The sequence below is a fragment of the Silurus aristotelis genome, assembly GCF_946808225.1.
Source record: "Silurus aristotelis genome assembly, chromosome: 4".
NCBI lineage: Eukaryota > Metazoa > Chordata > Actinopteri > Siluriformes > Siluridae > Silurus > Silurus aristotelis.
Genome location: NC_139577.1, coordinates 8,718,857 through 8,994,030, shown reverse-complemented (window position 1 = coordinate 8,994,030; position 275,174 = coordinate 8,718,857). Strand labels below are relative to the sequence as shown.

Here is a 275,174-nt window from a genome sequence, read left to right as displayed (position 1 = left end):
TTCAAGTCTGCCAAGAAGGCTGGTCGTCCACGGAAGACAAATACAAGAGAGGACAGGATACTGCGGAGGATCTCAATGGGCAATCGTTTCCACACTGCAGCTGGAATTGCTCACTAGTTCAGCGCTGAACAGGGTAAGGATCTGTCTTACAATGTCTCGATGTTTAAGAGCATTTGGACTGAAAGCCCACTCTGCAGTGACCAAACCTCTCATTAGCAGAAAGAATCAAAAAGCTAGACTAAGCATGTTGTGTGGACAGAGGAGAACTGGTCCAAAGTTCACTTCAGTGATGAAAGCAAGTTTAATTTATTTGGGACCGATGGGAAACATTATGTTCTGTGACAAACTGGAGACAGACTGAACCCAAAGTGTGTAAAGAAGTCAGTGAAAAGTGGAGGAGGAAGTGTTATGGTTTAGGGCATGTTTTCTGCAGCAGGAGTTGGGCCTCTTATACAGCTACATGGCAGAGTGAATGCAAATGTTTATCAGAACCTTCTTCAACAACATATGGTTCCTTCCCTGCGTTCATCACCCAATCAGCCCGCAGTGTTCATGCAGGACAACGCTCCATGTCACACAGCAAAACAGGTAAAGCAGTTCCTTGAAACTGAAAACATTGAAATAATAACATGGCCTGTCCAGAGTCCTGATCTCAGCCCAATAGAGAACCTCTGGAAAATCCTTGGCGACAAAGTTATGGCCAAGAAACCCACTACAGTCACCGAACTGTGGAGGAGACTGGAAGAAGAGTGGACCAAAATCACACCAGAGCAGTGTGAGAGACTAGTGCTGTCCTGTGGCCGCAAATGTGCTGAAGTCATTCAGAGCAGAGGCCTGTACACTTGCTCTACTAATTGCTGACTGTTGTAACCTTTAGAAAATTTTGTTTTAATCTTTTTCCATGCTACAGTCATTGTTGTTCTCTAATTTTGATCAGTGTGTTTTCTGCAAAATAATGTTTTTTGGAAATGCCTTAGGTATTTTGTGGAAAAGGTGTTCTGGTAATATGGCATAGACAGGACAAAAACTCCTTCAACTGTTGAGCAGTGAAGATGACATTATTTCAGAATTGTTCAGCTGTTTATAAATTGTTCTCTAATTTTGATCTCCAGTGTAGATATACAACTCCAATATCTTGTTATCAGTTAATTGAACATTTAACCCCTTTTAAAAAGCCTACTAGACATATTTTTTTACCACTTTAAAAAAGTAATCTGAATATCTTAAATTTAAAGCAGTATACTTTATATTTATACAGTATATGTATACTGTATATACAGTATATTTATACAGTATATATATATATATATATATATATATATATATATATATATATATATATACTGTATAAAGTATATATATATATATATATATATATATATATATATATATATATACTGTATAAAGTATACTTTTTGCATTATTGCTTTGTAAAACTATTCCCTACATTAGGTAACATCAAGAATGGTCATTATTACTTTCATGCTGCAATGTATGCTGGGTGCCAGAATAGTACAAGACTACCAGCATGCATTGCAGCACAAAGAAATTATCCACTATTTTCTTCAATTTGGTTTTATTTTGATGTTTTTTTTATTTTTTATTTATGACTTTTTAATACACTGCTTTATGGTCATCAGACCTGACCTACTTGTTTTTGGGGGTTTTTTTTTGTTGTTTTTTTAACTCATTTTTTAAAAGTCATGGTTCAAGAGCAACACTAAAGCAATCACTCATCTTAGGTGTTTAGGTGTATGTCCATTTGTAGTTACCATAATGGTATGGTAACTACAAATGGACATACACCTAAACACCTAAAATCTCAATTAGATCTTTTAATAAGTAAAGCTGGTAATGCTGTTTTGGGGGTTGTTTAATCATCCTCTGCTAAATTCTTGAGAAATTTAATGTGTTTTATTTTTAGTTGATTTTTGGCTTTGGCTTTAAGTTGTGTTTCTCTGCTCTTGTTTCTCTTCTCTTGAGTGTCCCTGCTTGTTCACAGGTGTCCATCAAAGTTCAAACCTCATTTAATTAGTCAGTTCATTATCTCACTAACTTCATCGCTGCTTCCGTATTACTTTAACACTCTGTTGTGTGGCCACACATAAGTGCTCTTTTAACACTGAGGATTAAACTATGGGATTAAAGGGTTTAAATGTGTGAAATGAAAATAACTATTAAATGTATTTTTAACAGTAATATACTGTAAGTTTAATTTACAGAAGCAAACTAAAAATAAATAAATAAATACAGCAAAATACTGTAAACCCGAACAATTTCAAATTCTTGTTGTGTTTTGTGGGTTACCATTATGTAGGAGAGTAGAGCTTGTGTTTAAGTCAAAGATGGACAAAGAAACATTGTTATGCTATATATCGCTTTATATAAAGGCAGTAACTGTGTAAAGTTTGGTAAATTGTGCACAATGACACACATTTAATGTGTTAATGCTAAAAGCATTAACAAATGCTTTTGGACTCAGACTCATATAATGTATTTCAATGAAAATTCAGGGGCACTTTTGAAATATTTTGGAGCACCCTCTTGCACTGCCCAGAATGAGGAGCCATCCACTTCCTGGGAAAAGTTTTTCAAAGATGAAACAAAAAAATCGTAGCTTAGGTCCATGTCATGGCGTAGTTCGTCCATGCACTATTCAAGCTAAAACCGTTCAATCTACGGTACATAACATCATCAAAAGATTCCAAGAATCTGGAGAAATCTCAGTAAAAAATGGAGCAATTTTGGATGCTCATGATCTTTGGACCTTCATGCGCTACTGCATTAAAATTTAATGGAAATCACTACAAGAAATCAGAACACATCCAGAAATCATTTTTATGATGCAGAGGAGAATCCACATGTGAACATAATCCAGAAATGCAACTTTCTGCTCTGGGCCAGAGCTCATTTAAAAAACATTCATCTATTCTGTGTTCAGATGAATTGAAATTTGAAATTAAACTAAAGTAAAGAGGCATAATTTGTCTTGTTATCAGCACTCAGTTCAAAAGCCTGTATCTCTACTGATTTGGGGTGCATTAGTGTCTATGTACTGGACAGCTTGCACATTCAGAAAACTCCCTTAAATGCTGAAGGGAATATACAGGTTTTAGAGGAAGAAATGTCTTTCAGGGAAGGCCCTGCATATTTCAGCAAGACAATACTGGCCTGCCTGCAGTCTAGATCTTTCAGCAATTTAAAATTTTTGGCTTGTCATAAAACGATAAACAAGACAAAGAAGTTGAGCAGCTGCAATCAGACACAAATGGAAAAACATCCCTCTTCCAAAACTCCAGCAACTGGTCTCCACAACATACACAGGCTGTTGTTAAAGGGAGACGGGATGCTACATTGGGAAATATAGCCCTGTCCTAACATTTGAGACATGTTGCTGCCATAAAATGTAAAATTACCTATATTTTCCTATAAAATGGTACATTTTCTAAGTTTAAACATTAGATATGTTTCTATACAGTGATGACCAGTGTTGTGCTAGTTACTAAAAAATAGTAACTAGTTACAGTTATTCGTTACTTCATTCAAAAAGTCACTTAGTTACTTTGTTGATTACTTACACCAAAAAGTAATGCGTTACTGTTAAAAGTAACTTTTTAGTTACTTTTTTAAAGAACGTTTTATTTAGAATCAAAAACTAAAGTGGCTTCTGCTGTTGTGTTGAGCTCTTGAAAATGTTCCTTTCACAGCTTAAGTATGAAAACTATCAACAATGTAGAACAGAACACCGGGTTAGCTTCTAGCTTCTAGCATGGGGTTCCTGGAGGAGCTTCAACAGATTGGAGTTGCTGTTTATCGCAGTAGATACGAGCTTCGAACCAGAAAAACACAGCTTACATTTGACTTAAAAGTTTTTGTCTTTATACTCAACTAAAGTGAAATAATGAGCATATATCCACTTTGAGAAACTCGTCTTGCTCTCACCTCGACTCGCCATTACTGCCGCACAGACCCGAATAAACGGAGACACGCCCACAGCGCGTCTTCTTCGTGTTTACAGAGGGTAATCCTCCAATCCTACAAAGCGTCTCTGCTGTAAACAGGTTAGACTGTAGTCTACACTTCAGCCGGAATTCATTCATTTAAAAACGGGTAACGCACCATATGGTAACGGTAACGAAGTTACTTTATTTTTCTTAAAGTAACGCGTTACAGTATTAGTTACTGTCAAAAGTAGCGCATTACTGCCCAACAATGGTGATGACGTTAATGAGATAATGAAGTAACTAATGAGGATTGAACATTAGTGATGAACACCTGTGAACAAGCAATATCATTGAAGGAAAGAGAAACAAGAGCAGAAAAACACATCTTACAACCAAAGCTAAAGATGAAATCAACTGAAAATAAAACACATTAAATCTCTCAAGATCTCAGCATTAGACAATTAAGCAACCCCCAAAACAGCAGTACCAGCTTCACTTATTACTAACTGGACTAAAAAGATCTAATTAATATTTTAGGTGTACTTTCATTTGTAGTTACCATAATGGAAATCTGTGATTGCTTTGATGTTGCTCTTGAACAGTGACCTTTTTAAAATAATTTTTTTGAAAAAAAAAAAAAAAAAAATGAAATTAACTATAATCAACATGATACAGTTTAGTGAAAATAACTCAAACATAAAAGTAAAACCATATAAAAAAAATAGTAAGAACATTCAGCTGCATTATTTATCCATGGTCTAATGCATGCTGGGATTTTTGTACTATTCTGGCTCCCAGCATGCATTGTGGAATGAAAGTTTGTTAATAGTCACCATTCTTGTGTTTTATGTTATGATTCTTGATGTCTGTGTGTGTCTAAGTTGGTGCTCTAGCTCTAAAGATGTGCATAAAAATTTATTTTTTAATTAAATAATTTATCAAGTTATCTAGAAAGTCATATTACCTACATAAACAATATAAAATTATTTAGAAATCAACACTAAATTTAAAAATAAGTTCATTAGTTGATTATATTACAATCAATTAATTAAAACCACTAAATTAAAATTAAAGTCAAGGGTCATGAGCCCAACTAAAGCAACCACTGATCTCCAAAATGGTGAGGTAAAAAAAAAAATGTTCAATCAAATATAGTCTCAAAGAATGTTTTGTGTGTGTGTGTGTGTGTGTGTGTGTGTGTGTGTGTGTGTGTGTGTGTGTGTGTGTATATATATATATATATATATATATATATATATATATATATATAAAAAACAAAAATAAAGTCAAACTGTAGTTAGTAAAGCTGGTAATGCTGGGTTTTTTTTCCGCTGTTTTCTTTCCCTCAGTGATTCTGCTTATTACCAGCAGCGATCATCAGTGTCTGAATTCACTTATTTGTTTTCATTCACTCTGTCAAGTGGACTATACTAGTAAACTAATGTAGTGAATAGTTTTTACAAAGCAATGATACAAAAAGAATACATTTTACCTCTACTTGTATGTTAAAACTACGAAATTTTTGTACAGTTTATTTGAGGACTGATCAATGTTGGGGCAAACAACAGAAACAATAGTTTACACGTAGACTGCTTAATGCATGCATTTGTCACCACTATGCATGACACTGCACAAATTAAACATGGTGATATGGAAATCCACCACAGTTTCTGGCCTGTGGACCACATCACACTCAAATGGCTGAACCAACACCAATGAGTGATCCATGTGTTGGCATCTTTGGTGGATTCACATGATCAGGGCATATTCCAAACAGAGGTTAAAGGCCTGTTACAGCTGATGATTTATGAAGAGTCAGAACCACCCATTTGATGGCTATACATTTATATATCAGGATATCATTCCAATTCTATAAACAATCTTTTCATTTTGGATCCCCAATTGCTGCAGAGTTATCTCTTTGTGGATGCACCTGCCCATGTCCCACTCAGGTACCCTTCTTCCACCTGTTCAAAAACTTATTTGGTGTTGCTGTCCCACCTGCCAGCTGTCATTGATTACTCTAAATAATTATCTACATTTTAAATATGCAGCAGTGTAAACAACATGTGGAAGTTGGATTCTATCTAACAGTCAATGAGACGGGGAAAAAAAAGAAGAGTCCCAAATTGGTATAACCCAAACAGATTGGTAAAGGCAATTTTATGAAATATTGGAGTCAAGGATATTTACCAGTATTAGAATTTAGAGGGCTCTTGCAAGTTGGCAAGTAATTTACAGCTTAATTAGTATACCAAACCAAGCACTGTATTTTCAAGTAAAAACATTTAATTGACAATTCCTGAAACATTTTTCTTTGTTCATTTTCCTGAATTCCATGTGTGGAATTTTGCTTTCAGGTCAAGAACATAATAAATTTAACTTTTACTATTAGAAGGTCGCTCTTCACAATTTTTCATAATACACCCGGGATGCCACAAGGCCTGTGTGCAATTAGTTAAAAAGGGAAAACTCCATTGAGGCTCATGGGCCTCTAAAATTGCCACAATCCCAAATATTCTCATTATCTTGAACATACATATGAATCATCTTTTTTTTAAGTCTAGTTAAACGTCTGATTATACTGCTCGACCTTGCCAATCATTTGTGAATCATAAATTCATAATTCATATACAGTAGCTTGTGAAATGTTAGTTAGGATCTCTCCCAACTTTGAGAAGGATGTATAAGACTATTAGGCTATTTATTGTTTTGTTTTTTTTACCTGTGTGGCCCAGCATCAGGTTATGCTGTTCTGGTACTTTGACTTGTTTAAATGTATGAATTCCCCTTAAATAGAATGAGAGTTAAATGGCCCGCCCTGGTTAGTAACATTTGTGTAGAGCTACATAGGCCTTGCATGGGTTTTATCTGTTTGAATATATTAATCTCTACCTTACATAATTGAATTTCACTTGATTGTCCCTTAGTTTTAGATAGATAGATAGATAGATAGATAGATAGATAGATAGATAGATAGATAGATAGATAGATAGATAGATAGATAGATAGATAGATAGAGAGAGAGAGAGAGAGAGAGAGAGAGAGAGAGAGACAGCCCCCCCCCCTCAATTTGAGCACTGCCCTACACCCTCATTCACTATTTCCTACATTAGTTCATAGTCCACTTGACAGAGTGAATGAAACATTTGTGAACAAGAAACAAAACTACAGGTGACATACACCCACAGCCTTAGACAAATCCAGCTGAATTAAAAGAGAGAAATATAAACTCCAAAAACAGCATTACCAGCTTTACATATTTGACTTTATATCTGTCATAGTGTATATCTACAAAACATTCTTTGACACTATATTTGACCTCACCATTTTGGAGATCAGTGGTTGCTTTAGTTGGGCTTTTGACCCTTGGCCCTTTAACATAATTTTTTTCTGGTTGTGCCAACTGTGTTTGTAAAGCTCATTTGTTATAATAAGAAAGGTCAAGAGAGATTGTAATTAAGTGGCTTGGGGTAATTATTGATGATGCTATTGTTATCTAAGGACTTTACCTATCAGTCACAGTCATTGTTTAAGCTTTGATTGTATGTGTAATTTCTAATTAAGTTCATATTGTTTATGCTAGCAATATGGCTATCAAAGAAAACTTATAGGATTCTAACATTTATGAAGGATTTTAAAAGCATTTTGTACACAAAATCTTAAGGGCTACCAGTGGTGGACAAAGTATACAAGCCATGTACTTGAGAAAAAGTAGAGATACACTTGGAAAAATATTACTTGTGTAAAAGTAAATATCTGCACATCACTGATCTTAAAGATCGGTACCAGCACACTCCTCCTCCATTCCTCAGGCATCTCTCAGGCATCTTCTCAAAAAATAAATAAATAAATAAATATACATATACATATACATATACATATATACATATATATATATATATATATATATATATATATATATATATATATATATATATATATATATATATATATAAACACACACACACACACACACACACACACACCAAGGATGTACTCTCCTGTCCCGCGACTCTTATTTAAAGCTGTGGAAAATCCTCTATGACTTAAAACTTTAATCGCTACACTACTAATGAAATTATATAATTGATAGTAATTATAAAATTTGCATCCACTTATAAATAAAAAGCAACTACTGATTTCCCAAAATGTAGTTGATTAAAAAGTATGATATTTGTAGTACTTAAAGTTAAAATGACCCCGAACGGAAATATGTACTTAAGTAAAGAACATTAACGATTTACATTCACTTCATTACTGTCCACCACTGAGAGCTACAAAACTAGCGCACACACTACAGCACCAGTGACTTTTAACAAACAAACGTTCATGTCGCAATGCATGCTGGGTAACATAGTAGTACAAAACTTCTAGCATGCATTGCGACATGGAAAAATTATGCAGCTAAATGTTATATTTTCTTTAACTGCTTCTATTTTGTTGTTTGGTTTTGTTGTGACTTTTCAGTAGACATTTCTATGATGTTCAGAGTTTATCTGGTTTTTGTTTTCCATTTTTGATTGTCACTGATTGTTGATGTCTGTGTGTGTTAAAGTTCTGCCATAGTTTAAAGCTTTTATTTGTGCATGGTGTATGCAGGGCTATTTAAAGTTAATTGTTGAAATATCAGTGGTGTAATTTAAGTATTTTAGTAATATATCACACGTTTAATAAAAAAGTCAACATTAAGTGAGATCAGTAAGCTATATTAACTCAGAATGGATTTGACATCACCAGCAAATAGCCAACTACCGTCTTTTCCAGACAATAAGACGATACTTTTTTCCCGCACTTGGAACCCCGCGGCTTAAACAACGAAGCGGCTTATTTATGGATTTTTCCTGGGTTTTTCCCGGTTTCACAATCTTCAAACCAAAAAACTGAGCCCTGTAACATTAGACCAATTAAACTGCCGAACAGGTTAAAGTGAACCTATGAAACTCTTTATATTTAATCGGATGCGCTCCCACTGAATCGGGCCGCACCACATCATAAATATGGATGAGGTTCCTCTGAAATCTGACCTGCCGCTCATTTGGACTGTCAACAGGAAATGCGAATCATTCGTCACGCTAAAAACAACGGAAAAAAACGCACTTCACCTGAGCTGCACGGCATCGGGAGAAAAGCTTCAGAAAAGATGGTGATTTTTAAACGCATGACTATGCCAAAAGAAAAACTCTCGAGAGAAATTTTTGTGAAAGGAAGGAGGAAGACAGGGAACAATTACTTTCTTGTCTATCAGGCACTGTCTTTCATTGAAGCCTGTGTAAAGTTCATTAGTTTCAGTGTAGACACTGTTAAGAGACAGGCTTATAGACAGGTGCGGCTTATTTATGTTCAAAATAAAATTCTTTGTCAAATTTAGTGGGTGCGGCTTATATTTGGGTGCGCTTAATAATCCAGAAATTACGTGACATCTGACCAGAGTTTCTTTCTTTTTTGCTATTAAATCAGTGTTTAATAAACACAACTAATTTCAAAATGTCAGCGTTCACAAATCTAACTACAGCAAACACTGATCAGCAAGAAATAGTGACACTGTTTAGTAATGAGTGAAGCTGATAATCCGTTTTGGGGTTTGTTTCATCATTCTCTGCTGAGATCATGAGAGATTTATTTTGTTTTTAGTTGATTTCATCTATAGCTTTGGCTGTAAGTTGTATTTCTCTGCTCTTGTTTCTTTTTCCTTCAGCGATTCTGCTTGTTCACAGGTGTTCATCACTAACGCTCAATCCTCATTAGTCACTTCATTATCTCATTTACTTCATCACTGCTTCAGTGTTACTTCAACACTGTAGTGCTCTTTCAAAACTGTGGATTTTGCTGTGGGTTACTGGGGATACTGTACAAATTACGGATGAAAACTATAAAAACATTATCTTACTGGCAACCCTGCTGCAAGTAGTTTACCCTAAAATCAAGAAAAAAGCAGCAGAATATTGCTTGTGTTTAAGTCAAGGGTGAACAGAGAAATATTGATAGCATCCTGCATGTTGCTTTATTTAAGGGAAGAAACTGTGTAGTTACTAATGGAGGGAGAATCTCTTTGCTCATTCCAATTGCACATGAATGTGTACTGCTATTATCTGCAGGAAATTTGATTTAAATGTATGCTTTTAAAGAGTTTGAATAATTGAGTAAGCTTTCTTTGTGTACTTAAGTAAAATATTTTATCTGTACCAATATGTTCACATTATTTAAATATTATAAATACTAGTTTAGAAACAAATGGCATTTTGCCGATTTAAGTGCAGTTAGTTACTGCAAATAAAAAGAGTTGACAAGTTTTAATTTAGTGGTATTTTTACAGTAAAATGCTGTACATGAGATAACGGTAAAGAACTATAAAATTAACAGTAAATTCTGGCAACTGCTGCTGACTGTTTTAACGTTAATTTACAGGACATTTTTTAACAGTGTAAATCTTTATCACTAGTGGTACAAACAACAAAGTAGAAAAATATACCAATGTTCAGAGGTACATTGCTGAGTTATCAGGATGATCTCAATGATGCCTTGGATGCCTTTCCAAAAAAAGCTCTTTAAAATTCCCAGAGACAATTGAACTATTATAAGTCTCCTCAAGAAGTATAGATGCTGATGCGCCTTCCTAACCAGAACTGTGTGCTGGTGACCCGCTCTACCTCAGTTCCATTGATGTAGACAGGAGAGTGTCCCCTGCTGTTAGATTTCTGTGAGCTCTTTCATCTTCATGGCACTGAGAGCGAGGTTAGTAATCAGTTTAGTGGTTAAACACTGAACTGATGTCAAACAGCATTCTGATATATACTGAACAAAATTATAAACGCAAGACTTTTGTTTTTGCCCCCATTTTTTATGAGCTGAACTCAAAGATCTAAGACTTTCTTTGGTTATGCAAACCAATTGTTGCAGCAGCTGTCTAGGTCGTCTCAGACAATCTTGGTGGTGAAAATGCTGGATGTGGAGGTCCTGGGCTGGTGTGGATTGTACTGCCAAATTCTCTGAAATGCCTTTGGAGATGGCTTATGGTAGAGAAATGAACATTTAATTCACAGGCAACAGCTCTGGTGAACATTCCTGCAGTCAGCATGCCAATTCCACACTTTCTTAAAACTTGTGACATCTGTGGCATTGTGTTGTGTGATAAAACTGCACATTTTAGAGTGGACTTTTATTGTTGCCAGCCTAAAGCACACCTGTGCAATAATCAAGCTGTCTAATCAGCATCTTGATATGCCACACCTGTGAGTTTTATGGATTATCTCGGAAAGGGAGAAGTGTTTACTAACAGAGATTTAGACAGATTTGTGAACAATATTTGAGAGAAATACGCCTTTTGTGTAGATAGAAAAAGTCTTAGATCTTTGAGTTAAGCTCATGAAAAATGGGGGCAAAAACAAGTATTGCGATAATAATTGTATTCAGTACATGTTGTTCTTATCCAGGTGGGTGAGGGCTGAATAAACAACAATGGAACCTGCATCCTCTGTTGACCTGTTCGGGCGATAGGGAATCTGGTGAGTCCAGTGTAGGTGGTATGTTGACCAGCCAGATTAGCCAGATTTAAAAGCATTTAAAACATTAGAATCCATTCGTGGCTTCTGATTAGGAAAAATGTGTTTGGCAGTAGTGACAATGTCAATGCACGTGTTGATATGGTCCACCAGTGTGGTCTGTGAGGCAAACATGTTCCAGTCAGTATCCTAACGCTGTTGCTGTAGAGAAGAAATGTCGCTCTCGGGCCTTATCTCCCAGCTGATTTCACACGTTTAAAGAGTGGTGTGTGATCAGTTAGCATTACCAAAAAGTATCAAACTGACCCAACTGCAGGAGGGGAATAGGTGTATATGCCTCAGCAATGTTTGCATATAATTAATCCATTGTGTTGTCCCCTCTGATAGAACAGGAGACATTCTGAAGAAATTTTGGAAATACAGTTTTTAAGTAAAAATGCTTGAAGTCTACAGCAACAATAAAAGCTCCTTCACTGTGGGAAGACTTTTGTTTGCTGATTGCTGTTCTTCCATATCTAGCTTAGCATTAGCATCCGGAGGAATGTGCGCTGCAGTTACAGCAAAGGCAGAGAATTCTCTCTGTAAATGTAAGGGCCTGCACTTAATCATCATATACGCAAAGTGAGCAGAGCAATGACTTTAAGTAGCAGTAGAGTCTGTGCTACTGATTTGTAAACATTCAATTCAATTCAATCCATTTTTATTTCTATAGGACTTTTAACAAGGAACATTGTCTCAAAGCACAGATAATATGGTAAAAAATAATCAATAAGATTACACTTTATAAGTGTAAGTTTGCCCCTAATGAGCAAGATAATGGTGACTGTGACAAGGAAACAATCCCTGGTATGGCACAAGGAAGAAACCTTGAGAGGAACCAGACTCCAGAGGGAATCCATCCCCATCTGGGTGGCACTAAATATCCATTTATAACAAATAAGCAATGTTGAGGTGTGCAGGGATAGTGATCAGTTGCAAACTGTAGTCCTGAGTCAGTGTAGCAGACTGTTGACATTAACTACAGTCCAAATCCAAATCTTTAAAGCTCCTGTTCTTACAACATAATTTCATGGATCCCCAGGCCGTTAAGAAGAAACCATCCCCAGCTGCACAGAGTGGCCTTCAATCAAAGAAAACATCATCCAGGGGCAGGCCTGGACGAAGCCAGCAGATCCGAGGAGAGGAGAAAGGCAGGAATAAGAGATAAGATAAGGGATAATGGGATAAGAGACGGCCCACCACACCACCGTCAACAAATCTGAGTGAATGTGTGAGAGTGAGGGAACGACAACATACAAATATACCAATTCACCGAACACACTATACTAATGATCCCTCCAGATCTGCTCCTTTACCTAAGAAAAATCTACCAGTGAAAGGCTTGAATAAAAAAATATGTTTTCAGCCTCGACTTGAACACAGACTGTGTCTGAGTCCCAAACACTGATTGAAAGGCTGCAAGGTCTGCCCCCTTGCTGGAGTCTTCATTATTTGAAGTACCAACAAATAGCTTGCACTTTTTGATCTAAGTAGGCATGGTATCATTAAGTGATTTATACGTCAGTAGTAGTATTTTATAATCAATGCGATATTTAATTGGGAGCCATTGTAGACTTATTAAAACAGGGTTGATGTGGTCATATTTTCTAGATCTTGTAAGGACTGTTGCTGTTGCATTCTGAACTAATTGAAGCTTATTTATGCACTTTAACACCCAGACAGTAAAGTATTATAGTAGTCTAATCTAGATGTAACAAAAACATGAACTAGTTAAAAAAGAAGGCTATCCTGGTAATGTTATTCACATAAGGCTCAAAGGAAAGACTAGAGACAATAATCACAGCAAGGTCTTTGAATGCTGTACACACTGAGAAACACCATCCAGAGATTCTACGTAATCGAAAAGTTTACTTATAGCCACATGTAGTTTAAGTAAAAGTACTTTCATCTTATTCCAGTTGAGCAGAAGGAAGTTATCAAGTATCTACTCTCTAATGTCCTTTACACTCTCCTCAACAATTTTAAGGTGATCCCTCTCATCTGGCTTTGGTGAAATATACAACTGTTTATCATCAGCATAGCAATGAAAGCGAATACTATGTTTATGTTTAATTTCACCATGTCCTGCACCACCCTCACATACTTCTGTGACACACCTGACTTCCTCATACAGTACCACAATTCCTCTCTCGGCACCCTGTCGTACGCTTAATCTAAATCCACAAACACACAATGCACTTCCTTCTGACCTTCTCTATACTTCTCCATCAACATTCTCCAAGCAAATAATGTGTTTGTGGTGCTCTTCCTCGGGATAAAACCGTACAGTTGTTCACAGATGGTCACCTCTTCTCTCAGCCTGGCTTCCACTACTCTTTCTGATAACTTCATGGTGTGACTGATCAACTTAAATCCCCTGTAGTTACTACAGGATCTCCCTTGTACTTAAAGATCGGGACCAGCACACTCCTCCTCCATTCCTCAGGCATCCTCTTACCTTCCAAAATCTTGTTAAACAATCTTGTTAAAAACTCCACTGCCATCTCTCCTAAATCTACATGCTTCTATCGGTCTTAAATCTGGTCCAATTGACTTTCCACTCTTCATCCAGCACTAAGAGTGCACTGGCTTGTGCCACCCTAATGGCTGGGTTAGTCCACTTAAATCCAAGATGGCGGCACGGCAGTAGCTCGCAGCGGCCTCTCTGGATCCAAAAATTGTGCTTTCACCATATTTAGCCCCACCTTTTACAATACATGGACACCAGAGTCAGCTGTGTTCATGTGTATGACCACCAGACATTGTTACGGTACAGGCATTGTTAAAGAAATAAGAGATTGGATGACCCAAAACTTTCTACTATTAAATTTTAATAAGACAGAGATTTTGCCCATCGGCCCAAAAACCAGTATACAGCATCTCAACCTGCATTTAGACGGATGTTCTGTAACCACTAGTTTAGCGGTAAAAGACCTGGGAGTTATTTTAGACAGCAACTTGTCTTTTAAAAATCATATCAACCAAGTCACAAAAACCTTCTTTCACCTTAGAAATATTTCTAAGCTAAGAAACATGTTATCTATATCTGATGCAGAGAAGCTCGTCCATGCGTTCATGACCTCCAGAATAGACTATTGTAATGCATTACTAGGTGGATGTCCTGCATCATTAATAAACAAGCTTCAGTTAGTTCAGAATTCGGCAGCAAGAGTTCTTACAAGGTCAAGAAAATATGATCATATAACCCCAATCTTAACATCCCTACACTGACCTCCTGTTAAGCTTCGAATAGACTACAAACTACTACTTCTTACTTATAAAGCATAAGATAAGAACATATGATCACATGCACATTATCAACTTGTGCTGTTAATATCATGAACAGCAGCTACGCTAATTTCTCTCCACTGCTTCTCTTTCTCTCCCCATCCCGAGGCATCCTGAGGTTTGGCCAGCTCTAGTCATGGCCCACCTCATGAAGTTAATAGACCTTTGAAGAAGTAGATGCCGAACTCGCAAACATCCCCTACCATCTAGGGACGTACCAGTGCCAATTAGATCCCACTACATGTGGAGTTTTGACATTGGACCTCCTGGAGTGTTTAAAGGCTCTGGCATGGAGAAGCTGGTGCTGGATCTGTGATGATCACAAATGTTGAGCTCAGTAGCTCCTAGTTTTATACCCATTAAGACTATACAAGACTGTAGAAAGAACATTACTTATAATCTTATACTCCAGTGCTCATGTTAGTTCTCACTCTCCAGTGTTCTGTATTGTTGAAAATTTATGATCAAACTCTTGATGTCACCCAAATGAGGATGGGTTCCCCTTTTGAGTCTGGTTCCTCTCAAGGTTTCTACCTCATAACATCTAAGGGATTTTTTCCTTGCCACAGTCGCCCCGGCTTGCTCATCAGGGATAAATGCACACCATTCACCTTGACTGTTGCAAGAAATTGCAAGGACTGTTGAAACTTTGCAACCTCGGCTTGCTGCGACCTCCGCCACAAAGACCAGGCCCCCAGCTCTGTGCGGTAAGACTTGCGGTGGTGGTGTGTATGTTTATATCAACAATGAATGGTGCAAGAACTCGCTTGAACTCGCTTGAATGGTGCTTGTTTCACGCTATTGCTCATCGCTAGTGGAGTTTGTGACTGTTAGATGCAGACTTTTTTATTTACCACGGGAATTCACCACTGTTTTCATTGTAGGAGTGTATATTCCTCCCAGCATTAATGCTAAGGTGGCACTGTGTGAACTCTATGGCGCTATTAGCGACCTGCAGAATGCTCACCCCGACGGATTGTTTATTATCGCTGGAGATTTCAACCATGTGAATCTCAGGACTGTGCTCCCTAAACTCCATCAGCATGTGGACTTTGCAATGAGAGGAGCAAACACGCTGGATCTTGTTTACACAAACATCCCTGGCGCGTATTGTGTGGAGCCCCGCCCCCATCTCAGCTACTTAGACCACAGCTCTGTTATGTTAATTCCAGCATACAAACCGCTCGTCAGACGCTCTAAACCGGTTCTGAAACAGGTGAAAACCTGTCCAGAAGGAGCTACTTCTGCTCTTCAGGCAGCTTCTTCAGGACTGTTTTGAGTGCACTGACTGGGACATGTTTAGAGAGGCTGCAACCAACAGCGATTCCATCAACTTGGAGGAGTACACATCGACAGTGACCAGCTACATCAGCAAGTGCTTTGATGATGTGACCATCTCCACAACCATCACTACACACTCCAACCAGAAGCGGTGGATGACTGCAAATGTGCGTGTGCTGTTTAAACAAAGAGACTCTGCCTTCAGAACAGGGGACAAGACGGCCTTAAAAACAGCAAGGGCCAAACTGTCCCGTGCAATCAGAGAGGCATAAACGCAAAGAAAATCCACGACCACTTCTAGGACAGCGAAGACATCCGGCGCATGTGGCAGGGCATCCAGGGGATCACTAACTACAAGACAACATCACCTGCTTGTGACCGTGATGCCTCTCTCCCAGATGCGCTGAACGACTTCTACGCCCAGTTTGAGGTACAGAACAACGTGAAGGCGAGGAAGACCACCCCCACAGAGGTCTGCTGGACCTAACAACATTCCTGGCAGAGTGCTCAGGGAATGTGCAGAACAGCAAGCAGATGTCTTCACTGACATATTCAACATCTCCCTGAGCAGCAACGTTGTTCCCACGTACCTCAAGACAACGACCATTGTTCCCGTGCCAAAGAAATCTACTGTCTCCTGCCTCAATGACTATTGTCCCATCACGCTCACACCCATCGTGATGAAGTGCTTCGAAAGGCTCGTCATGAGGCACATCAAAACCCAGCTTCCACCCTCCCTGGACCCCTGGCAGTTTGCGTATCGTCCAAACCGTTCCACGGACGATGCCATCTCCACAACCCTCCATCTGGCCCTCACCCACCTGGACAACAAGGACTCATATGTACGAATGCTGTTCATTGACTTCAGCTCAGCATTTAACACAATCATTCCTCATTCCTACCTGATCGAGAAGTTGAGCCTACTGGGCCTGAACACCTCCTTCTGCAACTGGATCCTGGACTTCCTGACTGGGAGACCTCAGTCAGTCCGGATCGGGAACAGCATCTCCAGCACCACCACACTGAGCACTGAGGCCTCTCAGGGTTGTTTGCTCAGCAGTGGGCTGAGCACACAGCCCTGAGGCCTCTCAGGGCTGTGTGCTCAGCCCACTGCTGTTTACTCTGCTAACTCACAACTGTGTAGCAATGCACAGCTCGAACCACATCGTCAAGTTTGCCGATGACACGACCGTGGTGGGTCTAATCAGCAAGAACGACGAGTCAGCATACAAAGAGGAGGTGCAACGGTTAACTGCCTGGTGTGGAGCAAACAACCTGACTCTGAACGTTGACAAAACCAAAGAGATGGTTGTAGACTTCAGGAGAGCACAGAGCGACCAATCTCCACTGATTATTGATGGATGCTCAGTGGAGATCGTCAAGAGCACCAAATTCCTTGGTGTTCATCTGGCGGAAAACCTCACCTGGTCAATCAACACCAGCTCCATCACCAAAAAAGCCCAGCAGCGTCTCTACTTTCTGAGAAGGCTGAGGAAAACTCATCTACCTCCCCCGATCCTGACCATGTTCTACAGAGGAACCATTGAGAGCATCTTGAGCAGCTGCATCACTGCTGGTTTGGGAACTGCACCGTCTCGGATCGCAAGACCCTACAGAGGATATTGAGGACAGCTGAGAAGATCATCTGAGTCTTTCTCCCCTCTATTATGCACATTTACACCACATGCTGCACCCGCAAAGCAAACAGCATTGTGGACGACCACACACACCCGTCACACACACTTTTCACTCTCCTGCCATCAGGTAAACGGTCCCGAAGCATTCAGGCCGCCACATCAAGACTGTGCATCAGTTTTTTCCCGTAAGCCATCAGGCTCCTCAATACACAGAACTGAAAGGAAACTCACACAACACACACACACACACACACACACACACACACACACACACACACACACACACACTCATTCAGTGTGTGTTACTGAACTGTATAACCTGGACGTAACACTTAACACACACTCATTACTCATCTCAGCCCATTCCACCATCATTTATTTATTATTATACTACACTGTTAGTATAATTATACTACACTGTAAGTATAATAGTACTACACTGTTTACATGCTGTCTTTTGGACCTTTGACTATATTATACCGTTTACATGCTGTTTTTTTGCACCTTTGACTGTTTCTTATTATACTATACTGTTATTATACTATACTGTTTACATGCTGTCTAAATCAACGGCAAAATCAAATACATGATCCAGACAAGTGTTTCTGAATTACTTTCCATGATTCTTGAATACACTATGTTTGAAAATACATTTTGAGATCATTTATTTCTTGTGCTAAACTTACCTTCCAGGTGTACTCTTGTTCTCCCCTGTTTCTAAATTTAATTTTGTTCTCTGTACTCCCAATTCACCAGCAAACAAACCTGTTTCACATTTTCTCATCAGACGGCAGCATATATAAGCTCTATTTTTCGAGTCATTTACAGCCAGATTGTTCTGTTCATCATTTTTCCCATTAGTTTTTTTCTAGTTCTATCCCATACAACAATTCTACCCACTTAGATTAAAATAAGCAACTTGTCTTTAGCTCTTAAATCTGTGTCCTTTTACCACTGTAGATGTGACAGATGACTATTACATAGCAGAACCAGATTCCTTGCTCCCAGCATCTCTCAGACAGCATGACCAGCTGCTGTCGGACCTTGCTAATAACCAGCATAACCTGTCTGAACAAATTATTCAAATTGACCAGCATCTAAATGACATTCCTCTCTCTCCAACCCTCAGCCAGTGGCGACTGATCTATTTCACTGAACAAATTTAAGGCTAAGTTTTCCTACCCTAATGGGACTGCATGGCTTCAACAGTTTAAAACAGTCAGCCAGCCCTGTGTGCCCCCTTTCCCTTGTTTACTGCCAAATTGAAGCATTTTGTGTGTTTTATTATCCTGTTCCAGGGAAGGAAGCTGCTAAACAGTTGCTCATCCTTCATTAAGAGCCCTGCAGTGTGGCTAAGTAATTTAATTTCTAATCTTACTTGCAGAGGTTTGCAGTTTGTTTAACAACTATATAAATATGCAATCACCTTCAACATACAAACCTTAGTCAGGCTGAACCATTGCAGACCTCCTGGAAGTATTTCTTAATGGCATTTATGGCAAGTTGCTGGACATCAAGTTGGCCCTACAGGATTGGAGGCACTGGCTCAAGGAAGATAAACAACCATTCATAGTGTGGACTTACTACAGAAAATTGGCCAATTTCCAGATGGCCATGTGGCTGAATTTTCATCAGGGATAATAGGCTTCATTCCTTTGTTGATTTAACCTTACTATCATAGAACACCCTGGGATTAAATTATACCAAACCTGATGTCCTCAGATGGCAATTTGCCTTAGATGAACCCCCTTGAGTCCTTACACTATGCTCCCTCTTTTCTGAGAGCCATCACTTGGGAAGTTGGGGCAGTGCTTAAATTGCTTAAAGCATTCAAGGTGACCCAGGTAATTGACCCACTTGCTGTTTGTCTTTCCATAACTCTGTGCTTTTACAGGTGCTCCAGTGAGGTAATTTATTCTCATTCACCTGTAATCCTGGTACCAGTCATAATCTTGTGTGGCTGAGTGCGATAGTTCTGGTGGCGCAAAATGAATGCCAACACGTGCCTTTGTCTCTCACTGCTCTGTGTGCTATCATTAACCCCTTGCATGCCTGTTTCATCCCCTGTCTATCCCTATTCAATCTGGTTTCACTTGGCACTCGTCTTTGTTACTGGCCTACCACTCTCCCAAGGTAACACCACCATCTTTACTATTCTAGACCAGTTTACTAAGGCAGTGCATTTTGTGTTTTTAATATCACTTGGTTTAGAATAAACAACTGTTTAGCAGGAGTGTTAAGTCATGCTCGGACAACCTGCTCACACCAGGGGCTAATAGAATGGCCTCACAAGCCATGGATATGGCAGAGGCCAAAGAGGCCAAAGTCTTATTCCAACAACCTGAATATGATATGTTGAATATGATATGTTATCAGAGATTATTCCCTTTGTCCCCAGCGCGGACAGCTCACAAATTGCATGCCAACTCACAGGGCTACAGCACACATTTGTTTATCTAGTGTTCATGTAGCTCTGTGTGTTTTTGTTTTTATTTATATTATGTCCCACCCTGTCCTGTCACTGGTTGTTTCTATTACATACGTTTGTCTACAGCTGTTTTGAATTTAACCTTTTATTAGTTTGTGTATATATACACTTATGTTAATTTGAATTTTATGAAGTGTTACATGCAGTTCTCTGTGTAAACCAAGCCTTTGTTTCATGTTTCACCAAGTGTTTTGCCCTACTGGTTATCTTTGCTGATCACCTGACCAATTGCCACTTTATTGCCCTTGCAACACTTATCATGACATTTTGTTGATGATGTGAAGATATCTTAATTTAATTCTCTTAATTCTTTTTCTAAGAATGCTTTTTTAATTTTATTTTTTTTTAACTGAAAAAGCAACCCCACATTTGTTTCTGAAAATAACTTGAAATGGGCAAAATGAATCGGTGAAAGTAACAAATGAAAATGGCATAAACAAAATAATAGGATCCTAATCCTAATATTGTGTTGCACAAGCTTTAGAAGCAATCAATGCAAACCGGTTATTTTTGTGGCTCTCAATGAGCCACACGTTATATATCTAACTACAGCTAGAAATATTACCCTTTGCAGATCCTTTACTGTCTTGAGTGTTGCTCATTCTGGAATACAAAAAAACCTCTGAAGGTGTCAGATTATATGAATCCTGTACATTTCCAAGTTGGGCTCCATTTAACAGCTGTGTTTGTCCAGCACATCCAACAGATGTTGTAGAAGATCCGAGAAATCTGGGGAAGTTTTGCTATGTGGAAGGCTGAATAATTTAGCAAAAAGAGGCCACTGACACGAAGGATAATGTTGCCAAAAAAGTGGTGTATTGGTCTGCAATGTTTATGTAGGTGGTCAAAGTAACCTCCACATGCCTTTACTGTCCTTCACTCTTTCCACTCATATCCATTAACCTTGGTTGCCTATTATTCTTTTCCAAATTTATTAGTTGTCCCTTCTTGGACCACTTTTGTAGCTACTAACTACTGTGGCTCGTTCTTGTCAATTTCTTCTTTACAACATCCGAAGGATTCGACCATTTCTGTCCACACAGGCTGCCCAGGTGCTTGTTCAGTCTCTTGTCATTTCAACTACTCGACTACTGCAACTCTCTGCTAAATGCTATTCGTCCACTGCAAATGATCCAAAACGAGCTGCACGGCTTGTGTTCAATCAGCCCAAGTTCTCCCACACCACTGCTGCGCTCCCTTCACTGGCTTCCAGTAGCTGCACGTATCAAATTCAAAACACTGATGCTTGCCTACAAGGCCAAAAATGGACCAGCACCATCTTACCTCAGTGACCTCATCACATTTCGCACTGCACCACACTGTCTGAGATCCTCCAGCACTGCTCGACTGGTACCTCCTTCTCTCAGAATGAGAGGTAAGTACACTTCAAGGCTCTTCTCTGTTCTGGCACCAAGGTGGTGGAATGAACTTCCCCTAGATGTCCGTACAGCGGAGTCCCTGACTATCTTCATGCGACGACTGAAGACCTACCTCTTCCTGAAACACTTAAATTAGCACTTCCAAGTTTGCAGAATTCAAGAGTTATATTTATATTAAGTTTGTAATCTTGTGTACCAGTGCAGATTTACCAGTGCAGTTGATGGTGGTGTGGTGGGCCGTCTCTTATCCCAGAGATCCCTCATGTCTGTGTTGCCTTCTGGTTCTCCCTTTTAGTTATGCTGCTATAGCGAGTCTTGCCGGAGTCCAAACTGCACAGTGACTTTAACTCTCATGCAACAATAGGTACACTTAATAATCCATATCCTTCTCTTCCTGTCACCCTCTTCTCTCTCTCTCTCTCTCTCTCTCTCTCTCTCTCTCTCTCTCTCTCTCTCTCGGTCGAGTTAAACATGCTCCTGAGGCTCCAGTGACCACTGTTCCTGCCCCTCTCCCCCCCGTGGATCTTCCCACTTCATCCAGGCCTGCCTGGATTGGATGTCAACAGTCTCCTACACTGATGTCAACAGTCTCCTACACTGACTCAGAAATACACTTCGCTTTTGATCATCATCACTGCACCCCGCAACATTGTATACCCGCCACAAATGGACATTCGGTGTAACCCAGATGAGGATGGGTTCCCTCTTGAGTCTGGTTCCTCTCAAGGTTTCTTCCTTATGCCATCTCGGGGAGTTTTTCCTTGCCACAGTCGCCAGTCGCCACCGGCTTGCTCATCAGGGACAAACTTACTCATAAAGAACATATTCATTTTTAATCACCGCATTATCTGTGTAAAGCTGCTTTGAGACAATGTTCATTGTTAAAAGCGCTATACAAATAAAAATGAATTGAATTGAATTGAATTGAATTTATTCATTACTAGAGACTCAAAGCACTTTTGTACATCGCTCTGGATAAGGGCATCTGCTAAACGCCGCAAATGTAAATGTAAATGTAAATGTACTAACCACTGCATACCTATAACCCCCAACAAGACCTAACTAATTTAATGTGCCTTAAATTCAAATTCTTTTATAACCACTGAAAGATCCACTGAATAAATGTTAATTACTCCTTGACTGTAAGAGCTATAGAAAAACGCATATGTTATGTAAGGGCACATCTGACCAAACTTTGTAAACAACTGAAGCCCACTCTCTTACTCATTATTTTTCACCAAATTGTTTATTTTATATTTTTTACTTTTAATATATATATATATCTTCTTCTTCTTCTTTCGGCTGCTCCCATTAGGGGTCGCCACAGCGGATCATCCGTCTCCATACCACCCTGTCCTCTATATCTGCCTCTTTTACACCAACTACCTGCATGTCTTCCCTCACCACATCCATGAACCTCCTCCTTGGCCTTCCTCTTTTCCTCCTACCTGGTGGCTCCATCTTCAGCATTTTTCTACCAATATAATTCATGTCCCTTCTCTGCACATGTCCAAACCATCTCAATCTCGCCTCCCTCACCTTGTCACCAAAACATCCTACATGTGCTGTCCCTCTAATAAACTCATTTCTAATCTTGTCCATCCTCGTCACTCCCAACGAAAACCTTAACATCTTCAGCTCTGCTACCTCCAGCTCCACCTCCTGTCTTTTACTCAATGCCACTGTCTCTAATCCATACAACATCGCAGGTCTCACCACAGTCCTATAAACTTTCCCTTTCATTCTTGCAGATACTCTTCTATCACAAATCACTCCTGTCACTCTTCTCCACCCACTCCACCCTGCCTGCACTCTTTTCTTTACTTCCCTAACACACTCTCCATTACTTTGCACTGTTGACCCCAGGTACCTGAACTCCTCCACCTTCTCCACCTCTTCTCCCTGCAACCGCATCACTCCTGTGAACACACATGTACTCTGTGTTACTCCTACTGACTTTCATTCCCCTTCTCTCCAGCGCATATCTCCACCTCTCCAGGCTCTTCTCAACCTGCTCCACAACCACCACAAATCACAATATCATCTGCAAACATCATAGTCCAGGGAGACTCCTGTCTGACCTCGTCCGTCAACCTGTCCATCACCACTGCAAACAGGAAAGGGCTCAGGGCCGATCCTTGATGCAGTCCAACCTTCACCCTGAACCAGTCTGTCGTACCTACTGCACACTTTACTGCCGTCACACTGTCCTCATACATGTCCTGCACCACCCTCACATACTTCTCTGACACACCTGACTTACTCATACAATACCACAACTCCTCTCTCGGCACCCTATCATACGCTTTCTCTAAATCCACAAATACACAATGCAGCTCCTTCTGTCCTTCTCTATACTTCTCCATCAACATCCTCAAAGCAAATAAGGCATCTGTGGTGCTCTTCCTCGGCATGAAACCATACTGTTGCTCACAGATGGTCACCTCTTCTCTCAGCCTGGCTTCCACTACTCTTTCCCATAACTTCATGGTGTGACTGATCAACTTAATTCCCCTGTAGTTACTGCAGGTCTGCACATCTCCCTTATGCTTAAAGATCGGAACCAGCACACTCCTTCTCCATTCCTCAGGCATCCTCTCCCCTTCCAGAATCCTGTTAAACAATCTGGTTAAAAACTCCACTGCCATCTCTCCTAAACATCTCCACGCTTCTACCGGTATGTCATCTGGTCCAACCGACTTTCCATTCTTCATCCTCTTAATCGCTGCTCTCACTTCCTCCTTACTAATCCTATCTACATCCTGCTTCACCAACTCCACCTCCTCCAACCTTCTCTCTCTCTGATTTTCCTCATTCATCAGCTGCTCAAAATACTCCCTCCATCTTCTCAACACACTCTCCTCACTAGTCAACACATTTCCCTCTCCATCCTTTATTGCTCTAACTTGCAGTACATCCTTCCCAGCTCGGTCCCTCTGCTTGGCCAATCGGTATAAATCCTTTTCTCCTTCCTTAGTGTCCAACCTCTTATACAGTTCCTCATATGCCTTTTCCTTGGCTTTCGCCACATCCCTTTTAACCTGCTGCCGCAGCTCCTTGTACTCCTGCCTACTTTTCTCATCACTCTGTCGATCCCACTTCTGTTTTGCCAATCTCTTTCCCCTAATGCTCTCCTGCACTTCCTCATTCCACCACCACGTCTCCTTGTCTTGCTTTCTATTTCCAGATGTCACACCAAGTACTTTTCTAGCTGCCTCCCTCATCACTCCTGCAGTAGTTGCCCAATCATCCGGCACCTCTTCACCACCACCAAGCCCCTGTCTGACCTCTTCCCTGAACCTCACACTACACTCTTCCTCCTTCAGTTTCCACCATCTTATTCTTCTTTCAAACCTTACTTTCCTCCTCTTCTTCTTCGCCTCCAAAACCATCCTACAGACCACCATCCGATGCTGTCTAGCTACACTGTCCCCCGCCAACACCTTACAGTCTCCAATCTCCTTCAGGTTGCATCTCCTACACAGAAGATAATCCACCTGTGTGCACCTTCCTCCACTCTTATACGTCACCCTATGATCCTCCTTCTTCTTAAAATACGTGTTCACCACTGCCATTTCCATTCTTTTAGCAAAATCTACCACCATCTGCCCTTCCACATTCCTCTCCTTAAAACCATACCTACCCATCACCTCCTCATCACCTCTGTTCCCTTCACCTACATGCCCATTAAAGTCTGCCCCAATCACCAATCGTTCTTTTCTAGGTACACCATCTACCACTTCATCTAATTCACTCCAGAATCTTTCTTTCTCCTCCATCTCACAGCCAAATTGTGGAGCATAGGCACTGATGACATTTATCATCATCCCTTCAACTTCCACCTTCACAATCATCACCCTATCAGAAACTCTCTTCACCTCCACTACACTCTTACTGTACTCTTCCTTCAGAATCACCCCTACACCATTTCTCTTCCCATCCACACCATGATAAAACAGTTTAAACCCACCTCCAATGTTCCTGGCCTTACTCCCTTTCCACTTGGTCTCCTGAACACACAACACATCTACCTTTCTCCTCTCCATCATATCAGCTATCTCTCTCCCTTTACCCGTCATAGTTCCAACATTTAAAGTACCAACCCGAATCTCTACTCTCCTACACTGCTCCTTTTCCTGCCGTCTCTGTAGACGCCTTCCTCCTCTCCTTCTCCTCCTTCGGCCAACAGTAGCCCAATTTCCACCGGTACCCTGTCGGCTAACGATACCTGTGGCGGTCGTTGTTAACCCGGGCCTCGACCGATCCGGTATGAAATTCTCATTTGTGATCCGCATATTTGATTTGGCACATGTTTTACGCTGGATGCCCTTCCTAACGCAACCCTCCCCATTTACCCGGGCTTGGGACCGGCACTAAGAGTACACTGGCTTGTGCCCCCCTAATGGCTGGGTTTAATATATATATATATATATATATATATATATATATATATATATATATATATATATATATATATATATATATATTTATTTTATTTTTTTTTCTCTAGGTGACAATGATTCATAAAATGCATAACACTTCACAACTGCTAAATGACAAATTAAATTCTGGTTTGTCTTGGTTTCCATAAAGTTGCAAAGTTTTACTCATATAATCAGTATAATTAAAATCTTTTAAACAGGAGATTTTTAAAAAGTTTCACACGCTGAAGTTACAAATTTTGCACAGCCATCATGTTAGCTGGTGTTGAGGCAGCATTTTGTACATTTTGAGGATTGCAAATAAACTCGATAAAGAAAAAGGTGATGTACAGGTGAATTCACTATTGTATGTTATGGCAAACATGCTGAACCCATATTCAGCACATTTTCATTTTCCGCGGAAGAGGAAAATGATAGTGATGTTTGAAAAGCTGCAGTTAGAGCCCAATTTGATGCTGGAGAAAGTGAAACAGATTGCTCGCCAGTCAGAACTGATTAAAATATAAAGCATGGACGTTCGAGGTGCATGTAATGTCTAAACACTAAAAACACGAGAAACACAGGAGGCAAATATAGAAATCTAAATAAATAGACACTAAATAAAGAGATGAAAGTAGCTAACTGATCTGGTCAAGAATGTGTGCACTAACACGGGGTCTGTCCTGCTCGAGGGAAACGTTGCTGCAGGTGTAACAAAACAGGCCTTTTGGGAATGCTTGCAAAACAAAGACTGAAGAAAGAAATGACCAGTGACAGTCAACATGAAACTCAGGGAACATGGTTTCTGAGGACAGTTTCTGATGATGCTAATGAGGATGAGTGGCATGTGAAGCTACCAATGAATGGGACTACTGTTAAGTTTAAGATCAATACTGATGCAAATACAGTCATGTCTGACCAAACATTTCTAAAACTTCCTTGTCACCCTCATCTTACTAAAAACCCACTAAAAACACTAGCAGACATCAGTAGTCCGGGTAGCAAACCGGACTCTATCGGTAAATTCTTAGCCTAAATGTCAGTATCTGGACTTATGTTGTAAAAGGCCTATACACCACCAACATCCTTAGTCATAAAACTGTGAAATAAAACTGGTGAGCAGAGCTGATTATATTAGCACTGAGTACAGTGTTTTCTGAGATTTTTGCCTGCGAGATTGTCAGCCAATCAAATTTAAGATCAGATAGGACGCCAAACCACACAGCCTCTCTATGTGTCGTCGAGTGTGTTGACATTAACTGTTGACATTAACTACGGTTCAAATCCATCCTCAAAACACCTGTGATTTCATGGATCCCCATGCTATTGATGAGAAACCATTCCCAGCTGCACAGAATGGTATTCAATTTAAGAGAACACTATCCAGAGGATAGAATTCTCTGTTTAAAGAAACTTGTAGGCAAGGGATTGATTCTGATGAGGGAATAAATTAAATTGTCATTCTTTTGAATAGGAGTAAAAGTTTGTAATTGATTGTCTTATAATTATAGTTCTATATACAGGGTTATTTATAAAATAGTTTAAATGTTTTCAACATCATTGAAAAAGTTAATGAAATCATTGCTACCTATTGATGGTTTGCATGTTAGTGCAGTGGTTTTATTTCCTGCTAATTTTGCAGATGAACACTGAATAAAATCTATGTTCTTAAGGAGTCATCCTAATTACCAAAATGAATATCAAGGACACAGACAATTAATGCTTTGTCTAAAGAAGTAGCTAGATTTGTGATGAAATCTGCAAATCCTTCAAGAAAATAAGAGTAGGGCCCTGGGGGTCTATAAATAATAATTAATGGAATTGACTGATTGGCTTGCTTTCAGATGCTAAACATTTTATGTTGGTGTAAAGAACTCAAATGTATTACATTTGTGTTTAGTTTTTTTAGTTTTTAAATAGCTGCAACACCACCTCCTCTGCAATTTAGACAGGGCCGGTGTATGCATCTATACCCAGGAGGACTTGCTTCATTTAATTCTAGAAAATCGTTCGGTTTCATCCACGAGAACAGTACATTAAACTCCTGGTTGGTAATAATTTCATTTATAGTCAACACTTTTGACATAAGAGATCTAATATTCAACAAGACAAGACCAGACAATAAGCTTTTATTGTCATCTGTACCATATATAACTGACGCAGTACACAGTGAAATGAGACAACGTTCCTCCAGATCCCTGGTGCTACATTAAATAACATAAAGCTACAACACACAACATAAAGCTACATAACAGAACACAAAGTTAAGGACTAAAGTAAGTGTCACTTGCCACATAAAGTGCATCGTGTGCAACCTAGTGCAAACAGACAAAAAGAGACAATGTATAAAGACAACACAAGACAGTGTGAGACAGATACACACAACACAAAATAGTGCCAACCAGTAAACCTACTGTATACTCTGAATATACAGTAAAAGGGGACTGTAAAGGACAATATACAAGAGAGTATATGTTAACATAAACACAATGAAGTGCAAAAACAGCAGTAACAGCAGTCGAAAGTAAAATATGTACGTATAATATGATTAAATATAAATAATAAATGGTGGTAGAATAAATTGAGATGAGTAATGAGTGTGTGTTGAGTTCAGGTTGTACAGTTCAGTAACACAGTTGAGTGAGTGAGTGTGTGTGTGTGTGTGTGTGTGTGTGTGTGTGTGTGTGTGTTTCAGTTTCAGTTCAGTTCTGTGTGTGAAGGAGCCTGATAGTTTGAGGGAAAAACTGTTGGATGTGAGGCCTGAATGCTTTGGAACGTCTTTCCTAATGGCAGGAGAGTGAAAAAGTGTGTGTGAGGGGTCTCCACAATGCTGTCGGCTTTGCGGATGCAGCGTGTGGTGTAAATGTCAATGATTGAGGGGAGAGAGACTCCAATGATCTTCTTAGCTGTCCTCACTATCCTCTGTAGGGTCTTGTGATCCGAGAACATGGTTAAGATGGGGGAGAGCTGTGTCACTCAACTCAGCTTTTTTCAGCCTTCTCAGGAAGTCGAGACCAGGTGAAGTTCTCCTCCAGATGTACACCAAGAAATTTGGTGCTTTTTGGTTTTGTCAACGGTCAGAGACAGGTTGTTGGCTCCATACCTGGCTGTTAACTGTTTCACCTCTCTGTATGCTGACTCGTCGTTGTTGCTGATGAGACCCACCACGGTCATGTCATCAGAGAACTTGATGATGTGATTCGAGCTGTGCATTGATACACAGTCGTGAGTCAGCTAAATGAACAGTAGTTGGCTGAGCACACATCCCTGAGGGGCCCCAGTGCTCAGTTTGGTGGTGCTGGAGATGCTGTTCCCGATCCGGACTCACTGAGGTCTTTCAGTCAGCAGGTCCAGGATCCAGTTGCAGAGAGAGGTGCCCAGTAGGCTCAGCTTCTCATTCAGGTGCTAAGGGATGATTGTGTTGAATGCTGAACTGAAATCTATAAACAGCATTTGTCCGTAAGTGTCCTTATTGTCCAGGTGGGTGAGGGCCAGATGAAGGGGCGTGGCAATGGCATTGTCTGTGGAATGGTTTGGGCGATATGCAAACTGCAGGGGGACCAGTGAGGGTGGAAGCTGGGTCTTGAAGTGCCTCATGATGAGCCTCTCGAAGCACTCATTATGATGGGAGTGACTGCAACAGGACGATATTAATTGAGGCAGGAGACTGTAGACTTTGGCACCGGGGGCGATGGTCATTGTCTTGAGGCACGTAGAAACAACATTGCTGCTCAGGGAGATGTTGAAGATTTTGGTGAAGACATCCGCTAGCTGTTCCGCACATTCCCTGAGCACTCCGCCAGAACCATTGTCTGGTCCAGCAGACGTCTGTGGGTTCACTCTGCATAGAGTTTTCCTCACTTTAGCTTTGGATAGTCACCTGGTCACTGGGAGGAGGGGTGGTCTTCCTTGCCTTCACGTTGTTCTGCACCTCAAACCGGGCGTAGAATTAGTTCAGTGCATCTGGGAGGGAGGCTTCACGGTCACAAGTGGGTTCTTGCACTATTCCGTGTTGATACAAACACACATCCTACCATTTACATTTACATTTGTGGCATTTAGCAGACGCCCTTATCCAGAGCGACGTACAAAAGTGCTTTGAGTCTCTAGCAATGAATAAATCTACACTGGTATGCCAGATTACAAACTTAATATAAATATAATATATTAAATAAATATAAATCTCTTGAATTCTACAAGGCAAATTTGGAAAGTGCTAATTTTAGTGTTTCAGGAAGAGGTAGGTCTTCAATCTTCGCTTGAAGATAGTCAGGGACTTCGCTGTACGGACATCTAGGGGAAGTTCATTCCACCACCTCGGTGCCAGAACAGAGAAGAGCCTTGACATATACTTACCTCTCATTCTGAGAGAAGGTGGTACCAGTCGAGCAGTGCTGGAGGATCTCAGACAGCGTGGTGCAGTGCGAGATGTGATGAGGTCACTGAGGTAAGATGGCGCTGGTCCATTTTTGGCCTTGTAGGCAAGCATCAGTATTTTGAATCTGATACGTGCAGCTACTGGAAGCCAGTGAAGGAAGCGCAGCAGTGGGGTGGTGTGGGAGAACTTGGGCTGGTTGAACACAAGCCTGCGTTTTGGATCATTTGCAGTGGACGAATAACGTTCAGGGGAAGATCTGCCTGCAGAGAGTTGCAGTAGTCGAGTCTTGAAATGACAAGAGACTGAACAAGCACTTCTGTTGACAGAAATGGTCGAATCCTTCAGATGTTGTAGAGAAGAAATCGACAAGAACGAGCCACATTAGCAACATGTGGGAATAAGGACAGTTCATTGCCCATAGTTACCCCAAGGTTACGAGCAGTGGCTGAAGGGGAGAGCAGAGAGTCATGAAGAGTTTTTTGGAGATCTTGACCTGGAGATGAATCACCTGGGATGACCAGCAGTTCTGTTTTGCTGGGGTTGAGCTTTAGTTGGTGAGCACTCATCCATGAAGATATGTTTGTTAAGCATGCCGAGATCTTAGCGGAAGCTGTGGTATCTGATGGAGGGAAAGAAAAGATTAGTTGAGTGTCATCTGCATAGCAGTGATAAGAAAACCCATGTGAGGATATGATTTCACCAATGGAGTCGGTATAGAGGGAGAAAAGGAGGGGACCAAGTACTGAGCCTTGTGAGACACCAGTGGTGAGTCTGCACGGGGCAGATAGGGATCCCCTTCATGTTACCTGGTATGAGCGACCTTCCAGGTAGGAAGCAAACCATTCCCATGCTGTTTTATGGATACCGAGGCTCTTAAGGTTTGACAAAAGTGTCTTGTGGTTGACCGTGTCAAGTTGACCGCTGCTGAAAGGTTGAGGAGGATGAGGACAGATGACAGCTTGGCTGAACGAGCAGCATGCAGTTTCTCAGAAACAGCCAAAGGGCCCTCTGTGGAATGTGCCGCTTTGAACCCAGAATGGTTATGATCATGGAGGTTGTTCTGTGAGAGATAGACAGACAGTTGAATAAAAACAGTGCGTTCCAGAGATTTAGAAAAAAAGAAAAGAAGTGATACCGGTCTGTAGTTGTTGATGTCTGATGGATCCAGAGCAGGTTTCTTAATAATAGGGATGACCCTTGCTTGCTTGAAGGTAGTTGGTACATAGCCAGATGTTAATTACCCGTTGATGATTGACTTGCGGTCCTACCACGGCAAGTCTTACCGCACAGAATTGCATTTCTGTTGCCACGGAACGCGGTTAGCCCGTCTAGCTGGATGGTGGTGTCTGGAACTCTGTCGCTGAGCCACGTCTTCGTGAAAACAAAGACGCAGCATTCTTTGCTGGAGTCAGATGTAATCCAATTTATTGTTCAGGGAGCAGTTCTATCTTTAAACAAGAGGTGCTGGCTGTGCATTCAGTCTTATTTAATTTAATGTTAATCAAGTTACTTTCTGAGAATTCCTACATTTTGGTTTTGCTCGGGAGACAGATACATTCTCAATTTGGTGGACCCTGAGTGACAACTCTGTGCAGCTAGCTGACAATCGATTTAGCCTGTTTGTCTGCTCCCTGGACTTGGCTCTGGATAGTCACGGGTCAACTGCTGTTCTGAGAATATGACCTATACTACAAGAAATGAGAGCAGCACCTTCCCAAGTGGGATGGATAGCGTCCGGCCCTAACAGGCCAGCCCACATTGTTTTTGGAACACCAATCGGACATCCAGCAGTTCAGCGACCATAACCTGCTGTATGCTACATTGGGATGGGGCCAGAGCATATTACTGCATCGGACATAGCCTTTGCCACCTCTATAATGTTACTCTAAGTAACCTCTGACTGTCAAAGGCATGTATCATTAGCTCCTGTATGAAAAACTATTTTAAAGAACCTATGCTTTCCTAAAAACCTAAGATGACCTGTTATGTCTGGTGCCAACAACAATAATTAATATAATCATTATATTTGTTGGTTATACTTTTTGTGTCTAGCCGTTTAGATTTTTAATTCAATTCAATTTTATTTGGATAGCATTTTTAATAATGGACATTACTGCCAAAGCAGCTTTACAGAAAGACATAGATTACAAATATACATTTCAGTGTCACATGAATCCCTAAAGAGCAAACCAGTGGCAACTGTGGAAAGGAAAAAGTTCCTGAGATGGTATAATGAATAAACCTTGTAAGGAACCAAACAAAAAATAAAAACAGAAGGAAACCATCCTCATCTGGGGGACACCAAATGTCCATTCATTACAGTTCCATCATTGTTAAGGTCTGTTCACACAAAACTGTTCTTGACCATTGCAGCCCTAAGCTATTGTAGTAGGTTTTACTAGTTTATACTGGATTAGTTTATATTTTAGATATGTTCTAAAGTAATTTAAGTTTTGTGCTTTCTTTCTAGTACTACAGGTTGAAAGTAGGGGATTACAAGTTGTGACTATGAGCTAAACTCAGTAGGTAAGAATACCATGCTATGTTTATGAGTAGCCACTTTAATTTCTTGTTTGTTTTACTGGTTGAAGGTTGGGAACATGCAGTTACACGATCACATTGGACGCTGGATGAGCCACAGGGGCAATTCTACAGCACACTTTTTGACATTTCGAAATAACTCCTATACCGTATATATAGACATCAACTGTTATAAGCAGTATCAGATTCTATTTACAATGTATTGTTTGTTGTTAATTGCAATTCGTTTATATAATTATTTTAGATCTAAGTCTTTTATTTTGAAAAAGTCTCACCGGTTCCCTTAACCGGAAGTAAAACGCTTACAATATGTTGTTGTTTTGTTCCGACATAACGTTACCTGAGTAAACTAGAAGATGTCGGAGGAGGAAGATGATTATATGTCCGATGCCTTTCTAAATCCAGTGTAAGTTACTTTCATGTGCAGGTTTCATGATCTCTACGAATATAATATATCGTATGTCTCTCATTCCGTGTTATACCACCATAACGTCCATACGGTATTATATAATTGTATAATGTATTATACAGTGTCATGCCGTGCAAAATATTTCAGATTTCTCTGTAATATTATTATTAAAACAGTATGATTCCCATAATGCTTTGCACAACGGTGGTTAAATGATAATTATGGATTTATGGATGCTAACGCGAGAGGTAAATATTAATATGATAAAAAATATATATTTATTATTTGTTATATACAGTATCTCACGAAAGTGTGTACACATCTAATATTTCAGCAACCATTTTATTATATCTGTTTAAGGGACAAAACTATAGAAATGAAAGTTGAATATATTTTAGAGAAGTCAGTGTGCAGCTGGTATATAAGTACAGATTTACTGTTCTCTAACAATAACTCAACATACAACATTATTGTCTAAATAACTGACAACAAAAGTGAGTACAGCCTAAGTGAACTCGTCAAAACTGTGTCCAAAGTGTCAATATTCTGTCTGAGCACCATTGTTATCCAGGACTGCTTTATTCCTCCTGGGCATGGAATTGACCAGAGCTGCACAGGTTCTTGCAGCTCTGGTCAAATCCATGCCCAGGAGGAATAAACCTACATCAATCACCTACATCTTCAGCTTCCTCAGAAAAGCACTTGTCATCTTGGTGGTGTGTTTGGGGTAGTAATTATGTTGGAAAACTGCCCTTCGGCCCAGTTACTGAAAGGAGGGCATCATGTTCTGCTTCACAAGTAGGAATCCATGTTTTCCTCAATGAACTGCAGCTTCCCAGCACCAGCAGCACTCATGCAGTCCCAGACCACGATGCTCCCACCACCAACACAGTTTTCTTGGTACTCCTAAGCAGGGCATTCCCACACATGCTGGAGACCATCTGAGCCAAACAAGTTTATCTTAGTCTCATCAGACCACAGGACATGGTTCCAGTAATTCATGCTCTTGGACAAGTTGTCTTCAGACTGTTTATGGGCTTTCTTGTGAGCCATCTTCAAAAGAGGCTTCCTTCTGGGATGACAGCGCAACCTTCCACTTCTGCAACCTCTAAAGCAATGCTGTCAGCACCCATGTGTCTGTTTTTTGAAGGCAGCTTCTGCACCTGACACACAGCACAACGACTCAACTTCTTTGATGGACCCTTGTGAGGTCTGTTCCGAGTGGAACCTCTGTATGACCCACTGTACTGTAACTCAGTTTCAGGTTGTTACCGATCTTCTTCTAGCCTCTACCATCTTTGTGGAGAGCAACAATTATAATTCTCAAATCCTCAAAGAGTCTTTACTATGAGGTGCCATGTTGAACATCCAGTGGTCAGTATGAGAGAATTGCACTCAAAACACCAACAATTAAATGCTCTATTATGAGATACACAAATTTCTATTGTCCTGTCAAGCAGACAAAAACATGAACATGATGAATAGGACATGTGGCTTTGCCAGGTTACATGATGTACAGCTATTATCACTTAGAATGTTCTCACTTTTGTTGGCAGTTATTTAGACAATTAAGGCTGTATGCTGAGTTATTTTCAGAGGACAGTAAATCTGTACTGCTATATAAGCTGCACATTGTCTAATCTAAAAATCTCCAAGTTTCATTTCTATAGTATTGTCCCTGAGAAGACAATAAAATGGTTGCTGAAATGTGAGGGGTGTACTCACTTTTGTGGGATACTGTGTATATATATATATATATACCCAGAATATTTTAGAAAGGATTGTGTATATCTTGAAGAAAAAAAAAGCAAGTTTGATGTTATAAACCATGTTATTTTCATTTATTTTTAAATTTCTTTTCTTTTTATTTCATTTTCAATTATTAGTTATTACCACTTGAATTTACTAGTACATTTTCAGAGTCTTATTTGTTTCTAAAATATTAGAATATATTGATAATGGATTATCAAAAGATTAGATAAGTATTTCAATTTTTTTAATTAAACAGTTTATTAATTGATTACATTAAACAGTATGATTCAAATGAATAATGTAAACATGGCATTGTGAATGAAACGGAAGACCTGATCTCGTGTATTAGCAAACATCATTCATTTAGATTATGATATAAATCCCCCCAGACTCTAGTTTAATAACCAGCAATTCTTTTTCTTTTTGCTATGATATTACCCAAACCACAGGAACACGAGTAAAATGATAAAAATAAACGGTTTTGGTAGTGTTAAAGGTCATTTTCTTAGTGTTTCCTTTTTTGGATTTGTAAAATGTGTTATGTTTGTGACTGATGTTTTAGATTGGACGTTCGGCCTGGTGTGCCAATGGCGAAACGTTTAAAGGAGACATTAAAGCGAGAGACTTTGCAGAAAGAGAAGAATATTCTTAACCAGCAGAAAAGCTACAAGGAGCAAGAGCGAAGCAGACGAGATTTGGCCCTACAGAGCTCTCTAAGCAGCGAGAATAAAGGCTTTACTTTGCTGCAGAAAATGGGCTACACTGCAGGACAGGGTCTTGGGAAAGAAGGTCAGTATTGATCCAACAACTACAATAATAATTATAATAAGCGATTGAAGCTGAAGTCTTTGTTCAGCTCTGAAGTTGTTCTACAGATCAGGACACAGCAGTGCTCACGAAATCTCTTCATTTGTTGTTGAATCTCTTCTGCGTTAAATGTTATATTTACGTTAGTGTTATGGGAGATGTGTTGCTGTGCCACTGTACTGATTAATGTAAACAGCCTACTTTTATTTTGCAGAATTTATTGTTCAGGCACTGAGAAACCATTCTATTCAATGCTAACTGTATATGCTGCTCTATTATAATATTATACTCTATGGTGTGATATGTGCTTAAAGAGGAGTTAAATTGTAGGTCAGTAAGCACATTGGCCAGCACTGATTATGAATCATGCTGCATGGGAAATCTGACTGAGATATATCATTCATCATATCATTATCATAAAAAAAAAAAAAAAAGAAGAAGAGGAAATCACATACACTTTGCTGCTCAGAACATCAGAATATAATTAAGTTCAGTGTTGTTAACTAAGCACATAATTATAGACATTGTTGCAAAGCAGCTTTCCAGAAATAAGGATTTCTAACCCCAATTTCAAAAAGTTTTCAGAATTTCATAATGCAATGATTTGCATTTTACAAACCAATTTTTTATTTATAATAGAATATAGAAAACATATTAATTGTAAAAATGAATATAAAAAAGGAATTTTAAGTAAAAAAATAAGGTAATATAGAATTTTCAATAATTGCTGCAACACGTCTCAAAAAAGGCCATATTTACCACTGTGTAGAATCCCCTACTTTTTAGCAACAATCTATAAATATGGGAAACCAGTTGCTGGAGTTTTGTGATGGAATTGCTGTCCCATTTGTGTTCTAGATGCTGTCATTGGGGCTTCTTTGTCATATTTTTAATTTCATGATGTTGCATATGTTTTCAATTAGTGAAAGTTCTGGGCTGCTGGCAGGTCAGTTCAGCACCCGAACTGTAATGAATGGACATTCTGTGCCGACATGAGGATGGGTTCTCTCTTGAGTCTCGCTCATCTCCAGCTGTTTCCTTTTAATAACACTTGACTTTTTCAGACTTTTGTTGCCCCATCAAAAATTTTTTAAAACATGTTGCTGCCCTTAAATTCAAAATTACCTTATTCTTTACCTTAAAATGGTACATTTCCTCAGTTTAAACATTTGAAATGTTTTCTATGTTCTATTGTGAATAAAATGCGGGTTTATGAATTTTACAAATGTTTGCGTTCTGGTTTTATTTAATTGAGTTTGTAGATTTAGATTTAGATCTCTAAAAAGCAAGTCAGAGGTGACAAGAAAAACTCACAGTAATGACATGAGGAATAAACCTCAAGAGGAGACTCATAATTAAACCTATTTCAGATAGCTAGGATAGCTAGGCTAAGGATCCCACTCTTACTGCTCTCACTGCACCAGGAAGGGCCAAATTAAAATAAAGTCTATCCGGGCTATTGATTGTGTTGATGGGGTCTTGGGTATGAACAACTGGGTCATACTAAAGACTCAACGATTTTATTATAGTCTTTTATAAATATCAGGTCCAAGAGAAATTATACGTCGAATAATAAATGAGACTGTTTTCAGTAGAGGAATCTTTAGGTAATCCAAATTATTTTAATAGTTTATCAGTGGTAGTCAATAGATTTTGTAGAAGAAAATATTTCCCTAATTTGTCACAGCTGTAACTGTATATTCTTGATATCACACTGACACATTGACATGAGCTGTGAATGGAACATGACATTCTAACATGACAAATTAGGGAAATATTTTCTTCTACAAAATCTATTGACTACCATTGATAAACTATTAAAATAATACTGCCATAGTCTTTAACTAAATTATTGTTAGATTTTTATCATGCCCAAACAAAACTTAATTCTTGGAGAGGTTTTCCATGAGATCTACGATGCCCGTTGGTGCCTTTTCTGATCAGGGAAGAATCACACAGCACACAGCATGACACAAATGTTCTTCATTAATTTATTGCAGATAACAGACACGTTTATATACACGCTGGAAAAAACCTTAACATAAAACTATTCTTGATTGGTTAAGAAGACATAGTAACCAGAGATGTGTAGCCCAGACATAGACGTTCTGTATACATTACATACTTACTTTGTAAAGACCCTATAGACACTGAACTGATAACATAGGAATGTGTCTAGAGAACCAGTGTGAGGACCATCTTAACACCAACTGTTATGTAGTGACAAGCTGATTCCAATTTTGGGAAATCTGGGCCTAAATAATAAAAAATGTTTGGCCAACGAACCTGAGCACAAAGCCAGGAAGCAGGAAGCGAGTCTCAATCTCAATTAGGAACATGATGATACAACATATTACTTGCCACCTTCTGGTCAGTAGTGTTACAATATCATGCTGTAAAATCCTCCTGTAAAATGTATAAAAATTACAGCACCGCTTTCCTGTGATTGCTTATGCAACTGTTGTAGAGCATCTGTGTGCTTGGATTTTGTAAATGCTGCTTGCATCTATAATTATTGTTATTAAAATTTCTCATTGTAAAACACTGTGCAATATTATTATTATCTGTCTTCATTTACATTTTATGGAAGGAATTTCCTAAATATTTGGAAGGCTGTACAGACTAAACTGTACCTGCCACACACATGAAACTTGGCCAATATGTAGTACATACTCCATTTTCTCAGATGAAGGAGAAGTGATTAGCCCAAATGTGGCATTGCAGCATAACAGCATAAAAGCATACAAATCATTTTACTCTTATTTGAGTATCATGGGCCCAGAAACAAATAGTTTTTTGTTCAACCAATTTTAATCTCTTGCTTTTGCCCACTTACCTTTTGTTAATTTTGTGTAATTTGCAAGACCTCTTTTGGGGATCTGCTCTGAGAGTTTTGTGTCATATCTTCATAAATTTGGTTTTAAATGGCTCAGGAGAGTTTTCTTCTCTATAGTGGTCAAAACATATTGAGATTTATGAGTAGTTGCCACCACCTACCAGTGGGTTCTAAAGGGTCTAATTCACTCATGGAGTTTGATTCTTTGCACTTATAAACAAGTATATCTTAAAACTTTTTCATTCAGTCACTTATGTCTTGATTAATATGCAAAACCATCTTTTGTAAACTATTCCTAGGATTATTTAGCAGAGTATCAGAGGAGCATTGAGTATTCTTTTAAACACAGAGACTCCCTCGCATCACTATGATTCTCCTTTAATCTCTCTTTAAGCTTTCTTTTTGGATTTACATCCTGCCACCCGGTCAGCAATTTCCATTTATGTGAAGTAAAAATAAGATCAACCTTTCAGTTGTGACATGCCAATGAATGCTAGCTAGCTCAACTAGATAACATGGCTACTTCGATTCGAGAGTTCCTTGGTTAATAAAGTCATTACACACATTGGTAGACAGTCCTTTAGTGACGGGTGATATTAAGGTAGGATTTATTGCAACACTGTATTGTTTTTACCTTGGTATACCTAATAAACTGGCTGCTGTGTGAATACCAAAATTATATAAATAGCAATACCCTAACAACCATAACATAGATGAGCTTTCTACATATAAGAGAAATGGAAAATCTATTAATTTTTACTAAATTTGAGACTGTAATAATTTTTACTTATTTTGGAGGTTAGTCATTTTTAATAAATAAATGTGGGGGGTTTGTATGAGTGATTAACGAATGGAACTGATTATTATGTTTTGAGAAGGAATTGATCCAGTTTAAAGTGTAGCAGTTATATTGCTGGTGTGCACTTTGTATTGAACAGTGCCATTTCCCTACACTGTCTTATCTTTCTGTACTAATTCTTGTCTTTTAGGTACTGGACGAGTTGAACCAATTCCCCTTAATGTAAAAACCGGTTGGTACATTTTTATGTGTAGTTCATATATAATATGAATATTGTTAATCGGTTCCACATAAATAAGCTGTGCTCTAATAAACTAATATGTATCTATTAGGTAGAGGGGGCATCGGGTTGGAAGAATTAAAGAAAAGGAAGGCAGAGGAGAACTTGGAAAAATACAGAAGGAAAATTCTGGTGAAGCAACGAATGGAGAAGTCGTCTCTTGAGGATTTCAGGTTTGCAGATTCTGAACATTATATTATTGCCAAAGTTTATTAAATATTATAACTTAAAGATTACAGCAAGATCTTTAACCATAGGTCTGTCATAATTCAATCTTTTTTCCATTAATATATTAATAATCAAATTACAATACCTGGTAATAATAAATGGTTAACCTGATGCCCGATAATAAAATAAAAGGTGGTTTTGGAAGGTCAAATGCTCTAGAATTGATAAAGGGGCGTCCTGAATAGCGTAAGGTTAATAGGGATGTGATGTGAAGGTTAATCGGGATGTGATGTGAAGGTTAATAGGGATGTGATGTGAAGGTTAATAGGGATGTGATGTGAAGGTTAATCGGGATGTGATGTGAAGGTTAATAGGGATGTGATGTGAAGGTTAATCGGGATGTGATGTGAAGGTTAATCGGGATGTGATGTGAAGGTTAATCGGGATGTTATGTGAAGGTTAATAGGGATGTGATGTGAAGGTTAATCGGGATGTGATGTGAAGGTTAATAGGGATGTGATGTGAAGGTTAATAGGGATGTGATGTGAAGGTTAATCGGGATGTGATGTGAAGGTTAATAGGGATGTGATGTGAAGGTTAATAGGGATGTGATGTGAAGGTTAATCGGGATGTGATGTGAAGGTTAATCGGGATGTGATGTGAAGGTTAATCGGGATGTGATGTGAAGGTTAATCGGGATGTGATGTGAAGGTTAATCGGGATGTGATGTGAAGGTTAATCGGGATGTGATGTGAAGGTTAATCGGGATGTGATGTGAAGGTTAATCGGGATGTGATGTGAAGGTTAATCGGGATGTGATGTGAAGGTTAATCGGGATGTGATGTGAAGGTTAATCGGGATGTGATGTGAAGGTTAATCGGGATGTGATGTGAAGGTTAATCGGGATGTGATGTGAAGGTTAATCGGGATGTGATGTGAAGGTTAATCGGGATGTGATGTGAAGGTTAATCGGGATGTGATGTGAAGGTTAATCGGGATGTGATGTGAAGGTTAATCGGGATGTGATGTGAAGGTTAATCGGGATGTGATGTGAAGGTTAATCGGGATGTGATGTGAAGGTTAATCGGGATGTGATGTGATGCTTTTTCAGTTTTCTAATGTAGAGCTGGGCAAGCACACTGCACCTTTATATTGGCCAGTGGGCCACGCTGGCATAATGTAATCTTTATTCATTTTAATATACTATTCTAATTACAGAGAGCGTAAAAGAACTGAAAGAGAAAAGCTTGAAATTGAAGGAGACCTGAGGAAGAGTCAGTTTGCCTGTGAACAGCTGGACAGACAAAAGGTCTGATTAGCAAAAGAAAAAACGACATATTTTGTTTTCTCTGCTCTTGCACACCCCTGTTTGTGTCTCTTAGTATATTTAAATGTGTTGTGATGTTTTGTGTTCCTGGTTAGAAAATAAGTGTCCCGAAGGACAGTTGGTATTGGCCTGAAGTAGATGATGATAATCAAGAGGATGAGCATGATGAAACCAACACTGAAGAAAGTAAAGATGAAGAATTGACGGTAAAAATTATATAATAAATATGGTTGTGAAAAGTATTATATGTCAAAATGATTTTTAATAACATGTCCTTGCACTTTCAGTCAATACTGAAGCTACAGCTTATCACATCATACATGAGGAGTGTACATTTCTACTGCATATGGTGTGGGACAGCATATAGAGGTAGTGCACTCAGTTTCTGGTCCTGTTTTGTGTTTTAAAAACAAATCTTATGAAATAACTGTCTTTTCTCTCATTACAGATGAGGAGGATATAAACACCAACTGTCCAGGTTTTACAGCATCACACCACAATGAGTAGAGGAAGAGATCTGCCATCATATTCTTTCCCCTTTTTACTATTGTTTTGCATGCAGGTCTTTAAATACCTTTAGGACAGTTATATATATTTTGTTTAGATCATTTTGTTATTAAAGATATTTTGATTGCTCTGCTGAAGTTGTTTTTGGCTTGTATTTTTCTTTGTAAAAATCTGTAATGTTTTAATGGAAGTATGTATATGTATAATTTTATCAAATTTAATTGTGTACTTAATCAGTTTTTTCTTTTTCCCCACTGTTTGTGGCTAGTGCACTAGCAGCCTAGATTTTCATATCACTCAAGGATTAAAAAAAAAACAAGCGAACACAAAACACCCTAGTGTTTAATTAGAATGTTAACATGTGACATTATTCTAAATGTTATTGAGAATGTTGAATTACAAGAAGTAGGTCAAATGCCAAAACTACCGTACACAGGCAGGCAGGCAGGCAGGCACTAGCTAATATGATGAATCATAATTCATCTGGTTCACAGACTAAAACTCTGTTGGTAGATTATAGTTAAAAAGGGATGTTTTTTCTTTTCTTTTTTTTTTTATCTTTTTAAAGTGCTAATTTAAGAACCGCTGGAAGAGATTTGTCTTTCTGCTTCATTTGATGGCTGGAGATTTAGCTGTTTGAGACATCAAGAGGAAGTTTGTTCCAACACGAGGTGCCAAAACAGTTTTTAAATATTTATATTCATGTTTAAATATTAGTACCTAAATGGCTGGTCTGATTATTTCATAAACTACTGACACACAACATTCTCTACAGTTTAGACATAATGGAGTAGAAAAAAAACAAAAAACACTGAGTGAGCCACAGTTGTGTGTGTGTGTAAATGCCTTGTTGTTAATTAGAAACTCAATCACTCAACCATGTTAAACAGAAAGTCCAAAGAAGTCCAGTGTCTAATGTTTTTATAACTAAGGTACATAAAGTTTTTTAATGTGAACGTTTTGTGTATGTGCTTTGATTTGAATAGTGCCATTAACATTTACACTTTAAAAACATAACCTTTGACACATGACCTCTTTTCTACCTGATTACTTCCTCTCCCTAATTAACTGCACAGACTGGGCAGAGGACATTGCTCAGGTAACTGTATGTCATTTTACTAAATGACTTGCGCATTGTAAAGGTTTATAAATATTTTTCTTAAATATGGCAATAGAGGAAGGTATTTTACTTTACTGAAGGTCAATGTCAATGTCAAGCTGTATAAGACGGTTGTATACAATTCTCCAAAACTCAGGAAGTGGCCTGATGGTAAAAAAAAATAAAATTAAAAGAAACAAGCTGCGTTTGTCTGAGCAAACAATGCCCCCAAGTGGCCAGTCTATGCAAAAAAAAAAAAAAAAGAAAGAAAGAAAGAAAGAAAAAAAGAAAGAAAGAAACAGTTCATGAATGTGTTTACAAAAGTTTGTGTTTAGCTATTTCCTGGACACACACAATAATTAAGTTACAGCTCTTTGAGTAAAATATGCTCCACCTCAGTTACAAGTGGTTGACAGGTTTGCCCTTTTGGACTTATTTACAAATGTCAACATATTTTGAAAAGCTGTTGAGATTCACAGTTCACAATTATTCAGATTTATTCAATTATTCAGATCATTCAAAAATCTAGGTGCAGCTCAGAAAGTAAAAAAAACGCAACAACAACAAATTGTTTTTTTTATAATTGCAGAAATCAGTGGATAAGATCTAACTAAAATATAAACTGAGTGTAGGGTTCCCTGGTTAGTGGTTAGGATGTGTCGCGCTCACCGCCGCGGCCCGGGTTCGATTCTCTAAAAAGAATGCATAATTAAATTAAAAAAAAAGCAGGACTATAGAGACTATTTTTGCATGCAATGAATTGTGAAATAAAAATAAAATAATCATGGAATAAGTACCGTATACAGAGCGGTCTGTATGCTGGAATCAGTATAACATAGATGTGGTCCGAGTAGCCGAGGTGGGGGGCGGGGCTTTGCCCGGTACAACATTATTTCCTTCTTTCCACATTCCCCTCTGCAAGTCCATATTCTGGTAAAATTTAGGGAACACAATCCTGAGATTTTTAAGGTCGAAATCTCAGTCTACAATAATCAGTGTCTATTATGCGCCTCTTTAGAATTACCAGGTGGATTGTACACCAGCAAATAACCTTGGTGTGATTATTCACTCTATTCTTTCATTTGAAGCTAATGTAGATATAGTAGGATAGCGGTTTTTTTTTTTATAACATTATTCTACTAGAACCCGAAGATTTGACAACAAGTTGTGTCAGATTTATCATTAAAAACACCATAAAACATTCAGAATTGACAAAATTTTTTTTTGACTTGATTAGAAATTCTGTTGTTCACTAATTGCAGATCACACTTTTTTTTTTTTACTGCTTTCGGTTATTGCATATAAGCTGCAGTTAAACCAGTGAATGTGAAATCTCTTGGTAGTAAAAAGTACTTCAGGTTACTCCTGGTTATTATAAATAAAACCCATCAGCTCTCCATCACATGATGGTCACATGTCACTAATAACTCATACCTTTTATGAACCAGTTTCCATCTTTTGACCTTTTCTAATTTTTTCTTGTTCTCAGCCTTTTTAGTTTTTTTTATGCCAGGTGTTAAAAGAAATAATGTGGATTCTTAAGTTGGCCTTAACTGCATTCCATTTGGTGGTCCTGGTGTTTACTGGAAAGAATTCATTGTCCTGCCAGTATTGGGATATTATGTCTTAAATGAATTGGCAAAAATAGTTGTCATAATGGAGAGTACTATTACATTTTCAGTAAGAAGATTTTTGGGTTGAAAATACTGTTAAACCTAAATACACAGGTTAATAGTCAAAAAGAGCTATTGGACTGATTTCACAGGCTCTTACACAGTAAACTTAACTGGAAGGCAAGAACAGGTAGACTAATCTGGAATAAGGATTATAAGAAGAATGGACCAAAAAGCTCCTAGGAGATTGTGGCAAGGCTTCCGACACATCACTGACTAGAGTTCAACCCACGTAAGCTGCAGGACCTGATGGCATACCAGGGAGACATGTGTATAGGGCATGTGCTGCATACAGGGCATGTGCTGCATATAGGGCATGTGCTGACCAACTGATGCATATCCTTATAGACATCTATAACACTTCAAAACCACCACCATCATTCCACTTCCCAAGAAATCAACACTGAATGACAGAGGTGGGAAGTAATGAAGTACAAAAACTTTGTTACTGTCCTCAAGTAGATTTTTCTGCTGTCAGTATTTTACTTTCACTCATTACATTTTGACACAAATATCTATATATTTTATATATCTATATTTTCTACTTCTTATTTTTTTTAAACAAGGCTCACTACTTTAGTTTTAATCTATTTGGTGAAATATCAACATTCTTTCTTTTGCTTTCCTGGTTCTCACGCACCACAGACATAAGCTAGTTTATGAAGCTAACAACAGTATGGGGTTAACGTGGATAAGACAGAGGGAGTCAGCATTGTAAACATTCCTGATCATCATCATCTTTTCTCTGCTTGTGTTCTATATGGTGGATGTGGATGGAAATTCAAAGGACATTTTGGAGACAAGGTGAAGGAGTCTAAATTCAGATGGTTTGGACATGTGCAGAGGATGGACATGGGGTAGATCGGTAGAAGATGGAGGATAGAGGATGGAGCCGCAGGGAAGAAGGAAAAGAGGAAGGCCAAGGAGGAGGTTTATGGATGTTGCGAGGGAAGACATGCGGGTAGTTGGTTTGAAAGATTCAGATGTAAAGGACAAACTTAAATTACTCTGTCTTTTTTTAATCATACAAATAAAAGCAATACATCATTCAAATATGTAAAGGGTCTATTTTATTTGTATAAACTTATAATAACAACAAAATGCTGTGCTTTTGTAAAATAAAGCAAACAGACGTGGCGCAGATGTGGCGCTCTCTGCCGTCTCTGTCTCTGTCATCTCTCTCTTCACAGACACACAAATGCAACCTAAATCTCAGTGAATATTTGTCTCACACATAATAAATATACGAATAGAAAGCCTAAACCAATTCACGTTAAATACAAATATTATCTGATTATGTAATCCGTATGAAAGTTATAAGAGGTATAGTTTCTACTCATAATAACCTCATTAACCGTCCGTGTGGAAACATAGCAAAAGTTTAATTTGGTGTCCTGATAATTTACGTAATTTAAAACACCATAATTACTTTGGAACGTTTACAAGAACATTTTGTCTTAATGCTCTATGTTATGTTTGGTTTCACGAATAATAAACATACATTTGCTTAAAGCATCAATATTTGTCCATGCCCATGTTGATGTATTAACAAATTTAAAAGTATTAATTTAAGGTACATTTAGAACAGATAAAAATGTGTGAATAAGTTGCGATTAATCATGAGTTAACTCATGACAATTATGTAATTTATCGCGATAAAAAATTTTAATCGATTGACAGTGCTAATATTAATGATGTGATGTCCAGTTACCAGCTTGTAAAACTTCTTTACTTGAGTAAAAAAGTATAGTCAGTACTTTTACCTAAGTATTTTAAAATGTAAGCATCTGTACTTCTAATTAAAGGATGTGTGTATTTTTGCCACCTCTAAAGCACTATAGCACTCAATTTTATCATGATGAAGTGCTTTGAAAGGACGGTCAAAAAACATATACCATCCAGAATCCTGGCAACATTTGACCCCATCCAGTTTGCCAGTTACCACCATGACTGCTCCACTGATTACGTTATATTGACAATAATTCATTTTACATCTGGAGAACAAGTACAGCTAAGTTGCAGATGGTCTTTATTGACAGTAGCTCTGTCTAAAATACAGTCTTCCCACAACAACTGGTAAAGAAGCTCGGCTCATTAGGTATAAACACACCACTATGCACCTGGATTCTAGTTTTCCTCACAGAAAGACACCAGACAGTTTGTGTGGGTTTTAACACCTCTGACAATATCATGCTGAGCATCTGTGTCCCCCAGGGCTGTGTTCTGAGTCCACTATTGTTCTCCCTGATGACTCATGACTGCTGTGCCAAGTTCAATATTAACCATATCATCAAGTTTGCAGACTATTCAACAGTTGGAGGCCTCATCAATAATGATGATGATGGGTCAGCCTACAGAGATGAGGTGAACCAACTCATAGTCTGGTGTGACAACAACACCCTGGCAATGAATGTCAACAAGACGATGGAGATTATTGTTGACTTCAGGAGGAAGCACACACTTCATACCCCTCTAACAATCTATGGAACCATTGTTAAGTCAGTGTGAAGCATCAAGTTCCTGGGTGTACACATCACAGAGGACTTAACTTGGTCTACTAACACCAACAACTCTCTTGTCAAAAAGGCACAACAGCGATTGCATTTCCGGAGACGGCTAAGAAGAGCCCCCCCATTTCCATCCTTTTAGCAAAATCTACCACCATCTGCCCTAAACATTCCTCTCCTTAAAGCCATACCTACCCATCACCTTCTCATCACCTCTGTTCCCTTCACCTACATGACTATTAAAGTCTGCCCCAATCACCAATCTTTCTTTCATAGGTCCACCTTCTACTACTTCATCTAACTCACTCCAGAATTTTTCCTTCTCCTCCAACTCACAACCCACTTTATCATCACCCCTTCAACTTCCAGCTTCATGTTCATCACTCTATCAGAAACTCTCTTCACCTCCACTACACTCTACTGTACTCTTTCTTCAGAATCACCCCTACACCATTTCTCTTTCCATCCACACCATGAAAGAACAATTTATAAACACCTGCAATGTTCCTGGCCTTACTTCCTTTCCACTTGGTCTCCTGAACACACAACATATCTACCTTTCTCCTCTCCATCATATCAGCTAACATCTCTCCCTTTACCAGTCATAGTGCCAACATTTAAAGCACTAACCCAAACTGCCACTTTCCTCCACTTCTCCTTTCCCTGCTGTCTCTGTAGATGTCTTTCCCCTCTCCTTCTCAGTTCAATAAAATTTTTTTGTATAGTGCTTTAAACAATGAACATTGTCTCAAAGCAGCTTTGCACTGATAATGCGGTGATGAAGAATTAATAAGGTTGTTCTTTATAAGTGTGTTTGTCTCTAATGAGCATGCCGGTGGCAACTGTGGCAAGGAAAATCTCCCTGAGATAGCATAAGGAAGAAACCTTGAGAGGAACCAGACTCAAGAGCGAACCCATCCTCATCTGGGTTGCACCAAATGTCTATTTATTACAGCTAAACGATGTTAAGGTGTGCAGTGATAGTGATCAGTGTAGCAAACTGTTGACATTAACTACAGTCCAAATCCAAATCCAAATCCTCAAAGCTGCTGTCTTACTCTATAATTTCATGGATCCCCAAGGCGTTGATGACAAACCATTCAAAGAGTGGCCTCCAAAGAGAGCACGAGCCAGAGGCAGGCCAGGAGAGTGATCCGCTTTCTCCTCTTTAGGCCAACAATAGCCTAATTTCAATCCTAATGGCTGGGTTAGTCAGTAAATGGAAAATTTAAATATCAAATAGTCATATGATTAATAAAAAATTAAATTAAAATAAATTAAAACTAAAAAAGGTTTCTAAGAATGAATGACTGAATTAAAAAATACTAGATTTCTTTTTGCTTCAAATAGTAAAAGTTCACATCAGTTTGATCATAAATTATTGTCCATAACAAATCATAATTAAATCTTACCTGTTACATTACATTTAAACAATATATATAAACATAAACAGCAGGAAATACCCAACCCTACATAAGGCCGTTGCAAATAAAAATAAAAAGAGAAAGTCTTCATTATGACATCATTTGACAAACTAAGAAGCATTCAACACAAAGAGCAAATACAATACTTAGTTACAAAACTTTAATAGATTTCAGCTTTTGCAGAAGAAAAAAATTAGCAATGTCTATTGGAACCGAGGCAAAATGACATCACAAAAAGCAAAGCCAGATGGCTTGATGAGACCTATAATGAGAGCCTGTAGGCTAATAATATCTGTGGCATATTGTGTATATTCTGTAAAGCTGCTTTGAGAGAATATCCATCGTGAAAAGCACCATAGAAAAAACAATTGAATTGAATAATTGATGGGGAACTACAGTGGGTGAAATAATTATTTGATTCCCTGCTGATTTTGTGAGTTTACCCACTTACCAAGAAATTAACAGTCTAGAATTTACACCACCTCTCCACCCCCATGGGCAAGACCAAAGAGCTGTCAAAGGACAACAGGGACAAGACTGCAGACCTGCACAAGGCTGGAATGGGCTACAAGACCATCAGATTGTTGCCTTGCCTGCATGTTTTGGGTCATTGTCATGCTGGAAGACCCATCCAAGACCCATCATTCAGGTGTTCATTGGCAAACTTGAGACGGGCCTGTTCATGTGCATTCTTGAGCAGAGAGACCTTGGTGTGTTACCCATCCAGAGGCATCCTGAGGTTGTGCCAACTCCATTTGGATCCCACTTCATGTAGAGTTTAGGCATTGGACCTCTTTGAATTTTTAAAGGCTCTGGCATGGAGAAGCTGGTGTTGAATCTATGATGATTTCAAATGTTGAGCTGTTTTATGTGTTGCTCAGTAGCTTCTGGTTCCACAACGTCAACTGACTGTATAAGACATTAGAAAGGACATTACTCATAATCACAATCGGGTACTATGGTATTTCTCACTCACTAAGATTTATAATCACACTCTTGATGTCACCCAAATGAAAATCACCCAGATCAACATAGAAAACAACAAAATCTTGGCTATCGTTTATCTGTTAGATCGTTTCAGTTGATGTTTTATGTTCTCAAAAGTTTCTTTGTTCATGTCCATTTTCATCATTTATACAAAAAGCCAAACTCAAATAAAACGAAACATTTGTTAATTTTTTGTTTCTTTTGTATTCATATTCAAAAGGGAAGCAAGTAAAACAAGAAAAGCAGAGTAGTGAATTAAGTCAGAATTAAGTCTCTAGAATACAAAACAGTTAAATGTCTTTCTATGAAGACTTCTTTGCTTTTTGCTTTGACAATAGCTGACAGATCATCTGTGGACAAAACTCTAATGCACAAACAAATCTAATGGTGTCTTCAGTAGTGTTAAGATGGTAACCTGACTCTTACCTGATTTTATTCTTCATGCATTATGTATTATATTTCTTATTGCTAAAGGGGTTCCGTCACCATACAAGTGAGTTCTTAGGAAAGTTGTTTTTAGAGCATTTTTCTTCAGAGATGAAGAAGATTCTCTTCTTTTTATTATCTGAACAGGTGGTCAGCATTTGTACACATGTTCAAATAATTTAACACAGTACAATAATTGCCCCCCCCCCAAAAAAAAAAAAAAAAAAAAAAAAAACCCAAACCAAACCAAAAAAAAAAAACCCAAAAAACAAACAAACAAAAAAAACCATCGGAAACAAAGGCATTCTCCATATGATAATAAATACTGTATAAGCAAACATGTACAATGCCTTTAGCAGCTTATGCCATAATTGGTTAGTCAGCAGAGGACTGAGCAAAACGCCCTGGGGCCCCCTAGTGCTCAGTGAAGTAGTGTTCCCAATCCTGAAATCTACAATCCTGTTTGAGAGGGAGGTGTTCAATACCAACAGGCTCAGCTCCCCAATATGGTCATGATGAATGATGGTGTTAAATGCATTTGTATCTTTTGTCTAGGTGGATCAGGGCCAGCTGTTCTCCAGCTGCACCTCCTCCATCCACCACTCAAAAACAATTTAGAAGGCAAGGACAATACTTTAAAATTCTTACTGAGCTGGCCAATTATATAAAATGTTTAAATCTATACAGAGCAAAGCAAAGTTATTTTAATAGTTGAGGGTTCATTTAGGACATGTCTTGGAATACACAACAGTTTGTGTGTTTGTTTGTCTTTCGTTTCTATATTAGATGTGTGTAGTAGAACAGAAAAAGTATTTAGTCTGTAAAGATGTGTCTTATCCACAGTGCTTACAAATTACTGTCTTAAACTGCCAACCTCGGTGCTCATAAATACTGTTTTCACGATATTGAAAACAGTATTGTTAGGATATTATTCACACAGATCTAATTTGTCCAATATTCCTTTCAGAGTTAATAAGACATTAAAATCACAATATCAGCAGACAAACAGCTGATTAACTGTTGAAATAGGAAGTTTGCTAATTTCCCTCTATATACATTCTGGTAGAATGTGCAAGCAGCTCACTCTATTAAATAATTTAAATACATTAAACGAAAATAAATCCTTGTAGAATCACGAGCAGATCCTTTTTTTTAATTCACACTTTGGTCTTTACATTATTTTGCTTAGATATATTCTTAGTCCCAGAACTTTTGTGGCTTATCTCAGTATAAATCCAGTTTCACTCTGGCCTTGTGCCTGCTATATTTCTGTTACTTTGTATTCTTGAAATAATGTATTGTGATAACTTTACTCGTGCCCTTTGGAATTTGATGGTAATGTAACTTGTTTTTTCTTCACACTGATGCTTCTATCAATAATAACTATTTTGCCTATTGATTCCATGTCTGTTTTTTAGTTTAAGCAGTTTCCTTCATTTTCAAGTTGTTTAACAGATCTTTATTTGTATAGCAATGAAAAATTAAATCATGAAATCGATCTTTTGATCTTAAACAGTCGTCATTGTATCGCAATTGGGCTTTCATCCCAGTACTTTTACAGTGGACTTAATGTGCAGTGTTTGTGGATTGGATCTTATAAACAAAAAAAATATTAATATGAATTTTAGATCATTGTTGAAATGTAATATAAATAACATTTGATGTCTGATTCATCTGATTCTGTAGCACTGATGATAAGAGATTAATGAATCAGTAAAGAAACAAGCCTATTAAGGGAGTACATTTTCTGGGCTGCCACTTATAGCGTATATTTGCATTTACTCTGCAGCTCATCTGGGTTTATCATGGCCCATGCATTTTTGGAACCCAGCAGGCCCACATGGGTCCCATGAAGCCATGCCTCCTGGCCAGGACTCTGAAAGATGAAGTCAGTTTTATAAAAGGTAAGAAAGTCTTACAAATATCTGATTTGAGATCCCAAAGTCTTACACTTCACCAGACAAAAGCCACCACACAGTATTAAAGATTCCTAAATACATGTATTCATATATATATATATATAATATATATATATATATATATATATATATATATATATATATATATATATAAACAAACAAGCAAACAACTCAGACATTATACCCAACTATAATTGTCCCCTTAATTCTAACAAAGTGTACAGGAATGGCAAAGAAATGTAGCATAATGGTAGCATAATAAGGGGAACAAAAACTGTAGTGGTTCTTAAGAGGAATGGACATCCAATGTTCCCTTTCTGAGAAAATAAAAATGTGCTGATATTAATATGAAATGGCTCCAAAAACAACCAAAAGTCAAGGGAAATCCTCAAACATTTTTCACTTGTTATATCACCAGACTGCTTATTTCCTCAACTTTCTCAAATCAAATATTCACTGCTACACCTAACTAATGTCATGTCAAGACTGCTTGCTACAGAAAACCACACAAACCTTTCAGGACAGGATGTATTGATATTGAAAATAATTTGGTATTCTTTTCTGTGCCTGAAGGTTTCTCTCTATTTCTCCATCATATGAACCCAATATCTGCATTTCATTCTTCTGCTGCACTACAGTAAAATAATTCATTCTGTATGTTAACTGTAAATTGACCCAGTAACGAGGACACAGACACAGTGCCAAGCTGCTGGTGCGGCTGAGGGGAATCATGAGCATTAGGAAATCTAAATTCATTCTAGCGTCAAAGGTAAAAGGTTCCTAGATATTGTATATAGAGCCATGATTGTAAGGAGTGTCAAATTACAAAATGAAACAACACCAAATACAGAAAATTTAACATGGACTGAAAAAAAAACCCCATTACAAATAAAACTGCAACAAACAAAAACAAAAAATTAAATATGTATACATGACAAAACAATATCAGAATCATACTGAGGAGCAGGAGGAAAGAACCAGTGGTTCAAGGCCTTCTTTATTTTCCACAAGCACATATTTTCCTTTTTTCAATAAATACAGTACATAACACTCTTCTTCCAGTGCATTACTTTTAGCACACGTGCCCTCTTCAGAAAGGGATTCTCATGCCTTGAGGGATAGGTCTTGAAGTCTGGTGCATGCAGGCCTCTTCTTATTCTAAGGCAGTAGGTTTTCCAGAGGTTTTAGAAGGTTGTAGACCTATAAAGGAGTGTAGTTTTTCAGCCTGCAGCATAGGAGCTCAAGAATGAGTAGAACATGGGCAGCTTCATGCGCTGCTGATCCCGTCGACACCAAGCAATCACTGTGCCCTCACTGTTCGTAGTGTACAGGTTGTGTCCATCGCACGAGAAAGTAAGACTGAAAACAGTTAAAGTTCAATGAATATTGCTGCTAATAACACGTATTTCTTTATAGTAACAGTTTACCCTTTTACCCACAATAATAATTTTACCCTACCATAATAATACCCCATGCTACACATGCTTCAGTGTAAAACCAAATATACCCACAGAAACTTTACGATAGCAGTAATATACTGTAATGCAAAATATCATGCAGGTGACATGTTATTGTACTTGTACGTAAGGTGTGTAATGGAAAATTGCCACTTATTTAAGCTACAGAATTAAACCATGGATTAAAATCTGATCGATGAACACCAGCAGTATGTTGCACTATGGTTTATTGGTACAGCATACCTTACTATAGGCTTGTTGGACTTGGGAAAGGTTATTTCTCTCACTGGCTTCAAGTCCCATGTGCTCCACAGCCTTAGCGTGTATGCATGGGCAGAAAAAGGGTAGGAGTTCATGAAAACAAAGGAAATTAAATACAGCAGAGACAAAGGACAAAGATGCTGATAGGAAAAATTATACTAAATACTGATGAGATAGCATTTTAGAAGATGAGCTTAATCATACATACAATAGAGGAACCAAAGGTTCCTAGAATTTGAATATGGAGCACACACTCAACATACATTTAGGTATGCAGATAGATGCGCTTGTATTTGTTTATTTAGACTCTTCAATCCCCTTTAATAGAAAATGTTAAGTAGAATTTGTGGCAATTCGTTTTTTGTGTTGCTGCTGAAGACTGTGCCTGAACCCACATCATGGCGTGTATCCACTTTTTTCTTAATAATTTTTTTTTACATTAATCAACTCGTGGTGTACCCGCAACTGGATCTTACACCATGACAACAAGCCTGCACACTGTGTAGTCAAACAACTTGTTCACTAGAACTAGAAACAATGTGGTTAGCACTCCACTATCACATCCATTGTGATCACCAGATTTATAATCCCTTTGTGGTACTTTTTTATGTTTCCAGGGGGCACTATTGTGTTCTTTTTATGTCAAAACAAGATTATTAGTGTTTGATCTGTTGTACTTTTTGTTTTTTGAGATGCATCAAGATGTGCTGGTCAAAATGTTTGATCTAGCATTGTCACTATTTCAGCAGCAGTTTATTTGAGCAAAAAATACCAAAATGCGCCACAGATTCTTTGCTCTATAACATCTGCCATGGTAATAAAGTTGACAAATTCACATGGACGTCTTTTAAAAAAAAACACAATTATTACAAACAATGTATGACTTTCACTAGAGAGACAGACTCACCACACCATGCAGGCCAAACCTGCAACCATGTCTAGTGCACATATCACACTCAAATTCTGCCCCCTCGCGCAGAATTGAACAAAAATGCCAAGTAGTGGCAGGTTAGCAGTGCTTGAGCCTCCACTGCCCCTACCCTAAACTGTTCTTTTTCACTGAATAAAGAGGCAGGAATAATCAGATCAATTATACACATTTCGCATTAAAACGTGTTTTAGGTATAATCTCTTACCTCACCACTCCATTATGTAGGCCTCCTGCAATCACATTAACTGAAACCCCCTCTGGCTGATTGGAGAACGCAACAGAGCAGATGATCTCTCGGCAGTGAACATGACCAATCAGATCACCATTTACTGTCCACAGCCGCAAGTCACTTCCTCCTCCAACTACACATAAAAAAAAAGCACAACAGTTTTACAGACTAATTTAAAAAGCTAAATGATTTTACTTATTTACTGTGGAGTAACTTTTATATCCTGTATCAGGAACAGAGAGCAGAATTTCTGTTAACCTGGACTCAGTATTAAATCAGGGAACTGGAGCTATGAGGTGGCAATGCTGTGCTTCTGCGCCACTATCACTGCTGCCCCACAAATAGCAAAAATCACTTTTTGCACAGTTTTAAATCAATGTTTTATCATTAAAGGATGCTTAAACAGCAGAAGCAGAAGGAGCCAAAAGTTGTGATTTAGTGCATTTTTCAGAGTACAGAAACCAATTATAAGTTAAACTAAAAATATGAAGAAACACCCTTTTAGAATTAGAATGCCATTGACATTCGCATTATTTTTTCCTAAAAAACAAACAAACAAAAAAACCCAAAGCACAAAACACACCACAAATTATCAGAACAGAAAATATATATTTTTTTATTCTACAAATCTCTGTAACTGCAGTGGGGAAAAACACACTTCTTTTAACAGATGTTCCCTCCAAAATGTTTCACAGATTTTGTCTTAAATTTTTCATGATAAAGCTAACCAGTCTAAAAAAAAAACCCTAAAAAACCTGAGCTGCAGGAAAAAATATATAACCAACACTGCCAGAGGAGTACTGACAACTAACAAGGTTTTGTACCAGATCTTTTTGAAAGCAGGCCTTTTAACTTAAAATAGTAGGACAAATACAGGTGTTGGTAATAACAATAACATTTACATGGTAATTTACATGTTAATAAAACTAATTATGGTTTCACTTAGTTTAAATTTTTAAGCACCAGATTTCTGATATTGCTCATGTGTGAAAGGAGGACAATAACAATTGAGCTTTTTGTGATGAGTAGATATAAACAGGTGTATAGATTATTTTTTTTTTTTTAAAACAGCTAGGCTGTGGCTTACACCACACATTCTAAAACACACTATCAGAGTCTTAGATGGGATAACAAGAATAAAACACTATCTACGTACATCTTCAGGAATAGTAGAAAGACCCAACAGAAAAACTAAAGATCTTGAAGTAAATGGTCTCTGAAAGACTTGCACTGGCTTAGTGATATAAAGAACAATGAGAGGAACAAAGGGAGGGATTCATTAAAGAAATGTGGTTGTATCTATACAAGGTAAATAACAGTAATTAGGGTGATCACAATAACTCACCTGAGTCACAGACAGTAGCAATGTCTCCTGTGGTCTCGCTTGCTGACACGGCATTCACAGGGCTTTTGTGACCACTGAGACTCTGCACATAGCACAGGCTAACAAGACAAAATGGCCATTACTCAACACTACTAACTGTTGGGTTAAAAACAAACACATATGAAAAAAAAAAAGAAAGTACACCCTTAATTTCTGAGTTTTTAGTTTCATTACTAAGGGAAAATTGTGAGGTCATTGCCAACTTTAGAAATCATCTCAGGTGATGACAAAAAACACAATAGATTTGAATATGTAGTCATAAACCAACATTCAACACCAGGAAGTGGAAAAAAAAGAACAGCCTACAAGTCAAAATAAGTAATAATAACTTAATAAATGTTTCTGTGGGAATTTGTGAGTCCCTTGGAGAAAATTTGGCCCCTATTTTTTCATACAATTTTGCTTCAGTTCATTGATGTTTGCGCTTAATTGATTATGCACAAGAGTCTCTTAAAAGTCTAACACAGAATCTCAATGGGATTGAGGTTTAGGCTGTGACTTGGACACTGTAGTCATAAAGATGCAGACATTTCTGGTCAGCTTAAGATGCTGGACACATTTGTCTCTAGAATATTTTGATATAAAGTGTTATCTCAATGACTTCATGTGTTTTAGATCCCGTGGCTGGAAAACAAGCCCTGATCATCACCTCTTTTTTTTTTTTTTTTTTTTGCCACACATGCTTTTATGAAGATCACATTTTTTTGAAAACACCAGAAAACACTTCCAAGAAATACATACATATTCAGCTTTTTTCTGAGTGTGCTATCATGAACATTTAATGTGCTTACAGCAGTCTGTATACAACATGATGGAACTCGTTTGGTCTTGGTCTGTAAACACTCTAAAAGTATGCTAAACTGTAAAGAAAGATGAATTTCAACTGTTTTGAGATGGATTTTTTAACCCTTACTTATTGATGTACACTAATAATTGCTTCTCTGAGGTCAATTGTATGAAGTCTCTGAGGTCCTAGACACATGTATGAGTGCTCTGGAACACCGCGCTTCATTTATACAGGGTTATTCAAAAAGAATGAACTGATTTTATTACGCATTATTTTATTAAGGAAAAGAAATACAAAACTCCAGCCAAGCCACAACTATTATACTCACAATTAACTTTTATAACTCTTTTTTCAAATGGTCACTGACTTATTCCATGACGATGCTTGAGAACTGAAGCAATGCGTCATGGTATCGGTATATTCTTTTTGAATAACCCTTTTCCCACAACTAATTTCTGAATGTTGGAAAACACACAATACATATTATAATGTTTTAAATAAAAATATGTATACAGTCTGTATTAATTTGAAGAAAGCAGAATTATACAAAGAAAAATGTGCACTAACTTACTAAATTATATGTTAGTTATTGGCAAGCGCGCACTCACACACACACACACACACACACACACACACACACACACACACACACCGATTAAGATCCCAGATGATGCAGGATCCGTCTCGGCTGACACTGATCAGGATGCTGTATGGTTTGCAGACAAAAAGACCTGTGACCTCATCTGTGTGTCCATACAATTGAACCTGGGACTCAACTTCCATTTCAGATGCCTAGAAAAAGGAAAAAAATAAAAGAAGTAAACCTAAAATCTGCAGAGGAGATCCTCTACAAAGCCCTCTAGAACATGTTTAATTAAAAGCCTTATGAATACAAAATAAAATTAGACTTGAACAACATACCAGACTGGAAGGCCAACACTAACACTGTGTACAATAAAGAAAGGACTAAACTCTAGTTTGTGAGAAAGCTCAAATGTATGCATAAATATACTGGAAATCTTATATCAGAGTGTGATCATGAGCAATATTTACTATGCTTTATTCACTATTTCATCGGACATCATACTATATCATCATACTATGTCATCGGACAAAACCTGGAGATGTTTGAGTCAGCGAGGAATAGGAGGTCATGAAACCGCTCTCCATCAAGGACAATACATCCCAGCCATTTCAAAACATTCCATCTCATGATTATCTTTCTGAATCACTGGTTTTATTTAAACGTGCTATTTAACTAACTGGAGTTGAACTAACTAACTTTAAATAAGAGACAACAGTTCTTTCTGACTATTTGTAGTAATGTAGAGAGATTTAAATCACTTTTACTTGTATACGTGTTTACTTTTAACAATGGACATTGTCCCAAGGCAGCTTTACATAAATAAATCAGGGAAAAAAAATTAAAAATTTATAAATTAGTCCCTAATAGTTTATTGCTAATGAGCAAGGGAGAGGTGAAAGTGGAAAGAAAAAAATCCCTGAGATGGCATGAGGAAGAAACGTCAGAAGGAAATTAATCGTCATCTTTTTTTACATTATAAAACTATAATGAATGGACACCCAGCGAATGTCCATTCATTATAGTTTTATAATTGTTGAAGATGAGGTTAGAATAAGTAAAGTTCATGTGAAAGGTGAGAGGGCAATGAAACCCATTTGACCTGTCGGACTCCACTCTGGGCTACAGGAAATGTGTTTCTAGGCAACAGAAAAATGGCAAATGAGACTACTCCAAACATGGTGCATGGTGACCTACCACAAATCGGTTGCTGTAGGCCGTAATGACTCCACATTTACTGCCTGTAAACAGCTGACAACCATCAGACACCCAGGCACAACTCGTCACCTGAGGGTGAGGGAGTATGTTTTAGGGGTAGTTAAAACTGCATTTAAAAGAGACTGCTATAAAGTAAGAGATACAGCAGAAAAATAAACATGTTAACAGTCACAATAATAATATAATCACTATCTGTGTCATCCGATTCAAATAAAAAAAATATACGGGATGGATTAAATATACATCGGTACATTGTAGCCGGTAAGTACATAAACAACAGTTTTTGCTTTGAACATAGCCCTAGATGCTGACATGGCAATAAAACTTACACTGCTATTACAACAAATGAAATAATGTAGAGTTTATGCTACTCTGCAGTTTTTTTTAGTAAAATCATTGTGGTGTTACAAAAGCTTGTTTCTTTTTTGCACAACAATTTTTATTAATGTCAGACCTGATGGAGTGGAGAGCACTGGATGTAATTGATGGGCGGCTCACTTTGCTTGCTCTTGAGCCTCAGTATGTTGTCACTGTAGCCCCAGCTGAGAATGGCAGACCACTGGATATCTGTACTGTGCATACTTCTCACACCTAATAAACAGTGAGACGTCAGCTGAGAGTGTTATTACAGAATCAGTAAGTTGCCTTGCTTGAATTAAGGCAAACCCACTGATTGTTGCAATTTTTTTGTTCTAATGCTTTTCAGGTTCTAGTTGATTTTTTAGTTTTTCCTTTTAGACTCTTCAGAAGTGGAAATGCAAGCTTAACTTGGTGACTGGTGACTGACTTGTCCAGTCTAAAACATTTCACTTGAATCCCTAATAAACTCATTTGTTTTGTAGCGGTGTGTTCGGCTGCATGATGAATTAATTTACTATTTAATTATATTGGATGCATTAGTCTGTAAATTGACAGATAAAATATTTTAGACTTATTTTTTTCTATAGAGTTCTGAATTCATTCTATTGCTATAATCATAAGCTACATCATCAATAAAGATCAGTCAGACCATTCTAAAAGCTGCAATGCAAGCCCAAAACATTTCCAGTGTGCATGACAGATCAACTTTTGTTTAGAAGTATAAGCATATTCCTTCTTTTTCCGAAATTTGGCCTCTTTGTCTATTTGATAGAGGTTAATCTTGGTTCCAGAAACTTTTGTGGCTTTATTTCTCGTACCAACTCTTATTATGACGACGGGTTTGCGTCTGATGGAATGAGCTGTACATTTTAGTTCTCCTTATAAGAGGAAATCCTCTTCTAACAGTGGATTTTGATTCTTTCACCCCTAATCTGGATGGGTTGTTTGCTATGGTGCCCCCCCTCAAAGCTCTCAATGTTTCTGTCATCATCAGGTACTGTTGTACTTGGCTGACCTGTTCAATGTCTGACTCTTAGTACACTAGTGGTTTCTTTCTTTTCCTGGGCATTCCACATTCCACAATGATTCTAAAATTGCTCAGATACTTAGATGCTCAGATATTTGTCTTTTCTCCTCAAGACAGCTCTCTGGTTTATCCACTTTAACACAAAATGCAGTATTTACAGGTGAAACCCCAAGAGTACTGTAATAAGAGTAGACCCTCAGAGCTATTAATTAGTTAAACAGTCAATCAAGCAGAGTACACAGGGGAATCATGAAAAATCTCTCTGTCATACAGTTTTTCTCAAAAATCTCCTGAAAAAGGTTCCATGTTTAACACATCAGAATCTGAAATGATGATCTTTAGTCTCTTTTTCACCATTTGAACCTAAAATGTACATCAATATCTGTAGGTTGCTCTACTCTTACTGAATGTAATTGGTGCTAGATGTTGCAAAGACCTGAGGGTGTATCCATTTAGAGTTTTCAATATGCACAGTGTTTTGTGTGTGTCTTTAACTTGTGTAAATGCACATGTCCCTCACCCTGCTCCTTGCTGTAGATCATCATAAGACAGAACTTGCAGGAGAGACCACAAATGGCTCGAGTGGGCAGTGCCAGCAGAGAGCCAAAACACTCCCCATGTGGCTGGCTGAAACACACCACTGGGTCAGGAGCACTGGGTGAGCCCACATACTCACCCCATTTTAGGCCTTTAATCCATGGAAGAGGACTCTGAAAAACATCAGAAAAGGATGAACTGCCTCAAGCCTACTAACCTCATCTTTCTGTTCTCGACACAGTAACCACAGTGACTTATAGTTCAACATGCTTGGATAAAGTTAAGAACTAAAATATTTACCTGAGAAACTAATGAAATATACACATACAACAAGAAACATTCAGCATCATTCCCACCTAAGGAAAATCTAGCCAAATACATGGGGATAGCCAAATACAAGCTTCTTATTTGCTTTACATGGTCAAATAACTGGGGCAATCTAAACATAAAAAGTCCTATTTAAAACCCAGCAATCAACAGCATGGGCTTTTATTTGTCTAAAGGTGTAGTGCTTTTACTGTATCACTGCTCTTTCAGGGCGTGCAAGTAAAACATGGCTGAAAGAATTCCACAGAGAAAACAAACCATAAGGTCATAATTTGATGCTTGTAGAGACACTGTATATGAACATGGACTATGGTTTACAGACAGATTTCCTCACATCTACCTTTTCACTGAAATATGGCTATTAAGTAAAGACAAAAGAAAAATCTAAATCTAAAAGAAAATTCATCTATAAAACAAATTTGATTGACACTTTTAAAATACATAATGGTTATTAGATCCTACTTTTTTATTCCGTGCCATCCTTTCTAAAATACTGTACATTTACTTTTATTATTTAACCTTTTATGCATATGTGTTGCAAGTATGTGAAATACAGATAAATGCTCACCGGGTGGACAATATCTTTGCTTTGATCACGGCTCTCCCGGAATGCCAGCTGTACCAGCAGGCCCATGGCAGCAGGCAACTCTCCCTCCATTATGAGTTTGGGTCCAGCACGGCTGATATGTTGGGTGTGGAACAGCTGTCTGGGTGTCTGGCCATAGGTCTTGATCATGGTCTCCAAGGCTCGCCGCTGTACAGGATCCTCCACTGCTGAGACGTCCATGCCGAAATATGTCTGCAGTACAAAATAAATAAAATAAATACAATGTTTAAAAAGACAAACATGATAGCTGCACTGTGGAATGTAAACTTCAGCTTTATCTCTTTCTTAAAAAGATAGGTCAAAATTTTTACATGATAATAACAATAATATTAATAATAATATGGCTGAAAGCAGCACCACTTAACAACAGAAAAAAACAAACAGCTATTATAATTATCCAATCAGCACTTATAAAAAAAATATATAAATCCTGAAAGCAAAACTGTTGTGGATATTAATCTACTATGTAAATATTATTGATTATTGAGATTATTGAGAAAGCAAAGCCTTCTCTGCTGGCCTGAACACTATCAGAAACACTGACCTACATTCACAACCTAAATTCTAATATATTGTTCCATGAAACTGTATTAATTTATTCCTACAGTGTATGTGGATGTTAGATTTTTTTGTCCAATCAGATTTGTGCTGCCATGTCAATCTAATCTGCCCAGGGCCTGCAAAGCCTGTACTGCTGGCCTTTTTACCATAGAGAATATTATCAATGAGTCTGTTTCTATAACCAATCAGATGTCAAATTTGCCTTACAGGGCTGGCTAACTGGCCCAGAATAGCGTCAGCATTTTTTCGTCCTCTGATTAGTTGGTCAGAGGGAAACTGTTATAGCCAAGTTCGACTGGCAAAACATGTTGGTAGCGTGCTGCACACATTAATAGTTAGACTTTTTTATGCCTACGGAGAAGGAGAAATTGATTTGGTCTCAGACATACTTAAAAATAAATTTTCAAGAAAAGCTAGACATCGTGAGGAGGTCAGCCAACCCCCGAAGCTAGCTAGCTTGTCTCAGCCCGGGAAAGGGCTTGTTCACCACTTCCAGACCAGTGAATACGAGCGGTACCACTGGCTTACAGCCTCGGAGGAGCGGTTCAAATTATGAGTCTGAAATTTACATTTTTAATGTTTTTGTCATGTTATTAGACAAATATTAATTCTAAACTGCTCCAGATGATGTAGGAGCACAGTTGCAGTTGTAGTGTAGAGATAGAGAGCCGGGTAAGTCCCCAATGAAGGCCCAGGTACCAAATGCACGGCCCGCCACTGGTATGTATGTATGAATAAAAAAAAAGACACTTTAAAACGTTGTGTCAGTGATTCGCCTCTAGGGGCCTCTTTTGTACTATATAATGACAGCAGACCTTCTCAACTGCTCATGCAAAAGTCGCAACCCGGAAGAACTACTGGTATGGATTTTTAGTTCCAGCAATCAACTATCTGGGCCGAAAGTATTTGGCAAAATCATTAAGATATGCTTTACATGGATTATAGTGGAAGATCTTGGAAGATCACAGCTGTTTAATATATTTGGTTTCACTGCTTTGTTTATGCATTTAAAGTATTAGCCTCTTTGAAAGCACTGGTAGATGCTACTTAAATGCTACACATTATTCAGTATTCAGTAATGCAGAATGCTAATTATGAATAATGCTGGTTAGAAAGAGCATGGGGTATGAATATGGTGCCGCTGCACAGCAGGTTAGGCTGTGTAAGTGTGTATTAGTGGACAAAATGACTTGCTATGGCAGCAGAATATATGTTGTATGACAAATTAAATGGGATCATTCGAATGCCTTCCTGAACTTAAAAATGTGGATAAATGGGCACATCCCATTATCATGCTCCAAAATGTAATGATGGTCAGGCGTCCACATCTTTTTTGTGAATGTAGATGTACACAAGAACTTTTCAGTCAGGGAAAAACTAACCGCAGGGTGAAACACATTGATGGCATGGATAGCAGCCTTGCCCTTCTGCTTCAGTCCAAATACCAGGTCTATCCACTGGCAGAGCATCTGAGACACCTGCTCAGACTCAAGTGCCTGTCTGTGGATCAGCACGAACAGCCGCGGGTCATTCCTGGCCCATGGAGGGAGATTTACATGATTCACTCTCTCACCATTCTGCCGAACTCCAAAGTCAAAACCTGGCATGGGGAAAAAACTTTTGATTAACACGGTACATACAATAATAATATCATTATATAATTTCACATGTTTCAGGAGAACAGATTAAAACCTTCATTTGAGTTCCAGACTTTTTTGCTACTAAATAAGTTTTTTCCTCTATAAGAGTTTAAGCAGTAAACCAGGTAAACCGATTATGCAGAGAATAATTAATGAGCTAGAAAGTTTAAACACCAGGATATACAAGGGATACAACAGGAAGCAAACATTGTAGAGAATGTGGAAACGATAAAGAATAATACCTTCTCTGTTAACCAAGAATTCTGGTAGATAAAAAAACTCTGGGATCAGCTCCTTAACATCTGTCATGGACTCATAAGAGGACAGTCTCCATGTTGTTTTCATGGAGTGAAAGGTCCGATCAGGAATATCAAAACTCTGGTCTGTGAGCATTAGAGAGTAAAAATAAGAATCATCCTTTAAATTACTATAAATAATCCATTAAGGACAAAATAGAATGGAATGAGAATTTGGTTGAAGCAGATTTGTATGGCTATTATGCATTAAACTTTCAAACGAAACCAAAGCATAAGTCTCTTTAAAGGTGCTGGTAGGTGCTACTCAGGTGTTACTCAATATTCAGTAATGCAGAGTTCTACTTATGAATAATGCCTGTTAGGAAGCGCATGGGGTTTGAACTTGCTGCCCCTGCACAGCAGGTCAGGCTGTGCAAGTGTGTATTATTAGTGTGAGTATTAGTGTGTACAATTACCTTGATATGCCAGGAACATTTTGGTAAAGGGAGGCATCCGGACTAGGAAGTGCAGAACAGTACCACTGTTGGAGTAGTGGGAACCATAGTGATATGGCTGTACAGGGGGCATGGGGTCATCTTCACGTGCACCCTTCCTATATTCCTCCTCCAAATACTACAAAAGCAAGTCATACTGTATAACTATTTACTTAATATGAAGACCATAAGCACTATTTCCAGACATTTGAATTTTTAAATGAAATCCAGAAAGCGCTAAAGCAGTACCCTGTAGTTGTCCACATATCTTTCCTCTTTCTCTTTTGACTGCACAGCAATAGGTTTGCTCAGGTTCCTGAAAACATATAAAGTACAAAATATCAAGTATAAAAATTTTATCCTATTAAAAATACATAAAATAATTCTCCTTCATAAAGAATGAATTAATCACATCTGCAAAAACTCGTCTTCACAAACCTGGTGTCAAGCTCTTCTCAGGGGAGTGTAATAATATATTTTAAAAACCATGCTGACGTATAAACAATATGGACACTACACATGAACCAGATCTTATTAGGAGGAGCCAAATTTACTTTAAGAGCTCTAACTCATGAATGCCTCTGTGCATCCAGATAAAAACGTAACTAATCTGTAATCAGAATTGTGATGAAACCCTAATAACTTAAAATACAATACATTCAAACAGGCATTTGACAGAGCTAACATTAAGTTACTACTGAATCAAATCAAATCTTATTTGTCACATACACATACATACAGAGTACGACATGCAGTGAAATGCTTTAATTACTATCAATAGTGCTGATTATAAATGAATCTTTTACAGATCAGTAGTTTATTTTACTTTGTTTATTAGAAACAATAATCAAACCAATAGAATAGTTAGCCAAAGCATTAATTGTCCGTGATTTTAATATTTTACTCAAAACGTAAAAATACTGCAGCAAGTCTTATTGATAAGCTCCTATAGTTATCAACATCGATTGGAAGACCGTTACTCTGCAGAGCTCGACTGGGCTACTGAACATCTAGAATCAATGCTCTGCTACACATTAGATAATGCAGTTCCCTGCAAAATTATTAGAGAAAATTAAACAAGACAGACCACTCGTAAATTACCACTTGAATGGCGTCAAACCAAATGGTCAGTATTGTATTTCAAATAGCATGGAAGGAGGGCCTCCTGAGTTATAAAAAAGCTCTTAGTGCTGTTAGATCAGCAAATATCCCTACCCTCATAAAAAAAACAACAAGCATAATCCTAGATTTATATTCAGTAAAGTAGCTCAATTAGCTAGGAATAGGAGCACCACATGAACATGAACACCATCAATAGGCAGCAAGGATTGAAAATATTAGGCAAAAATTTAAGATTACTAATTTAAATCCAAGCAATTAAATAACCCTGTAGATAACAATATAAATATAGTGGTATGAACAAGTGTTTCAGATTTCTTTTCATGTTTGTCACACTTTAATGTTTCAGATCAAACTAATTTAAATATTAGTAAAAGATAACACGAGTAAACCCGAGTAAACTGTATATCACATCAGCAATTACAACCAAACTCATCGTGCGTATTGTGTGTATCCTTTAGCTACATTTTTTTTAGATAATTCCAGAAGGACTTGCACCTTTTCTAAGAATAATAAATTCTTGCCTTAGCAATGGTTATGTACCTAAATCGTTCAAACTGGCAGGTATCACCTAATTTGAAAAAAATGGACTTGTCCCCTGTCAGCTTTCCAACTATAGACCAATATCAAACCTCCCCAGTTCTTCTCACACCTTCTTAGGAAGAACATTTCTGAAATGTATCAGTCAGGATTTAGGCCTTATCATTGCACAGAGACAAAAGTGGTTGAAGTGGTAAATGACCTGCTATTGAACTCTGATTAAGGTTTTGTCTTCTTAATTATGTTGCTTCATCTTAATTATGAGCTTTTGACACCATTGATTATAATCTCCTTGCTAAACTAGAGAATGTTGTTGGAATAAAGGGAACAGCTCTCTCCTGGCTCAGGTCTTATTTGACTGATCGTTAACAGTTTGTTGATGTATATGGTGAGTTTTCAACACTCCCTGAGGTAAAGTTTGGTGCTCTACAAAAATCTGCTATTTTTTCTTTATATATGCTGCCTCTGGGTGAAATTATTCATAAGCCTGGCATTAGCTACCATTACTATTCTGATGATAGACAGTTGTGTTTCAGCAAAGCCAGATGAGAGGCATTAACAAGTTGAAGAGCTTAACAATGTTGAAGAGAATATGACCACATCACCCCTGTTTTATTCACTCTACATCAGCTGGCAATCAAATCTTGCATCGATTATAAAATAAATATTTGAGCGAACTTTTGTTTGATTATGATCAACCATACTTTAAATAAAAATAGTTTCACTTCATATTTATTTATACAACCAAAAATACAATATGAACTGAAATCTTTTTGTGAATGTTCATAAATAATTTGAATATATTGAATTATAAATTAAACAATTAAATGTAATGTTTAAATTTTTTTTAAAGGGCAAAACGATATCAATGTAATGTTTTACCTATAAATGGTTGGGTCCTGCAGGTCCAGCATCTCACTGGTGTAGTCACTCAGGATGAAGGGGAAGACAGGGTACTGCATTAAGTCATTAAAAGAGCGGCCTGCGTGCTTATTGAGATGGGTGAGATACTCGAAATTGGTGATCTGGTTTGAGCCCCACAGGTGTGTGAGGGCATTTATATTATCATATTCAAGCAGGTTGGGCAGCTCAGAAGTAAGGATGTTGTTGTAGACGTCATCACGAGCCTAAGACGAGAGAAAAAAATAATAATTTGAGTTATAAAGCACTTCAGAGTACATAAAATAAATATACATTTAAAGAGAATTAATAATAAAAAGATATAAAAAATATGGTGCATTCATCACACATAGGAAACATTCCTGATGCCATTAGAATAAAGATAAGATATATATTAATTGACTTTTATGTTGCAGGGTGTAAGAATTATGCATTTGAAATTAAAATAAACAAACTAATTATATACAAAAGATTAATTTGTATAATGTGAACGAGCTGACTATTTTGGAAACCTAGCTGCTTTACCTTTGTATTGTCAAACGCCAGAAGCAGAGTTCGACCATTAGTAAGAAAGATCTCCACAGCATTGTCTCTGAGCTGCCACCAGCGTTTGTGCACCTCCTTAATCTCCTCATATGTCCAGCAGAAGGATGCAGGCTCTGTCTCTCCCTGAGGAATCTGCTGATAAAAAAAAAGCTTTTTTAGCTGGAGCCACTCATGAGTAGATACACGTGCACACAAAATATCCACAGGAATCTGCTGAGCTAACCTGTCTATTGCTGGTGTCAGATGCATTGTCCTCCACAAAATACATCCCTGATTTCCCTACAGACACAAAAGATAATATTGCAATGGAACATAGTTATGTGCAACGGGTATTTTTCTTTGGTAACATGTGAGTGATTTATGATAAAAGGGTATCTGCAAGATTGAAAGGGAAAGTTTATAGGACTGTGGTGAGAACTGCGGTGTTGTACGGTTTAGATACAGTGGCACTGACTAAAAGACAGGAGATGGATTAGAAATTAGTTCATTAGAGGGACAGCGCATGTAGGACGTTTTGGAGACAAGGTGAGGGAGGTGAGATTGAGATGGATTGGACATGTGCAGAGGAGGGACATGGGGTATATCGGGAGGAGAATGCTAAGAATGGAGCAAACAGGGAAAAGGAAAAGCGGGGAGACATGCAGGTAGTTGGTGTGAAAGAGGCAGATGTAAAGGACAGGGGGTATGGAGACAGATGATCCACTGTGGCAACCCCTAATGTGAGAAGCCGAAAGAAGAAGAAGATTTATCTTTGGTAACGTAATGAGCTTACCCAGCAACAATTCTCCTGCGGTTTCTCTTGAAGGTGCTACATTCATACACTTCCGTGTGAACCTAAAAGGATGGACCAAACAGCATGTTCGAATACTTTCATTTCTAGGCCTTAAAGACAGCAAATGTTTAGTTTATAGTAAAACTAAGCAATACTTGACACAATTGTAACTTTTACCTGATGGGCTCACTAGTGGCTTTATCCTTCACAGTGGAAGAATATGATGAGTGGGTCTTCTCTTCAAAGAGGAAAGCAAGCGGGGCCTTGACAGGGTCTGTTCAGGAAACAAGATGCAACATTTATGGAAACCAGAACCAGCTAGAATAAAATTCTTATCCTTAACTAAAAACATCTGCAGCATTTTTCTTACCAATTTACTAACTGATCTGCACCCCTACTATAAATCTACCAGCTGCACACTATACCCTTATGAAAAGCTTTAGCCATAGATATAACAAGATGTTAGAAATGTCAATGCCCTGCCCTGGAACTTACTGGGATATGGACAGTTACAGTACTTAATTTACTTAAAGTACCGAATTTAAAGTTAACCTTTAAAATGTACAGTTTTTCCATAAATAGTTAAACAGGTCCCACATTTTTTATATGAAGTCTTTTTTACATGAAGTCTTGCTATTTCAATTATTAAATTTTTAAAAGTTTTTTTTTTAATTGCCAAAAGATTTGACACCAGAAAGGAAAGTCTATGAAAAGGTAAATGTTGAGATGTCACAGTATATGTATATATACAAAGTTCTGTATTAGTTGAACACAGTTGCTCTTTCTGAATGACTGTACTGTGTACCCTCAGGTTTGCAGCGATCCTTGAGAAGGTATTTATTAGGGATGGTGAGATAGCATCTTTGCAAGCGTCTGCGCTCCCTGTTGGGGCCCTCGGTAGGATCAAGTTGCCATGATGTTGGGTAAGATGACCGGTCATACCACACCGCTCTAAAAGACAGACAGACGTGGACATAGACACACATTTTACATCAGTAGTAATCTGACAGAATTCTTGGGTATGTGAATTTCAAAAAATGATGTGAGTCACAGACACAACTAAATCAAATAATAGATTCCACAAAGCACTTAATTATAAAATTAAATACAATTCATTATTTAATTAAGGTTTATTAAATGGAAAAGTCCAAAGTAAAAACAGTAGAGATAAGGACATACTGACCGATCATGAGTGAGTTGCTGCACCAGCTCTTGCCAATAACGGCTGGCACTCAGGTCAATCTTGTAAAGGCTTCGTATGTGTTGAATGACCTTCTTCCTTTCTATGCCTTGTCTAAGAGACATGTTCTGGGTGATGTCTGCTGCAATCTTCGAGATGTCCTTTGACTTTCCATCCAATCTCTGCATGAGACTGCAGAGGAAATCACATGTTAACTTCTACTGTATACTATAAAGAAGGATACAAAGAGTAAGTTTAAAAGTTTAAAAGAATATAACTCACATCTTTTGGGCAGTGGCCAGTTTTTTCTCCCATGCACCTTTGCTTGTTCTTGCCTCTGACTCATATTTGAGTTGCTCCTATAATTAAAAAAAATTAATAAAAAAAAAAAAAAAAAAAAAAATCAGTTTTAAAATGACAAAGAAAGATATTATTATAGATATATTAGTTTGCTCTTTCAATTTGAGGAGTGATCCAGCTGCAGTTCAAGGTAAGCCCCCACTTAACAAGTCTAAATACAGGTAAGTGTATAAGTACTGAGACATCTTTAAAATTAATTAAGCTACAGGTCTACCTCCCACACCCAGACATTGCTCATACATTATACAGTATATTAAAAACACACTGTTAACTAGAGTTGTATGCTGATACAAATGCCCCGTTCCAGCATGACAATGTCCCTGTGCACAAAGTATGGGCCATAAAAACATGGTATGCCAGTGTATTTATAGAAATTAGATACATTGTAAGTAACCCCACTGAACACCTTTGGGATGATGCATGTGTTTTTTTTTATAGTTATGTTTTTTGTCACTATAGTTCTTCTTGTCCTGTTTATTTGGTTAACATGCTATGTATCTTAAAGACTGGGAGATTTGTGATCTTTTTTTATTTTATCTGTGTGCTGGGCTGGGTTAGATTCCTTAAGAACTGACTTTTGTGTACAGAAGTCAGTTAAGGACTGACACTTGGGATAACAAATGGGTACATGGAGTATAAATAAACACAAATATGAAGTTAAAAAAAACTTTTTCTTCTCTAAATTTCTACATCCATACATTTTTATTAGATTACATGACAGTAAGTATTAGCACTTGTCTGACATCAGTGCATGAGGTCACTTGTTTGCTGGCAACTAAATGGCCTAAAAAAATCCCCCAACATCTAGTCGAAAGCTTTTCCAGAAAATTAAAGCCAGGTATAGTAGCAATTACTACATATTAATTGATTGGCATGTTGAATAGCACATATGATCAAAAGCCTCTTGACTTGACTTGATATGGCTGCAATGTTTGGTTGTCCACATACTTCTGGCTATACAGTACATATTCTAGGTGCATTGCTTTATCCTTTGCAGTTTGAGTTATGTTTAACATGCTGAATATAATCAACATACTACAGCATAAACATAATGCCATAATAACAGCTGGTAGAGCGGCCACCTCTCTGATGGCTTTGAGTAGGTCTGGTTTGGGTGGAGCCGTTGGGGGGATGCAGCGATGGCCACACAGCTTCAGTGATGTCATGAAGGTGTTAGCCGCTGCCTGTTCTTCCTTAGTGAGGCTCTCTTTGTGGTCATGAAGCATCTCGTACAGGTAGAGAGCCAGCTTCTGTCCATGCTGTTAAACAACACAAATTCAAGTTATACATAGACCGTACATATAAATATAATAAAGTTATAAAATAACTCAGCAATAAATAAGTTGGAATGAACATAACAGTAAGTTATTCAACAACTTGAGTTATCTCTGTTATGGCTGTCCTGAACTTGTGTCTTGTGAACTTGTGTCCTGAACACAGAAAATTGACTTATGACAGCTTTCATGGTTGTTTCAAAAAGGAAGACACATTTGACCTCTAGCCTGCTGCTCAACACATGCAGTGTACATGAAGCCATTAAAACATGGGGTATTATCCTGAAACTGATAACTGCATACCATCTACAAGCCAAAACTGTCTGAAGACTCTTGACACTCATATGTTTGAATAGGTTGCTGTTGGGTGGACTTCTGTATCACCGACTTATCTGTGAGAAAGGCCCAAAAAAGAGTGTACAGAGACACCAATAACTATCTCGGCTTGTAGTGGGAAAAAAGTTTTTCCAGGGTGGAAAAAGCGCCGTCCAAAGTATTACAACTTCGGTGAAAATCCGTCACCTCTAAAGATGCCTAGGCAACTATTGTCTAGGGCTGAAGAAGGTTTTGTTGCTAAATGGAGCAAGGTGGAAGTAAAGTGCAACTGGCAACTCTTGTAGATACAGTACCAGCAACAGTGGAATATTTTGCTGGGGACTATTAAATATATTCACCAAGACTTAACATGTGCAGAGACTTATGTCCTGGACAATGATCTTTCTCTTTTTTTGTATTTCATGTGTTATAGGTGGATTCTGTTGGGTAATGAATTTCTATCTGAATACAGTTGGGTGTTGGTATATAATACTTTGGCATCTGGTGTTTTTTTTATAATTATGATAAAAATGATAACAATAATAATACAATGAAATGTAGTGTGTGCTGTGAAAAGTCACCTCAAGTCCAGGACTGAGGCTTTCTCTGAGGATGTCAGGATGATTTTGTTCATGAACAAACTCTAGTGCTTTTTTTCTGTCCTCAAGAGGAAGTACAGGACTGAGTGTGTGCACCAGCAGCCGGCCGATTTGAATCCGGAACGTATCCCTGCAGGACCAGAGGATGCGACACCATTGCTGTCGTGGTGCTCCGCTGTGTCCTTGACTACCCTGAGAAACAAACAAAACAGATTTCAGAACCAATGCGTTTGTGCCACACATCAGATCTCACCAGACGAAAAGCCTTTAGCATGCACACTGGGTTACAGATAACACTGAACTATATATCCGAATTGCAGATGATCAGAATGAGCTGTTTTTTTTTTGTTTTGGCTGACAGGAGTGAAACCCAATGTGGGCTTCGGCTTTTGAAGCCCATCCAAATCAAGGTTCAATGTATAGGGCATGATGTGACATTACCAGAATCTTTTGACCTGTACAGTATCTGCATTATTTTATTCATTGTGCTGACATCATACGACTGGCTGATTAAATAAGTGTCGGGTGAATGAATAGTATAATGTATTAAAGAAATGTATGTATCAGTGAGGTATATGCCACTAACCAATCCAATTTTTATTCCCTCCATCATGAGCTTGAGGAGATCTTTCTGGAAACATCTCATGTCAGCGAGTGGGAATGGACCAGGATGTGTGAAGCTATTCTCCTCCGATATTTGTTCAGGATGTGAGGGCGTGCCCACTGTGTGATCAGGAGACTCTGGAAAGTTTAGTAGGTCAAGGAAATCCTTAGTGTTGTCTGTAGAGTAAAGAATGCACACACACAAAAAAAGTATTAATTAGTGAAATATTCAGTAACATAAATGGCTGAATATATATTCCACATATAAACTTGATCAGCAGTTATGTTGCTATTTGTACAACAATCTAAGTATTAATAGAATAATTCAATTCAATTCATTTTTATTTGAAGAGCACTTTTAACAATGAACATTGTCTTAAAGCAGCTTTACACAGATAATGTGGTGAATTACTACAGCTCACAATGTATTAAAATGTTACAATATTATTAAACATTCATCTTATTCAGCATTTCCAAATCTACTCAAAACTATTATATTAGGGATGCAACAAATAATCAAAAATCGATAACAATCGATAATGAAATTCGTTGCCAACGAATGCCACTATGGATTAGTTGGGCTGCTCAAGTTACGGCTTAGCGTGATGGCAAGATAACACGGCTGCTTGCAGAATAGCAGAGAGTACAGGGCCAACCAACAGCAGGAACAGTATATAAAGAGAACTGTTCTGAATGGTATCTCATGTCCACATTATTTCCACAAAAATAAAAAAGAGAGTACAAAAATTCTGATATCAAATAAAGGGGAAGAATAAGTCGTGTCTATTTGGCGATTTACCGTAGTATATTATTCTGTTGACAGCCAGCACTACAAGTCTTTGCAACCTCTGAATAAACTCAGTCTCGCTGGCTCTGATGGGGTTTTCCTGGCTCATCCTTCGTTGCATCATTTGTGTAAGCTCATCATTGGCCACCGAGCGCATCCGCATCAGAAGTGAGTCTGATTGAACTAAGGAGAGTTTCTTGTGGCCTGGGCCAAACACACACAATACATATGTTTAATCGGATCAATTCTGGCAGTCAACAAGAAAAAACTTTATTCTTTTTTTTAATTAGACAATCAACAAAATATCTGAAAAAATACAAACATTTGTTTATTTATGCTGCGTTCAAGGCAAAGTTGCATCTTGTGATTCACAACCAGTAAAGCTACTTAACATTTTAACTTTACAAAAGTCTTGGCATCAATTCAACACAGCCGTGCATACTGTGACCAGTGTACACCTTCTCTACTTTTAGATTAGTTTATTGCAGCATTTGCTTCTAATTTATTTGGCTTTAATTTTAGTTAAAGTACAAACACATTACTTTGTTAAATCTATAACCATATTCAATTCAATTCATTTTTATTTTTATGGCGCTTTTAACAATGAATATTGCCTCAAAGCAGCTTTACACCGGTAATGTGGTGATTAAAAGTGAATATGTTCCATATAAGTAAGTTTGTCCTTGTGCATATGCATCTACTGATAGTGTGTTGCTAACCCTACTTGCTGGTGTCTGCTAAATGTCTTGTTGTTAAACTACTCGCTGTGGCCTGCTGTTGTTACGATACTGCAACTTCAGTTCAACATGTTGCCTTAATGTTCAAACTGCACTATACTTGAACAGTAGTAGCTATCACTCATCCCTGTAGCTGCTTTCAAAGGGGCAACAATGCTTTTTCCCCTTTGAATGTTCAACATGCCAAGAAATGACTTTATTACAATTTGCAAACTACTGTAACACCTACAAGGCACCATGAACGCAGCATTATTACATATTCCAGTCTTTCTCCAAACCAGAGCATGTAGGAGGTTAATTTGTTTCTCTGGATTTCAGTAAAACATGCAGTAGATTAAAAGTAAATTGTTCACACCTAGGCACCAGTAAACTTTTCAGGTACTGGGCAAAGTACAAGCAACCATGCAGTTAAATTAGTGAGGTCAGGCATTCCCCCCTTTCCAATGAAAAGCTGCTGTTAGCTTTTTAATGACAAGTCCATGTTTCCACTGGTTGAACCATTAGATAATAAGAAGTTGGACATTTTGGAATTGGAATTCTAGAAGATGGCTTTATCTTACTTGCTAAAATAAAAATCCAAAAGCTTTGGGAAACTTAACATAGCCTTCGTATCTATTTAAATTATTTACTTTCTTGTATGACTATTTAAAAGCTTTTGAAAATTGCAGTGGAGATTCCTGCAAGCACTATTTTGTTTACTTCAACCTTTAGTAAAATAGTTTTCATTGATTTCATGTTCTAATTATTTCAAATTATTTCGGCAGTAAATATTGTGAAATTGGCTTAATATTCACATTTAAAGCACCAAGCACTATTCCAATCTTGTTTTACTGGCAGACAATTGGATTTGATTTACTTGAGTTGTTTAACGAATAAACAGTCTTGCCCAATCTCTTACCTTTTAGCATCTGTATTCACACCAGCAGTGCTGTAACTTAACTGATATTACAGACTAACTCTATATTCACTTTGGAATGGGATTCTTTTGCCTCATGTAGCCAAACCCAAGTGGACTTACTGCTATTATATCCCTGATATTCTTAATTTAGAAACAGACCGTATATTATACGAAAATGTGCGAGAAGGACCATAAACACACCACCATCACTCATCACTCTGGTAGTCAGCAAACGGCACCACATCTGGGTGATTTGTTGTGTCACGTTGCTGCTGGAGTGAGTGCATGGTATGAAACAATTTAAACTTTTGCAGTGGAAAAGCATGGAACCAGCACTGGAACAACTACAGTACAGCCATCAGTGAAAAGGGGCCTTCAGTTCACAGCATAAAGAGCTAGTAATATGAGAAGATGGTGTTGTCTAGAAGAAAATAAATGGGCCAAAAATGCTACCTGTTTCAGAGGGGAAAAAATAGGAGGTGAATTCAGTTGGGGAAGGGAGAGGGCTATCCAGGGACAGGAAGCTGAATGCAGAGGGTATCTGGCCATGGGAGCAGTAGTGCTGCCGGGGGATATGGGGGATTATGGAGTCTTTCAGGCCCACTGAACCTTGGGGGCAGGTAAGGTTAAAAACATAATTTAATTTTTCTTATGTCATCATATTGATATATTTGATACCCACCATTATCCTTAAGGACACCAATCAGTCCACATTTTCATCCTATTTAGCTCTAGAGAGCAGAGTTATTTAGATATGTAAGATGGGATTTCAGTTTAAACCTCCCTAATGGATTCAGTCTAATTGCATGCAGAGGGATAACACTTGATCAAGACAAATCAAGCTACGTTCAAACATAAAATTAAATTCTTTTCAGATTTTTAGATTGAAAACCTTTTACAGAGTTTATAGAGGACTAAAATATATGTTATTACCTGCAATGCTTTTGCGCTTCTGATGGACAGAGTGGTGCAGGGAGGCAGAGGCATGGACAGAGGTGCTTAACTTCCGAGGGTCCTGATTTGCCGTTGTCTTAATGAAGTCAATGGCTGAGAGGAGGACACGGAACTGCAAGGCTCTAGCCATTTCTATTTGACAGACGAGTAGTAGTTTTAATGGAAAGTTTGCAAATAGCTATATAAACCCTTCAGCACTTCATGACAAGCATTTACCCTGAGTGCAATACACTTTGCTGCCCTGCATAAAACCCAGCAATGTAATGAGGTCCTCAATGATGCGAAAGTACTGGGAACCAGAGGAGCTGCAGGCGTGGATGGTCACTGCCACCAGGAGCTGCTGTATGTCACATACAAGAAGTCTGTAGTCATTTTGAGGGATCCTGCAAAATGAAATCAAACGTGACACTTAAAAGCAGAATTTTCATTACAAAAACAAAACAAAACAAAAACCTTGAACCAGACTGCAAAAGCCATGCCGATGTTCTTTTATATCACCAACTAACCAAACCCCCATGAGTCTTAGATTGAAGGGAGTGACATTTAAAGTATAATTAGATATTTATGTTAGATTTTTATCTGGGAATTATTCTTCAATCATAGCTCCATGTAAATAAATGTATATTGGAATAAATTGCACTTCTCATATAAATACAATGCATGTTTTAACACATTTCTGATTACTTTAGTTACTTATTCATATTCCATTGTAACTGCATTTCTCTAATATAATCCCACAATCCAAACTCTACAAAAGAAAAGATAAACAAAAGAATGATCATTACACATTCTCTAGGCCATTGAGAGTGGACAGCGTGTTGATGAGTACATAAAGAAGGCCATGGTCCAGCAGGATATCAGCCAGTTTCGGGCAAGCATTCAGCAGCTGCAGTAGCACACACAAGGCACCGTGGACCAGCGAGTTTTCATACAGGGAGTTTTCCAAAAGCCCCAGTATGGGCACCACAGATCGCTTTCTGAATGGAGAAACACTTTCCATGTCCTCTAGGTCAAGGCTAGGTCAAAAGAAAGGAAAAAAAAAAAAAAACCAAAACAAAGCATTTATAGAAACAGCTTTTCTTTGTTTTAATTAAAGAGATATCAGTAAAAATAAACTTTTTTAATGATCAAGAATATAAAGATATGAATAAAGTGAATTTAATGTAAAGTACTCACTCCTCTTCTAAGCTCACAGTTCGTCCAAACAACATCCCTAGAAAACACTCCAACACGCCCTGAGTCCCCTGGTGCAGATACAGCTGGTTGGCAAGCAGAGAAAAGCCATGGTTCCTTATGAACTTCTCTTTCTGTTCCTTTTGGGCTCGGGTGAAATACGCATCCAGTAGCTGTGTGTGTATTGGGAAGAAAACAAAATAATTTTTGTTCGAGAACTAATCTTCTAGACCCTGCTGTAGCCTGTTGGCTCACCTAGTCACAATCTACTGTGTTAAACATCCTGGGCCTTTAGTTGTAGGGTGCACGTTAATCTAATTCTATGTGAAAAAAAAACAAGTTGCAAGGTGTTTAGCATGACCACACTGAGCACATCCTGGGCTTATCGTTATGATTAGTGTGCGCTGATTTAAGCCCATTAAGCAGATACCACAAAAGGTGCCCTGATTTAGAAGAGCATGTTTCTAATACTGCATCAGAAGCCAATAACAGAAGTAAACCAAGATAACCCTAGATAGACCCATGTTTGGTGTCAGCAAGACGTTTGTGATAAGAAGTGCAAAACAAATAAATATGTGTAGAGTGATACGATAGAGGGTATAAAAGAAATTAAGGCTTTAGTACTTTGATGACCCCTTGCTGAATTAGAGGGGATGGGTGGTTAACCAAGACGACAAGGGCGTCAGGCTGGATCAGTTTGTCCATCACTTCCTCCAACATGAGATCTGGCAGCAGAAGCAGGACACCTCTGAGAAGATCATAAAGCCCACAGCAGATAAGAACCACACAATCTTCTGTACCAGACCTGGAAAAATGTATCAACAAAAAAATACACAGAACAGTGTCAGAAAGGAACCATGGAAAAAATTAAGGAAAGAAGAATATAAGTGATTTGGAACAGTTAACAATTACAAAAATTACTTAATAAATGATTATGGCTAACAGTAAAAAAAATAAAAATAAAAATAAAAAATAAAATTTTTTTTTAAAAATAATTTCTACCTGTCGCTGGCCTTGCTGTGTGCTCGGTCATAGCCAGGAGAGTAAGTGTAGCTCTCCACGTCATCATTTGGAGCTGTGCGATCAGCTATGCTGGGCCAGCGGGCAACAGCCATAGAACTGTTCTGTGCTGGAAAGGCTAGGCCCAGGCTGGCTAGGTCACTGTGGCTCCTTTGAAAAGACTGGATGCCTTTTAGGCTGTCAGGCCTTCGCAGAGCCTCTTCACCAATTGATTCAGTACTGATGCTGCCCTCTAGCTCAGTTTGAGCTTCTGGTTCTTCACCTGTGCTAATGAAGGATGTGTGTGGTACCTCATCACCTACATCCTGAGGATCACTGATTATCTTGGCTGATTCAGAGGTGTTCAGAATCTTCTCTTCTCCATCTTTCTGCATCTTGGTGCTGTCAAGGCCTTGCTGTGCAGTCAGGGAGGTAGCTTCATCTAGTTCACATGGCCTGGGGGATGCATTGCTATGTTGTGCCATACTGGATGTTCGGGCCAAAGAAGAGTAAGGGGAAGGAGTAAAGATGTTTGGGGTGGAAATTGAAATGTCACCTTCAGGAACTGGGGGAAAAAAAAGAAGGTGCCCTGTTGTGTGAGAGTTTATATATGTTTATGACTATGACATACAGTGAGGAAAATAAGTATTTGAACACGCTGCTCTTTTGCAAGTTCTCCCACTTAGAAATCATGGAGGGGTTTGAAATTGTCATCGTAGGTGCATGTCCACTGTGAGAGACATAATCTAAAAAAAAAATCCAGAAATCACAATGTATGATTTTTTAACTATTTATTTGTATGATACAGCTGCAAAAAAGTATTTGAACACCTGAGAAAGTTAATATTTGGTACAGGAGCCTTTGTTTTCAATTACAGAGGTCAAACGTTTCCTGTAGTTTTTCACCAGGTTTGCACACAGGGATTTTGGCCCACTCCTCCACACAGATCTTCTCTAGATCAGTCAGGTTTCTGGCCTGTTGCTGAGAAACACGGAGTTTGAGCTCCCTCCAAAGATTCTCTATTGGGTTTAGGTCTGGAGACTGGCTAGGCCACGCCAGAACCTTTATATGCTTCTTACAAAACCACTCCTTGGTTATCCTGGCTGTGTGCTTCGGGTCATTGTCATGTTGGAAGACCCAGCCTCGACCCATCTTCAATGCTCTAACTGAGGGAAGGAAGTTGTTCCCCAAAATCTCGCAATACATGGCCCCGGTCATCCTCTCCTTAATACAGTGCAGTCGCCCTGTCCCATGTGCAGAAAAATACCCCCAAAGCATGATGCTACCACCCCCATGCTTCACAGTAGGGATGGTGTTCTTGGGATGGTACTCATCATTCTTCTTCCTCCAAACACGTTTAGTGGAATTATGACCCAAAAGTTCTATCTTGGTCTCATCTGACCACATGACTTTCTCCCATGACTCCTCTGGATCATCCAAATGGTCATTGGCAAACTTAAGAAGTGCCTGGACATGTGCTGGTTTAAGCAGGGGAACCTTCCGTGCCATGCATGATTTCAAATCATGATGTCTTAGTGTATTACCAACAGTAACCTTGGAAACGGTGGTCCCAGCTCTTTTCAGGTCATTGACCAGCTCCTCCCGTGTAGTTCTGGGCTGATTTCTCACCTTCCTTAGGATCATTGAGACCCCACGAGGTGAGATCTTGCATGGAGCCCCAGTCCGAGGGAGATTGACAGTCATGTTTAGCTTCTTCCATTTTCTAATGATTGCTCCAACAGTGGACCTTTTTTCACCAAGCTGCTTGGCAATTTCCTCGTAGCCCTTTCCAGCCTTGTGGAGGTGTACAATTTTGTCTCTAGTGTCTTTGGACAGCTCTTTGGTCTTGGCCATGTTAGTAGTTGGATTCTTACTGATTGTATTGGGTAAAAGGCAGACTAACAGGTCTTTTGAGGGTCAGAATTCTGGCTGATAGACAGGTGTTCAAATACTTATTTGCAGCTGTATCATACAAATAAATAGTTTAAAAATCATATATTGTGATTTCTGGATTTTTTTTTTTTGTTTATGTCTCTCACAGTGGACATGCACCTACGATGACAATTTCAGACTCCTCCATGATTTCTAAGTGGGAGAACTTGCAAAATAGCAGGGTGTTCAAATACTTATTTTCCTCACTGTATACTGTAGCTTGTAAACCAACTTTATATGGTATAGCTTCACCACCAGTGAAGCTATACTACCACAACTACTGATGTGCAAAAATTACAAAACAAAAATAACATTTTTGGTAGGAATACAAATATATAACATTAAAACCTCCAGTATAATATTGTGTAGGTCCCCCTAGTGTGGCCATAACAGTTCTGACCAGTCAAGGCATGGACTCCACAAGACCTTTGTATGACGTAAGCAGCAGATCATTAAATTCCTATAAGTTGTAAGGTGGGGCCTGCATAAATTGCACTTGTTTTTTCCAGTACCTCCCACAGATGCATGATTAGACTGAGACGTGGGAAGAGCATATCATTTTTATCATGTACCAAAAGCATTTCTAATAAGATTCATCAGACCACAGTACCCATGTCCAGTTGTACTAACCAGTGTGTACTGAGAACACCCCACAAAACCTGGTATTTCAAAGGTGCTCTGACCAAGCTGTCCAGCCATTACAATTTACACCTTGTCAAAAATCACACCGATCCTTATGCCTTTTCTTCCTGCTTTCAACAAATCAACTTCAAGAACTGGCTGATTACTTGCTGCCTAATATAAATATATATCCCACCCCATTAACAGGTGCTATTGTAACAAGGTACATGTTATTCATATCACTTTTTGGTGGGTTTTTTATGTTATGGCATGATGCATGTGTATGCATAGACCTCTGAGTAAGACACATGAATGTGATGTCAGCTGTACTTCCTTGTTGCAGAAACTAATGGAAGCCTAGCGTGATTTTAAGTGCAAACAAGAATGTGACATTTTGTAAAATGTTTAGTGTCAAACTATTGTTTATAAACAAATTCAGTTATAGCGCATGGTAATGAGATTGGCTTGGAACACTAGCTAAGACTGACTCAGAATGTTTATAGACAATTAAGACTGATAATTGGTCAGAGGAACTTTCTTCTTTTTTTTTTTTGTGTCATGTTCGTTTTTTTTTTTTTTTTTTTTTTTTTTTTTTAAGTGTTTCAATCTGAAAACTTTACATCCTGAACATATCCACAAGCAACAAAAGTGTGAAGGTTCAAGAAGCTTGTCAGGGTTCCTACACGTTTTTTATTTCAAAATTTCAGACTTTTCAATAAATATGGTTTTTAAGACCGTATTTAACATCTGAAAAAATGATTTTCAGTTCCAACATGCATTACATTTTCTCATGTATGTCAGAATTAAAATTCCTGATGTATGCTATTACAGTATATTACCAAATGATTGCCAGAAGCTTGTAGCTACTGTAGCTCATACAAATTAAAATCAAACCACATTCGATGCACAGCATTTCATTAAAACTGCAATTCTTTAACAGTGCAAAGTTAATCATTTATAAATGCTATTTTTTTTTACTTTAAACCTTTAATCCTACAGCAACAAAATTGTTCATGTGCAATTCATTAAGAAATTACAAAACTGAACTAAAGTCCATTAACAAAAAACACCTTTTTTTGCATGTTCACACTAATACGTTTTTGTTTGAAAACATATTTCTCTATCCATTTTCGCCTTCCATCCACGACGTTTTCAGTCAACGAAAATGTGTTTTTTTTTTTGTTTTTTTTTTAATGCTCTCCAAAGTGGATGAATCTGAAAATGCCGTTTTCACGTCACAGTGTGGTCTGTGTGTAAAAAACTAAGGCTTTCAAAAACTATGACATACGTTTAGTCATTGCTGTGATGTTTTAAAGAGCCAGAAATGAAATAAGTGGCAGGCAGAAATTTACGTTTTTCCTCATGCGCAGTACAGGGACATGAGCCTTTCCAGACGTTTCAGTGTGGATGAGCAAGATTTGGCAAAAGATTTAAACAAATGTGTGGATGCAGAGTGGTTTTAGTCTAAAACACTGTTTTCAAATTGATCCAGATTAATGCCTTTGTTTTATAAAGAAATATTTTTACAATTTCTTAATTTTTTGTCAGTAAACTGAATAGGGCAATTCGCCCCCATACCAATCCAAACCTGAAAATCACTCAAATCAAATTCCATACTTTTTTTAACTTTTCCAAAATGCTTAGGAACCTGTGCTTGTATGATTTTAATTTATGACTCTAGCACGAACACCCAGAGTTTCTGTGAGATACTGCAAGCCAGACTACCAGGATCATCTCGCTCCTGACAGTGTCCCAAGCCATAATGTACTTTTAGTTACATAATTTAAAAACTTTAACATATTAAGGCTTTTAATCCAATAGAAATCCATAATAACAGGTGGATAATATTTACGCTAAGTTAGTCTGATTCCTGAAAGATTTTTTGTCAGATTTTAACCAAACAACAGTTTGCAGCTACTCAGATCTTTTTGTTCTGGTTGTATGTGCATCTCTTTGTGTTCATAAATATAAAAAGGAAGTAGAAACTGATTATGGAGTGTATTACCTTCAGTTTGTTTCTCCATGAATGGAGCTGGGGAGAGTGAGAGCACAGAACTGCAGGTGGACTTCCCTTCACTGCTGGACTGCCGCAGACACATGATGGACTGGACCTTCTCCTGGTACAGCTTACCATCTAAAACAGAAAGTTACACATCAAAAATACCATCAAAGATAGCAATTATACAATTACAGGGACTTAACATCACATATTTCTATTTAAAGATTTGGATTTCCATCATTGTCATGGGTTCTCATTGGTGGAATGAACTTCTCCGTCCATACTATACAATCAACACAATAAACATAATGTCTACATAATAATTAATCTGGGAACGACTTCATACATACTTTTGCATAAATTGAGGGGTCATGACGCTTTTCAGAACCTAATTTTTAGCCTTTAAACTGCAATTTTTAATTTTAGACTCACACAATCTGCTCTAGCACTTTTTTAAACCAGAATTTATCAGCAATAGTATCATGTATTCTTTCAGACTGACGAGGTGCTCTGTTACTCTGCCTCCAAAAGTTTGTCTGTTGTTTTAGTCATAGTTAAATTTTTCTTTTTTTTTTCTGTTTTAATTAATACAACCACCTTTTTACTGCAGTTCCTCACCAAAATGTAAAAAGAAGTAAAAGCTGGATGGTGTGTGGCACACGTAGGTGTTCGTAGGTGGATGCACAGCCAGCAGGAAGTTGTAGAGCAAACGCAGCAGGTCCAGGTCAGGGGGAGACCCAAGTACTTCCTGAATGATTTTAATAAAGGACAAGCACACCCCCTGTGGTAGAGAGGCAAGGTGCTCATCCTGATTCTCCTGTTTAAATCAAATAAAAAAGTTGAACAAAAGATGTCAGAAAAGGTAACATTTTTAAAAAAAGTAAATAGAGTGCGTATTTGGGGGAGGGCGAGTTCTTACCTGGAGTACCTGACAGGTTCGCAGAAAGCGGTGCACAACTTGGGCTTTGAGCAGCTGCTGAATATTGAAGACCTGCAGAGGATGGTGCTCTCTGATAAGAATCTCTAGTGCAGCCAAAAGAGTCTCCCACACTCCACTCTGACCAACACAAAACACATACGTAATTTTATGTACAACTGTAACAGTATGAATAAATATGATTATCTGTGAATGTTTTTAAACATGTTACCTGAGCTTTGGCCCATATTTTCCAGTCCAGTAATATTTCAGAAAGCAGCCTCAGGTCTTGCACCACAATAGTGGACTCTGTATCGACATTCCACTGACCATCCTCCTTCAGGATCAGGATAGAGCCACTGCAGCATCCATCCAACAGCGTCTTCACACAAATAAACATTTAGAAAGTAAATATAGAAAACATCATCGCATATAACACACACACACGCACACACACACTTTAAAGTGGAAAAACCTTGTACACAATGCATCTGCAATACCCAAATGAAAGTTTAAGGCATGAACACCTTAAGAATATGATATCCCACAATGCATTTGGTCTTCATGAGGACTTGATGAATCATGGAGTACCCGTGGCAACACTCCATCTCATGCATGCGATGCTGATTGTGTTTAACCAGTGACAAAAAAACCTGCAGTGCCAATGCCTGAGTCTTCTCACAGTCACTCAGCTCCACTGCCTGAGTAAAACAAACACAAACAAAAGAACAGGCAGGAAAAAAACCCAACAATTACTGTTACAGTTCTTATGATCTCAAACGTCCTTGAAAAAACTACTAAACCATCACAATCCATTACTAACTCGAAACATCCTTTAACCCATTCATTAAGTTAATATTAAACTTTTCTAATGAAATCTAATGATTAATTTGTATTTCTGGTGTGTTGATTATTAATTTTATTATTTTGCTTTTTATTTGAATAATGTATTTCGATGTTTTTTATGTATGAAAGGCGCTATATAAATAGGTACATAAATGATTATAATTATTTTCCAATAAACCACTTTAAAGTAAAACTATTTCAGCAGGGACACTGTAACGAAAAACTAAAAGTTTCTGATGGATTTGCAAAAGTTTGGAAAATGCTGCTTTTCTTTGTATTGATGAGTGTTTGTCAATGCAAAGCATATTTTTGACACAGCTGATTTCCATGAAGTGACACCCAGAAAACTCCTTATATGTTCAACTACACACTGACATTTATTTGGGTGCTCAAAATTAACAATGATGGTAAAAACTAAAAGATGGAAGAGAACCTCCATTTTTAGAATATATATAAGTTTCCACCAGAAAGTCACACTAGCAAAACATCTAAATGATCAAAGTTCTTTTGTCCAGGTTGGATAATGTTTGCCAAATCTGGTGCTGATTTTACATGATTTGTAGACAATAAACTGTATTAATGGTCAAATTTGAATTTAGCACAAATTTATTAAACGGAATAAGTTCTTGACTCAGGGAGAGTGGTGGCTCCAGCGGTTAAGGCGCTGGGTTGCCGATCGGAAGGTCGGGGGTTCGAGCCCCGGTATCGCCAAGCTGCCATTCTTGGGCCCTTGAGCAAGGCCCTTAACCCTCTATGCTCCAGGGGTCCCTTACGAGGGAAATATCAAGGTCCGTGACGTTGGGCCGCCTTCCAGTGGGCTCACCACCTGCAGGAGGGACCGTAAGGGACGGTGCTGTGAGGATTGGGCAGCAGTCGAAGGCGGGGGCCTGCTTAGACTGCTGCCCCCGCGACCCGAATTACGGATAAGCGGGAGAAAATGAATGAATGAATGAAGTTCTTGACCACAAGGTAGTACATAAAGGCCATTGCTGAGATACACACTCATTTTGCCACACATTAAAAGAAAAACTCTTTACATCTAAAAGAAACATGTTTATAATGTGTTAAACATAATGTGTGGCAAAATTATATGATAAGCTAATGTGAGCCAAATTCTGTGAAGATTGGGCAAAATTGGAGAGACAGATATGGCAGTTGACAGTAAGGTTATTTAAAAGCCAAATGACTCTTAATAACAGTGGTGAACAGAAAAGCAATACCTCACCAAATCAAACCTTGAGGAAGTGCAGAATACAAATGTATATTGTTGTATCGGAAGTTAATTGTAAGTAATTGGCATGTAGATTAGCTAATTAATTTTTTTACGTAATTACCCGAGCAAAAAGAAAGATGAATGCACCAATGCCTCCGATTTTATGCAGACAGCTGTGGAGTCCAAGGGGCTGCAAAGCCTGCAAATGGCAAAGTGATGAAGGTTCCATCACAGAGCTCTGCACTTCTTTAGCACTGAAGGGCCTCTGGAATGTTACAGGAGCTTTGGCCTGAACTTTCAGGCGGATCACTGGCTCATAGATGGTGTAGATGGAAGGACTGCTGGGAGAGTAGACAACAGCTAGGCTCTCCTGTGTGATGAATTTATGCATTTACATACAAAAAAAAAGGGGGGAAAAACTCATTAAAGTAAACGGACATTTGTATACATGCATATACATAGCTTCAGGAAATATATTCCTAAGAGACACTATATCTTGGTTTACTGGTGAAATAACACTATTCGACCAAACTTATGTGGCACCTCAAAATCGCATTTGTGCGTGCATTTAAAACCTCCGATTTCTGATTTAGCCACTGTTTTGAAGTTTTAATAGCCTCCACACTTCTGCGAATGCTTTTCACTAGGTTTTGGAACATCACTGTACAGATTTGATTACATCAGTACAGATACTGATTCTGATCAGCTGTAGTCAAGTCTGGAACACAGTCACCATTTCAGCTCATCTGAACATGTTTAGTGTGGCTGAGGCCAGAACCCTGAATAAGCCACTTAAGGACTTCGATTCCCCACTGTGGTCAATTAAGGTTTTTCAGATCGGTTTAGACCTCTTTTTTTTTCTTTTCAATAGCAAACAAAAAAATTCTAGACAATTATTAGCTTCCACCTATTTTAGGAATTCTGACATACGGGAGTCCACAAATCTCTAGCAATATAGGCAGTATCCCTGACCTCACTACTAGCCATGAGCTGTGGGTGGTTAAAAAGGGGTCATGAGCACAAGCAACAGAAATCTGGTTTCTTCTCTGGGTCATTGGGTTTACAGTCCATGGAGCTTGAACAGCTTCAAAGTTGAGTCACTGCTCCTTCAAATCAAGAGGAGTCATTTGATTTTGTTTGAGCACCATATAAGGGTACTTCTTAGTCAGCTCCCATTAGAGGAGACCTGCTGCAAAGATTAGTTCTTACAAGTAGCTAGGAAATGCCTGTGCCAGAACCTGAATTCTATGGCTTGAGATTTCAGTATGGGCTAACGTCCTCAGAGTGATTAATATTTTCAGTTCAGTTTAACTAAGCTCATGAAAAACTGCATCATATCATATCTCTCAGCAATAATTGTTATCTTGCTTGAAACTTACAATAATAAATGAAATGTCTATTTCAGAATTTCTCATCAGCAGCTCCCGGATCTGCTCACACTCAAGCATTTCTTGAGAAATGTACTTGGAGAATGTCGCACTGGGCTTTCCATACTTGCATGGCATGATGGAGGTAAGATCAGGGCCATTTGTGTACAGATAAAAGGCCTCATCTGTGTTTATTCTGGAGCCTTAAACAGAGAAGCAACAGTTTTTAAGCAAAAAAGACAATAAATGATACAACTAACTGATAAACAGCAAGTAACGAAAAGCATAGGCAAAAAAAAAAAAAAGGGTATATGAATATAATTTCTTGCTTTTAAAATTACCACAGTGGTACAATTTATTTTAGTTCACAATGGTACTTACTGACTTTACTTACCAGTTATCAAAATCAAATGCAATGTATTATAAATACTGCTGTTAATCTAATTAATTGCTTAATATGCAGACAAGTGTATATATATATATATATATATATATATATATATATATATATATATATATATATATATATACAGTGGGTACGGAAAGTATTCAGACCCCCTTAAATTTTTCACTCTTTTTTATTTTGCAGCCATTTGCTAAAATCATTTAAGTTCATTTCTTTTCCTCATTAATGTACACACAGCACCCTATATTGACAGAAAAACACAGAATTGTTGACACTGTTGCAGATTTATAAAAAAAAAAAAAAAAAAATATCACATGGTCCTAAGTATTCAGACCCTTTGCTCAGTATTTAGTAGAAGCCCCCTTTTGATCTAATACAGCCAGGAGTCTTTTTGGGAAGGCTGCCACAAGTTTTTCACACCTGGATTCAGGGATCCTCTGCCATTCCTCCTTGCAGATCCTCTCCAGTTCTGTCAAGTTGGACGGTAAACGTTGGTGGACAGCTATTTTTAGGTCTCTCCAGAGATGCTCAATTGGGTTTAAGTCATTGCTCTGGCTGGGCCACTCAAGAACAGTCACGGAGTTGTTGTGAAGCCACTCCATCGTTATTTTAGCTGTGTGCTTAGGGTCATTGTCTTGTTGGAAGGTAAACCTTCAGCCCAGTCTGAGGTCCAAAGCACTCTGGAGAAGGTTTTCGTCCAGGATATCCCTGTGCTTGGCCGCATTCATCTTTCCCTTGATTGCAACCAGTCGTCCTGTCCCTGCAGCTGAAAAACACCCCCACAGCATGATGCTGCCACCACCATGCTTCATTGTTGAGACTGTACTGGACAGGTGATGAGCAGTGCCTGGTTTTCTCCACACATACCGCTTAGAATTAAGGCCAAAAAGTTCTATCTTGGTCTCATCAGACCAGAGAATCTTATTTCTCACCATCTTGGAGAACTCCATGCGGGTTTTCCATGTGTCCTGCACTGAGGAGAGGCTTTCGTCGGGCCACTCTGCTATAAAGCCCCACTGGTGAAGGGCTGCAGTGATGGTTGACTTTCTACAACTTTCTCCCATCTCCCGACTGCATCTCTGGAGCTCAGCCACAGTGATCTTTGGGTTCTTCTTTACCTCTCTCACCAAGGCTCTTCTCCCCCGATAGCTCAGTTTGGCCGGTCGGCCAGCTCTAGAAATGGTTCTGGTCGTCCCAAACGTCTTCCATTTGAGGATTATGGAGGCCACTGTGCTCTTAGGAACCTTTAGTGGAGCAAAAAAATTTTTGGAACCTTGGCCGGATCTGTGCCTTGCCACAATTCTGTCTCTGAGCTCTTCAGGCAGTTCCTTTGACCTTAATGATTCTCATTTGCTCTGACATGCATTGTGATATGTAAGGTCTTATATAAACAGGTGTGTGGCTTTCCTAATCAAGTCCAATCAGTATAATGAAAAATTTCTGGACTCAAATGAAGGTGTAGAACCATCTCAAGGATGATCAGAAGAAATGGAGAGCACCTAAGTTAAATATATGAGTGTCACAGCAAAGGGTCTGAATACTTAGGACCATGTGATATTTCAGTTTTTCTTTTTTAATAAATCTGCAAAAAGGTCAACAATTCTGTGTTTTTCTGTCAGTATGGGGTGCTATGTGTACATTCATGAGGAAAAGAAATGAACTTAAATGATTTTAGCAAATGGCTGCAATATAACAAAGAGTGAAAAATTTAACGGGGTCTGAATACTTTCCGTACCCACTGTATATATATATATATATATATATATATATATATATATATATATATATATATATATATATATATATATATATATATATATATATATATATATATGTATATACATATACATATACAGTGCCTTGCGAAAGTATTCGGCCCCCTTGAACTTTGCGACCTTTTGCCACATTTCAGGCTTCAAACATAAAGATATAAAACTGTAATTTTTTTGTGAAGAATTAACAACAAATGGGACACAATCATGAAGTGGATCGAAATTTATTGGATATCTCAAACATTTTTAATTAATAAAAAATTGAAAAATTGGGCGTGCAAAATTATTCAGCCCCTTTACCTTCAGTGCAGCAAACTCTCTCCAGAAGTTCAGTGAGGATCTCTGAATGAACCAATGTTGACCTAAATGACTAATGATGATAAATAGAATCCACCTGTGTGTAATCAAGTCTCCGTATAAATGCACCTGCACTGTGATAGTCTCAGAGGTCCGTTTAAAGCGCAGAGAGCATCATGAAGAACAAGGAACACACCAGGCAGGTCCGAGATACTGTTGTGGAGAAGTTTAAAGCCGTATTTGGATACAAGCTTTAAACATCCCAAGGAGCACTGTGCAAGTGATAATATTGAAATGGAAACAGTATCAGACCACTGCAAATCTACCAAGACCTGGCCGTCCCTCTAAACCTTCAGCTCAAACAAGGAGAAGACTGATCAGAGATGCAGCCAAGAGGCCCATGATCACTCTGGATGAACTGCAGAGATCTACAGCTGAGGTGGGAGACTTTGTCCATAGGACAACAATCAGTCGTATACTGCACAAATTTGGCCTTTATGGAAGAGTGGCAAGAAGAAAGCCATTTCTTAAAGATATCCATAAAAAGTGTCGTTTAAAGTTTGCCACAAGCCACCTGGGAGACACACCAAACATGTGGAAGAAGGTGCTCTGGTCAGATGAAACCAAGATCGAACTTTTTGGCAACAATGCAAAACGTTATGTTTGGCATAAGAGCAACACAGCTCATCACCCTGAACACACCATCCCCACTGTCAAACATGGTGGTGGCAGCATCATGGTTTGGGCCTGCTTTTCTTCAGCAGGGACAGGGAAGATGGTTAAAATCGATGGGAAGATGGATGGAGCCAACTACAGGACCATTCTGGAAGAAAACCTGATGGACTAGGACGGAGATTTGTCTTCCAACAAGACAATGATCCAAAACATAAAGCAAAATCTACAATGGAATGGTTCACAAATAAACATATCCAGGTGTTAGAATGGCCAAGTCAAAGTCCAGACCTGAATCCAATCGAGAATCTGTGGAAAGAACTGAAAACTGCTGTTCACAGATGCTCTCCATCCAACCTCACTGAGCTCGAGCTGTTTTGCAAGGAGGAATGGGCAAAGATTTCAGTCTCTCGATGTGCAAAACTGATAGAGACATACCCCAAGCGACTTACAGCTGTAATCGGAGCAAAAGGTGGCGCTACAAAGTATTAACTTAAGGGGGCTGAATAATTTTGCACGCCCAATTTTTCAGTTTTTTTATTTGTTAAAAAAGTTTGAAATATCCAATAAATTTCGTTTCACTTCATGATTGTGTCCCACTTGTTGTTGATTCTTCACAAAAAATTACAGTTTTATATCTTTATGTTTGAAGCCTGAAATGTGGCAAAAGGTCGCAAAGTTCAAGGGGGCTGAATACTTTCGCAAGGCACTGTATATATATATATATATACATATACAGTGAGGAAAATAAGTATTTGAAGACCCTGCTATTTTGCAAGTCCTCCCATCATGGAGGGGTCTGAAATTGTCATCGTAGGTGCATGTCCACTGTGAGAGACATAATCTAAAAAAAAAAAAATCCAGATATCACAATATATGATTTTTAACTATTTATTTGTATTATACAGCTGCAAATAAGTATTTGAACACCTGAGAAAGTCAATGTTAATATTTGGTACAGTAGCCTTTGTTTGCAATTACAGAGGTCAAACGTTTCCTGTAGTTTTTCACCAGGTTTGCACACACTGCAGGAGGGATTTTGGCCCACTCCTCCACACAGATCTTCTCTAGATCAGTCAGGTTACTGGCCTGTCGCTGAGAAACACGGAGTTTGAGCTCCCTCCAAATATTCTCTATTGGGTTTAGGTCTGGAGACTGGCTAGGCCACGCCAGAACCTTGATATGCTTCTTACAGAGCCACTCCTTGGTTATCCTGGCTGTGTGCTTCGGGTCATTGTCATGTTGGAAGACCCAGCCTCGACCCATCTTCAATGCTCTAACTGAGGGAAGGAGGTTGTTCCCCAAAATCTCGCAATACATGGCCCCGGTCATCCTCTCCTTAATACAGTGCAGTCGCCCTGTCCCATGTGCAGAAAAACACCCCCAAAGCATGATGCTACCACCCCCATGCTTCACAGTAGGGATGGTGTTCTTGGGATGGTACTCATCATTCTTCTTCCTCCAAACACGTTTAGTGGAATTATGACCCAAAAGTTCTATTTTGGTCTCATCTGACCACATGACTTTCTCCCATGACTCCTCTGGATCATCCAAATGGTCATTGGCAAACTTAAGACGTGCCTGGACATGTGCTGGTTTAAGCAGGGAAACCTTCCGTGCCATGCATGATTTCAAACCATGACGTCTTAGTGTATTACCAACAGTAACCTTGGAAACGGTGGTCCCAGCTCTTTTCAGGTCATTGACCAGCTCCTCCCGTGTAGCTCTGGGCTGATTTCTCACCTTCCTTAGGATCATTGAGACCCCACGAGGTGAGATCTTGTATGGAGCCCCAGTCCGAGGGAGATTGACAGTCATGTTTAGCTTCTTCCATTTTTTAATGATTGCTTCAACAGTGGCCTTTTTTCACCAAGCTGCTTGGCAATTTCCCCGTAGCCCTTTCCAGCCTTGTGGAGGTGTACAATTTTGTCTCTAGTGTCTTTGGACAGCTCTTCGGTCTTGGCCATGTTAGTAGTTGGATTCTTACTGATTGTATGGGGTGGACAGGTGTCTTTATGCAGCTAACGACCTCAAACAGGTGCATCTAATTTAGGATAATAAATGTAGGGTGAGGTGGACATTTTAAAGGCAGACTAACAGGTCTTTGAGGGTCAGAATTCTAGCTGATAGACAGGTGTTCAAATACTTATTTGCAGCTGTATCATACAAATAAATAGTTAAAAAATCATACATAGTGATTTCTGTTTTTTTTTGTTTTTTTTTTAGATTATGAATCTCACAGTGGACATGCACCTACGATGACAATTTTAGACCCCTCCATGATTTCTAAGTGGGAGAAATAGCAGGGTGTTCAAATACTTATTTTCCTCACTGTATATATATATCAGTGGTGGGCCCTCAAGGCCAGCAAGGCCTTCTCTGCCTGCCTAAACACTATTAGAAAAATTGACCTACATTTACAACATAAAACCTAATAAATGTTTCATGAAATTTTACTTTTTTATTTACAACAGTTTATTCTTTTTTATTTATTAGCATTTCTCTTGGCTGCACTGCTTCCAGTATGTGTGTATGGATGTTACATTTTTTGGTCCAATCTGATTTCAGATGCCATGTCAATCTAATCTGCCCAGGGCCTTCAAAATCAGTACTGCTGGCCTTTTTACCTTAGTCTCTATATATATCTTTCTTTTTTTCTTTCCAATCATATGTCAAATTTGCCTCACAGCACCAGCTAGCTGGCCCAGAATAGCATCAGCATTTTTTCCATCCTCTGATTGTTTGGTCAGATGGAAACTGTTACAGCCAAGTTCGACTAGCAAAACACATCTGTAGCGCTCTACACACATTAATACATCTGACTAACACATTTTTTTATGCCTACAGAGGAAGATAAATTAATTCGGTCTCAGACATTCTTAAAGAAACATTTTCAAGAAAAGCTAGACATCGTGAGGAGAGGTCGGCCAACCCCGAAGCTAGCTAGCGTGTCTCAGCCTGGGAAAGGGTTTGTTCGCCACTTTCAGATCAGTGAATACGAGCAGTACTACTGGCTTACAGCCTCTGAGGAGCGCTGCATATTATGAGTTTGTATCTCTGGTCAGTAGGTTGTATTTTATTTAAATGTTAAATCTTTTTGATGTTATTAGACAAATATTGATTCTGAACTGCTCCAGATGTAGGTGCACAGTTGTGGTTGTAGTGTAGAGGTTTGCTTTAGTAAAATGGTATTCATGTAATGTCATGCATTGTTATATTGCATTTTCTGTATTGTATTGATGGTTTCTACAATTGCAACATTACAGTGGTGGTATTAAGAGGTGGATTAAGTCGGATAAGTCCCCACTGAAAACCTAGCATGGCCCGCCACTGAGATTATATATACAGTGGGTACGGAAAGTATTCAGACCCCCTTAAATTTTTCACTTTTTTTTATATTACAGCCATTTGCTAAAATCATTTAAGTTCATTTATTTTCCTAATGAATGTACACACAGCTCCCCATACTGACAGAAAAACACAGAATTGTTGACCTTTTTGCAGATTTATTAAAAAAGAAAAACTGAAATATCACATGGTCCTAAGTATTCAGACCCTTTGCTGTGACACTCATATATTTAACTCAGGTGCTCTCCATTTCTTCTGATCATCCTTGAGATGGTTCTACACCTTCATTTGAGTCCAGAAATTTTTGATTATACTGATTGGACTTGATTAGGAAAGCCACACACCTGTTTATATAAGACCTTACATATCACAATGCATGTCAGAGCAAATGAGAATCATTAAGGTCAAAGGAACTGCCTGAAGAGCTCAGAGACAGAATTGTGGCAAGGCACAGATCTGGCCAAGGTTCCAAAAAAATTTTTGCTGCACTTAAGGTTCCTAAGAGCACAGTGGCCTCCATAATCCTCAAATGGAAGACGTTTGGGACGACCAGAACCATTCCTAGAGCTGGCCGACCGGTCAAACTGAGCTAACGGGGGAGAAGAGCCTTGGTGAGAGAGGTAAAGAAGAACCCAAAGATCACTGTGGCTGAGCTCCAGAGATGCAGTCGGGAGATGGGAGAAAGTTGTAGAAAGTCAACCATCACTGCAGCCTTTCACCAGTGGGGCTTTATAGCAGAGTGGCCCGACGGAAGCCTCTCCTCAGTGCAGGACACATGAAAACCCGCATGGAGTTCTCCAAGATGGTAAGAAATAAGATTCTCTGGTCTGATGAGACCAAAATAGAACTTTTTGGCCTTAATTCTAAGCGGTATGTGTGGAGAAAACCAGGCACTGCTCATCACCTGTCCAGTACAGTCTCAACAATGAAGCATGGTGGTGGCAGCATCATGCTGTGGGGGTGTTTTTCAGCTGCAGGGACAGGACGACTGGTTGCAATCAAGGGAAAGATGAATGCGGCCAAGCACAGGGATATCCTGGACGAAAACCTTCTCCAGAGTGCTTTGGACCTCAGACTGGGCTGAAGGTTTACCTTCCAACAAGACAATGACCCTAAGCACACAGCTAAAATAACGAAGGAGTGGCTTCACAACAACTCTGTGACTGTTCTTGAATGGCCCAGCCAGAGCAATGACTGAAACCCAATTGAGCATCTCTGGAGAGACCTAAAAATAGCTGTCCACCAACGTTTACCGTCCAACCTGACAGAACTGGAGAGGATCTGCAAGGAGGAATGGCAGAGGATCCCTGAATCCGGGTGTGAAAAACTTGTTGCAGCCTTCCCAAAAAGACTCATGGCTATATTAGATCAAAAGGGGGCTTCTACTAAATACTGAGCAAAGGGTCTGAATACTTAGGACCATGTGATATTTCAGTTTTTCTTCTTTAATAAATCTGCAACAGTGTCAACAAGTGTTCTGTGTTTTTCTGTCAATATAGCGTGCTATGTGTACATTAATGAGGAAAAGAAATGAACTTAAATGATTTTAGCAAATGGCTGCAAAATAAAAAAGAGTGAAAAATTTAAGGGGGTCTGAATACTTTCCGTACCCACTGTATATATATATACTCTTTCTGAATGCTAAACAAGACAAATAAACAACTAATCGAAAGAAACATTTTAAATCAGATACATTAAAAACACTGTATAATCATAGCAAATTTTTTGCTACAATTTATATCAAGAAAACTCTGTCACACTGACACAACTGTAGGAGCTTTTCACCTCTGGAAGCAGATATGTAGGACAGGAGTCATACCATTAAACAGAAGCACACTGCCCATGTCCAAATGGGAAGTTGGTGTTAGTGGAAACTCCTCAGAGGCGTTCAGGTAATGGCCCAGCATGCAAAACGTCTTGCTATTATCAGATGATAGGCTGGACTTCCTGGGGAGCGTGTAGTCTAGTGACACCTCACATTTTCTGGTGAAGTTATAGACAGATGTTACAGGAGTGACACTAACAAAACTGCACTCAAATGCATCCTCATTTCTTGCAGAGGTCTATTATGTCTTCCAGTACATTGGTTTTTAAATGCAATCATAGGTAATTATAAGACCCAATTAATAAGTTACAAGTAAATTAATAAATTAATACAACCTTAAATGACAAATATATATATATATATATATATATATATATATATATATATATATATATATATATATATATATATATATATATATATAAATAAAAAAATATATATATGAAAATGTCTATTTTTTAACCATTTAACTACTAGAACTGTAAAACTAAAATTAAAGACTCATTTCAGTGGTGATGTAAGTGACTTACTTGATGCCACACACCCAAAGTGTCAAGCAGCCGTGGATGTTCTTTTTGCCCTCAGGCTGCTGTGTATAAGTAAGGGCAAGGTGCTGCCACTGGTCTGTACTCAGCATGCCATGCAAAGTCTCAGCTTGGGCCAGAAGACCAGCTTTCATTTCATCATTAGGATCAATGCAGATCCTTTGGTCATAAATAAAGAAGTTTAGATAATATGGCTCATTCATTATACTGTATACAGCATTTATTTAACATACACTGAAATTCAGATTACACTTGAGTCCTACCTGAAGGTGCAGGATCCTGTAGAAATATCAGCCCACACTTGCAGCATCAGGGCTTTGGAGCCGATGGAAAAAATATGAAGGAAGTTATTTTCTTCCTGAAGGTCCACAACCTGGACTTCATCATCCCAATTCATCTCAGCTGAAAAATACAACCATACAGTGAGATACCGTCGGATTCCCAGTAAATCAACATACATGTATTGCTACATACATTGCTTACATTTCTTTATGAATTTAAACTTTGGAGACTTAACAGATTCCAAAGTCAGATACTATACTTAAAAATAAAATAAACACTTAATAACAGAATAATACACTTAGCCGTAGAACTGTTAAGAAGTTACGTGTTCATATATGTTGTTACCTTTAAAGATGGAAATGGTTGCAGTTTTGGCAGAGGGAACTACAAGTCATTCTTAAAATGTGCACCAAACTTTCATTGGATTTCTATGAATTTGCAGAGAATGCAGTACATCTGATTAAGGCACTAGTTTGGGAATCAGAAGGTCGGGGGTTCAAGCCCCAGCACTGTACCATGGCTGACACTGCGCTCTGACCCCAGCTTCCTAACCAGCTGGGATAAGAACAATTTCACTCTGCTGTAAAGTACATGTGACAAAAGCCTCTTTCTGCAAGTTTATATAATATAGAACTGCTGTACTGAAGAAATGTAGGGTAGCTAAGTGGTTAAGGTCTTTAGTTACTGGTTCAAATGGACGGTGGCTTTAGTATTGAAACAGTACACATGAATCCTTTTAAATGCATTTATTCATTAACTATCTATAAATTAAATAAATTAAATGCAAATTCAGACTCATTTTGTATCTATTTGAGTGTTTTTGGACAAGCATCAAATCAAATCAATAAAATCACTGAAACTTAATCAGTTGTGAAAAGCTCTTCTTTACCTCCATGTCTAGGCGTCTCCTCATTATTGTTCTTCACAGGGCGGATCCAGAGCGAAGCACTAAACCCGCTGGCCATGTGTGGCCAACAGTTCTGCCCTACCAGAGGCAGGTGAAGAGGAGCGATGTGCCAAGGGGAAGCTCTGAAATGAGCAGCATAACTCTCATTATCCTCACTGCCTGCACCAGGCTTGCCCCTTTGTGTAGTACCCATCGCCTCCTTTACACCACCTGCTCCACCGGTGCCAGGGGCAAAGATGCACTGGGACATGGGAAATGACAAGTAATGTAGTGGCTCCATTTCTTTGTTAGCCTCCACCATCTGGAGAACGCCGTTCAGCAGAATTTCCTACGGAAGGAAAGAAAAAAAAAACATAATACTATTACAAGTCAGGAGGATTATCACTTTCTATAGGTTTCAGGGAGATAAGTGCCAAAAAGTCCTTATTGTTTTGACAAATATACTTTGTAGCTCTCATTTCTTCCTCTTCATATATTCAAAATCTAAATACAGAAAACCATATTTTACAGTGGATATCAGGTGATCTTCTACATAACATCTCCTTTATTTGTCAAAAATATTACAGGTGTACATGATAATGTAGAGTTGTTGAAGTGAGTAAATATAACTTTATAAAATCTTTATCCTAAATCTTTACAAATAAAATTCGACTTTGCTTAATAATAAGTAGAATAAAGCTGAATGACATAATTGCACTGAAAATGTAGCCAACAGTTTGGATGTTAGACCACAAAAACATTAACGCTTATAGATTTAATGGTGTCTAATTGATTAGTCCTGTCAGTGAAATCAATTTTGTCTTGTTAATCGTTATATCAATATAAACAGAAATACAGCTAGACTTTTGCTCTAAAACAGTTTTATTAATTGTGACATGGATTTATGATTAGATCTTGCAAATAATGCAGATTTTTTTCTTTTCAGGTTTATTTTCCTGGTATGAATGAAGTAGTCTACCATATCCCGTAAGCGTTTTATTTGATTTAAATCCAATGACTGTGAAGGCTCATGAATCCATTTGAAAATGATTTCTTGTGTGACATAGTTCATGCTGCTGAAAAATTTGTCGTGGCCATGAATGTGATGCACATGATGATCAGAACAATACTCAAACAGGCTATGGCAAATGATTAAGTGCCATTAACTGGACTCAAGCGTGCTAAGAAAACATTTCTCACACCAGTATAACACCTCCACCAGCCTGGACTGCTGTCACAAGGCAGGTTGGGTAAAAGCATTTCTGCCAAAATTGTACCTCAGCAGAAATGTAAATAAATCAGCCCAGGCTCTGTCTTTCCAGCAAGTAACTGTGCAATTTTGGTAAACCTACATGCTGTAAACTCCTTCTGTGGTAATCTGAATGCAAGGTTTATAATGCCAGATGAGAACACCAATCTTAGCTGTTCACCTCGAGATTGATATTAATGCCAGGTGTGACCAGGGCTTTAGTCTCACCTGTCCATAAGATGCTGTTCCAGATTTTTAAATACATTTTGAGAGATTCAAAGCTTCCCTTGATTGCTGACACCTACAAGCAGGAGGGTGATCATGATCTGCCAAACAGTTTTTTCATCACTGTATTCTAACAACGTTGTTTTATACATATGAAATAAGGTGGGAAAAAAACACCCTGAGCTAGCTCAGCAGCTGGCTGTCCAATTATTTTTGGTCCCTTGGTCAAAAGGCGATGAGGGCAAACAAAAAAGGTTTGTAATTCAATTACCATTCATGAATTTTGGATATAAAACATATAACATATTGTATAACATACTGTCCAAATGTTTATAGACCCTACTGTATAGTTTTATTCTTTTATGTTCCACATATGTTTTTGTGTTTTTTTATATATATATATATATATATATATATATATAGACTTTATTATCTTGTGCAGTGTAAACTGTGCAATAAACTTGTTCATTGTGAAGTGATGTGGGAGGAGTCTTACAGTAGGTGGCGCCTTCTCCAGGAAGAGATGGATCAAAAGAGCAACTTCCTCTGCTGTTATTCTGTCTTTCACCATTGAAACCAGCAGCTCCACCAGTAGGGTCTGGCACTCTGTAAATAAGAATAGACAACCTGTTATTATACCTGCATGCTTCCACATTCCTACAGCATGGTGATGTGTGATACACAAGTAACCTCACAGCAAAATGCAACGCCTATGTTTTGCATTATTTCATCTATTTTCCAAAAACTATTCATATTGCCTTTACATGTATACTAGCAATATAATTATATAAAAATCCAAGTACTGTATAATCTTTTTGATATGAATTATTACCAAACTTGCACCTTCCAAACTGCAGAGTGACTAAACAAGTACATGGATAATGTTCGAGTTTATTAATGTTAAATGAAATATTTTATTGTGTGTCTAAACTATCATTGGGTAGGTTGAGCATATATGAGTTAACAATATTTAATAAATATTTCAACAATTTTGGCTGGGAAAATGTGAAAACAAACACACTAAATAATCTATAGTAATCATAATTAGTTGTTTTATTTTTATTTACTCTACAGCTAATAATAAGGGGTGATTTGTTGTGGGTGTTTGATCTATGGTGGGGAATTGATGTGGGTGTTTAAACTATGGTGGGAATTTGTTGTGGGTGTGTGATCTATATTTGTTGTGGGTGTTTGATCTATGGTGGGGAATTGATGTGGGTGTTTGATCTATGGTGGGGATTTGTTAGGAGTGTTTGATCTATGGTGGGGAATTGTTGTGGGTGTTTACTCTATGGTGGGGAATTGTTGTGGGTGTTTACTCTATGGTGGGGAATTGTTGTGGGTGTTTGATTTATGGTGGGGATTTGTTGTGAGTGTTTGATCTATGGTGGGGATTTGTTGGGGGTGTTTGATCTATGGTGGGGTTTTGTTGGGGGTGTTTGATCTATGGTGGGAATTTGTTGGGGGTGTTTATTTTATGGTGGGGATTTGTTGTGGGTGTTTGATCTATGGTGGGGAATCGATGTGGGTGTTTGATCTATGGTGAGGATTTGTTGTGGGTGTTTTATTTATGGTGGGGTTTTGTTGGGGGTGTTTGATCTATGGTGGGGATTTGTTGTGGGTGTCTGATCTATGGTGGGTAAATTGATGGGGGTGTTTGATTTATTGTGGGGTTTTGTTGGGGGTGTTTGATCTATGGTGGGGAATTGTTGGGGGTGTTTGAGTTCTCAAAAGTATACATCTGGTTTAGTAAGATATATTAGGATATGACTACTTTATGAGCCGGACTTCTTGCATTCCAGTTGGTGGTGCAATGACAATGAATTAATGCTGTGTGATGATTGTGTACCGAACAGAATGTGATTCTTGTTCTTATTTATATACTGACAGCGGATCATCTCAGCAGACACAACTCTGAAAAACACATCAGTGTGGATCTTTGCCCATAGTTCCAGTAATCAACTATCAATTTTGGTATAATAATTGGGATTGTAAAATTACCACCAAAATTTGTAAATGTAGTTTTGTGATTAAACTTATTTTGTGGGTTAACATGCATGTGATGTCACATAATTTTATTAAAAGACCCATAAATATGTACTAAGCTGAGCATTTTAATATGTGACATGTTTATGTTGAAGTTTTGTGATTTAGCTATTTTCTGTTCATTAATAATAATAATAATAATAATAATAATAATAATAATAATATTAAAATAAGTATGCAGGATTATACGAGTAATGTTGGCATTTCATAGAAAGCACCAGTTAAACAAACCTAAAAGTCAACTAACAGGTCCAAGCACCAAGGGTACGGCAATACGGTATCATGCTTAATGTTATATGTAACTGTGGTGGTATATATAAAGGTGCTTCTTCCTGATACCAGTATGTATCTCAGTGTGTAACAAACTTTATCTCTCAAATAATAATTCCACCACATGATCCAGAGTAAAAGAGTTAAGGAAGACTTTCTGTTTTAACCATTGCCAAATATTAATAAATAAAGTTAGATTGGCATTGCGATGTAACATAAATAAGAATTTCGAAGAAGAAGAATTTAGCATTTTTCAGGCTGCACTCACACCACTGAAAGATAATTAAAAAGAAAATCACATTGAAAACACCAATCAGTGAGAGTTTCTGCAGTGTAGGGATACATACCTTTATAGCAGGGGTCTGATTGACACAGTATGTCTGAAAAACCAGTCAGAATGGTTTTAACACCCCCCTGAAAATAATAAAAATAAAGATAAATAAAAGAAAATATCAAAATACATTTGCCATGGAAAAGTAATCAGTCCTGACTTTCTAACAAATCAGAAATACAACATTTCAGTAACTGTAAGTGTTTCTAACATAATGACTCAAAACAATGCCAGGCAATCGTTGTACATTAGTATATAACATTATTTTAAAAAATCAACATGATTGTAACCTGTAGGTAAATAAGTGTAGCATTAGAACGGTGCATCTTTACAGCTCCCAGAAGGCTTTGCAGCACGTGACTTAGCACATCTAGGTCTGGAGAACTGCTGGCCAGCAGTTGCAGCTCCATAAGGCATATCTGTGGGAAAAGCAACAAGGCTTGTCCTGAGCCATGTGCCATAGCAGCAGATCCAAGCCAACATTCCTCTGGAGCCAGCACTTCCATCTTCACACCTAAGAATAAGAGACAATAAGAATCATTCTCATTCTTGTTTTGGACCATAATACAGACTTTTAAAGCAGCGAAGCATGAATGCAAAATGGACGCTGCCACACTAATAATATTCCACTGTGTGCGCTCTGCTCAGTAACTAAAGGCCCAAACAAACGCTCCGCTCATGTTTCCCTCACCGTACAAATGATTAATAAATTAATTGTATTAAACTAAGCAATATAAAAGATGCTTTAAGAGGCTAAGAGGCTCATTAGGTGGCATTCTAATCCTCCAGGGCTGAGCCCAGATTCTTCTCCATCAAATCCCTTTGGAAAATGTACTTCTAATTATACCATTCCATTTCTTACATGTGAAATCTAATTGCTTAAAATAGGGTTTGATCTGATTTGATTTACCACATAATCTGCACATGAATAATGCAGCATCATATAATGTTTTAATATTTTGCATAAAAAGAGACTGGGACTATCACTGTACAAGTTTAGCTGCTGCAGTGTCATACTTAATCATATGCATGTAGCTTAACACTTATATAATTTTTTTTTTTTTAAATGTAAATTTTCTTCACACTAACTGATTGTGTGAGCTTGCAATTAGCAGAGCTGAGGCCCAGGAGACAATAAGACAAGCATTTCCGTGTATTTCCATGTAGACCACGATTAATTGGTCTTGCCTCCTCTCACAGCTCTAAATACCTGGGCCAGGTTATGCCCTGCTCCTATCACATGCTCTGCAATGCAGTAAAAATACACTTAATAAATCATATGTATATGGTTTCAAAATTGACTGTAAAATATGACCACTATGAGACAAAGGGCAATGTGCATGGATGCCCTGGAACTAATTTATATAATAATTTATTATATAAGATAATTTCTCCTGCTTTTTGAGTTTCCTCAGCAGGCCTATACAGTGGATTGTGGGTGTGTCTGCAGTTCTTCATTATGATACAAATAATGTATTTCATTGACAAGCATGATTGTATAGGACCACAAAAAAGACAAGCGACACCCCCTATACCAAACTAGTGAGCCAATACCTCTTTTACAGACATATGCTTCCCCTTCTGAAAGACAGAAACCTTGACAATATTATCCAATTTTATATCTGCAATCTTCTTACACATGTTAAAGTTTTATAAGTGCAATTGCATGGAGCATCATCTCAGCATCAAAACCAAAACCACCCCACAAAAATCAATTCTACCATCAAGTGACATTCCAGTAGTGTGTGCACTGGACTGAGGAACATTCTGTTATAATTTAGAGACCCTAGACAAAGTGGGCAAACATAATTATTGTGCGTTACTCATAAATTATCCCTTATTGCAAATATAAAAAAAGATCTGGCTGTTTCTTTGGTTTCTCATGTAGAAACTTTATCTCTTACAATGATTTAGGGCCCTGAGTCTCCATAGGCCTCTGTGCTTGGTACACGTGTTCAGTAATCCCACTTTAGTGTTTGTGTATGTGTGTTTTGTGCTTGTGCATGTGCATGTATGTGCAAATGTGTCAATGGTATGTGACCGGGAAAACAAAGGGTGCATTCGTGCTTGGATTTAGAAATAGCGTTTCGATGACCTTTTTGTCAACACTCAAAGCATGAGTGAAAAAACACTACAAATTTAAAAAGGAATGATTTGATACTATACAGGCATCAATAAAGAACCTCTAAATGAAAGTTATGGATTTAGAAGCAGCACTAGCTCCAGTACATGAACTTTTTTAGAAGTTAAATAACAATGAAAAATATAGCTGCAAGCAGCGATGGCGGGCCCTCGCACGTTTGTGTATCGCTGTACGGTGCCTCCCAGAAAACAATGCACGGTGGGGAAGTGCATCAAGTGGGTAAATATCAGTGGACTATTTTATGTTGTTACTGACCCATTTGGGGACTGTAGGTAAAAGAAACCCCACATTTTAGACAAACGGGGGTGCTAGTGAGCCACTTAAGAGACACACCTTTGTCTGACCTTTCCGTCCACACTTAACAGCCGACAAATGTGATGTATGTGTCAAATTTCAGGTTAATCTAAGCACGCCAAAAGCCTTAAATATGCCTGAAATAAAAGTAAATTTTAACACGATGCCATGGCAACAGTGTTTGGGATATCAAAAATCCATTTGCAATTTAGCATCTCCAATTTCTTTCCGTCATGTTGGCCAAGTCTGGTCTCAATTGCATGAATTCCCAAGGAGGAGTATTTAAAAGTTTACCACATGCAGCTGTCAAAAAATCCACCTTTGTGACTGACACACTTCCTGGGGCCTGTAGGTGGCACTATACCCGGGACTCACAATAGGCAAATCGATGCGATCAGAATCTTTGGCCGAACATGCAGGCCCAAGAAAGGTCGCCTCGCCATGGCAGCACCGTTCGAGATATGCGAAGGGATTTTTGATATCTCGAACGGTGCTGCCATGGCAAGGACACTAAATAAGTGATTTTTGGATGGCTGTATTGACCCAATGAATGCAAGTGCAATGTCTCGGCATCATGTTCACCACGTTTGATGTCAATCGCATGAATTCCCTAGGAGGAGTATTTAAAAGTTCACCGCATGCACTTATAAAACAATCCAAAATGGCCGACTTCCTGTTTGGAGCTCATAGTTTTGAGGGCAAAAGTTGTTCGGGGCGAGATCTATATACGTACCAACTCTCGTGCATGTGCGTACATAATTGCCCGATCTGTGCACCAATGTTTGTTTTTGCATTACAGGGGGCGCTACAGAGCCCCCCTGCCACGCCCGTATTCCAGCCTTTGCCCAAGCCTAGTGGCGCACGACTCTGACGTGTGTGCCAAATTTCAAGAGTTTTCGAGCATGTTAAGGGACCCCAATTGGCCAATGTGTGAATGTGGGAATAAAGAAAAAAATTAATAAATAAAAGTCACAAATAATAAATCCGAGCAAAAACAATAGGGCTTCGCACCATTCTGGCCTGCTCCTCGATGCTCGGGCCCTAACAATACAGCTGCAAATAACTGATGGCCACAAGCAAGTATCAACAATGTGAATGTTAACGTCAGGTCACTAAACATACATTGCATTGCAGAAAGTGCAATTACGCATTCAGAAGGTGTAGGAACCTGTTAATGATTACTGCTGGACAAAGTCAACAGTCTGATTACTGCAAACATTTTATTTTGTTTAAGCATAATATTCCAAGATACAGTGGAATTATGGGACACCTCTCATGCCGACCACAATTATAGTAGTATGAATCTGATAAACCATCTATAAAAAGTATTAAAATGTTCCTTTATAAGCCTTTTATAAGTTCTTTTTCCTGCTCCAAGTAGTTGTGCTATGACAATGAATCACTATTTGCCTGTCTATGTGTTTACACCTAATCATTGAATAGACATGAACTTCGGGCCACCTACAGTAGCACAATATAGAGTGAAAGTAGGCCACAGGCACTAATTACATGACATTACACTACATAGTTCATTGAATGAAAGTTTTACGTCTTCACAATTTTGTATCATAGAAACATAAACGTCAGTCATGCTGAGATTATTCATTTTCATCAAAGGTTTCTAAAAAATGTTAGATTTTTAAGCCATTGTTCCTGTTTCCAGTTGCCATGAAGACAATGAGGACCAGAGATCCATGCATCCAATCAATGCATTCATTGGGTCAATACATCCATCCAAAAATAACCCATCAATCAAATATTCGACCTACCTTTAATCAATCATCCGTCAATTTATCTGTCCCTCCATCCTAAAAATCCTGTCTGTCTGTCTGTAGCCATTATAAGTTATATGGGACTGGGGTGAAATAAGCAGGTTTATTTTAGCGTAAGAGTGTACAATGTACAGTGTTAACTGTATTATAGAGGATGCAGGATTTTGTACCATAAAATGACAATAGTTGAGACTGGAAAGGGAATCAGAGTTTCAATGACAAAACTATTTATATCAAAACAGCAGTTAAAAAAAAACCTCAAAATCCCATCTTAACTGGACTGATCTCAGGCCCCTATCAGATAGTAGTGGGTCCCTCCATGAAAATGGTTTTCCAGTATTGTGACAGTGTCTTAGTGGAAACCTCCTTAAATGGAGGCTGAAATCTGTTTGATCTATTCAATAATTGAGTCATCATGAAGAATTGTGAAAATAAGCGCAGACTAGTGCTGCACGAATAACTGTTCATGTAGAATCAAGATGTCGGCTTTTGCACTTATACGATGACAAAATGTTGCGATTTAATGAAATAAATAAGTGCATGTGTGGACACGTACAGTATTTTTCGGACTATAAGCCACTACTTTTTTCCCACGTTTTGAACCCCGCGGCTTAAACAACGAAGAGGCTTATTTATGGATTTTTCCTGGGTTTTTCCCGGTTTCACAAACTTCAAGTCAAAAAACTGAGCGACATAACATTAGACCAATGAAATTTCCGAACGAAAACGAAAAAACGCACCTCACCTGTGTTCTGAGCTGCACGGCATCGGGAGAAAAAACTTCCACCGGTGGCGCACGACGATGAAAAAAGATAAACTCCCGAGAGAAATACAGTGGTACCTCGACCTACGAGTTTAATTCGTTCCGTGGACGAGCTCGTATCTCAGTTTGCTCGCACATCACATCAGTTTTCCATATTGAAAATACTTAAAATGCCATTAATCCGTTCCAACCCTCAAAATGACACCCCGTTTTTATGTTTCAAATGTTATTAAGTTGGAAAATACATTTCTAAATAACAAATCTTGTATAAAAACATAAGAGTATGTAAAGGTATAATAAGGTTTTTATTTTTCTTGGCAACAGCGTTATGGGTTAGACAAAGAAACTTAGAAATGAGCATCAAAAAATAATAAGGACATAATCCTCAGTCTTGAACACACGCAGTAATAGCGGAAGAATGCAGTGACATGCTTTTCCCAAAATACCGCTATGCTCCTAATAGAAGCGCAACATATTGCATTTAGTGTCTTTCGTTAAAGCCTGTGTAAAGTCCATTAGTTTCAGTGTAGACACCTGTGGCTTATAGACAGGTGCACCTTATTTCTGTTAAAAATAAAAATCTTTGTCAAATTCAGTGGGTGCGGCTTATATATGGGTGCGGTTTATAGTCCGGAAATTATGGTACTTTCTAAGAACAGATTGCAGATTTCTGCGCCACTATCAAAACAAAACACCAGATAGTCTCAGTTTAGGCAGTGCACAGTGTGTGGTCATGTGACTTCCCCGCGCGCAGCATGGAGACCAGGTGAAGACGGATGCAGAGCAGACCGACATTGCCCCGGTAGAGTAAGGAACTGTGCAAGATTTGCTAAATGAAAGTTGCTACATCACATGGCAATATAACAAATCTGTAACAGATCTCACTGGTTCCAGTTTGAAAGAAAAATATGACAGGCCATGGTTTACCAGACAGAGCTTTCTTTTAATTTTCATTTACTTTTGCCCGCCGCTTTCCTTTTCCTCATACTCAAGTCAAGTCAAAAGGCTTTTATTGCCATTTCTACTATACACAGTGGTACACAGTAAAAATGAGACAACGTTCCTCTAGAACTCTGGTGCTACACTAAACAACATAGAGCTACAACACACAACATAGAGCTAAATAAAGACACAACGACACACACACACTTGCGGATCGACGCACCTTCACCTGGCAACCTCCGCTTTCCGGTCCCCTCACCGAGTGAGTGAGTGAGTGAGTGAGTGAGTGAGTTCCACCCACCCACTCACCCACTCACTCACCCACTCACTCACTCCCCCATTGCTCTGCCCTCCCACCACCATGCTCCACTTCCACACCATACAAATCATTAGCAATCTTCCATAAAAAAAAAAAAAAAAGGTTAAATAAATGTAATAATAATGCTTGCAAAATTGTCTGAATTCAAGTATGTAAACATATACAGCATCTTAAACTTCAGCAGAAAACAGGTAAATAATTGAAATGGGCAGTGGCAGGGCGTTCCCTGTTTGGCCAAAATTTTTTAAATATCTTATTTTTTGTGAAAATGTATGTTTTTATTTATTGTTTTAATGAATTCAGCGGTACCTTGAATAAATCTTTTTTACATTATTGCAAATGTTGTTTCATTTCGTAAAAAAAAATATTTTTTCAAAACGTTTTACAAATACACATTTCAGCATTACCACTAATCAGTGTGCAATCTCCTTGATAACCAATCGAGTGGACTCGTAAAACCATTTATTTTATCGCAATCGCAATATTGACCACAATAATCGCAACATGACATTTTCCCCAAATCGTGCAGCCCTACCCCAGACCTTCAGTAAAGGTTCTTCAAAAAAAGATTTATTTTTAATGGTGCAAGACCAATCTGATTAAATTCAGCTTCACCTCCTTAAAATAATGGCACCCGTGGCCATATTGTTTACAAATGAAAGTCACTTTTAAGTATTATAACATCAAGATTATGAAAATCGACCAAATACCTAGGATTAGTTCTGTAAAAGTAGGATTTGCATATTATGCAAATAATCACAGACTTGACAGACTGGAGCCAAATGGATCAAAATACAGATCGTGTATATAATTTTGAGAATTAAAAACATTCTGAAAAATTTTCCCTTTATACCATATTTTCCAAGAGATGTGATGTATTTATGTGCACAGTAGTGAAGTGTATGCATACATGTGTACTACCTTCCTCCAGCTGTGAAGAATCCTCAGGGTTGCTTTCACTATCAGCCTCGTAGCCTTTCTCCTCTCCCAGCGCTTGAACATCACACACCTGAACTTCATCCACGTCATCAGACAGATCCCCGGCTGAAGTTGTGACCTCACAACTAGCGTGACACTTCAAAAAAAAATTAAGGGCAACATAAAAAAACGGTCCAACATGCAGACTGACATTTCATACCTAATAAAATATTTAGAACATAACACAAATAAAATACGTTCAGTATTCCAGCCACATAGTCTTCCTTAACACCTAACAGCACAGCTGCACACACATCTATTGTACCATTTCTTTACACTGCAAAATATCCAGTAACAATTTACTGGACAATTTACACTGTGAAAATGACAGCAAGAAACAATATCCTAAATATATTATTTTAATCTCTATAACTAAGATTACAATAAAGCCAACATATGACGATTTTTTTTTTTAGACATGCTTGACTCTTTTCAGGCTTGGAATCAACTTGTTCTGTTGGCTTCTATAATTTTTTTTTATATTTTGTGCATTTAATCCAGGAAAGAAACGAAACGGTCTGCCCAGAGAATAAGAAACTCGAAAGCTTGAGACGAGTAAAAACATTTCGGTACAACAGTCTGAACTCTTTAAAGAATATCTGATTTATAATCATACATGTACGCATGCATAATACTTTAATTAGCATTCAACAACAATTTTTGTAGTGTTCTTTCTCATTTGAGCTGAAGAAAATTACGATAAGTAAAATAAACACTCTGGTCACAAGACCAAATCAGCTGACTGTAGCCTGTAAAGACAGAGGAGGTCAAAGCCTCAGGAATTCACTCACTAATAAATGAACAAAGGTTTGATTCATGTATGCAGGCCAGTTAGCAATGTCAAAGTATTAATAAAGTATTAGAACATGTCTGATCAATGTTTACAACATATAAAAAATTAAAAATAAAATACATTTCACTATGATTTTAATAAATAAATTCGTAAATGAATTGGTTTAGATAATGTTTTAGTTCATGTGCTATTTTTTGTTCAAAGAAAAAAAAGCCAAGCAATACTGAATCTTGCTTCGTGAACAGGCACCAGTTGGTACAGACTTTAAACTTTAGTCCTGAGTTTATTACATCTGAGGTAAATTTAACAGGCTAGCAAGAAAAGCACTTACCCTTTCAGGTTTCTCCTCAATAGCAGTGGCTGGGGCAGACACCTGAACCAGTGCAACACGCAACAAGCAGTCAAACAGGGGAATAGCCAAGTCAGAGTTCAGCACTCCAGAGAGAGACAGCTGATTCTTCACCTCACACAGAGGGTCCTTGAACAAGGAACATAGATGGACAGAGAGAGAAATAGAGAGAAAATAAAAGAGGAAGAGAGAGGGAGGAAAGAGAGCGAGAGAGAGAGAGAGAGAGAGAGAGAGAGAGAGAGAGAGAGAGAGAGAGAGAGAGAGAGAGAGAGAGAGAGAGGGAGAGGGAGAGGGAGAGGAAAGGAGTGCATAAGGGAGAGAAAAGAAATATGGAGTTTGGTCAAAAGCTCCTATTAGAAAATCCAGTAATAAGATTTGAAGTCTAATACAGCTTAATAAAACTACACCATGGGGTGAATTCATCTATGACTGATGACATTCATCTATGACTCATCTATGACATTTTTTCATTTGTTTAAAGAAAAAAATGTATAAATAATTACTAAAAAATTATATTTGATCTACCTGAAATGAAATGTTAGATTCAGGTTTCTGCCCTGACTTAGAGCCGTGAAGACAGATGGACAGAAGTGCTTCCAGCAGGCGTATACATTGTAAAGGCCACTCTTCTTCCAGCCTGTCTGCTGGAACATTGGTCTTCACGTCCTTATGACCAGGACTTAAAGAATTATTAAGATTTAGCTGTTGTGTTTCGTGTGTCCCAACCGATGCATCCTCCAGAGCAGTCTGTATTGGTGTTATAGCTGAAGACACTGAGTGTACTGGGCTTGTTTTGCCATTGCTGTCACTCTTTTTCTGAGATTTGATTTTCGAGGTAAGATTCTGAAGGATCATCGTCATGAGGCGACAGCACACATTCAGGCCACCAAACCTTAGCAGCTGTCTCTGGAACACTGGGCACTCCAGATACACCCGATGGCATACAGACCACACATCTGCTGCTCGCCTTACCTGCTCCTTAGATGGCAATGCCACTCTATCTGGTAGGAGGAAAGGTAACTGCTCGCCCTGGGGTCCACTGGCTGCATTGTCATATCCTGGTTCATTAGTAGAGTCGCTTTCACATTCATGCTCCTTGCTCACACATAAGAAAGCCACACACAAAAAAAGGTTAACAATGTTCAAATATGATCCTTCATGGTTCCATCTGATTCCTGCACTCGTACTGCTTCTGCCCCTCCAATTTAGATATGTCTCTTTGAGATCCTCATGATATTTACTAAAATGTTGTGGACCATCTCCTGCCCCTTGAGACTCTTGGTCTTCTGCTTTAACCAGCCCATGTAGGGCAGCTTCTGTCTGAGGATCAGAGCCAATTAAAATCAGTGTCTCAAACACCTTAAGAGCCCAAGGTCTAGTGGAATCCAGGTAGATCATCTCCATCATCTGGTTTAGTCCAGCACTGCTCAGGAAAATGTCACGCACCACTGTGCTGCGGGCAGAAGGGATTCAATGAGAATCAAATAAAGCAATTGTGATAAATAATGACCATGCAGCACAGTATAAATCAGTTTTATTCAGATATAGATATTACTTAGATATCATTTGCATTACAACTCTAAGTTTTGCTAAAATGTCAGCTCATGTTATATTTAATAGTTTCAATCTCTATCAGAAAACACAGAAAGGTGTAACAAAAATAGAAAGGAAAGGAAATCGTACCTTGACTTGAGTAAGCAGGGCAGCACCTGAAGATAAACAAGCAGCACTTCCACAGGGAGGAGGTGGGTGTGATGGCTACAGACCTGACTACATGTCTTGGACACACCTAGTTTATTAGCATGGCCTGCTAGCTCGACACCTCTCTGGAGCATAGGATTAAAAATGTAAGTGTACATCTTCCACTGTATCACTGCATTTCCCCTTAAGGTCAGTTGGCATACGTGATTGGCAATCTGCTTACTCAGCTGCCAATCTTCACTAAAGACTACTTCTTGGTAGGCTTTTAAAGCATCCCATTTCCAAAGCAGGTCTTCAAACCCTCTACTTGGTAAAGCCCCCTGTGATTGGTAGAAAGAACAGAGAGAAGTGGAGGAGGCTAACTCCTTTCCCAGCTCACGTTCCTGCAAGATCTTTTCAATATCAAGTTTCTGGCTGCTGTCCAAGATACAGATATCGCAAGAGGTAATTCTGGCCTTCAGCGAGGGCTCCTCCCCTCCCAGCTGCTCCAGCACAAGCCTACTAAGTACATTGAGAATATAGGACTGATAGGTGCACAGACTTGGTGCTTGAAATACATGAAGCAAAGGAGCCACCACTGAACGTGGATCAATACAGCAACAAATGCCAACAGCTTGCACGCCAGCCAGTATCTGCAGCACGGCAGGTCCAGAGGGTGAGAGGCGCTGAAGTAGTCGCAAACACTGATGAGCACAAACAGCCAGAATACAAACATGTTCAGGGTAGCACACTTGCCAGCCATTATCCTCAGTCCGATCCCCAATTTGGTGTTGAGTTTCCTGCTTGAAGGCAGTGGCAGGCAGTCCTGAGGTGTCATGGTGATGGTGCAGCAACTGGGAATATTCACAGCGTCTGTGACGACGTCGTGCACATGATGTCTGGTGTATTTGTTCTGATCTGACTTGCTTCACCACACTGATTATCTTAAGGACACCAGAAATAATACCATTCAATCTTTCCGAGACGTCACCACTCATCTCAGAATCGCACGTATTAGCAAGGGCTTCTAGATGAAGGCAAGTTTCCTCAAAAAGCTCAAGGCCGTGGTGCTGCACAAACTCATGAATTAATTCAAGAGCCTGACTGAAAAAGAAAGGATTTGGGGCAGAGGCTTCTAAGTAGCCGAGCAAAAACTGAAGGACACCTTCAAGGAGCTCTGGCAACAGCAAAGCTTGGTGACGGTGACTGGAAATAGAAACGTTTTCTTGCACCTCTTGTAGAGTCTTTTTGGTTCGAGGAGCAAATGGGTTGGCTTGCCTATCAAGGCAGGTGTGAATCTTCAGGATGGCCCTAAGAGCATCACTCAGGCTTTGCTGCAGAATATTTGGTAGCACCTCACTCTGGCCAATATCTAATGACATTAAATGCAGGATGGTGCGTAGCAACATTCGCTGAACAAGAGCAACTGGCTCCTCTGCCCAGCCTGCGGCTAGCTCATCTATTCCCTCACGATCACTTTCTGCTCCCGGGCCACAACAGTCACAGAACTCCGTCAGAATTTCAGTGAGTTTGGGAACAACACTAACAGTTAAGCCTGGATTGTGATTTATAGTCATGTCAAATTTGCAGATTTTTTCCAGTAAGGACAATAACACTTGACAGAGGTCAAATGGTGAATTTGCAATATTACTTAAAATAGAAAAGGCTGTAGGATCAGTTAGGAGTTCAGTGTCAGGTGGCAATGGTTCAAAGTGCCTCATTGACGGCCTTGGCCTTTCAAAACTGCTCATGCCATCCACACAAGGATACTGCAATGGCTGCTGCAAAAGAATAACTAACTGGCGATGCTGATGACCAGCCCGACTCGACGAGCCTGGAGACCTACAGTGTTTGGACCATGTGTTGGCTGCTTTTTCATCAGAGTTTGAATCGGAATCAGATGTGGAGATCTGGGATTTGTGCGCATCACTTGATGAATATCTCTGAGCAGTCCTTCGTATATGCCGTGCCTTCCAATTGTGAGAGAAGTGCTTTCCAGAGTTCTGTGCATTCTGTTTTCCCACATTCAGAGTGGAAGCTTTTTTCTCTCGGCAAAGACGCACTTCCAGGAGTGAAGGCAGGATGAAATCTACGAAGATTAAAAAACAAACAAACAAACAAAACAAAATATTAGTAAAATTTTGATCCTAATTCTACTTTTCTTGCAAACAACACTGGATTATAAATGCTATCGGTAATATACAACCAAAAACCTAAAATTAGGTGAATGATTAATGAGCAACTGGAATAATCGTATTTAATCTGGTTGTTAGAACGTATTCTGCACGCATGTTTCTGGGGGAAAAGGCTACACAAATATGGGAACTAATAAGCAAACAATGTAAGAGGCACATGTTAGAACAGATTAGCATGCAAGTACTAAATACCTTATATAAACAGAAACAGTGCAAGTGAATTCCTTACATCGGATTTGCACAAAAGCTGCTAAACAATTCATACCAATGACGGTTCCTTCAAAAACATTTCATATATTTCCATAAAGCAAAAAAACATGAATACTAACACTATTTATTGTTGTTAATGACAGACAAATCTTCTTCTTCTTCGGCAAATGATCTTTCATAAATTAAATCCAAGCCATAGACAACTCAATAAATATTATCTTCAATATATTTGAATAACCAAGAGCTAATAAAAAAATGGGTCAACACTAACCAGGGAGCTGTTCCCGAACAGGAATCTTCCACACTAATGGTAGCAGTGATAGCAAGAGTGTGAGCAGCTCTTCCCGACACGTCAGTTCCTAAAACAAAAAACAAGAAAAAATCAAATCAACTAAAGCTCCAGGTCAAAAAAAGATTTCTCTATATCCACTTTGTATGTCCGGGCCAGGAACACCAGCTTCTAATTTAAATAAATATTAATTAATATTCAAAATAAAATAAAAAAATTTAAATTTCTTATAAAAAAAAAAATAAAAAACAGAAGACTTACAAATACATTCACTTTCTAAGTCTGGAGCAATTGGCACATATCATACGCAGAATAACAACAAAATTACACACAAGTGCACAGTAACTACTTGACTACATTGAGACGTGTGTTTAGACATGAGACGGTGAAAGACAGTGCCTAAATACTAGCTCCACCCTGGTCATTCTGTGAAAGCATTTTTCACACGGAGGAGAGAAAGTGTTCCAGCATGTGTGAATTAAAAGTAAATATGGGTGGGGGGTAAACCATTACAAACTACATTCACTACAATACACAATTTTAACCAAACATAGTGGTGCCTTTATGTGTGGCCTAAATTACACACTAGCAATACAGAAACACAAAAGGAAGGTAGCTACAGTATAGCAGCTTTTTCTTTTTCTCAGCTCAAAAGGAAAATCGTTACTTTCTTACTTTCTAAACATTGTGTGACATACGCCACACCAACAGCTTATTTGCAATGAGTATACACATTTCTCATTGTGTTCACAGAGTCTGAAAGTTTAAATACATGTGAGCAACCCAGAGATGTATTAAGTATAATATGCCTTAGTCAGCAATAGAGGAGACTGTGGATTCAGGAGCCACATTGGGCAGCATCGTGGACCGATTGTGAAAGTGACAGAATTAGATAGATCGATAGATCGATAGATCGATAGAAAAGTACACGTAAATGTTTATAAGGCCATGGCAGAGAGAATTGTGCAGACATACATACATATATGTATAGATATAGATATACATACATACACATGGATGTGAGATATTAAGCAGGATGTGCAGAAAGGTGTATAGAGGTACACATAAAAAAATACAGATACACAAATATAGACACATAAATAGATATATTTATACACACATAAAATACAATTAAAATTGAGAATAAAAAGGAAACAACCCCCATATAAATGATATAAATGTCACATTGATTGTTCATGAACTATGGTCAGAAGAGCTGGTCCTCAAAATTCTAATCTTTTAAGTGCCATTTTATCCCGGTCAATAAAAGAACTCATTAAACATACCCCTTACTCTACCTGGTGATCTGTTCTGCTGTTCAAACTACTGGTGGCAAAAAAGCAGCTTTTAGTTCTCAGACGCAAACCTATAATATTATATTCTTCTTTTTCTTCGATTTTTTTTGTTTGTTTTTTACATTTTGCTATAGGTTCAGTTTGACCTTAAATTGTATTTAAGTGTTTAAAATGATTTGATACAATACTGAAGTGAGAATATTAATAAAAAAAAGACCCAGAACAATTAGAAAAGTAATATAAATAAGCTAAACTTTTTTCAACATCTTAAATGCATACCAAAAGGTGAAAACCAAGTGAATTATTTGCAAAAGAAAAAAACAGAACAGGCACAGGTATTTTTTTCAGTGTTGCCAAACCTGGTAGATCAAATTACTGACAGAGCAACAACACCTTGACTCGCTCATTACTATTAACAGAGCAAATCTCATGTGTGAACTGAATTTAAAGCACTGCGCATACAACACCGGAGACACAAACCATAATGGACCTGAACCACAATAACAAATACACCACTGTTATATCGATATACACATGTTAATATATAATCCTGCCAGAAACACACTGACAATGCAGATTATTGGTGCTCCTCTGCCCTCACTTAAGCAACTGTACTCTTCCAGAATGAGGAAACAGCTACAGACCACTGAGAAACAGAACATTCAGACACAAAAACAGCTTTTCCCATAGGCAATCCCACTAATTAACATAACTATATCTCTGTGCATGTTTTCCCAATGAGACTAGATTTTAATGTGCAATAGGAAATTATTCCTATATATTCTATTGCCTGCATATACCCCTAATTTCTGCACCTTTTATTACCCCTTGTATTTTCTTCTGCCTTGCTGTCATATTTGTTTATGCACTTGGAAGATTAATTTAAAAATTTATACTTGTTTGTGTGTGTGTGTGTGTGTGTGTGTGTGTGTGTGTGTGTGTGTGTGTGTGTGTGTGTGTCACCAATTGAGGTACTTCTCATTCTGATAAAGACAGTAAAAAAAGACAGGGTGACTTTTTACCCTGAACTCCTAGAGACTCCTACTGCAACACAATTTTTCCTACTATCCCATCCTTTCTTTTTTTCCCCAGATCCAACATTCTAAAGAACCTCTTGGTTCTTAGACTGGTGTCCCAGTTGACCTAGATTTTCACATTTCACAAAAAAACAATAACAAATATAAATTCAGTATAAAATGTGTGCAGTAATTTGTATATCTCAATCACAAACATTCAACATATACACAGCGAGTGCTACATGTGGCACCATCTTTCCAAGTCTTTAGAGATTTCTTTAGGTGTCCAGCTTCTGGCTCAAGTGATTGAGTACCTGTGAAGCACTTGCCATCTGGTTCTCAATATGGGTGGATTTTATTATCATATCAATCATATACAAAATTCAGTATATGATTCTGGACCAAGGTTTATATTGTAAACAAACTTAACAAAAAAAAAAAAAAAAAAAAAACCATCAATAAAAAAGATTTAAATTGAAATGAGAAAAGAAAAAAAAAACAAAGAAAAGCACGAGTTTCAATGGGTGAACAAAGTGGATCCACAAACGTTGCAGAATTATAAATGACGAGTTGATGGCAGAGAGCTTCTTGTGTAGCCGTGAATTTGAAGTAGTGGAATACTAATTAATGACCAAATTAATAGGTAGGGAATGTTTTCGATTCAGGTTCGAATATAAGTAAGTACACATATTTAAGCATGTGTTATAGCTTGAACTTTGGTTGGGTCAATTTTTAATCCACGTGTCTTATGTAAGAGACTTCTCTTTGTCACATTTTGAGTTTGTCAGCATTAAAATTCCTTTCTCTTTATAACACTCTGGCTACACTATGTCTAGAGTGTTTCTTTGTCATGTAGCAAGCGCATCATCGGCTATGTGAATGTGAGCTTCACCTGAAAGACAGCAGGGGATAGACTTATGCCTAACATGATCTAAGACCATCTGTTTCTTCTAAACAGAAAAGAGACTATGGTGAGGTTGCTGGACTCTTCCTCCAGCTTCACATTCCTAACCCCACTTTCAACATCACACACTGTTTCTACGCTTTAAAACTTTTTTCAAAGATCTTGGATCAATGCGAACTGTAGTGTCCGTGTTTGGTATTCTGTACCCATACTATTCTACTGATCCGGATTTCTCTCCTTCTTCCTTTAAAAAGATTTCAGGGTGGCCACCAAAACACTTTGTGGGTGTCGCACAGGTTTTACTGAATCGTCAGTCTCAATTCTTTATTCTTCTTCCTAGCGGACATCATTACTGAATAAATCAGGATATTATGCCTTTATTTGTTGTGTTCACTGGCTGGGTGTTTTATAGAGGTGACTGTGTGATCTGTTGGCAAAATGTTCTTCTAATTCAGTTTGATTCAGTTCATGGCTTCACTTGCTCTCTTACCCAGTATTGAGGCTACATTACAGTGGTTTTCCAACATTTCGAAATCTTGCCTGTACAGATTCTTGATATCCAAGATTTCGTATGTTTTATCTACTGGTGTTATTGATTTGGTTGTACATTACTAGCAGAGTCATTGTATTCGTCATTTAGTCATTATATAGAGTCCTTTAATTTAATGTCAGGGTTTAACAGGTCAGTTACATAACATTACAGCATGCCCCACAATCAGTATGAAATGTATCCAAATTCTTTCCTAAGAACATTGATGCAAACAACCATGTTTTCTTATCATTCTCCATCATCTACAGTGCATTCAGAAAGTATTCACAGCGCTTCACTTTTTCCACATGTAGTTATGTTACAGCCTTAATCGAAAATGGATTAAATTCATTATTTTCCTCAACATTCTACAAACAATACCCCATAATGATAACGTGAAAGAGGTTTGTATAAAATCTGCAAATTTTTAAAAAAAAGAAAAGAAAACAAAAACAAACAAAAAAAAATCACGTGCATGTACATAAGTATTCATAGCCTTTGCCATGACACTCAAAATTAAGTTTAGGTGCATCAAACAAACTATTGACCCTTCGACAACCTACATCTCACATTTTGTGCGATTTTGTTTAACCTGAACCTGAACTGCCTGCCTCTGAAATTTGTTCACTAAAGAATGAGAAACAAACCCATAAACCAGCCAGTTCTCAGTTATATGATGCGTCACAATAGAACACATTAAAAGAAAAGGTCTACAAGACTTAGTTAAAGGTGAATTAAGGTAAGGAAAATTGTAAAATATTAAAAAGAAAAGCATGTTAAAGATAACAGGCTAATTTCTAAAAAGAAAATAAATAAACTATGCACACTACCAATGCAACACAGCACCTATATTTTCTTCATCTTCTTCTTACTGCTCACCGATTTCACCCATCGACCTATTTTTTGTCACTGCGCAGCTTTTTCAATCTACCACTGGTGTATCTTTCCTGGCTCTCACGCATCACAGGCGTGGGCTAGTTTACGAAGCTAACAATGAGCGCGATAGAAGGCAACAAGAAGTTTGGGGGTAACGTGGATGAGACAGAGGGAGTCAGCAACGTAAACATGACTGAGAACAGAGACATTCCTGATCACCTGATCATCATCATCTTTTCTCTGCTTGTGTTCTAGATGGTGGTTGTTCATCATGGATAAATTCATTAAGTAACAAAATTTGAAATTCTTTTGTATTATTATATTAATATGATGTGATCCAGTTACCAGCATGACACTAAAACAGGTAGCAATAATGGCTACTTTTTACTGGCTAAGTACATGTCAAAACCCAAACTTCTTTACTTTAACTTGAGTGAAAAAGTGTATTCAGTACTTCAACTTTCACCCAAATCTTTTAAAACATGAGTATCTGAACTTCTGCTTAAGTGAAGGATGTGTGTACTTTTGCCACCTCTACCTTTGTGTTTCATGAAACATTTACACATGAAAAGCCAACCTTTCCTAAAATTTCCTGGTATCCTAACAAGGAAAGACATTTTAAGACAAATGCACATAAATAATCTTGGGGGGTATATAAATACAGGACCTAAGATTAAACACCACTACGTGAAGACATTCAGCAGAATATCAGATGGATTTCAGGCCCACCTCTGGTCCCACCTCTCTGTCTCTCGCTCTGTCTCTCTCTCAAAAATCTACTGTTGCCAGAGCAACAGGAAGTGCTTCACTCTATTACTGTAATAGGTAGCTGTTTAGGTAATCTATTTACAGTGCCACTCCCCTGTTTGTTTTACCACCCAATTGATGTTTCCAGTTTGCAATGTGACCTTAAAGCAACTGTGAGTAATTTGGAGCGTAACATGGCTACACTTGCTGCCACAAGGACTGATGTTCCTGAGCCTGCAGCTGATCTGAATAGAGGTGAATAATTCATTTTTGCTTCATAAAGGGGATCTTCTAAACTTTCATGAACCACTTTCATCTGAATTTCTGATCAATATTTTTAAATATCCACACGATGATGCCAACGTTTTTTTTTAATTATTATTATTTGATAAAAACATTCAGTAAATGTTCACTTTGCAAACGTGTTTGTGACATAAAAGTGCCTTCCAGGCAGCTCTATCACTGTGCACTATTCTATATGTCTGACGGGGAAACAGTAGCTGGAAGATTCAATGGCCATTATTTGTAGCATGCTTCATACCACCTACATGCATTGCTAGGAATGCTGGTCCAAGAGAAATGTGCCATAAGGTTCATATGAGCAAAATGAGCTCCAATAGCAACTTCTACTTATGATTTATGATCAAACTCTTGATGTCACCCAAATGAGGATGGGTTCCCCTTTTGAGTCTGGTTCCTCTCAAGGTTTCTTCCTCATATACATCTAAGGGAGTTTTTCCTTGCCACAGTCGCCACGGCTTGCTCATCAGGGACAAATTCACACCATTCACCTTAACTGTTGATTTGTGTAAAGCTGCTTTGAGACAATGTCTGTTGTGAAAAGCGCTATACAAATAAACTTGACTTCTACTATGCACTAGACCTGCTCTAGCTGTTCCAGTGTGAGACAATCCGGAAAAAATATATATTTAAAAATGAATACCAATATACAACTAACTGTACAATCTTGGTTAAATTAAACAATAAAGAGCTAGCAACATTGTTTCTCACTTGGCTAGCTAGCAAATATGTTCAATAGTTGCTAATAACCACTATGAAATAGTTAGCTAGCTTACACTGAAGATATTTGGGGTTGAGATCAAAAGACAAAAATTCGATTAGAACTGCAGCTTTTATTTCCGGATATTTTCACAGCAAAATGCCATCATCTTAATCATCTTAAACCATGGCACCTTTGATGGCAGACCACCGAATTTATAAGTAAGCAAGTGTATAGGAACAGAAAATGAAATAAGACTTAATACTTGGTTGCATTTCTCTTGCTTGCTTTAACTGAAATAAGAAGACACTGCAATTAGGGAATACAAATATCATGAAAAGTTCTACTTCTCTAGTTCTACTTTCTCTCTTCAGCAATGTTTAGGAAGCTCAGGGCCATGAGAAAAGCTCCAGGGGAACATTCAATACTGTAATTTCCTCTGCTTCATGAGAGAAGGTTAAACCCAGCAGTACCAGACTATGTGTTTACAAAAGCTGTTGTGGGATTAATTTTAAATGCTGCATATTTAAAATCATCAGAACATTTTATAATCCAAAGTTGTGAGTTTTGAAACTATCTACAGAACATTAAACAAGTGTCTGTTCCTTAAAGCCTGCACTGACCGGCTGGCACTGGTCTTATTGGGGATATTCTCCTTTCTTGGGAAAAGTCAATAATTCCCACATGCTTCAAACAGTCCATTTTTTTTTTTTCTGTTACAAAGAAGCAGCAGTAGACTTGACTTCAGCTGTAATGTTGAAACGCCCCTTTCAACTCTACCACTATTGTCAAGTTCGCTGACGACCCTGTTGTGGTGGGCTTGATCTCGGATTATGATGAGAAGGTATACCTGCCTAAAAAGCCTGTAGAACTGGTGCTAGAAGAACATTGCAGACAAAGAAGCTAATAATGGACTTCAGGAGACAATGCAGGAGAAGAACTACCACCAACCTAATATCAATGGGGCCCCAGTAGAGAGAGTGGACAGTTTCCGATAATTAGGTGCTTGCATTATCATGGTCCAATCACATGAACACATTCGTGAAGAAGGCCTGCTGGTGTCTTTGCAATCTTACTTACTTAAAAGTCTTTAAACTGCTTTCTAAGGTGCTAGGGAACATCAAAACCTAAGCATCACACACACACTGGTTTGGGAACAGCACAAAGCAGTATAAATGACCAAGCCAAGCCCAAAGCCAGTATTATAGTGGAGGTAAGCCATCCCAGCAATGATTTAATTTCTCTGTTCAGGGGAGTGTTTTCTTCCTCTGAAGGCCAACATAGAGAGAATGAGGAAGAGGTTCTTCCTTAAGGCAATTTGGACACTCTGAACCAGTAATACATTTAGCTTATACTGCACAAACAACTGCACAAACAACTGCACACATCTGCACACAAATCCAAGTACACTGCTCACATTTCATATACTATTTTTATGTGTTATATTTTATGTATATTTCTCCTTCCATACAACAAATTCATGCATGTAAAGTATAAATAAAAACATAATGCAACGATTTGCAAATCTCATGAACCCATATTTTATTCTGGAGGTGGAGGTACATTTTGCAACTAATCAGGTTAACAGCTCAGTAACATGACTGGGTGAAATAACTTACAGTCCTATTTACCTATAAACCAATCTGTGAAAAAGTTAAATATGACTATGAACCATTTTGAAAACAAAAATTAGCAAATACACATCACTAAATGATTCAGAGAATATGGAGAAATCTCGATTTGTAAGGGACAAGCAGCAAAAATCAATATTGGGTGCTTGTGATCTTTAGGTCTACAGACTAGTGATGTCCGGTTCGTGAACGAATCGTTTATTTGAACCGGTTCTTTTTAGTGAACCGGTCGAACCAGTTCACCAAATCGGACTGAATCGTTCAAAACAGTTCGCATCTCAAATCAGCACTAATCAACAAAATTACTCAAGTTACTCACTTTTGAATGTGTATGACCGTCTATCCGACTCAAAATAAATCAATATCCCTGAGATTGGGGTTCTTCTCTAGTTTCTCCAACAGTACACACATTAAACTGAAACATGCTGCTGAACAAGTGATCATCACTGAGCATGCGCATACCTGCCGATTCCGAGCAGCACACATACTGCTGTTCTCGAGTCACCAGTACTGTATCAAGAACTGTTTCTTTCGGACATGTCCGACATACTACTGATACCAGCGAATTGTTGATACTGAGCATGCGCGACCTACCGAGCAGTGCGCGTGCTGTCTGATATAACACACACACACACACACACACACACACACACACACACACACACACACACACACACACACACACACACACACACACACACACACACACACACACACACTTTTTGGACTCCGAATCATATGCGTTCGACATACTGTAAAGGCTGGTGCTGCGCTGGTGATATATGAGCACAGGTGAACTGAGAACTTAAATGAAAATTAAGTTTATTTACTAACAACTTAAAACATCAACGTTTTGCACATCAAGTCAAGTCAAGTCAAGAAGCTTTTATTGTCATTTCAACCATATATAGCTGATGCAGTACACAGTGAAATGAAACAACGTTCCTCCTGAACCCAGGTGCTACATAGAACAACATAAAACAAACAGTACAGAACAGAAGAACACAAGGCCGAGAACTAAGATCCTCGCCACATAAAGTGCATGTGTGCAGCTGGTGCAAACAGTGCAAAAGACAACACAAGACAGTGCAAGACAACACAGGACAGTGCAGGACAATACACAATACACAAAATATAAAATTAAAAATAGAAATAGCTCCGCCAGTAAAACCTGTCTTAACAGAAAAAGGTGCAGTGTAAACAGAAAAATGTAAACAGAATTTGTGCAATTCAGCAGTAGCAGCAATCAAAAATAAAGTGAACAGTGACCAAAGGATTTGGACAGAATATTGTGCAAAATAACAAGTCCTGGAATCAGCAACAGACGGCATGTAAACATTTTGCGATCGTGAAAAATGTGATTGGTATTGAAAACCTGGGTGAACGAAGTGTATGATGGTGCCTCATGCTTCACAGTAGGGATGGTGTTCTTGGGATGGTATTCATCATTCTTCTTCCTCCAAACACGTTTAGTGGAATTATGACCCAAAAGTTCTATTTTGGTCTCATCTGACCACATGACTTTCTCCCATGACTCCTCTGGATCATCCAAATAGTCATTGGCAAACTTAAGACGTGCCTGGACGTGTGCTGGTTTAAGCAGGGGAACCTTCCGTGCCATGCATGATTTCAAACCATGACGTCTTTACTGTAGTACCAACAGTAACCTTGGAAACGGTGGTCCCAGCTCTTTTCAGGTCATTGACCAGCTCCTCTTGTGTAGTTTTGGGCTGATTTCTCACCTTCCTTAGGATCATTGAGACCCCACGAGGTGAGATCTTGCATGGAGCCCCAGTCCGAGGGAGATTGACAGTCATGTTTAGCTTCTTCCATTTTCTAATGATTGCTCCAACAGTGGACCTTTTTTCACCAAGCTGCTTGGCAATTTCCTCGTAGCCCTTTCCAGCCTTGTGGAGGTGTACAATTTTGTCTCTAGTGTCTTTGGACAGCTCTTTGGTCTTGGCCATGTTAGTAGTTGGATTCTTACTGATTGTATGGGGTGGACAGGTGTTTTTATGCAGCTAACGACCTCAAACAGGTGCATCTAATTTAGGATAATAAATGTAGTGGAGGTGGACATTTTAAAGGCAGACTAACAGGTCTTTGAGGGTCAGAATTCTAGCTGATAGACAGGTGTTCAAATACTTATTTGGAGCTGTATCATACAAATAAATAGTTTAAAAATCATATATAGTGATTTCTGGATTTTTATTTTTTAGATTATGTCTCTCACAGTGGACATGCACCTACGATGACAATTTCAGACCCCCCCATGATTTCTAAGTGGGAGAACTTGCAAAATAGCAGGGTGTTCAAATACTTATTTTCCTCACTGTATATGCCCTCATGCAATAGACATGACTTTATTTAAATGTGTTTAGTGTGTATGTTCATCCGCCGAGATGATATTTGGATATGCATGACGTCATGACGTAAAAGAACTGGTGAACCGTTTTTTTTAACCGGTTCTTTGAAACGAACTGTCCGAAAGAACTGATTCGCAAAAAAGAATCGGACTTCCCATCACTACTACAGACAGCACTGCTTAAAAAACAGGCATGATTCTGTAATCTATGAACACAGACACTGCCATCCATCTGTTGTCAAGTTTGCTGAAGTTTGCATGTCTGCTACACTGAAACAGGACTACAGTTCACACTTGATCACCATCACTGCACAGCACGTTGTTTGCAACATTGTTTATCTGTAATAAATAGACATTCGGTGCCACCCAGATGAGGATGGGTTCCCTCTTGAGTCTGGTTCCTCTCAAGGTTTCTTCCTTATGCCATCTCAGGGAGTTTTTCCTTGCCATCATTATCATTGTTTCTTACCACATGATTTGTATAAAGCTGCTTTGATGCAATGGTCCATTGTTAAAAGCGCTATAAAATGAATTGAATTATATTAAAGCTCTTTTAAGCAAAGAAAAGGCCATATGTGAACATCTTCTCTGGGCCAAACATCATTTAAAATGAATTGAGGCAATGTGCAAATGTGGTCAGATAAATAAAAAGTTGAAATCCTTTTATGGAAGCCAGGGATCCCTCCTCCTCTGGTTATCAGCACTCAGTTCAAAGCCTGTATCTTTGAGGTATAGAGGTGCATTAGTTCCAATAGAATGGGCATCATGCACATCTGGAAAGGAACCATCAATTCTGATAGGTATATTACATTTTTAGAGCAAACATACAGCTAGTTTCCACACATAAAACTTTTTAATCAGGGAAGAGCTTATTTGCTCATTTCAACAAGACAATGCTAAACCGCATCCTGCATCTATTACAGCAGAATGGCTCTGTAGTCTGGGTGCTGAACTGGCCTGCCGCAGTCTAGACCTTCCACCATTAAAAAAGAAACATTTGGTGCATCATGAAATAAAAAATATGAAAAAAAAAGACCCAGGATTGTTGAGCAGCTAGAATCTTGTATCACAACATTCCTCACCCAAAACTCCAGCAATAGTCTCCTCAGTTCCCAGATGTATGTATGCAGACTGGTGTTAAAAAAAATTAAATGCACAGATTTTCTTCGTTCTTTTGTGATTAAAACATGGGTTTATGACATTTGCAAATAATTGCATTTTGTTTTTATTTTACACTGCTCTTTCTTTTTTGGAACTGGGGTTGTCTATACTGACCCTCAACAGGTGCCATTATAAAAAGATAATCAATGCTATTCATGCAAACTCTCATATCTTTTCGTGTGTGTGTGTGTGTGTGTGTGTGTGTGTGTGTGTGTGTGTGTGTGAGAGGGTAAGGGATTTCATCAAAAAATAATAAATAAATAAAAACATGGAAGTGGGGCTCATGGGGAACAAGGTTTGAATATGTCTGAAATTCAGCTTTAACTGACCTGATCAAGAACAGCATCCAGGGTGCTTAACAACAGGAAGCCACGGCCTTGGACCAGGTACTCTCCCAGAGCCACTACGTGACTCTCCTCCTCTTCCTCCTCTCTGAGTGCCCCTGTTCGCTGAGCCACAACACTGCACAGCTGGTGAACATCAGTCAGAAATTCCCGGGCCAGAGTGTTACTGGCACCACTCATGTCTGAGCTAGATCAAGAGAAGCAGATGGAGAAATCACAGAAACGCACTTGATTTAAAGACATTTACTTTAACTGATAACCAAGTAATAATAGAGCATTGGGAATGCTGCTACATGACCTTATTCTAAACTAAAAAGCTTAAATCCTGTTGGGCATCAAATCCACTGCCACAGATCAGCTGTCATTTAGAAGTAATCAATAAATTCAGCTTGAATAAGTACACTGCACTGTGGTATAAATTGAGTTCTATTTCAGATCTTCAAACCCATGTAGTAACTATGCAAAGATGTAAAACTGAATCATCAGCATGGCAGGAATTTCTTTTTCATTTTCTCTCCTTTCTACACAAGCGTTTTTTTAACTATTTTTGTTGCAGTGTATAATAATAGTCAGAGGTAGAGGTGGACCTGTACTTCAAAACTGGCAATAAGCACAAATTATGTCTTTAAGCAGTAACAAATCTGCATCGTTACAAATCATGTGACAGATTTCAGATTTGTAGTCATTTTTTATTTAACCAACATTCAGAAACCAGGTGGGAAAACTAAGTATATGCTATAATTTGGCAACATGTACAGCCACCTTTAATAATAAATTATTAAACCTTTATTTTGGAGTTTATCAGTCATCATTTTAAAGAAACTCTTTTCTTTACTCTTCTTTATTGTTTCAGTTCAATGATATCTGAGGGCATTCGTTTGCACGCAAAGATCCTGCTCACAGCATCTCAACATGGTGGAAATCGAGCTTTAGCCTTGTTTTTTATTCTTGTTTCATTATTCAGATGTCAGTTTTATGGTGTGCGATGGGATTATGTCAAGTTGCATGCCATGCCAGCTTGAGGTGCATTACAGAGGGCCTCACATTTATCTTGTGAACATACTGGCATGAAACGAGTCCTAATAATCATCACCATTTTCAACAGTGTGTGTGTTTGGAGTGATGTGATTTGTTAGATTTATGTCAAACATAGTGCTCTGCATGGCTACTAAACATCTACACTTTGGTCTCTTCAAAGGATATTTTTGTGGAACTTTTGTTGTTTTTTCACATACAATTTTGCTAAACTAGTATATAGTATATAAAGTGTAATTAAATAATTTAGTTATTTTTTAGAGATGAGGGGCTTTGTCTTCTTCCCTTCCATAAAAGTCATAATTGTTCAGGCTTTTTTTAACTGTGCTACCATTTAATTTATCCAGTTTTGACCTAACTCCTGGAAAGACAGGACCTGTCTTAAAGGCTCTAAATTTTTTAACAATCTATCTCACAGCAGATTTACAGTGAGGAAAATAAGTAGTTAAACACCCTGCTATTTTGCAAGTTCTCCCACTTAGAAATCATGGAGGGGTCTGAAATTGTCATCGTAGGTGAGAGACATAATCTAAAAAAAAAAAAAAAATCCAGAAATCACAATATATGATTTTTAAACTATTTATTTGTATGATACAGCTGCAAATAAGTATTTGAACACCTGTCTATCAGCTAGAATTCTGACCCTCAAAAACCTGTTAGTCTGCCTTTAAAATGTCCACCTCCACTACATTTATTATCCTAAATTAGATGCACCTGTTTGAGGTCGTTAGCTGCATAAAGACACCTGTCCACCCCATACAATCAGTAAGAATCCAACTACTAACATGGCCAAGACCAAAGAGCTGTCCAAAGACACTAGAGACAAAATTGTACACCTCCACAAGGCTGGAAAGGGCTACGGGGAAATTGCCAAGCAGCTTGGTGAAAAAAGGTCTACTGTTGGAGCAATCATTAGAAAATGGAAGAAGCTAAACATGACTGTCAATCTTCCTCAGGCTGGGGCTCCATGCAAGATCTCACCTCGTGGGGACTCAATGATCCTAAGGAAGGTGAGAAATCAGCCCAGAACTACACGGGAGGAGCTGGTCAATGACCTGAAAAGAGCTGGGACCACCGTTTCCAAGGTTACTGTTGGTAATACAGTAAAGACGTCATGGTTTGAAATCATGCATGGCACGGAAGGTTCCCCTGCTTAAACCAGCACATGTCCAGGCACGTCTTAAGTTTGCCAATGACCATTTGGATGATCCAGAGGAGTCATGGGAGAAAGCCATGTGGTCAGATGAGACCAAAATAGAACTTTTGGGTCATAATTCCACTAAACGTGTTTGGAGGAAGAAGAATGATGAGTACCATCCCAAGAACACCATCCCTACTGTGAAGCATGGGGGTGGTAGCATCATGCTTTGGGGTGTTTTTCTGCACATGGGACAGGGCGACTGCACTGTATTAAGGAGAGGATGACCGGGGCCATGCATTGCGTTATTCATGTAATGCATTATTTTCCTCACTGTATGTGGATTAGATTGTTTGGAGATTTCCTCATTAACTCTTTTCAGGAAAAAATGCCAGAGATGACTGCATAGGTCACTGGTATGGAGCTAGATTAAGTCAGAATGCTAAACAATTTGATGCCAAAAATGCTTAGAATGTTGACTGCAGCTGCTGCAGTAGTTCCCTTACAGAGCAGAGCACAGTGCAGTTTACATGAGAAATTGGTCATGTAAATGCTAGTATGTGGACTGGAAATCACATCATGGAACCAGACACGAGAGTGCCAGAGGTCTGAACTCGGTTGCACTAGAACTATGCATGAGTCCCATGAACGTAAATGCTACTCGTACTCAGATAATGTGTGCCTTTTAACTGATAAAGGCATCAATATAACATATGATGTTATATTATCATGTCCTTACGAAAGGAATGTCTGGGAGAAAATTAGCAAAAAAAAAATCTGAAAATCTAGCACAGCGATACAAGGACACATCCAGCTGGACAGCGGTAGAGCAGTTGATAAGACTTCTGATCAAAAAAAAGTTCAAATCCCAGCACCCACTGCTTAACCCTTGCTCAGTTGCATAAAATGAAATAAACTTTAATCCTCTGCAGTTATCAAGATTCATCAAGATTTCATGGTTTTCAAGAGTTTATAGAAAATCACTACCTAATGTGTAACCTAATGCTATCTATTGATATTTACATCATCTGCAAATGATACATCATTTACAAGTATGTGACAAATAAATGGCTGAGTTTCTTCTATACACTATTCAAGAAGAACCATGTGAATACAAGAGAGGCATCAAGTGAAGATATGCGACCAAAAAAGAAAGATACTGTATTTGGGCAAGTTTTAAAACACTGTGTGGCACCACCAACTAATATTCTTCAGCGTAGTCTGGAATCGTCTGTGTGATTGCTGAACAAGTGAGACACAAGCTGTTATGCAACCTGTTTAAAGAGAACACACGAGCTAGCCTGCTCCAGTCATCTGACACTGACACAGAGAGGCTTACTGTATCACTTTAGCCTGTTATTCCATCCTCCTGATCAGGCTTGATACACTATTTCCAACCTCTTCACAGGAACAAGCACATAGGTCCAATAGTTTGGTATGTGCCATGTCCATTTCGTGGTCCCATTTGAATTAGTTTTGAAAAATGTTAACATCTTTCAATTATTGAAAAAAGGAATATTCATTTTTATTTAATCATCTTCAGAATTGAGAAGTTTTGGATATAAAAGGAAAGGAAACTGGCAACAACATAAAAAATTTAGCAGTATTAGCTCAGTTAGGATTATGTGTTGGTGTGTTGGCACATAGAATTCAAATCCTAGGCCTGCCAGAAAGCTACTGCTGGATCCTTAAGTTTTCAAAATTAGCACACATAAACAAAATAAATATGTAAAAACAAAAATAAATACCATATACAATATACACATTATATATATATATCCATCCATAAAGCATCCAACAACTACACTAAAAGCCAACCTTTAAATGTGTCATTCAAATACCGTAAACAAGGCATTTTCTCCTGACTCACCTCCCTTCTACAAGCATGTTTGAAGTGAAGCTCTGAAGTGCATACTCATTGTTCACTGCTTAGACCCCCACCCACACCCTTCATGACCACAGGACATAGGTTCTACTACTGTGATATGCGCTGTTGCTTCTAATACTTCCAGGCTTTAGTGCTGAATAAATTCTCTGCCCTGCACTTCAAATCGCACGAAAATGGATATGCAAATGGAGGCTTTCCAGATGTGGGTGGTCAGTGCATCACATGAATGCTTGTGATGTCACATGGTCCTCATTCTTCCTCTAAGGCCCACTAACTCAGAGCAGGGCTCTTTCTATCACAGCAATGAAGTTCATAAAAATGTGTATACAAATGGTACAAACTGCCTGTGCAGTGTATGTGTGTGTATATATATATATATATATATATATATATATATATATATATATATATATATATATATACATATATATATATATATATATATATATATATATATATACACAGTGCCTTGCGAAAGTATTCGGCCCCCTTGAACTTTGCGACCTTTTGCCACATTTCAGGCTTTAAACATAAAGATATAAAACTGTAATTTTTTGTGAAGAATCAACAACAAGTGGGACACAATCCTGAAGTGGAACGAAATGTATTGGATATCTTTTTTAACAAATTGGGCGTGCAAAATTATTCAGCCCCTTTACCTTCAGTGCAGCAAACTCTCTCCAGAAGTTCAGTGAGGATCTCTGAATGAACCAATGTTGACCTAAATGACTAATGATAATAAATAGAATCCACCTGTGTGTAATCAAGTCTCCGTATAAATGCACCTGCACTGTGATAGTCTCAGAGGTCCGTTTAAAGCGCAGAGAGCATCATGAAGAACAAGGAACACACCAGGCAGGTCCGAGATACTGTTGTGGAGAAGTTTAAAGCCGGATTTGAATACAAAAAGATTTCCCAAGCTTTAAACATCCCAAGGAGCACTGTGCAAGCGATAATATTGAAATGGAAGGAGTATCAGACCACTGCAAATCTACCAAGACCTGGCCATCCCTCTAAACCTTCAGCTCAAACAAGGAGAAGACTGATCAGAGATGCAGCCAAGAGGCCCATGATCACTCTGGATGAACTGCAGAGATCTACAGCTGAGGTGGGAGACTCAGTCAATCAGTCGTATACTGCACAAATCTGGCCTTTATGGAAGAGTGGCAAGAAGAAAGCCATTTCTTAAAGATATCCATAAAAAGTGTCGTTTAAAGTTTGCCACAAGCCACCTGGGAGACACACCAAACATGTGGAAGAAGGTGCTCTGGTCAGATGAAACCAAAATCGAACTTTTTGGCAACAATGTAAAACGTTATGTTTGGCGTAAAAGCAACACAGCTCATCACCCTGAACACACCATCCCCACTGTTAAACATGGTGGTGGCAGCATCATGGTTTGGGCCTGCTTTTCTTCAGCAGGGACAGGGAAGATGTTTAAAATTGGTGGGAAGATGGATGGAGCCAAATACAGGACCATTCTGGAAGAAAATCTGATGGAGTCTGCAAAAGACCTGAGACTAGGACGGAGATTTGTCGTCCAACAAGACAATGATCCAAAACATAAAGCAAAATCTACAATGGAATGGTTCACAAATAAACATATCCAGGTGTTAGAATGGCCAAGTCAAAGTCCAGACCTGAATCCAATCGAGAATCTGTGGAAAGAACTGAAAACTGCTGTTCACAAATGCTCTCCATCCAACATCACTGAGCTCGAGCTGTTTTGCAAGGAGGAATGGGCAAAAATTTCAGTCTCTCGATGTGCAAAACTGATAGAGACATACCCCAAGCGACTTACAGCTGTAATCGCAGCAAAAGGTGGCGCTACAAAGTATTAACTTAAGGGGGCTGAATAATTTTGCACGCCCAATTTTTCAGTTTTTTATTTGTTAAAAAAGTTTGAAATATCCAATAAATTTCGTTCCACTTCATGATTGTGTCCCACTTGTTGTTGATTCTTCACAAAAAATGACAGTTTTATATCTTTATGTTTGAAGCCTGAAATGTGGCAAAAGGTCGCAAAGTTCAAGGGGGCCGAATACTTTCGCAAGGCACTGTATATATATATATATATATATATATATATATATATATATATATATATATATATATATATATATATATATATATATATATATACACACAGTACAGACCAAAAGTTTGGACACACCTTCTCATTTAAAGAGTTTTCTTTATTTTCATGACTATGAAAATTGTAGATTCACACTGAAGGCATAAAAACTATGAATTAACACATGTGGAATTATATATGGAATTATATACATAACAAAAAAGTGTGAAACAACTGAAAATATGTCATATTGTAGGTTCTTTAAAGTAGCCACCTTTTGCTTAGATTACTGCTTTGCACACTCTTGGTATTCTCTTAGTGCCTACTTTGAAGAACCTACAATATGACATATTTTTAGTTCACTTTTTTGTTATGTATATAATTCCACATGTGTTAATTCATAGTTTCGATGCTTTCAGTGTGACTCTACAATTTTCATAGTCATGAAAATAAAGAAAACTCTTTGAATGAGAAGGTGTGTCCAAACATTTGGTCTGTACTGTATATATAATATATATAAACTTTTGGTCTGTACTGTATATATAATATATATAAACTTTTGGTCTGTACTGTATATATAATATATATAAACTTTTGGTCTGTACTGTATATATAATATATATAAACTTTTGGTCTGTACTGTATATATAATATATATAAACTTTTGGTCTGTACTGTATATATAATATATATAAACTTTTGGTCTGTACTGTATTTTATAATATATATAAACTTTTGGTCTGTACTGTATATATTATATATATAAACTTTTGGTCTGTACTGTATATATTATATATATAAACTTTTGGTCTGTATTGTATATATAATATATATAAACTTTTGGTCTGTACTGTATATATTATATATATAAACTTTTGGTCTGTATTGTACAGTGAGGAAAATAAGTATTTGAACATCCTGCTATTTTGCAAGTTCTCCCACTTAGAAATCATGGAGGGGTCTGAAATTGTCATCGTAGGTGCATGTCCACTGTGAGAGACATAATCTAAAAAAAATATCCAGAAATCACAATGTATGATTTTTAAACTATTTATTTGTATGATACAGCTGCAAATAAGTATTTGAACACCTGAGAAAGTCAATGTTAATATTTTGTACAGTAGCCTTTGTTTGCAATTACAGAGGTCAAACGTTTCCTGTAGTTTTTCACCAGGTTTGCACACACTGCAGGAGGGATTTTGGCCCACTCCTCCACACAGATCTTCTCTAGATCAGTCAGGTTTCTGGCCTGTCGCTAAGAAACACGGAGTTTGAGCTCCCTCCAAAGATTCTCTATTGGGTTTAGGTCTGGAGACTGGCTAGGCCACGCCAGAACCTTGATATGCTTCTTACAGAGCCACTCCTTGGTTATCCTGGCTGTGTGTTTCGGGTCATTGTCATGTTGGAAGACCCAGCCTCGACCCATCTTCAATGCTCTAACTGAGGGAAGGAGGTTGTTCCCCAAAATCTCGCAATACATGGCCCCGGTCATCCTTTCCTTAATACAGTGCAGTCGCCCTGTCCCATGTGCAGAAAAACACCCCCAAAGCATGATGCTACCACCCCCATGCTTCACAGTAGGGATGGTGTTCTTGAGATGGCACTCATTATTGTTCTTCCTCCAAACACGTTTAGTGGAATTATGACCCAAAAGTTTTATTTTGGTCTCATCTGACCACATGACTTTCTCCCATGACTCCTCTGGATCATCCAAATGGTCATTGGCAAACTTAAGACGTGCCTGGACATGTGCTGGTTTAAGCAGGGGAACCCTTGGTGCCATGCATGATTTCAAACCATGACGTCTTAGTGTATTACCAACAGTAACCTTGGTAATGGTGGTCCCAGCTCTTTTCAGGTCATTGACCAGCTCCTCCCGTGTAGTTCTGGGCTGATTTCTCATCTTCCTTAGGATCATTGAGACCCCACGAGGTGAGATCTTGCATGGAGCCCCAGTCCGAGGGAGATTGACAGTCATGTTTAGCTTCTTCCATTTTCTAATGATTGCTCCAACAGTGTACCTTTTTTCACCAAGCTGCTTGGCAATTTCCCTGTAGCCCTTTCCAGCCTTGTGGAGGTGTACAATTTTGTCTCTAGTGTCTTTGGACAGCTCTTTGGTCTTGGCCATGTTAGTAGTTGGATTCTTAGTGATTGTATGGGGTGGACAGATGTCTTTATGCAGCTATTGACCTTATACAGGTGCATCTAATTTAGGATAATAAATGTAGTGTAGGTGGACATTTTAAAGGCAGACTAACAGGTCTTTGAGGGTCAGAATTCTAGCTGATAGACAGGTGTTCAAATACTTATTTGCAGCTGTATCATACAAATAAATAGTTTAAAAATCATATATTGAGATTTCTGGAATTTTTTTTTTAGATTATGTCTCTCACAGTGGACATGCACCTACGAAGACAATTTCAGACCCCTCCATGATTTCTAAGTGGGAGAACTTGCAAAATAGCAGGGTGTTCAAATACTTATTTTCCTCACTGTATATATAATATATATAAACTTTTGGTCTGTACTGTATTTTATAATATATATAAACTTTTGGTCTGTACTGTATATATTATATATATAAACTTTTGGTCTGTACTGTATATATTATATATATAAACTTTTGGTCTGTACTGTATATATAATATATAAACTTTTGGTCTGTACTGTATATATAATATATATAAACTTTTGGTCTGTACTGTATTTTATAATATATATAAACTTTTGGTCTGTACTGTATATATAATATATATAAACTTTTGGTCTGTACTGTATATATAATATATATAAACTTTTGGTCTGTACTGTATATATAATATATATAAACTTTTGGTCTGTACTGTATATATAATATATATAAACTTTTGGTCTGTACTGTATATATAATATATATAAACTTTTGGTCTGTACTGTATATATAATATATATAAACTTTTGGTCTGTACTGTATATATAATATATATAAACTTTTGGTCTGTACTGTATATATAATATATATAAACTTTTGGTCTGTATTGTATATATAATATATATAAACTTTTGGTCTGTACTGTATTTTATAATATATATAAACTTTTGGTCTGTACTGTATATATAATATATATAAACTTTTGGTCTGTACTGTATATATAATATATATAAACTTTTGGTCTGTATTGTATATATAATATATATAAACTTTTGGTCTGTACTGTATATATAATATATATAAACTTTTGGTCTGTACTGTATATATAATATATATAAACTTTTGGTCTGTACTGTATATATAATATATATAAACTTTTGGTCTGTACTGTATATATAATATATAAACTTTTGGTCTGTACTGTATTTTATAATATATATAAACTTTTGGTCTGTACTGTATTTTATAATATATATAAACTTTTGGTCTGTACTGTATATATAATATATATAAACTTTTGGTCTGTACTGTATATATAATATATATATAAACTTTTGGTCTGTACTGTATATATAATATATATAAACTTTTGGTCTGTACTGTATATATAATATATATAAACTTTTGGTCTGTACTGTATATATAATATATATAAACTTTTGGTCTGTACTGTATTTTATAATATATATAAACTTTTGGTCTGTACTGTATTTTATAATATATATAAACTTTTGGTCTGTACTGTATTTTATAATATATATAAACTTTTGGTCTGTACTGTATATATAATATATATAAACTTTTGGTCTGTACTGTATATATAATATATATAAACTTTTGGTCTGTACTGTATATATAATATATATAAACTTTTGGTCTGTACTGTATATATGGGAAGAATTCCTTCTGGCCATATTGCATATATAGATAACATCTTGTATGTGAAATTAATCTGTTTTTTCAGTGAAGCATGCATGTTGCTTTTATGTATTTGCATATCTAGTGTTTCCTGTAGAGTATATTGTATAATCGGCCTCAAAAAGTAATCAGTCTCATTAAATGATTCTCATCAGGCAATCAGTCTCATCAAATGAAAGTGATTTACTGGGTATCTGAAGGCTTGCTCCTAAATAGAATGACTTCTTGCAATAATCACAAGGCAATAAAATGCTCAATAAAATGAAATGTCTTGAAATATGAGAAAGAAAAACAAAACAATACAATGTATTCTTAAGAACTGTTTTTTTATAATAATTAGGAAAGGTTTAGATCAACTGCATTTGAAAGAAAAAGAAAGAAAAAAAGTTGTGTGAATGTGTGTCTGTGTGTGTGTGTGTGTGTGTGTGTGTGTGTGTGTGTGTGTGTGTGTGTGTGTGTGTATGAGCATGCACTCTGCCATGTGTCTGTGTTCACATTTGCACTAAGCTTATAAACATTTATTACTAATTGAGATGATTCCTGCAGTCTACAAAAGCAAACAACTGGGTGAGAAATACAGTCCTCTCTAAAAGTATTGGAACAGATGGAAGTGTCACAGTTTGGCCCCAACAATGTAAATTCATAGACCTAACCTCCTTTTTGTCAGTGGTCCAGGCTGTCAGAGGTAGATGTTTTCTTTGCACACTTTGTGTGTGTTAATGCCAGTCGATCATTGCTTGAATGCTATAGCTCACTTATTATTACTGACTGTGTGCGTCGCTCCCCGGCCACAGTTTATACATCCTACAATGGCTACATCCAGCATGATTATGTCCCATATCACAAAGTCTCCTCAAACTAGTTATATGGACATGATAATGATGGCCCTTCCCCATCACCATCTCAGAATTTAAAGGGTTTACTAATATCTCTAAATATTTATAAACATATACAAAAGAGATCTTGAGCATAACAGGTGACCTGAAAAATCTGCAGGAATTGTATGAGGTGATTTTCTCAACATAAGCCAGCATCTAAACAGAACTTAATCCAGCATCTCATGGAATCCATGCCACAAAAAAATGGATGCTGTTTCCAAAAGGAAAAAAGGAAACCCAGTATTAGTATAGTGTTCCAAATAAAATGCTCTGTGTGTGTTTATTGAAGCATTGTGACAGCTCTGTGCATCATGATCTGGTGGCAGAAGGTTGGGAAAATGTTCTTTCTCAGTCTATAATTGCACATGCTTAAGCTCAGGGTCAGACTTGCAAAGCAAAGTTCAGATTTGCCCTCGTACTGTTCCAGAAGGGAATAAAATATCATGGAATGCAGAAATTACTGCAGATATGATTAAATGAGGTTAACATTGTAAAAGATGAAGGTGTGCATGACATTCTGACTGCCTCTATCAAATGTACATATAAATTGTTATTCAGAGGCAATATTGTGTCAAGAAGAGACGAGTTGTGAAGGCATGTGAAGAAATACCAATAACCACTGAACCCCTACAGGCAATCCATATTGGTGATAAACTAACAATTAAGCTAAAGTAACTGCAGAAATACCAAAAACAATTCCAAACATGGCATGGCAGAGGACAGTGACAGCACTTGATCATAGATTTAGTACCAACTAGTGTCTGCCCAGCAAAATCTGAACTGCTCAAGAAGAACGCAGCTCTCATGGACTGCTTCAGGGCACAACTCTGATGAAGTGCTGGATTGTACTGAGAAATGTGTGCATAGCATAGAAAACTGTTTGCAGCAGTGGAACATTAAAAGGGACAGTATTCTGGTCTGCCTTGTACGCAAGTACTTGGCAACCCATTCCACATTGGTTCTGTGTAAGGGATTATTTTCACAGTCTGGGCAAATTGAGCTTCCCTGTCATCTGACCATGTAAAAAAGTGTGTGGTTTAAGCAGCTGGTTTAGTGCAAAGAAACAGAAACCAAGCCCAGCGTCAACATCCAAAAGTAGGCCTAAAATTTGTTTTGCACTCCCCTGGCATCCTGCGCTCTTTATTTATTTATTGTTTATTAATGTTTTTGATTCCTGTATTTGTACCACATTGCATAAGAGATGCTTTGTAGGCTTTTATTTTTTATACCATGTCAAGTTGGACACAATTATTTTGTCTCGTTTGCTTGAGAAGTGTGAGGGATCCAGGAAATGATCATAATTCTATGTGGAAGTAATAATAATAAAAAAAAAATCGGTTAAATGCAGGTCCTATGCGGATTCCAGGAATTGTATTGTTTTGTTTTAATTGGGTTAAAGTTGTGCAAATAAATTTATTTTAAAGCTTTTTATAATCAATATTGTACATTTGAGAGTAAATAAATACATTTATTTGCATAAGGAAGGCATATGTTGCATACTCCAATATTTAAAACACTTTTACAGGTAAATATGTGAGATTAATGATAATTAACCATAGGCAACATACAGTTATTGTCAGGTCTTTGAACAAGTACTGGACAGTATACCACCAAAATTAACTTTAATGCTTAAATCAAGGTGTAATTAAAGTGCTCATGTTCATCTTTAATTGAACTTAAATTTAATTTAACTTAAATAAAAAAAAAAATGTATTATAAAAAAAATAAAGAAATACATTTAAAAAACAATATATATATAAACTAATTTGTTTGGCTAAATAACACCTAGCCAAGTAAAAAACACTATATTACTACTATGATATCATCTACAAAGTGTGACTATAAGATTAACTTGTACCATAATTATAGTAAAAGTATAAAAGTATAGAGAAAAAAAGGAGGGGCGCATGATCCAAAGTCCAATAATTCATCTGTGAAAATGGAACCAAAGATGAATTCTGATAAGACCTTAACATACAGCCAAAGTAACATTCTTAATTCTAGAGAAATATAATATATAATGTATAATGAAGACAAAACTGAAGTAAAAAAGACCCATGAACAAGCCGCAAAAAAGCAGTAGGCCTGGCAAAAACACGTCTAATAACAAAACTCCGCATATCCTGATATGCATGGGTTCTAGTCTTTACGAAGTCTTTGACCACTAAGGATTTGCATCTATGTATTTAGAATATTTCTCATATGCATGACAAAAATTTTATGATTTCTAGTCAGCCATATGCTTTTATACTCATCACAATTTTAAAACAGGGGTTTTTGACTACTTGAAACTTCCTTTCGGCTCAAAACTAGCTGGCCATTCTCCATATTATTATGTATTCTATGAAAGAAGAACGTGAAGTTGAGGGTGGTCTCTAGGTGAAGTCAGTGCACCCATTCACTTACGGACTAAAGATGTGAGAGATTTAGTGTATTGATTTTACAAACTGTCTATAGGAACATATCAATAAAGGATTATATGACCACTTATTTATTACTACATCAGTAGAGCATTTTCACTGTATATATTTATAAATGTTTATGAATATCAAAACACCTATTGAAATTTGTTCAATCTTGAATAAGTCAAAAAGAACATACCAGAATTTCAGTGCATCCTTAATGCCAGGCTCCCTGAGGTTCTGCACAGAGTGGAACAAAATCAGGAATTTCTCCAAAGACTGCAGACTGACCTAAGTGACAGAGAGACAGAGGGAATGAGCAAATCATCTGTAAAGCATATGTTTTAGTGTAAACTAATACAAAAATCCTAATTTTGATATTTTTGGGTTAGACAGTACAAATAGACAACACAAGACAGTGTGGGACAGATACACAAAACACATAATAGCGCTGCCAAAACCTACTAACCCTACTGTATAATGTGTTACACAGTGCAATGTGCAAATGAGAAATGTAAACAACAGTGTATTTGTTAACAAACACAAAATATAAACACAAAAAGTTAATAACAGCAGCCATCAATTATATGTGCAAAACAGCATCCAAACAGTTATATATAGTTATAATAAATTAATAAAATGGGTGGTGCTGAAGACATGAATGTCTATGAATGAAATGAGTATTGACTGTGTTTGAGCAGCTCAGTAACACACAGGTGAGTGTGTGTGTGTGTGTGTGTGTGTGTGTGTGTGTGTGTGTGTGTGTGTGTGTGTGTGTGTGTGTGTGTGTGTGTGTGTTTCAGTTCAGATCTGTGTTTCAGAAGCTGTAGAGCCTCTTTCCTGATGGTAGGGGGGTGAAGAGTGTGTGTGAGGTGTGCGTGTGGTCGTCCACGATGCAATTAGTCTCCAATGGTCTTCTCGGACGTCCTCACTATCCTCTGTAGGGTCTTGCGATCTGAGACGGTGCAGGTAGTGGTAGTGGTGCAGGATGCTCTCAATGGTCCTTCTTACTTTGCCTTTTCTTAGTGGGATCCATTCAGCTGTTGCTCTGATTTTTCCAAACAGTCTTGTCTTCAAAAGGTGAACATGAGTTAAAGCCAGGTAATGAACATGGACAGTTTTAAAACACACACCTTTTCCCAGGTTATGTTCTTTGCTGTGTTGCCAGTGTGTTCGGGGTCATTACCTTGCTACAATGTTCGAAGTGCCTCTAAATTAGATAGAATGCGTTTCATTTTTTAATTGGCAGACAGAAGGTGTCTGTAGACTTCTGAATTCATTCTGATGCTACCATTGTGTTTTACATCATCAATAAAGGTTAGTCATCCCATTTCAGAAGCAGAAAGCACAAGCCATGACACTACTTCCACTGTGCCCTACTGATGCTTTTATGTTTTGGATCATGAAAAGATCCTTTCTTTCTCAACTCTTTGGTAAAATCTACTGCTGATTGCAGGATTGCATTTTGTGGTATGGCCTCTATATTTCTCTTCTTAAAGACTTCTTTAAACAGTGCATTGTGATAATGTCACCCCTGCCCTTTGTACAGTGATAGTCACTGTATTTCACATTGTTGTGTTGGCTATGCCCAATGCTTGTGCTCTGGTTAATTTTCCCTCAGCTATTAGCCTTAAAATGGCTTGCTTTTCTCCCACCAACACTGGTCTGGGCTTTATGTAGATTTATCCTTTCTAACCCAGAGTAGACAACCTAACAAGTGTAGACAATCAATCTATCTATCTGGCACACCTGGACAACAACAAATACAAGCTAGTCACATGTTTTTGCGACTTGAAACATAGGTGGGTTCAAACAAAAGGTGCCATGTTCAAAGTTGTTTAACAAATCAAGTTTGAAAATTCTGTTGTATCATATTCAACGTTTGATCTCAAACCCAAATTCAATTCAATTCATTTTTATTTGTATAGGGCTTTTCACAATGAACATTGTCACAAAGCAGCTTTACACAGATAATGTCTTTAGTGCCTTGCAAAATGCATCGCCTTTTCAATACTTTGGAAGACACTACGCAAACGGAAAAAAGAAACCCTACGATTAGATAAAAAGGAAATTCCTGCAGTGAATCTTGCATACTGGATCACTGAAAAGAAACTGCTGTGTGAATGATTGGCCAATCAAATGATGACATTTACAAGAACCTGCCAATCACGATTATTTTATCAGTTTTGTTAACATGCAAAAACTTTGCAAGACAAAATAAATTCATTGCAAATGCAGATTCCTAATTAACTGTTCACATATAGGAAAGCCAATACTTTGCAGATAGGTTTTATCTACACACACATTGCATCTGTCACTATGTTTTGCCTCATGCTGTGACTGCTGTATGCTGGAACATTACCATGACAAAATATGACTCCAGCCAGTGTAATAGCTTTTTAATCAGGATTCTTGAGATCTTATGAGAATTAAATGTTTTCTTTTATAGCTGCTGAAAAACAGCCAATCGGTCCCATTTCATTAGGGCCAGCACTAAGTGATTGACAAGTGGCTGATCTTGCATGTCAATGTGCTGTATTTTCATATGCATTCTCTTCAGCTTGGTGCATGCTTTTCTATGACACTCATTCTCCCTCCTGTTTTCCAAATGGCATTGGAGAAGACACACCGAAACATTCCATTATAGCCCCAAGACATTTTGTTGTTTCCTTGTGTAAAGAGTTTGGTGTCTGCAATCACAGTTGAGATATATGTATGATAAACAGTATTTAGGGCACAGCTGTGTTAGTGAATATGCTTGAAAAACTTAAACGTATAAGTACCATGATCAAACTTCACCATGGCTGCACATACAAAGGTAACTCTCAGACTCACTGAAACGCTTTCCAAACGTAACCCATAATGTAAAATAAAGTACTTATTCACCACTAGAAAAAGCTTGGTGTCCCTCGAGCACTCAAGCCTTTTCTTTCCTCTGATAAGAAGTTTGGGTAAACCATGAGAAATTACATATATGGTAACAGAATAAGTTTAGTCTCATTTGATCAAATTATCTGCTCTTTTTGTTTTTGCCCGGGACTCTTATAGGTCTTTGATTCCAATTTTCCTCATACCTTGTTCCTCATACCACAAGCTCAGCCCTTGACACTATTTTAAAAGTGGACACCTGCTCAAAGGTACAATATCCAAAATGTAGCATCTCTATTTTATTGCAAACACCACCCTCTGAATCCTTGTGTGTCACACAGTCCCAGCAAATAGTGTCCTACAGTGCAAAACTGTCCTTAAACTACACTGGTCTATAGGTAAACTGGCTTAGCAGGAATGTGAATATGCCTAGAATCAGCATAGCCCTGCTAACCTTCACCAGGTTCTGTTATCGTGTTTCCCCATCTTCTCGCAATTCGTTTTTGCAGACTCACATTACACATACCCTCCATATACCTGCTCCACTATATAATTGCCCTCTTTGGTGTCCTTCCTATTGACAATACATTGTCCCTCCCATTTCTTAGACTTAGCTGCATTTCTAACACTGTTGGCTTGGTGACTCATTTAACTTCATTGGAAAATTCCACACCCACCTTTAAATAAAGGATGACCTTCTCTTTATAATATTAGAAAGATAAAGTTCTCCTATCATGGTGCAAACAGGAGTTTTGTTGAAGGTGTAAGAAGTAGTCCTTTACAGATCACGTAAATAGCATGCAGGACCTGTCCAACCCTCCTAAAATTTAGACGTCCTCCGTCAGTAGCCCACATGGGTTTTTTTTTTTTTTTTTTTTTACTTCCCTCCCTTAATTTATCTTTGTACATTTAGATATGGCAGATTTGTTAGATTATTTAAATTGTACTGTTTCTGTTACTACAACATGTAATGTAAAACTTGAGTCCTAATAAACAGACTGGACACGTTTGGATTTGTTTGTAAATATTCAGATATGTGCAATAAAGCGTAGTGCTGTAATACTTTAATTACTAATTATATAAACCATAATCAGAAATAACAATAAATTATCATTTACGGTAAATATAAATATAGGAAAAGTCATGATAATGTTTTTGTGGCAGTAGATTTCCTTTGATCTTCACCAAACAGTCATCTGACCTTCAACTGACTTCAATTATGGAATATTAACAAAATAATTAAAGCAGGACAGTTAATATTATAATTATTATCAATAATAATATCATCAGAAAGCATGTTTGATTCTTTTTAACCTTGTATTTCACTTAAATTTACAGTCTACATTTACAGTCTCGAAGATCCACGCATGACTTGCAGAAAAAAAACTGTCCACCTGCTTCTAAGGTACAAGATCCAAAATGCAACAAATCTAATGTTTTCTACACACAATCAGAGGATCTCCAACATGCAACTATGAAACCGAGTCCAAATCTCCTCCATACATGCTCAGCAAAGATTTTTCGTGTGAATTTTGCACGTCACAGGAATTTACCGTCCACATTCATACAATCTAGAAGAACTTCTAAAGATAGCATGCACCGTGTCTCAGCAATGAGCAATCAAAATAAGCTGTAAAAACAATCTGAGCTAAACATGTCTTTAAATGATGACAGCTGATTTATTACCTGCATGCAGAACAATTGAAAATTTGAGCCGTGCAGTAAGATCCGGGATTATAATGCAGGTGCAACATTAAATAGCAAAGCAGTGATGCCACCTGAATACCATGCTGAATACCACTCTGGACTGAAACTTGCCAGGATCACATCCATCTGGATTCTGGATGATTTCTGCTCATGAAATGTGAACAGGTGATGCTCAGTACAAGATGATGCACGAAAAGCAGGTCGCAAGTATTTGGTGATCATTAGACCTCTGCTGATGAATATGATGGTATGGACAACAGTGTAGTGCACCTGTGCTGCAAAGGTGTATGTTAATACTTACATGCAGATCTGCTCCCTGTGCGCGACAGTCCATATACTTCTCCCAGGCCAGAGTGAGACTTGATGCTTGTTGGTTGGCCATTTTTAGCCCCAGCTTGACAATAGGGATAACAGGTTTTAATATACTAGATAATAAGGTTCAGATCCATTTAAAATCTTGACTTGTTTTGGAACCTTTGAATCCACCGTATTTCCTGGTCTTCGTCAAAACTCCATGGGGATTTCTTTTTATTCCTAAAACAAATGAACAGGACCAGAGAAGAGGAGAATGAAGCTCATAGGCGTTGACATGACATTATTGGAGAGTCCACAGCTAGCTAGCATGTGCTAATAAAACAGAAAGTGACTTGTCCCCACCACTGACTGTCGCCTCTCTAACAGACAACTTTGAGGAGACATCAGGAGACCGATTTCCACTCAGAACAAAGCGTTTGCGTGATATTTTGTCTCCCACACTGTCATATTCTCATCGTTCATTTAAACTCCTAGCTGTTACTAGCTGACCGGAACGTAAACTAAAATTAATGGTTGATTAGTGCAGCAAGTGGCTAGCTCCTGCGGTGCTATGCTAAGCTAACCCCGACTTCCTGTCAACTTGGAATACAGCGAGCGCGGAATAACTACCGGCTGTAACGCGGTCTCCGGCAGCCTGCGCACCGCGGTGTCTGGATCCATAACCGGGTCCATATTCACTGCACAACAGTTTCACATCGTCCCCATGGGGCATCTTTACTGCCCTATTCCCTCTGCCTCATCTCACCCAAATGCCTTTCTATTTTCGTAAAAGCGGCATATTTACCAGTACGAGCGTTTTCTAAGACTCATTTCCTTCTCCTTTCTTGCCCCCCCCCCGTCTCCGTGTCCCTCCAGTCTCAGCACTGCTACATGATGCAGATACACTCACCTCACCCAGCACACAGCTAACCTCCTCTGGGACAGCCGCTCCACTACACCAAAGCGCCAAGTCCAGCATATTCCAGGAAATAACGCCAATAAAACCGTCTCATACAGCTTGTCTCTGCTGCAGGAAAAGCGGACAGTCTCTGGTCCATCACAATATTTACCTCCGAGCACCATAAAAGACACTGTACCTTCTCCTCTGTCATTGTGATGACGTCAAAACCAGGGTCTCGCTGAGTAGGAGGAGCTCCGGCTGGATGGACATGGATAGATAACATTAGATTAGATTGGATTAGTTTAGATTAGATTAGATTAGATTAGATTAGATAGCTAGCTAGCTAGCTAGCTAGCTAGATAGCTAGATAGATAGATAGATAGATAGATAGATAGATAGATAGATAGTACAAGTTATTCTCCAAACCATATAGATACAGGACACAAACTCTGTAATTAAAAGTAAGAGAGAATTCTTGAACTATATGCTTTGTAGTAACCATTAAGGATTGCCATACAGTGTTACAGTCGGTTTTTATTGTTGTTATTTAGAGTGTTACCTTTAAAGCTCACAAGACATGTCAAAATGAAAACACTGCATTCAAGATTTGACCACCATCATGTAAATAAAGAATTTGATAAAAAATTTCAGTTTACATTTTGTTAAATATTAAGTTGATCTTATCTAAGATGAATTCAGGTACACTAAACTGTGTGACAGTGTAACTTTGCAGAAATTATATTTTTTGAACAGATGAATAATAAGTCCATTTGGGTCTGAGTCGAAAAATGAATATAGCTCGGTTTAATCCTCCATTTCTTAAGTCATCGAAAATTATTGACACATATGACAAAGAAGTGTTTCTAGTTGCCCATGTGTGCCTGTCAGGATCGATTGTTCAAATAATTAATAGCTCAGTATATCTATGGTTGTTAGAGCCCTAAATTCAAAAGCCAAATTGACTTTCACAATGAAATACAGGGTTGAGGTTAACCATGTTTTAACAATTGATTAAACAGCAAAGGTGTAAAGAAAGAAAGAATCTGCTTATGATCCAAAACATATACAGTATCTCACAAAAGTGAGTACATCTCTCACATTTAAGCAACCATTTAAGTATTTCCTTTTAAGGGACAATACTATAAAAATAAAACTTTGAAATATTTTAGAGTAGTCAATGTGCAGTTTGTATAGCAGTACACATTTGCTGTCCTCTGAAAATAACTCAACATACAGCCATTATTTTCAAAATAGCTGGCAACAAAAGTGAGTACACCCTAAGTGATAACAGCTGTATGTCTTTTAACCATGCAAAGCCACATGTCCTATTCATCATTTTCATGTTTTTGTCTGTTTGACAAAACAATACCATTCGTGTTAAAATCTGGTGCTTTTTGGGATAAGGTTGATCAGTCACACCATTAAGTTATGGGAATAAGCAGTGGAAGCCAGGTTGAGAGAAGAGGTGACTATCTGTGAGCAACAGTATGGTTTTATGCCAAGGAAGAGCAATACAGATGCAATATTTTCTTTAAGAATGTTGATGGAGAAGTATAGAGAAGGTCAGAAGAAGTTGCATTGTGTGTTTGTAGATTTAGAGAAAGCATACGACAGGGTGGAGAGAGGGATTTGGTATTTTATTAGGAAGTGAGGTGTGGCAAAGAAGTATATCAGGGTGGTGCAGGACATGTATAAGGACAGTGTGACAGCAGTGAAGTGTGCAGTAGGAACGACAGACTAGTTTAGGGTGGAGGTTAGGCTGCATCAAGGATCGAATCTGAGCCCTTTCCTGTTTGCAGTGGTGACAGACAGGCTGACAGACAAGATAGACGAGGTCTCCGTGGACTATGATGTTTGCGGATAATATTGTGACTAGTGGGGAGAGTAGGGAGCAGGTGGAGAAGAGCCTGGAGAGGTGGAGGTACGTGCTGGAGAGAAGGGGAATGAAAGTCAGTAAGACAGAGTACATGTGTGTGAATGAGGCAGAGGGCGGTGGAGTGGTGAAGTTCCAGGAAGAAGAGGTGGAGAAGGTGAACACGTAAAGTACCAGGGATCAACAGTGCAAAGTGATGGAGAGTGTGTAAAGAAGTGAAGAAAAGAGTGCAGGCAGGGTGTAATAGGGGAAAAAGAGTGTCAGGAGTGGTTTGTGATAGTAGGGTATCTGCGAGAGTGAAAGGGAAAGTTTATAGGACTGTGGTGAGACCTGCGATGTTGTATGGCTTAGAGACAGTGGCATTGACTAAAAGACAGGAGGTGAAGCTGGAGGTAACAGGGCTAAAGATGTTGAGATTTTTATTGGGAGTGATGACGATGGACAGGATTAGAAATTAGTTTATTAGAGGGAGAGCGCATGTAGGACATTTTGGAGACAGAGTGAGAAAGGCAAGTTTGAGATGGTTTGGACATGTGCAGAGGAGGGACATGGAGTATATCGGTGGAAGAATGCTGAGGATGGAGCCACCATGGAGGAGGTTTATGGATGTGGTGAGGGAAGACATGCAGGTGGTGAATATGAAAGAGGCAGATGTAGAGGATAGGGTGGAATGGAATTGGAGGATCCACTGTGGCGACCCCTAATGGGAGCAGCTGATAGAAGAAGTAAAGTTCAGAAAAGAATCAACCATATACCTAAAACAAATTATTTTAAAAATATATATATAATTGTTACTACTGTAGGAAATGAATTGTAGAATGTGGGTTATGTAAGCCCATGCTAACTGAAGTGCAATTGGTATGGTAACATTTTTTAAAAACATGTTACAGGATTAAATCAATGGTTTATGCTCTCTAATGACCAATCTTTGGATTTCAGTCATTTTTGACAAGAGAGTAAGCCATGGTTCTTCTGATTATCCAAAATATTTTTTTTAGAAGTTTTTAGAAAGGTATTGTGGCTTATTGTACTACAGTAAGACAAAACTGTCACAAGAGACCAAATGGCCAAACAAGGGTCTTCCCCAAACTGTTTTAGATTAGATTAGATTACTTTCAACTTTACTGTCATTGTGCAAAGTACATGTCCAGAGCCAATGAAACTGTTGCCATAAAGGCTGAGCAATAAGATAGACTTGAGCAGTAAGGAGTCTAAATATGTTTGAAAAAGGCAATGCCCAGAAGTAAAATCCAGAACAATGTACTTTTGACAATATTAATGTGAAAGAACTTAAACTGCCTGAGTAGAGTAATAAATTTAAGTACACTGAACCTTTTTGGGTTAAATTGGAACACTGTCCTAATGCCTGACCTTACTATTGCTGTTAGCCACATACCATAATCTACTGGAAAGAGTGAAGGTAGTTCAAACAAAGCAGATGTGGAACTGAAGTCTGAAGTGGTGTTTTTTAGCATCCACAAATGGGTGAGTGGTCAAGCTTTCACATACATTTGACCTCTTTATCACTTGACTTTTTCCCTTACATTTGTCAGCCATAGCTCAAGACTCCATTCCATAACTTAACTCTCGTTTCCTTTCCAACATCATCTTATCAATTTCCATTTCCTAAAAGCAGTACTGGATTTGAGGGGGGGCCTGGGGGGATCCAGGACCCCCCCTCATAAGGTAAAAAAAATACCTCCATGACAAGTAAAAAATACTCAGGATTATTTTAGTAAAAAAAATTTACAAATTACACAACAACTGGGAACCCCCCCATAAGACTTGACTTATTTTAATTATTATTCGAGCACTGCCTAAAAGGTAAATCCTTCTAAAATATTTTGACAGCCCTTATGCAATACCTTTGTACTAGTTAACTCCTTTTCACCCTTTAAGAAGAGACTTGTTTGGATTAAGTGTGAGCAAATCTGCATCCAGTTAAAGGTTTATATGTAGATAAATTTAGTTTAATGACATAGGTCATGCGTTTATCTCAAACAGTAGGCAGCACTGTATATCTTATACTTTTTTTATTTAACATTTTAAATTATATATGCACAATGGAGGGCTAAGATTAGTTTCTCGTTCATCGATCATCTCTTTTTATGTTATACTACCTGTGTGAAGCTGCATGAGCAGCAGGTTATAAAGTAAAAGGCTGGCCTACAGTATAGGATATTTATGTGCTAACTGTCATATAAGAGAAGAAAGCTGGTTGGTAGGGAGTGGCAGCTGGCCAATTTTGTAAGAAAGAAAAAACAAGCACAATATAACATATTTGGAAGTTTTATTAAACCAGATGTGATGTGCAATGCTTTTGCATTTTAAGATTATATAATGTAATAATCCACGTTTACCTTATGCCGACATATTCTCCATGCATTGCCCTGGGCTCTTAGGATTATGTATAACAAACCATGTAATAATTAACAACTAGTATATGTATAAAAAAAAAAAAAACACTGTGGAAGCTCCTTTGTCTCTCAGTCACTTGCTCTCAGTAACTGCTTTATCCTGGTGAGAGTTGTGGTGGATCCAGAGCCTCTCCCATGAACTCTGTATATCAAATGATATTTCAGGAGGTGGTTGGAAACCTGGGAAATTGAAGGGAACCCACATGGATACAAGTAGACATGGACACACGGGCTAGACCAAGTCCGTCACCTAGGACCCTGGAGCTGGGAAGAAGAAACACTGCCCATTGCACAACCGTCAATCTGTTCTCATGTGTTATAAATGCTAGAAAAGCATTTATCATTATGCTATGATGAGATGAACATTGATTAAATGTAGCTTTTAAGCATAAAACAGACACCATGGTGGAAAAGTACATGTAAAGAGGAAAACAGCACCTCCTCATTTTGCCATTACATACTCTCCGCAATGTGTTGATTCTGTAGTCAGTCGGTACACTGCTTGCATTTTAACATTCAGCGAACTCCACTAGCATGGGGGACAGGAATAGGGTAGTTCTGAGCAAAATCATTTCAGGTAACAATGCTAAATGTAATAATATGGAGTAATTTTACCCTGTGCAGTTTTAAAAACAGAATTTCAGCAAATTAAAAACTTTTATATGCACTAGGAGGACATTTTGTTTAATCTAAGTTACAGCAAACCTTTGATGAACTTTGATAAACTATATTTAATGTATTGCGATTCACTCAACTTTTGACAATCCAATACATTTGGGACAAAAATAAAATCAAAGGAATGATGATTTCAATAAACCAGTTTCTCTCTCTCTCTCTCTCTCTCTCTCTCTCTCTCTCTCTCTCTCTCTCTCTCTCTCTCTCTCTCTCACACACACACACACACACACACACACACACACACACACACACACACACACACACATACACCTTTCTAGCAAATAATTTGACTAATTTTTATCACTATTCTCAGTTAAGATACATTAAACATCTCTTTGTGTATCATAAAGACAGTAATATAAAATAATTAATAAAAAATCCAAATCAGTAGAGTTTATTTGCAACTACACCAAGAACCAAAGACTCAATCTCCAGAGGTTAAATAAGGCTGGCAAGTTAGCTTTATGCATCAAATCACTAAACTGTTTTATTTTGTAAAAAGTAAATCAGTATTGAACAATGAGCAGGCAAGAGATTTCGACCTTAGTGAAATTCAGCAGCACTATTAAACACACATAACAAAAAAACACCCCAAAAGCTTATATTTGGCAGACGTTTCCAAAGAACAGAAAAATAATCAAATGTGCACACGGTGTAAACAAAGCTTTAATTGCTGAGTATAGTCATTTAATCGACAGTGCAATCTAATGAGATCATTTATTTATATTAAACTCCCATGAGTATTGACCTCTCAAGTCTTTTTTAATTGGCGGGTTCAAACATCTGTGGTCTGGAAACTAATGTGTTCCTGTAAACTTTCATACCAGATTGAAGCCCTGATTGTGTTCAATTGCCTGTAGAAGCTTCTCTTTGAGGTTTTCTTTTCTTGTATACTTGGGCAAATCTAAAAGATTGAAGCAAGTGTGTGCAACAGGAAGATAGTTCTCTCCACCTCCTGTTGGCTGAATAACCAAGATGAGACTCTTCATTCCCAGGATTGGGATTCGATCACTACCTGTGAGAAACACTGCAGATACCAACCAGAATTATTAGAAAAGGGAAAACAGTAATAAACAAATACAATAACAAACCAAAAAGGTAAAGTAAGGCTAAATGTTTGAAACAGTTTTATAAGCTGGAATATAGAGCACTCATTTATCTCTGCAGCATGGCATGGGTTTTTTTTTTCATAATAATAATAATAATAATAATAATAATAACAACAATAATTAGTGGTGCTTGCAAAGCAAACTATTTAACAAAGACTATTATCTCATATATTATTATACACATCTATAAACCTCCTCCTTGGCCTTCCTCTTTTCCTCCTTCCTGGTGGCTCCATCCTCAGCATTCTTCTACCGATATAACCCATGTCCCTCCTCTGCACATGTCCAAACCATCTCAATTGCTCCTCCCTCAAAACATCCTACATGCGCTGTCCCTCTTTTAAATTTATTTCTAATCCTTTCCATTGTCGTCACTCCCAATGAAAAATCCTGTCTTTTACTCCATCCCACTGTCTCTAATCCATACAACATCGCAGGTCTCACCACAGTCCTATAAACGTTCCCTTTCACTCTTGCAGATACTCTTCTTTCACAAATCACTCCTGCCACTCTTCTCCACCCACTCCACCCTGCCTGCACTCTTTTCTTCACTTCACCAACACACTCTCCATTACTTTGCACTGTTAATTGAATTTTATTTAAATATAATGTCTATAAGTATTCAGCGCTTTAGTCAGTACTTAGTTGAAGCACTTTTGGCAGTGTAATGAGTATTCTTCTTCTTCTTTCGGCTTCTCCCATTAGGGGTCGCCACAGCGGATCATCCGTCTCCATACCACCCTGTCCTCTACATCTGCCTCTGTCACACCAACTACCTGCATGTCTTCCCTCACCACATCCATAAACCTCCTCCTTGGCCTTCCTCTTTTCCTCCTACCTGGTGGCTCCATCCTCAGCATTCTTCTACCAATATAATTCATATCCCTCCTCTGCACATGTCCAAACCATCTCGATCTCGCCTCCCTCACCGTGTCACCAAAACATCCTACATGCGCTGTCCCTCTAATAAACTCATTTCTAATCTTGTCCATTCTCGTCACTCCCAACAAAAACCTCAACATCTTCAGCTCTGCTACCTCCAGCTCCACCTCCTGTCTTCTACTCAATGCCACTGTCTCTAAACCATACAACATCGCAGGTCTCACCACAGTCCTATAAACTTTCCCTTTCATTCTTGCAGATACTCTTCTATCACAAATCACTCCTGTCACTCTTCTCCACCCACTCCACCCTGCCTGCACTCTTTTCTTTACTTCTCTAACACACTCTCCATTACTTTGCACTGTTGACCCCAGGTACCTGAACTCCTCCACCTTCTCCACCTCTTCTCCCTGCAACCGCACCACTCCACTGCCCTCCCTCTCATTCACACACATGTACTCTGTCTTACTCCTACTGACTCTCATTCCCCTTCTCTCCAGCGCATATCTCCACCTCTCCAGGCTCTTCTCAACCTGCTCTCTACTCTCACCACAAATCACAATATCATCTGCAAACATCATAGTCCAGGGAGACTCCTGTCTGACCTCGTCCGTCAACCTGTCCATCACCACTGCAAACAGGAAAGGGCTCAGGGCCGATCCTTGATGTAGTCCAACCCTCACCCTGAACCAGTCTGTCGTTCCTACTGCACACGTCACTGCTGTCACACTGTCCTCATATATGTCCTGCACCACCCTCACATACTTCTCTGACACACCTGACTTCCTCATACAATACCACAACTCCTCTCTTGGCACTCTGTCGTACGCCTTCTCTAAATCCACAAATACACAATGCAATTCCTTCTGTCCTTCTCTATACTTCTCCATCAACATCCTTAAAGCAAATAAGGCATCTCTGGTGGTGCTCTTTCTTCTTTTTTTTTGAAAAAAAAGAAAAAGAAATGTTTTCTTTTTCTGTTGCTCACAGATGGTCACCTCTTCTCTCAGCCTGGCTTCCACTACTCTTTCCCATAACCTAATGGTGTGACTGATCAACTTAATTCCCCTGTAGTTACTGCAGGTCTGCACATCTCCCTTATTCTTAAAGATCGGTTCCAGCACACTCCTTCTCCATTCCTCAGGCATCCTCCCACCTTCCAGAATCTTGTTAAACAATCTGGTTAAAAACTCCACTGCCATCTCTCCTAAACATCTCCATGCTTCTACAGGTATGTCATCTGGTCCAACTGACTTTCCACTCTTTATCTTCTTAATCGCTGCTCTCACTTCTTTCTTACTAATCCTATCTACATCCTGCTTTACCAACTCCACAACATCCAACCTTCTCTCTCTCTGATTTTCCTCATTCAACAGCTGCTCAAAATATTCCCTTCACCTTCTCAACACACTCTCCTCACTAGTAAACACATTTCCCTCTCCATCCTTTATTGCTCTAACTTGCAGTACATCCTTCCCAGCTCGGTCCCTCTGCCTGGCCAATCGGTATAAATCATTTTCTCCTTCCTTAGTGTCCAACCTCTCATACAGCTCCTCATATGCCTTTTCCTTGGCTTTCGCTACATCCCTCTTTACCTGCTGCCGCATCCCCTTGTACTCCTGCCTACTTTTCTCATCACTCTGTCTATCCCACTTCTGTTTTGCCAACCTCTTTCTCCTAATGCTCTCCTGCACTTCCTCATTCCACCACCACATCTCTTTGTCTTGCTTTCTATTTCCAGATGTCACACCAAGTACTTTTCTAGCTGCCTCCCTCATTACTCCTGCAGTAGGTTCCCAATCACCCAACACCTCTTCATCACCACCGAGCTCCTGTCTGACCTCTTCCCTGAACCTCACACTACACTCTTCCTCCTTCAGTTTCCACCATCTTATTCTTCTTTCAGTCCTCACTCTCCTTATCTTCTTCTTCGCCACCAAAACCATCTTACAGACCACCATCCGATGCTGTCTAGCTACACTGTCCCCTGCCAACACCTTACAGTCTCCAATCTCCTTCAGGTTGCATCTCCTGCATAGAACATAATCCACCTGTGTGCACCTTCCTCCACTCTTATACGTCACCCTATGATCTTCCTTCTTGTTAAAATAAATGTTCACCACTGCCATTTCCATCCTTTTAGCAAAATCTACCACCATCTGCCCTTCCACATTCCTCTCCTTAAAACCATACCTACCCATCACCTCCTCATCACCTCTGTTCCCTTCACCAACATGCCCATTAAAGTCTGCCCCAATCACCAATCGTTCTTTCCTAGGTACACCATCTACCACTTCATCTAATTCACTCCAGAATCTTTCCTTCTCCTCCATCTCACAGCCAACTTGTGGAGCATAGGCACTGATGACATTTATCATCATCCCTTCAACTTCCAGCTTCACGTTCATCACCCTATCAGAAACTCTCTTCACCTCCACTACACTCTTACTGTACTCTTCCCTCAGTATCACCCCTACACCATTTCTCTTCCCATCCACACCATGATAGAACAGTTTGAACCCACCCCCAATGTTCCTGGCCTTACTCCCTTTCCACTTGGTCTCCTGAACACACAACATATCTACCTTTCTCCTCTCCATCATTTCAGCTATCTCTCTCCCTTTACCAGTCATAGTACCAACATTTAAAGTACCAACCCGAACCTCCACTCTCCTACACTGCTCCTTTTCCTGCCGTCTCTGTAGACGTCTTCCTCCTCTCCTTCTCCTCCTTCGGCCAACAGTAGCCAAATTTCCACCGGTACCCTGTCGGCTAACGATTCCTGCGGCGGTCGTTGTTAACCTGGGCCTCGACCGATCCGGTATGAAAATCTCATTTGTGATCCGCATATTTGATTTGGCACGTTTTTACGCTGGATGCCCTTCCTAACGCAACCCTCCCCGTTTACCTGGGCTTGGGACCGGCACTAAGAGTACACTGGCTTGTGCCTCCCTAATGGCTGGGTTCAGTGTAATGAGTATTAACAAAAAAAAAAATTTTTGAATGTGAGAAATAAAATTATTTTAAACAACTAGAGCATCAGGCTGTAAATTAACAAAATTTTAAAAAGTAAAGGGGTTCTGAATACTTTCTAAATGCACTTGAAATATACCTTCCCCATGCCCAGCCCCCAGTACCATGACTAATAGCAATGTCTGAAAATGAATTAATAAATAAAAACTTTTTTCTAATTTCAACAGTTAGAAAGCTTGTTTTTACTTACAGAGGAACTGCTTCTTCTTTTCCAGAGGCAACTCATGGAAAACCTCCCAGAAGAATTTGATCGTTGGGTGCTCAGGCCAGTACTCTCCCTTGTACTTTGTGTTCTAAAAGAGATGTAAAAAAATAAATAAATATAATAATAATAATAATCAAAAACAAACAAATAAATAAATAAACTTAATTTAAAAATATTTACTGCATTTATTTCCCCCCAATTAGTACCATTGTCACTGTAGAGTTTTTATTTTTTTTTTACAATTTGTGTTGTTAGGTATTCACAAATACTACATGTAAGAATATGTTTATTTAAAAGCGAATATTTTGGTCAACATAAGTAATTTGACATAAAGCTGTTCCCTTAAGTTTTGGGAAGAAAGAGGTTTTTCAGTTAAAAATTGCTTAAATATCAGATAAATAGTTAAATATCTTACCAACAAGACATATAAAGAACTGCTAATTGTTAGATGTAGGGAGTGATCAGCATTTGCCATAAATTGTTCCTTTTTAAAAACAAATTTTTCACTGAAACATTCCGATTAATAAAACTGTGTAGACACTTACACATGATGGGCATTGGGAGTAACCTGTGCAATGCAATGACTACAGTTATGAAGTGAGCTACAGCTCTGAACTCAATATAAACATATAGAAGCTATCTGCTTGTGGCGGTAAAACAAGTTAATGGTTGAAGCACAGTGGAGGTAGTGTCCTGGCTTGGCCTTGCATGGCTGCTTCTGAAATAGGACACATCTTTATTGATGATAGTAGAAAAATAATAACTTCACAAATGTACAGAAACAATCCCTCGGCTGAAAGAGAAATGCTTCCAATCAAATTTAAACAATCTTCATCATGCAGCAGTAACAAGTAAATGTCACCCGATTTTACCAGTACTGATAGCTGGTTGGATTGTACTTGCCGATAACCGATTAATCAACTGATAGTTTTGAAAAAGGATACTGGATAAAAAAATAAAAAAATTAATAATAATAATAATAATAATAATAATAAAAAAAGAGAAAAAAACTACTGAACTTTATTACAAACAAAAAAAATAAAAAAACAGCACTGAATCAAGAAAATGTGCTAAATAATATTAATATTAATATATTACATTAATAAATACTTAAGAAAATAAAAGATATGCATTCAAGCAAACGAAAAAGTCGTCTTCTTCTTCTTTCGGATTCTTCTATAAGTGGTCACCACAGCGAATCATCCGTCTCTATATGCCCCTGTCCTCTACATTTTCCTATTTCAACCCAACTACCTGCATGTCTTCCCTCACCACATTCATGACCCTCCTCCATAGCCTTCCTCTTTTCCTCTTTCCTGGTGGTTCCATCCTCAGCATTCTCCTACCGATATACCCCATGTCCCTCCTCTGCACATGTCCAAACCATCTCAATCTCGCCTCCCTCACCTTTTTACCAAAACGTCCTACATGCGCTGTCCCTCTAATAAACTAATTTCTAATCCTGTCCATCGTCGTCACTCCCAACGAAAATCTTAGCATTTTCAGCTCTGCTACCTCCAGCTCCAACTCCTGTCTTTTACTCAATGCCACTGTCTCTAAACCATACAACAATGCAGGCCTCACCACAGTCCTATAAACTTTCCCTTTCACTCTTGCAGATACCCTACTATCACAAATCACTCCTATCACTCTTCTCCACCCACTCCACCCTGCCTGCACTCTTTTCTTCACTTCTCTAACACACTCTCCATTACTTTGCACCACTGAAACCAGGTACCATGTACCTTAATCTGTGGTGCTCTTCCTAGGCATGAAACCATACTGTTGCTCACAGATGGTCACCTCTTCTCTCAGTCTGGCTTCCACTACACTTTACCATAACTAAAGGTGTGGCTGATCAACTTTATTCCCCTGAATGTTACTGCAGGTCTGCACATCTCCCTTATTCTTAAAGATTGGTACCAGCTCACTCCTTCTCCATTCCTCAGGCATCCTCTCACCTTCCAAAATCTTGTTGAACAACCTGGTTAAGAACTCCACTGCCATCTCTCCTAAACATCTCTTCACTCCAGAATCTTTCCTTCTCCTCCATCTCGCAGCCGACTTGTGGAGCATAGGCACTGATGACATTTATCATCATCCCTTCAACTTCCAGCTTTACAATCATTACCCTATCAGAAACTCTCTTCACCTCCTCTACACTCTTACTGTACTCTTCCTTCAGAATCACCCCTACACCATTTCTCTTTCCATCCACACCATTATAAAACAGTTTAAACCCACCCCCAATGTTCCTGGCCTTACTCCCTTTCCACTTGGTCTCCTGAACACACAACATATCTACCTTTCTCCTCTCCATCATTTCAGCTATCTCTCTCCCTTTACCAGTCATAGTGCCAACATTTAAAGTACCAACCCGAACCTCCGCTCTCCTACACTTCTCCTTTCCCTGTCGCCTCTGTAGATGTCTTCCTCCACTCCTTCTTCTCCTTCGGCCAACAGTAGCCCAATTTTACCGGTACCCTGTTGGCCAACGATACCTGTGGCAGTTGTTGTTAACCCGGGCCTCGACCGATCCGGTATGAAATTCTTAATCGTGACCAGCATATTCGATTTGGCACATGTTTTACGCTGGATGCCCTTCCTAACGCAACCCTCCCCATCTATCCGGGCTTGGGACCGACACTAAGAGTGCTCTGGCTTCTGCTTCCCTAATGGCTGGGTTGTGCACCTTCCTCCACTCTTATTTGAAAAAAAGAAGGAGGATCATAGGGTAATGTATAAGTGTTCATCACTGCCACTTTCATCCTTTTAGCAAAATCTACCACCATCTGCCCTTCCACATTCCTCTCCTTAAAGCCATACCTACCCATCACCTACCCATCTCCTCTGTTCCCTTCACCTGCCCATTGAAATCTGCCCCAATCACCAATCTTTCACTCCTAGGTTCACCGTCTACCCCTTCATCTAACTCACTCAAGAATTTTTTCCTTCTCCTTCATCTCACAACCCACTTGTGGAGCATAAGCACTGATGACATTTATCATCACCACTTTAACTTCCATGTTCATAATCCTATCAGAAACTCTTTTTACCTCCACTACACTCTTACTGTACTCTTCCTTTAAAATCACCCCTATGCCATTTCTCTTTCCATCCACACCATAATAGAACAGTTTAAACCCACCTCCAATGTTCCTGGCCTTACTACCTTTCCACTTGGTCTCCTGAACACACAACATATCCACCTTTCTTCTCTCCATCATATCAGCTACCTTTCTCCCTTTACCAGTCATAGTACCAACCCTAACCTCTATTTTCCTACACTTCTCTTTTCCCAGCTGTCTCTGTAGACATCTTCCACCTCTCCTTCTCCTCCTTCAGCCAACAGTAGCCTAATTTCCACCGGTACCCTGTTGGCTAACAATATCTGTGGCGGTCGTTGGTAACCTGGGTCTCGACCGATCCGGTATGAATTTCTCTTTCGTGATCCACATATTTGATTTGGCACGTTTTATGCTGGATGCCCTTCCTAACACAACCCACAGCTCTTAGGACTGGCACTAAGAGTACACTGGCTTGTGAAACCCCAATGGCTGGGTTCAAGCAATCCAAAAGTAACACTCCAAATAAATAAAAACAGTTACATTCAAAATGAACTAAAAAGACTTCAACAAACAGCATGTGTTGTCAGTGATTCACCTCTAGAGGCAGCTCTCGCACTGTATAACATCAACAGACCGTCTCAACTGCTCCAGCAACCCAGAAAAAACTATCGGTATGGTTTTCTGCCATTAGCCAATAGTTCCAGCATTCAACTACCGTTGCTGATTACTTGGCAAAACCAATGAATCGGTCGGCCTCTAATAGCAATAAACCAAAGCCTAGTTGACCATGTATGTAATTCTTTTAAAGAGGGGGTTTTTCTTCATGCCATCATTAGGGAAACTGAGAAAATGGACCTTCTAACCACTTGACCGGAGTCTTGACCTGAGAGCAAAACTTCACACATTGGGGCAATCAACAATGGACAATCTGCTACAGGAGAATGTACATGTTTTCGGTGCCCATGTCAAACTCCAAATCGCTTACCTGTGGCCTTTCAAATTTGCATGCCGATTCAGCTACAATGAATACAATGTAAAACAAACAAATAGAGGTTGGGCATAGCAGATTTTCTGCCTCAGTCCCCTTAATCAATAGAAAAGCTGGGGCTGTGTTGTCCCAGGTGGTGGAGGGGAGGAGGGCCCCATGCTGTCCATCAGTCAGAGGCTCTCAGTGCGAAAGAGAAAACACAATGCAATCGAGAAGGAATATCTGGCCAACAAGTGAAATGTTGCTCATTCTCCGAAACTATCTACTGGGATGGGTTCTCACCCTTTGTTTAGACCATGTTCAACTTCAGTGGATGCAAAGAGGTGTGGCAGATTTCCCTGCTTGATTCAGTAGGGCAGTGGTATTGGAGGCGGAATTATGGTCAAGCACCTGTTTGTTAAAAGGAGGGCAGAAGCAACAGAAGTGATTGCAACTGCAAATGTGCAAGAATACTATCATTTTCTGTGTTTTCAATAAGGAGCAGCAGCAAGGAAAAAGGCCTTTATAATTCTTCTTTCAGTGATGGACTGAAATAGTATCCTTCAGCAGAATTGGTGATGTCAGTGATTGTTGTTTCTGCTTTGTTTACTTCACAGCTCTCACAATGTTTATGTCATCAACTACTATTTTCCTTGGTTGACCTATTTTATATCTGGTGGTTAGTACATTTTTTGTCTATTTCTTAACACTTGGCTATGACAAAATTATTCTGATCATTTTTTTAAAGCTTTTTTTTCTTTCAGCGCTCTGGTTTTCACAACCATGGCTCAAACCAACAGTAGACATTTAGAGATATTTACTGTTTAAACAATCACTCTTCCAAAGCACTTCTGGGCAACAAGAAACACATGACAATCACATATTTCAATATTTGTGGTCACTTGAAAAAATTGTGGGTATAACAAAAGGTCCAACGATCTACATCGTGTTCTATATCTATATCTATATCTATATATATATATATATATATATATATATATATATATATATATATATATATATATATAAATAGCAGGAAATTTATTCTGAAATTCTGATTAATATTATCAAATGTCTCAGTGTATGGTAAAAAGTAACTAGTGGCCCTGATATCCCAAAGGTTTTAGAGGGGACTGATTATAACATTCAGCTGATTTCAGGCAAAAAAAACAAACACCCCAGTTTAAATATCCATACCTTCTCTAGTTCATTCCAGTCGTAATTTGTGTTTCCAATAATCATGGCCTGCAGTTCATTTGGCTGAAAAAGCTCCAAAACTTTCCCTCCACATATTTTGTGGAATCCAGCATAGAAGGCATTGAAAAGAGGAGCCACAGAAAAGTTGAAAATGTAGTCAACGTAGGCATTTACAAACTCTTGTCTGTAAAAAAAAAATGGTAGAAGACATATTTAAACCGTGTATATATAAAACCAAGTTGCCTGCCATCATACACAGTTTTGCTGTGTGCCGCAATGTTATACAACGTTTCACATTATGGACACAAAAATAGTGTTTTGCAACCAGTTCTTGGGGATCATTCACATTTTAGCCCTTTCCAAGTTCCAAGCAAAACTGTACAAGATTTTACAATTTACTGTATGCAGTCCTTTATGTATAATTTGTAGTTGGCTTGCAAACACTGGCTTTAATCAGTTGGAGGGGTTCAGGCAGTAATAGCTAAACAAATAGTTGAATGTGTATGCTAAATCAACAACATACAGTTAATGTTGGATTAAATGTAGCCCCTTTCTATCACAAATAATTACTTAATCATTATTATTTAGTGTGGGATAATGTCAAAACCAGTTTAATTCCATATAAAATAAAACAGCATTAAATGGGAAAAAAAACCCCACCAAAACCTTTTGAGGATGCCAATTAAAAATGTATACTTAGTTATAAAATATAAAATTATAAATAGATATTATAAGACCAACAAACACTAACATTGGGGCAATTATCAGTGTATTTGATGAAGACCACCTTTTATAAATGATATGGGCAAATTTATTGGGGCATCTGACAATTCCAATCCCTTCTTCCTAAAAAGTTACAAGTAAGTTGGAGGCACACACAAAAAAACATATTGCAGCATAACAATGATGGAATTCATGAATAAATGATTTAAAATGGAAAACTGACTAAATTACTATTGAGTTCTGACCTTAACCGTATTAAACACCTTTGGGGTGGACTCATAAACACTGACTGCACCCCAGGCCTCCTCACACTACATCAGTACCTGACTTTACTAACACTCTTGTAGCTGAATGAGCACAAATCTCCACAAGTGCACTCCAAAATCTAGTGGAACATCTTTCAAGAAGAGTGGAGATTATTATAACAGCAACTGGGGACTCAATGTGGAATGGGATGTTCAAAAAGCAAATACAAATCTTAGGTGTCTACAGATTTTTGTTCATACAGTGCATGTACTAATTATTCTGGAGCATTGGGATTTTCTTCTGCTTTCGGCTGCTCCTGTTAGGGTTCCTCGTCACTCCCAATGAAAATTTCAACATCTTCAGCTCTGCCAGCTCCAGCTCCACCTCCGGTCTTTTACTCAATGCCACTGTCTCTAATCCATACAACATCGCAGGTCTCACCACAGTCCTATAAACTTTCCCTTTCACTCTTGCAGATACCCTACTATCACAAATCACTCCTGTCACTCTTCTCCACCCACTCCACCCTGCCTGCACTCTTTTCTTCACTTCTCTAACACACACACTATTACTTTGCACTGTTGACCCCAGGTACTTTAACTCATCCACATCCACCACCTCTTCTTCCTGCAACTGCACCTCTCCACTGCCCTCCCTCTCATTCACACTCATGTACTCTGTCTTATGTACTCGGCCTACTGCCGATCCTTGATGCAGTCCCACCTCCACCTTAAACTAGTCTGTCGTTCCTATTGCACATATCCATTCCTTCTCTGCCACACCTGACTTCCTTATAAAATACCAAACCCCTCTCTCCACCCTGTCGTACGTTTTTTCTAAATCCACAAACACACAATGCAACTCCTTCTGACCTTCTCTAAACTTCTCCATCAACATTCTCAAAGCAAATAATGCATCTGTGGTGCTCTTCCTAGGCATGAAACCATACTGTTGCTCACAGATGGTCACCTCTTCTCTCAGTCTGGCTTCCACTACACTTTACCATAACTAAAGGTGTGGCTGATCAACTTAATTCCCCTGTAGTTACTGCAGGTCTGCACATCACCTTTATTCTTAAAAATCGCTACCAGCACACTCCTTCTCCATTCTCCAGGCATCCCCCTCTCACCTTCCAAGATTTTGTTGATCAACCTGGTTATAAACTCCACTGCCATCTCTCCTAAACATCTCCATGCTTCTACTGGTATGTCATCTGGTCCAACCGACTTTCCACTCTTCATCCTTTTAATAGCTACTTTCACTTCCTCTTTACTACTCCTATCCACCTATCATCATGCTTCACCTCTCACATCTCCACATCATCCAACCTTCTCTCTCTTTTATTTTCCTTATTCTTCAGCTGTTCTGGAGCATTGAGATATGTAGTCAAAGAGGTGTACAAGAATGTGAATCAGTTCTGTAGAGTGAAGCATTTGCGTAGATGCTCTCTGATAGATATTTCTGCATGGTTTAAAATAATATTGCCTAATTAAAAAAATAAAAGAAATACCTGTTGTGGTTGTTTACGTTGATGTTAGTGCCATTAGGCACCAGCTCCAATACCTCAGTTTCACCAAAGTTTTCCGAACAGAAAACAACCAAAACATTATTTTATGAATAAGAAAGATTTTACACTGGTATTAAAAAATATATTAATTATTATTTTACTACTTGCACTGTAAATAGTTTTAAAATTATTCTGAGTTTTATGTCTAGATGAGCAGAAAACAGCATCTTAATGGCCATGAGAGGATCATATTCACTAAAGCCTGCTCCATCAATATTGAGAGGTGAGAATGCAATATACACTAGAGAAGGATGTAGGTACATAAGAGCCTTTGTGATAATTCAAGCAACCAAAACATATTTCTAGTGTTGAAACATACTTAATTTACACCTATGATCAATAACCACTAAATTGTTATTTTTGTTTTGCATAAAATACTTCTTATGGTAATAACAACACAAAAATTATTTATGTAGTTTTTTGGACAGGGAGTAGAGAAAAGGAAAAGACAGACGCAAAGACAGAGGTCTTAGGGACTTCACACTGTATCAATAAACTCCATAGACTGTGGTCAATTGCATGGCAAGATACAAAACAAAATGTGTAATATGTGACTTATTACAATCATATTTAATAATAATACTTAAAGAAACATCATTTTATTTCGAAATGCAACTGTTCTTACTGTGAAGTTCAAGCAAAATGTTTCCTCAACGTCATCTTCCGTGTAGTCCAATAATTCTTGCAGACTCCTATGGTATATGGTCAAACATACAAAGGTAAAGAAATAGTGTTACAGTACCTAGGAAACATTCCTGTACAAAAGAAGCATTATCATAGTGAAATCAACTATGAATATCTTACCTGCCAACAACAGGCATGAGCTCCTTCAAATCCTCCAGAGTTGGAGGTTTCTTCAAGAGTTTCTTGTACAGGGCTACAGGGAAATTTAGTTCCACTATAGTCAGATTGTAAATGGCCAAACCACAAATAACCCCAATGAGGTGGAATAAGTCGATATCTTCTAGCGTCTGCAAAACAAGAATAAATAAATCAAAATGCAAAACAGGAAAATTTTATTATTAAATCTAGTATATATATATATATATATATATATATATATATATATATATATATATATATATATATATATATATATATATTCGGATTACACTGATTAATCATTACCTTGTCTGAAAACCAGATGAGTCTGGAATCCATGTAATATCTGAACATGCCATATTTGGGGTCCAGCAGTTCTTTCATGATGAGGAGGAAGAATTCTTTCCTCACCCCCCCAGCATCCACAGCCTCTTCTCCAACAAAGATCACCTAAATACAGCAACAATGCATTTTTATCATTTTAATTCACAAGTAAATGGACTAGAAGTTAATCAAAAACTATTTTTTTAATCAGTTTAGTGTTTAAAAATGTTTAATGTGATTCAGGTATAACAAAGCCTTATCTATTAGATAATCATTTTAATCAAACTCAATATATACACTGTATGGACAAAGGTTTGTGCAACCCTGAGCATAAGGTTTGGATATTTGTGATCATTCAGACAAAATGGTGTTAGTAAAGTCAGGTACTGATGTAGGTGAGGTGAGAAGGCCTGGGGTGCACTCAGTGTTCATCCCAAATTTCATCCCTAAGGTGCTCAGTAGGATTGAGGTCAGAGCTCTATAACAGACAGCTCAAGATCTTCCACTCCAACCCATTTAAGCTATATCTACATGGAGCTTGCTTTGTGCACGTGGGCATTGTTATGTTTGAACAGGTTTGGGTCTCCTAGTTCAGAAGAGAAAATTGAATGCTTCCGCATCCAAATACATCCTGTACAATTGTGTGCCTCCAACTTGTAGGTTTGGGGGAAAAAACACACATGGCATGGAAAATGTCAGGTGTCCAGATACTTTTGTCCATATAGTGTATCTTAGTTTAAAATGTAAAATATCTTGTTTGTGAAAGAAAAATAAAGAGATACAAGATAATGTCATAAAAACCTTTAAAGGTTTCTTGTAATCAACATTTTTGGACTTCCGCAAAACCTCCATAGTGTCCTCAACAACATTTTCTCTGCGCACTATGAGAATGAGGCATGGATTTACTGACTCCACCATGCCACCAGGCAGGAATAAAGAGCTGAGGTTCTGTCTTTCTGCTTGGTCCACCGCCATCTGTTTGAAAACAGCAGACTTGTGAAGGAGTTGAGGAAAGTTGAGGAGTAGTATGTCTCCTGAGAAGTATTTCTATTGGACTCACCTGCATCTGTATAACAGCATCAGTTTGAAGCAGGGTGGTCTTTGCCTGAGCATCAAATACAAAAGGGTATTTGCACAGGGTGACCTGAGAGTCCATATCCTAGTAGAAAGATCAGAATTTTTTTTCCCTTAAGGATTAATATTCATGTAAGTTTATTACATTACATCTCACATCATAATAAAACATGGCAATTTATTATATTCAACATGATGTTTCATGGATCAAGGATATCAAGAATAATGAGATATCTGCTACAGTCATCTGGAGACTGTCAAACATTCCTCTTTTTTGTATGCAAAACCCAGCAACCCTAAATGTTGTTTGAGAAATGGTCTGTTGGACACATGAAACTGCACTTTCTCTACTGACATACAAACATCTTTTTTAATGTTACATTACATTTTCTGTTGGAAAAGTAATGTGATAATATAAAAAGTTTTATGCTGACTAAATACTGCAGATGTAAAAAATCTGCAAAGCTATCACAAATCTAATTTTTGCTTTTGTTATTATGGAAAGAACATGTAGCTTTTAGCATATGGCCAAGTGTGTTAACACAAGGAATTTGGTTCCAGCTGTTAGTGACTCTCAAAAGTACAGACAATAATAACACTACCGTAATTTCCGGACTATTAAGCGCACCCAAATATAAGCCGCACCCACTGAATTTTACACATTTTTATTTTGACCATAAATACGCCGCACCTGTCTATAAGCCTACATTGAAACTAATGAACTTTACACAGGCTTTAACGGAAGACAGTGCCTGTTACATGGCTTGTATCTAAACAGTAGCCTACCAAGTAAGTCATTGTTCACTGTCTTCCTCCTTCCTTTCACAACAATTTCTGGGAAAAACCCAGGAAAAATCCAGAAATTAGCCGCTTCATTGTTTAAGCCGCGGGATTCAAAGAGTGGGAAAAAAGTTATAATATAAAGTTAAAATTATAGTAGAGGGATAAGAGAAGATGACAATGATTGTAAGCACAATGTAGGTGTTTCTGATCATTTGGCTCAGAGTTCCCAGCAGAAACCAAAAATTCAGTATCTTGTTTTGAATACATGGTAATCAGGTGGTGAATATGTAAGAGAAAATGACTTACAATAGAAAACATCTGGTGCTGGATCCATGTAACATAATCACTCCTGATGTCAACCAGGTCTTCCAGTTCATGTATGTAAAATTTATCATACTGAATTATTTGGCCAGCTCGCTCATTTACCTGCAATAATAATATAACATGATTACAATGAAAATTATCTTTAGATGTAACATTTAGAAAAAAAGTGAATACAGTTTCAGTTACATAGAAGCAAAAAGTTAAATCACTTCAGCCTTCAGCATGAGGACCATTGAAACAGCATGTCTTCTATATTATCATAATAATAAAATTAATTATATATTCTAGATGCTTATATTTTTACAAATGAACAAAATGCCTGTGTATGTTTTAAACGAAAATGATCATTAAAACAATACAATTGTTTATTTACACAATTTGCCTCACCTTGCATACTCAAATTATGTTTTTTTTTTACAGAAAGAAACAACCCAGCATAAGTGAAGGGGAAAAAAAACATGCACTAGCAGCCACTATAAGATTTATAAAATGTCACAATTAAAGATAGTTTAACTCAATAGGTGGCGTTTGCATTTTTTTTTTTAAGGTACATGTTTATACATAATACCTTGAATCCTACAAGGTATTATGTAAAGTGTATCAGCCAAACATGGTATTTACTGGTAAGGGTATCTAATGATTAAACAATGAAGACATTGAATACAATAAAGCTAAATTCTTGACCAAAAAATACACATACCGTAATTTCCAGACTATAAAGCGCACCCATATATAAGCCGCACCCACTGAATTTTACAAATATTTTTATTTTTAACATAAATAAGCCACACCTGTCTATAAGCCGCAGGTGTCTACACTAATGTACTTTACACATGCTTCAATAAAAGACACGTTGCACACGGTGTAACGGGTGAAATATGATGCGCTTCCTTTAGGAGCATAGCGGTATTTTGGGAATAGCACGCCACTGCATTTTTTCTGGTATTACTGCATGTGTGGAGACCGAGGAATATGTCCTTATTATTTTCTGATGCTCATTTCTAAGTTTCTTTGACTAACCCGTAACACTGTTGCCAAGAAAAATAAAAAAGCACGAGTTTTGGAAACCTGTCTGTGCTTATATGATTTCTGTTGCAACTGAAGTTAGTGAGCTATCCCATGACCCAGACTCAACGCGCTACAGCGGCTTGTATCTTAACAGTAGCCGACCAAGTAAGTCATTGTTCACTGTCTTCTTCCTTCCTTTCACAACTATTTCTCTCGGGAGTTTATCTTTTGGCATCGTCGTGCGTTTAAAAATCACCCGATGGAAGTTTTTTCTCCCGATGCCGTGCAGCTCAGAACACAGGTGAGGTGCGTTTTTTCGTTTCCGTTCGGAAATTTCATTGGTCTAATGTTATGTCGCTCAATTTTTTTTGGCTAGAAGTTTGTGAAACCGGGAAAAACCCAGGAAAAATTCATAAATTAGCCGCTTCGTTGTTTAAGCTGCGGGGTTCAAAACGTGGGAAAAAAGTAGCGGCTTATAGTCCGAAAAATACGGTAAACCACTCATAACTGTATGTTCTAGATATGCCCTGTTATAATCTTTCTTTGTTGCTATAAATTGAGTACAGAAAAGGCTTGGCTCTCTTAAATGCTCCATGCAGATATTTATTTCATAAAACTATTAACCATGGTTACTAATTTTGTTTGCTAACCATGTAGCAAAATATTAAGATTGCATTGTATGCACAGCTAAATCAGAGCAGTTTTGCATAAAATATTTACGCAAGTTTATTAAAATCTTTTTTTTTTTCTTTAAGTTTTTTACGCCTATTTCTTGATATAGCATACAGAATGTTTTTTAGAACAGGTTCATAATTTGTGTTGAATTCAAGGTATATCACTCATAATACATACAGAATGCAGAATCTCCAGAAATTTCAAACAGGTACTGAGGAAGCAGGTGAATGTCCTGTGCTCGGATGGCAAAATTCCCATCTTCTGCATCCGAAGCAGATACAAAACCACCTCTTTGTACAATTCCACAAGTCCTTGAAACAGTGCTGGATCAAAGCCAGACCACCAATTTCCTTGAAGAAAAGGTGAAAACATAAGGAGAATAAAATAAGTATAAAAAGTTAAGAAAATGAATGCTAAAAAAAGAAGAAACAGAAAATGAGTAAGAAATATATATATAAAAAAACATTTTGGTTACAATAATTAGGTTAGTGGCTAACCTACTCGCACTGGATCATTTTCTTTGGTTAAACAATGAAGTTTTACACTTTTTTTCCACCCAACACTTAAGAAATGCCCCAATGTTATTTTTCACATTGTCAATTTTATATTGACTACAATAAGTACAAAAATAACAGTAGCGGATGACTTAATTAATCCTGATTCCTTAGGAAAAATAAAACACTTAGAAACAGCTGACAATATTGAATACAACCTCAACAAAGGACATTTTAAAGTCAATAATCACCAGATTTGTTATCTCTAATATTGCCTTAAAGAAATTTCCAGGTCATTATATAGAGACCAACATGTATTGCTTGTTTGCCTCTTGACTCCAGACAGAATCATTACCACCACCATTCACTACCGAAATTATCACCAGCTTTATCACAACCAATGTGAAAACACACAATAATAATCAAGTTCAGGAATAAAATACTTTGCCTGGCCAAAGAAAAGTCACCACCTGGTTGTTAGCACTTTGTCTCACTGAGACCTGGATTAAACCAGGTGATTATATGGGTCTAAACGAGTCGACACCGTCAGGATATGTTTATAAGCATGAGCCCCGTCAGACTGGTCGTGGGGGGTGGGGGGGTGGGGGGGGTGTAGGAACCATTTATAGTGCTTCTCTTAATGTTAGTCAGAGATTAGGATTCAGCTTTAAATCATTTGAAGTGCTCGTTCTTAAAATTGCACTTTCAGACATGCATAGAAAACTCGCTCTGGTCACCGTGTACATACCCCCAGGGCCCTACGCTGATTTTCTTCATGAGTTTGCTTGTTTTCTCTCAGACCTCTTGATCAGCTTTGATAAAGTGCTGCTTGTAGGAGATTTTAATATTCATGTAGATGATGCAAACGATGCCCTAGGATTATCATTTGTCGATTTACTAAACTCTTTTGGAGTTAAACAAAACGTCACCAGACCAACCCACCGTTTTAACCACACACTAGACTTAATAATATCCCACGGAGCAGACGTCACTGATATAGATATTTTACCCCAGAGTGATGACATCACAGACCATTATCTCCTACTGTACACACTACCGGTAGAGCAGATTAACCGTGTTTCACCACGGTATCGACTTGGTAGGACTATTATTCCAACCACTAAGGACAGATTCATAAATAACCTGCCTGATTTATCTCAGTTGCACATTAAACCCATAACTGCTGATCATCTTGATGAGATGGCGAACAACATAGACCTTATCCTCACTAGCACTTTAGACACTGTTGCCCCCATCCGGTTAAAAAAGGTTCGAGAACAAGCACCTGCACCTTGGTATAATAGTCATACGCATGCCCTAAAGAGAACAACACGTAATCTGGAGAGAAAATGGAGGAAAACTAAATTGGAGGTATTTAGAATTGCGTATAAAGACAGTATGCTTAGCTACAGACAGGCGCTAAAAGCTGCTAGAGCTAAACACCTGAGCAAACTCATAGAAAATAACAAAAACAATCCCAGGTTCCTTTTCAGTACAGTCGCTAAATTAACAACAAATCAGGGATTTGAAAAATGTGTTCCATCACAGTTTAGTAGTGAAGACTTTATGAATTTCTTCACTGAAAAAATAGATAACATTAGAAAAACAATTGTGGCAGTTCAACCTCTGACAGCATCTCCCGACACAATCGTACTTACAACCCCACAACTACACTGTTTTACATGTATAGGACAGGAAGAGCTGTATGATGCTATTATGAAAGCTAAATCAACAACATGTCAGTTAGATCCAATTCCCACTAAACTACTGAAGGAAGTGTTATATACAGCTGGTGAGCCTCTTCTCAATATTATTAACTCCTCACTATCGTTAGGTCATGTCCCTAAATCCCTCAAGTTAGCAGTTATTAAGCCCCTCATTAAAAAACCTAATCTGGATCCAAACACGCTATCGAATTACAGACCAATTTCAAATCTCCCATTTATGTCTAAGATTTTAGAAAAGATTGTCGCTGCCCAGTTATGTAACCACTTGCAGGAGAACAATATCTTTGAAGAGTTTCAGTCAGGTTTTAGGCCCCATCATAGCACAGAAACTGCTCTAGTTAAAATCACTAATGACCTGTTTTTAGCTTCAGACCAAGGCTACATCTCCCTATTAGTTTTACTAGATCTTAGTGCTGCGTTCGACACTATAGATCATGATCTTCTCCTCGATCGCTTACAGAATTACATCGGTATTCAGGGACAGGCATTAAGCTGGTTTAAATCCTACCTGTCCAATCGTTACCATTTCGTAGATTTAAATGGAGAGCTATCCAGGATAATGCTAGTAAATTATGGCGTGCCACAAGGGTCAGTTCTAGGACCCCTGCTTTTCACAATATACATGCTTCCATTAGGAAATATTATTAGAAGGCATGGAATTAGCTTCCATTGTTATGCTGATGATACCCAGCTATATATTTCATCCAAACCAGGCGATACAGCTCAATTAGCTCACATAACTGAGTGTGTTGAAGAAATAAGAGATTGGATGACCCATAACTTTCTGCTATTAAATTCTGATAAAACGGAGATTTTGCTCATCGGCCCAAAAAATAGTACACAGAAGCTCCAGCATCTCAGCCTGCATTTAGACGGTTGTTCTGTAACTACTAGTTCAACGGTAAAAGACCTGGGAGTTATTTTAGACAGCAACTTATCTTTTAATAATCACATCAATCAAGTTACAAAAACAGCCTTCTTTCACCTTAGAAATATTTCTAAGCTAAGAAATATGTTATCTATATCTGATGCAGAGAAGCTCGTCCATGCGTTTATGACCTCTAGAATAGACTACTGTAATGCATTACTAGGTGGATGTCCTGCATCATTAATAAACAAGCTTCAGTTAGTTCAGAATGCCGCAGCAAGAGTTCTTACTAGGTCAAGAAAATACGATCATATAACCCCAATCTTATCGTCCCTACATTGGCTTCCTATTAAGTTTCGAATAGACTACAAACTACTGCTACTCACTTATAAAGCACTAAATGGTTTGGCTCCCATGTATCTATCCAGTCTTTTAACACGCTACAATCCGTCACGCTCCCTGAGATCTCAAAACTCTGGGCTTCTAGTAGTTCCTAGAATAGCAAAGTCCACTAAAGGTGGTAGAGCATTTTCACATTTAGCTCCTAAACTCTGGAATAGTCTTCCTGACAGTGTTCGGGGTTCAGATACACTCTCCCAGTTTAAGTGTAGATTAAAAACATATCTTTTTAGCAAAGCCTACACATAACACACATCACACACATCACATCACAACCTTGTGCTCCAGAACATCTGATCACATGCACATTATCAACTTGTGCTGTTAATATCATGAACAGCAGCTACGCTAATTCCTCTCCACTGCTTCTCTTTCTCTCCCCATCCTGAGGTTTGGCCAGCTCCAGTCACGTCCCACCTCGTGAAGATTATGGACCTATGGATGATCATGGAGAAGTAGATGCCGAGTGTTTAAAGGCCCTGGCATGGAGAAGCTGATGCTGGATCTATGATGATCACAAATTGTTCTGTATTGTTGAAAGATTTATGACCAAACTCTTGATGTCACCCATATGAGGATGGGTTCCCCTTTGAGTCTGGTTCCTCTCAAGGTTTCTTCCTCATATCATCTAAGGGAGTTTTTCCTTGCCACTGTTGCCACGGCTTGCTCATCAGGGACAAACGCACACCATTCACCTTCACTGTTGTTTTCTGTAAAGCTGCTTTGAGACAATGTCTGTTGTGAAAAGCGCTATACAAATAAACTTGACTTGACTTGACTTGTAACTAATAAAATAGGTAGGAGCTCCACCAGATAATTACTCCAGTGATTAATGTTTCAGCTAGCATCAAGTTATTTTACCCTTATTAATGCTATGAGTAGCTTCGTATTTCCTTAACAACCATGTCATATACTTCTGTTTCAGAAGGGTTTAAAATATTGGCCGCATCAAACAAAGAAAACAACTATGGAGAGTGCTAAAACTATTAAAATTGTGTTAAGAACTGTCCATTGCATTATTAAAACCTGGAAATATAGTGGTGAACTTTAAGGTTCTTCAAGGAAGAAATGTGGCTGGAAAAAAAATCTTCAAATAATTAAAGTGTTTGGTAAAAATAAAAAATCACGGCTATGTTTAATAGTAAATCAAAGAGCATTTCCACATGCACAATGTAAAGAAAACTCAAGGTTCTGGAACCAAACATATGTGTAGCCTTAGAAACCCACTTATCAGTGAGGCTAATAAAAATAAAAAAATAAAAAATAATAATTCGTTTTTTTAGGGACCACTTTGGAGCAATGGAAAAGGACATGTGGTCTGATGAGTCCAGATTTACCTGGTCCAGAGTAATGAGTGCATCAAGGAAAGAAGAGAGGCAGATGAAGTGTTCCTGTCATGCCTAATTCCTACTATGCAAGCCTGCCACAGCCTTGTTATGTTCTGGGGCTGCTGCAGTTGGTAAGGTTCAGCAAATATATGTGCCCAAAAAATGATTATACAGTGGATCCTTGATAGTTTGCGACTTTTTATTTGGAACCGGACTAAGAGTAAATGTTGTGATATTGCATAAGCCTATCAAAATGAAGTCACAGCAAATCTGTAATCATAAAGCAGTTTAGCAGAATATTAGTGTGTGTGAATGTTTGTTTCACCAGGCAGTGTAGATGGACTGTATAAGAAGATCATCAAGCTGTTAAGAAAAACTGCCATTAAGACCAGGGCACTGCTTAAGCAGTGTACAAGGAAATCCAAAATGTGCCACACAAGATGTTGGCAACCTCTGATGAAGTATTAATTTGCAAAATAAATTTGAAAAAAAATTCCATGGTGAAGTTAATGAGCTGGTGAGGGACTGATCTGTGGATAATAAGAGGATCTAGTCACACATCAGCAGCTTGCAATTTGAATCTGCACCATTTCATTGTTCCATGCTCAAATCAGCAAAAGAATCCTGGTACACCTGCTGTCAAGCAAATGATTTCAATGCTACCTTACAACATTATCATCAGATAGCTGACCATCCTCTTTGCAAAGTACTAGAAGGCCCCCCATGTTTCCTGTGAACTTATTGATGCTAGTAGAGTTTTGCTTCGTGAAGATATGATGACTTTCATGGAATGAGTTGGAGCCTAACTGCATTTCCCATTAGACTCCACAGGATTATTGGAAAACCAAGGCCTACCCTGCCCCCCTTTCCATTTGTTTCTAGTCACTGTCACACCTGTCCCTTTGCTTGCCCTTGGTCACCTATTCTTATTTCTCGTAACTTCTTTCTTGCTTTTTTTGGCCTTGCTCAATTAGAGGGCTCCTAGGTGTATCTACTCTCTACTCAAACAGATGGTTTCTCTTCACGGTCTGACTTCCTTTATTCACTGACTGCCTGCTTTCACCAATCTGAGTAATTTTCACCCTAGTTTTGTGTCCCACTTTCTGACTTGCAAATGTGTGCAAGTTTGTCCTTTCCCTCTACACTGCGCTTTTCTTGGTGGACTTTTATGTGAGAATGGACATTGTCATGAATTGTTCAGAAAACAACATTTTAATTTATTCCATTAAATCGATCTCTAATGAATAAGCCAGAGGTTAGCTAAGACTGAAATTTTTTTTTTTTTAGGCATTATTTAATTTTAACGCCAGACTTTATATATATATATATATATATATATATATATATATATATATATATATATATATATATATATATATATATATATATATAAAAAACAAATGTAACATATCATGTCATTAAGTCATAGCCTGTTTTTTTATTTTTTTTATTTTGAGTAGTATTTTACTAATAATTAAGTGAAACTACTATACGATTAATATAACACTAAACAATGTCCTGTAAGTTTTTGTATAATTTGCTAACACAAAGGCTTTTCTACACACAAACTTTACATTACATGATTCTTACCAAGCACTTTGAGGGGAGTATTGTTGAGGCAGACGATTGCCTTGGCAAAGGGAATGGTGAGTGTGACGTAATTGTTGGGGTTTTTAAACAGAGGACATTCTGGAAGTATTAAGTAGAGCCTCAGTGCCTCAATGTCAGGAGGAGAGCTGCAAAGGTTGGGAATCAAATGCCTCTCCAAACTGGCAGTGATCTGGATTTTTAGAAAATAAACAGCTAATAAGTCCATGTGCATGGAAAACTGACACAATAAATTCTTTTGAACAACATGCATATTTAGACCAATAATGAGGACTGTTTTGTCAAACACTCACGTGCTGTAAAATATGTGGAAAATTAGGCTGGATGAGTCTGTGGAAGAGTAGACGAGCCATGTTCATGTCCACCCCAGACCATTTACTGCTGGTGCGATAATGATCTGGATAGCTGGAAAATGATTAATATCAAAACATTTATTAAATACAAAACACTAAATTCAGCAGTTAATAGTAACATAATACATAATAGAATAATATAGCATTATTTTGGAAATGTTATATAGCCCATACTCACGATCGTAAATAAACATTATTATAATATAGTGTTAGTTCAATAGTCCAGAATAGAATATTATTATGCACCCTGCAGTTTTCTCCAAATTAATATATTAATGGAACAAATTTGTTGTTGTGCAAAAACACAGCAGACATATTTTGAGTATTTTAATCTGCCCTCGAGTTTGCATTGCCTTGAGATTGAAACATTAATAATAGTCAACAGCATCTCTTTAAATGTACAATCATTTGTTTATTTGCAAAATAGTAAGTAATTTGGGTTAGTACTGATTATTAAGTTAGCAATTCCAAAGTTTGAAAAAAGATCTAAATTATTTACCTTGCAGAAAGAAAACTCCCATTTAGACAACTTGCTGAGGAGAATACATCATCAATCTCACTATAAGAAACAGGAGAAATTTGAAATAAGAAAACAATTTGAAAAATAGGCAAAACACACATCAGTTTAACTCAACTCAACTTTGTTGCCATTCTTCTACATACACAGTATACAAAAAAACATAATGTAAAAATATAAACTTAATTGGCATGAATACAGAAGTAACTAGATGACACTAATATAAAATAAATTTGTAATGATTTAAACGCTAAAATATTGGATATACTGTACACTGTAATTTCTGGTGAGAGTCTTCCCTGACCGTGGCTCAGCCATTTCTGTATAAGGTCACCATTTAAAGTTAAGACATGCTGGTTACAATGTTGTATTTGCAGATCATCTGGGGGAGAGCCATTCTTGAGAAAACAAACAAAAACATAAACTCAAGCGAAATTAGACACCTTCCAATTTTCTCATAATTTTATTAGTTGCATTCAGATACATAAATATGTGCTGATTAGGGGTGAAACGGTACACAAAATTCTTGGTTTGGTTCAGTTTCAGAACAGTTAGGGGAAGAAATGCAAAACAAAATAGCTTTTTATTTTTTTAACGCCGTTTATTATTATTATTAACATTTATAAACATGAACAGTTTACCTGTTTTAAAACAAATAACACACACACACGATGGTTATTTATTTATTCACTAATTTATTTATTCGGAAATTTATTAATTCCATCCATCCTTCATTCATTTATTCAGTCCCTTGATATGTGGAATTGTCAGTATTGTCTCCTTTAAAGAGAAATTCTTTAAGCTGGACAACAAAAGCAAAATAATCCATATCGCTATACAGTAATCCCCTGCTTTACTGCTTAGTTTTAGTTTTGCTTATTTTCTGGTCTCTCGCGGATAGAACGACAGACCTTAAAACTTCTAGGAAAATGTTTTTATGGAGTTTAATGTAGAATTATAAAAATTTTTTATAAAAATATAACTATTATTTATAAAATTAAGTACAATCTTAAAGCAGTACAGTTCTGTGTACATAAAAAAGCATTTTTGGGGTGGCATCCGTTTAGCGAGGTTTTTCGTTTACCGTGGGCGGTTTTGGAACGTAACCACTGTGATAAACGAGGGATTACTGTACTGTCATTAAAACATGACGATGACAGGAAGTGGCAGCAATTTTGCACATGCGCAGAACAAAATAATATTTTTCGAACATGCCTTAAAATTTTATTTTCAGTATGCAGTGAGTGGCCACAGTGACGTTGCCCTCAATGTGCGTCACAGAGACTAAAAACTTGCGGTTTTAATACTTTTGAGAGGCAACTCAGATTTAAAATATGTCCCGCACGTAAAACATGTGCACTGCACAGCAAGTCCTGTACTGAAATTGTTCGATATGAATACGCCTACCGTTACACCCCTAGTGTGGTTATTATTATCAATATTTTGATGTGATTTGATTGTTTATAGAAATTGGAAAGAACCACACAACTGTTATTATATTGCATATATGCACGTTACTCATCAGATGCAAAAAAAAATAATAATTCTTCTACCTGAGGACAGTAGCAGTAAGCAAAGCTCTGGTCTCCACCAGCATAAATCCTCTTGACACAGTAGAACTGCTCAGCCTCTTAAACAGGCAATACAGACAACAATTTATGGATCAAGTTAATTTTAATACTAACTGTAAATAATTCATTTAAACCGAATATAATACACCTAAGAGCTGTGTTGATTGCTGGGATAAATCTTGAGCAGGGTGTAGTAGACTAGAAACCTAATTTACCTTAACTTAAAATGTAATTTCAGTATCTGAAGTTGCTGATGTTTGAGAGGTAAGACAGGCTTTTTAACAGGCTTGTTAGTGCAGTATAGATTATTAATGAGCTCTGAATCAACAAGTATATGTGTACTGACCAGAATCCATTGGTATGGAGTCGATGTGAGCTCTCCATTGGCCTTTTACAGGAGCAGGACTTATCCTGTTGCAGGTGTTACGTGTGCCAAGTTGTCCGTTTCCTCCAAGACCGAAAGAATCAATCTTGCCAGAGGATGGAATGAATGCTAAGGTATGCTGCCTTGTATATTAATAAAAATAAAGAATTACTATATAATTGCCAAATCCAGATGCTATAACATCATTATTATGTTGGTTAATCCTAATTTTCTTATTAGGTTGTCCTGGTAAGCAGACATACTGATATATTATTATGCGTACTAGTAAACCACATAGAATGTCAATTGCCTAGCAAATAGAATGCAACCCCTTAGCAACACCACAGCAACTAATTGGAATATAAAAAATAACCACCTAGCCATCCTCTACCTGGAATATTATAGTTTCCAGCAACAACCCACAAACCAGTTATAATTCCAAAGCAACCACATATAAACTCACAAAGAAATACTTGCAAAACTCTGGCTACAAGGCAGAATATCATAACACTGTAGCAACCTGATGGGGTGCTATAGGGACAACACAGTACCTATCTAGCAAAACCTAAAGATAGCACAGCAGCAATTCTCTAGCAACCAACTTAAATGCCACAGAAAATACCTAGAAATGCAGAACTGCACTGAAAGCTGAATTACAAGAGCATCCACATATAACAACCTAGCAAACACTTTATGGCAAACACTACATTAAGCACTATATGGACAAAAGTTTGTGGACAACTAACCATATGATTCATGTGTGCTTTTTGAACATATTCCACATTTACTCCCAATTTGCTGGCATAATAACCTCCACTTTTCTGGGAAGGTTTGTCACTTGATGTCAGGTTGTGCTTGTGGAGATTTGTGATTATTTAGCCACAACGGTGTTAGTAAAGTCAGGTACTGATGTAGATGAGGTGAGGAGGCCTGGGGTCCTGTCAGCGTTCACATTCACCCCAAAGGTGTTTAACTGGGTTGTGTTCAGAGCTCTATAGCAGGTCATTTAAGAACTTGTACTGAGAGATCAGCACTTTCTGAAATACTCAAAAGCAGCCAACCTGGTACCAACCTGCCAGTACCCTAGCAGAGCAATGGATAATCATCCACCAAACAAGATTTTATCAATCACATAGCCACACCATCACAACCACCCAACCAATCACCTAGACATACAATAGCAACCACCTGGGATGAGACATGACCTATAAAATTAAACATTTTAGCCTTTTAACTGCATACAGTAAATGAACATTGAACACATTGTTAACACATCAGTCATTAGAAATAAAACACTGTCAATCATGCAATCAACTCTTCTGCATGTTTGATTTGCTCTGTGACACCAACACAAAGTTCATCCATGTGCTACATTTATAATTAACACTGTGATTCTTCTATCAGCAGCACATGTACAGTCAAATATATATGGACAGATGTATGTGGATTTTGGCTTTTGCCTACTAGACTATCACAGAGCGTTAAACATGTGCCTGCCAGTGTTTCTTTTTATTTATTTATTTATGATGTGACCACTGTACACAAGTATATAGTTTTATATTATCTGCCTGGATTCAATCAAATGCTTAAAACCCTCTGGGTGGTGCTTCACAGTGCAGATGGACAATGACAATCTCACAAAAGTAAGTACACCACCTACATTTAGCAAACATTTTATTATATCTGTTTAAGGGACAAAACTATAGAAATGAAAGTTGAATATATTTTAGAGAAGTCAGTGTGCAGCTGGTATATAAGTACAGATTTACTGTTCTCTAACAATAACTCAACATACAACATTATTGTCTAAATAACTGACAACAAAAGTGAGTACAGCCTAAGTGAACTCGTCAAAACTGTGTCCAAAGTGTCAATATTCTGTGTGAGCACCATTGTTATCCAGGACTGCTTTATTCCTCCTGGGCATGGAATTGACCAGAGCTGCACAGGTTCTTGCTGATAATGACATCACAGAGCTGCTAGATGTTATACACATGGCGTTTCTCCACCTTCTGCTAGAGGATGCCCCACAGGTGCTAAATAGGGTTCGGGTCTGAAAACCTACTTGGCCACTCAATCACCTACATCTTCAGCTTCCTCAGAAAAGCAGTTGTCATCTTGGTGGTGTGTTTGGGGTAGTAATTATGTTGGAAAACTGTTCTTTGGCCCAGTTACTGAAAGGAGGGCATCATGTTCTGATTCACAAGTACATGTTTCCCTTAATGAATTGCAGCTCCCCAGCACCAGAAGCACTCATGCAGTCCCAGACCACGATGCTCCCACCACCATGCTTGGCTGTAGGCAAAGCACAATTTTCTTGATATTCCTCAGCAGGGTGTCGCCACACATGCTGGAGACCATCTGAGCCAAACAAGTTTATCCTAGTCTCATCAGACCACAGGACATGGTTGCAGTAATTCATGCTCTTGGACAGGTTGTCTTCAGACTGTTTGTGGGCTTTCTTGCGAGGCCATGCAAACCGATTTGTTGCAGTGTGGGGCGTATGGTCTGAGCACTGACAAGTGGACCTTCTGCTTCTGCAACGTGTAAAGCAATGATGGCAGCACTAATGTGTCTGTTTTTTAAGCCAGCTATACAAGCTGTACATTGACTACTGTAAAAGATATCAAAGTTTAATTTCTATAGTATTGTCCCTTGAGAAGATGTACAAAAGTGGTTGCTGAAATGTGAGGGGTGTACTCACTGAGATACTGTGTGTGTATGTATCTATACAATAAACAAACATTAACATCCTTAATAACAATAGCTTTGCTAATAACCCAGTTGCTACTTTTGTTTGCTTTGTAGAAACAGGTTGTAAAAAGGTAAGTTATACTTACCTACCACAAGCGATTTGTGTAACAACATTTCCCATGAGTTCAAAAACCTTTCGTGGGTTAACTTCGTGGTTTATGGTATTGTGGCCCAGCTGACCATATCCACCTGCTCCAAATGTGAACACACCTCCCTCCTAAATCAGTCAAGATAATCAGGATTACAAAATATCCAAAAGGTGTTGTGCCACAAGTTATAAGTTCAGGATTTTAGAATAATTCAGCAATTTAGCTGCTGATTATAGGATAGCTGTGTGGAAATCAGGAGAAATGTAAACATTTGTCTCGCTTTAATAAAGGAAGTATCCAACAAATTAGAAAGTTGAATTTAGGAAGCTCAAACAGTGAAGAAAATGTGTCTTAGAAAAAGCGGGACCAACAGAGATTTCTAGCAAGCTTCTATTAACATCTAATTTATAGCATTTATTGCACGGCTTATTCAGACCGACTTACAATTTCTCACTTGCGCAACTGAGCAGATAATGGCAGTTGTTGTTAGAGAGTTAGAGTAAAATTCAAACTGTACCTTTGTTAATGCAGCAGTGTGATCCTCTCCACAACATATATAAACGACCCTTTGTGATCTGAGTGTCTTCAGCAAGGAAGGAAAACATCGATCTTCAAAAAAATAAAAGCGAGATATGTTCAGTGGTGAATTATGCACTAAGCCAATTTTATTATAAAGCTATTATATAAAAATCATAACACACCCTGATTATCATTTAGGCCCAGCTGGCCAAACTTGTTTCGTCCCCAACCAAATACAGCTCCAGACATTGTCAGTGCAAAGCTGTGAGCACCTCCTGCTGAGACCTGGGCAAATGGGATGCCCTGTAAAGACTGGATGACCTGTGGGGTCAAAGCACAAGGTCCCTCTTTCCCCAGTCCTAATTGTCCATACCTATTTTGCCCCCAGGAAAATATCTGACCCCCTGGACGGTGTGTGAAAAAAGGGATAATGAGACAATTTATCTGGTAATAACAAATTAGCATTAGTAATAATTTATAAGTGACCATGCAAGAGAAAATAAGTATATTTAGAATACCTAAATTAAAAGGGGTATGTAACAGATAAACACAGATTAGGCCATACATAGCTCTTTTTTTCGCCATGGATAGCTAAATGTTAAACAGTTTGTGTATTGTCAGTATAGAGCTTTCACATTGAGTCTTAATTGGGCATCTATTGTGTTTCATTAAAGAAAACATGTTTGAGCAACATACTTACTCCTAGACAGTGCAAGGGAATGCCTATAACCACAGCAGACCTGAACAACATGGACTTCTGACAAACTCTTGACTGTTCTGTGGAGAAGGTTACTTCTTTTAGGGGTTGTAGTTTGTTCTCTGTAATGCTCCATTTGGACAGTGACACAATTTGTATAATTTTTTCTCTGTTCACCACAGATTATAAACAAATGAATTATTCTTTGTTGATTTGAAGGTGTGCTTTGGCTCAGTGTCATACGCAAAGTATGAATTCCTCTTCATCGCACGTGTTTTAGGAAAATATTGCCACCATGTCAGTCTGTACAATTGGTTACGTTCACTATGGGTTTTTTTTTTGTAGCAAAACAAAAACTTGTAATTCCATGTGAATTTAGGAATTTGGCAGGCTTGTTTTTTTGTTTTCAAACTTTAGCTGGGCTCTTTTCTTTGTTACATCTGCTGTTTCTATTTGCTACAGTCCTAATTTTCAAATTTGCATACTTACGCAATCTTGGTTTTGTGTTTTCCCTTAAACCATGTCTGGTTGTTTGCCACATGATTTTATTAAATTTTTTTATACAATGCAATTTTACAATAAAAGGTATACAAATGTTCTTGCATGTTTCTACTAAGGCGTGTTTACCATCGGTGTGTTGACTTCAGTTTTGACATATTATCTTCTACTGTAGTAAGCTAGAGTGTTTTTAATGTAGCTACAAACAGGTATTAAAATGTTAGTTTGTCTGTATATTGGCTATTTTAAATCAGCCTGTAGCTCGAAAACTTACAGCTGCAAAGTTGTTTTCCCAACACAAGCAACATCCTACATAAAGGCAATGCATATCCATAGAAGGTAAAAGTTGTACTTCACCTGGGCACACGCATACATTCTTCCTTGTTGGCAAGGCCGAGCTGTCCATCAGAAGCCTGTCCCCATGCAAACACTTGTCCTTTGTCGTTTACAACAAGAGTGTGAGACTCACCGCAAGATACCGCTACAATATTCTGAGCATCAAGTGCCATTACTTGCTCTAAATAATAAACACACACAAAACATAGATTTTCTTTCAGTATTCAATAGAATACTCAAACATATAAAGTCCTTATAGTTCTGTAACTGTTTTGGACGTAAATACTACCGTGGCCAAGAAGTGCAAAACACATTAACAAATCAGAACAAATTAACAAATTAGAAAACACTAAAAAATTTGAAAGCAAAATAACAATTGCAAAAACAAATGAACAAATCCAAAAACAAAATAACAAATCCGAAAACTCATTCAGACAAACCGGAAAAGGTAGGTATAGTTTGTAAATGTAACACTCACAGATCATTGAACGAGACACCTGTCATTCAAGATATACAGAAAGTATGAATTATATCTAAATCTAATTAATATCTAATTACTTTGTTCCTTGTACATGTTTAAAGTTCTCCGTTTACTGCACAGAAATCAGCAGTTATATACAAATTGAAAAAAACGCGAGCCAGAACATATAAGGTCAAGTAAAGACTACCTGAGATCTGAAGAAAAAAAAAACCTGGAGAAAAAGGAAACTTAAAATGGAATCATTCTTCTTCAGGGTGCCATATAACAAATGTATCAAATTAACAGAATCTCATAGGGAAAAAAGGCAAATGGTATTACATGCTGTTACATATGTTAATAATCATACGCAATATCAACAAGCCAGATCACCTACTTTGCAGCTTTACACGTTGGGCTTTTTATCAGCTACACCTTTCTTATAGGTGCATGTTGTGATGTGGCTTAGTGTGGGACTGTACTGAGATAAATGCACATGGGACATGACGTGATACTAACTAAACATGTTCCCTGTTTCCTTACATATATTTTACTGTATGTAAGCTCTCTTATGTGGCAGTGTGAGCCATGAACACTTATTATTATCTTCATTTTCTTTTGACCTTTGCATATAAATTGCTGTCTATTAACTGTTACAAGATTACAATCTAAAAGAAAGAAAATTTTTTTTTTGCCTGCTGTGCTCTCCAACAGCATACCTGCAAAACTGCTACATTGCACTTGTTATAAGGATGCAATAATAGTGTGTGTGTGTATGTTTATATACACGGTATATTATATATATATATATATATATATATATATATATATATATATATATATATATATATATATATATATATATATATAATACATACATACATACATACATACATATACACACACACACACACACACACTCACACACACACTCACACACACACACTCACACACACACACTCACACACACACTCACACACACACACACACACACACACACACACACACACACACACACACACACACACAATGCTGTGACTGTACCTGGTTTTTTGCGTGCCTTGTCATGCCCCAGCTGACCCAGGTCATTGCAGCCGCATGTATACACGGTTCCGTCTCCAAGAAGAAAAACAGTATGTCTTCTTCCACAGCCAACCCCTCGCACCACCTTGCCGTTTAAGAATTCACACTTGCGGGGCTCTACTATTATCTCTTCGTCAATTCCACCCAATCCAAGCTGCCCATACGAGGCATTTCCCCAACACAGCATAGCTATGGTGATAACTTCAGCTTCACCAAGTTCAAAGCCTGCACAGTCAGAAGAACAGGTAAATAAGAAACAGCAGCAGAGGATCATCAAGCTTCAAATGTACATTCTTGTCAATTGTTTCTACATTACTGTGTGAATGAGAAACCAAGTGCAACAAACAAAACTTTAATGTAGGGAAACATTGCACATCTGTGATTAAGAATGCATTGCACGTCCAATGGCATATCATCTCAAGTGATTTATTGTTATTTTAATCACCTCCTCCCCTACATGCAACGTGCAAACAATGTAACGCAGTACAACAATTGTAAAATAACTTTCTTTCGCCTTTTCCCATTAGGGGTCGCCACAGCGGATCATCCGTATCCGTGATCCGCATGTTTGATTTGGCACATGTTTTACGCTGGATGCCCTTCCTAACGCAACCCTCCCCATTTATCAGTGCTTGGGACCCGGCACTTAGAGTGCACTGGCTTGTGCAACCCTAATGGCTGGGTTCCCTGACTGGGAATCGACACCGGGCCGCAGCAGTGAGAGCGCCAAATTCTAACCACTAAACCACCAGGGAACCTAACAATTGTAAAAGAACAAAACAACAAATACAGTGATTGACAGTGCAGACTAGTGCAGAGATAGTGTGGAGTAGATGGAGATGGAAGTGGTAGCTCAGTGGATACGACACTGGACTTCTAATTAGAAGGGTCATGAGTTCAAATCCCAGCATGACCAAGCTGCCACTGCTGGGCAGCTGAACAAGACTCAACTACTCAGCTGTATAAAAATGAGATCATAAAAATGATTTAAAAAAAAAGTTTTTTAAAGTCACTCAGAATAAAGTGTCTGCAAAATGCTATAATGTAAATGTAGGTGATCAGTTAAAAAAAAAGTATTGCAAATAAAGTAAACAGGGAATAGAAATGGCAAGTACTGACAAACCAGCATGAGAATGATTGTGAGCATCCTACTGTACTATGCCAAATAATGCCTAAAAAAAGAAATATGATCTAGTGCAAAATATACATGTATTGAGATCAAAATATTCAATAAGTGGTGGCATTTGCATGAAGGTATGGTCTGGAGTGGTAGGGAAGCTGTCATTTAACCTGCTGTAGAGTCATTTTACTACAGGAAGAAGGGGAGAACAATGCCTGGCATGAGCTGGATGAGAGAAGCCAGTGATTATAGACTGGGCTTTTATTTGGCATCTGGTTACCGTAACTTCCGGACTATAAACTGCACCCTTATATAAGCCACTGAATTTGACAAAGATTTTTATTTTTAACATAAATAAGCCGCACCTGTCTATAAGCCGCCTGTCTACACTGAAACTAATGAACTTTACACAGGCTTTAACGAAAGACACTAAATGCAATATGTTGCGCTTCTATTAAGAGCATAGCGGTATTTTGGGAATAGCCTGCCAATGCATTCTTCCGCTATTACTGCGTGTGTGTGAGACTGAGGATTATGTGTTTATTATTTTCTAATGGTCATTTCTAAGTTTCTTTGACTAACCTGTAACGCTGTTGCCAAGAAAAATAAAAAAGCACGAGTTTTGGAAACCTGTCTGTGCTTATATGATTTCTGTTGCAACTGGAGTTAGCGAGCTCTCCCATGACCCAGACTCAACGCGTTACAACGGCTTGTATCTAAACAGTAGCCGACCAAGTAAGTCATTGTTCACTGTCTTCCTCCTTCCTTTCACAACTACAGTGGCACCTTGACCTACGAGTGCATTAATGTACGAGTTTTCCGAGGTACGAGCGTCACTCTGTCGATTTTTTTGCTTTGTTACGCGAGCAAAAAATTGAGGTACAAGCTCGAGACGCCGCTGCTAGATGGTGAAGCGAAGCCAGAAAGAGAAGACTGTGACGAAAATTAAGATAAGCAAAGAAGAAAAAGTAAAAATGTTAAAGTTCCGCCTCCGCTTATCGCCTCTACAGCCCCCCTCCACACACACACACACCCACACACACCCACCCCACCGGCGTTTTCGTTAGCTCAAGTCGTCTCATTTCAAAGGAAAATACACTCAATAAAACCTTATTATATCTTTACATACTCTTTTATTATGTTTTTATACAAGATTATAAGGTTATTTAGAAATGTATTTTCCAATTTAATAACATGAAACATAAAAACGGGGTGTCATTTTGAGGGTTGGAACGGATTAATGGCATTTTAAGTATTTTCAATATGGAAAACTGATGTGATGTGCGAGCAAACTGAGATACGAGCTCGTCCACGGAACGAATTAAACTCGTAGGTCGAGGTACCACTGTATTTCTCTCGGGAGTTTATCTTTTTTCATCGTCGTGCGCCACCGGTGGAAGTTTTTTCTCCCGATGCCGTGCAGCTCAGAACACAGGTGAGGTGCGTTTTTTCGTTTCCGTTCGGAAATTTCATTGGTCTAAATGTTATGTCGCTCTATCCTGCAAAAAAGAAGCTACATGTGAACATGATCCAAAGTGCTACAGTCTTCCCTATAAATAATAAAATCACATTTATATTACATTCCCCAGCTTCTTTTGGAATTTATGTTGCATTTATTTTAAATAAAGAATATATTTAAAAAAATAAGGATAATGATATAAAAAACACATTGTTTACACTATTTGCTATAGATGGCACTGCACAACAGCTATAGCGCAGAGTAAATAGGAACCCTGGTTACAGAGTGATGTTAAACCTACATGGCTGTGCATGACAGTTAAATCTAGAACACTCACCAACTATTCTGCGAAAAATAATATAAATTAGCTATCCGAGTCATCTCCCTAGCTTGTTAGAAAATACTTCATAATGCCAACCAGCAAATAACAGCTACGGATGAACATGCTCATGAACGAATGTTCCAAATACAGATCTCCTAAAACAACAACTGAACTTTCTTTATTATGAGCACAAGGAAGTGATGCCTGTTTTTTGGGGGGTATGAAGTTGAAATGAAACAATTCCTTAAGTAACTTGAATAATTATAATACAAAACGTTTTTGAATCAATGCTTCATTTAGTCCTTTTAACTACACACAGAGCACTGTGTTTCCCACGGACCATTATTACTAACACACACCACCCGCTAAAACCTGGAGTGCTCTGGACAGGTAACACAGAAGAAGCTGCAGAATGAAAAATACACAGAAGAAGCTGCAGAATGAAAAATGGAGGAATGGAGAGAAAACAGCGAGGGGTACGGAGATGATTCAGGCCAAAGAAAATGACAAAGTTTCCAAAGTTTGTGATAAATGTTTTAAAGGAACACACACACACACACACACACACGTGCCGGTCCCAAGCCCGGATAAATGGGGAGGGTTGCGTTAGGAAGGGCATCCAGCGTAAAAACGTGCCAAGTCAAACATGCGGATGGTCCGCTGTGGCGACCCCTAATGGGAGAAGCCGAAAGAGTTTTTATTCTCCAAATAACTTATTTTATGTTGCAGAAAAATGTATTAAGAAATTTGAAGAAAATAAATGTTTGCCTCTTACACAAAGATGATCAAGAAAACTGTAAAGACTTATGTCAGGGCAGAGATCGATTGATCGATTGATCGATTGATCGATCGATCTATCTATCTATCTATCTATCTATCTATCTATCTATCTATCTATCTATCTATCTATCTATCTATCTATCTCTCTCTCTATCTATCTCTCTATCCATCTATCTAATTTTAGGTTGTACTATCTTTACTTTTCCTTTTTTTAAAGTAATTTGAAATTGATTTTTATTTTAGATTTGTATTTGCAATTAAATTTAGTGGTACCGCGACATACGAGTTTAATTCGTCCTGTAACCTTGCTCGTATGTCAAATTGCTCGTATTTCAAAGCAAATTTCCCCATTGAAATTAATTGAAATGCATTAATCCGTTCCAGCCCCCAAAATGCCACCCCAGTTGTTTTTGTTACGTGTTTTTGAATAAGAAAAATGTATTTATAAATGCCAAATATTGTATAACAATATAATAAAAGAGTATGTGAAGATATAATAAGGTTTTATTCAGTGTATTTTCCTTGGAGATGAGACGACATGAGCTAACGAAAACGCCGGTGAAGTGTGTGTGTGTGTGTGTGTGTGTGTGTGTGTGTGTGTGTGTGTGTGTGTGTGAGTGTGAGTGTGCAGAGGGGGGGTGGTAGAGGCGGAGGGAAAACTTGTTTTTTTACTATCACTCCTGTACACTACGTATCCCTAAACTTTAAAATTTTAACTTTTACCTTTTACTCGTACCTCAAGTTTTTGCTCACGTATCAAAGCAAAAAATCGACCGAGTGACCTCGTACCTCAAAAAACTCGTAAGTTAGGGCAATCGTATGTCGAGGTACCACTGTATCTGTTTTTAAATGTAATTTATATTTTCAAATCATTTCTCACTCATGTCAAATCAACTGAATTCAAAACAGGTGGACTCTAATCAAGTTGTAAAAACTTCTCAATGATGGTTAAGGCTGTGAATACTTATGTACATGGGATTTTAATTTATAAATTTGCAATGATTTCAAACTAATTTCTTTTATGTTGTCATTATAGGGTATTGTTTGTAGAATTTTGAGTAAAATAATTAATTGAATCCATTTTGGAATAAGGCTGTAACAAAACAAAATGTGGAAAAAATGCTGTAAATAGTTTTCGGATGCACTGTATATACATTTTTAAGCACGGTTGTCAAATTGAAATCTGCAATTATCATTAAAAACAATACAAATGTTTATTTGCACAAATTGCTTCACCTTACATACTTAAATGCTTAGATTTAAAATGTCAAAATTGAAGATCTGAAAATCTGGCTTTTGCCTTTTTTTAAAGTACACTTTTATACATAAATACCATGAATTGAAATTTAAACGTTTTTTTTAATCGGATTAACAGAAGGAGGAGAAGGAGAGGAGGAAGACGTCTACAGAGACAGCAGGAAAATGAGAAATGGAGGAGAGTGCCAGTTAGGGTTAGTGCTTTAAATGTTGGCACTATGACTGGTAAAGAGAGAAAGGTTGCTGATATGATGGAGAGGAGAAAGGTAGATATGTTGTGTGTTCAGGAGACCAAGTGGAAAGGGAGTAAAGCCAGGAACATTGGGGGTGGGTTTAAACTGTTCTATTATGGTGTGGATGGAAAGAGAAATGGTGTAGGGGTGGTTCTGAAGGAAGAGTACAGTAAGAGTGTAGTGGAGGTGAAGAGAGTTTCTAATAGGATGATGAACTTGAACGGAAGATGAAGGGGTGATGACAAATGCCATCAGTGCCTATGCTCCACAAGTGGGCTGTGAGATAGAGGAGTATGGAGGCACGTAGGTGATTGGTGGTGGAATGAGGAAGTGCAGGAAAGCATATGGAGAAAGAGGTTGGCGAAACAGAATTGGGATCGACAGAGTGATGAGAAAAGTAAGCAGGAGTACAAGGAGATGCAGCAGCAGGTGAAGAGGGATGTGGCGAAAGCCAAGGAAAAGGCATATGAGGAGCTGTATGAGAAGTTGGACACTAAGGAAGAAGAAAAGGATTTGTACCAATTGGTCAGGCAGAGGGACCGAGCTGGGAAGGATGTGCTGCAAGTTAGAGCAATTAAGGATGGAGATGGAAATCTGTTGAATAGTGAGGAGAGTGTGTTGAGAAGATGGAGGGAGTATTTTAAGCAGCTGATGAACGAGAAAAATTAGAAAGAGAGAAGGTTGGATGGTGTGGAGATGGTGAAGCAGGAAATGGATAGGATTAGTAAGGAGGAGTTAGTAAGTATAGGATTAGTAAGGAGTAGATATAATTAGTAAAAGCAGCATTTAGAGGATGAAGAGTGGAGTCGATTGGACCAAATGACATACCGGTGGAAGCATGGAAACATTTGGGAAAGATAGCAGTGGAGTTCTTAACCAGGTTGTTCAACAAGATTTTGGACGGTGAGAGGATGCCTGAGGAATAAAGGAGGAGTTTTTTGGTACCAATCTTCAAGAATAGGGGAAATGTGCAGACCTGCAGTAACTACAGGGAAATTAAGTTGATCAGTCACACCATGAAGTTATGGGAAAGAGTAGTGGAAACCAGGCTGAGAGAAGGTGACCATCTGTGAGCAACAGTATGGTTTTATGCCGAGGAAGAGCATCACAGACACATTATTTACTTTGAGAATGTTGATGGAGAAGTATAGAGAAGGACAGAAGGAGTTGCATTGTTTGTTTGTGGATATAGACAAAGCATATGACAGGGTGCCGAGAGAGGAGATGTGGTATTGTATGAGGAAGTCAGGTGTGTCAGAAGTATGTGCGGGTGGTGCAGGACATGTATGAGGACAGACTGACAGCAGTTAAGTGTGCAGTAAGAACGACAGACTGGTTCAAAGTGGAGGTTGGATTGTATCAATGAATGGCTCTGAGCCCTTTCCTGTTTGCAGTGGTGATGGACAGGTTGACGGACAAGGTCAGATAGGAGTCTCCATGGACTATGATGTTTGCGGATGATATTGTGATTTGTGTTGAGAGTAGGGAGCAGGTTAAGAAGAGCCTGGAGAGGTGGAGATATGCGCTGGAGAAAAGGGGAATGAAAGTCAGTAGGAGTAAGACAGAGTACATGTGTGTGAATGAGAGGGAGGGCAGTGGAGTGGTGCGGTTGCAATGAGAAGAGGTGGAGAAGGTGGAGGAGTTCAGGTACCTGGGGTCAACAATGCAAAGTAATGGAGAGTGTGTTAGAGAACTGAAGAAAAGAGTGCAGGCAGGGTGGAGTGGGTGGAGTAGAGTGATAGAAGTGATTTGTGATAGAAGAGTATCTGCAAGAATGAAGGGGAAAGTTTATTGGACTGTGGTGAGACCTGCGATGGTGTATGGTTTAGAGAGAGTGGCATTAAGTAAAAGACAGAAGGTGGAGGTAGCAGAGCTGAAGATGTTGAGGTTTTCGTTGGGAGGTGACGAGAATGGACAGGATTAGAAATGAGTTTATTAGGAGAACAGCGCATGTAAGACGTTTTGGAGACAAGGTGAGGGAGGCGAGATTGAGATGGTTTGGACATGTGCAGAGGAGGGACATGGGGTATATCGGTAGGAGAATGCTAAAGATAGAGCTGCCAGGAAGAAGGAAAAGAGGAAGGCCAAGGAGGAGGTTTATGGATATGGTGAGGGAAGACATGCAGGTAGTTGGTTTGAAAGAGGCAGATGTAGGGGACAGGGGGGGTATGGAGACGGATGATCCACTGTGGCGACCCCTAATGGGAGAAGCCGAAAGAAGAAGATTAACCGAAATATAAAATAAATTAAAAAATATGAATTGTCCGATTAAGTCATTATCAAAATAATGGTTAGTTGCAGCCCACACACACACATACATACATATATATTATATATACACTGGAGATCAAAATTAGAGAACAATTTATAAACAATTCTGAAATAATGTCATCTTCACTGTTTAACAGTCGAAGGAGTTTTTGTCAATAACTGGGAGGTATCTGAAAGTGTTCTCTAATTTTGATCAGTGTGTTTTCTGCAAAATAATGTTATTTTGTGGAAAAATTGTTCCGGTAGCATGGTATAGACAAAAAACTCCTTCAACTGTTGAGCAGTGAAGATGACATTATTTCAGAATTGTTCAATTGTTTATAAATTGTTCTCTAATTTTGATCTCCAGTGTAATGTAATTTTTTATATATATATATATATACCACCACAAAGTCATCAGGAACTGTCAGAAGGTGGCAGAGGTCCAACCTGCATTCTAAGTCTCTGGTGTACATAGTCAAATAGAAAGTAAAGCCCATTGTTCACTATGGTGATGCTTCTGTTTCAGTATTTGTTTTTGTTTGTTTCTGCAATATTTTTTATATATATATATACACACACACACACACATACACTTACCGGCCACTTTATTAGGTACACCTTACTAGTACCGGGTTGGACCCCCTTTTCCCTTCAGAACTGCCTTAATCCTTCGTGGCATAGACTCAACAAGGTACTGGAAACATTCCTGAGAGATTTTGTCTATATTGACATGATAGCATCACGCAGTTGCTGCAGATTTGTCGGCTGCACATCCATGATGCGAATCTCCCGTTCCACCACATCCCAAAGGTGCTCTATTGGATTGAGATCTGGTGACTGTGGAGGTCATTTGAGTACAGTGAACTCATTGTCATGTTCAAGAAACCAGTCTGAGATTATTCGCACTTTATGACATGGCGCGTTATCCTGCTTGAAGTAGCCATCAGCAGATGGGTACACTGTGGTAATAAAGGGATGGACATGGTCGGCAACAATACTCAGGTAGGCTGTGGCGTTGACACGATGCTCAATTGGTACTAATGGGCCCAAAGTGTGCCAAGAAAATATTCCCCACACCATTACACCACCACCACCAGCCTGAACCGTTGATACAAGGCAGGATGGCTTCATGCTTTCATGTTGTTGACGCCAAATTCTGACCCTACCATCCAAATGTCGCAGCAGAAATCGAGACTCATCTGACCAGGCAACGTTTTTCCAATCTTCTTTTGTCCGATTTTGGTGAGCCTGTGCGAATTGTAGCCTCAGTTTCCAGTTCTTAGCTGTCAGGAGTGGCACCCGGTGTGGTCTTCTGCTGCTGTAGCCCATCCGCCTCAAGGTTCAACGTGTTGTGCGTTCAGAGATGCTTTTCTGCATACCTCGGTTGTAACGAGTGGTTATTTGAGTTACTGTTGCCTTTCTATCAGCTCGAACCAGTCTGGCCAGTCTCCTCTGACCTCTGGCATCAACAAGGAATTTGCGCCCAAAGAACTGCCGCTCACTGGATATTTTCTCTTTTTCGGACCATTCCCATTTTTAAATCCCAGTAGATCAGCAGTTTCTGAAATACTCAGACCAGCCCGTCTGGCACCAACAATCATGCCATGTTCAAAGTCACTTAAATCACCTTTTTTCCCCATTCTGACGCTCGATTTGAACTGCAGCAGATCGTATTGACCATGTCTACATGCCTAAATGCATTAAGTTGCTGCCATGTGATTGGCTGATTAGAAATCTGCGTTAACAAACAGTTGGACAGGTGTACCTAATAAAGTGGCCGGTGAGTGTGTGTGTGTGTGTGTGTGTGTGTGTGTGTGTGTGTGTGTGTGTGTGTGTGTGTGTGTGTGTGCGTATGTTTATATATATATATATATATATATATATATATATATATATATATATATATATATATATATATATATATACACTAGGGATGCACCGAAATGAAAATTCTTGGCCGGAACCGAAAACCGAAAAAGAGGAAAGCAAAGCCGAAAATCAAAACACCGAAAGAAATTATGCCAATTATTATTATCATTGCATTTATGGCTATGATTGTGTACTAAACTTACTAAAATCAAGGCATTTCAATTGCATAAATTAAATATTAAAGTTTCAAAGAATAAATCAATTACAAATTATGAAAATATTTATTTATAGCACATTGTAACAATGCACAGGATAAAATAAATTAAAATTCAAACTTAAATGTTTAACTTAAATGCACTCATGTGTACATTAAATAATAATGTACAGGCCCTCTGGCCTCCTGAAAGGTTGTAAAATTAAATATGTTCTTTTATAAAAACAAAGTGCATTCAGAACAAGTGCAACTGCTTAAAGATACAACAATACAATATCACTGGGCGTGGAGAAAGTTTTTACAGACCAAATTTCGGCATTACATGTTTTGCACATCGCTATTCGTGGGTCTTTCTCAGATATACTGAAACACATCCACACCGCAGACATGTTGTTTTAGACAAGCACGTGCAGGCAGCGGTTTCTGTTTGCGTCATCACAACAAACTGTTTGAAAATTTTCGGTGGCCGAATATTCGGTGCATCCCTAATATATACAGTATTGTTCAAAATAATAGCAGTACAATGTGACTAACCAGAATAATCCAGGTTTTTAGTATATTTTTTATTACTACGTGGCAAACAATTTACCAGTTGGTGCAGTAGATTCTCAGAAAATAAACAAGACCCAGCATTCATGATATGCACGCTCTTAAGGCTGTGCAATTGGGCAATTAGTTGAAAGGGGTGTGTTAAAAAAAATAAAAATAGCAGTGTACTGTACAAACTCAAAACTATTTTGTACAAACATTTTTGTTTCTAGGATTTAGCAATCCTGTGAATCACTAAACTAATATTTAGTTGTATGACCACAGTTTTTTAAAACTGCTTCACATCTGTGTGGCATGGAGTCAACCAACTTGTGGCACCTCTCAGCTGTTATTCCACTCCATGATTCTTTAACAACATTCCACAATTCATTTACATTTCTTGGTTTTGCTTCAGAAACAGCATTTTTGATATCACGCCACAAGTTCTCGATTGGATTAAGGTCCGGGGATTGGGCTGGCCACTCCATAACATTAATTTTGTTGGTTTGGAACCAAGACTTTGCTCATTTACTAGTGTGTCTTGTTAAAACAACCATTTTAAGGGCATGTCCTCTTCAGCATAAGGCAACATGACCTCTTCAAGTATTTTGACATATGCAAACTGATCCATGATCCTTGGTATGCGATAAATAGGCCCAACACCATAGTAGGAGAAACATGCCCATATCATGATGCTTGCACCACCATGCTTCACTGTCTTCACTGTGTAGTGTGGCTTGAATTCAGAGTTTGGGGGTCGTCTCTCACAAACTGTCTGTGGCCCTTGGACCCAAAAAGAACAATTTTACTCTCATCAGTCCACAAAATGTTCCTCCATTTCTCTTTAGGCCAGTTGATGTGTTCTTTGGCAAATTGTAACCTCTTCTGCGCATGCCTTTTTTTAAACAGAGGGACTTTGCGGGGGATTCTTGAAAATAGATTAGCTTCACACAGACGTCTTCTAACTGTCACAGTACTTACAGGTAACTCCAGACTGTCTTTGATCATCCTGGAGCTGATCATTGGCTGAGCCTTTGCCATTCTGGTTATTCTTCGATCCATTTTGGTGGTTGTCTTCCGTTTTCTTCCACGTCTCTCTGGTTTTGCTCTCCATTTTAAGGAATTGGAGATCATTTTAGCTGAACAGCCTATAATTTTTTGCACCTCTTTATAGGTTTTCCCCTCTCCAATCAACTTTTTAATCAAAGTACGCTGTTCTTCTGAACAATGTCTTGAACGACCCATTTTCCTCAGGCTTTCAAATGCATGTTCAACAAGTGCTGGCTTCATCCTTAAATAGGGGCCACCTGATTCACACCTGTTTTTTCACAAAGTTGATGACCTCAGTGATTGAATGCCACACTGCTATTTTTTTTAACACACCCCTTTCAACTAATTGCCCAATTGCACAGCCTTATGAGCATGCATATCATGAATGCTGGGTTTGTTTTCTAAGAATCTACTGCACTTACTGGTAACTTGTTTGCCACGTAGCAATAAAAAATATACTAAAAACCTGGATTATTCTGGTTAGTCACCAGTTTTTCTAAGAATCTACTGCACCTACTGGTAACTTGTTTGGCACGTAGCAATAAAAAATATACTAAAAACCTGGATTATTCTGGTTATAATACTGCTATTATTTTGAACAATACTGTATATATATATATATATATATATATATATATATATATATATATATATATATATATATATATATATATTCTGTATATACTCATTATTTTATATATATATATATATATATATATATATATATATATATATATATATATATATATATATATATATATAAAACGCACAATGGTGCCAGGAGAAAAACCCCTGAGAGAAATTGTTGTGAAAGTCAACAAGAAAGGATAGATCGACAGCGGGGCATTTGCCTCCAGATGAAAATGACGAGAGCGACAATGAAAACGATCCTGAGAAAACATTGGATGAAGTAATTCTGAGGCTGTTCAACTCGGACAACGAAGGAGATGACTTCAGTGGTTTCAGTGTGCAGGAGGAAGAAGACAGTGACTAATGACTTTCTTGGTAGGCTACTGTTTGGTTACAAGCCATGTTGCAGGCACTGTCTTTCGTTAAAGCCTATGTAAAGTTCATTTGTTTCAATGTATGCACCTGCTGCTTATAGACATGTGCAATGTGTTTATGTTAAAAAATAAATACATTTAATTCAGTGGGTACGCTTAATAGTCTAGAAATTACAGTATAGACAAAAATTTCAGCAACTATTTTAGTAGATCTTGTCAATGGACAAACTATAGAAATGGAATTGAGATATTTTAGAGTTGTCAATGTTCAGCTTGTATAGCAGTATAGATTTACTGTCCTCTGAAAATAACTAAACATACAGCCATTATTGTTAAAATATCTGGCAACAACTTGACGTGCAGATAACAGCTACTGTACGTCATGTAACCACGCAAAGCCATGTGTCCTATTCATCATGTTTAGGGCCACAACTAAGGATTATTTTGATAATCGATTAATTGGATGACACCCCCCTGCACCAATGCATATTTTTTTCTTCTGTTTAAATTAAGTCTGTGAGCTTGCTGTGTTTCTCCATTTCATTCTTATATTTATATAAGATTAGAGCATTGTAGATTATAGCATTTGTCTACTACAATAGTAACTTATCTTTTTTTTTAAACGTGATTTACTGCTTTACTACGTTCAAATGCTTGTTTTTATTGTTTATATATTTAATTTTTGTATATATCATTTTATTATTATACATTATATGAATTATATATTTTAGATGCTTATATCTTCACAGATGAACAAAATATCTGTGTATTTCTTAAACAAAAATTTGTCAAAACAATATTGTATTATATTTTATGTAGATTTTTTTAAAATCATGGTTGTCAAATTGCAATCTGCAAAATACAATACAAATGTTGAAAACAAATCGCTTCACCTTTCATACTTAACTGCTGCTGTTGTTTTTTTTTTTGTTTGTTTTTTACAACCCAGCACTTTGACTTTGTTTAAAGGAGAAATCGCCCAAGCACTCCTTAACAAGCACTATACAATTTATAATGTCTAAATTAAAGATAGTTAAACTCAATATGTCTTTTGCATTTTTTTGTAAAGTTGTTTTTTATACATAAATACCATGAATTAGGGTTATAATAAGCAAACTATCTAATTATAACTACTAGTTGGCTAATTTTATTTTCAATCAGCTTTCTAGAAATTTCTAGTGTGGAAGAGAAGCACACACAGTACATACACCGCTAAACAGCGTGTTCATGAAAGATTGCTTAAAGAAAAGAAAAAAAAGAAAACACTGCAGACTGTGTATATTTGGGCCACATTTCTGTCATCTCTTTAATGTTAATGTAAGTGAACTGGTTAAGTGAAATACAGAACTCCCACTGCAGCAGCATGTTAAGAGGGGCGCTATATATACATTATATGTATACACACATACACACATACATACATACATACATACATATAAAATGTGTGTAAGCAGTCCTGCTCATTCAGGATTTGACAGTAGATTTGATGGTCAGACACAATGAATCGGATTAATCAGGCACATTTTTAACCAAGAACAGCAAACAGCACGAATAAAGCCCGTATTAATGCGCGACTACTGTCTCCCTGTCTCTCACTTTCATTGCAACACCGGCTAAGTGTGCAAGACACAAGCTAATCAAGCACCGACGATAACTTCATAAAAACGTCACTTCTCGTCCACGGTTCTCTGTGGACATTCTGTCCAAAGCACGCTACTATAAAATCGTGGACTGACAGTAACGCTTCTTCGGTCTCCCAGCCTTGGCCAGCCTGCCTACTTACAACCGTTAACTGGATCAGCGAATTCCCGCTAGCATTTACAGTTAGACCTTGCTTACCTGTTGTTAGTGAGTTGTAGCTCAGAAGAATTTTCCCACCTCTAGACCTTAAACTCCTACAGATTATAAAGATGATTATGTGCAGAAGAAATGCTTTGTCCTGTCAACACACCCCCAAACACCGGAGTCGGAGATGTGGGCGGGAACAAATCCGAAATAGAAAACACGCGAAGGTATTTCTGTAACGCTAGCAACACACCCCGGATATGACGACATGGTTGGTTCGCGTTCGCTTCGCAATAACGGAAGTAGTGAGTCGGTAGTGAACTTAATTTTTATTTATTTATTATTTTTTTTTTATGGGATTGCTAATGCCTGACAAAAATTATTAAATATATATATATATATATATATATATATATATATATATATATATATATATATATATATATATATATATATATATATATAAAATAAAAAATATTGCAGAAACAAACAAAAACAAATACTGAAACAGAAGCATCACCATAGTGAACAATGGGCTTTACTTTCTATTTGACTATGTACACCAGAGACTTAGAATGCAGGTTGGACCACTGCCACCTTCTGACAGTTCCTGATGACTTTGTGGTGGTCAGGTGCATCAGGATGTACAGGAGTCACAAAGCTTTTTTTTTTTTTTTTTTTAATCAAGAAGCTTTTATTGTCATTTCAACCTTACGGGTGCATCTCAATAAATTAGATTATCATTAAAAAGATTTAGTTTAGTAATTCAATACAAAAAGTGATATGAAAAGTATTATATAGATTTATCACTTGCAGACTGATATATTTCTAATATATATCTCAAAAAATTGCCCACTGAGCAACAGTCCAGGCCTTTTTGCCCTTTGCCCAGGTAAGACACCTCTGACGTTGTCTCTGGTTCAGGAGTGGCTTGACACAAGGAATGCATCAGTTGTAGCCCATGGATACATCTGGACGAGGTGGATCTTGAAGCACTGACTCCAGCTGCAGTCCACTGTTTGTGAATCTCCCACAAATTATTAAATAGGCTTCGTTTAGATCACATTTCCTTTTAACTTTCCATTAACGAGCTTGGATACAGACACCACAAGTCTCCAATATTGAACCTTTTCAAAATTTTCACATTTTCTGTAAGCCATAATCATCAATATTTAAAGAAATAAACACTGGAAATATATCAGTCTGTGTGATGACTATATAAAATACAAGTTTCACTTTTTGTATTAAATAACTAAAATAAATCAACTTTTTAATTACATTCTAATTTATTGAGATGCACCTGTATATAGCTGAAGCAGTACACAGTGAACTAAGACAAATGTTTCTCTAGAACCCTGGTGCTATAGAAGACAACAGTGCTACATCACACAGCACAGAGATACATAGAGAACAGAGAGCTAAGGACTAAATTTAAGTTGTCCTAGCCACACAAAGTGCATTATGCACAACCTAGTACAAACAATACGAGACAAAAGACAAACACAAACAGACAACACAAGACAGTGTAGGACAGATGCACAAAAAAAAAATAGCGTCATCCGTCTCCATACTACTCTGTCCTCTACATTTGCCTCTTTCAAACCAACTACCTGCATGTCTTCATTCACCACATCTATAAACCTCCTTCTTGGCCTTCCTCTTTTCCTCTTTCCTGGAAGGTCCATACTCAGCATTCTTCTACATATACCACACGTCCCTCTTCTGCACATGTCCCAACCATCTCAATTTGGGCCTCTCTCACTTTGTCCCCCAAAAGTCCTACTTGCACAGTTCATCTAATAAACTCATTTCTAATCCTGTCCATGTTTGTCACTCCCAATGAAAATCTCAACATCTTCAACTTTGCTTCCTCCAGCTTCACCTCCTGTCTTTTAGTCAATGCAACTGTCTTTAAATCTTCCAACATTGCAGGTCTCACCACAGTCCTATTAACTTTCTCTTTCATTCTTGCAGATATCCTTCTATCACAAATCACTCCTGACACTCTTCTCCAGCCACTCAACCCTGCCTGCACTGTTTTCTTCACTTCTCTTACACACTCTATATCACTTTGCACTGTTGATCCCAGGTACCTAAACTCCTTCACCTTCACCATCTCTTCTCCCTGCAACTGCACTACTCCACTGCCCTCCCTTTCATTCGCACACATGTACTCTGTCTTATTCCTACTTTCATTCACCATCTCTACAGTGCATACCTTCACCTCTCCAGGCTCTTCTCAACCTGCTCCCTACTCTCACCACAAATCACAATATCATCCAAAAACATCATAGTCTTGGAGACTCCTGTCTGTCCTCGTCTGTCAACCTGTCCATCACCACTGCAAACAGGAAAGGGCTCAGAGCCGATCCATGCTTGATGCAGTCCCACCTCCACCTTGAACCATTCTGTCATTCCTACACTGTGTGCACAATTATTAGGCAAGTTGTTATTTGGACCATATCATCATTTTATCCATAATTTCCAAGTCCAAGCTGTATAAACTTGAATGTTTATTGGATTTATTGCATATCAGGTGATGTGCATTTGTGTAACGAGGGAGGGTGTGGCCTAAGGAGATCAACACCCTATATCAAGGTGTACATAATTATTAGGCAGATTCTTCTCCTCAGGAAAAATTGGACAAAAAAGAGATTTAACTGAAACTGAAAAGTCAAAAAATGTAAAAAGTCTTTCACAAGGATGCAGCACTCTTGAATTATCTAAGATATTGAGGTGTGATCACAGAACCATCAAATGTTATGTAAGCAAATAAATCAACAGGGTCGCAAGAAACATCTCGAGAAGAAAAGACGCACATTAACCGCCAAAGATTTGAGAAGAATCAAACATGAAGCTACCAGGAACACATTATCCTCTAGTGCTGCCATATTCCACAACTGCAAACTACTTGGAGTGTCAAGAAGTACGAGCTGTTCAGTTCTCAGAGACATGGCGGGGTAAGAAATGCTGAAACCTGACCACCTCTGAGCAAGACAAATAAGTTGAAATGTCAAGATTGGGCCAAGAAATATCTGAAGACAGATTTTTCAAAGGTTTTGTGGACTGAAGAGATGAGAGTGACTCTTGACGGACCAGATGGATGGGCCCGTGGTTGGATCAGTAACACAGAGCTCCACTTCGACTCAGATGCCCGCAAGGTGGAGGTGGGGTACTGGTATGGGCAGGTATTATTAAAGATGAGCTAGTTGGACCTTTTCGGGTTGAAAATGGACTCAAAATCAACTTTTAGACCTACTGCCAATTTTTAGAAGACACTTTCTTCAAGCAGTGGTACAGGAAAAAGTCTGCATCTTTCAAGAAGACTGATTTTTATGCAAGACAACACTCTATCACATGCATCAAAGTACTCCACTGCGTGGCTGGCCAGTAAAGGCCTTAAAGCTGAAAAACTAATAACATGGCCCCCTCCTTCACCTGACTTAAAACCTATTGAGAACTTTTGGGCCCTTCTTAAGCAGGAAATGTACAGTGAAGGTAAACAGTACACCTCTCTGAACAGTGTCTGGGAGGCCGTGGTTGCGGCTGCACAAAAAGTTGATTCTGACCAGATCAAGAAACTGACTGACTCCGTGAATGGAAGGCTTGTGACTGTTATCGAAAAGAAGGGTCGCTATATTGGTCACTGAGATTTTCTTTTTGAAATTCCAGAAATGTTTATTTGTAAATTTTGAGTTTGTTTATTATTCTTACTTTAACAGGTGAAAATAAACAAGTGAGATGGGAAAATCTTTGTTTTTCATTTAGTTGCATAATAATTCTCACACTAATAGTTGCCTAATAATGGTGTACATGTAGATATTCTCTTAAGAAAGCCAAAACTTCACTTTTACTACTTAAATGTTCCGGTTTGAGGGTTTGTTAACATTTTGAATTGACCAAGAGCAGTGTAGTTGTAAAACAACAAAATGAATCCTCAAAAATACAACTTGCCTAATAATTGTGCACACAGTGTACTACACACTTTACTGCTGTCAGACTGTTCTAATTTTTTTCCTGCACCACCCTCACATACTTCTCTGCCACACATGACTTCCTCATACAATACCACAACTCCTCTCTCGGTACCTTGTCATACGCTTCCTTTAGATTCACAAACACACAATGCAACTCCTTCTGACCTTCTCTATACTCCTCCATCAACATCCTCAAAGCAAATATTACTTTTCTCCAATTCTGTTTCGCCAACCTCTTTCTCCTTATGCTTTTTTGCACTTCCTTATTCTACCAGCAGGTCTATGTCTTCCTCTCTTTCCAGATGTCACACCAACTACCTTTCTAGCTGTCTCCCTTATCACTTCTGCAGTAGTTGCCCAATCATTCAGCACCTCTTCACCACCACCGAGCCCCTATTTGAACTCTTCCCTCAATCGCACACTACAGTCTTCCAACTTTAGTTTCCACCATCTTATTCTTCTTTCAGTCCTTACTCTCCTCCTCTTCTCCTCCATCTCACAACCCACTTGTGGAGCATAGGCACCGATTAAATTTACAATCACCCCTTCAGCTTCCAGCTTTACATTCATCAACCTATCAGAAACTCTCTTCACCTCCACTACACTCTTACTGTTCTCTTCCTTCAGGATCACCACTACAACATTTCTCTTTTCTCTTTTGGAGGATGGTCTCCACTACCTCAGAAGAAAGACCAGCTGCTAGAAACTGTGCCCCCTCAGGGGCCACCTTCACAGCCTCCATAACTCTGGGCGGGGGTGAACCAGAGTTCCCCCACCTGGGAGAGGAGATCCCTCCTGCGAGGGATTTCCAATCAAATCAAATGAAATCAAATGAAATCAAATTTTATTCGTCACATACACATACATACAGAGTACGACATGCAGTGAAATGCTTTATACGACTGACCGGCATGAGGGAATAGGGTGGGGGGGGGGAAAGAAAACAAGAGAAAAAGAAGGCAGATAAATAAAACCAATAAACTATGTAAAATATAAAATATATAAAGATAAAAAAAATATATATATATATATATATATATATATATATATATATATATATATATATATATATATATATATATATATATATGAAAGGAATTGTATATACAGCGTATGCTTATGATACAGGGTATGCATATGACACAGGTATGCTTATGATACAGGGTATGCAGGGTATGCTTATGATACAGGGTATGATTATGTACAGTAAACAGTAATCACATAAGGTGGTTGATGTGATTGTCTTTAAAGTGAACGTGTGCGGTATGGTGTGGTATAAAGTGCACTGTGCCGTGCAAGTCCACAGTTAAAGTGACTGTCCAGTTTCCACTGTGGGTTTAAAGTGTTGTAGTGCGAGAAAAAAGAAAAAGAAAAATATATGCAGAAGTGTGATGATGGAGAGAGAGTGACCAGCTTTTTGATCCAATTTTTAGATCCTGGGTGTTTCCTGGTTTAAACTCCGAATGGCCTGCGGGAAGAAGCTCCTCCTTATTATCTCTGTGTTCGCTTTCAGGGAGCGGAAGCGTTTCCCTGAACGCAACAAAGAAAAGAGTCCATTGTTGGGATGGCGGAGGTCCTTCCTGGCCCTGGTCCGGCACCACGTGCTGTAGATGTCCTGCAGGTCAGGGAGCTCGGTGTGGATGGTACATTCAGCTGAACGCACCACCCTCTGGAGGGCTCGTCTGTCCTGCATGGTGCTGTTCCCGAACCAGGAAGTGATGCTACCCGTCAGAACGCTCTCAATAGTGAAGGTGTAGAAGGTCTTTAGTACCTGAGAGGGTAGTTTAAAGTCCCTTAAGCGTCTTGAGGAGGGACAACAGATCCGTGAACCATGGTCTGCCCGGCCATTGAGGTGCCACCAGGAGGAGTTCCTTCCCAGCAAACTCTCTCCAGAACTTCTGGGAGCAGTGTGATAGGGGGAAAGGCGAACAGGCGTAGCCTTGGCCACGTCTGAACCATGGCGTCCAGCCCCAAGGGGGCTGGGTGAGTTAGAGAGAACCAGAGGGGACAGTGCCATGTCTCCTGAGTTGCAAACAGATCCACCTGGGCTCTGTAAAACCTCTGCCATATCTGCTCCACCACCTCGGGGTGGAACCTCTATTCCCTGGGCCTCGATGCTTGCCTTGAAAGGGTGTCTGCTCTCCAATGTAGGTGCCCCAGTATGTAGACAGCTTTCAATGAGAGTAGCTTCCCCTGGGACCACAGGAGGATCCGCCGTGCGAGACCACTGATGTGTTGTCCGTATGGACCAGCACATTACGATCTCTCAGGTCGGGGAGAAAGTGTTTCAAAACCAGAAACACGGCCAGCATCTCCAGGCAGTTTATGTGCATCGTGAGATGTAGCTTTTTCCACTGACCATGGGCGGAGTGGCCACTCATGAACGCTCCTCACCCCGTGAGGGATGCATTCGTCCTTAGCATTATGCGACGACATGGAGCTCCCATTACAGGGCCCTGAGACAGGAATGCAGGTTCCTTCCACATATCTAAGGCTTGAAGGGCTCACCGTGAGACCTTGATAGTTTGGAGAGGATTGCCCTTTTGGGAGAACCTACTGTCTCTATCCACCACTGGAGGGGTGCAGGAGGCCAAGTGGAATCACATTGGATGCTGCTGCCATGAGAACCAGCAGCCTCTGAAACTGCTTCACAGTAAGCGACTGACCTTCTGTCACTCTCTTGACTGTTACGAGGATAGCTTTGATCCGAGCGGAAGACAGCTGTGCCTGCGTAAGTCCAGTCCCAAACCATGCCTAAGAAGGTGGTTCTCTGCACTGGAGAAAGCACACTCTTTCTGGTGTTTACCCCAGCTCCTTCATGGAGGCGAGAACGACATCTTGATGCTGGACTGCCAGGAGCTCTGGTTGAGCTAATATCAACCAGTCATCGATATAGTTTAGAATGTGGGTGCCCCGAAGCCTTAAAAGGGTCAAAGCATTTTGTGAAGGTGCGGGTGAGAGCGCCAGGTCGAACGGGAGGAACCGATATTGGTAAGCTTCACCTCCAAAAGCAAACCTTAGAACCCTCCTGTAAGCAGGAAGGATGGATATGTGGAAGTATGCGTCCCTTAGATCTATTGTGACAAACCAGTCCCCGATCTTGGATCTAAGACACGACCTGCTTGAGCATGAGCATCCTGAACCTGAGCCTCATAAGCGAGCGGTTTAAGGAGCGTAGATCTAGGATCGGACACAACCCCCCTATCCTTCTTCGGAACCACGAAGTACTGTCTGTAAAAGCTGGACTCTCTCAGTAAAGGAGGGACCACCTCAATGGCCTCCTTCCTTAAGAGAGTGCGTACTTCCTGTTCCAGGACCAAAGCCTGCTCGGGCACCACCAGAGTGGGACACACCACGTTGAAGCGGGGAGGAGACCCGAATTGAATTAAGTAGCCCTTCTCTACCATGCACAGGGACCCACTGAGACATGTTTGGCAGGCTTCCCCAAGCTGGCACAGATTTCCCCAAGCTAGCACAGATTGCCTTTCTGTGGCTACTAAGGCTGACATGGACCGACCCACGACCTTAACTATTTCTTTGGTGGCCCTAAGGGCTAGGTCGGCAGCACGGCATCGGCAGCCCCAGAGGTGAATCCCTCGTCCATCTCCCACAGCAGGTCAGCCTAGTATACCTGCAACACACCCATCGTGTGGAGGCAACCCGCAGCCTGACCCGCTGCCACAGAAGCCTTGCTCACTAGAACCGGCTCATAACGGTTTAGTGGGCAGTACCGGGGCATTAAGGGATGATGCTACACCCGGGCAGAGATAGCTAGCTAGCATCTCTTCCACCCATGGCATTGCCCCATAGCCACACTCCTTCATCCCCATGACTTTCGCATACAGCAAGGTTTGTTTGGTGAAGAGGCATGCCACATATGGGCTCTTTCAGGACCTGGACACCTCGCCGGTGACGTCACGCCTTGCCAGTGGCTGGATTTCACGCGTGAGCAAGGCAGAAGCATTTCCAAAGCATTGTGATGCAGCTCGAGTTTCCAAAAGGGAACTATGAGGTGGAGGATTTGTCTGATTGTGATGCTTCTGATCCTGGTGTGAAACAGCTCCATGATAATCATCTAATTTAACAGATCAGACTCAGCAGAGCAGTATTAAAAGTGATAGTGAGCTAGAACTCCATTTGGGTGCATGTAAAAATAACATCGTGCGGACTTCAAGGTACTTGTGCGTAAACGTCAGCATGGAAAAGGGGATGACATTGGTGGTGAGTCAGGGGCTAGTGGACATGGTGAACAAGATGGCAGTCACTGCATGCAGAGATCCAGAGTCCCTGTGTGTAAACAATGGAAATTTCTTGATAATGAGCCAGGACCTAGCAAAGATGCACATGGCGAGCATTAGAAGTCTTCTGCAAGACTTCAGTTTAACGGTGAAGATAAAGTCTGCATGAGCGCCACAGTTGGCAGCCATTGGACTATGTAGAGCAGTATATTGACACAGAGTTGATGAAACTCATTGCTACGGCACAAATGCTATGTCACTATCTAACAGTGGTAGCTCTTTCAACACTTCAGTTTATGAGATTTTTTTTTTTTTAAGCATAAATTTTGATGTCTCATGCCATTAGTGACAAAATAAAGCGTGTCAAAATGATAATATGTAAAATTGAGGAAACACCTAAAAGTGGTTAATGACAGTGACATTTCAGAAGACATGAGGAAAACTGACAAATTCTGAAAGATGAGGCCTTTTATGGATAGCATTCACAAAGGATGCTTGCTTCAGGCTCGACCAAAATGTGTCAATTGACAAGCAGATGATCCCATTTACAGGAGCCTGTCCATTTCGACAGTATGTGCCACTAAAGCCCAAGCCACTTGGCATGGAAAATTCAGCAAGGGGGATTTTAAAGTGTATCGATGTGCAAACATACTGACCTCACGGGTTAAGGATGCAGAGGGATTGGTTTTGGGAGCCTTGGTTATTGCACATCTGACTAAAACCGTGCATCCTGGTTATAAAGTATACTATGATCGGTTCTTCACATCCATAAAAGTTGTGGATCAAATGCTGGAGAAGAAGGTGTACCTCACTGGTACAATAATGAAGAGTTGATCACTAGAGCGAAATAAAGTTTTTACTTTTAATACACTGGAAACTTTATTGTGTTACACAGTAAAATAAACCAAGTGTTCACATATGAGGACATAATTTAAAAAAAGGAAAAAAAAAAAAAGAAAAACACAGCAGTTTTAGCCCATGGAGAACCTTACAGTATATGTCTACAGAAAGCTCAATGGGTCCCTGTGGCTTAGCCCTTTCAGGGCCAATAGCAGTTTCACACTTTTGGACTCCATGAGAATTTTCAGTGAGCAATCCTTTTATGCGCTGCTCAAGTGCTGTTGGCATATGTGCAAATTAATCAGATTTAAAATTAGAATAAGGTTTATTGGCCAAGTATGTTGGCAAATACACAAAGAATTTGGTTCCAGCTTTTGGTGATTCTCTAACGTACAGACATTAATAACACTATACATTTAGCTTGGACTATACAGGACAAAATAGACAATATAAGACAAAACAAGTAATGTACATAAAGTGTGAGAGTAAAATTCGATGATGATGGATGTGCACAGATTCAATGACTGCAGTGTAAAACTGCATTAACAGTTCCTATGGAAGACTATACTTTCTTAATTGGTGTAGAAAGTACCTCCTCTGCTGGCCCCATTTTGAGAAAAGGGTTTATGTTAAACTAGCATTTCAGGTCTTGGGAAATAGTAGTTCCCAGAAACCTGAAAGTCTCCACAGATAACACAGAGCTGTTGGATATTGTGAGGGGTGTTTCCTAAAGTCTCCACAGTTTTTCTGCCATTCTATTTGAAATACTGTCCATTTGGTTTGATGCCATTTACATTCTAATTTTCGAGTGGTCTGTTTTAAGGTGCGCATATGATCATTATACCACGGTGCAAATCTTTTTTATTTTACATCATCTAGAGCAGGGGTCACCAACCTTTTTGAAACTGAGAGCTACTTCTTGGGTACAGATTAATGTGAAGGGTAACCAGTTTGATACACACTTCTAAAATAAAACATTTGCTCAATTTACCTTTAATTATATGTTATTATTAACAACTAATTATATTAATCTATGTAAAGACACTGATTATGTTAATGATTTCTCACAATAATTATCAACAATGATTTAACAAGGTAGGAGACAGATAAATATCAATATGCAAAACTTTATTTCTATAAATAAAGTTTAGCCACTAACAAATTTTAACAAATCATGCATCATGTTTGTACAAATTATCAATTAAGTAAGATACAAAAATTAACTTGGAGACCAGCCAGCACTAATCTAATAAGAAACATTTAAAAAAAAAAAAAAAATTTGATATTGTCATTTCTGAATTCACACCAATGCAATTGTGATTTAAAAAAGAATAGCAACAAAAATAATTAGATGCAGCTCACTGGTAAGTTCTATAGTGCGCTATTTTTAGAAAAGGCCTGTGGGTGACTCATGTGGTCCTTGCGGTCGAGCTGGCGCCCACGGGCACCATGTTGGTGACCCCTGATCTAGAGTGTAATGGAACATTGATTTTAGGCATTCATTGGTCCAGTTGATTAGATGGAGATCTGATTAATGTCGATAACTCCGGAAGATTATTGATGAAACTTGCTGCTGTAGTTAACGTGACTTTACGCTTAACACGGTAATGTGGCGAGGTACTTGATATGATTGAGGCAGATTTTAAAAGAGATAAGGCAGGGGTGTCAAATTCACAGTGGGCCAAAATTAAAAACTGGGACGAAATCGCGGGCCAAACTCAATATTTATTGAAAATTTGACTGCAATTGTGCATGTTTTCCGTCTCTCCAGATGTGTAATGTTGAACCTTTTCATATGGAAACAAACTTAGGTTTTGCATACATATTGAATCTGGAACAACCAAAGTTTAATATTATAAACACATGGGAAATTAAATTTGAAATAAAACACACATCAGTGGTATTCGTTTAGGTATTATGTCTGTCTCTCTCTATCTATAGCCCTAAGTCCCTTTTAATGTAAATCTTTTTTCACAGGGCAACAACACAACCAAAAATAATAATAATTATTATTATTTTGCTTCAATTAAAAAAACAAAAAAAAACAATCTTTCAACTATTACCAGTCCATGCCTTGGAATAGAAAAAGTGCATAAAGACATCATTCATTCAAGCTCAGTTTTTAAACTCTGATTTACTCTGATGCACATTGGTTCAAGCCAATGTGCATCAATGTCTGAGTTTAGGCTCTAAACTGAGGAAATCCTCAGGAGTGAGTGAAGATGTTCATCAGTAAGACTCCTGAGTGGTGTTTTGTTCATCTTTATTAAAGAGAACAGTTACACACACAGATATGTGCTGGTGAACACAGAGAGGATTTGCGCAGCTTGGGCACGGAGTTGGAGCAGTGTGTCAGGGAGGAAACATGGAAACTGTGCAGCACACACAGAGTACTTTGACTTGAGTGTGTCTCTACACTGGAGTTCAATCAGCTCCATTTGGAGGTTGGTTGGTGCGCTTCCCACGTTAAGATTTGGCCCGCGGGCCTGAGTTTGACACCCCTGAGATAAGGTAATGATCTAAATAGCTTTAGACTGTGGAATAATGACTATATTTTTTAATATTGAATCAAAATGTTAATATTAAATCAAGAGTGTGTCCACCACTATGAGCAGGTCCTATAACATTCTGATTAATTTCTACTGAAAATAGAATGGACGCAACTGCTGCTCTTAAGGAGTCTTCCTGATTATCAAAATGAATATTAAAGTCACCAACAATTAATGCTTTGTCTAAAGAAGAAGCTGAATTTGTGATGAAATCTGCAAATTCTATGAGAAAATCAGAGTAGGACCATGGGGGGGGTCTATAAATATTAATAAATGGAATTGACTGACTTGCTTTTGGGTGCTAAATATTTTATGTTGGTGTAAAGAACTTCATATGTGTTACATTTGTTTTTCGTTTTTTTATGTGACGCTTAGATTATTATTATAAATAACTGCAACACCATCTCCTCTCCCATTTAGATGGGGCCTGTGTATGTAACTATACCCAGGAGGACTACCTTCATTTTATGCTAGATATTCATTCGGTTTAATTCATGTTTCTGTCAAAAACATTACATTACATTCCTGGTCGGTAAAAATATTGTTTATAGTCAGCGCTTTTGATCTGAGAGATCGAATATTAAAAGATCTGTGGTGTTGAGGTGTTGGCTATGCATTCAGTCTTATTCAATTGAATGGTATTCAGGCTACTTAAACAGACTTTCTAAGAATTTCTAGATTTTGGTTTTGCTCGAGAGACAGACAATCTCAATTTTATGGCCCCTGAATGACATCTCCATGCAGCTAGCAGATGGTCTGTTTAGCCTATTTGTCTGCTCCCTGGCCTTGGCTCTGGATGGTCACTGGTTAACTAGTGCTACTACAAGAAATGAGAGCAGCACCTTCTCGAGTGGGATGGATACCGTCCCGCCCTAACAGGCTAGCCTTGAACTGCAAATTGCTCCAATTATCTATGAAGCCCACACTGTTTTTGGAGCACCATTCGGACATCCATCAGTTCTGTGACCATAACCTGCTGTAAGCTACATCGCCACACCACACTGGGATGGGACCAGAGCATATTACTGCATCAGAAATTGCCTTCGCTAATTTACACACTTCTATAATGTTACTCTTAGTAACGACTGTCAAAGGCATATATCTGATAAAAGACTCTTCAGAGATATTAAGGATGCAGTACTACAGGAACTCAAGATTAACCTAGAATTGGCTGAAAGTGTGTGTGTTTGTTATGCTCCCTTTAAAGAATAGAAATCTTTTTCAAGTCAATTGTGTAGTTCGAAAATTTAAACACGATGAAACCACACAAGAAAAAAAAATTCCATTGCCTCTTCTCTCTCTTCCATAGAACACAGTATGCTGTCAAAATAAAATTGCAAGATTTTTACCTTATGGGGTATAATAGCTTGGCACTGGATCAGTACCCTGAAAAATACACCCACTGTGCCCATAAATATAGATGCACTTTGGTTCCCATGTAGTTTGTTCATTATGGTACCATAATGTACCTTTATCACTGCTGACCCAGTGACAAGCCCTTTGTAGCTCATGGTGGCACATTTGTACTCCATACAGCATTGCATTCAGAAAACATTCAGACCCCCTTCACTTTTTTAATTTTGTTATGTTTCAGTCTGATACTACAATCTTTAAAAAAAAGTCCTCGTTAATCTACACTTAGTACCCCATAATGACAAAGTAAAAACTAAAATCTAGAAAATCAAACGTACATAAATTATTCACATCCTTTGCAACAATACATTCGAAAATGAGTTCAGCTGCTTTCCATTTCCTTTAATAATTGCTGAGAGGTTTCTACACTTTCACTGGAGTCTACCCGTGTAAATGTTTATTGATTGGACATGATTTGAAACTTCACACCTCTTTATAGAAAACCTCACAGCAGACAATGCATTTTACAGCAAAAACCAAGCCATGAGGTCAAAGGAACTGCCTGCAGAGCTCAGAGACATGATTGTTGTAAGGCACAGATCTGGGGAAGGCTATATAAAAATTCTGCTGCACTGAAGATTCCCATGAGCACAGTGGCCTCCATAATTCTCAAATAGAAGTAGTTTGGTCACCAGGCTAAACTGAGCAATCGGCCTTAGGGCCTTAGTAAGAAATTTGACCAAGAACATGATGGTCACTCTGGCAGAGCTCCAGAGACCCTGTGTGGAGATGGGACAAAGCAGACCAGACCAGACCAGACACAATATAGACTGGTAGCAAAGGTTTACATGGTTTCTTTGACCTAACATTTCATATCATGTTACCTTTAATAAATTACTGCCACAATTTATAAATCTACTATTTATCTAATACATCACTAATTCCAATTTTTATTATTTTATAATTTTGATAATTAACATTTTTACAGGTATATAGGTCCTTTTCCAAGAAAAATCTCAACAAACAAACAATGAGACCTCATCATGGATATTCAGTTGCATTTTATCTTCCTGCTTGCACATGTGTCCTGTATCAGTGAGACAGATTTCCTTGCTTTAATACAGGGGTCACCAACCTTTATGAAACTGAGCGCTACTTCTTTGGTACCGATTAATGTGAAGGGCTAAAAGTTTGATACACACTTTTGAATTAACACATTTGCTCAATTTACCTTTGATTATATGTTATTATTAACAACTAATTATATGAATCTATGTGAAGACACTGATCATGATTTCTCACAATTATTATCAATAATGATTTAACAAGGTAGGAAACAGATAAATATCAATATGCAAAACTTTATTTCTATAAATCTCTGCAAGTATTTGCATTTTCAAATGATCACTTCTACAACATTACAACAACTCACTAGCCAGTAACAATTTTTAACAAATCATGCACTACATTGCATCATGTTTGTACAGATTATCAATTACATAACATACAAAAATCAACTTGGAGACCAGCTAGCGCTAATCTAATATGAAACATTTTTTTTTTTTTTTTTTTTTTTTTTCAAATTCACACCAATGCAATTGTGATTTTAAAAAGAATAGCAACAAAAATAATTTGATGCAGCTCACTGGTAAGTGGCGCTAGGGAGAGCTATTTTTAGCTATTTTCTGAAGGCACCAGGTCGCCCGCAAAGACCACATGAGTCCCCCGCGGGCACCATGTTGGTGACTCCTGCTTTAAAACATTGTGCTAAGATTCAGCTTTAGCTATGTCAATAATGTAAAAATAATATACATTTTTGTAGCTTATAAAGGTTAACTGGCATCAGAACAACCTCAATATAAATTGTTCATGCAGCTGGGGCAGAAACAGAACTAAATCACTGAACTTATATATTCATTCTGTAAAGATCTCAGAACAAGGTATCATCTCACAGAGCTGTACAGTGTGTAGAAAACAACACACACACACACACCCCACATGATCTCACTTCTACTTAGCATTTACTGCTGCATCATTGGAAGCATCCTGACTAACTCAACAACTCTATATATATATTCCGGAGTAAGAACGGGAGCTTTGAGGATGGATTTGGACTGTAGTTAATGTCAACAGTTTGCTACACTGACTCAGAACTACAGTTTGCTTCTGATCACCACCACTGTACCCTGTAACATCGTATATCTGTAATAAATGGACATTTGGTGCAACCCAGATGAGGATGGGTTCCCTCTTAAGTCTGGTTCCTCTCAAGGTTTCTTCCTTATGCCATCTCAGGGAGTTTTTACTTGCCACAGTCGCCACCAGCTGACTCATTCTGCACATTATACAAGCTATAAAATAAATAGTAAGAAAAACTACAAAGCAGTCAGGCAAGACAAAACATGTCAAGCACTCTCGCAAGTGCAGTCTGCTCTAACTTTAGGCTTGTGTATATAGCACTGTTCTTTAAGTCACAAATTAAGCTTTGTCTGGTTATAAGTGCGACTATGAACAGCACATAGTGGATTTTAATGGCATTCCCACTTTTAAAAAAATGCATGTAAACAAAGCACATTGCCGGTGTATAAATCAATCAACACTGCTACTACTTACAGTGGAAGTTATACATTTTAATTGTTTTTACAGCAGCGCCCCCAGGAAACAGGTGGATAAAGCAGCAATTGCAGGCTGAGGGAAAGTAGAGCAGCAAAAGTACAGATACAGCATTAGAAATGTACTCAAGTAAAAGTACACTGTTTTTAAACTACTTAATAAAGTACAATTTCTGAGAAAAACTACTCCATAAAGGTAACAAGAGTATTTGTAATTTCTTACTTTACACCACTGTTAGTAGCTACTCAACTATACATTTATTTACACATTTCTATTTTACATTTCACCAATGTTTTGTGGGATCATAGATATAGAGTTTTTGGTGAACTGGGATATTTGTATGTCAAATCAAAACTATGAATTAACACATGTGGAATTATATACATAACAAAAAAGTGAACTGAAAATATGTCATATTGTAGGGTCTTCAAAGTAGGCATCAAGAGAATGCCAAGAGTGTGCAAAGCAGTAATCTAAGCAAAAGTTGTTTCACACTTTTTTGTTATGTATATAATTCCACATGTGTTAATTCATAGTTTTGATGCCTTCAGTGTGACTCTACAATTTTCATAGTCATGAAAATAAAGTAAACTCTTTGAATGAGAAGGTGTGTCCAAACTTTTGGTCTGTACTGTAAGTGCAACCACGAACAGCACATGGTGGTTTTTAATGGCATTCACACCTTTAAATAAATATGCATGTAAACAAAGCACATTGCCGGTGGCGCAAGTCAATCAACACTGCTACTACTTCCAGTAGAAGTTATACATTTTAATTGTTTTTACAGCAGCGCCCCCAGGAAACAGGTGGATAAAATTAAAATGAGGGAAAATAGAGCAGCAAAAGTACAGATACGGCATTAGAAATGTACTCAAGTAAAAGTACACTGTTTTTTAAAACTACTTAATTACGTAATGAGAGTATTTGTAATTTGTTACTTTACACAACTGTTAGTAGCTACTAAATTATACATTTATTTACACATTTTTATATTACGTTTCACCAATGTTTTAACTTTCAGAAAACAACAACCTAGAACCTGCACAAATGCATGTATGCATAATAGCATATGTTCTACAGTATGTACTAGTAATTGGAATACCTTATTCCACAATATGAAACAATTCACAAAATAATTTTATTTATATATCAATCAAACCCATTTTTTAACAAATATCTATCTATCCAGCTTATGTATATTTCTTCAGATTTGATAATTTCTAAACTTTTTCAAGAGGCTTGAAGGAGTATCTCCTGAACACCGAAATTTGTGATGCCAATAACCACCTGTGGGAAACAAATGATCAACATTATCAGTAATGTAGCAAGACAGTGGGCATTAAAAATCATATTAACATGAAAGTTTTCGAAGGAAACAATAGTGTGTATTAAAATGTTCACATTTAAGCTTTTATATATAGATTAAATTATAATTTGCCGGGTTTTTTTTTTTTTAGCTTAAATTCACTGATTTGACTGTAATTGTAAAAAATTACTTGAAGAAAGTTGTTCATCAGATAATATTTCCTCTATTGCCATTTGAGCTTCTGTATGGCCAGCCTGGACTTCAGATGTGTCTTCTGGTGCTTTTAACATTGGCTTCTTTTTGCTTTTAAGGGCCCAATGCATGGACTAAAAAAATTAAGAAATCACACCAGACAATAAAATTATTATTATTATTATTATTATTATTATTATTATTATTATTATTATTATACTCTTTTTATATTTAACCTGTCTGTAACACCTACATAGGCTGTGCATTATCTGTATATAAAATTAAAAAATATAGTGAAATATTTGAATGATCTGAAATAATTACACTTACAACTTTAACTGTGTCACTCAAGGCCTGCCATTCACTAAATGGCACACTGATGCTACTTCTCAACCAGTAATCATATTTTCTTCTTTTGGTCTCATCTGTGAGAATATCTTTGGCCTGCTGCAACTTCTGAAAGTCTTGTGCTACAAAAAATAATTATATTTCATTTCATTTTAAATAATGAAAAAAGTAATTCAACAACATTCTAATGTAACAATCAAAATCATTTTGTTTAAGTAATACTTATTGAACTCTTTACTATGTTGGCAAGTAGGACAATATTTTCATTCATTTTAACTTACCAGCTTCAGGGTTTTCTGGATGTTTGTCAGGGTGGCAAGACAGGGCTCTCACTTTATACTCTGTCATAATTTGTTCAGTCTAATGCAAACAAAAGTAACATATAACTGCTTGTCAAATATAAAGACGGTTTGTTCATGGTCAGTGCAGACTGTAGACAATACTACAGAAATAAAATGTGGATATAGATTTACTCTCCTCTGAAAATAACTCAAAATTCAGCCATTATTGTCAAAAGAGCTGACAACAAAAGTGAGTACACCCTGTGATAACAGCTGTACAGCATGTAACCATGTAAAAACACATGTCCTATTCATCATGTTCATGTGTTTGTCTGCTTGACAGGGCCATAAAAATGTGGGTATCTTGTATTAGAGCAGTTCAAATTTGGTGCTTTGAGTACAAGTCCTCATGCTGTGCATCAGGTGCAGAAGCTGGCTTTAAAAAAACAGAAGAATAAGTGCTGCCAGCATTGCTTTAAAGGTTGCAGCAGCGGAAGGTCCACTTGTCAAGGTTTACATGGCCATCGTCCCAGAATCATGTTTTTTCTAAAGCTGGCTTATAAGAAAGCCAGTAAACAGTTTGCTGAAGACAACCTGTCCAAGAGCATGAATTACTGGAACCATGTCCTGTGGTCTGATGAGTAGAAGATAAACTTATTTGGCTCAGATGATGTCCAGCATGTGTGGCGACGCCCTGCTGAGGAGTACCAAGAAAACTGTGTCTTGCTTACAGTCAAGCATGGCGGTGGAAGCATTATGGTCTAGGGCTGCATGAGTGCTGCTGGTGAGCCTCAGGAAACATGAATTCTTACATGTACTCTCAGGTACAATCACATGTATTTTTCAAGCAGCTTTTCCGGAGATAAGAATACCACATTGTGATACTGTGCACGATTTAATAAATTAATACATGAGTGATAGTAATGAATTATGAATAATAATAACAATTAGAAAAAGAAATATAATAAGTTGAGATGCAAAAAATGCATTTAGAAACAGTTGAGTTCCCCCTCCCCTTCCTCACAGTGGTTTGACCCACTGCCTGCTTTCCCAGTTCATCTCACCTACTCACACACACGAGTCAGGTGTGTGGCTGCGCCTTAATTAATGTTCAACTCCATTAAGTAGGGTATTTTATTCACTTTCAATAAAGCGATTCTCTTTAATGTAGTTAATGCAGACTTATTCATATAATTAGTTGCGGCAAAAATGATGATTAGCGATGTAATTTCCCATGCACCTGCTATATTAGCGATTAAAATATGACTTATCTAGTGAACGTTAGCTTGTTTACAATAGCTTGTAGCATAGTGCACTGCAACTAACACACCAAAGCTGTTTCTCATGCACTGTTTTATTTGGGACGACTTGGCATGTTAACATTTACGGCCACAATTAGCATATTGTTTAGCTGTGCATTTACTAAATGAGCACTGTGCTACGTCTGAACTGACCCCACTGTATTCTTTTGTATAATCAATTTCTATTCTGTTCTTAAGTGTCTTAATTAATTTAAAATAAAAATGTAAACTTTTTTAAATTCCTTGTTTTGCTTTGTCATTGAACCTGAGAAAAACTGAGAAAATAACCATAATGTCTCCATGCTACAATAATAATGATAAAAGTTTTTCACTGTGGAGACACTGTTTTTTTTTAAGTACAATTTGACTGTATTATTTGTGTCCCCTTCAAAAATTGCTCATGAGAAATTTTCTATTTATTGTCCCACCCTACTGTTAAATGAAATTTACGCCCATGATATAGATATGTTAAACAATATATGCCATAATACAAGAACAATTAGCTCTACCAACTTAGAGTTGTTTTAAATATAATATTATAGGATCTATATTATAGGATTATATGACCAGTCCTTTCAACTTGGTTATAAACTACTCAGAAGAGTGTGAGCCTAAATAATTATCAAAAACATGTTGATATTTGTAAACAATATGGCCAACACACATCAATAATGAGGTTAGAACCCCATCACACAAAGTGTGTATGGAGGAGCTCACTGTCCAGCTGTGTGGTAGAGACTGCTGGGGGTACCAGCAGAAATTTCTGGCAGACACAGAAGCACCTGTGCGCAATCTATTGAAAGAAAATGTGGACACCATAGAATTGCAAGGCCAGTTGAGAGGAACTGAAAATGTTGAAATTGGCAGAGGTAAAAAGGGTCATTGACTGGAAGCCCAGACATGTGACTGATCTGTAAATAGTTTACAAGTAAGGTTTTTTCACTTCTAAAATTAAAGAAAAAAACAAAGAATACAAACATTTTCAGCTTTTGACAGGCACTATACACACACGCGCACGCACGCACGCACGCACGCACGCACGCACACACACACACACACACACACACACACAAATAGAAAAAAAATCAAGTTTGTGGACACATTTAGTCCCTATTTGCTGTTATAATAAGCTCCACTCTTCTGGGAATATTCCACTTGATTTTTTTGGTGTGATTATAGAGATTTAAGATCATTCAGACACAACAGGTTCAGTAAAGTCAGGTGCTGATATAGATGAGGTGAGGAGTCCTGGGGTGCAGTCAGCATTCCAATTCTTTCCAAAGGTGTTCAGTAGTTAAAGGTCAGATCTCTAGAGCAGGCCACTAAAGATCTTATACTCCAACACTTTTAAATGATATATTCATGCAACTTGCTTTGTGCACAGGGACTTGTGTCCAAAGACATTCTATAAGTTTGTGTGCCTCCAACAACTTGAGTTTCCATGTTGAACATTCAGTGGTCAATATGAGAGAATTGTACTCAAAGCTTTAAATTTTAACTCCTTGAATACAAGATACAGATATTTGTATGGTCCTGTCAAGCAGACAATAACATGAACATGATGAATAGGACATGCGGCTTTGCCTGCACAGCTGTTATCACTTAGGGTGTACTCACTTTTGTTACTAGTTATTTTTTACAATAATGGCTGTGTTGAGTTATTGTACATCGTACATAAGCTGTACATTGACTACTCTAAAACATATCCAATTTTAATTTTTATAGTATTGCCCATTTGGAACATTTAATAAAATGGTTGCTAATATGTGAGGGGTGTCACTTTTGTAATATACTATCTATCTGTGTGTGTTATCATGTGTTAGATTTACTGTTGCATACGATTGTTAAACCTTAGCCTTTAACCAGGACACAGGCAGGCTGAGGCAGTTATGTATAAAACTGAAACATAAGTAGAAGAAAGACAAGTTGTAAGTTAGAAATTATTGCTTTGTAAAAAGCATCAATTTCTCTGACATAATATCTAAACCTGCACACACTACAGATATTTAGGTCAATACAGTTCTGAATCCTGCAGTCTCTTCCTTCCTCGATGCCACTATTAGTAACTATGTACTATTCGAGGTACAGTTCTTGATTGTTCATGTCTTACATGTCAAATAGAATTTTTTCTGTAAGATGGGGTGACATCTCATCCTCGAGTGTCCCTCAACTCAACCCCCACAGGGATTGATTCTTGGCCCGGTGTTGTTCTCCCTATATATGCTACCTCTAAGTAATATCATTAGAAAACACAATATCTCATTCCACTTATATCTTCCAATTATAATTTCCCCTAAAACCAGATTCACTCAGTGCGCTCCAGTCCCTGTCCGGCTGTTTAACTGACATTAAACATTGCCTGGCTAGTAATTTTCTAAGTCTTAATGAGAATAAGTGTGAGTGTATACTATTTAGTACGCAGGAGCAGCTTAATTTTAACCTTAGGGATCTCACACCAGAATTTTAAAAAAAGGTTCGCAACCTAGGCATCATATTTGACAGCAATTTGAATTTTACAAAGCAAATAACCTCAGTTGTAAAACCAAGCTTCTTTCAACTCTGTTTACTATCAAAGGTAAAGCCTTTCGTTTGGTTGAAAGATATAAAAAAAAGCCATTAATGCTTTTATTAGTTCTAGATTGGATTACTGCAACGCTCTTTATTTAGGCATTACTCAGTCCTCTCTCCATAGCCTACAGCTCCTTCAAAACGCTACAGCACGGTTTTTTAAGGTACCAGTAAACGTGCACACATCAACCCGGTCCTTTCGTCTTTCCACTGGCTCCCGGTTGTCAGGAATCCCCTGCCATGCCCCCTTCGGAGGCTGTCATACCCCGGGATTCCCCGATGCACCTCGCTCTTGCTCCCGCACGAGGCTCATTGCAATCGGGCTCATCCCGATCACCTGGGACTAGTTTCATGCACCCATCACACCACCTATAAAAGCCTCACACTCACATGAACTTGTGTTCGTTATTGTATGTTCGTGCGTGCGTGTTTATGCCCGTCCGCATGTGCCGGTGTCTTCGCGTATGCTCAGCTCCGCTACGTGCCTTTTTGACTCGGACTCGGACTCTGTTTTCTGGATTATCCCTGCTCACGCAGGTATTTGTGTTGGCACTGCCTTTTGGTTTTGAATAAAACACGGTTTGCTTTCACTTTGGCTTCAGCCTCCGTTCCCGCCTGACACCGGTACAGTACAGGATCCAATATAAAATCCTATTATTTGTTTTTAAATCTCTGTCTGGTACGGCCCCAACCGATTCAAATGAACTTATCCATCTGCGCACCCTTGGATGAATTCTCAGGTCCTCTAATCATGTCATGCTTGAAGTGCCTAGAACAAGATATAAATCACGCCTTCTTAGTGGCAGCCCCTAAGCTTTGAAATTCCCTCCCTCCTGATCTTACCTCTGAAAGGGAATTCTCTACTTTAAAAGCTAAACCATAGACCCACTTATTCACCAAAACCTTTGTTGTATAGTAGAGGGTGTGCTTTGTCATCTACTTTTTAACGTTTATTTTAATTCTTGTATTTTAATGCTTGTTTTATTTCTCTTCTGTTTTAAGTTCTTACAATTTACTACTTTTTTAATGATATTGTATATTTTACTACTTTTAACCCAGCCATTAGCCACAAGCCAGTGCACTCTTAGTGCCAGTCCCAAGCCCGGATAAATGGGGAGGTTGGCGTTAGGAAGGGCATCCAGCGTAAAACATGTTTATGTTAATTCAAATGTTATTACTATTTTGCACATGGCCTCTTGCATTTTGTTCACCGCCTAGGTTCCTAGGTAGAAGTTAGGTGCTATATAAATAAAGATTAATTGATTGATTTGGTTGATATTTGTCCTTTCTAATAATCTCTTTATATTTATTTCTTTTCAAATAAATACTGTCCAGTTAATAAAAAATAAGAATTTCTGCTTTTTAAAAGCAAGTTAAAACAACTTTTTATTGTCATTTCTCTTTTGTAACAATAATGCTCATTGTATATATAAAATATGCACAATATGTGTTTGTAATTTGATGCATATTCTACAAATTAGGCCATACATTAAATGTAATTAAATGTATCTAGAGAGAAAAGAACCTACATGAGATTTGTCTTGAAGCATTTTAAAAAGCAAAGCAAAAAAATAAATAATTAATAATTATTATTATTATAATTATTGAATGTATGAAATATGGCTTTTAAACTTATTGCTGATGAGCCAAATAGTATTTACATGAAATGCAATGTCACTGTTACTGCACGCACACACACAGGGGATATACAGTTGTTTGATACTGTCCATTTGATTAGCAGTACAATTAAACGGTCTTTTTTCCTCACAAGTTTCATATAAATTGCCTGAACCTAAAAAATATGAATGCTAGAATTCCGGATTGATGTCACATGGTAGTGGATTTGTAACTGCGGTTTTAAATAAATATTTAAAGAATAATCCACTATCAGCCATTCCTATAGTGTGCTGTATTAGAATGTATTATTACTATGATAATCATTAATAATCAATTAATCAAGATGCCATAACACCGTGTATGAATGGGTGTTGCTACTGAAAAAGTATGAAAACAAGGTCCTAGTAATGAAGGGAAATGCCATTTTCTGCATTTTCAACCGGAAGCATGAAATGCATGATTCTGATATTGGCAAATCCCATTCCTCACTACCTAACTTTCGGTCAATCAGAAATACAATTGCAATGAGCCATTATTTGACAATGAATAATAATTGTTTTTAATAAATAAATGTAGCATATGTCCGTTTATTCGAATGGTTACATGCAGATGTTTAGGCTACTGATGTGTACCTACAGGAGAAAAAGCGCACTGAGTCATCATCGGTCGGGTTTAATGGCAGGGCACAAAACCACTAATCTTACCGTTGACAGCTCATCGCACCCGAGCAAGCCGTAATAATCTTCCAGATCCTCTCTTTTACAATTGATTATCTTCTCCATGAGTATGGAAGGAGCCTCTAGAACACAACGCAAAAACAAAACACAGTATTGGGTGGAATAAATGCTATACGTTGAATCTAGTAAATACAATAAACTATTTACGACTAATATAAAATACTTTTATTTATCAAGCTAACTACTATAGTATTGATACATCGATTATCTAACTAACCCAGCAGTTTTCGATAAGGCTTCTGAGCTTCTGGGTCTCGCTGTCAGACACGCGAGGTGGAGCAGCGAGTATAGAAAGCCAAAAGGGTCCTGACACCTACACAACGATCAGCTATAACGTTCAAACCACTGGCAGGAGAATTAGACAACATTGTTAGTGGCACCTGTTAAAAGATGTATTTTGCAGCAAGCAGGCAATTAGTTACTATTTGGAAACATGAAAAAATGGACAGCACAAGGATCTGAATAAATATAACTTAGGCCAAATTTTGATGGCTAGTCAACTGGGTCAGAGCATCACCAAAATGGTTAGTTTTGTGGGGCATTCCTGGTTTTCAGTAGTTAGAAACTTGAATTTTGAAAATTTTTTTTTTTACTCAGTTACGGATATAATTTAAAATGTAGTCTATTACAATACGTCAAACAAAACATACTTAAGATTTTAAATAATACTTAAAAAAATAGAAGTATACAAAAACTACTGTTACAGTATTGTGAGTAAATGTAATTAGCGTTATTTCCGGACTATAAAGCGCACCTTATATAAGCCGCACCCACTGAATTTGACAAAGATTTTTATTTTTAACATAAATAAGCCTACACTGAAACTAATGAACTTTACACAGGCTTTAACGAAAGACACTAAATGAAATATGTTGCACTTCTATTAGGAGCATAGCGGTATTTTGGGAATAGCCTGCCACTGCATTCTTCCGCTATTACTGCGTGTGTGTGAGACCGAGGATTATGTCCTTTTTATTTTCTGATGCTCATTTCTAAGTTTCTTTGACTAACCCGTAATGCTGTTGCCAAGAAAAATAAAGAAGCACGAGTTTTGGAAACCTGTCTGTGATTTCTGTTGTAACTGGAGTTACAGAGCTATCCCATGACCCAGACTCAACGTGTTACAACGGCTTGTATCTAAACAGTAGCCGACCATTTAAGTCATTGTTCACTGTCTTTCTCCTTCCTTTCACAACTACAGTGGTACCTTGACCTACTGGTGCATTAATGTACAAGTTTTCCGAGGTACGAGCGGTCACTCTGTCGTTTGTTACGCGAGCAAAAAATTGAGGTATGAGCTCGAGACGCCGCTGCTAGATGGCGAAGCAAAGCCAGAAAGCGAAGATTGTGATGAAAATTAAGATAAGCAAAGAAGTAAAAGTAAAAATGTTAAAGTTTGGGGATACGTAGTGTACAGGAGTGATAGTAAAAAACGAGTTTTCCCTCCACCGCCGCTTATCGCCTCTACCCCCCCCTCCACACACACACACACCCCACCGGCGTTTTCATTAGCTCAAGTCCTCTCATCTCCAAAGAAAATACACTGAATAAAACCTTATTATATCTTTACATACTCTTTTATTATGTTTTTATACAAGATTTGTTATTTAGAAATGTATTTTCCAATTTAATAACATGGGTTAGAAAAAAACGGGGTGTCATTTTGAGGGTTGGAACGGATTAATGCCATTTTAAGTATTTTCAATATGGAAAACTGATTTGATGTGCGAACACTGCTAAAACATAGACATTACCCAATATTCAACCTACAGTATGATCTGCCCAGCAATCTTTGCTTTCTGCAGGAAACTACGCCCCCTTTGTGTTGGCTAATTCTCACATTCTCACAAAGCCGGAACAGGTGCAAAGTCTGCCGGGTCCATTTTATGACCCTCTTTGGACATACAAAAGCATTCCTAGGAACCTCTCCTGATTCTAAAAGACTTCACATTTCCTTGCTCTCAGCCTAATCCCATGCTGTTTATAATGCTGCAAAATTGTCCGGAAATCACTGTGGTAATCTTAAAGGTTTTTGCTGTAAACTAGATTGTCATCTAAGCATGGCTGACATATTTTATCCCTCAGCCCTGTCAGACACTCATCCATGCAGCATTGGAACTCTGCTGGTGTTGAAGACATACAGAACGGAATTCATAGAGCCCCCAAAGTTGACTTTTTTCCTTAAAAAATCCTTGATGATAAGCTTTTCCTTGGTCCAAGATAAAAAACCAAGCACTTCCACAGAGACTGTTCAGCATGTCTTGTAATTGGGTAGCGGTCTGGGAGAGATTTCTGGTTGAGTTCATGATAGTCACAGCACATAGTCACAGCACAAACGCCCATCTTTTTTTTGCACACATACACTGGGCGATAAATATGCAGACCTTGATTGTTTTGAGATTTAAGAGATCTTCCAGGTACTCTTTATGAAGTGGCTTTTGTACTGACATGTATGCTCACCTCACTGGTGTTGTGTCTTTCAGTGTTACCTTTAACTCCAGTGATGGGATACACCCAACATTATCATAATTCAAATAAAATAAAATCAAATTTTATTTGTCACATACACATACATACAGAGTATTTCTGGAGAAAGCAGCACATTCCTCCCTCAGTAACTTTCTGACCTTTTCCTGCTGTTCTGGGAGTAAATGACTGACAGAAACAGGTATATCCTATGGGTTTGACTGTACTGTGTCTTCTGAATCCATGCCCTTTGCCATTTCAGCTTCCTCCACTCGATGTTTTCCACTGTGACTAGTTTTCTGGACTATGTCTTCCAGATCCACCAGTTTTGCAGCAGCAGGGTAGACAGCTTTTGGACTCTGTACATAGCCTAGCACTGTGTGTGGTTGCAGTGTAATGTCATGACCTGTTTCATTACTTAAAGGAATGAAAACTTTTGATTGGGTGTCTGGAGCTTGACCAAATTCTCAGTGACTGTCAGTCCTCCAGGCCAGTCAGGATTTTCACCTGGAACAGCAGATTTCTTTATCTAATTCCTTTTACAATTCCCTCACTAGAGTGTGAGTCTCCCTCACAGACCAGTCGCATGAGCCCCTCTGCTCTCTTGCAATCTACTGAGAAGGCTGCAGTCAATATTTAAATGATAGCTTGAGATAGCTGTTCTTTCTTCTGTTGCAGATGTTCAATTACATTGTATCTAATTATTGGCTCCTCTGCTACACCAGAAGCTCTGTGCTAGATGCACCAGGGGGCTCAGGCTGGAGCTTTACTTCAACGCATCCTCTGAAAGGGATGTCTGTCTGATATACGGCCTTAAATGTTCTTTGCCCCACTTATAACTGATAAGGCAGTCCTGTGAACCTGTATATTATAATGCTTGTGTGGTGACACCATCCAGGAAATGTTTTTCCTATCAGGTTCAGCAGATGAGTTGTATGCTTTGAGGTTAGATGGGCATAGATGGATCCCTCTAGCCTGTTCATATTAACAGAACCCTGCTATAAAGAATGTATAATCACTGGATGCCCTTTTGAAAACACATTTAAAACAGTGATAACACTGCTCACCATATGTCACCGTTTCACAACTGTTGCCAGATGGACAAATAATTAAAACTGTTTTTAGATGTGTAGTTCTGGGCCATCTGTTCTTTATTTTCTTTAGCTGTTGCACCCTCTGTGTCCACCTGTTGCTTCTCCCAGTCTCTGTAGTGCCTGTACATCAGCCTGGAGCTCATTTACCTTGTTTCTTGTTTCTGTTGTCTCTCATTTTCCATACCTGCATCCTCATTTAGTTTTGGTTTCATTTCAATTAACTCTTCATCTGTGATGCACTGGTTTTTCAGATCAGTTTTTAAATGGAAATGTATACAGTCACTTGCAAGTCTAGTACTGTTCAGATCACAGAATCTTTTTTTGAATGAGCTAAGCACTGTGCTGCTCCTCAGCCTCTCCATCTCTGGAAGCGATCAGTAATCTCTCGTTCAGTTCTATGGCTCTAAACAAGAAGCTTTGAAGTGTTCTGTTTTACAAATCTTAATTCAATTCAATACATTTTTATTTGTATAGCGCTTTTAACAATGAACATTGTCTATGTGGGACCATCCTCTTTAAAATAGATCCCGGAAGCTAAGACCTGTCTGATGGTGCTTACAACTGCTTTCACAATTTATGGCTTTTCTGCACGCCGCTTTCAATCTGATGCATCAAATTTGTGTAGGTCAGTCGAGCTTTCTGAACTCTTTCTCCTATTTGTCCCCAAAAAATGTTTAATCATGCCTGATGCTCACCTCTGGCACTCTTGATGGCTGTGGATTAGCATCTATTGATATAACTGGGGCTGCGCTGTTCTCTTTGATCTTGACTTGATCTATCAACCTCATACTTTCACTCTCTAATGCTTTTGTAGAGTTCTGAAAACACAGTTGAAAATCTGCATATTGTTTTTTTTACTTTTTCAACTCGTCTTCATCCTTCATAAAGCTCCTTACTGCCTCACGAGGACCCTGGTGTTTCATTTCTTTAATTAATTCTATGACCCTAACCACGAACTGGCGTGCTGCCTCATAATCCTAATTTTTAATTACTCTGTCAATCTCTTAATTAATTGGATAAGTGAAAACTTGTTTTTTGTTACCTCATCTCCGGGAACTTTTGCGAACACAGCCATTTCGTTAAGCTGATCAAACATCAAATAAGGTAAGTCTGTGCCGAACTGGCCTGGTAGCTACCGAAGATCCATCTTAGCTTTCACAGTGCTCTCTTTAATGTGGTTCCTGCTGCAGCCGCTTCTTGCATGTCTTCATGTCACTTGCGTTACTTCAAAACTGTCTCGCCAATTTTGCTTACACACACGATGTCTACGCATGCGCTTTGGATTTTAAGTCCTTTTATATTCCAAGAACAAAACTTTTACAATAATAAAAAAAAAGGACATACCGAGAGAAAAAAATGCATGCTCGTCAAAAAAACCCAACTCATTCCTTCTTTCGTGGGTACACATAATCTCATGACAATGCCGAGGCCATCAGCCTTAGAAGGCGTAACAGAGTCTGAAAGGGACTCTCTTTCCTCTCTGGCAGAGGGGGAGACAACCACAAATCGACCTGATCCAAGATGGCGGCGCGGCAGTAGCTCGCAGTGGCCTCTCCGGATCCAAAAATGGTGCTTTCACCATATTTAGCACGGCCCTTCACAATACATGGACACCAGAGTCAGCTGTGTACGACCACCAGACACTGCTACGGTACAGGCATCATACAACCAACAATCTGCATGATGATCTTATCAACAACCTTCGCGACCTGGGCTTGCTGCGACCTCGGCCACAAAGACCAGGCCCCCAGACCTCGGTGTTACCTGATGCCGATGGCCGGGTAAGGAGACTTCGAAAGCGCTGTTTGAGGAAGCGGAAGCGCGGCAAGCGGGCGGGTGTCCGTGCTTAGCTAAATGCTAACCCTAGCCGGCCGGCTTTCCCGTCCAATTTTCTTTCTAACGTCTGCTCCCTGGACAATAAAATGGACTACAGCCGACTCCAGCGAACCACACGGCGAAAGTTTAGAGACTGTTGCATCTTTGTTTTCATGGACACGTGGCTCAGCGACAGAGTTCCGCCATCCAGCTAGACGGGCTAACCGTGTTTCGAGCTGACAGAAACGCAGCTCTGTGCAGTAAGACTCGCGGTGGTGGCGTGTGTGTTTATATCAACACGGAATGGTGTAAGAACTCTGTGCTTGTTTTATGCTACTGCTCATCGCTAGTGGAGTTTGTAACTGTTAGATGCAGACAATTTTATTTACCACGGGAATTCACCACTGCTTACATCGTCGGAGTGTACATTCCTCCCAGTGCTAATGCTAAGGAGGCACTGTGTGAACTCTACGGCGCTATTAGCGACCTGCTAATGCTCACCCCGACGGATTGTTTATTAACGCCGGAGATTTCAACCATGCGAATCTCAGGACTGTGCTTCCTTAACTCCATTAGCATGTGGACTTTGCAACGAGAGGAGTGAACACGCTGGATCTTGTTTACACAAACATCCCCGGCGCGTATCCTGCGGAGCCCCGCCCAAATCTCGGATACTCAGACCACTGCTCTGTTATGTTAATTCCAGCATACAGACCGCTCATCAGATGCTCTAAACCGGTTCTGAAACAGGTGAAAACCTGGCCTGAAGGAGCCACTTCTGCTCTTCAGGACTGTTTTGAGTGCACTGACTGGGACATGTTTAGAGAGACTGCAACCAACGGTGATTCCATCAACTTGGAGGAGTACACATCATCAGTGACCAGCTACATCAGCAAGTGCGTTGATGATGTGACCATCTCCAAGACCATCACTACACGCTCCAACCAAAAACCGTGGATGACTGCAAATGTGCGTACGCTGCTGAAACAAAGAGACTCTGCCTTCAGATCAGGGGACAAGGCGGCCTTAAAAACAGCAAGGGCCAACTGTCTCGTGCCATCAGAGAGGTGAAGCGCTCACACGCAAAGAAAATCCACAACCACTTCCAGGACAGCGGAGACACCCGCCGCATGTGGCAGGGTATCCAGGCGATTACGAATTACAAGACCACATCACCTGCTTGTGACGGTGACCCCTCCCTACCAGATGTGCTGAACGACTTCTACGCCGGTTTGAGGTACAGAACAATGTGAAGGCGAGGAAGACCACCCCTCCTCCCAATGACCAGGTGCTCTGTCTAACCACAGCTGAAGTGAGGAAAACACTATGCAGAGTTAACCCACGGAAGTCTGCTGGACCAGACAACATTTCTGGCAGAGTGCTCAGGGAATGTGCAGAACAGCTAGCAGATGTCTTCACTGACATCTTCAACATCTCCCTGAGCAGCAACTTTGTTCCTACGTGCCTCAAGACAACGACCATTGTTCCCGTGCCGAAGAAATCTACTGTCTCCTGCCTCAATGACTATCGTCCTGTCGCGCACACCACCACACTGAGCACTGGGGCCCCCCAGGGCTGTGTGCTTAGCCCACTGCTGTTCACTCTGCTGACTCACGACTGTGTAGCAATGCACAGCTCGAACCACATCATCAAGTTTGCTGATGACACGACTGTGGTGGGTCTAATCAGCAAGAACGACGAGTCAGCATATAGAGAGGAGGTGCAATGGTTAACAGCCTGGTGTGGAGCAAACAACCTGTCTCTGAACGTGGACAAAACGAAAGAGATGGTTGTGGACTTCAGGAGAGCACAGAGTGACCAATCTCCACTGATTATTGATGGATCCTCAGTGGAGATCGTCAAGAGCACCAAATTCCTTGCTGTTCATCTGGCAGACAACCTCACCTGGTCACTCAACACCAGCTCCATCACAAAGAAAGCCCAGCAGCATCTCTACTTCCTGAGAAGTCTGAGGAAAACCCACCTCCCTCCCCCCATCCTGACCATGTTCTACAGAGGGACCATTGAGAGCATCTTGAGCAGCTACATCACTGCCTGGTTTGGGAACTGCACCGTCTCGGACCGCAAGACCCTACAGAGGATAGTGAGGACAGCTGAGAAGATCATCGGAGTCTCTCTCCCCTCTATCATTGACATTTACACCACACGCTGCATCCGCAAAGCACACAGCATTGTGGACGACCACACACACCCGTCACACACACTTTTTACCCTCCCACCATCAGGAAAACGGTTCCGAAGCATTCGGGCCGCCACAACAAGACTGTGCAACAGTTTCTTTCCACAAGCCATCAGGCTTCTCAATACACAGAAATGAAACAGAACTCTCTCACACACACACACACACACACACACACACACACACACACACACACACACACTCAAATGTGTGTTACTGAACTGTACAATTTTTCCTGGACTTAACACTTAACACACACTCATCACTCATCTCAATCCATTCCACCACCATTCATTTATTTATTATTTATTATTCTCGACCGTACCACACTTTTAACTGCTGTTTTTTGCACATTTATCATTTATCACTGTATTATACTGTTTACATGCTGTTTTTTGCACCTTTGACTGCTGCTGCATTTTTGCACTACATTGTTCTGTTTACACTCACTTCTGGGGTATAGTTTTTAGTTTGTATAGTTTTTACAGTCTTCTCATACAGTACTGTATAATCAAGTATACAGTAGGTTTACTGGTCGGCGCTATATTGGGTTTTGTGTCTTGTCTTGTGTCGTCTGTCTGCACTGTCTGTCTGCACTGTTTGCACTCGGTTGCACTCAATGCACTTTATGTAGCTTGTGTTGTAGCTCACGTTGTTTTGTTTGTTGTTGTTAAGTGTAGCACCAGGGTTCCGGAGGAACGTTGTCTTGTTTTTACTGTGTACCAATGTGTATAGTAGAAATGACAATAAAAGCCTCTTGACTTGACTTGATGCGCTACTCTGATAGAAAAGCCTGATACAGGTCTGAGTTCAGCCTGAGACCCAGGTAGATTATTTCCTGTGTGGGCACTAAAAAACATGACGGAGCGCAGTAAAGCAGATCGTCCAAATACGCTGACACTCTTGAGACCCGCTGTTCTCAGCGGTGCTGATGCAGCCTCGGCACATTTGGTGAAGGTCCTAGGGGCTAGTGCCAGCCCGAACAGAACTGTCAAAAATTCATAGACTGTGCCCCGATAGGCAAACCTGAGGTATTTCCTGTATGCCGGATAAATACTTATGTGAATGTAAGCGTCCTTCAGATCTACTGATGTAAACCAGTCTCTGGGACGAATAACAATGTATAATGCTTTTAATGTTAGCATTTTGAACTTGTACTTTCTAAAGTGTTTGTTGAGGTTCCGTAAATCCAGAATGGGACAGAGACCCCCCCTCTTTTGGGAACTAAAAACTGTGCTGCTGTCCTAATGCGGTTACAGATCGAATTACACTTCTGCTCAAAAGGGAGGTTATTTCGTCCTCTAGAATCTGAGCTGATTCCCCTTCTTCTGTTGACCATATCACACTGTTGAAGAGTGGAGGTCTAACAGCAAATTGCAGGCGATACCTTTGTTGTATTACGGTTGTACAAAACCCAAGGGTGCGCATGCGTGCTAACGGGCCGCTGTAGCTTACCGACGGCGTGTTGGCGCCATCTGACGGCAGAGCTGGGGGTTGCAAATCTAAAAAAAAAAAAAAAAAACTGTACTGTATTGTTTTTTTTTGTGTTTTTATTTGACTTTTCACACACGTCTTTTTAAAGAGAACGATCGCTGAAACTTCTGATCTTTCTCTTGAATAACCCCACAGGTGGAGAGGGGAGAACAAACAAATAAATAAATTAAAAAAAGCAATTCTGTAAAGTTTGCAGTAAAAAACTGACAGCAGTGTTTGCCAAAACTCTACCAAAAATATGGGTGAAGTATATTTTAATCTACAAAAAATGTTCCTATAAAGTTACATTAAAATACTGTGAGCTTTTATTTTATCTGCAGAGACTGAACAGCCACTTGTTTATAAATTAATATTTAATTAATGTGAGCCTATTAGTACTAAGAATGTATTTTACTTTGCTTGATTTTACAGTAAAGTACAGTCAGCAGGGTTGCTACTAATCAACCACTTCTTTTTTTTTTTTTTTTTACAGTTTGCTTCCATAAATTAAGTTTATAGTATGGTACTCTTATAATACATTTCAGATTTATTTTTTTCATTTCACACATTTAAACCCTTCATTCTAACAGCAAAATCCTCAGTTTTGTCCACACTTGTGAAGAAGCAGAATCACTGAAGAGAAAAGAGAAACACACTTTACAGCCAATACAAAAGATGAAATCAACTGAAAATAAAACATCAAATCTCTCAAGATTTCAGCAGTGGATAATTAAACAACCCCCAAAACAGCATTTCCAGATTCACTTATTATTAACTGGTGTGACTTTATATCTGTCATATGTGCTCTAATTGAGATTTTAGTTGTTGTACGTTCATTTGAAGTCACCATAATGCATAGTTTTGTAGTTAGGCTCTTGAAATTTGACATTTTACAATTAGCTTTAAGAACAACAACAACAACAACAACAACAACAACAACAATAATAATAATAATAATAATAATAATAATAAACATCAACAACAGCAAACCAAGCAACATAGAAATAAAAGCAAACAAAGAGAATAGTAAGAACATTCAGCTGGATAATTTATTCATGTTGCAATGCATTTTGGGAGAATTGTATTATTCGGTCACCCAGCGTGCATTGCGGCTTAAAAGTTTCGTTAATGGTCACCATTATTGAGTTTCATTTGTTGATTCTTGATGTCTTTGTGTGTTTAAATGGTGTAGGAGCCATCAATGTTTTGTACAAATTCTTAATATTTTGTCTAAATAAATTCATATTATTATAATCTAAATGATAATATCTCTTGATTTATTTTTTTGCTAAATCTTTTTATTGGTAACATCTCACAGTGGTGAACATTACAGACATTGATTTTAGTTTTACATGAGAAAAGAACAAAGTAAAACAAGCAAACAAACAGACAAAATAACAAATGTCAGTTGCCCATGGTGATTGATAAATATAACACATGCACACACTGTCAAGTTTTATAGCAAAAGAAATAAAGAAGATAAAATTCTTCTTTCGGCTTCTCCCATTAGGGGTCGCCACAGAGGATCATCCGTCTCCATACCCCCCTGTCCTCTACATCTAACTCTTTCAAACCATAAATAAAGAAAAAATAAATAAAAATAAAAAACACCTAGTCCAGCAAAACCTGAAGGCCTGTGAAATATGAAAGTAATCCTGTCAGTGTTACCTCTTAGAGTATGTTTTATTTATTAAATTTCTCAAGCTTGAAGAAAAATGCGGTGTCTTTTAGCTATTTGCGAGTAAAAAGGTGGGACAGTGGACTTCTACTGTAGGAGAAGATGACGTCTGGGTAACAAGGATGGCACATAGTGGACCTAAAGGAGTAGCTGTTACAAACCTTAAATGTTTCCTAAATTGATACCAGATTTTTAAAGTGTTAAACACAACAGAATATTTAACATACAAAAATTTTTTTATTGTAAGAGAAAAATATATATGAGCAGAAGACAAGGGACAACGTGACTGGGCTTCTAACTTATACCATGCTAAAGGAGGTGCTTCAACCCAATACTGTATCTTATGAATGTGTGCTGCCAGTAATAAAACTAAAAATTTGGTAGCGCCAGACCACCGCTGGGCTTACATCTCTAAAGTATTGATTTACACAAACTCGGAGATCCAAATAAGAAAATTGTTAGAAACAAAAAGAGAAATTCAGTTTTTCACATTTATTTTATTAGAATTAATCTTCCCAGTCGGAGACAAAAGCAGACTAATCCAACTCTGAAGATCAGAGTTCATTTTGGTAATGTGTGGAATAAATTTTGCAGAAAAAAGACCTGAGAATGTATGCGTCACATTAATACCAATGTACCTAAATCCAGAAGGAGAGATTTTTAAGGGCATGTCTAAATGTTTAAGTTGCAAATCAGCTGTGTTAATAGGATAACATTCACTCTTCTGTAAATTGAATTTATATCCAGAGATGGAGCTGAATATATCAAGAATGGACAAGAATGGGCAGACCAGATACAGGATCAGATACATAGAGCAGTAAATCATCTGCATACATTGTTAATTGATGTTCGACACCATTTCTAATGACACCTGTTAATAAACACGTGTATCTCAACAAAATGGCCAATGGCTCAATGCCCAAAGCAAAGACTGATTTTTAAGTACAGCAAATAAATGCTCCCACTCTCCCCTATCAAATTCTTTCTCAGTATCCATTGAGATCACAATCTTAGGTACCTTCTCAGAATGTGTCGTAAATAATATTTAAAAGACAAACAACAAGTAAGATTTTAAATTATAAGTTATAAAGTAATCTATTGGAGAATTAAACATCATCAAAGTCGAAGACAATGTTGAAGACATTTACCTTCTTAAAAGAGTACGGGTATTAAAAAATAAACGACGCCCCGTGATAAAAATGTTTTGTTCCTCTGAAATAATACTGAGCAACACCTTCTCCAAACACAAAGCTATTGGTTTTGCCAAAATATAACTTCTACATCAGCATTTAACAAAGATAAGGGACTATAAGAACCACATTAAGTTGGATCTTTTTCACTCTGTAAAGGAAGATCTATTGAAGCTTGAGTCAGGGTAGTTGGTAGCAAACCATTTTCCAAGGATTCAGTAAACATCAACAGACGTAAAGGTGGCAATTCATAAATACATTTCTTGTAAAACTCTATAGGAAACCTATCAGGTCACAGGGCTTTATTGGACTGCATCGCTTTAAATCAGAATTCTATTTCTTTAAGGGAGAGTGGGGCATCCAGTTTCTGTATGCCTCTGTTTCTATTATTTTAGGTATCAAACGTGAGGCAGATTGATGTTTCAACTGGTGATCCAATAGTCGATTCGCTTTATCCCCATGTTCATAGTAAGTGCAATGCATGGCGAGTGCCAGAATAGTAATAAACTACCAAAATGCATTGCAGCATGAATAGATTATTAATATAATTAACCTTTATCAGCTGGATGATCTTATTGTACTGGATCATTATTGAGTACTACAATCACAACTACAATGTTTCACAAGTATAGGACAGAAATAGCTATGACTTCTTTCACTGCAGCTAAACAAACAAGTGTACAGTGGGGCAAAAAACTATTTTGTCAGCCACCAATTGTGCAAGTTCTCCCACTTAAAAAGATGAGAGAGGCCTGTCATTTTTATTGTAGGTACACTTCAACTATGAGAGACAAAATGAGAAAAAGAAATTCAGAAAAATAAAATGTTTCCACATTTTCTATGGGGTTGAGATCTGAAGACTGGCTAGGCCACTCCAGGACCTTGCAATGCTTCTTACGAAGCCACTCCTTCGTTGCCTGGGCGGTGTATTTGGGATCATTGTCATGCTGAAAGACCCAGCCATGTTTCATCTTTAATGCTTTTGCTTATGGAAGGAGGTTTTTACTCAAAATCTCACGATACATGGCCCAATTCATTCTTTTCTTTACACGGATCAGTCATCCTGGTCCCTTTGCAAACAAACAGCTCCAAAGCATGATGTTTCCACCCCTATGCTTCACAGTAGGTATGGTGTTCTTTGGATGTAACTCAGCATGCTTTCTCCTTCAAACACGACAAGTTTAGTTTTTACCAAGAAGTTTTATTTTGGTTTTATCTGACCATATGACATTCTCCCAATTCTCTTCTGGATCATCCAAATGCTCTCTAGCAAACTTTAGACAGGCCAGGACATGTACTGGCTTAAGCAGGGGGACTCGTCTGGCACTGCAGGATTTTAGTCCCTGGCGGTGTAGTGTGCTACTGATGGTAGCCTTTGTTACTTTGGTCCAAGCTCTCTACAGGTCATTCACCAGGTCCCCCCTTGTGGTTCTGGGATTTTTGCTCACCATTCTTGTGATCCTTTTGACCCCATGGGGTGAGATCTTGCGTGGAGCCCCAGGTCGAGGGTGATTATCAGTGGTCTTGTATGTCTTTCATATTCAAATAATTGCTCCCACAGTTGATGTCTTCCCACCAAGCTGCTTACCTATTGCAGATTCAGTCTTCCCAGCCTGGTGCAGGTCTACAATTTTGTTTCTGGTGTCCTTTGACAGCTCTTTGATCTTGGCTATAGTGGAGTTTGGATCAGTAGAGCACAACACAACAGCTTTTATAATGCAGAAGCCACTTTAGTTTTTGATTCTGAATATAATATTCAGCTTGTTTTTAATTTCTTAATTTGGTTTTATTTTGATGTTATGAATTTTTATAAGACTTTATACTAGACTGTTTAATGATCAGAGTTGAACTGTTTTGTTTTATCTTGTTTTGTATTTTTCAAAAAATAATTTTAAAAGATTAAGGTTCAGGAGCAACACTCTTGTGCGAGAAGAAAGCGCACGGGTGGAGCTGTGGAGGGGTGCCTGATAGCTGGGAGAAAGCAGCCGGTTGAGGAGGTGTCCACCTCTACCACAAATGGCCTCTGGGGATCAGGATGACGCAACACAGGGGCGAGGCAGAAGCGTCGGCAGAGCTCGTTGAAGGCCTCCTGGGCCTCTGGGGTGGTCGAAACTTAAGGAACCGAACTTAAGGAACCAAAACTTAAGGGTTCGCGCTTTTCCCCTGAGGAGAGAAAGGAGCAGTAATCTGGCTGTAACCCTGGATGAACCGACGATAGAAGTTCTGGAGATCGAGCTTAGAGAACACCCTTGCCTCCCTTAGGTCCTCCAGAGCTGATGGAACAAGCGGGAGGGGGTATGGGAGAGGAGCGATCTGGGCGTTCAGCTGCCGGTAGTCAATGCAGGGGCGAAGACCCCCGTCCTTCTTCCCTACAAAGAAAAAGCTCAAGGCCACCAGAGAGGAGGATTGGACGATGAATCCCTGCTGAAGGGCCCGTTGGACGTATTCCTCCATTGCCCGGTGTTCAGGAGCAGACAGGGGATAGACTCGGCCCTTGGGCAGCTTAGCTCCCGGAAGCAGGTCAATGCAGCAGTCCCAGGGCTGGTGGGGGGGAGACGAATAGCTGCTTGGGCACAAAACACGTCCTTGCATGCCTGGTACTCCTTAGGGATCTCTGCCTGACTCTTGGTTGTGGTTCTCCACCCTTGTGGCGCCTACCACGGCCTTGGAGACCCGTGTGAGGAGCTGGGTGAGGCAGTGTTCCTTGCAGTGTGTACTCCACTATAGAATGTCGCATGGGTCCCAAGAGCACCTTGGGGCGTGTTGTTGTAACCAGGGCCTCCCGAGGATCACACTGACTGTTGAGTCGTCGAGCACCATGAAACCAGATGTCCTCATGATGAAACAGCCCCACCTGGAGAGTGACAACTGGCGCACAGTACTTTACCCAGCCCTTTCCCAGCGGGCATCCCTGGATGGTCTGAACGGCTAGGTCCTGGGAGCCCCTCTCTCGGGGGAGCCGCAGGCGGTTAAGGTAAGCTTGAGAGATGAAGTTCCCTGCCGAGCCGGAGTCAACCAGAGCATGCACGGAGATAGAGAGAGCGGGAGTTAGAAGCGTCAAGGTGAGCTTAGACAGTAGAGATATGTCTGTGGGAAACTCAACAGTACTCACCGCCATGCGCGCAGGACGTGTAGGGCATCTGGCGATGGAGTGGCCTGGGTTCCCGCAGTACAGGCATTTACCGGCGGCCAGGCGGCTGGTTCTCTCTCTCTCTCCAGGATAACATTTGTGAGCCCAGCTGCATCTGTTTGGTGCCTGAGACGGCCACGAATCCAGGCTGTGTCCTGGGGTGGCACGCTGCCAGCCATTGTAAAAGGCCAATGGATTTCTTAATAAATTCCTCCAGTTCCACCGTGTCATCATGAATCGCCATCACCTGCTTAATTTCTGGTGATAGACCCAGCCGATATACACCCAGTAGCGCCATCTCATTCCAGTCAGTAGATGCCGCCAGGGTGCGAAAACGCAGGCTGTATGCAGTGATGTCATCATTACCCTGACACAAGCTGAGCAGCTGGTCGGTCGTGGTGAGGACCCCGGAAGCGGCGCTGAAGACTTCCAAGAAGTGCGCGGTATACGTTTATCACCAGGCTGGCGGCATCCCACAGCGATTGGGCCCAAGCTAGCGCTCTCCCGGAGAGGAGAGAGATGAGGAATGCTACCTTGGACTGCTCGGATGGGAAACGTTGCGGCTGCATCTCCATGTAGAGGTTTACCTGAAGCAGGAAGCTGTGGCATTCGGAAGCTTCTCCCGAGAAGGAACCCAGGAACACCATGGGACTGCCAGCGTTCGTGGGGGGGTTTGGATGAGCTGCGGCGGACAAAAAGCCGGCTCTGAGCACGGCGACAAGGACCCGAACCAGATTGGAGGAGGTGCTGGGTCGGGCATCCATCACCAGTTTTTTTTTTGCTTTTAGGGTCCATTATTCTGTTATGTGAGGAACCGGAGGTGAAAGCCGAAGTAAAAGCAAACAGAGTTTATTTGCGTTACAAGGATAAGCCAACGTAAACACTCGTCTTCATGGTGAATAATCCAGTGGTGCGCAGCGGGAGCGTGGTCCACTGAGATAGGAACCGAAACAAAAGGTAGTCTGTGTATAATCCAAAGTGCGCTTGAGAGAAGATACAATTATACAGCAGCAGCACAGGTTAAGTAAAGACAAACTGAAACACAACACATGATCACATTTATCATCATCCCCTTAACTTCCAGCTTGACGTTCATCAGAAACTCGCTTCACCTCCACTACACTTTTACTGTACTATTCCTTCAGAATCACCCCTGTACCATTTCTCTTTCCATCCACAAAATGATAGAACAGTTTAAACCCACCTCCAATGCCTTACTCCCTTTCCACTCTCCTGAACACACAACATATCTACCTTTCTCCTCTCCATCATATCAGCTACCTCTCTCCCTTTACCAGTCATAGTACCAACATTTAAAGAACTAACCCAAACCTCCACTCTCCTCCACTTCTCCGTTTCCTGCTGTCTCTGTAGACGTCTTCCTCCTTTCCTTCTCCTCCTTCGGCCAACAGTAGCCCAATTTCCACCGTTACCCTGTCGGCTAATGATACCTTAACAGTATTTAACTGTTAAATAAACAGGCTGTATTTAACTGTTAAATAAACAGTAATTTCATGTTTTATAATTTACAGAATTTTTTATTATTTCGCTGTTAGAACTATGAACAATTTTACAGTGTAAGCTGAAAGCTGATGATAAAGTGGTTACAACCAAAGAAGTGGTTTGCATTTATTTATTTATTACCACATTTATAATTTTTTTTTTGTATGCACTTTTTTTTAAATCATTTTTTGTGTAATGTGGGTGGTCCTAACCTGAAACAGGACCTCAGTGATCTTATCATCTGTCTTCACTATCCATAGTCAGTAGATCAGTGTTGTGCTAGTTACAAAAAAATAGTAACTAGTTACAGTTACTCGTTACTTCATTCAAAAAGTAACTCAGTTACTTTGTTGATTATTTACACCAAAAAGTAATGCGTTACTGTTAAAAGTAACTTTTTAATTACTTTTTTAAAAGAACGTTCTTTAATGTTCCAAAACTGACTTAAACACAAAGTAATTTTTAAACACTATTTTATTTGTCAGACCAGCACAAAATAAATATATAACAAGGATTTCTGAAATAAATAACAAAACAAGCTGAATAATATATTCAGAATCAAAAACTAAAGTGGCTTCTGCATCATAAAAGCTGTTGTATTGAGCTTTTAAAATTTTTTCCTTTCACAGCTTAAGTATTAAAACTATCAACAATGTACAACATAACACCGGGTTAGCTTCTAGCTTCGTCGAGTCATATGGTTTCTATAGGAGCTTCGACAGATTGGAGTTACTGCTATCGCAGTAGATACGACCTTCGAACCAGAAAGACACAGCTTACATATGACTAAAATGTTTTTGTCTTTATGCTCAACTAAAGTGAAATAATGAGCATAATTCCACTTTGAGAAACTCGTCTTGCTCTCGCCTTGACTCGCCATTACTGCCGCACAGACCTGAATAAACGGAAACACGCCCACAGTGCGTTTTCTTCGTGTTTACAGTGGTTCATCCACCAATCCTACAATGCGTCTTTGCTGTAAACAGGTTCGACTGTAGGCTACACTTCAGCCAAAATGAATTCATTTAAAAAAGTACCAGGCAACGCACCATACGGTAATGGAGTTACTTTATTTAAAAATAAAGTAAGACCACACTATTCTGGTTAGAAAAGACCCCCAGTTCCTATTCTGGTTAGAAAAGTGTGGTGTGACAAAAACAGCTTGTTTGTCGCCAGCTGTTTTTGTCACACCACACTTTTATAACCAGCTAGCAATGTGAGACTCTAGCCACGTTGCCGATCATAGTGTGATTAGCAACACCTGTTTTGTCCTCTATAACAGGTCCCAATAAACAATCAACAAATCAAATATGCGGATCACGAATACGGAGGATCCGCTAGGCATCTGAAGGCTCCTGGTTTCCGCCCCGGGGACCTGGTGTGGCTATAGACAAAGGACCTGAGGATGAAGCTGGCGTGCCGCAAGCTGAGCCCCCGGTTCATTGGGCCCTTCGGCGACGTGTCCTACCGGCTGGAGCTACCAACAAGGTACCGCATACACCCTACCTTTCACATGTCCCTGCTAAAGCCATGTGTCTCGCCTACCTCTCGCCCTCCAGGTGGCCCCGCGGCGCCTGTCCAGCCGGTGGTCTTAGCTCAGCCCGGCATCTACGCGGTGCGGGAAGTCCTGGATTCCAGACGGCAGGGGGGTCACCTCGAGTACCTGGTGGACTGGGAGGGCTACGGTTTGGAGGAGTGGTCTTGGGTGGCCCGGCAGGACGTGCTGGATCCGGCGCTGCTGGCGGAGTTCCATGCTGCTCACCCACGCCGCCCGGCGCTCTGGGGCAGGGGTCGGCCTCGTCGCAGGGTCAGGGTGTCCAGTGTCGCCCCTGGGGGAGGGGGTGGTGTCAGGGAGCTTCCTGATTCTTCTCCCGTGTGTGCCCCACCCACACGGAGCTCCTCGCCGGCGTACTGATCACACACACCTGAGACTCGTTTGGCACTCATTACCACACCACATATAAACCCCTCACTTCCACGCTCACACCATCCGTTATTGGTATATATAATGGTATGTGCTGATCATCCCACGTACTTCCCGTGTGCTGTTCAGTGCCTCACTTCTCTCAAGCGTACCTTGGATTATACACGGACTACCTTTCGTTTCGGTTCCTATCTCAGTGGACCGCGCTCCCGCTGTGTATTACAGTTATTATATATTATGTAATTTTTTACTAAAAGATTTGGCCCAAAAAATTTAAAGCAACAATTGTTTTAAGAATCTTTTTCACATAAGAATTAAATAAACATTTTATACCGTAAAGTGGAATTTCTTTTTAATTTTAGCACAAAGAAAAATATTTTTACAAATTAAATGTAAGCTTTCAAATACTGATCACAAAGTAATTTGAACAACTTGACATTGATTTGCAGTCAGCTTATAAACTACTTCATATAAAATACTTGCAGTGTTCATACAGAAATTCTAGTTTGCTGTGTATTAAGCACTGTGCTCTGTGAATGTAATTCTACCCCGGCACACCTTTGTTTTGGCTGCAAATGGTCAGTCCATTCAAGTTCAACATAAGGCAAGGTTAAAATCCAAGAGGCCCTTCAGAAGATCCTAAAGATCCTAAAGAAGATCCAGAACAAGAACCACAGACAAAAAAAAAAATATATATAAAATTTAAATAGAAAACTAAACAATATTTATTGCTTCTCACCATCTCCTTGTGTGTACTAAGTGAAAATGTAGATCTGAGATTATAAAAGCCAGACTTTATAGTGATCAGAATTATAAAGTACAAAATAAGAGAAAATTATGAAATAAAGTGAATAAATGAAGCAGATCTCATTTACAGTCTTTTTGCATGAATACACAAACACCATCCTGACTAATCTTCTGCACTAACATGATCAACACTAATCTGTTCAGTAGAGGGAGAAAAGAAACCACACACACTTCTCCACATGTCCTCATGTTCTATTCTATTCTATTCTATTCTATTCTATTCTATTCTATTCTATTCTATTTGTTCTACAGTTTACTTTACAGTAAGGGATCTTTCAGATCAGATAAAACTTTAACATAATATCTTACCATAAAAGCAGGCTTTCCTTCTCCTTTTCCAGTCTGTTACAGCTCTATTCCATAAAATGGCAGTAGATAGATCATGAGTTTTAAATATGAAAAGTCTTCACAATTTTCCTTTAAAGTTTAATGGAAAATGATACAGCACAAGAGTTTGGGACAATTTTAAGGTAAATAAACCATTGCATTCATAACTAACACAAACATATTTTGAATAATGAACAATAAATAATGAAATGAAAGTGAAATGACAATCAAATTAAATGTTTTTTTTTGTGGGAAAACACAAATAATAGAAAAAAAGCAAAAGCATTATATACTGTCATACACACTGCGCATGTTCACCTTACTGTAGGCGCACACTGGACAGGTTAAGTGAAACTAACTTCACCATAAAACAAGACAATGATCTGAAGTGTATGTCCATGCAAACAATCGGCAGGAGTATTAGCTGTCATGGAATGGCCTACCCAGTCAGCAGACCAAAATCCTATTGAATCCCTGCTCTGAGATTAACTGAATCGCAAGGTCAGAAAGAAATATCTAACTAGAAAAAAGCACCTTTGGCAAGTTTTACAAGAGACATGGAAAAAGTATTTTATGTATATGTTTGGAGAAACTAACTGTTCAGATGTCAAGAGTGTGCAAAGCTCACAATCATGCTAGTTTGTTGCATATTGTCAGGCCGGATTAACAGAGCCAAAGACTGAAATGACGATAAACACGGTTAAATTAAGAAACACAGGTCTGACACAGAAAACAACAATAGAGCTCACAAAGTCCATAGAATCCGTATAGTCCTAGGGAAAGGCAAAGTCCATAGAATAATCCATAGAAAGGCAAAGTCCATAGAGTAATGCACCAAACAGTCCACCGTTGTTCTTGTCCCGAAGAAGCCCCAGCCCGCCTGCCTCAATGACTACCGCCCTGTAGTCTTGACCTCAGTAGTTATGAAGTGCTTTGAGAGACTGGTCAGAGACTATATCACTACTAAATCAGACATACTGGATCCTCTACAGTTCGCATACCACAAATTTAATTAGGCTGTGTTTACATTTGCCGTTAACATCACCTTTATTTATATAGCACTTTAAGTGCACTTTAAGTGGTGGGTTTTCAAAAGAAAACCCACCACTTCAGGTCAACTCTGCACCAGGGCCATCTTCTGCAGACATATTTAAATATTGTGTGGGTAAGCCAGATCTTGAAAGACCTTGCTTTAAACTGACAACACTTCAGATCTCACCAGTCCAATCATCGGTAAGTTTCCATTCACAAACTATACCTACCTTTTCCGGTTTGTCTGACTTGTCGTTGTGTTTTTTGGATTTGTTAATGTGTTTCGTGCAACGACTCAGACAAACCGGAAAAGGTAGGTATAGTTTGTGAACGTAAACTTACAGATCATTGGACAAGACACCTGTCAGTCAAGATATACAGGTGAATGACAGGTGTCTCATCCAATGATCTGTAAGTTTCCATTCACAAACTACCTACCTTTTCCGGTTTGTCTGAATCGTTGCACGAAACACATTAACAAATCCAAAAAACACAACGACAAGTCAGACAAACCGGAAAAGGTAGGTATAGTTTGCGAATGGAAACTTACAGATGATTGGACGAGACACCTGTCACTCACCTGTATATCTTGACTGACAGGTGTTTTGTCCAATGATCTGTAAGTTTCCGTTCGCAAACTATACCTAACTTTTCCGGTTTGTCTGGCTTGTCGTTGTGGTTTTTGGATTTGTTAATTTGTTTTTAAATTTGTTAATTTGTTTTCGGATTTGTTAATTTGTTTTTTTATTATTTGTTAATTTGTTTTTGGATTTGTTATTTTGTTTTTGGATTTGTTAGTGTTTTCTAATTTGTTAATTTGTTTTCGGATTTGTTAATGTGTTTTTCGGATTTGTTAATGTGTTTTTGGATTTGTTGTTTTGTTTTTGAATTTGTTAATTTGTTTTCGGATTTGTTGTTTTGTTTTTGGATTTGTTAATTTGTTTTCGGATTTGTTAATTTGTTTTCGGATTTGTTAATGTGTTTTGCACTTCTCGGCCACCGTACTTACAATGCTCCATGTTCTTAATCTGTGGTGAAATAATGTTGTCTCGACAAGTTTAAATTCTGCACAGGAGCTCAGAGGAACATTATTTGGTTGTTTGGCAGCTTTCTTTCACAAACACTGGGGCAGAGATCACTTAATTTCTGTTATGTCTCGACTTGTCTACAGAATTGTATAAAACATCATTACAGCAGCTTGATCAAACATGATATGTTTTTTATTAATGTACAGAGATTTTTTTATTTATTTACATATTCTGTTCTTGAATACAAACCTTTACAAAAAATGTATTATAATTCCTTGTTTGTTAGTGATATATTTGTATAAAACACAACTTTATATACATTTAAATGTACTGTACATAGACTTGCATTTGATGTCTGTACAGCAAATGTTATAATAAAGTTTACTTTAAGAGTTGCAAATTAATTTTGATAAAAAATATTCAGAAAAGTGTCCAGTGAAAATGTTGTCATGTTCATGTCCAGTTCTTCCTGTTTAAATATCAGTTTTCTATCTCTCTTCCTTTAAATAATTTAGATTTCCTGTATTCTCTACTTTCCGTAGGCTGCGTTTCTCTTTTATCTTTTTGCAAAGATCTTTTTAAAGCAGTAAATGGGGGCCATTACAGAATTGTGAACACACACACTACAGTATCCACATTAAGGTACGTAATTTATCTGATATGGCGAGCATCCAGCTCATTCACCTTGGGGCGCGACAACGCTTTCGGAGGGCCATCGTAGCGCGACAACACTTTCGGAGGGCCATCGTAGCGCGACAGCACACCGGGAGGAACCTTGAAGTGCTTCGGTGCCTTTGGGGGAGTATTGAGGTGCGACGAAGTCTTCGGAAAAGCTTGGAACCACAATGTCGCCTTCAGGGAAACTTGGAAGCCCGCCGTCGCCATTGGAGGTACCTTGGAGCGTGACTACCCTAGCTCTTTCTCGATTCTGTGGGTGGTGGTGCATGGCTGTTCTTAGTTGGTGGAGCGATTTGTCTGGTTAATTCCGATAACGAACGAGACTCCGGCATGCTAAATAGTTACGCGGCCCCTCGCGGTCGGCGTCCAACTTTTTAGAGGGACAAGTGGCGTTCAGCCACGCGAGATGGAGCAATAACAGGTCTGTGATGCCCTTAGATGTCCGGGGCTGCATGCGCGCCACAATGGTCGGATCAGCGTGTGCCTACCCTACGCCGAGAGGCGCGGGTAATCCGCTGAACCCCATTCGTGATTGGGACTGGGGATTGCAATTATTCCCCAAGAACGAGGAATTCCCAGTAAGCGTGGGTCATAAGCTCGCGTTGATTAAGTCCCTGCCCTTTGTACCCACCCGTCGCTACTACCGATCGGATGGTTTAGTGAGGTCCTCGGATCTGCTCCTCGCGGGCCTTGGCGGAGCGCTGAGAAGTCGATCAAACTTGACTATCTAGAGGAAGTAAAAGTCGTAACAAGGTTTCCGTAGGTAAACCTGCGGAAGGATCATTAACGGGTAGCCGCCTGTCGGGTGAGCGCCTCCGAACACTCACGCGACGTGCCGAGTCATTGATCATCGACACTTCGAACGCACATTGCGACCCCGGGTCCCCCCCGGGGCTACGCCTGTCTGAGGGTCGCTATTTCCATCGATCGGGAAAAAAAACAACCATACGCACGCGACTGGAAGCTCGCAGGCCGTCATCGGCCTTCGTCCTCCTAAAAGCAGACGCTCTCTTTTTTCGTGTCTGATCTCCGCCGCCTTTCCACGCTCTTTCGGTGAGGGATGCGTGAGCGGCTGCCGGTGGTTACTCTCTGGCTGCCCGCGAGCGCATTTCTAAAGTACTGAGAGAGAGAAATGGCACATGGAGTGAGATCGAGAGAAAGAGCGAGAGAGAAAGAGCGGGGTGGGGGAGATGACGTTGCCATCAGAGGGACTTGGGGGCGAGACGTCCTTTTGGCGGCCAGGTGGCAGTGCAACGTCCCTTTTGTGGCCGGGTGGCGGTATGACACCCTCGGCGGAACACTGGAGCGGAGCGGCACCCTTAATGGAACACTAAAACGGAGCGGCACCCTCAGCGGAACACTGGAGTGGAGCGGCACCCTCGGCGGAACTCTGAAGCGGAGCGGCACCCTCGCCCGAACTTTGAAGTGGAGTGGTGCGCTTGGAGGAACACTGATTTTCTGGGTAAAACAGAAGTACTAGTCAAAATTGCCTCCGTTCGCGCTCCACACTCTCCAGGCTCCAGAAAGAGCCTCCCCAGACAGGAGAGAGATGCAAAACGCTATTTTGGCTCGTTCTGTGGGGAATTGGGGTGAATGTATCTCCACATACTTGCTGACGCTCCGTAGGAAGCCGCCCCACTCGGCCATTTCGCTGTAAGAGCGAGCCGGGAATTCCACCGTGCTCTCGGAGGGGCGTGGCGCAGCCATGCTTGCATGAATCGGCGCCAGCGAGCATGATCTGCGAGGAGCGGCAGGTGGCTTCTGGGTGAAATCCGAAGCGGAGTTTGGCTGCCGATCCATCGCGGTAGGGCGATTCCTTTTTCGGTTTTGGTCGGACCTTCTGTCAGGGTAACTCTATCATGTTTATTAAGGGAAATGAACACACACACACACACACACACACACACACACACACACACACAAGTCATGTAGAGTTACGAACCACGATGCGTGATGAGTCCTGAACGCAAACAGTGCAGTCCTGAAGGCGTAATCCTTCAATCCGACAGTCTAAGTATTGTCCATGAAACGGATATAATCCACGGAACGAAAGTGAATCCACGGAATGGGAGTGATCCACGGAACCAGCGGGGAATGCTGGCAGTCTCGAAATAGGTAGAGTATGTCCGACACTAGTGATGTTGGAACGGAGGCTTATATGGGGAAAGCCGTAACGTAACACCTGTCTCTCATTAATGCTCGGAGCGGCAGAATGAGGCAGCGTGACAGCTACCAAGCAGGGGCGTGGCAGTTGGATCCCTGACAAGTTTTGCTTTAAAGGTAGAGAATTCCCTTTTAGAGGTAAGATTTTATATTAAATTCTGTACTGTACCGGAAGCCAGTGGAGAGAAGAACGGCCCAGGGTGTGCACTCTTATTGGTACCTGTTAAAAGCCATGCTACAGCATTCTGAACCAGCTGTAGGTGTTTCTATAGTAAACGGAGTTGAAAGAAGGTTGTTTTAACAACTGAGGTTACTTGCTTAGCAAAATGCAAATTGCTGTGAAATATGTGTAAAACAGGTGTTAAACCCCATTTTTTTAATCTGGTGGGAGACAGTTACGATTAAAATTAGGCTGCTCCTGCGTTCTGAATAATATACATTCACATTCTCATTAAGGCTTAAAAGATTGCTAGGCAACTAATGTTTAAGGTCAGTTAAACAGCTGGACAAGGACTGGAGTGCACCGAGTGAATCTGGTTTTGAAGTAACATAAAATTGGATGTCATCAGCATAGAAGTGAAATGAGATATTGTATTTTCTAATGATATTACCCAGGGGTGGCATATATAGGGAGAAAAACACCAGGCCAAGAATCGATCCCTGTGGAACACCACAGAGTTGAGGGACGTTCAAAGATGAGCTGTCACCCCATATAACATAGAAACTTCTGTTTGACTAGCAAAGCATGAACCAATCAAGCACTATACATCGGATACTGACCAGGTTTTTAACCCAAAAGATAAGAATCTTGCGATCTATGGTATCAAAGGCTGCTGTGAGGGCTAAGAGAAACAAAATAACTGGTTAGCCACTATCTCTTACTAGCATTATGGTTTTGTGAATTTTTAATAGGGCAGACTCAGTGCTGTGACGTGTCCTAAAGCCAGATTGAAATTTCATTTAATTTTCATTTAATTTATAAGCTTCTCTAGTATTTTAGAGAGGAACGGTAACTGTGAAATCGGTCTAAAATTAGCTCAAACAGAAGGGGCAAGGTTTTTTTCATGTGGAGTGACAACAGCGTGTTTAAAAGCATCTGGCACATACCAGATATATAGATGTATAGGTAATAGTCTCAGAACAGCACTAGCTAACAAGTGACTGTCTAGAGCCAAGGCCAGGGAGCAGACAGACTGGCTAAACCGACCGTCTGCTAGCTGCACAGAGTCGTCACTCAGGATCCACCATATTGAGACTGTGTCTGTCCCCCGAGCAAAACCAAAATATAGGAATTATCAGAAAGTCTGTTTTAGTAATCTGATTAACATTAAATTAAATAGGACTGAACGCACAGCCAGCACCTCTGATCTAAAAATTGGATTGTTGAATATTAGATCTCTCACGTCAAAAGCGCTGACTATAAACAAAATTATTAGCGACCAGGAGTTTAATATAATGTGTTTCACAGAAACGTGGATTAAATCGAATAAATATGTAGCATTAAATGAGGCGAGTCCTCCTGGGTATAGTTACATACACCAACCCCGTCTAAATGGCAGAGGAGGTGGAGTCGCAGCTATTTATAATAATAATCTAAACGTCACACAAAAGACTAAACAAAAATGTAAAACATTTGAAGTTCTTTACACCAACATAAAATATTCAGTGTCCGAAAGCAGGTCCAGTCAGTTAATTCCACTAATTATTATTTATAGACCCCCAGGGCCCTACTCTGATTTTCTGATAGAATTTGCAGATTTTATTACAAATTTAGCTACTTCTTTAGACAAAGCATTAATTGTTGGTGACTTTAATATTCATTTTGATAATCAGGAAGACTTCACGTCAGCTACAGCAGCGCGTTTTATCAATAATCTTTCAGAAATTACGATATTAGATAGATCTTCGTCAGACCCCGCAGAGCTCGACTGGGCCACTGAACATCTAGAAACAACGTTACATTACACTCTAGATGACGTAGCTCCCCTTAAGACCAAAATGATCAGGGAGAAAAAATTAGCACAGTGGTATAATGATCATACGCGCACCTTAAAACAGACCACTCGAAAATTTGAACGTAAATGGCGTAGAACAAAATTAACAGTATTTCAAATCGCATGGAAGGAGAGCCTCCTAAATTATAGAAAATCTCTTAGTGCTGCTAGATCAGCCTATTTCTCCACCCTCATAGAAAATAACAAGCATAATCCTAGATTTTTATTCAGCACGGTAGCAAAATTAACAGGAAATAAAAGCAACATGCATACGATCAATAGGTAGTAATGATTTCATGAACTTTTTTAATAATAAAATTGAAAACATCAGGCAAGAAATCCAGACGGTTAATATAAATCCAAATTATTTTACAAGTAACCCTGTAGACAGCAGTGTAATTATAGCAATCAACTACAAAGCTTCACTCCTATTCATGAGAATGATTTAATTCAATTAATTTCCTCATTAAAACCATCAACGTGCATTCTCGATTCCTTGCCTACAAGTTTCTTTAAACAGATAACTCCAGAGGTAATTGAACCTGTTTTAAAAATAATAAACTCTTCCATTAGCACTGGTTATGTACCTAAATCCTTCAAACTGGCAGTTATCCACCCCCTTATTAAGAAACCTGACCTTGACCCATGCCAGTTGTCCAACTATAGACCAATATCAAATCTCCCCTTTATATCCAAAATTGTAGAAAAGGTTGTAGCACAGCAGTTATGCTCACACCTACTTATGAATAAAATTTTTGAAATGTATCAGTCAGGATTTCGGCCTCATCACAGCACCGAGACGGCGCTAGTTAAGGTGGTAAATGACCTGTTATTGGCCTCTGATCAGGGTTTTGTCTCCTTACTTGTTTTGCTTGACCTTAGTGCAGCTTTTGACACCATTGATCACACTATACTACTTGCTAGACTTAAGAACGTTGTTGGAATAAAGGGAACAGCTCTCTCTTGGCTCAGGTCTTATTTGACTGATCGCTATCAGTTTGTTGATGTAAATGGTGAGTTCTCCACACTCTATGAGGTAAAGTTTGGTGTTCTTCAAGGATCTGTCTTAGGCCCACTGCTTTTCTCTTTATATATGCTGCCTCTTGGTGAAATCATTCATAAACATGGGATTCACTTCCATTGCTATGCTGATGACACACAGCTGTATATTTCAGCAAAGCCAGATGAGCGAGATCAGCTTAACAATGTTGAGAAGTGTGTAAAGGACATTAGACAGTGGATGCTTAATAACTTTCTTCTGCTCAACTCAGATAAGACGGAAGTACTTTTACTAGGACCACATGCAGCTAGAAGTAAACTTTCCGATTACGTAGCATCTCTGGATTGTGTTTCTGTTTCAGTGTGTACAGCAGTCAAAAACCTCGGTGTGATTATTGACCCGAGTCTTTCCTTTGAGTCTCACGTGAATAATATCACCAGGATCGCCTTCTTTCACCTTAGAAATATTGCTAAAATTAGAAATATGATGTCGTTACAGGATGCAGAAAAACTAGTTCATGCTTTTGTTACATCTAGATTAGACTACTGTAACGCTTTACTGTCTGGGTGTGCGAGTAAGTGCATAAATAAGCTTCAGTTAGTTCAGAATGCAGCAGCAAGAGTCCTCACTAGATCTAGGAAATATGACCACATCACCCCTGTTTTAATCAGTCTACACTGGCTCCCAAATAAATCTCGCATTGATTATAAAATACTACTACTGACCTATAAAGCACTTAACGGCCTCGCACCGCAGTATCTGAGTGAACTTCTGTACCAGTATGATCCTCCAAGCCTACTTAGATCAAAGGATGCTGGCTATCTGTTGGTTCCTCAAATAATGAAGACTACAGCAGGGGGCAGATCTTTCTCTTATAAAGCCCCACAGTTATGGAACAGCCTTCCAACCAGTGTTCGGGACTCAGACACAGTCTCAGTGTTCAAGTCGAGGTTGAAAACGTATTTATTTAGTCAAGCCTTTTATCAGTAGATTTTTCTTAGGTAAAGGCTCAGATCTGGAGGGAGCATGGATATAGTGTTTGGTTAACTGGTATATTTGTATGCTGTCGTCCCCTCACATTCACACGTTCACTCGGGTTTGTTGACAGTGGTGTGGTGGGTCGTCTCTTATCCCAGAGATCCCTCATGTCTGTGTTACCTTCTGGTTCTCCCTTTTAGTTATGCTGCCATAGTGAGTCTTGCCGGAGTCCAAACTGCACAGTGATATTAACTTTCATACACCAATAGGGACACTTAATAATCCATATCCTTCTCTTCCCGTCACCCTCTTCTCTCTCTCTCTCTCTCTCTCTCTCTCTCTCTCTCTCTCTCTCTCTCTCTCTCGGTCGAGTTAAACATGCTCGTGAGGCTCCAGTGACCACTGTTCCTGCCCCTCTCCCCTCCGTGGATCTTCACACTTCTGTGCAGCTTGGGACGGTCTCTCATCAACACCTTGGGTGGTTCCATGTAATTCCGGAGTAGAATGGGCACTTTGAGGATGGATTGGACTGTAGTTAATGTCAACAGTCTCCTACACTGACTCTACACTGAGGAATACAGTTTGCTTCTGATCATCATCACTGTACCCCGCAACATTGTATATCTGCTTCAAATGGACATTTGGTGCAACCCAGATGAGGATGGGTTCCCTCTTGAGTCTGGTTCCTCTCAAGGTTTCTTCCTTATGCCATCTGGGGGAGTTTTTCTTTGCCACAGTTGCTCATCAGGGACAAATATACTTACAAAGAACATATTTACGTTTAATCACCACATTATCTGTGTAAAGATGCTTTGAGACAATGTTCATTGTTAAAAGCGCTATACAAATAAAAATTAATTGAATTGAATACCCCAACCTAAGACAATCATTAAAAAAGTCTACATGTCAGGGCCCTCAGCAACGAAATAGGAGTTTGTTTGGTAAGACTATCGTCCCGTCGCACTCACACCCATCATGATGAAGTGCTTTGAGAGGCTAATCATGAGGCACATTAAGTCCCAGCTTCCACCATCCCTGGACCCCTTGCAGGAGGGGTGTGGAGATGGCATCGTCCAAACCGCTACACGGACGATGCCATCTCCACACCCCTCCTTTTGACCTTCACCCACCTGGACAACAAGGACTCATATGTACGCATGCTGTTCATTGATCTAAGCTCAGCATTCAACACAATCATCCCTTAGCACCTGATTAAGAAGTTGAGCCTACTGGGCCTGAACACCTCCCTCTGCAACTGGATCCTGGACTTCCTGAATGGGAGACAATCAGTCAGTCCGGACCAGGAACAGCATCTCCAGCACAACCACACTAAGCACTGGGGCTCCTCAGGGCTGTGTGCTCAGCCCACTGCTGTTCACTCTGCTGACTCACGACTGTGTAGCAATGCACAGCTCGAACCACTTCCTCAAGTTTGCCGATTACACGACCATGGTGGGTCTAATTGGTTGATCATCATCACTGCACCCCGCAACATTGTATACCCGCCACAAATGGACATTCGGTGTAACCCAGATGAGGATGGGTTCCCTCTTGAGTCTGGTTCCTCTCAAGGTTTCTTCCTTATGCCATCTCGGGGAGTTTTTCCTTGCCACAGTCGCCAGTCGCCACCGGCTTGCTCATCAGGGACAAACTTACTCATAAAGAACATATTCATTTTTAATCACCGCATTATCTGTGTAAAGCTGCTTTGAGACAATGTTCATTGTTAAAAGCGCTATACAAATAAAAATGAATTGAATTGAATTGAATTAATTAGCAAGAACGACGAGTCAGCTTACAGAGAGGAGCTGCAACAGTTAACAGCCTGGTGTGGAGCAAACAACCTGTTTTTGAACGTTAACTAAACCAAAGAGATGATTGTGGATTTCAGGAGAGCACAGAGCGGCCATTCTCCACTGATCATCGATAAATCCTCAGTGGAGATTATCAAGAGCACCAAATTCCTTGGTGTTCATCTGGCGGATAACCTAACCTGGTCACTCAACACCAGCTCCATCACCAAGAAAGCCCAGCAGCGTCTCTACTTCCTGAGAAGGCTGAGGAAAGCTCATCTCCCTTCCCCCATCCTGACCATGTTCTACAGAGGGACCACTGAGAGCATCCTGAGCAGCTGCATCACTGCCTGGTTTGGGAACTGCACCGTCTCGGATCACAAGACCCTACAGAGGATAGTGAGGACAGCTGAGAAGATTATCTGAGTCTTTCTCCCCTCTATCATGGACATTTACACCACACGCTGCATCCGCAAAGCCAACAGAATTGTGGACAACCCCACACACCCCTCACATACACTCTTCACCCTCCTGCCATCAGGAAAGCGGTTCCGAAGCATTTGGGTAGTCACATCCAGACTGTGTAACAGCTTTTTCCCCCAAACCTTCACGCTCCTCAATACACAGAACTGAAAGTGAACACACACACACACACACACACACACACACACACACACACACACACACACACACACACACACACACACTCAAATGTGTTTTACCAAACTGTACAACCTGAACTTAACACACATTAATTACTCATCTCAATCCATTCCACCATCATTTATTTAATATTATTTATACTTGATACTTGACTGTTTTTTTTGCACCTCTTGACTGTATTACTGTATTACACCGTTTACCTGCTGTTTTTTGCACATCTTAAACGTTTTTTGCACATCTTAAACCTATAAGACTAAGATGGCGGCGTGCACAACGCGAGGCCCAGCGTCTCTCCAGATTTTGCGATTTAGTAGCAATTTCTCCATCAACAGCAAGTTTATTTACTCAGAACAGGCTTGCACACATCTCATACAGCTGACAAGCATTACAAGACATCGGCTACACTCACAGATACGGGCTTTCAACAGACTTTGAACTCCCTCGGGAAATCGCCTGAACACCGCTGATCCAGCTCGGCCGACAGAGAGACCACAGCGCCGGCAGCGAGACCGTAAACAAAGGAGGGGGAAGCGAGGCGGCATCAGGGCTAAGCTAAGGCTAAACCCGCATCAACCATCGATTCCCAGCATCTTCCCAGCAGCCATTCCCCTCCCCCACTTGGGTCAGTCTGATCACCTCTCTTTGTTCATGCTACCCAAATACACACCACTGATCAAACGTGTGAAACCAGCTGTAAGGACAGTAAAGGTATGGCCAGAGGGGGCCATTTCTTCTTTACAGCAACAGTTTCAGGATACTGACTGGAATATGTTTGCCTCACAGGACACACTGGACTCTCACACGAACATGGACTTATGGACCATATTAACAAATGCATTGACAATGTCACTACTGTCAAACACGTGAAATGCTTTCCTAATTAGAAGCCATGGATGAACTCTGAAGTCCGTCTCCTGTTGAAAGCAAGAGATGCTGCCTTTAAATCTGGCAACGTAGAGGACTACAACAGAGCCAGGGCCAACCTGAAAAGGGGCATCAGAAAAGCAAAACTCACATTCAAACTCCACATAGAAGAGCACTTCCACAACTCTGACCCCAGACGCATGTGGAAAGGCATCCACAACATCACAGACTACAAACACACAGCTCAACCAACCAGCAGTGCCTTCCAACCGGACGAGCTCAATCACTTTTTTGCTTATTTTGACCAAAGCACAGGACATTACACAACAACCACGGACTCTTCCACTGCTTACAGCCCACTTTCACTCTCAACAACGGACGTCTATTCAGTGTTTAGCAGAGTGGATGCACGAAAGGCAGCCGGCCCGGATGGCATACCAGGACATGTTCTCAGAGCATGCGCTGGACAACTTTTTACTGACATTTTTAACCTGTCATTGGCCCAAGCCATGGTACCTACATGCCTGAAGACCACTACTATCATACCAGTGCCTAAGCACTCAGCTGCTAAATGCCTGAATGACTTTCGCCCAGTTGCACTCACCCCCATTGCTATGAAGTGCTTTGAGAAACTGGACATTCGGTGTAACCCAGATGAGGATGGGTTCCCTCTTGAGTCTGGTTCCTCTCAAGGTTTCTTCCTTATGCCATCTCGGGGAGTTTTTCCTTGCCACAGTCGCCAGTCGCCACCGGCTTGCTCATCAGGGACAAACTTACTCATAAAGAACATATTCATTTTTAATCACCGCATTATCTGTGTAAAGCTGCTTTGAGACAATGTTCATTGTTAAAAGCGCTATACAAATAAAAATGAATTGAATTGAATTGAATTAATTAGCAAGAACGACGAGTCAGCTTACAGAGAGGAGCTGCAACAGTTAACAGCCTGGTGTGGAGCAAACAACCTGTTTCTGAACGTTAACTAAACCAAAGAGATGATTGTGGATTTCAGGAGAGCACAGAGCGGCCATTCTCCACTGATCATTGATAAATCCTCAGTGGAGATTATCAAGAGCACCAAATTCCTTGGTGTTCATCTGGCGGATAACCTAACCTGGTCACTCAACACCAGCTCCATCACCAAGAAAGCCCAGCAGCGTCTCTACTTCCTGAGAAGGCTGAGGAAAGCTCATCTCCCTTCCCCCATCCTGACCATGTTCTACAGAGGGACCACTGAGAGCATCCTGAGCAGCTGCATCACTGCCTGGTTTGGGAACTGCACCGTCTCGGATCACAAGACCCTACAGAGGATAGTGAGGACAGCTGAGAAGATTATCTGAGTCTTTCTCCCCTCTATCATGGACATTTACACCACACGCTGCATCCGCAAAGCCAACAGAATTGTGGACAACCCCACACACCCCTCACATACACTCTTCACCCTCCTGCCATCAGGAAAGCGGTTCCGAAGCATTTGGGTAGTCACATCCAGACTGTGTAACAGCTTTTTCCCACAAGCCTTCACGCTCCTCAATACACAGAACTGAAAGTGAACACACACACACACACACACACACACACACACACACACACACACACACACACTCAAATGTGTTTTACCAAACTGTACAACCTGAACTTAACACACATTAATTACTCATCTCAATCCATTCCACCATCATTTATTTAATATTATTTATACTTGATACTTGACTGTTTTTTTTGCACCTCTTGACTGTATTACTGTATTACACCGTTTACCTGCTGTTTTTTGCACATCTTAAACGTTTTTTGCACATCTTAAACCTATAAGACTAAGATGGCGGCGTGCACAACGCGAGGCCCAGCGTCTCTCCAGATTTTGCGATTTAGTAGCAATTTCTCCATCAACAGCAAGTTTATTTACTCAGAACAGGCTTGCACACATCTTATACAGCTGACAAGCATTACAAGACATCGGCTACACTCACAGATACGGGCTTTCAACAGACTTTGAACTCCCTCGGGAAATCGCCCGAACACCGCTGATCCAGCTCGGCCGACAGAGAGACCACAGCGCCGGCAGCGAGACCGTAAACAAAGGAGGGGGAAGCGAGGCGGCATCAGGGCTAAGCTAAGGCTAAACCCGCATCAACCATCGATTCCCAGCATTTTCCCAGCAGCCATTCCCCTCCCCCACTTGGGTCAGTCTGATCACCTCTCTTTGTTCATGCTACCCAAATACACACCACTGATCAAACGTGTGAAACCAGCTGTAAGGACAGTAAAGGTATGGCCAGAGGGGGCCATTTCTTCTTTACAGCAACAGTTTCAGGATACTGACTGGAATATGTTTGCCTCACAGGACACACTGGACTCTCACACGAACATGGACTTATGGACCATATTAACAAATGCATTGACAATGTCACTACTGTCAAACACGTGAAATGCTTTCCTAATTAGAAGCCATGGATGAACTCTGAAGTCCGTCTCCTGTTGAAAGCAAGAGATGCTGCCTTTAAATCTGGCAACGTAGAGGACTACAACAGAGCCAGGGCCAACCTGAAAAGGGGCATCAGAAAAGCAAAACTCACATTCATACTCCACATAGAAGAGCACTTCCACAACTCTGACCCCAGACGCATGTGGAAAGGCATCCACAACATCACAGACTACAAACACACAGCTCAACCAACCAGCAGTGCCTTCCAACCGGACGAGCTCAATCACTTTTTTGCTTATTTTGACCAAAGCACAGGACATTACACAACAACCACGGACTCTTCCACTGCTTACAGCCCACTTTCACTCTCAACAACGGACGTCTATTCAGTGTTTAGCAGAGTGGATGCACGAAAGGCAGCCGGCCCGGATGGCATACCAGGACATGTTCTCAGAGCATGCGCTGGACAACTTTTTACTGACATTTTTAACCTGTCATTGGCCCAAGCCATGGTACCTACATGCCTGAAGACCACTACTATCATACCAGTGCCTAAGCACTCAGCTGCTAAATGCCTGAATGACTTTCACCCAGTTGCACTCACCCCCATTGCTATGAAGTGCTTTGAGAAACTGGACATTCGGTGTAACCCAGATGAGGATGGGTTCCCTCTTGAGTCTGGTTCCTCTCAAGGTTTCTTCCTTATGCCATCTCGGGGAGTTTTTCCTTGCCACAGTCGCCAGTCGCCACCGGCTTGCTCATCAGGGACAAACTTACTCATAAAGAACATATTCATTTTTAATCACCGCATTATCTGTGTAAAGCTGCTTTGAGACAATGTTCATTGTTAAAAGCGCTATACAAATAAAAATGAATTGAATTGAATTGAATTAATTAGCAAGAACGACGAGTCAGCTTACAGAGAGGAGCTGCAACAGTTAACAGCCTGGTGTGGAGCAAACAACCTGTTTCTGAACGTTAACTAAACCAAAGAGATGATTGTGGATTTCAGGAGAGCACAGAGCGGCCATTCTCCACTGATCATCGATAAATCCTCAGTGGAGATTATCAAGAGCACCAAATTCCTTGGTGTTCATCTGGCGGATAACCTAACCTGGTCACTCAACACCAGCTCCATCACCAAGAAAGCCCAGCAGCGTCTCTACTTCCTGAGAAGGCTGAGGAAAGCTCATCTCCCTTCCCCCATCCTGACCATGTTCTACAGAGGGACCACTGAGAGCATCCTGAGCAGCTGCATCACTGCCTGGTTTGGGAACTGCACCGTCTCGGATCACAAGACCCTACAGAGGATAGTGAGGACAGCTGAGAAGATTATCTGAGTCTTTCTCCCCTCTATCATGGACATTTACACCACACGCTGCATCCGCAAAGCCAACAGAATTGTGGACAACCCCACACACCCCTCACATACACTCTTCACCCTCCTGCCATCAGGAAAGCGGTTCCGAAGCATTTGGGTAGTCACATCCAGACTGTGTAACAGCTTTTTCCCACAAGCCTTCACGCTCCTCAATACACAGAACTGAAAGTGAACACACACACACACACACACACACACACACACACACACACACACACACACACACACACACACACTCAAATGTGTTTTACCAAACTGTACAACCTGAACTTAACACACATTAATTACTCATCTCAATCCATTCCACCATCATTTATTTAATATTATTTATACTTGATACTTGACTGTTTTTTTTGCACCTCTTGACTGTATTACTGTATTACACCGTTTACCTGCTGTTTTTTGCACATCTTAAACGTTTTTTGCACATCTTAAACCTATAAGACTAAGATGGCGGCGTGCACAACGCGAGGCCCAGCGTCTCTCCAGATTTTGCGATTTAGTAGCAATTTCTCCATCAACAGCAAGTTTATTTACTCAGAACAGGCTTGCACACATCTCATACAGCTGACAAGCATTACAAGACATCGGCTACACTCACAGATACGGGCTTTCAACAGACTTTGAACTCCCTCGGGAAATCGCCCGAACACCGCTGATCCAGCTCGGCCGACAGAGAGACCACAGCGCCGGCAGCGAGACCGTAAACAAAGGAGGGGGAAGCGAGGCGGCATCAGGGCTAAGCTAAGGCTAAACCCGCATCAACCATCGATTCCCAGCATCTTCCCAGCAGCCATTTCCCTCCCCCACTTGGGTCAGTCTGATCACCTCTCTTTGTTCATGCTACCCAAATACACACCACTGATCAAACGTGTGAAACCAGCTGTAAGGACAGTAAAGGTATGGCCAGAGGGGGCCATTTCTTCTTTACAGCAACAGTTTCAGGATACTGACTGGAATATGTTTGCCTCACAGGACACACTGGACTCTCACACGAACATGGACTTATGGACCATATTAACAAATGCATTGACAATGTCACTACTGTCAAACACGTGAAATGCTTTCCTAATTAGAAGCCATGGATGAACTCTGAAGTCCGTCTCCTGTTGAAAGCAAGAGATGCTGCCTTTAAATCTGGCAACGTAGAGGACTACAACAGAGCCAGGGCCAACCTGAAAAGGGGCATCAGAAAAGCAAAACTCACATTCAAACTCCACATAGAAGAGCACTTCCACAACTCTGACCCCAGACGCATGTGGAAAGGCATCCACAACATCACAGACTACAAACACACAGCTCAACCAACCAGCAGTGCCTTCCAACCGGACGAGCTCAATCACTTTTTTGCTTATTTTGACCAAAGCACAGGACATTACACAACAACCACGGACTCTTCCACTGCTTACAGCCCACTTTCACTCTCAACAACGGACGTCTATTTAGTGTTTAGCAGAGTGGATGCACGAAAGGCAGCCGGCCCGGATGGCATACCAGGACATGTTCTCAGAGCATGCGCTGGACAACTTTTTACTGACATTTTTAACCTGTCATTGGCCCAAGCCATGGTACCTACATGCCTGAAGACCACTACTATCATACCAGTGCCTAAGCACTCAGCTGCTAAATGCCTGAATGACTTTCGCCCAGTTGCACTCACCCCCATTGCTATGAAGTGCTTTGAGAAACTGATCCTTACTGCGGGCCTACCACCTACACTGGACCTATACCAGTTTGCCTATCGCCTGAACAGGTCAACAGAGGATGCAGTTTCCACAGCTCTTCATTCAGCCCTCACCCACCTGGATAAAAGCAACAGATACATCAGAATGCTGTTCATTGACTTTAGCTCTGCGTTCAATACAGTCCTCCCCACTCTACTGATCACTAAGCTCAGTGAACTGGGTATCTGCGCCTCCACTTGCAGATGGATTCTGGACTTTCTCACCAACAGACCTCAATCTGTCAGGTTGGGAAACCAGGTATCCTCTACCCTCATTCTGAGCACTGGCATCCCGCACGGCTGTGTTCTGAGCCCACTGCTCTACTCCCTGTTCACCCACGATTGTGCTTTGAAATTTGGAAATTTGCGTAAATTCCCTGGACCTCACACCTAGTAGCACCCCTGCTGAGATTTTCACAAACCTGCAGCTCCATTGTTCTCCTGCTTTTGTTGTGCAAACACACCAATTACCTGTGAGGCCTGGCACATTTGCAGAGAGAGAGTCATGAGTATATGTGCTTTTTTTCTATAGGCCTGCATAGTACACATCAGAAAACATTGTAGCACTGGTGTAAAATTATACACACATTCACATACGTTCATGTGGTTATAGTCTGTTATCGTGTTGGGTTTCCTCTTTCTGCCGTCATGGATCGTCATGTGACGTCTTGGTGCATGGAACTTAGAACACACACAGACATGTTTTTTTTTAGGTGAATAAATTGTCAAGCAGACAACTTCTAAGCACTGATGTGGAGGAATCCTTCCATCACGAAGGAGATACAGGAACTTGCGCACCAGAATCAGCAGGTTCAGGGACAGCTTTTTTCCATCCACCATCACACTACTGAACTCTACACTACACCGCTAATCACTACAAAACAAACACAAACAAAACACTGTATATAACCGCTGTACTATATATGTACATATTACATACTTTTCTATTACTCATTACATCTGCACTATTTTTATCTATGTATCTTTATATCATTACTGTACATTCTGCCCAACATTTCATTCATTTGTGTATATAACCTGTGTGTGTGTGTATATATGTATATATATATATATATATATATATATATATATATATATATATATATATATAGTGTAGACTGTTTATTCGACTTGCTAATTACTCTTCAATGCCATAGCCTTAATGTTTTCCTGGTGCTCGTGTTCTGGATGTCGCTGCGCAGGTACCCGCGATCCTGAACGAGAACTTCGGAGCGGTTGTTCTCCATGCCGGATCAAACGACACCAGGCTGCGGCAATCAGGGATCTTAAAGAGGGACTTCAGGATCCTGGTGGAGACGGTACGCAGCACATCACCCACAACGAGGATCATTGTGTCAGGACCTCTTCCCACTTACCAGCGAGGGGCTGAGAAGTTTAGTAGACTTTTAGCTCTAAATGAATGGTTACAGTCATGGTGTCGAGAACATAAACTTCTCTTTGTTAATAACTGGAACTGTTTCTGGGAGCGTCCTAGGTTCTTCCGCCCTGATGGCCTGCACCCCAGCAGAGTTGGAGCAGCAGTGCTACAGATAACATCTCTAGGATACTTCACACCATCTGACTGGTAAGACATCAAGAAATCTTCAACTATAAGAACACGCATACTACAGACCAAATAGTTACAAGTTCACACACAGCCCAGTTTATAGAAACCGTATCTATTCCTCGGGTAGTAAAACCAAGACTTACATACACAAGATCCAGAAATAATCTTATTGCAGTTAAAACTGCAATTTCTCACCATTCGATGCTGTCTAGCTACACTGTCCCCTGCCAACATCCTACAGTCTCCAATCTCCTCCGGGTTGCATCTCCTACATAGAGCTTAGTCCACCTGCGTGCACTGGAAGTACGAATACTTCGTTACTGTACTTAAGTAGATTTTTTTTGGTATCAGTACTTTACTCCACTATTTATTTTTCAGACAACTTTTTACTTTTACTCATCACATTTTTACACAAATATCTGTACTTTTTACTTCTTACATTTTCAAAACCGGCTCGTTACTTTAGTTTTAATCCACTGATTTGCTGAAATATCAAAATTTTTTATTTTCACTGCGCAATCAACAGCCAATCAACAGATTTCCTGTCATTGTGCGTCTTTTTCAGTCCACTGGTGTATAAATTCCTGTCTCTCACTCACCACAGATGTAGACTAGTTTACGAAGCTAAGAATCAGCAGGGCAGAAAGCAACAAGAAGTAAAGCTAACGTGGATGAGACATATGGAGTCAGTGATGTAAACATAACTGAGAACAGACACATTCCTGATCATCATCATCATCATCATCATCATCATCATCATCATCATCTTTTCTCTGCTTGTGTTCTATGTGTGGATGTTCAGCCTGGACACATTTATTAGGTAACAACATTTTTAATTCGTTTAGCAAAATTCTTTTAAACGGCACAAAATTTTATTAACGCGCTATCAATTCAGCGCGCATTTCTGGTTTTTTTTTACTATTTTTATAAAAAATATAAATACTTAAATAAATAACTACATATAAAAGAGGCGAAATTAAAACCTCTGGCAAAACATACACTTATTCACGGCATCCCTTCTTTACTTAGATATAAAATAAATAAATAAACTTTACCAAAAAATATTTTAAATCTGTAAACTTTTGTTTTATTTCTGTGCCAAGTCTCAATTCAAATGCCAAATCCGCCATGTTTTACATAATAAACCCTCTGGGTGGCATTTTGTGGGTTTTCCCTCATAACAGTGAAACGAACTTAAATTACTGTCTTTATTGATTGTACAGATAAAAACAATACATCATTCAAATCTGTAAAATGTGTATGATTTTATATATATATATATATATATATATATATATATATATATATATATATATATATATACTGTATAAATATTTTATATATATATATATATATATATATATATATATATATATATATATATATATATAATATATATATATATATATATATATATATATATATATATATATATATATATATATATAAAAGAGCTATATATGTTTAAGGTGAAGGTTGGATTGCATCAAGGATCGGCCCTTAGCCCTTTCCTGTTTGCAGTGGTGATGGACAGGTTGACAGACGAGGTCAGACAGGAGTCTCCCTGGACTATGATGTTTGCGGATGATATTGTGATTTGTGGTGAGAGAAGTGAGCAGGTTGAGAAGAGCCTGGAGAGGTGGAGGTATGCGCTGAAGAGAAGGGGAATGAAAGTCAGCAGGAGTAATACAGAGTACATGTGTGTGAATGAGAGGGAGGGCAGTGGAATGGTGCGGTTGCAGGGAGAAGAGGTGGTGAAGGTGATGGAGTTCAGGTACCTGGGGTCAACAGTGCAAAGTAATGGAGAGTGTGTTAGGGAAGTAAAGAAAAGAGTGCAGGCAGGGTGGGGTGGGTGGAGAAGAGTGATTTGTGATAGTAGGGTATCTGCAAGAATGAAAGGGAAAGTTTATAGGACTGTGGTGAGACCTGCAATGTTGTATGGATTAGAGACAGTGGCATTGAGTAAAAGGCAGGAGGCGGAGTTGGAGGTAGCGGAGCTAAAGATGTTTGAAAGAGGCAGATGTAGAGGACAGGGTGGTATGGAGATGGATAATCCGCTGTGGCGACCCCTACTGGGAGCAGCCGAAAGAAGAAATTATATATATATATATATATATATATATATATATATATATATATATATATATATATATATATATATATATAACATTAATATGGTCCGTGGCGCAAAAAAGGTTGGGGGCCGCTGCATAAAGGCGACCATCTGGTAGTTCCCAGAAACATTTTACTGGACAGGCACGAAAATCCTTGAGCCGGGAATGAGATAGGTTGGGTGTCAGCGGCAGATGAGGTCTGACGGCCTCAGAGGCACCCTCAGCGGGACTCTGGAGCGAAGCGGCACCCTTTTTGCTGCTTTCTGTGAGGCGTGGGAACAAAACATAGTTTTTGTCGGTGCTCGGGAACAGAGAAACTACCTTGTCGGTGCCTGGATGCCATAGATTGGGCACAGCGTCCCCTTCACGGGCAGGAGGCAGTACGACGTCCCTCTCGCGGCCAGGCGTGAGTATGACGACCCTTACGCGGCCAGACGGCGGTACAACGTCCCTTTCACAGCCAGGCGGCAAGACCCAAAGGCAGAGCGGCACACTCTGCGAGACCCTGGAGCGGAGCCGCACCCTCGGGGAACACTAGAGAGGAGCGGCACCCTCGGCAAAACCCTGGAGCTGAACGGCACCCTCGGTGGAACACTGGAGCTGAGCGGCACCCTTGGCGGAACACTGGAGCTGAGCGGCACCCTTGGCGGAACTCTGTGGCGGCACTTTCTCACCTTCTTATAATATTGATTTTGTCTGATTGAAGATTTTACTAAAGTCTAAATTTAACTCAGTCATATATATGTAAAATAAAGATTAATATAAAATGAAACGTTTTGATAATTGTGAGGTGTGTTTTTTCTCCACACACTGTAAACCTCTTCCAATCCTTACAGGTGTCCTTCATGCTGTGGATCTTCATTAGACACCCTTTGCTGATGCTACAGTTTCAGTTTCTGCAGTGTCACTAAAATGTGAGACAAACTCAAGAAAGAATTCCATACTACGAGATCTTCTTTTTATCTGGTGAGGTTCCTCTTGGCTCATGTTGCACTCTCGAACAGGAGTTCCAGCAGGTTCAGCTTGGTTTATGTTAGACTTGACAGATTTGAAAAGATCCATCTATATTAGAAAGTGTGTAAGAAAATGATTACTAAGGACATTTCTATTTATTTCTGAATTAAACACAATGCAGAATAATGTGTATCTTTGTTTTTTTTTAAATGACAAATTTTAACTAAAAAATGAAATGAATGTATAAATTATACAAAAATGTGTTTAAAATTTCTGTGCCTTGGGGAATATAATTAGGTCTGTAGCAACATGTGAGGAAAGGTTTTCATCTAAAACAGAGTTTAAAAAATAGCTAAACTATCCAGTTTCCACAAGATTAATAAAATAGAACCACTGTAAAACTGTATAACGTATAAAGTGTATGTCTTTGTGCTCCAGAGTTATCAGGTTGAAGGATTATGACCCCTGGGGCCAGTTGTTCAAAGGTAAGCTGATCGGATTCTGGTTATCGGATTGGATCAAATCTTGAAAATGGGTTGTTCAAAAGGGAAAGAAGGAACCTGAAATCGGATTAGATCACAGAATCCAATCCTAGTTTAAATCTGGATCAAACCTTCAGTTTGTGTTGTATAAAACTTGTTGGATAACTTTGATCCAAAAAAAAAACAGGATTATACTGATCCCAACAGGGGGTAGGATTTGAAGGTGAATTCCAGGAGGAAAATGTAGTAAAATTGGTCAAATGATACATTTGTATCATTTAGTGTATATACTTTAATTTATATTTTGCACTTGACTTGTGTAACGGTTGTAACAGTGATAAAGTAGATATAGTAAACATAGGCTACCAATTAAGCTATTTAGTATAGTAAAGTAAAAATAACGAAATATGAAATAATCCCCCAAACAGATTTCAATAACAAACAAAAATAATATATTCCATTTTTCTGTCATTCATCACCGTATATTAATTTCAAAGAAACAATCATCACACATTGCGCCTGGTAGCGATGTTGTGCAGAACGATACACGCAAGTATTATGTTGCATGCTCCCTGTGGTTCCACTCGCAAGTAGTTAAGGCATGCAAAGCGTCTCTTCAGAACTCCATTTAAACGTTCAATTGCACATCTTGTTTTGCAATGAGCAGTGTTGAAGCCTGCCTGCGCCGGTGTGGTTGCTGCCTGAAAAGTCATCAGCCATGGTAGGAGTGGATAGGCACTGTCTCCTAATATTATTCCATCCGGTCGGTTGGTTTGGAACGCTCTGTATAAAGCACTCTCTCTCAGGATATGTGCATCATGAACAGGCCCAGGCCACTTCACGACACAGTTTGTGATGATAAGGTCAGCATCGCCCACAAGTTGGATGTTGATGCTGCGCCTCCCCTTTTGGTTGATGTACTCCCAATCCCTCCCATGAGGTGCTTGGATATGCACATGAGTGCAGTCAATAACCCCAGTAGTATTGGGCATGTTCCCCAAAAGAAAAAACTTGTGCTTGGCCTGGGCAATCTGGACATCCTTTGGAAGTGAAACAAACTGTTGATGGAAACAAACTGAACTGGCCAATGCAATTGACACAGCTTTCACTACATCACTCACAGTTGATTTGTCCACTCCTATATTGTCACCAACTACTTGGTAGGAAGTGCCAGATGCATAGAAGCGCAGACCAATGAGGACCTGTTCCTCCACAGGCAGACTGACTTCTTCGGGTTGAAGTTTTGGCCTGACAAGGTCTGCAATGTACTTAATATCAGCATTCCCAAAGCGAAAGCGAGCATACAGTTCTTCAGTGGTGTGTTGCTCCAGTGGTTGTGCACGCTAAACATACACCCTTTGACGGTATCCTCTTCCACCAAAACAGTGGTAGTGATGGACACTACCTGCCATGTCAGTGCCTCACTGTAAGTCCTCTAAGAAAGGCTGAATATAAGATGGCTGCCAAATACCCACACACCAATTGGCTGATGGGCTGTGGCTTGTGTTCAATTAAATCAATCATGTCTAAGGCCTCTAAATACTATAATTACTGCAACAGATGAGGTGGAACCATGGACTCAAAAGGACCTAATTTCACTGTTGCAGAAACCCATGCACTGCTGGAGGGTGTTAAGTGCCATTATGCCTCAATAGTAGGAAGCACTGTTGCGGGTGGAATGGTGCCTAACAAAAGGAAGAAAGACATTTGGGTTGAAATCACCCAGAATGTGAATGCAATGGGGTCTGGCCAGAGAGGACCTTGTAGCAAGTAAAATTTAGATGAAAGAATCTGAGGGCCAGAGCAACAAAGGACCTTGCTGAAGCAAAATACACCCAAACAGGCAAAAAATGAATACACAGATGTGGTTCTGGACATTATTGGAGGTGAGATCTCTAAAGCTCTGTACAGGATTCAAGGTGTTGTAGGGGATGGTGAACCTACGATTGTAGAGGAAAGTAAACCAGTTCCTCCTAATGCAGAGGAAACATTCATTCTGGATCTCAGCCCTATTACTGAAATACAGCCTGCACTGTAAAAAATAATTCAGTGGCTTTGTAAATATCACAAAAATAAATACTTGTATTAACTCAATAAAATCTCTAAATATCATTTAAGAGATTATTTAAATTGGAATTACCAAAATTAATGAGTAAAAATCCCAGAGATTTTTTAAAATAATATTTACTTAATTAATTAAGTATATTTTAATTAAGAAAAATAAGCATTTAACCAACAAATTATATTTTTTATATATATTTAAAGTTTTTGGTACATTTAAATTAAAATATTTGAGAATGATGCAATTAAATTTCTTAGTCTTAAAGACCAAAATGATTACTAACTTCCAAATCAAATTTTTTTTTTGTATTTTGCATCGACTAAATAAATTGAGTATGTTTCCCGGCTTTTGTGAACACCTCACGTGGACAACGCTCAACGACGGGAAACCAGTTTGAGTTTTCTGGTCACAGGAAGACTAAAAACTGACTAAATCCACCGTAAGACTCCGTAAAAACTGGTAAGTAGTCAATTGTCTAAATTTAATTACATATTGGCCGTGTTTTGGGTACACAAAACGTTCTGTGTTTTTTTTTTTTTTTTTTTACATTTTGTTGCAGCAGTGCTGTTCTGTGGTAACTTTCTGAAAGGCGCCAGCATTTCTAGCATCACGGTGACTGTATTTTTTCAAACCACTGATTGTTCAGCTAAAATTCGGTTGTTACAGCATGACAACTTAAAAATGTATTTAAAATGGACCGAATATCAGCGTAATGTTAGTGTGCCCGACCGTATACGAAGAGGGAGGGGAGGCGAGGCTGTATTACCACTGAGTTGGCTTTGTCATTGTTATTTACTTGGGTGGTGGGCATATAAAGTCACGTGTGAGAAAGTTAAATGCAGAAAATAATGACTAAGTTAGTCCAGCGATTGTATGTTAACTAGACTGATGTAACAGATAACGTTAATGGGACAAATCCCGGTGGGATGTAGCGTCATGGTCCATTAAAAGAACGCTGTCTCTCAGGGTGAGTTCACATCATGTTGTAACTTAATTGTCCAAACTACAATATTACTGCGTGTAAAAAGTCTACATTATTGGTGTCTCTGTATAAGCGCAAAGTTCAAAACATATGCCTTGGACCTGCGATACCCCAAGAACATTAAATATACTTTGGAGGTCTTCCAAAAACTTTTCCTGGAGCTGAATCCACTTAAACTTTCAACCAAGGTACAGACACAAAAAAATTACTTGATTACATAGATTGTTGTCCATCATCCATGTGTTGTATAATTGTTAAAATGCATTCTGGATGGGTGTTATCTAATGTTAGGTTTAAATTGTACTCAGGTTGATGAATTTCGTATGTTTGTTAGTCCCCATATGAGTCCAGTAGCTAAAATTTAAATTTTTTCCAATGTTGTCATTTTTAAAGTATGCCAGGTTGGTTAATGACATGTCACTGGTCTAACGTGGCATATAAATGTATTAATGTACTTTGTAATTTTTGAAGAATCAGTGGCTGAAATTTGTATTTAAGTTTTTTTGAATTGTAGTCATGATCAAATTTGACAAATAAATGTTTAAAATGATGTGGTGGTGTTTTTCATTTTGGTTTTTGTACTTATGGACTGAATGGTAAATACAGTTTACTTTACAGTAAAGAGTTAAATATAGGACATTTGTATATACAGCATGTAAATTAAAGCTACCCTTAAATTAAAATTATTTTTAGTGTTTTTGATTTACTATCAAATTACTATTGTTTAGGGATTTTAATTATATTTACTCAATTTTATTTATGAGATTACTTAATGATTTGAATCTACATAATTTTTTAAATTTTATTTAATCAATTTTATTTATGATATCAGTTCATTTAATTATTTAAATCTACTTACTACTATTTTTTTAGTCACATTTATTTAACTTTTAAAGTATGTTTCAATGATTTCACAGCTTTCAAATTTACTAAATTTTTTTAAGTGTAAAAATGCTTCACCAAAAAAATTGAGTAGATCATAGTAATAGTTTTTACAGTGTGGATCCTCATTGGTAGAGCCAGCAGTCAAAGGAGCTCAGAAAAGAAGCTTGAAGCGTCCTTTGCCGAATAATGATGATGCCTTTGAATTACTTTTAAAACAAGAGACTGAAAGAGCAGAACCACAGATACTTTTGGCAGAGGAACAAATCAAGCTGACCAAACTGCAGCAAACCAAAGCAAAACTTCAGATCCGCCTCCTAAAAGCAGAGCTTGGAAATGCTGGTCACTCCTCCTCAGATGAAACAGAACCCTGAACATTCTTTAATTTTTTGACTTTTGGACATTTAACCATTTTATTTTTTTAGACGTTTTCAAAATATCCACAATGTATTTGTTAGTGTATATTTGTTTTTTTATTTTTTGTGAATCAGATGAGGGGTCATAAAATAAATTATGAATGGAAGTGGATGTTTGTTATTTTTGTGTTTTGTCTCAAAATAAAAAACTCTTACAGTGACCCCATGTTGGCTCTTCTACCTGTTCTTTACATAGCTGGTAGACCACATTGTGATATGTTTTTTCGGATTTGGATCTTGAAAACTGTGTATCTGGATCAGGGTGATCCAGTTCAATGTTGCTTTGAAAAACCGGTATAAAAGTAAGATGGATTACCTGATTCTGGATAGGAAAAAATGGGATTTCCAAATTCGGATCATTTTGATCCAGATAAAACTTTTTGAACAACTGGCCTCTGGGGTTCAGACAGTATTGCATTGAATGCAGAATTAATAGACTTCTAATATTGCACATTTGCACCATGAACATCATCACATGTTGTCACCATTTTTTATTAAATATCTTTAAAAAGGATGCAAAAAACAGACTGTCTAAGGTGAGGATTTTTTCTAATCTATATGCACTCACATGTGCACACACAGAAACACAGATGTGTGATCAGATTATTGTTGGAGGCTACATTTTAACAACATTAATAACAATAACAGAGTTTTGATAATCTTCAGTATTTTCCACATTTACACTTACTCAGTGCTAAACTTAAGTAATAACAGTTTTAGTACTAATACACACAGACACACAGACACACAGACACACACACACACACACACACACACACACACACACACACACACACACACACACACACACACACACACACACAGTTTTAATGCTCAAGCTCATTATCTTCTTATCTATTAACTAAAGCTTGACATGTCCTTGAATCCCAGTGTTTGACAATAATTAGCCCTCATTAGGCTTTATCCCTCAGCTAAAGTGTTTAAATTTAGGCTCTAAATATAATTCAGTAGTAAAATGATACTTACTCTAAGAGGAAACGAAATCCAGCACAAGAAGAAAATAATGTAGGAAGTGCTGATATCCTCCTAGCTTTATTTATTTGGGTATTTGTATGTATGTGTGTGCTGTTAAAGATTTCATGTTCTGTATACCTTTTTCTTGCATGACCACACCCACCAGAACTTCCCTGTAACATCTGCCAAGACAAGCAGAGGAAATTTTTTGCATACTTTATATACAGAGACAGGCATGAGGAAATCTGTTTATTGAATTCCTTTACTTTCTCACACACATGCCCACACATCTATCTATCTATCTATCTATCTATCTATCTATCTATCTATCTATCTATCTATCTATCTATCTATCTATCTATCTATCTATCTATCTATCTATCTATCTATCTATCTATCTCTCTCTCTCTCTCTCTCTCTCTCTCTCTCTCTCTCTGGGGCAACCTTCTCTCCCTCCTCTTATGCTTCCTCTGCTCACTGCAACAGAGAACACCGATTAGACAAATTCTCAACAGGTGCGAGAATCTTACTGCTTGTCTCCACCGAAACCCATTGCCTGGGGAGCCGTCCGGCACGCAACCAAGGCTCTCTTGGGCACCAAGACCACTGGGCTGCTCCAATCACTGTAAGACTCCTTTATTACTCCCATGTCAAGCATAGCCTTGCACAACACCACTATACCTGAAGGCATCTCAATATGGTGTTCAGTGTGGTTTGTTTTTTAAAGGTATAGGTGAAAACACATCCGCAAACTGTTTTTGCAACCTCTTAACCTGTGCTCTCTGTGACGGTGAGGGAACTGGGATGGATTCTGACATTGATCTTGGCCTTATCTTTGGTCCCAGCCCCTCCGTCTTGGGAACAACCATTGCTAGAGACACGACTGCCGCCCTCCATGGTTTCAGGAGGTTGAGGTGGTACACCTAGAGTAAATTGTCTCTATCTGTGCACCCATCCTAATATTCAACGTCTTCAACTTGCCACTTTGCGAGTAGTTTAGAGCTTGACGTGTGTAGTAATACAAAAACTATCACTCAGAGAAAAGAGAAAATTCCCACAGCTGCGCACCCCTATTATACAGCCAGGATTACTGTACTTGGGCTTGTAGCAAGAATTTCCCAGTGTTAGTTGACCTAAGGTGTGGAGTTTTGCTCTCAGGTCAAAAAAACTACATTTACATACTGAATTTAGTTTTTACTGGGTGAAGGTCCGTCCTTCCAATTTTAGCAGATGACATCAAGCACTCCAAGCAACTTGCGGCCGTATAAAAATTAAAAAGGGAAAAACCCTGTGGAGGCTTGCGGGACCTCTCGTACTTCGAATAATAAGGGTTTGAGCCACTTATAACAGTTCCGTGCATCTCTGTGCATAAACTTCCGAATCATATTTCTAAGGGCTTGATTAAATCAATCCACTACATTGTTGGTCTGAGGATGATAGACGCTAGTACATATCGATTAAATCCCAATAATCCGTAAACTTTGCGTAGTGTTCGTTACACGAAGGCTGTGCCTTGATCAGTCAGGATCTTTTTTGTGATCCCGACCAGGGAGATAACACAGAAGAGTGCCTCTGCAACACTACATACTGAGGCACGTCTTCTGGGTACCGCGTCGTGTAATCCACCAAAACTAAACCAAAGCGATGCCCTCATGCACTCCGCTCTAATGACCTGATGGCCTTATCACTACCTCCCCACCATCCTTATGATTGCTCTATTGACCTATTACCAGGAACTACACCCCTCCTACCCCCCCGCCCCGGGGTCACCTCTACCACCTGACTGGTCCTGAAAGAGAGAGTATGACTAATTACATCCGGGAGTTTCCTCGCATCTGGGATCATCCACCCTTCCTCTTCCCCGGCTGGGGCGGATTTCTTTTTTGTGGAAAAGAAGGACTCCACCCTTGCATTAACTACCGGGGACTTAACTCCATCACCATTAAGAATCGGTACCCCTTGCCCATGATATCTTCGGCCTTTGAGCTCCTCCAGGGGGCCACCATTTTACAAAGCTGGACCTTCTCAACGCTTACCACCTCGTACGCATCCGAGGGGGGGGGGATTCGGGGGCGAATGGAAGTCAGCATTCAACACTTCAGCGGGCCACTATGAGTACTTGGTTATGCCGTCAAGCTGGCGCTTGAGGAATGGCACCATTGGTTAGAGGGTGCTGAACACCCATACATTGTGTGGATAGACCACCGCAACCTGAAGTACCTACGAGCAGCCAAGCATCTAAACCCATGGCAGGCCAGGTGGGGACAATTTCCGAGCCACATCCTTCCTCTGTCAGTTTTTGTCCAAGCCCTTCGCTTGGACATTGAATGCAAGGTGCACAGGGCTGCTTCAGGGCCCACCCCGGATGGCTTTCCGGAGGGAAGACTCTATGTGCCGAACCAGCTCCATTCTCAGGTTCTCCAATGGTGCCACAGCTCTCGACTTTTCTGCCACCCAGGTACCCCTTGCACCTTGGCCCTCCTGCAGCAACGCTTTTGGTGGCCCACTATTAAGGAAGACGTTCGCCAGTTTGTGGACTCCTGTCCTATTTGCTTCCAGCACAAGAACCCTAGAAACTCCCCGGTGGGTCTCCTTTATCCTCTTCCCATTCCTCATCGACCATGGTCCCATATAACCTAAGATTTTGTTACCGGTCTACCACCCTACCTGGCCATACCACCATTCTCTCTGTAATAGATCGGTTTTCCAAATGGCCCATTTCATACCTCTTCCAAAATTGCCCTCGACCAAGGAAACTGCCCAGCTCCTTCTACAGCATATCTTCCGGCTTCATGGTCTCCCAGGTAATATAGTCTCAGATCAAGCCCACAGTTTACTGCCAATTTTTGGAGGGAATTCTGCCACCTCCTGGGTATATCAGTCAGCTTGTCTTCCAGGTTTCACCCGACGACCAACGGGCAAGCAGAAAGGCTAAACCAAGACCTGGAGATGGCTCTTCGCATCCTTTGCATCGATGACAATGCCTCATGGGCTTCTTAATTTATATGGGCTGAATACGCCCATAATACTCTGCCGACCTCAGCCACAGGCCTCTCCCCTTTTTAGGCCGCTTATAGTTACCACCCTTTTTCCTCACAAGAAGTTAAGGCCTTGGTGCCATCAGCTGGTGCCTTGATCAGGCGCTGCTGCAATGCCTGGAAGAAGATTTGGGCTGCTCTCCTCAGGTCTTTCCATTCCTATGCCCGCTGGGCCAACCGCAGGCACAGACCAGCACCCGCTTACCACCCTGGCCAGAGAGTCTGGCTCTCTACCAAGGACCTGCCCCTGAAGGTCGCATGCAGGGACCTAGCCCCTCACTTTATTGGCCCTATTCCTATATCCAAGGTGCTTAACCCTGTGGCAGTCCGCCTCCACCTTCCCAGAGTTTTCCGTGTCCACCCCACCCTCCATGTTTCACACCTCAAACCGCTCCAAGCTTGCTCCCTGATAAAGCAGTAGCTGGAGGTTTGGGATGTCTTGCGAGAAATTCCTGCACTTCAGTATTTGTACCAATAGCTTCCTACTATTGAGGCATAATGGCACTTACCCTCCAGCAGTGCATGGGTTTCTGCAACAGTGAAATTAGGTCCTTTTAAATCCATGGTTTCACCTCATCTGTTGCAGTGAACATAGTATTTATAGGCCTTGGACATGATTGATTTAATTGAACACAAGCCACAGCCCGTCAGGCAATTGGTGTGTGGGTATTTGACAGCCATCTTATATTCAGCCTTTCTCAGAGGACTTTGAGAGAGGCACTGACATGGCAGTTATTGTCCATCGCTACCACCGTTTTGGTGGAAGAGGATACTGTCAAAGGGTGTATGTTGCGCGTGCACAACCACTGGAGACAGTCTGTCTGTGGAAGAACAGGTCCTCATTGATCTGCACTTCTATGAATCTGGGACTTTCTACCAAGCAGTTGGTATCAACATAGGAGTGGACAAATCAACTGGGAGTGATGTAGTGAAAGCTGTGTCAATTGCATTGGCCAGCCTGGTCAATCAGTTTGTTTCACTTCCAAAGGATGTCCAGATTGCCCAGGCCAAGCACAAGTTTTTTCTTTTGGGGAGCATGCTCTGTATAAAGCACTCTCTCAGGATACGTGCATCATTAACAGACCCAGGCCACTTCATGACACACTTTGTGATGATGAGGTCAGCATCGCTATGTAACAGCTATGTTACAATAGCATGCAATTTTTATTAAATATTTAATAACTTTATTTTCCACATGACCAGTATACATCTATATGATTTTTGTTTGTATTAAGCATTTTTTTGTCTTTAGTTAATTACTTTCATTAAAACATGTACCCACTGCAACCAATTTGCAGATTTTGCTAGATAAGTCCTATTTTAATATTTAAGAATTACTGTATAATAATTGTTTTAAAGTTACAGCAATTCTTCATTAGAAAAAAGTAAGCATTTCATTAAGAGATTATAAACTGAAAATGAAGAACAACCCAAACTTTGTACTGCCCTAAATTACTTGCGATTAATTTTTTTTCTTGTAGAGCTTCCTTGGATTGTGGCATCTATTAAAAATGTCTTAAAGGCCATAAAATGAGGCTCATCTTACAGCCCTCGCTGATTCTGTTGCAGTCCCAAAGAGGATGTTTGAAAGACTCAACAAATCACGAGTTTCCCTTTTTACCCAAGACATGCTTACATTACTTTTTTGAAAAAGACAAGATGCACACTGACAGGAAAATGTGTTATTCAAACTTCAAAGGACCAGTTGGACCCTCACAAGGTGAATGTGCTCATAGGTATGTTTAGTTCCTGTAAAACATCCCATTTTTATTTGTATTTTTTTTTTTTTATCTTCCTACATGTAATTCATATTAATGCAAAAAAAAAAAAAATAATTTTAAATTCTTACATTATTATACAATAATTGTGGGCTGGGTACTTTTACTTAAGCACAGTTTATCAGCTTTGTTGTCATACTGTGAAATGCTGTGTAGACCTCCTAATTGTTCAGCAAGCCTTAAGGTTGTTGTTATTTTTCTACATATATTTTATTTATATAAACTCCTATTCTAAATTTATATTGTAAGGTGGGGAACCACCCACTGGTCCAACGGCGGTTTCCAGAGGCGTGGCGAAGGATTCTCGTGCGTTCTAGTCTTTTCTTTCACATTAGATAATAAGATTTGGATTAATGTATTTCTTCATTTTGGTTATTGACCTCTTATCTGACTCCAATTAGATAAAACATAATAAATATTTGCATAGGTTGTTATTTTACTAATAGTATAATTTTGATGGATGTTTGTTTAGTTATTCTAATTAAGCTCTGGCATTACACTCGTTCATTCGGTTCTCATAGTCGCACATGATCCTAGTATGGGCCCTATAATTAATATACTGGTCAACGGTCATAAGCGAATCAGTATTGGTCGCTGCCAGAGGTTGGACTATACGCTTAAGCGGCCGCTCTCTGCGTGCTCAAATTTAGACCTACTTTATTTAGTCCCCTTAGAGGTGACACTTAATTATTACAATATTTATTTCTAACCACAGGTAATGAATAGAATAATATTGAAATAATCAGAGGTTAAGGCTGACCCTATTTAGAGTGATCAGAACTGTTACTCTAAACGGAAATACATATTGTTAGCCTCCACGCTTCTAAGTACACTTAAACTAACGCCAAGTGCTAGTCGTATCTCTCAAATCCTCGCCGATGTATTATTCACTATCTAACTGGGATTTAGGCCGAACCTAGCCTGATTTCATTCCTTACGGTAACTACGGATGCAACGTTATTACTTGCAGTGTCAACATTTACCGAGCAACACAGAATAAAATCAAACATAACAATTTATTAACCAGGTAAGAAAATCACAATTCAAAGCCAATTCATAGTTCAATTAAAATATAACATAAATACAAACCAATAGTATTTACATTTAAACAGGAAATATAAAACCTTTCATACCTGGTAAAAGACGACACAGTAATTGTGCGGGAGATCTGTTTACAGATGTAAACATTATTTAGCAATGGAAGTTTGCATTGATTGGTTCTTACAGACCTGTGGGAGGCACCTCGCCTGTATACATTTGTAGTGGAGCACACGCCCCTTGCATAGAGTTATGT

The 275,174-nt window shown here is 39.0% G+C and overlaps 4 protein-coding genes and 1 pseudogene across 11 annotated transcripts; 1 reads left to right on the top strand and 4 right to left on the bottom strand.

Moving 5' to 3' along the window:
• Positions 1–33,147: 33,147 nt before the first annotated feature.
• gpatch11 (G patch domain containing 11) lies at positions 33,148–42,739 on the top strand. 2 transcript variants are annotated; one of them, XR_014533291.1, is made up of 9 exons: positions 33,148–33,304; positions 35,622–35,848; positions 39,692–39,733; positions 39,834–39,954; positions 41,168–41,258; positions 41,372–41,482; positions 41,564–41,645; positions 41,725–42,192; positions 42,236–42,739. XR_014533291.1 is itself a non-coding variant. In XM_083540116.1 (8 exons), exons 1-8 carry the CDS (start codon positions 33,255–33,257, stop codon positions 41,781–41,783), a joined length of 783 nt encoding a protein of 260 aa, XP_083396242.1. In that variant the 5' UTR covers positions 33,148–33,254; the 3' UTR covers positions 41,784–42,739. The 2 variants fall into 2 exon arrangements, 1 of the variants encoding a protein (XP_083396242.1); XM_083540116.1 differs by having other exon boundaries at positions 41,725–42,739.
• Positions 42,740–51,335: 8,596 nt separating this feature from the next.
• On the bottom strand, positions 51,336–145,105 carry lyst (lysosomal trafficking regulator). Of its 6 annotated transcripts, none has more exons than XM_083539823.1 (55): positions 144,880–145,105; positions 143,977–144,209; positions 139,300–139,391; positions 125,842–126,043; positions 113,971–114,058; positions 111,298–113,383; positions 110,140–111,067; positions 109,597–109,743; positions 108,416–108,569; positions 101,552–101,775; positions 101,278–101,344; positions 99,111–99,220; positions 97,144–97,489; positions 96,236–96,374; positions 95,958–96,131; positions 95,422–95,585; positions 87,120–87,310; positions 85,862–86,110; positions 84,209–84,382; positions 83,914–84,063; positions 83,685–83,822; positions 83,384–83,582; positions 82,772–82,900; positions 78,217–78,778; positions 77,839–78,019; positions 77,218–77,387; positions 76,827–77,057; positions 76,258–76,424; positions 76,021–76,173; positions 75,541–75,696; positions 73,465–73,656; positions 72,649–72,842; positions 72,045–72,254; positions 70,957–71,133; positions 69,797–69,873; positions 69,518–69,706; positions 69,140–69,285; positions 68,512–68,608; positions 68,335–68,396; positions 67,786–67,841; positions 67,542–67,697; positions 66,999–67,243; positions 64,707–64,773; positions 64,440–64,596; positions 63,970–64,110; positions 63,470–63,687; positions 61,488–61,718; positions 60,576–60,765; positions 59,123–59,259; positions 58,648–58,737; positions 57,520–57,659; positions 56,042–56,139; positions 54,673–54,829; positions 53,519–53,590; positions 51,336–53,177 (listed from the first exon to the last, which is right to left on the bottom strand). In XM_083539823.1, exons 2-55 carry the CDS (start codon positions 144,055–144,057, stop codon positions 53,039–53,041), a joined length of 11,490 nt encoding a protein of 3,829 aa, XP_083395949.1. In that variant the 5' UTR covers positions 144,058–144,209; positions 144,880–145,105; the 3' UTR covers positions 51,336–53,038. The 6 variants fall into 6 exon arrangements, with proteins under 6 accessions (XP_083395949.1, XP_083395952.1, XP_083395951.1 ...); XM_083539826.1 differs by having other exon boundaries at positions 67,542–67,694; XM_083539825.1 differs by lacking the exon at positions 144,880–145,105 and adding an exon at positions 144,775–144,871.
• A 5,100-nt stretch (positions 145,106–150,205) lies between these two features.
• On the bottom strand, positions 150,206–197,632 carry herc4 (HECT and RLD domain containing E3 ubiquitin protein ligase 4). Its single transcript, XM_083540170.1, has 24 exons — positions 197,436–197,632; positions 183,469–183,732; positions 181,989–182,148; positions 181,137–181,213; positions 180,619–180,840; positions 180,435–180,526; positions 179,915–180,045; positions 177,057–177,217; positions 176,693–176,769; positions 175,413–175,537; positions 175,122–175,181; positions 174,563–174,674; positions 174,252–174,441; positions 168,023–168,195; positions 166,145–166,264; positions 165,042–165,140; positions 164,783–164,956; positions 163,964–164,107; positions 163,640–163,806; positions 163,461–163,527; positions 162,779–162,861; positions 160,300–160,483; positions 155,053–155,155; positions 150,206–150,865 (listed from the first exon to the last, which is right to left on the bottom strand). The coding sequence occupies exons 2-24, from the start codon at positions 183,692–183,694 to the stop codon at positions 150,657–150,659; spliced, it is 3,156 nt and encodes a 1,051-aa protein (XP_083396296.1). The 5' UTR covers positions 183,695–183,732; positions 197,436–197,632; the 3' UTR covers positions 150,206–150,656.
• Positions 197,633–212,955: 15,323 nt separating this feature from the next.
• dnajc12 (DnaJ (Hsp40) homolog, subfamily C, member 12) lies at positions 212,956–221,573 on the bottom strand. Its single transcript, XM_083540640.1, has 7 exons — positions 221,519–221,573; positions 221,269–221,361; positions 215,079–215,157; positions 214,780–214,919; positions 214,448–214,583; positions 213,855–214,238; positions 212,956–213,136 (listed from the first exon to the last, which is right to left on the bottom strand). Exons 2-6 carry the CDS (start codon positions 221,344–221,346, stop codon positions 214,156–214,158), a joined length of 516 nt encoding a protein of 171 aa, XP_083396766.1. The 5' UTR covers positions 221,347–221,361; positions 221,519–221,573; the 3' UTR covers positions 212,956–213,136; positions 213,855–214,155.
• A 42,680-nt stretch (positions 221,574–264,253) lies between these two features.
• LOC310724743 (putative nuclease HARBI1) lies at positions 264,254–265,159 on the bottom strand (annotated as a pseudogene). The gene has a single exon. The product of its transcript is annotated as a putative nuclease HARBI1 (transcript).
• Positions 265,160–275,174: the final 10,015 nt, after the last annotated feature.

What these genes read in the sequence shown, in the direction of transcription:
- gpatch11 (XM_083540116.1), top strand. Translation starts at nt 33,255, where the DNA reads ATGTCGGAGGAGGAAGATGATTATATGTCCGATGCCTTTCTAAATCCA. An exon ending in ACAGGGTCTTGGGAAAGAAG is followed by an intron (nt 35,849 to 39,691) that starts GTCAGTATTGAT and finishes CTTGTCTTTTAG; the next exon opens with GTACTGGACGAGTTGAACCA. An exon ending in TCCCCTTAATGTAAAAACCG is followed by an intron (nt 39,734 to 39,833) that starts GTTGGTACATTT and finishes TGTATCTATTAG; the next exon opens with GTAGAGGGGGCATCGGGTTG.
- lyst (XM_083539823.1), bottom strand. Translation starts at nt 144,057, where the DNA reads ATGGCCAACCAACAAGCATCAAGTCTCACTCTGGCCTGGGAGAAGTAT. An exon ending in ACTGTGAGCTTAGAAGAGGA is followed by an intron (nt 77,058 to 77,217) that starts GTGAGTACTTTA and finishes CTTTTGACCTAG; the next exon opens with CCTTGACCTAGAGGACATGG. An exon ending in GAAGCGCAAAAGCATTGCAG is followed by an intron (nt 75,697 to 76,020) that starts GTAATAACATAT and finishes CCTGCCCCCAAG; the next exon opens with GTTCAGTGGGCCTGAAAGAC.
- herc4 (XM_083540170.1), bottom strand. Translation starts at nt 183,694, where the DNA reads ATGCTGTGTTGGGGAAATGCCTCGTATGGGCAGCTTGGATTGGGTGGA. An exon ending in CAAGGCACGCAAAAAACCAG is followed by an intron (nt 182,149 to 183,468) that starts GTACAGTCACAG and finishes TTTATTATTTAG; the next exon opens with AGCAAGTAATGGCACTTGAT. An exon ending in GGGCCTAAATGATAATCAGG is followed by an intron (nt 180,527 to 180,618) that starts GTGTGTTATGAT and finishes ATTTTTTTGAAG; the next exon opens with ATCGATGTTTTCCTTCCTTG.
- dnajc12 (XM_083540640.1), bottom strand. Translation starts at nt 221,346, where the DNA reads ATGGAGAAGATAATCAATTGTAAAAGAGAGGATCTGGAAGATTATTAC. An exon ending in GGTGCGATGAGCTGTCAACG is followed by an intron (nt 215,158 to 221,268) that starts GTAAGATTAGTG and finishes TGTTTGCATTAG; the next exon opens with ACTGAACAAATTATGACAGA. An exon ending in TGATGAACAACTTTCTTCAA is followed by an intron (nt 214,239 to 214,447) that starts GTAATTTTTTAC and finishes TGTTTCCCACAG; the next exon opens with GTGGTTATTGGCATCACAAA.